The sequence below is a fragment of the Delphinus delphis genome, chromosome 2 (assembly GCF_949987515.2).
Source record: "Delphinus delphis chromosome 2, mDelDel1.2, whole genome shotgun sequence".
NCBI lineage: Eukaryota > Metazoa > Chordata > Mammalia > Artiodactyla > Delphinidae > Delphinus > Delphinus delphis.
The window spans coordinates 106,151,184-106,413,453 of record NC_082684.1 but is presented as its reverse complement, the minus strand read 5'-3'; the positions used below and the strand labels follow the sequence as shown (position 1 = coordinate 106,413,453).

Genomic DNA, 262,270 nt, shown 5'->3' with positions numbered 1-262,270 from the left:
ATTTCTGTCCTCTTCATAGTTTTGAGAAATATTCCTTTCTTGGTACTCTCAAAGGGACTTGCCTATTTTCCCTCCACATAGCATATGCCTCAAGATTCTTAGGCTTCCCAAAAATAAAATCTCAAGGAAGGCAACTTTATACATTCATGTGTGACTCCACAATCCCATGGTGAGGGTGTAGGTGGACATATAAAACACCAGTATATAATAAAGTTGCCATTACAACTTAGCAGAGAAGAGACAGACAGGTCGATAAATGGTATCAGGACAATTCAATACCAATAAAGATAAAATGTTTTTAATACTGTAAAAACACCAGAAGAAAACATAGAAAAAAGTCTCGTAATTTCAGTGTAGGATAGCTTTTCTAAACAAAACCTAAAGTCTCAGCCATAAAAGAAAAGACTGATAAATTTGGCTTTTTGAATTTTAGAATTTCTGCACTGACATGCCAATGACATGAAAAAAGTGGTGGGGGAAACATTGTTCTAGATTTATAAATTGCTTGTGAACATGTTAAAAGATGCTCAACCTCATTCATAATTAAAGATATGCAAATAAAAACACTGAGTGGGGTTCAGCATCTTTTAACATGGTTTTTTAAATCATTTTTTTTGGACTTTATTTTATTCTTTTAATATTTAACATGTTTTATTAGCAGTTTATATTTATATTTTCTATGAAAGCCGATTTTTGCTTTCATCCATACTTTCCCCCAGTTTGTTAAAGATCAGGACATTTGATAATACAAATTTGGCTATAACATAAAGAGACACTCACATACATTTCTGGGGAAAATATGTGTGTGAATTGGTGCAACTTTTTTGAAAGGACACTTGACAATGCTATTAAAACTACAAACATATAGATCTTAAAAGTTCTCATCACAAGAAAAAAAATTCTGTAACTATGTGTGGTGAAATGCTAATTAGACTTATTGTGGTGATCATTTTGTAATATATACAAATATTGAATCATTATGTTGTATACCTGAAACTAATATAATGTCAATTATACCTCAGTAAAATAAAATAAACCATACACACACATACCTTATTACTCAGCAGTTCAATTTCTAGGAATAGAACTATTTCTATGAATATATTCCTATATGTGTGAAATAATAGATATGTGAGCAAATAGCAAAATACTAGAAACACCCAAACAGTCCATCAATGGGGGACTGGCTCAATAAACTGAAATATCAATTCAAAGCAATACTACACAGCCATAAAAAAGAATGAAGCATATATATATACATAACATATATAGGTGTGTTTGCATGCGATATTGAACTCTCTTACTTGCTTAAGTAAAAGCAGCACAGTAGAGTACAGTGTGCTCAACAACCACTCATTCAGCAAATATTAATCGAGGACTTGCTCTATGCCGAGAACTGTCCCAGGTACTGGAGAAATAGAGGTAAACAGAACAGCTCAGATCCAAGCTGTCATGAAGCTTGCATCCTGGTAGAGAAGAGAAGCAATGAACAAATAAAACAACCCAGAAATGAGATCATTTCCAATAGTGCTAAATGCTATGAAGGAAACTCAGGAAAGAGATGTGACAGTGAGAGACTGGGTGCAGTGGGGCTGCTTTAGAACAGGTGGTCAGGGAAGACTTCTCTAGAGGTGCTATCTGAGTTGAGGCAACAGGGCACAAGAAAAAAGGCCCCAAGACAGGAAAGAGTTTAGGATGCCAAGGGCCACAAAGATGGCCACTGCCGTCAGAGAGTGGTGACTGGTGGGGAAAGCTGTACAGATGAGGTCTGAGCCGTAAGCAGGTCAGGGAGTTTGTATTTCACTCTATGGGTTTTAAAATGGAGAATTATATATGGGTTTTATGTGTATTAGAAATACAATAGAAATGGGAGACTTTAATTTACCTCTCTCAGTCCAGAATAAATGAAAAAGACAAAAATTATTTGTTAATATCCTAGTACAGTATCATGGGTTTTAGACTCATGGGTTTTAAAATGGAGAATTATATATGGACATAAATGCTTTTCTTCTTGCATGTGTGCTTGCTTATGTACATAATATTTTTGGAAGGAGAAACAAGAAAGTGATCATGGTGGCTGCCTCGGGGGGACTGGGGCTTCAGGGTGGGAAGGAGACTTATTTCATAGTGTATCTTTTTATGCTGTTTGATATTTTTACCATATACATGAATTGCTTTTTCAATTAAAAACTAGTTAATTTTTTAAACTATGGAAACATCTTAATATTCAATCTCAGTTGTAATCAAGGAAATGCAAATTAAAACATCACGGAAAAAATTTTTTTAGGAAGGATTTAAAGACCCATAAAGCTCATAGTTGATGAGGATATGAGAAATGGACTTGTGTATTGTTTGTATATTTTCTTGGTGGGAATGAGCCTTGGTAAACCTTTCCTGAGGATCATAGGAAATTTTTTATATCAAAGGTCTTAACTTTTTTCCTATATCTTTGCCTCAACCATTCCATGTCCATGAATTTCCCCAGAGGAAAGAATCAAAAACAGGTACAAAGGGAATTCCCCTGTGGTCCAGTGGTTAGGACTCAGTGTTTTCACTGCGGTGGCCCAGGTTCAATCCCTGGTCAGGGAACTAAAATCCCACAAGCCGTGGGGTGCAGCCAAAAACAAAAAACAAAACAAACAAACAAACAAAAAACAGGTACAAAGATTAAGCTACCACGATATTAAACCCAGTGTGTTAATAATAGGAAAATTATAGAAGCAATTTAAATTCTAACAGTAGTCATTTACTTAAATAAACTATGGTATATCCATACAATGGAATTTTATGACTATATTTTAAATACTCTTAAAGAATATTTAATGACATGCAAACATGTTATCAATTTGTCGTTAGGTGAAAAATAAAGTTACAAAAGAGAGTGTTCCATTTTCCAATTTTAGCACAATTATATGTATGTATATACACACGCACATATATATATAAAGACTGCAAAAATATTACAATAGTAAATTAAGAGTGATTTATAGTCTCTTCTTTTTGATTAAAGTGCATTTTAAAAATGATTTTTACTGTTTGGACCTCAAATGCATGTATTTAGATTATAATTCTTAGACAAGAACACACTGTCATTGTATAATCCATGCATGGTCACTTTCATTTTATTTACTTTGATTTGTTTATGTATGCATTTCTGTAATGAACTCCCAAGAATCCACCACCCAGCTAGAATATTGCCAATAACTATTTGGCTCCTTTCCCATCCCCATCCTTCCACAACTAAAAGTAAACACTATCCTGAATTTTGTGCTTCTCATTCCTCTGCTTTTTTTCATTCTTTAAATTGTGGTAAAATACACATAACATAAAATTTAACATCTTAACCATTTTTAAGTGTACAGTTCAGAGGCATTAAAAACATTCATGTTTTTGTGCTACCATCAACACCATCCATCTCCAGAATGTTTTTCATCTTGTAAAACTAAAACTCCATACCCATTAAACTGTAACTCCCATCTTCCCCTCCCCCCAGCCGCTGGTCAACCACCATTCTATTTTCTATCTCTATGAATTTGACCACTCTAAATACCTCATGTAAGGGGGATCAGACAGCATTTTGTCCTTTTGTCACTTAGCACAGTCTCCTCAGGTTTATACATGTCGTAGCCTGTGACTGGATATTCTTCCCTTTTAAGGCTAATATATATCCCATTACATATATATATATATATATATACACACATATATATATATATATACCACCTTTTGTGTATCCATTTGGTTGCTTCTATCACAATTTTGGCTATTGTGAAAAATGCTGCTATGAACATGGACATACACATATCTCTTTGAGGCTCTGCTTTGAATTCTTTTGGATATATATACCCAGAAGTGGAATTGCTAGGTCACATGGTAGTTCTGTTTTTAATTTTTTGAGCAACTGCCATACTGTTTTCCATAGCAGCTGCATCATTTTACATTCCCACCAACAGTTTTTAAGGGTTTCAACTTCCTCACATCCTCACCAATACTTATTATTTCCTTTTTTTTTTTTTGATAATAGCCATCCTACTGTGTGTGAGGTGGTATTGCTGTGGTTTTGATTTGCATTTCCCTCATGATTAGTGATGTTGAACACCTTTCATGTACTTGTTGGCCATTTGAATATCTCCTTTGGAGAAATGTCTTAAAGTCCTTTGCCCACTTTTTAATTAGGTTGGTTTTTGTTGTTGTTGTTGAGTTGTAGGAGTTCTTTCTATATTCTGCATATTAATCCCTTATTAAATATAATTGCAAAATTAAATATAATTGCAAAATTGCATTGCAAAAATTTTCTCTTAATCTATGGGTTGCCTTTTTCTGTGTTTTTTGGCCATGCCGTGTGGCTTGCGGGATCTTAGTTCCCTAACCAGGGACTGAACCCGTGCCCTGTTTGCCTTTTCACTCTGTTGATTATGTCCTTTGATGCACAGAAGTTTTCCATTTTGATGTACTTCAATTTATCTATTTTATCTTTTGTTGCCTGTGATTGCCTAAACAATGTATTGTTTCCCTTGTTTTAGAGTCTTATAAAAAGTATATGGTGGGCTTCCCTGGTGGTGCAGTGGTTGAGAGTCCGCCTGCCGATGCAGGGGACACGGGTTCGTGCCCCGGTCTGGGAAGATCCCACATGCCGCGAAGCGGCTAGGCCCGTGAGCCATGGCTGCTGAGCCTGTGCGTCCGGAGCCTGTGCTCCGCAACAGGAGAGGCCACAACAGTGACAGGCCCGTGTACCGCAAAAAAAAAAAAAAAAAAAAAAAAAAAGAATTTGACCGTGGCCCAGGTTCAATCCCTGGTTGGGGAACTAAGATCCTGCAAGCTACATGGCACGGCCAAAAAAAAAAAGAAAAGAATTTGAGTAAGACATTCTTTAGCTTCCACATGGCATTGACAAGGGTCACTGGGTGTTATTCAGGTGGCAACTGGGCTAGGCTGGAAGGTCTAGGAAGGCTTCATTCACATGCCTCGTGCCTTGGGGAGAACAGCTGAAAGGGTGGGCTCAGTTTGGCCTTTCTACCTCTCCAGCTACTCTCCAGGTTCCCTCCACATAGTCCTCCCAGCAGGATAGTCAGATTTTACATGGTGTCTAAGGGCTTCAACAGAGAGCGTTTTAAGAGAACAAGGCAGAAATTGCAACGCTTCTTCTGACCTAGCCTTGGAAATCCTACAGCTTCCCTGTTGCCACAATATACTGGCTACAAGGCTCAGTAAGAATGTCTGAATTCTGGAGGGATCAGGTAGTGTCTTAGGCTGGTCAAAATGCTAAAACAGAATACTATAGACTGGGTGGCTTACAAACAACAGAAATGTTATTTCTCATACTTCTGGAGGCTGGAAAGTCCAAGATCCAGTTGCCAGCAGATTCGGTGTCTGGTGAGAACCCACTTCCTGGTTCACAGACAAGTGTCTTCTCATGTGTGCTCATATGACAAAAGAAGAAGTGAGAGATCTCTCTGGACTCTCCTTTTATAGGGCAGTAGTCCCATTCTTGAGGCTCCACCCACATGACCCAATCACCTCCCAAAGGCTCCCACCTCCAAATACCATAACATTGGGAATTAGATTTCAACAAAGGAATTTGGAGGGAACACAAACATTCAATCTATAGCAGACTGGGAGAAAGATTAATGGGTTTTTTTTAAGTCTTTTATTTTTTAATTAATTAATTAATTAATTTTTATTTTTGGCTGCATTGGGTCTTCGTTGTTGCACATGGGCTTCCTCTAGTTGTGGCGAGCGGGGGCTACTCTTCCTTGCAGTGTGCCGGCTTCTTATTGTGGTGGCTTCTCTTGCTGTGGAGCACAGGGGTCTAGGTGCGCAGGCTTCACTAGTTGTGGTATGCGGGCTCAGTAGTTGTAGCTCACAGGCTCTAGAGCTCAGGCTCAGTAGTTGTGGTGCACAGGCTTAGTTGCTTCACAGCATATGGGATCTTCCTGAAACAGGGCTCGAACCCATGTCTCCTGCATTGGCAGGCGGATTCTTAACCACTGCGCCACCAGGGAAGTCCCAAAAAATTAATGTTTCATTTCTGTTTACAATGGTATAATTTATTGAATTGCTATAAGTTATAAATAGCTTATGAGAAAAGAGAAAAAGTGTCCCTTATATCGAGAAAATCAAATATTAGAGAACTAGCAAAGTTTTAAACAAAAATGCCATAAAAATTTTATAATCATCCTCATCAGTTTATTCTGTCCTATATAGTTAATTTTTGTTCTGCTTGATCTTGAGTTCACAGTTTCATGAATGCATCAGTTTCTTTACTAGAGTTCTGGAAACTCTTACCCAGTCCAGTGGTATAATCTTAAAGTTATCAGAAACCTGTGTTCCAGAGTATTTGTCAGAGTCTTTTCTATGAATCTCTTTGAGGATTAAGTACTTTTGGATTGTAGGTGATTGTAAAAGATTTCAGGAGAACATCAAAGTAGAATTTGATTTTGTAAAGTTTGTCAAAAATGCCAAAAGGTTTGAGCACTTGATCACAGATCACTATGAAAGAATATTTATTCATTTACCAATGTGACAATAAAAGATTTCAAAGGCAAATATAGGAAGTAACATACTTGAGAAAAAAAAAAGCCTTAGCTCTTTTAATATTGAGAAGTTTTGGTTTTCATAACTAATCAAAGACCTAATGAAGTCAACAAGAAGCACAGGAAATTATCTTGATAAGACATCGAATCTATATTTCCTAGGAAAATTATTCATCAGATTACAAAAACAAAAACAAAACCCTTTTACAATCTCTCATTAAGAACAGACCAATAATCCAAGAAACCTGTAACCTTGTAACAGAGAAAGAAAACAAAATTCTACTTTTGCATTGGTACACTATTGCTATTAAAGCTCATTTAGCCCTTACAATAAAACCATTCAATTTTAGCCAGCTTGACCCCATGAGATATTCTCTCTCTCTCTCTCAGCCACGAGTTAGGTATAAACACAGGAACATAAATTTCACTAATTTTTATGAGTTGATTCTCATTTTTTCTTAATCTGAATTATGTTTCCGGCAGGTAGAACAAGTTAAGTTTACCTGCTCATGAGGGCTAAAGCTTTTTACCAGTATTCCTGGAGAAGAACCTTATGATTTTTATTTGCCCTGATATGTAGTATTATGGAGAGTGTGGACTAAATTTAGGGCCAGCGGTGACTCTTTGGAAGCAGCAAGTAACAGTTTGTTTCCAAAAAGCCTCTTTTTCCCTCTTTTATTTCTTTTAGTCTCAGATGGCTCTGTTAGCTAAGAGTTATCTCCTAGGATGTTTATATTTCAAAGATAAGTAAGATTTATATCTCAAAGGGACAGAGAAAGGATGTAGGTTTCCTCTAAAAAGGAATTCAGGGGTGCTATTTGCCTATTATCAGAAATCTAGGGCAATCACTATTTAATTCCCCCCCTCCTTTTCTTCTTAATTATAGGACAATTATTTTTCCAATGTCCTGGCTTTTTACAGAATCTGAAAGTGTCCTGACGTAAATAAGAATGATTCTGCGGTTGATGAGATTTTGAGTCATTAAAAAAAAATTGTGCACTTTATTTTTTAGGGCAGTTTTAGATTCACAGCAAAATTAAGTGGGAAAGCACAGAGATTTCCAATATACCTCCTGTACCCACACAGGCATAGCCTCCTCCACTAACAGCATCTCCCACCTGAAGGGTGCATTTGTTACAATTGATGAACCTACACATCATTAACATCCAAAGTCCATGGTTTACATTAGAATTCACTTTGGTGGTGTACATTCTGTGGGTTGGGACAAATGTATAATGATATGTATCCGCCACTACATCAGAAGAGTTTCCCTGCCCTAAAAATCCTTTGTGCTGTACCTATTCATCCCTCACTCCAAATCCCTGGTAACCACTGATCTTCTTTCTGTCTCCATAGTTTTGCCTTTTCCAGAATGTCATATAGTTGGAATCATTCAGTATATAGCCTTTTCAGATTGGCTTCTTTCACGTAATAGTACGCATTTGTTGGGGAGTAAAAGGTATTCCTCAACCTTCTTAGGGTTCCTGGCTGGATCTGAAAATTAGACTGACAAAGATAGATTAACAGGAGAAAAGCATACACATTTCTTTAATAAAAGCTTTACACGACACATGAGCCTTAATAAGTAAATGAAGACCCATGTGTTTTTATGCAAGTTTTGAAGCAGAGTAATCACTTGTGGAGGAATATGCTAGATTAAGGAGTATAAGGTAATTGCAGTAAACTAGGGGAAGCTTAGCAAGGTCTGTTTCTTAGGATTCCTCTTGGCTTCCGTTTGTCTTCAGAGATAAGGATGCTCCTTTCCTCTGGGTATAGGGAAGGCACCTCTTTCATGAGGGTTTTGTGACATATTTCAGGGAAGAAGAGCAAGTGGGGGAGGAGGTCAAAGTGACATTCCTGGGGACTTCCCTGGTGGTGCAGTGGTTAAAGAATCCACCTGCCAATGCAGGGGACACGGGTTCAAGCCCTGGTCCAGGAAGATCCCACATGCCGCGGAGCAACTAAGCCCCTGCGCCACAACTACTGAGCCTGCGCTCTAGAGCCCACATGCACAACTACTGAAGCCCACGTGCCTAGAGCCTGTGCTCTGCAACAAGAGAAGATATTGCAATGAGAAGCCCGCGCACCGCAACGAAGAGTAGCCTCCGCCTGCCGCAACTAGAGAAAGCCCGCGAGCAACAGTGAAGACCCAAAGCAGCCAAAAATAATTAATTAATTAATCAATCAATCAATCAATTAATTAATTAATTATTTTTTAAAAAAGACAAAACAAAGTGACCTTCCTGTTTCCGTCATTTTCTCAAACTCCTTCATCTTAAAATAGTTAATATATGCCAAAGTGTCATATTTTGGGGTAGCATGCCCCTGAGTCCTATCACATTTATAGCCCTATCACATTTATCACATTTAAATTTCTTCCATGTCTTTTCATGGTGAAATAGCTCATTTACTTTAGTGCTAAATAACGTTCCATTGTCTAGATGTACCACAGTTTATCTATCCATTCACCTAGTGAAAGACATCTTGGTTGCTTCCAGGTTTGGACAATTATGAATAAAGCTGCTATAAACATCCTTGTGCATGTTTTTTCGTATGGACATAATTTTTCAACTCCTTTGGGTAAATACCAAGGAACATAATTACGAGAGCATACAATAAGAGTATGCTTATTTTTGTAAGAAACTGCCAAAATGTCTTCCAAAGTGGCTGTACAATTTTGTGTTCTACCAGCAATGAATGGGAGTTCCTGTTGCTCCACATCCTCACCAGCACTTGGTGTGGTCAGTGCCCTGTATTTTGGCCATTCTACTAGGTGTGCGGGAGTGTCTCATTGTTTCTGTTTGTATTTTTTTTGATGACATATGATGTGGAGAATATTTTCATGTGCTTATTTACCATCTGTATGTCTTCTCTGGTGAAGTGTCTGTAAGATTTTTGGCCTATTTTTAAATTGGGTTGTTTGTTTCCTTATTGCTGATTTTTAAGAGTTCTTCATATATTTTGGATAACAGTCCTTTATCAGATATGTATCCACCACTACATATATGTAGTGTACATATATGTATCCACCACTACATATTTGCAAAAATTTTCTCCCAGTTTGAGGTTAGTCTTCGCATTCTTGACATTGTCTTTCACAGAGTAGAAATTTTTAAGTTTAATGAAGTCCAGCTTATCAATTCTTTCTTTTATGGATCGTGTCTTTGGAGTTTTATCTAAAAAGCCATCACCATCCAAGATCATCTAGGTTTTCTCCTATGTTATCTTCTAGGAGTTTTATAGTTTTGCAGTTTACATTTAGGTCTGTGATCCATTTTGGGTTAATTTTTATGAAAGGCATAAAAGCTGTCTAGATTCATTTTTTTGCATGTGGATGTCCAGTTGTTCCAGTATCCTTTGTTGAAAAGACTATCTTTGCTCCATTGTACTGCCTTTGCTCCTTTGTCAAAAATCAGTTGACTATATTTATGTGGGTCTATTTGTGGGCTCGCTATTCTGTTTTACTTAGGTATTTGTGTCTTGTTTCACTGACACCACACTGTCTCGGGTACTGTAACTTATGGGGGCTCCCTTGTATGTGACAAGTTGCTTTCCTCCTGCTGCTTTCCAAATTCTCTCTTTGTTTTTGACTTCTGATAATTTAATGATAGTGTGTCTCAGTGTAGACCCCTTTGGATTCAATCTATTTGTGAACATTTAGACTTCACGAATCAAGATGTCCTTTTTCCTGCCTAGATTTGGGGATTTCTCAGCCATTATTTCTTTAAATAAGCTTTCTGCCCCTTTCTCTCTCTCTCTTCTCCCCTGGGGCTTCCATAATGCATATGTTATTTCACTTGATGGTATCCCATAAGTCCTGAATGTGTTCTTCACTCTTTTGCATTCTTTTCCCTTTTTGTTCCTCTGACTGAATAATTTCAAATGACCTTTTCTTTGTCAAGAAGTTCATAGATCTCCACAGGCTCCAGGCGCGCAGGCTCAGCGGCCACGGCTCACGGCTCACGGGCCCAGCCGCTCCGCGGCATGAGAGATCCTCCCAGACCGGGGCACAAACCCGCGTCCCCTGCATCGGCAGGTGGACTCCCAACCACTGCGCCACCAGGGAAGCCCTTTTAGCTTCCTTTTGTTTTGTCATGATTAACTGATTTTTTGTGATACTTGTAGACTTGCATTTGTGTCTGTGCATTTGAAGGAACAGATATCTCTTCAGTTCTCTACAGACTGGTTTTGGCAGGTAAAGACCTTCGCCTGCTGGGTCCCTGGATTGACAAGACTGCCTCCAGGATGGTGGTAAGGCCAGGCTGGAGCTGGGTCATGTAGCTGCTGCTGGGTCTGCAGTTGGGTCTGGTTAGCGGGCTGATTAACAGCGGCACAGGCAGGAGTGGTTCCTATCAGATCCCAAGGCTTATGGGAATGTTTCTGGGACCATGGTTGAGTTGGACCAAGGCCAGGTCACAGGGCCACTTCCAGGTCCATAGTCAGGTCCACAGAAGGCAGGCCTGTTACCAGTGGCATGAATGGGTTTAGCCTGGCCAGGCTTCTGCTAGATCCCTGGTTAGGTTCCTAGGCTGGCAGGACTGCCTCCGGACTATGGTAGAGTGGGGCCAGAGCTGTGTCATAAGGCTGCCTACAGTCAAGTCTGTGGTTGACACACCTGTACTAGAGGTGCCAATTGGCATGGTTCATCCTGGGTCCCTGGGTGATCAGGACTGCTTCTAGGACTATGGGTGAGCAAAGCTGAAGCCGGATCATAGGCTTGCTTCCAGATTTTCAGTCAAGTCTCCAGTCAGTGGGTCATACCAGAGGCATGACAGACACACATGCAGGAGGCTGACATGGTAAGAACTGTTACCTTTTGGGGGACTTCCCTGGTGGTCCAGTAGTAAAGAATCCGCCTTCCAACGCAGGGGATGTGGGTTCGATCTCTGTTTAGGGAACTAAGATCCCACATGCCACAGGGCAACTAAACCCGCATGCCACAACTAGAGAGAAGCCAAAACACTGCGACGAAGATGCTGTGTGCCGCAACGAAGACCTGACACAGCCATAAATAAATAAATAAATATTTTTTTTTAAAAAAAGCATTCTTACCTTTTGCCAGCTTTTTTCTGTTGTCCCAGGATCTCATCAGTGGTTTCCAGAGCAAGTAGGGTACCCCAGCCTTTTCTGTACCTTCATGGTCACCAAAACTTTAGGGGAGGAAAAAAATGTTCTTCCTCTACCATCTGAAGTTCATTGGCTGGGGCCCTGCAAATTAGTCTGACAGAAGACAGATTAACAAAAAAATAAACAGAAGTTTACTAAGATATGTATCACGCATACATGCAGAAATACTCAGTGATGAGTAACTCAAAGAAGTGGTTAGAATTTGGGCTTTTATATCATCTTGACAAAGGAACAATAAATTATAAAGCAGTGACAAAACAAAGTAAAAGGACTTTGAGCTCCTAGGGGTGGCAAACTGTGGGAAGGTCAATATATCGGGGAGTAAGATTTGGTAGGTAGGTTCCTCTGGTGACATCTCCAGAATGAGAAGAGTCTAGAGCTGTCTCTGTTGATTAAGAATCTTTCTGTCCTTCCTGGTGGGTAGGAGGATCACAGAATTTTTCTTGTGTTTTCTTCTTTTCAATTGCCTTTAACTCAAAATAATTCTTTGCGAGAGTGGCGTATTTTGGGGTGGTGTACTCTGCTACCCTTATTCGTAACTCAAAGAGTTTAAAAATCCCCAAGAATTAAGGAGATTAGGGCATTATTAGCAAATCTGACTTAATTGACATATATAGTACACTGCATCCAACGACCCTATTTGCATTCTTTTCAAATGCAAATTGATTGTTTACTAAAATTGGTCATACACTAGGCCATTAGGCAAGTCTCAACATATTTCAAAATACTGAAATCATATGTTCTCTTACTGCAGTGGAATTAAGCTAGAAATCAGTTACAAAAGATAGCTAGAAAATCCACAGATGTGTGAAAATTAAGCAATATACTTCTAAGTAACCCAAGAGTCAAAGAAGAAATCACAAACAAAAATTTAAAAATATTTTGAGCTAAAGGATAATAAAAATTTGACATATAAAAACTTTCGAGATGCAGCAAAAACTGTGATTAGAGTACATGTTATAACTTTAAGTGCATATGTTAGAAAAGAAGAATATCAATTATCTAAGTATCTATCCTTAAAAAGCTAGAAAAGAAGAGCAAATAAGACTGAAGAAAGGAGAAAAAAGGAAAAAGAGCAGAAATTAATAAAATAGAAAACAGGGGATTCCCTGGTGGCGCAGTGGTTGGGAGTCCGCCTGCCGATGCAGGGGACACGGGTTCATGCCCCGGTCCGGGAGGATCCCACATGCCGCAGAGCGGCTGGGCCCGTGTGCCATGGCGGCTGAGCCTGCGCGTCCGGAGCCTGTGCTCTGCAGCGGGAGAGGCCACAGCGGTGAGAGGCCCTCATACCGCAAAAAAAAAAAAAAAAAAATAGAAAACAAACTTTGTTTTCTTGGAAGAAACTAATAAAATGTGTAAGCTTTGTTTCAGAAAAACAGAGAGAGAACATCAATTACCCATCTCAGAAATTGGAAAGAGAGTATAATTATGGAATCTACAGAATTTACAAGGATAATGAGAAGAAACTATGAAAAACTATGCCAATAAATTTGAAAATGGACTAATTCTTAGAAGAATATAATTTACCAAAAACAGATATAAGAAGAAATAGAAAATCTGAATACTCCTGTAACTGGGAATTGAATCTTATGTTAAATGTTTCCAAATATTTATTCAATAAATAACTCTAATCTTATACAAACTCTTTCAGAGAATAGAAAAAGAAAGCATAACAAAAAAAAAAGAGAGAGAGAGAGAGAGAGCGAAAGAAAAAGAAAGGATACAGTTGATCCTTGAACAATGCAGGCATTCGGGTCATGGATCCTCCACACAGTTGAAAATCCACTTATAACTTATAGTCAGCCCTCTGCATCCATGGTTCCTCCATATCCATGGTTCTACATCTGCACATTCATCCAACCACAGATCATGTCGTTCTGTAGTATTTACTGTTTTTAGAAGTTCACATATAAGTGGACCTGTGCATTTCAAATCTGTATTGTTTGAAGGCCAACTGAACTTTTATAACTCATTTTATGAGGTCTACATAACCTTGATACAAAAAGGACTTTACCAGAAAGAATAATGACAGACAAATCTCTCTCATGATTATGGATGCAAAATTCTAAATCAAATCTAAAATAAAATATTAGCAAATCTAATCAGCAATGTGCAAAAAAGGATATTACATCACAACCAATTCAGGAATGCAAAGTTGGTTTAACACTTGAAAATCAGTCAGTGTAATTCATAGCAGAATAAAGAAGGGAGTCATTGGATTATCTGAAAAGAGGAATTTGATAAAATCACAAATTTATGATTTAAAACTCTTAGCAAACTAGGAATAGAAGGTAATTTCTTTAATCAGATAAAGCTCCAGCAACTCTTTAATAGTAATATATTGAAAGCTCTCTTCCTGAGACCAGGAACAATTACCTATAATTACCACTCCTATTCCACTCATACTAGAGATCCAAACTGAAATAAAGCGATAATGGTAAAGATTGAAAAGAAAAAATAAAATTTTCATTATTCACAGAAAATATGATTGTGTGTGTATGTAGAAAATCCAGAAAAATGCATAGAAATAAGTAAATTTAGGAATGTTGCTGGATATAAGGTGAATATACAAAATTAATTATTCTTTATGTACTAGAAGCAAAGAATTACAAATGTCAATTCTCTCCATATTGATCTATAGATTCAATGCAATGCCAATGAAACACTTAAGAGGTAATTGTTGTTTTGTTTTGCTTTACAAAATGTGACAAGCTGGTTCTAAATTTTGTATGGAAAATGGCAAAAGTACAAAGAATAGCCAAGGCAATCATGAAGGAGAACAAAGTTGAAGCGCTGATAATACCAAGTATTAAGACTTATAATGAAGCTAAATTAATACAGCAGGTGGCACTGGCACAAGAAAAAACAGACTAATTGAACAGAATAAAAAACCCACAAACAGATAAACAGATGAATGATCATTCGATTTATGATGAAGATGCAGAACAGAAGGAAAAAGGTGGTCTTCTCAAGAAATGTTGCAATCAACCACATACCTAAATGGAAAGTGAAAGGAAACTCAACTCCTACCTCATACAATACACAAAAATCTGTTTAAGTGGATTATAGATCTAAATGTGGAGAGCAAGACAAAAAGGCTTTTAGGGCTTCCATGGTGGTGCAGTGGTTAAGAATCTGCCTGCCAATGCAGGGAACACTGGTTCAAGCCCTGGTCCGGGAGGATCCCACATGCCGCAGAGCAACTAAACCCGCATGCCACAACTACTGAGACTGCGCTCTAGAACCTGTGAGCCATAACTACTGAGCCCATGCTCCACAACTACTGAAGCCCGCGCACCTAGAGCCCGTGATCCGCAACAAGAGAAGCCACCGCAATGAAAAGCCCGCGCACTGCAAGGAAGACTAGCCCCACTCGGCACAACTAAAGAAAGCCCACGTGCAGCAATGAAGACCTAATGCAGCCAAAAATAAATAAATAAATAAATTATTTTTAAAAAAGCTTTTAGCCAATACCTGCATGTATCTAAGAAGCTCTAGAAATGTAGCTAGTCTGATTTGAGCTGTGCTCTATGTATAAAATACACACTATATTTCAAAGACTTAATACCAGAAAAGAATGTGAAATATCTCATTAAAATTTTATACTGATTACATGTTGAAATAATATTTTGCTATATTGAGTTAAATAAAATATTATTCAAGTTAATTTCACCTGTTTATTTTTTTTAATGTGACTACCAGAAAATTTTAAATTACATATATGATTTGCAGTTGTGGCTCATGTTATGTTTCTACCATTCAGCAGCTATGCCCCAGAAGATAGCATAGGACATCTTTATAACCTTGAGATAAGCAAATATATATTTTTAAAATTTATTTATTTTTGGCTGCGTTGGCTCTTTGTTGCTGCACACGGACTTTCTCTAGTTGCGGGGAGCGGGGGCTACTCTTCATTGCGGTGCACAGGCTTCTCATTGCATTGGCTTCTCTTGTTCTGGAGCACAGGCTCTAGGGCGCGCAGGCTTCAGTAGTTGTGGCACACAGGCTCAGTAGTTGTGGCTCGCGGGCTTTAGAGCGCAGGCTCAGTAGTTGTGGCACACGGGCTTAGTTGTTCCATGGCATGTGGGATCCTCCCGGACCAGGGCTCAAACACGTGTCCCCCGCATTGGCAGGCGGATTCTTAACCACTGCACCACCAGGGAAGTCCCAGCAAGTATTTTTTAAAGGACACAAAGAAAGTACAGCAAAGGAAAAGATTAATAAATTGGACTTTATGAATATGAATAAATTCTGTTCATCAAAAAATGACATTAAGAGAGTAAGAAGCATCAAAATTAAAAACATTCATGCTTTTAAGGACACCATCAAGAAAGTGAAAAGGGGACTTCCCTGGTGGCACAGTGGATAAGACTCTGCACTCCCAATGCAGAGGGCCTGTGTTCGATCCCTGGCCAGGGAACTAGATCCCACATGCATGCCGCAACTAAAAGTTTGCATGCCACAACTAAGGAGCTGGCGAGCCGCAACTAAGGAGTCCTGGAGCTGCAACTAAGTAGCCCAAATGCTGCAACTAAGGAGCCCCGCGAACTGCAACAAAGGAGCCTGCCTGCCACAACTAAGACCTCACGCAACCAAATAAATAAATTAATTTTTTTTAAAAAGTGAAAAGACAAGCAACAGAATAGGAGAATATTTTTGCAAATCATATGTCTGAGGAGCGTCTGGTATCCAGAATATATAAAGAACTCTTAAAACTTAATAATAAAAGGCAAACAATCCAATATAAAAATAATCCAATATAAAAATGGGCAAAGGATCTGATAAGATATTTCTCCAAAGAAGATATACAAATGGCCAATAAACACATGAAAATATGCTCAACATCATTAGCCATCAGGAAAATGCAAATCAAAATCACAATGAGCTATCACCTGACACCCAGTAGGATAGCTATAATCGAAAAGATAGATAGTAATAGATATTGGTGAGAATCTGGAGAAGCTGAAACCCTCAAACATTGGTGATAGGTATGTAAGATGGTGCACTTTGGAAAATAGTCTGGCAGTTTCTCAAAAGATTAAACATAGAGTTACCATATGATTCAGCTATTCCACTCCTGGTGTGTGTGTGTGTATGAAATGAAATATATATCACACAAAAACCTGTACATGAATGTTTATAGCAGCATGATTTATAGTAGTCAACAAGTAGAATAACCCTAATGTCCATCATTTGATGAATGGATAAATAAAATGTGGTATATCCGTACAATAGATTGAAAAGAAACAAAATGCTAATAAATGTTACAACATGGGTGAACTTTGAAAACATGCTGCATGAAAGAAGCCAGTCACAAAGGACCACATATTATGTGATTCCATTTATATGAAATGTCCAGAATAGGCAAATTTATAAAGACTGAAATTAGATCAGTGTTGCCTAGGACTGAGGTAATGAGCATATTGGGGGATGACAACTAAGAGGTGTGGGGTTTCTTTAGGGAGTGATGAATAATGTTCTAAATGACTGTGGTGATGGTCATACAACTCTGTGGATATACTAAAAGCCATTGAACTCTATGCTCTAAATTGGTGAGTTGTACAGCATGTGAATTATATCTCAATAAAGCCATTAAAAACAAAGAGTATGAAGGCAAACCACAGAGTGAGAAGATATTTGCAATAACTATAACCAAAATATAACTCATATCCAGAAAATATAAAGAACTTCAAACATTGATAAGAAAAAAATAAAGAAAACCCAATAGAAAAAAAAAAAAGCGGGCTTCCCTGGTGGCGCAGTGGTTGAGAGTCCGCCTGCCAATACAGGGGACACAGGTTCGTGCCCCGGTCTGGGAAGATCCCACATGCTGCGGAGCGGCTGGGCCCGTGAGCCATGGCCGCTGAGCCTGCGTGTCCGGAGCCTGTGCTCCGCAATGGGAGAGGCCACAACAGTGAGTGGCCCGCATACAGCAAAAAAAAAAAAAAAAAAAGCAAAATACTTGAATAAACCTTAATTACAGAATGAGAGAATATCTAAATGGTCAATAAACGTATGAAAAGTGTTCAACAATATTCTGTAACAATCTAATTGGGAAAAGAATTTGAAAAAAAAAAGAAAAAAAAGTGTTCAACATCAACAGTCATGATGGAAATGTGTATTAAACCCACAATGAGATACCACTACCTACCCATCAGAGTTGCTAAAATTAAAGATTATTGATATCATCAAGAATTAACAAGGGAGTAACATCAGCAAGATAAGGGAATAGGTGGTTCCCAGCTGTCATCCCCCAACAGAAACAACAATTTAGCAGCAGTCCACATACAAAATTACATTTGTGGGAACTTTATGACCCAGGTAGGCGGTTGCAAAACTCCAGTGGAGCCTAAGACTGAGGAGTGCTGCTTTGAGAAGGCAGACCTGCACCCCAGTGGCAAGTCTTCCGAATGTGGTCTCGACTGCGGGTACAGAAGCAGCCCTTTCCCCCTGTAGGCTCAGCTCCAGCCCCACATGTCCACAGTCCTTCCATCAACCCCATTTGTCAAAGGAGCTAAGAGGAACCATGCGCAGTGGCACCCAGTATAACAGGCCTGCTGACCTTGGACTCTGTGACCTGAGATCCAACTGTGAACCCTGAAGCAGCCCCATGACCAAGCTCCAGCCTCACTTTTTGTGGTCCCAGGAGCAGCTCTGCATGCCCAGGGACCCACCAGGAGCCATTCCCATTCACACCTCTGGTAACAGGCCCACTGTCTATGAACCCAACTGCAGACCCAGAAGTAGTCCCATGACCTGGCTCCAGTCCCACTTCACCACAACCCCAGAGGCAGTCATCTCAGTCTGGGGACTCAGCAGGAGTAGGTCTTTACTGGCCAAAACCAGTCTGTAAAGACTGGAAGAGGTGTCTGCTTCTTCAAATGCACAGACACAAATGCAAGGTTACACAGATCATGAAGAGTTAGGTACTCATGACAAAACAAAGGAAACTAATAAAGCTCCAGTAACTGATCCTAAAGAAATGGAGATCCATGAACTGCTTGACAAAGAATTCAAAATAATCATCTTAAAGTAACTGAATGAGCTACAGGAGGACACAGATAGACAACTAAACAAAGTCAGGAAAACAATACATGAACCAAAAAAATTTATAAAGAAATAAAAACCACTAGAAAGAACCAAACAGAAATCCTGGAGCTGAAGAATACAATGAATGAACTGAAAAAAAAAAATCAACAGTGAGCAGATTCTTTCATGCAGAAGAAAGAATCAGTGAACCTAAAGACAGGTTATTTGAAATTATCCAGTCAGAAAAACAAAAAGAAAAAAGAATGAAAAAGAGTGAAGAAAGCATTTGAGATTTATGGATTCTATCAAGTGAAATAATATATGCATTATGGGAGTCCCAGGAGAAAAGAGAGAGACAGAGAGAAAGAGAGAGAGAGAGAGGCAGAAAGCTTATTTAAAAAAAAAAAAAAATGGCTGAGAACTTCCCAAATCTAAGAAGGGAAATGGACGTCTTGATTCATGAAGCACAAAATAAAGAAAGAACTCAATTCAGTGGCGACAGTTTAAAAAATGACCTGATTTAAAAATGGACAAAGTGGGACTTCCCTGGCAGTCCAGTGGTTAGGACTCTGAGCTTCCACTGCAGGGAGCACAGATGCGATCCCTGGTCAGGGAACTAAGATCCCGTAAGCCAAGCAGCCAAAAAAGCAAAACAAAACAAACCAACAAAACAACAGCAACAACAACAAAAACTCTATATTGTTTAGGGATAAAAGTTTATGTGGCAAAGTTCTAAAAAAAAAGCAAGGAAGTTAGAAGTTATCTTTGTGGGGCAGGAAGCAGTGATTAAAAGAGCACACAAGATGGGCTTCCAGGGTGCTGACATGTGTTTTTTAACTTGAGTAGTGGTTACGTGGGTGTTCACTTTGTGATAAATCATTGAGCTAAAAATATTCCTTTTGTATACTCTTCTGTATAAATGTTATATTTTACAATAAAAAAGTTTAAAAAAGAAGAGTACTTGCTGGCAAGGAAGCATTCCTGAAGTATCATAAAGTGAAAAAGGTTTATAAAACTACTTATATGACATGGTCTTAATTTTACTTTATGAATATATATGTATACATGTTTAAATAAATTAAATGATTTGGATTGATACACAGCAAGAAAAAATGGTAGTTATCCCTGGATGCAATCACAGGTGTTTTTTGTTTCTTTGTGTCTGTGTATTTTCTGATCTTTCTGTAATAAGCCTTTATTGCTTTTCTAATGAGAAATAAAGTCATTTTGTAGTATTGGCCTGGGAAGAGCAGATCAATAGAACAGAATAGAAAACTGAAAAAGAGATTCAATAGATATAAGAATTGGATGTGTGGTAAATGTGGAATTTCATATCAATAGGGGAAAGATGGGTAATTCAATACATTGCCTTGGTTCAACTGGCTAACAGCTTGGAAGATAAAGCTGAGCTCTACCTCATACCAGATGCTAAATAAAACCCTGTATGATTTAAATGCAAACAAGAAACTTTTAATCATACTAAGTAAAAGCATAAAGATTTGGAAGAAAATATAAGCAAACAGTTCGATAATCTTGGAGTGGAGAACACCTTTCTAAGCCTAGTATCAAAGTTAGCAAGCACAAAGGAACAGGTTGACAGATTTGACAATATAAAAACATAAAACTATAAGAAATATATTTTTAAACACCATAAGTTCACAATAATAACAGCTGTGAAATACCTAGGAATAAATTTAACAGGAAATGTGGAATGCCTAATAACTTTATTGGAAGACACGAAAGAATACCCGGGAAAACGGAGAGCTTGATGAGGGAGTGGGAATTTCGGTACTGCATCTTTGTTTATCTTTGAAAAGAGACAGAAAGAGAAAGAACCTAAATGTTCATAAATTAATCCTTCTGACTGTGTGATGTGCCGTGGTTTAAAAGAATGTGTTAGGTCTGCACTTACTTTCAGGTTCAGGGAAGGTTTCTCCGCCACTTCCTCTCACACATCCCAAGCCTGGAGGAGGAGAAGCTGCTGGGCTTTGATTTGGCCCTGCTCAGCAGCGGGGAGGTCACTGTATCCAATGGACATGCCCATGCTTGGTCTTCCCTGTGCTGCCTCTCCATGCACATGCTGGTGGTCTCATAGCTCTCAGGCTGCCTTGGGACTGGCCTGGCCACGCCTCACCTTCTGCCCTCACCTGGGATCTACTGATCTGCTTCAGCCCCCTTACCTTGGGGCTGTCCAGATGCCCAGACTCAGTGCTGCAGTCCAGCATCTGCCCCTGAGTCCTGTATGAGGCTGTGACAGACATGGCCAGGACTGCTAGTTCACATTGGTCTTGGCCTCGTGACTCAGAAGACAAATGAGGATGCATGCTCACATGGTTGTGGTGTGACTGCAACAGGCAAAGTCTAGTCATCTCTTTATAACCAGAGGACACTATAGCAATGTGGCGTTGTGCCGTAGGAAGAAGTGATCCCATGAACCCAGATGCTAGAGCTGGATGATGTAAAAAACCAGAAGCCACTATAAACTAGCTACTGAGGTAGAATAACATAATAGTTAAGAACACAGATTTTAGACTGCCTGCTTTCAAATCCAGGTTCTACATCTAGCTGGCTGTGTGACCTTTGACAAAGTTAATTAACCACTCTGTGCCTCAGTTTTCTCCTCTGTAAAATATTATTATCCAAAAATAGTATTAAAATACTAGCTCTTATAAGGAATAACCAAGTTAGTATATGTAAAGCATACTTAGAACTATGTTGGATGTTATTATCATTACAATGGAATCCAAGAGACTCAGAAAACCCCAGCTCAGGCAGAGCTCTACCCTCAACAGCTGACTGCACTAGCACCTCTCCTGAGAGGGAACAAGGAAACTGGAATTTACCTTCTCGTATCTCCAGCCCATTAAAACCTAGCCATGCTGGCTGAAAGTCACCTCCTATGTGCTAATTGCAGTAAAATGGAATTGCTACAAGATGGAAGCATCAGGGCACACATTTTGTGCTGGGTCTCAAACCCAGGCCTCTCCGGTATCAGGCGTTTGCTCAGCTAAAAATGAAGTGAATGGTGCTTTGATCCTCATTTGGCTGCTGGTCCCTGTACATGAGCTCCTTTGAGAACCTTTCATGTGATGGGTAAGTACAGCCTTCCAGGGTTTCCTGGCTATGGTCCCTTCAAAACCCCACCTCCACACTGCTCAGGGCTGATGTCAAAAGATGCCCATCATGTGCTGTTGAGTGAAAAAGCAAAAGGTACAAATATTGCTTAAAGCACACATGAAAATGCATGTTCGAAGTCTAGAAGGATGGATGCCCAACAGTTCATCGTAGTTGTCTCGGGCTGGTTTCCCAGGGACAGGGAGAGTGGGGGAGGAGGGGGCACTGCATTTTTGCTGTAGACCCCTTACTATTGTCTGATGTTTTCACAGCAAATATGTGCAACTTTTACTGTTTACAAAAATGAAGATTTTTTTTCAACAAACATCAAATCATGGGAAAATATTTACAACACATATGACAGACAAAGTGTTAAAGCAATATCTATGTGTTTATGAACAAAAAAAGTAGCTGAAAAGAATAGAACAACAACAGTGGTTATCCCTAGAGGAGAGCTTAATGGGATATTTAAATTTCTTTCTTTATACCCTTTCCTATATTTTCCAAATACTTAGCAATAAAAATGCCTTATGTTTTTCAAGTCAGAAAAATATGATTTTTTAAATTGAAGGGAAATATAACAATAAACACAGATAATTAAAGAGAAGATTTGAAAGGAAACCAGAAGGCTTAAAATGTTTGAAAGGATAGAAGGTAAAATCAGATCATTTAGAAAGGAGAAATAATGGGGAATAATACAAATCAAAACAATGAAGAATATACACTAAAGAATAAAAAATTTTTAAAAAGATATATACACTAAGACAAATGAACAAGCTAAGATACTAAAAATCAATATTGAAAAAATATTAAAAATCAGTAGCCAGAAAGGTTGAAAAGAAACCACTATAATGCAGATCAGGGGTGAGTCCTTATACAGGTCTTACAGGCAGGAGACCTGGGCTGAGGCCCAGGAGCATCCTTACAAGGGCAGGGCCTCCCTACTGGGAGATGACACGACCTTTGCCAACTTTGTGGCCACCCAACAGCAAGGTGAACTTCCTGGATCCTCCACCTTATCTCAGAGTCATGTGGGCATTTGTCTAACACTCCCAGGACTGTAAACTCCACGAGGGCCAGCGCTAGATGCCCATTTGCTTCAGCCCCTGATAGATCCAACACGCCCCTGTCACTTGCTCCAGACCACTCTCAGGCTTTCCTGGCTCCAGGACTCGGCATTCTCAGGTCAGGTGTGCAGTGCAGCCCACTGTGAAACCTGGGCAAGCCATCTCACCTATCTGAGCCTCAGCTCCCAGCCCACATTATAAAACATTGCAGCACAGGTTAATCACATGATGTTTGCAAAGTGCCTGGCACACAGTAGGTGATTAGCAAATGCTTAGGGAGTCAGTGACTGAGTGGCACCCTGTCCCCCAGTTGTAGCATAGAAAATCAGAATTCTAGCCCACCAGGCTCCACTAAGGTGCCACCCTGCCCTCCCACTAAGACAGACCCCTCTTAGCAGCAGCTCCCTTGGCCTGTACATCAAAGAGAGCCCCAAGCTGCCCTGTACCAACCACAGGCCAACAGAGGAAACTCATTCTACAAGACAGAATGGGGCCCCGTGGGCACAGAAGGGTGCCCTGAGGCTGGCAGCTAGCCCTCAGCAGGCCCCCACCCCACCCAGCCCCCAGACTAAGCCCCTCAGCCTGAGCAGCATCCCATGAGCCTCTGTGCAGCCCAGAGCTTTCAGCCAGCTTCACTGGGGGCCCTGAGCTGCTGGCTGGAGATGCACTTTTGGTCATCAGTTAATTTTAGGGTGACACTCCTCCTTAACTTCCATATAAGTCCTTACTTATAGCTGTGGTCAGCCCAAGACCAGCCGTTGCTGGGAGCAATGGAGGCTGTCTGGGGACATGGGCTGAGCTTCTCAAAAGGTAATGTGGGGACTTCCCTGGTGGCACAGTGGTTAAGAATCACCTGCCAGTGCAGGGGACACGAATTCAAGCCCTGGTCCAGGAAGATCCCACATGCCGTGGAGCAACTAAGCCTGTGCGCCACAACTACTGAGCCCACACACCTAGAGCCCGTGCTCCGCAACAAGAGAAGCCACCGCAATGAGAAGCCCATGCACCACAACGAAGAGTAGCCCCCGCTCACCTTAACTAGAGAAAGCCCGCACACAGCAACAAAGACCCAATGCAACCAAAAATAAATAATAAATAAAATTTTAAAAATAAATAAAACTAATTTTGTAGAAATAAAAATGATTATAAGAGAATATTATGAACAATTGTGCACCACGATTGGTTAACCTAGAGAAAAACAGATAAATTCCTAGACATATATACTTACTAAGACTGGGTCATGAAGAAATAGAAAATCTGAACAGACATACAACTAGGAGGAGATTGAATTAGGAATCAAAAACCTCCCAAAAAAGAAAAGCCCAGGACCAGATGGCTTCACTGGAGAATTCCATCAAATATTTAAAGAACTAACACCAATCCTCCTCAAACTCTTTCAGAAAGTTGAAGAGGAGGGAACACTCCCAAACTCATTCTATGAGGCCAGCATTACCTTCATATTAGAGCCAAACAAAGACACTACAAGAAAAGAAAACTGTAGACCAATATCCCTGATGAATACTGATGCAAAAATCCTCAACAAAATACTAGCAGACAGAATTCAATAGCACATTAAAAAGATTATGTACCATGACCAAGTAAAATTTATTCCTGGGACGCAAGGGTGATCCAACATTCAAAAATCAATAAATACACCACATTAACAGAATGAAGGACAAAAACCACGTGACCATCTCAATTGACGCAGAAGAAGCTTTCGACAAAATTTAACAAAATTTTATGATGAAAGCATTCAACAAACTGGAAACAGAAGGAAACTACCATAACATAACAAAGGCCATATATGACAAGCCTATAGCTAACATTATACTCAATGGTGAAAGACTGAAAACTTTTCCTCTAACATCAGGAACAAGACAAGAATGCCCACTCTCACCATTTCCATTCAACATAGTACTGGAAGTTCTATCCAGAGCAATTAGGTAAGAAAAAGAAATTAAATGGGTCCAAATTGGAAAGGAAGAAGTAAAATTATTTTTGTTCAGAGATGACATGATCTCATATGTAGAAAACCCTAAAGATTCCACACACACACAAAAGTGTTAGAATAAACAAATTCAGCAAAGTTGCAGGATACAAAATCAACACATGAAAATCAGTTGCATTTCTACCCACTAACAAAGAACAATCCAAAAAAGACTTGTACAATGAAAACTACAAAACATTTCTGAAAGAAATTAAAGAAGATGGAAATACATCCTGTGTTAATGGATTGGAAGACTTACTATTGTTAAGATGTCATTACTACCCAAAGTGACCTACAAATTCAATGCAATCTCTATCAAAATCCCAATGACTTTTTAGCATAAATTAAAAAAAATTCATCCTATATTTACATGGAACCTCAAAGGACCCTGAATTGCAAGAAAAAACAAACTTGAAAAAGAAGAATAAAGTTGGAAGCCCCATACTTCCCAATTTCAATGCATGTACAAAGATATAGTAATCAAAATAGTGTGGTACTATAGACACAGACCAATGGAATAGAGAACCCAGAAATAAAACCTCACATATATGATCATACGATTTTCAACAAGGGTGCCAAGACTACTCAATCGGGAAAGAACAATTCTCGAGCAAGTGGTGCTAGGAAAACTGGATATCCACATGCAGAAGAATAAAATCGGACCCTTACTTTACAGCATATACAAAAATTAATTCAAAATGGATTAAGACCTAAACATAAGACCCAAAACTATAAAACTCCTTGAAGAAAACATAGAAGAAATGCTTCATGGATTTTGCGATAAATTCTTGGATATGATGCCAAAAATTCTTGGATATACAGGCAGCAAAAGCAAAAACAGACAAATGAGATATCACTTCACAATCATGAAGAAAACAGAAACTCACCCATTAGAAAAAAAAAGAGAGAAAAAAATGAAAAACCCAGAAAATAACAAATATTGACGAGGATGTAGAGAAATTGTAACCTTTATGCACTACTGTTGATGGGAATGTAAAATGGTGCAAAAGCTGTGGAAAACAGTATGGCAGCTCCTCAAATTTTATATAAAAATACCATATGGGAAGGGATAAATTAACAGGTTGGGATTAACATATACACACTACTATATATAAAGTAAATAATCAACAAGGACCTACTGTATAGCACAGGGAACTCTATTCAATATTCTGTAATAAACTATATGGGAAAAGAATCTGAAAAAAAAATAGATATATGTATATGAATCACTTTGCTGTACACCTAAAGTTAATACAACATTGTAAATCAACTATACTACAATATAAAATTTTAAATTTATTAAAAATACCGTATGATTCAGCAATCCTTTTTTTTTTTTCCGGCCACACCACTGGCATGCAGGATCTTAGTTCCCTGACCAGGGATCGAACCTGTGCACCCTGCAGTGGAAGCACAGAGTCTTAACCACTGGACCACCAGAGAAGTCCCAGTAATCCTACTTCTGAGTAAATATCCAAAAGAATTGAAAGGAAGGAGTTGAACAGATATTTGCACACTCATGTTCACAGCAGCATTATTCACAATAGCCAAGAGATAGAAGCAACCCAAATGTCCATTGATGAATGGATGGATGAATAAACAAAATGTGGTATATACATAAAATGGAATATTCTTTAGTCTTAAAGAGAAAGGAGGGGGAAATGGGAGTTTTTGTTTAATGTGTACAGAGTTTCTGTTTTGCAAGATGAAAAGTTTTGGAGATCTGTTGCACAACAATGTCAATATACTTAACACGACTGAACTGTAAAAGTGGTTCAGTAAAGTTAAAAGTGGTTAAGACGGTAAATCTTATGTGTTTTTTACCACACACAAAAAATATATTAAAAACCATCCCCCCAAACAAAAAACAAAAAACCATCCCCCAGGACTTCCCTGGCGGTCCAGTGATTAAGACTCTGTGCTTCCACTGCAGGGTGCACAGGTTCGATCCCTGGGCAGGGAACTAAGATCCCACATGCCTCATGGCCCGGCCAAAAAATAAAAAACAAACCCCCAAAATGGGGGAAAAAGGAAAGAAAGAAAGAAAAAACCTTATCAGGTGATTCTGAAGTGCCCCAGATTTGTAAACCACTGGCCCAATGTGATCCTGGATGACTTCTGAGAGGAAGAGCAGCTTTGAGCTGGACTGTCAAAGGCAAAAATATTTTGGCTGGGTGAAGAGGAGGGCGGAAGTTACCAAGCAAGAAATAGTTCAGCAGCAGCATTGTTATCATTATCACAAACATTTTATCTAAGTGCCTATCATGTGCCAGGCATATGGTTCGCATGTGTTCTCTCACTTAGTCCTCACAACAGCAACTCTATAAAGTGGGCACAACTAGTGCCATTTTGCAAAGAGAAAGTGGATGGCAGTCTGGGGGAGCCATCAAGGGGACCAGTCTGCCTGAAGCAAACAGTGCATGTAGAGATGAGGCAGATTGGAGGCGAGGAGGCAGATAGTCAAAGGCCTTGACACAAGGCAGAGACATTCACATGATACCATGGAATGGGGAGCCACTACAGGTTCTTGAGTGGAAACAGGATATGATTCCAGTGGTGCTTTCAGCAGGTGAATCTTGAAGCAGCGTGCAGGGAAGTCCTGGCTGAGCCTCCGTGCTCTGCACGAGGGTGGAAGCCTGACCAGTACAAAATGGGTGACAAATAGATGTGTAAGTTGGAGGTCAAAGGAAATCAGCCCTGATGCCTGTTCTCCATCTCCCTCCTCCCCCAACACTCCTAGGCCTCCTCTCTGAATGACTCATATCCCCTGGGGCCGCAGGTCTCCTGGTACCTGCCCTGCTCTGGCTGAGCAGAACCAGATGGGGCAGGGCCTCATTCTCCTGCAGTTTGGTGGTTGGCATGGGGACACCTCCGGTCCCTGTGAGCGCCCTCTGCTGAAGGCTTCTGGGCGGGCAAGTGTCTGCAAGGCGCTGGGCACAGTTAGCTTTCATTTTTTATTAGAATGATAGGAAGTCTTTCAGAGCCTCGGTGGTATTAATTACAGCCTGTTGTATAACAACATGAGGTTTCATAGAGGACAGAGTTCTCTGTCCCAGAGGCATCTGGCCCCCAGAGCCACACCCCTCCCCCCCAAAGAATTGACTTCTCCAGGATTCTGGACTCCCTCCTCTTTCTGCTCCTCAGCATGAGCCTTCAGCCCTCCAGCCCACCTTCAAGAGGACAATCAGGCAGAACCCTGGGTCTCCTCGTGGGTATACTGGAAGCTCCTTAACAATGGAGAATGCTAGAACTCTGATCTAAAAGCTGGACACAGGGAATTCCCTGGCAGTCCAGTGGTTAGGACTCCATGCTTTCACTGCCGAGGGTGCGGGTTCAATCCCTGGTCAGGGAACTAAGATCCCTGCAAGCCATGTGGCTCAGCCAAAAAATAAATTTAATAAATAAATAAATAAATAAATAAATATATATATATATATATATATATATATATATATATATATAAAGGACACAGATGACCATGACAGGACAGTCAATTCCTGCTCCAATGAAGAAAGATAGTGAAGTCTACTGTACCAGAATTCTTCCAAGAGGGCCTCAGCCTCATACCAGAAACACCATAATGGATTCAGGCATTGGGCTAATGGGGTTTTCAAACCTCTTTTAGCAGCCAAGCCCTGGAACCCTGCCTGCTGGGCACTCCTGGCTCTGAGGCAGCTCTGCAGAGCCCAGGATTCCTGGGGCCACAGCTACAAGCCCTAATATCCCTTCCAACTATAAGAGTCCACACTCCACTATTTTAAGTCAATCAAATAGTATTAAATGCAGGAAGGCAAGTATATTTGAAAATCCCAGACTCACCGTGAAACAGGAGGGAAGGGGGCATGGCACAACCCTTAAAGCATGACATAGCCCTTGAGGATACGACAAAAACTGGTTAGAACCTATCAGCCCAAGATGGCGGAAGATTGGACTTTGAGTAGACCTTGAGCCTCATTATACGTTCATTGTAACGCATTAGCAAATGCTAAACGACATGCCCACAGGCGCCATGACAGTTCTGAGACTGACCGAAACCCACCGAATTCCTGGAAATCCCCGCCCCTTCTCCAAGATAGTTGGAAAAATCCTCCTACTCATTAGCCTACGAAATTATCCAGCCTATAGAAACTAACCACTCTAGGACTTCCCTGGTGGTGCAGTGGTTAAGAATCCGCCTGCCAATGCAGGGGACAGAGATTTGAGCCCTGGTCCGGGAGGATCCCACATGCCTTGCTTGCGGAGCAACTAAGCCCGTGCGCCACAACTACTGAGCCTGCACTCTAGAGCCCACGAGCCACAACTACTAAGCCTGGCGCCTAGAGCCCGTGCTCCGCAACAAGAGAAGCCACCGCAGTGAGAAGCCCGCACACCGTAACGAAGATTAGCCCCCACTCGCCACAACTAGAGAAAGCCCACGTGCCGCAACGAAGACCCGACGTAGCCAAAAATGAATAAATAAAATAAATAAATTTTTTTAAAAAACCTAACCACTCTATATTTTGGGGCCATTCTTTCTGAAACAGACCACATTCTACCTATGGAATGTGTATCTCTCTAAATAAACCTGCTTTACCACTTAGTTCTCGGAGCAGAGCCCCCTTGCCTGCCTACTCACAAGCATCCTATATTAACAAATCTACTTCTTGCCTATCACTTTGCCTCTTGCTGAATTCCTTCTGCACTGAGACCTAAAGAAACTGAGCTTCAGTAAGCCCTGAGACCAGGTGTGTGATTTTAATGAAATGACAGTGGTTGGAGACCCAGCCTCTGGGTTCAGGTCCCAATCTGTGTGTGCGGTTTCAACCCTGAGAGGGTTAAGTGTTCATTTCTGAATTAACCCAGGCTGGAGTCAGATGTTCCTGAGTTTCTGATTTATTTCCCTTCTTTTGGTAATAAAACAAAAATTTAAAAAGTACGGCGAGTGAAAACAAGCCAGGGACCATACTAAGTGCTTTAAACATGTTTCTCTTTTAATCTTCACACTAACACCCTCATCCCCATGAATAAAAGGAAGCTGGAAAGTTCACAGATGATCTGCCCAAGGTGTCCCAGTTGGAGGCCAGGATTCAGCTTCAGGTCTGTCTGACACCTAAACAGATTAGCCTGCCTCCTTTCCACCGGCTCAGCCCCTGCCCCATTGAATAGCCCCAGCCCAACCACCACCTCCATCAGGGAGTTCCGCCCACGCCCAGTTCTTTGTTGCTGCCCCTCCCGCATTCCCACCACATCCATCCTCCAGGCCATGAAATAGACACAGAAAAAGTGTGTTTAAAATGTGTAACATGGGAATTCCCTGGCGGTCCAGTGGTTAGGACTCTGCGCTTCCACTGCAGGGGGCACAGGTTCGATCTCTGGTTGGGGAACTGACATTCCGCCCGCCAATTGGCGCAGCCCCCAAAAATAAATAAAATGTGTAACGTACACTGGAAAATGGCAGGACACAAACCATAGAATACTAAGGCCACCTGGGGCAATAAGAAGATTCTGGAGAGTTTCTGAAGTGTTTCCACATTCCACATTTCATTTAATGCCCACATCCATCCTGTGAAAGAGACCAGTATTCATAATGCCATATAGATAGGACAACGGGCTCATATAGAGAGGACAAGAGGCTCAGAGAAGCTGTCTGAACTTCTCTCCAAGGTCACACAGTTAAGGAAAGCGCCTCACCCAGGACTAAAAGGGTCTGAGTACCTGGATGGAGAGGCACTGCCTAGAACCAAGCTCTTGGGAAACCTGGACCAGAGCTCCTGCCATCAGCTCCAGGAAGCAGGAGTCTGCGTAAAGATCTCAGGACATCTCTCCACGCTCTTCCTCCCCAGCACATGCCATTTTCTCTTCTTTTTTCTTCTCTTCCTCTTCTCTCACCATAAATTACATCCCTTGTCTAAGGAATACTCAATGCTGTGTAAATAAAGATAACAGCAGCCTCATTCCTCTGTTCACATAATTAAGAACTGTCACTTGCATAGCCTGCCTGTGGACACACCTGAGGTGTACCCACTGCTTATTGAGCTTTGAACAATGTGCCAAGCAGGTGCATGCATAGCTCATTGCATCCTCACCCCAAGTCTCTGAAGTAGGTTTCCATTTGCCCATTTTACAGATGAGGCAGTGGAGGCTCAGAAAGGTCACTCATGACTTGTTCAAGATCACACAACTGTAAGTAACAGAGCCAGACTTGAACCTAAGTCTTCCTGAAGCTAAAGTCCATGTTCTTCACCCTTTGGTTCCTATTGAGGGGTAACCAACCTGTAGCCAGCTTTGACCTTCTCTGTCTTTGGAACTCTTCCAGTTAACAGAATGCTTTAGTGTGCTTATAGGTTAGACCGGGCTTGGACATATCTAATGACAATAATAACTATTTTTTCCCATATAGTGCTTACTTTAGGCATTGCACTTTACCCCATTATGTCATTCAGTCCCCACAAATATTTTGTGAGGTGGATACTGCTATCCCTATTTTACAGATGAGATAACTGAGGCTCAGGGGGCTCAGTAACTTGCCACCAGCACACAGCTTGTGTGTAGTAAGATGAGGATTTGGACCCAGACCTGGCTGATGCCTGAGCCTTCGCCTTTAATCACCTCTCCCTACCTTGCCTACTAGGTTTACTGTTTTTCCAAACATGGCATGAATTCTCTCTGCCTCCGGAGATGGGCCTGGAGAGGTAAGTCTGGTCAATTTGGCCGTCAGGAGACTCAGAGCACCCTGAGTTCCCTGTCACCTTGTTTCTGCCTGAGGTTGGCTGCCTTTCCTTGCAGGAGAACCACTCTGGGTTTCAGGACAGATGCCAGATACCAGCTAGAGTGTCTGCTGGAGCCCTAGGAACATATGTGACTTGCCTATTTGGAGGTACAGAGGAGCCTGGAGCTCACACTGTTTAAAAACAGTTCCTTTTCTTTCAGCAAGACGTGTGTGCAGTGCTTATCCTCCAAAGACAGGGAGAAGAGTCGGGTATTCGAATCAACAGTGCAGGATCCGTGAGTCTGCCATGAGGCTTACTAATGCATAAGTGGATTGCTGTTAGAGGGAGGGCTCTTCTGATTACCAAGTGAGAGAAAACCCCACCCAAACTGATTTAAGCAAAGTGTATTTACTGACGCATAGAGCTGAACTCCCAGTGTAGGTGGAGCTTCAGGTGCAGCTTGATCAGAGGATAGAAGAATGACTGACTCCAAGTCCCGCTTCTCAGCTCTGCTCTCCTCCATGTTGGCTTTAGTTTCCTGTCAGCGCAATATGGCAGCCAGAGCGCCAAACGTTACAGCCTCTCAGGAAAAGGGAAAAAGTAATCCAGTAAGTCAGACGACTAACTTGAGTTTCACTGGCTCTCACTGGCCTGACTTGGCTCAACACTGACACACGGAAATGTGATGCGTTGATTGGCTGGGCCCTCAGGGGTGGGGCCAACACCCACCCAATAGCATGGACTTAGAGTGACTAGGGGGTAGTGCCCTAGAAGCCATATTGGGATGCGTTATTAAGAAGCAGGTTAGGTGAGCGTTCGATGTCAGAAAGATTAAGAGAAAGAAAGACAAAAGTCTACTTTGGGTGAACAAACGCACAAACAGATACACAATTATGTGGTTACAGAGATGTACCTAAGAGCTTCCACACAGGCTATGCTCCAAAAGTTCATTTGTAAATCAGTTTTGTAAATCAGCTTCGCACTCAGCACATTTTTACCCGTGTGGGGAGAGGGGAGGGGGAATTGTTAGTTGTAAAATTCCCAGGCTAAACTAAAAATTTTTATTTAATCCGTAATATTGAGGAAGTGCTTGGATGTTTGCAATGAAAAATAGAAAGCAAAACTTGCAACTGTGGATGATAAAATGATTTTGGATCTGCAACCTTTATTTGTTATGAGTGCTGATGCTTGAGAAAAAGGAAGTTTAATGAGAATAAGCTAGCAGATGGAGACTCCAGTGGGGATCTGAAAGGGGCTTCTGAGCATTTCCAAGAGCTCAGGAGGTTGACTATAGGGCTTTCTGTTAGGCTGAATTTCCCTTCACATATTATGGTTTTCTTTTTTCTTGATAGAGGTGTGTCAAGGAGAACATTCTTACATCTTCTTTTTACAGGCATGCGAGAAAGACGTGAGTCTGCAGCCCCACCATGATTCAGGTCATTTTGGACACACAAATGGAATCCAAGGGAGGGAGAGGAGAACAGGAGATGGTCCCACTGCACCTGGGCAAGAAGTGGCAAGGGGGGTGGGGGGAAGGGAGGGCCTGAGAGGCTGGACAGTGAAAAGAGAGGCTGGGCCTGCGGAGGACATACCTGAGTCTTCTGGAGGGAGTAAGGGAGAAAGCTGCCAGTCTCTTCTTATTTATCACAGACACGAGATACATTCAAAGCCGCCTTTCTCCAGCACTGGGCATTTCGCCTGTCAGACCATCTAGAAGCATAGGGACAGCAACCAAGCTAAGCCTAGGCCCCGTGCCCCACTGTTGGTCGGTGAAGTCAATTCTCTGACAGGCACGTGAGCTGCTTCTGTTTCCCTGAAGCTGGTGGATTGTAGAGATGCTTTCCTCTCCTTTTCCCTGTGCTTCTCCCGCCACTGGCAACCAGGCCACAGAAGTACTTTGCCTAAAACATAAATCTGGGGGCTTCCCTGGTGGCGCAGTGGTTGAGAGTCCGCCTGCCGATACAGGGGACACGGGTTCGTGTCCCGGTCCGGGAGGATCCCACATGCCGCGGGGTGGCTGGGCCCGTGAGCCATGGCCGCTGAGCCTGCGCGTCCGGAGCCTATGCTCCGCAACGGGAGAGACCACGACAGTGGGAGGCCCGCGTACCGCAAAAAAAAAAGAAAAGTATAAAACATAAATCTGACCCTATCACTTTGTGCCCCTCAGAACCTTTCAGCGTTGCCCAGTGACTACAGCAACATTTCTCCAAGTACATTCCTTAGAAGCTTCATTCTTTGGTCACATAAGTTTAGGAAATCCTCTATAGCATACCCATGTCAGAGAATCCAAACACAAAATGACAAATTAAAGGCTCCAAGCAGCAGTCTCTCAGTAAAGGACTTCTTTCATTTTTTTCACTCTGTCAATTCTTTTTTTTTTTTAATTGAAGTATAGTTTGTTGTTGTTGTTGTTGTTCTGTTTTGTCTTTCTGGCGGCACCTCGCATGGCCTGTGGGATCCTAGTTCCTGACCAGGGATTGAACCTGGGCCCACAGCAGTGAAAGTGCAGAGTCCCAAACACTGGACCGCTAGGGAAATCCCTATTGAAGTATAGTTGATGTACAGTATTATATGTTACAGGTGTACAGTAGAGTGATTCCCAATTTCTAAAGGTTATACTCAATTTATAGTTATTGTAAAATATTGGCTATATTCCGTGTGCTGTGCAATATATCCTTGTAGCTTATTTTATACATAATAGTTTGTACCTCTTAATCCCCCACCCCTACAATGCCCTCCCCCTTCCCTCTCTCCATTGGTAACCACTAGTTTGTTCTCTGTATCTGTGAGTCTGCTTCTTTTTTAATTATATTCACTAGTCTGTTGTATTTTTTAGATTCCACATGTAAGTGATATCATACAGTATTTGTCTTAACCTTATTTGACATTGAAGCCCTTCTTATGCAATGTCATTTAACAAACACATTTTGGCCTACAAGATAAAGCCCAGATACCTTAACACGGCATCCAAGACCCTTCCACTCTGGCCACGACCCCGCTTTAGAGCCTTTCGAACCTCACCACCCAGAGTTCTTCCACAGATGCACCCTAGTTCCCACCACACTGACCACACACAAATGCTTTGCACTTTCATTTCTCTGTATTTTGGTTCACATTATTCCCTTTTCCTTCCCTTTTCGTTTTTCCAAATAAAACAAATTTTCGCAGGAGCTCCATGCAGATTATTATTTTATTAATATGAACGACGCATGCTTTTTGAGCACTGACTATGTGCCAGGCTCCCTCCAATTAGCTTTCTCTACTCAGGTCCCTGGCTTCGGTGCTGGAGAAGAATGCTAAGATGCTAAGAATGACTTTGTTGCCTTCTATGCTTTGATACCCCTTTCCACTCGGCCCCCACAGCCCCTGGTACCAATGAGCCCCCGCTCCATTATCCTAGACATCTCCCTGGCTTGGGTCTCCAATCAAATTTCCCCTCACCACCTACTTCCCTCTTAGAAAAGAGCTTTGCATCATGTAGTTGACAAGGATGACTGAAACCCCTGAGGTACATTCATTCATTCATTCTACAAATATTGATAAAGCACTGCAGGTTTTAAGATAGACGTTGTCCCGCCTTCACCACAGGCCAGGGAAGACAGGTAGGAAACACAGTGTTATGATCAATTCAGTAACTGCTAATGTGCAAAGTGTTGCCAAGAAGTGGGGGGAGGGTCCTATGGGAGGGACATACCCAGGACTTAACCTGGTCTGGGTGTCCAGGGAGGGCTTCCTGGAAGAGACAAAGGCCCATAAGAGATGGGACAGCATGCAGAAGACAGATTGAGGTGCCTTTAGGGGCTGCAGTGAGTACAGCAGGTGAGGGTGGCTTTGGAAGAGGCTGGTGAGTAACAGGCTGGTGAGTAACAGTCTCCTTGAAGACTCAGCTCAGTGACTGGTGTCAAGAGGCCTGGGTTGAATCCTGACTGGGCCATTTCCCCTCTGTGGGGCTTGGTGGGGCGGGTGGGCGAGTTTCTTAACCTCTCTGTTTCCATTTCCCTAGCTGCAAGATGGGGTGTCTTCTCCAACACTTAGCTAAATTTAATAAGCGCTTACTACATGCCAGGCATTTTTCCAAGCACTTTACATGATATAACTAATTTAATCCTCACAATAACCCTAAGAGATAAGGTATTATCACCACTTAGCAGATAATGAAACTGAGTCACTAAATTAACTTGTTGAAGGTGACCGGGCAAGCTGGAAGTGATGGTATCTATCTAATAGGGTTTCCAGAGTTGAAAGAGATAAAGCAGGTAAAGCACTTAAGACAGTGGCTGGTACACAATACAGTTGATCTTCCTTATCTCCAGGTTCTACATCCCCGGATTCAACCAACCTTGGATTGAAAATATTTGAAAAAATATTCCAGAAATTTCCGAAAAGCAAAACTTGAATTTGTCAAACCAGCAACTATTTACATAACTTTTACATTGTATTGACAACTATTTGCATAGCATATACATTGTATTAGGTACTACAAGTAATCTAGAGATGATTTAAAGTACACAAGCGGATGTGCTTAGGTTATGTGCAAAGACTGTGCCATTTTATATAAGGGACTTGAGCATCCTGGAACCAACCCCCCACAGATAGGAAGGACTGTGGTTGCTCAATAACTTTTACTATTTATTTTGATTTATCCTAAGGCCAGTGGGAAGCCATTAAAAGCTTTAAGTCATTAAGAGGTTTTTTTTTTTTAAAAAGAATAGGTCTAAGGAGTCCAGATTAGATGCAGAGAGAGTAGCTAAAAGGCTGGTACAAGGGAGGGAAACACTGGCGGCTAGACCAGGCCTGTGGGAGTTGGGTGATGCATCCTGAAAAGTATTTCCATGGTGGAATCCATACACCTTGGTCATTGATGGCCACTGAGGGTGAAAGAGAGGGAGTGCCAGGTTTCTGGTTGGCCCTGGATGGACAGCGGTGCCATTGACGGGAGCCCAGTGTGGGGACAGGTTTGGCGTGGAGACTTGTCTGTTTTGGACAAGTGACGTGTAAAGAGAACATGCAAGTGGGGACTTCCCTGGTGGCACAGTGGTTAAGACTCCATGCTCCCAACACAGGGGGCCTGGGTTCAATCCCTGGACAGGGAACTAAGATCCCACATGCATGCCACAACTTAGAGTTTGCGTGCCGCAACAAAGGAGCCCGCCTGCTGCAACTAAGACCTGGTGCAACCAAATAAGTAAATAAAATATTAAAAAAATAAATAAATAAATAAGAACATGCAAGTGGAGATGGCCAGCAGCCACGAGATGCACAAGTTCAAATCCATGACCTACCTGTGCTGCGCTGTAAGAGGCCAGATCTTTAGAGAATGATGAACCAGCTGCCATTTGCTAACCCTTTACTCTGCCTGACCCGATGCTCATGCTTCACTCTCATTAAATCCTCTCCACAGCCCTTGGAGGGGAGCTCTGTTCTTGTCCTCCATTTAGAAAAGTAAAAAATGAGTTCAGGAAGGTTCGATTACTTTCCTGGTGTCAAGTAGGTAGTAGGTAGAGCTGAGTTTCAACCCAGGTTGTCCAGATCCAGAAAAAGAGACGTGAATCATCTGCAGGCACACAGCAGCTCCACTGTGCTAATCCACACAGTGTAGACTTGTGCAGCTCAAGTGTGAACAAATGCTGGGGAATCTAGACAGCAAAAGAGAAGGTCCCTATCCCCAAGGATGTCCACTGTACTCCAAGTGCTTCAGAATCCCTTTGTATTCATCATTCCTGCCCACTTCTTCCCATGGTTTCCTACCAGCTTAAGGAAGTCCTAAAGCCAACCTTCCCCCCATGCTCTGGTGCTCAGTCCCTAAGAAAGGACACTTGTGTGGGAGCACTAGACAAAATAGCCTCAATTTTGTCTGCAGACTGGGCCACCCCACCAGCTCTCTGCAGATCTCTTTCTTTCTCCCCATACTGCACTCTGTTGCAGAGAAGGCAGGGAGGCAAAGTAGGGGCAAGACAGGACCATCTACCCCATAGGAAGGGATGGGCAACCAACACCAGCAAAATCTCCAGTTGGGAGGATCCAGGCAGGGCCCCCCATCCTCCTCTCTGCTGCAGGTTCCCGCAAGTTGCCCATTTCCCAAGATTGAGCTGGTCCTGGGGCCCAGAAGAGAAGTTGGAATTCTGATCTTCAGTGACAGCTTTCACTCTGGATTTATTTAAATGACTGTGAGTGCGAACATTTTCTTCTAGTTTTGTTTCTGGTATTTTCTTTTCAGTGACCTGACTCATGATATCTTTTAACTATTTATCTATTGGGATTTTACAGTTTAAAAAATCATTTATACAAGTTCTTTATATAATTTTTAAAAAAGCTTTAAAAGTATTTAACACAGTCTTTTTTAGTTTTGTCATCACTTTTTCTTTAAAAATTACACAAGTGATACATGAGTATATTCTTGTATGAAATTAAAATTCATATAGTTCAAATAAAGCAAATGTCCCCTTAGCCCACTCCAAATGCTATCAGTTTGTGTATATTCCTCCTCACCACTTCCTAGGTATTTACACACCTAATATATTCACAAAAATATATAGCTTTCTTTTGTGTACACTTTTCTTCTTTATGTGAACATTATGTGAACTAACCGCAACTTGCCTTCTTCGCTTAATATCTCTTAGAGATAATTTTTGTTTTCTTACCATGGCAAAGTTTGACTTATTTATACAACCAAAAATATTCTCTTTTCCCTTGATTTCTTCCATTCGTTCTAAGCTTAGGAAGTCATTTCTTCTCCAGGTGTTTGAAAGTGTCTATTTTCTCTTCCTTACAATATTTTTACATTTGATCTTATGATTGTTATTAAGTCCAGATAGAATTTATTTGTTGTATTATGTGAGGTGAGGATATAATTTTTTTTTTCCTAAACTGCCAGCCAGTAGCCCAAAATAATTTTTAAAATAACCTTTTCTGGGCTTCCCTGGTGGTGCAGTGGTTAAGAATCCGCCTGCCAACGCAGGAGACACGGGTTCAAGTCCTGGTCTGGGAGGATCCCACATGCTGCGGAGCAACTTAGCCCGTGCGCCACAACTACTGAACCTGCGCTCTACAGCCTGCAAGCCACAACTACTGAGCCCACGTGCCACAACTACTGAAATCCGTGCGCCTACAGCCCGTGCTCTGCAACAAGAGAAGCCACTGCTATGAGAAGCCCGCACACCACAACGAAGAGTAGCACCCACTCAGCGCAACTACAGAAAGCCTGCATGCAGCAACAAAGACCCAACGCAGCCAAAAATAAAAATAAATAAATTTATTTAAAAAATAATAATAATAACCTTTTCTTTTCCTGATGATGGTACTTTATTACACATTAAATTAATATGTGTATCATCATCTCATTCTGAGTACCCTATTTTAAGCTACTAAAACAACTATATATTTTTGTCCTAATACCACAGAATTTTAAATGTCACAATTTTCTAATATGTTTTGTGGGTAGATGGTCTACTCCTTCTATCCTTACTCTTTTTTTTTCTTTTTTTTTTTGCGGTACGCGGGCCTCTCACTGTTGTGGCCTCTCCTGTTGTGGAGCACAGGCTCCAGACGCGCAGGCTCAGCGGCCATGGCTCATGGGCCCAGCCGCTCTGCGGCATGTGGGATCTTCCCGGACCGGGGCACGAACCTGTGTCCCCTGCATTGGCAGGTGGACTCCCGACCACTGCGCCACCAGAGAAGCCCTATCCTTACTCTTATTTTACAAAACTTTCTTTGAAATTCTACCTATTTATTCTGCTAAACGAATTTTATAATCTTTTTTGTAAAAGTTTGAAAAAAAATCACATTTGGATTTGCATTAAGCCTGTAAATTAATTTGACCTTTCCATCTTTACATCATTTAGCTTTTGCATCAGGCATAAAGTATATCTCCCCATAATCAAGTCTTTTCTTTTGGGACTTCCCTGACGGTCCAGTGGTTAAGACTGTGCTTCCAATGCAAGGGACTCGGGTTTGATCCCTGGTGGGGGAACTAAGATCTCATGTGCCGTGCGGCCAAAGGAAAAAAAAGAAAAAACACCAAAAAAAAAAAGTCTTTTACGCCTTAGGAAAAAAAAATGTAGTTTTCTTCATAGAGAAAATGCTATATTCTGGATTAGTTTATATAACCCATGCCTCAAAACTTTAGAAGACACACCCTCTTCCCCAGTAAAACCGCCTGAACTCACAACTTTGGGGAACAACATTCTTGATATCTGTCTTAAATTCTTCCTCAATTCATTAAACTAGTATTTATTTCAAGTGCCTGCTATGCCCGAGACCCAGTTCTGTGCAGTAGGGATACAGCAGCAAGCAAAACAGTTTTCTTTCTTTTTTTTTTTTTTTTGGCTGCTCCTCGCAGCTTACAGGATCTTAATTCCCCGACCAGGGGCTGAACCTGGGCCATGGCAGTGAAAGAGCCGAGTCCTAACCACTGGACGCCAGGGAATTCCCAAAACAGTTTTCTTACAATTATCTCAAAAATATAACGTTTAATTAAACACACACACACACACAATTATCTCAAAGTAAAAAGTTTAATTAAAAAAACAAAACAAAGTTCTCTCTTCTCAGGAAGCTCGTATTCTAGTGGGGAGAGAAAAAGGGAAACAAGTAAGCAATTAGGCATATGTCACATCAGATGGTGTGAAATGCTGCCGAGAAAAAGTGCAGCTTTGGAAAGCTGGTCAGGGGCAGGCACTCTGTCCACCGCTTCTAAGCAGAAGCTGAAGGAGGTGGTTTAGATTTTCTTCTCCTGATTCTGTCAGAGAAATTTCTCTATTTTTTTTTTCCAAAAAATTATCCCTGAAGTTTTCAAATTTGTCAACAATTTCACATCATACTCTTTTATATTTTTTAAGTCTATTTTTGACATTTCCACCATTTCACCCTAAGTTGTGTTTGTTTCTGCTTTTTTTCCTTAGTTACATTTGTCCATTGTGTTATTTAGATCTTCTTTTCACAAAAAGAACCAACTCAAGGACGTATGTAATAATTCAACAGTTGTTCTATTTTCTAATTTATTTTTTTCTGTTTCTTTGCCTGATCTCTTCCTTCCTCATCTTTATTTGGGGTTTTTGTTTTTGCACATTTCTAAATTATTTAATGAATATTTTGTTTGTTTAAATTTTTCTGGGTTTAATAATAAAATCATTTTAAAAACTAAACAAAATTTTGAGTGAAGCTTTGCACGCATACTGTTGGTTTTCCTAGGTGTGGTTCTTCTTTGTGTTTTTTTCTAAATTATCACACTCCTTATATATCTATATATCTATATATATAAAATTAACTGAATCACTGTGCTACACACCTGAAACTAACACGATATTGTAAATCAACTATACTTCAATTAAAAAACAGTTAGATGTGGGACTTCCCTGGTAGTCCAGTGGGTAAGACTCCACACTCCCAATGCAGGGGGCCAGGGTTCGATCCCTGGTTGGGGAGCTAGATCCCACATGCCACAACTAAGAGTTTGCCTACTGCAACTAAAAAAAAAGGATCCCACATGCTGCAGCTAAAGATCCTATGTGCGTCAGCTAGGACCCGGCGCAACCAAAATAAATAAATAAATAAAATTTTAAAAAGTTAGACACAGAGAAAACTGTGTTCACACAAAAAATAAAATAAAGGCAGCGAGGCTCACACACACACACACACAAAAACCCCACTTAATTCCTGACTTCCTCCTTTATCCAAAAGCTATTTTGGAAAATTTAAATACTCAATTTCTAACATTAACTTCTAGTTTTAGCGTATTATGAACAAAGGATGTGATCCATATGACATTTGTACTTCGAATTTATTGGGATTTTCTTTGTGGATGAAACTGTGATCCATTCTTAAAATTATTTTCTGCGTCCTGGAAAATAGGCTGAGTAATTTACAGCCTAAGCCAAAAGTCAGTATGTCTTCAGGAACTGGGGAAAAGAACAAAATGTGAACAGGAAGTAAGCTTCAAAGAGGAAGTGATTTTGATACAGAGGGGACAAAGAACTGGTTTTTTTCAGTACCGACTAAAGGCCAGGCACTATGCTAGGCACTTTGCATGTATTGTCTTATTTCAAGGTGAGGCAGGATTCTTCAGAGCAGGAAATGGCCCCCCAGGGAGGTTAAGTAACTTCCTAAAGTCTGTTGCCTGCTGACAGCCCTGCCTCCCTTGCTTTGCTGAGCATGTTCCCACTTTTCTTTCAAGACTCACTTTAAACATCACCTCTTCTAAGGTTTCCCAAAGAGAAGAGTTGGGCACCCCTCTTCTACTCCTGTAAAAGTCATCCCTCGTCATATCTGTCACTCTTGGTTACCTGGGAGACCCTTAAGGATGGACAGCACATTGTGGGTTCTCAATAAATATTTGTTGATGAAGTGAAGAATAAAGGTAAAAAGACCAAAAGAAAGGACAAAAAGAGAGTTCCTGTATGAAGAATGAACATGGCAACACCATCACCCTATGGTACTCCTCCCCCTCCCCTGCCAAGCAGGTGATGCCTCGGGGTTTACAAGTAATAATATTGACATTAATAGCTTGTTCTATATGCAGAGTGTTTGCTGTCTACGCAGCATTATCCTACCTGCATTATCTCATTTGGTAGCCAAGAACATAAGTCACCTTAAGCCCCATTTTCTAGGTAGTAAAGCATTTAGAAACGGAGTCTGGCCAAGAGCAAACAGCTTGCAAGTTGCCACAGCCAAGAGCTCCTCAGACTTCACTCAATGCCACATTCAAACTTGGACCCAGGTCCCTCCTGACGCTAAAGCAGACATGCAGACACACTCCTGCACGTGCACACACACACACACATCCCTTCCTGCCTTGGTGGAGAAGACTTTAAATTCCCCTCCTGTCTTGCTCATCATCATGGTTTCACAATGGAGTCTTTCTTCTTCAGACATGTTTAATTAATGCCTTAAAGGAAATTCATGAGAGTGATCCCTGATGTTACATTCTCATTCATTCATCTGTTCTTATGGACAATAAACACTGACTAAACATTTACTGAGCCCCTGTTACGGATGCAGAGCCAGGTACTCTGCTGACCCTGGACACTGAGAGCCAGGTGCAGGCTGAGAAGGACAACTTGGGGGGAACTTCAGGGCGGCTCTGCCCACCGCTTGCAGGCCTGCCTCCTCCTCCCCCACCCTCCCAGTTCCCAAACCACACCCTCTTTTTCTCCCTTCACAAAAAGCCCCATTCACTTTTTGCACAATACACTTTCACAATAGATAGTCTATTCAACCCAGAGCCCAAATCATCAGCAACCAAAATGCTGGTTCCTCTTTCCTCCTAGGTCTTCAAACATTTCCAGGGGAGGAGAAATAATTGCATTCTGTAGTGTAACTTCCTGTTTGCTTGGCTGTTTCTCCTGTGAACTGGAAGATCCTTGAAGGCCTGGCCTGGGTCTTTTCACCGTTGACTGTGGAGTGAATGAGAAACCCAGGTCTTGTTCTCTAAATATATAGGTTATTGTTTAAAATAATATAATCATTATAGAAATTTATCAAATACACTAAGACAAAGAAGAAAATAAAAATCACCTATAATTCCAACAAACACAAATAACTTTTAAACTTGTTTGTATTTCCTCTCAAGTATTTTATATGTATTTTTCAGGATAAATATATATGTATATACAAAACTGGACAAAAATATAATTGCACATGCAATTTTGTATCTCACTCACTATATCACAAACATTTTCCAGGTCATTAAATATTCTTCAAAAACATGGTTTTTAATAGCTATGCAGTATTATATCAAATGCGAATGCCATAACTTCTTTAAACATTTCCTTGCTGTTGAATACTTGGGTTATTGCTTTCTTCCTTCTGTTCTTTTCCTTTTTTTGGGGGGGTGGTGGTAATTTTTGCCAACATAAATGACACTTTGATAAACACCCTTAACTCACATCTTTTTTAAAAAATATATATTATTTATTTATTTTAGGCTGCATTGGATCTTAGTTGAGGCGCGTGGGCTCTCTAGTTGTGGCTTGTGGGTTTTCTCTTCTCTAGTTGTGGTGCACAGGCTCCAGGGCATGTTGGCTCTATAGTTTGTAGCACAAGGGCTCTAGCTGAGGTGCGCAAGCTCAGTAGTTGTGGCGTGCGGGTTAGGTTACTCCATAGCATGAGGGATCTTAGTTCCCAGACCAGGGATGGAACCTGAGTCCCCTGCATTGTAAGGCAGATTCTTTACCACTGGACCACCAGGGAAGTCCCTTAACTCAAATCTTTGTCCACACTGATGACTCTCCCTCCAATAGATTTCTAGAACTAAAGTTACTAATCAAAAGACATAAACTTTTTTTTTTTTTTTTTTTTAATTGGCTGCATTGGGTCTTCGTTGCTACGTGCGGGCTTTCTCTAGTTGCAGCGAGCGGGGCTACTCTTCGTTGTGGTGAGCAGGCTTCTCACTGTGGTGGCTTCCCTTGTTGCGGAGCACGGGCTCTAGGAGTGCGGGCTTCAGTAGTTGTGTCATGCAGGCTTTAGTAGTTGTGGCTCGCAGGCTCTAGAGCGCAGGCTCAGTAGCTGTGGCTCCCAGGCTTAGTTGCTCCGTGGCATGTGGGATCTTCCCGGACCAGGGCTCGAACCTGTCTCCTGCATTGGCAGGCGGATTCTTAACCACTGCACCACCAGGGAAGTCCCATCATTGTGGCTTTTATGTTTTTAATTTTTTTTTAACTGTTTAGTGAAGCTAGCAGTTTCCTGTTTGTGGTAGGTGTCCCATGTTTCTTTTAGCTTATTTTTATTCTTATATTTATGCAAATAAGGCCAGTTAACTTACTGGCCCAAACCATGATGGGAATAAAGCCATGCAACTATGCACCCTTGGTCATAAGGGGGATCAGAGGAGGTGTACCCTGTCATTATTCCTTGAAAAAGAATGCACAAATGTCAGATGTTCACCCCATCTATCCACACAGACTTTTGCTTTCTTTGGGTTTTCCCTGCAAACCCTGAGGCTTCCTAAATTGCTACTACACTTATGAGAATTTTGAGCTGCTGCCCAACACAACTTCTGTGTGACTCCGGTCATTGACTTAGTTCTCGGTGACTCTCCAGTTCTGGGTCCTCCTGCCACAAGCCCATCCTTTCAGGAGCCCTAGGTCCACCTCTGCTCTCTGCAGCCTCATTTAGTTCTGCCCTGGGGTCCTGCATCTTCCATTGGCTGGAATCCAGTGGGGAGGTTTGATACTCAAAATCAAATATTAGACATTGCTAAGTCACTGATGTATATTTTTAATGTTTGTTTGGTTCTGTCAATGAAAGAAACAGATTTTAATAATCATCTGCTACTCTCCCAGCAGTTACTCTGATAGACACGTCAATTGAAACACGGAAGAGCTGTGTTTCCTCCCTTTACTCGGCTTACTTGATTCCTCAGATTTTCAGAGATGGATACAAACATTCTGGAAGGCCTGTGACATGAATGCATCCTCCCTCAGGGAAATCATAAGCATGAATAAACCTTAGACTAACAAATCTTCCCTCCCGTTCCAGCTGTGGGGCTGGGGTGGGGGTGGGGAGCAACTGTGGGGCTCCTGAAATGCCCGGGGGACGCCTCCTTTATTGCTTCTGCGTCATCGGAACAGTTGATTTCTTTCTCTCTAGTGTGAATCTGGAGGCTTCCTTCCTGGGTTTGAGGAGGTCAGGGGATTTGGCTAAAGGTGGTGGCATCTGACTGTGAGCTTAGGCCCTTGCTAGTACCTCCTAACATTCATTCGCACAGGCTTCACAATTTCCCAAATACAGTTTCATGCATTACATGTCATTTATCACCTGCTTTCATTCCTCCCAACAACCCCAGGAGATGGACATTACTGAAGTTACTCAGGTGTCAGAGAAGGCAGTGGGTCACCTGCCTAGACTGGTTCTCACAGGGAGGTGATCTGGGAGAGAAAACAGGGAGGTATGAGGAGGGGATACACTAAAGAAAAGGAGAAAACAGAGATGCTGAAAGGAACTCCCAACGGAAACTCTGGCTGCAAATTCTGGCTCAGTCACTCAGTAGCTACGACCTTGGAAAACTTTTAAACTTTGCTGTGCCTCAGTCTCCTCAGCTGTAAAATGATGATCAGAATATGACATTGGGAATTCACTGGCAATCCAGTGGTTAAGACTCCGCCCTTCCACTGCAAGGGGCACAGGTTTGATCCCTGGTCGGGGAACTAAAATCCTGCATGCCATGCAGCACGGCCGGGGGGAAGAATATGATATTTACCTGGCACAAAGGTGACTGTACAGTATGTCTATCATAGTGGGTCCATAAAAGTGAAAAACGGGAAATATCCCACAAGTCCAGCAATTTGTTTAAACAGGTAAGATAAATGCATACCATGGAATAATATTATTTGTTAGGAATGATAATATGGATGTTTACAAACAGGGAAAGCTATTTGTGACATATTACGGGGTAAAAGTGGTTGCCATTCAGTAGGAATAGCATTACGTCGTTTTTGTAAATTTTGTTAATATATTTACATGTATAGTCATTCATTTAACAATATTCACTTTGCATAGTTTTATTACTATGTGCATTTTACATGTAGATATGTGGATATAAAACGTCCAAGGACACACACAAAAATATAATGTCGCTACTGGAGTTCTCTTTCAGTTTTGCTTAGCTGGTTATCAAATTCTCTCACAATGAACTTGTGTCATAAAGAAATAATAGAAGCGTAAAAGGTTTACAGTGCAGGAACTGGAACCCTGGTGTCTGTCTGGACCCAGGGGGCATTTTGTTGGTGCCAAGTTCATCTGCAGGTTGCTTGGAGAATGAGGAACCCAAGCAAAGGACTAAGAGGTTTTGAGAGATTTAATTCAGGCTCTGGAAGAGTCAAAAGTCTCTTTCTCCCCCTCTCTCCTCCCCAGTGTGAACTTCTGTGTCTACTTCTCTCCACTGAGCAAACACAGCCAGGCGCCTGCTCCAAGGGGCCCTCCAGGATTTTACGAGGCTGACTCTCTTCTGGTTCCTATTTGCTCTTCAGGCAAGCTACACCTCCACTGATCAGGCCAGGCCTTGGCAACCACAGTCTTCACATTCCGGTCCTGTTCCTGAGACGACACACTGGCCGTCTTGGTCAGACGTAGGTATTCCCCAATCCCAGCCACCTGTGGGCACACAGGGTATCCTCTGAAGGAATGCTTCCTCCACAGCCAGCTCATTGCATTTCGGGCATGGTGACTCACTCTAGTTTCAACCCAGAACATAAATCTCATTTCTGTGATAAGGGCACCTCCCTGTCACTCCTTGATCTATAATAACAATGAATAAAAGCTACCATGTATTGGAGCTTATGTGCCAGACACTGAGCTAGGCATGTCTTAAGCCTTTTAAGCCTTGCAGAAACCCTGTGAGTCAAGTGTTTTCACCCCATTTCACAGATGAGAAAACTTATATTCAGAGAGGTCAACTGGCCCAGGGATATGCAGCAAATAAGCCTGGGAGCTTAAACATAAGACGCTGTCTCTGCAGCCCACTGGTCTTCTTACCCCTATCTTATAAGGAAGGAAACTATAATCACCCAAGTTCATGAAGTTAGCAAGTGGGAGAGGCTAAAATCTGAAGAGCCCCCTGATATCCGGCCCCCTCCCTTACTTATTGCCTGACACACTCCCCACTCTCCCCTGACCCGCCTTGTGCCCTGACACCAAAGTGTCCCCACTCCCCCACTGTACTCCCCACTGCAGCAAATACTTGTGGAGGTTCCAAGAAACTGCAAGAATGTGCTCTCTTCCCTTGGGGACTTTGGACAGGCTGTGCCTTCCTATGAGTTTACCTGGCACAGGCCTACGCATCTAGATGTAACCTCCTCCAGGAAAAGCCATCCCTGACCACCCTAGTCCAAGCACCCTTTTTTTAGGTGCTTCCTTGTTTCATCCTTAACATGTAACATGTGGCACTGTGGTTGCCTGTCTTCTTGTTTCTTCCCCTGCCAGTCTGCAAAGCCTAAGTGAGGACCGCGTGTGCCATTGGTTGTTAGGTCCTTAGCACCCAAGCATAGGAGCTGGCAGAGTAGGTACTCGGTAAGCATTTGTTACGTGAATGCTGGACTGTCAGAGCTGTTTTGCTTTATTTGGAGGGTATACCTTAGGTGCACTAAACAGGATCTAAGATGACAGAAATGTAGCTCCCTGTATATCCCACTAAGAGGGCAAAGTCGGGGGGATGCTCTGCGGTCATCCAGGGCTCAGTGCACTGACATTAAAATCATGGTGTCCTCCTTGCTAAAGCAAGTACCAAGCTACTGTTTTCTCACTCCCAGTCAGAAACAAATCATGTTCTGAGTGACTGGAGTCATTGCTCACAACACCAGGAGCTGGTTTAGAGTGGGGTGAGGGTCAGTGACCTTGGGGATCCAGTTTGTAAAGGCCCAAGCCTGCGGGCTGGGGGGAGGGGTGAAGAGTGGCAGGTCCTGTCCCCGGGAGGCAGCAGTCACTGAGGGGGAGAGACAATGAGGCTCAGCATCTGCTCCTAGCTGGGAGAAGGGACCCTCCAGTGAAAAGCCAGGGAGAGCAGGGAAGTGTGGGAGGAATTGATGAGGAGAAGGGGTGGAGCCAAGGAGACGCAGCCGGGAGGAAGGAAGAGAAGGGGAAGGAAGAGAGGAGGGAGGGGAGAGGATCCAGGCTTTCCTTCCTCTCGATGACCTGGTCCTGAGCTGCAGTCTCCTCTGGCATTGTTTCCTGTGGAAACTCTCAGGGCCCATGAAGACTCACGTTTCTCCCCAGCCCCTGGCAGTAGCCCCAGTCCAAGTGCCGGGCATCCAGCAGGTGCTCAATACTTCCTTGGGCAAAAGAGAAATGTGGCCAACTTTGCTCTGGGAACTTTCCCCCTGTTTTCTCCCCCCATCTCTGGAGAAGCAGAAGGCAGAGCAGGTCTTGGGAACACGCCCAGGCGCCCCATGAATAACTGACCCTTCGGGGAGGCTCTACCGCGTCCTGTCCGAGGGCTCGGAGTGGAGAAGCGGCTGGAGGTTAGATGCCGAGGGTCGGATCGGAAGCCGGGGAAGGGCAAGGCTGTGCCAAGCCCCGAGGCCCTGTAGGAAGGCGCCAGGGGCTTGACCCCCGCGCTGCCAACGGCCACGCCTCGGCGCCCCCCAGCAGTGCGCCCTGGGCGAAGGCCTGGGCCGTGGGATTGGCGAGCCCACGAGGGGCCGATCCCAGCGGCTCCTTGGAGCCCCTTCCCCACCCGGGCCCTGGCGCTCGCAGTCCGCACCGCTCCCTCGAGTCTGGACGTCCAGGGCTCTGCAAACAGCTGTTTAAAGGCTTCTTACAGTTTAGTGCTCCGCGGGGATGTTTGTTCCACGCCCATCTGCCTACTTTAAAAATACATAAGTGAAGAACACACCCAGCCTTCCACCTCTGCCTGGGGAGGGGCGGGCTCCGCGGCCCTCGCCCGCACTTCGGAAGGAACCCGCGTCCCCCGCCCCCCAGCCCCGCCGACTCTTCTCTCGGGAGGACGCCCCAAGCTTCCCACGGTGGGGGGAAGCTCGCCCCCTTTGTGCCGGGCAGGACCGGGCCCCCCATTTCCATGCGAGGTTCTGATGCTCCCCCTCTCTCCCGCTTCAGTTAATCTTTGTTCCCCTTTTCTGCTGAGGAGAAAAAAAGAGAGAGAAAGAAAAGGAGGAAAAAAGGCGTGACTTGATTTTCAAACGAAACTCCCACAGCAAACAAAACCCTTTTAGAGAAATAAGAAAGGAGGAAGAAGGAAGAAAAGAGGGAAGAAAAAAAGAGAGAGAGAGAGAGAAAACCCTCCAGGCTTTCAATTTGAGTGGGAGAGTTGAACCGAAAGAAAGAGAAAGAAAGGAAGAAAAATCCTCTCTGCGGTAGAAAGAGAAAAGAAAACTTGGGCTGACAAGAGGGGGGTGTTGGGGGGTGGAAGGAAGTGAGAAAACAAAAGAGAGATAAAAGGGCTGCTTTTCTGTCTCTCTTCCTCCGCGAGCTGGGTTAGGAGGAGCTGTTTTGCATCCCTTCACGTCAGCCCTGCCTCATTCCCTTCTTCCAGGGAGGGAGAGAGCGAGCGAGAGAGAGAGAGAGAGAGAGAGGAGAGGGAGAGAGAGGGGGAGAGAGAGGGAGAGAGAGAGAGAGAGAGAGAGAGAGAGGGAGAGAGAGAGAGAGAGAGAGAGAGAAAGAGAGGAGCCGGAGGGAGGGCGGCAGGAGCAGGCGGCGGGCGCGCGTGGAGGCGGGCGGCGGGCGCGCAGCAGCAGCCCGGGCGGTGGGCAGCCAGGAGCCCCCGGCCCCGGCCCCGGCCCGCCACGGGCCCCAGCGTAGGAGCCGCGCCCGGACCCAGGGTGAGTGTCCCGCGCGGCCCCGGGCCCCCGACCCCGCAGCCCCGGGCGGCGCGCCGGCGGGGGCGCGGGGGGCGCGGGGGTGGGTCACTGCGGCCGCGGCCGACCCGCCCCCCGCCTCTCCCCGGGGACGGCCGCGCGCAGGCCCGCGCCGCAAACATGTCGTCTTTTCCTTTCACTTCCACATTCCCTCATGCCGGAGAGCTGGAGGGAGACATGGAGAGCCGGGGAAAGAGGGAGAGATGGCGTCTGGCGGCGGGGGGGGGGGGGGGGTGGGGGGGGGTGGAGGGGGAGGGGGAAGGGAAGGAGGGAGCGAGCGAGCGAAAGAGGGCGAGAGCGAGGAGAGCGCGCGAATGAGAGAGAGAGAAAGGGAGGGGAGAGAGAGAGAGAGAGAGAGAGAGAGAGAAGCAAAAATGAAAGGAAAGCGCGGCGGCGGCGGCGGGGCGGGAGGCCCGGAGGCGGCGGCGGCGGCTCGCGGGCCCGCACGTGGGTATCCCGGCGCCTAGTACTCTCCCCCCGCCGCCCGCCGGGGACTCAAAGTTTCACCCCCTCGCCGCGCCGCCCCGCCCCGCCGCTGCCCACAAACTTTATTCTCCCGGCGGGTGGGGTTGCTGCGCGTCCCCGCCGTCCGGGGTGGGGGAGGGCTGGGCGCGCCGCCGGGGTGTCGTGGGCGCCCCCGGGGCAGCAGGCCGCCGCACGCCCCGCTCTCCGGGGCGGGGACCTGTTGAAGGCGCTCGCCGGCCGGCTGGGTCTCCACGGCCTGTCCTTAGCCTCCTCAGTCTCAGTTCCCCTTCCTTGTCGCCCACTCTCTCCGTCTCCTCGCGGTCATTTTCCTAATTGGACAGAGCTGTGGGGTGTGATCGCCGGCGTCAGATTAGTGGCCCCGAGGCTGCCAGGTGGGCGCGGGGACTCGGGGACCAACGGGACAGCCCCCGCCAGCGTGCAGAGCCCACAGATCCGGCCCTCGTGCCACCGCCCCCCTAACCGCGGACTTGCTAACTAGTGCGTATCGGGTTTTTTTCCAACTTGCCTTTTAAGATGACTTTTATGGTGGCTGCAACTGCTTCCCTCCAGTCTGAGCAGTAGTTTGGGAAGATTTAAGAGGCCAGGGAGGTGCTTGCGTAGGTTTTAACTAACCCAAAACGATCATTAATGTATCTCTGAGCTCTGCGATGGTTCGGGCAAGGCGTAGCCGCAGCCCGGTGCGTCTTTACAGGGTCACTACGAGGTGCTGGTCCTTCCCGGTCTGAGCGGTCCAGTGAGGGACTGTCCTGGTGGCCCACCCTAGAACAGCGGACCGAGCGCCCTAACTGCTAAGGGCACCCAGAGCGCCTTTATTTCTGTGCAAAATGGAAACTCCCAGCAGGTGTAGACCTGGAGGGGACATAACCAGTTCCGGTGGGCGCCTGGGAAACTCACAAGATTCCCACATAGGTGTGCGGAGAGGGACTTTGAACCTTGGGGGTCACCCAGCCAACTTTGAAGCTGCTCTTTCAGTCCTGCCTTTGTACACGTGTAAGTAAAAACAGTCAAAGTTCATTTCTGCCAAGTAGAGGGCCTGGAGCCTGCATCCCTGTTTTGCCCTCACCAGGGGCCTTCAAAGGACCCGCCAGGCCAGGTGGGGGAGGGGAAATAAACCACCCCTAATTGTCTTTAGACTTTAGAAAATGTATTCTTAGTGTTTGTGATCAAAGCCATGGGCCTGTCTGGTTTTGATTTTTGAGACTTAGTATAGCTGTCCCTTTCTTGTTTGTTTTAAAGCAAATGTTATTTTCTAGAGCTCTCATGGTGGTTTTGTCAGCTGGCCCTCGAACCTCGCGTCGCTCTGTGCCAGGCACCTGCCAGTCTGGGAACAGGACCTCTAATTGGTCACCTGTAGTTCTAGCCGCACTAGTGCTCCACTAACCTGCAGGACCCGGCTTTCTTGCATGAGGGCAGTGGGGGTAGGTCTGCTTTCTTTAGGGTAGGGGGAGTTGGCCATTTGGGTCACATTTTTCTTTCCTCCAGGCTCACCTGGTTGCCTGTATGCCCATGGAGGCAGATGCAGTGAGTTGCAGTGGGAGCAGAGGTTCACTCTTCTTCTCAGAGCGGATTCCCGGGTGAGTCCTTGTCCTGTGGTGTGTGGCCAGCGGGCCATTTGTTCTACACTTGGGTCACTTCCGTTCTAAGGAGGCATTTTCTACCAGGGAGACTAATTTTAGGCTCCCTGTCTAAAGACAAGGAGATGGACATGGTCTGGAATGGTTTTTTGAGTTGGAGGAAGGGAGACTAATGGACCCACCGGAGATTTTGCATGCCTTCTGTTTTGGGTTTGCCTTGTGGCCCAGGGATATTTCTATCAGAGTTGTGCTTGGAAAGCTCAGGTTTGAAGTTAGATGGGAGTAAATAAGTAAAGGAGTAGTCGGGTGCATCTCAGGATGCTGTCCACAGGCTCCTCATCGGCTTGCTCACCCCCTGGATCTGAGGGCAGGGGCTCATTTTGTTGAATTAAGGAATCTGTGAATCTGCTGTGTCTCATGTTAATGGTGGTTGATCCCAGCCCTTAGACTGCAAAACTGGAAGAGGACCTTAGAGGTTGTCTGAAGAAAGTGAGGCATGAGAAAAGCTCCATGCCTGAAATCACACAGTAAGCGACAGAGCCAGCACTGAAACCTGGGCTTTCAGAGTCCATTTCCAGTGCTGTTAACACAAGGCTGCTGCCTGTATTCCTGCTGGGGAACCCGAATCAGGCTTCATCTGAAGAATGTGGCTGTGAGAACATGAAAACGTGGGCTTATCCTACCCTCATGAGATAAGTAAATGAAGGACCTTATTTTCTAGTTGTGTTACACATACTGTTCTGGAGGATTTGACGGCTGGTGTGACTACTTGGGGAAACCGGGTGTTTCTGGCTGTTATAATGCGTACTTCTTCAACGTCTACCAGTTTAACGGGGCAGCAGTTTAGTCATCGGGATGTGCCCAAGTCACACTGAGCATTTTTTGATCTGGAATGTTTTCTTCATGCTTTGTACTTGTGTGTGATTTATTTAGGCTTGGTCAGGGAAAAGAATGGGGACGTAAGGAAGGGCCAGAGACCCGAACTGATCTCTATTCGTGGGTTAGATCTCTTACTACTTTCAGTTCATGAGGATAGAGGTCTTTCTTTGTTCATTGCTAAGCCCTTGTGCCTAGAACAGGACCTGGCGCATAGTGGGCCCTCGATAAATACTTGTTGAATAAAGGTACTGGACATGAGGAAAAAGATTTCCCTCCCAGCGGGGACCCACAAATGACACACAGAGGCAGAGACAGGGAGGTGATTGATGGGAGCTGCAGAGTTTTGCAGTGAGTCATTGCTTCGAACAAGCTCCAGACAGGTAAGGCAGGAGGGGCTGGGAAGAGTAAATTTTGAATGAGGTGGAGCCACTGGGTGGAGACTTGTGTGAAACAATAGAGAGATCTTGAATTGGACCGGATATGGGGAGGATAATAATAATCGTAGATCTTGGGCCAGGCTTGTGTAAGTGATTTATGTGTATCATCTCCCTTAGTCCTCACAGGTGCTAGTTACTGCATTGTTATTCCCATCTGGCAGATTCGGAAACTGGAGCACAGAGAAATTAGTTACATACAAGGGCACAGAACTGCTGGTGTCTGAACCCAGGCAGACTGACTTCAAACTTGGCCACCCTAGAATGATGATGAGTTCAGATATCTCTGCCCACTCCAAGGAGCTGGGCATTCAGAGCTTTGGGGTTGCTAGAAAGGATGGCAGCAGAAAAATTGGAAAAGAAATTGGTCTGCAACAGAATGAGGCTGGTCAGGGAGCAGGCCCTCTGCTTCTTTTGCCAAGGCCCTCACAGTGTCTGAGGACTGTAAGGGAATATTTACTGGGGACCTAATTATTCCCCAGGCAGAGTGGCTAGTACCAGATTGGGACTGTTTTGCACTTGATAAAGACTTTTTTTTTAAATTTATCCCACTATTCAAATTTATTTTTATTTACCACATATATTTGTTCAGTACATCTTTGATAAAGATTTAGGAGACTTTTTGTTTTTTAAAGGTTGCTTTTCAAGTTACATTTTAGTCGGCATGTATTTGAAACTGGTGGGAATTTTAACGGCAGAAGTGTCACCCTTGGCCATGAGGCCTCTAGAAGGTGTTTCCCACCAGTACAAGCCTTCCCTTCCTCCTCCAAGGATGCTGGTCCAGGCTGCTCCAGCCCACAACAGCTGCCCTTTTATCGACAGTCTGCTGGTCCGGTCCTCGTGGAGCTTGCAGTCTCCCTGGGAGACAGACATTAAACTAATAATTAAACAAATACTCTTTAATTACAGTTGTTATAAATGCTTCAAAGGAAAAAGTACAGAGACCATGGGAGCTGATAATCAGGGAGGATGGGGGAAGGGAGGCTTTCCGGAAGAAAGGTCATTTAAACAGCCACGCAAAGGGTGGGTGAAGAGGCTTTAACCAGGTGGGATAGTCCATTAGCCTTGATGTAAACTCTTGCTACTCTGTATGTGGTCCATGCACCAGCAGCATCAGCATCACCTGAGAGCTTGTTAGAAATGCAAGATCTCGGGCCTACCCCAGACCTGCTGAATCTGCATCTTAACAAGATTCCGGTGCGTGGTAAAGTCTAAGAAATACTGATGGAATCAAAGTACCGAACTGGGAGGTTCACAGCTTTGCTGCGAATGAGTTGGGTGACTCAGGCAAGTCACCCAACTTGGAATGACTTGGAAGAGTAATAACGAGGGAATTAGATCATCCCACAAGTTCCTTCTGGCTTCTCAGATCTTTGGCTTTTGCTGGTGTGTGCTGTCTCCAAGCTTTACTGAGGGAAAGGATCTGGGCTTATACAGCATCCACCTCTACGGCGCCTCCCCCTGGTGGGGGCCAGCATATGCTACTAGTCCATGCTCTGGTCTGACTTCAGTAAGCACTAAAGAGGAGCTCACAGACCTGACCCTTCTGCCACCCCTAGTGCCTTACCCCAAGTACAGAGGCCTTTTGTCATCTCTCTTACTCATTTCTGTGCCATTTGAATATTTACCAGTATGTATTATCTTTATCATCTATATATTTGTAAATGGAGTAAAGAGACTATTAAAAGTGGGTTGATGTCTAGAGGGGTTTTGGTTCTGTCTTCTACAACCATCATCAGAAAGGAGTTTCTGATATTAAATACATATGCTCTATCATGTGTATATTTTGGGAGTACCGAGAGAACTGTTGGAAATGTGAGGATTTTCAGTGCAGTTGGAAGTTGAGAATAAGGGATCACATTGTGGCCCAACTGCCTTCCCTTTCTTCCTTCCCTGCCCCCCAGGGTATAATAAACAGAGAATCAAAATCAGGTAAGAATGATCACTACAGAAAGCAGGAATGTCCACCTTGCAGATTTACATGGGAGACTAGAACTTCTGTGATGACTCTTGGTTATGTGTTGTTTGTCTTCTGGATTGGGAAGGTTGTCCTGCATGGTTTTGGTAAAAAAAAATTGTACAAACTTTAATAGTTGCTTTATGCACCACGCCAGAATGTCCTCACAAGGACCACGCCTGAGCGGGCCTCTCAGTAAGAATTAGGGACCCTTTGGAGGCTGGCGGTGCTGGTTAGTTAACCCCACCCTGTGATGTCCAATCCTGGGGTCCCTAGGCCCACAGTCTCAACCTCCCATCCATTTGCTAGCCACAGAACCACTGTGGATTCGCCATTACCTGGAAGCAGGTCACCTCTGAAATTCTGAATCCTTCCAGGCCCCCCACTGCACAGCCCTACTTGAAGCAACCCCGCCCACCCCTGCCCCAAGCTGGGATACCTCTGCCTGCTCACCTGGGCCTCATGCCCACCATCAACCCTTATTCCCATGTCCTGCCCGGGCTGCCTGCCTACGACTGAGCACTGGACATCCTCCTGTGCCCCAGTTCCCTGCTACAGCTACCGACACACCTGTCTCCCTCTCCTTTGGCCCTGCCTCTCCCCTGCCCCCCTCCCATTTCACTTCTCTTCACCCTGGGACTTCACAAAGAAGAGGCCACAATTTCCATCCCTACTTCCTCTCTCCCCCTCTCCTCTCCAGCTCTGAAGCATCAGGTTCACCCCCACTCCACTCCCAGAGGTTCCCAGCCACCTCCTGATCACATCTGGTAGCCTCTACTTACCTGGCTTCTCTGTAGCTGTACTGTTGTGATACTCTTGCCTGTCGTGGGTTCTGGCTCATCACTCTGGGTCCTGCTCCTGCCTCTCTAATCCTGCTTTTTCTGCCACTCCTTCCTCTCCTGGCTATGCTTTGGTGCCTCAGCCACGGTTCTTTGCTACTTGCTTCCCGTCCATGTCTATGGCTTCACCCTGCAAATGTTTTTTTTTTTTTTCTCTACTCTTTTTTTTCTTTACTGCTTTGGAACTTACATACTCTATTTCTGTCCTTTTGATGCATGCAGACTGCATAAGGTTTAAAGTTAGTTGGTATCCATATCTTTTTTCAAGTAATGCAGTGCAATGAAAGGTTGATTAACTTTTGATTTTCCACATAGTTACCATTTTGTTTACCCATATTTCTCCCTGCATCTCAGGCTTTCCTTCTGGAATCAGAACATCATGTGGTGGAGGTGTTTTAATCATAAACTTTCAGTTCCTGTTTGGCTAAAATTTTATTTCATATTTATTGTTAAGAGATTGTTTTACTGGGTATAAAACATTAGCTTGACAGTTATTTCGTCTTAGTATTGAAAGATGGTATTCTACTATCTTCCGACTTTCCTTATTGATATTGAGAAGGTAGTAGCCCAGTTATTGATCTTAGGTAATTTCTTCTCTCTGGTTGTTGTTTTGTTGTTGTGGTGGTGGTGGTGGTGGTGTGTGTTCACACACGTGTGCACGTGTGTGTGTGTTTTGCAGTTTAATGCATTTAGGAGTGGATTTTATTTTATTTGTCTAAGGATTCGTTAGACTTCCTGAAACCAAAGATTAGTGACTTTGATCAGTTCTAGAAAATTTTCATGCTTTATCTCTTTGACTTTTATCTCTCTATCATTCTCTCTCTGGTTTCTCCTTGGGAACTCCAATTAGATATATGTTAGATCTTATTCTATCCTTTACATCTCCTTGACATCTTAACTTTTTTTTTTTTAATTTTTATTGGAGTATAGTTGCTTTATAATGTTAGTTTCTGCTGTACAGCAAAGTGAATCAGTTATACATATACATAAATCCACTCTTTTTTAGATTTCCTTCCCATTTAGGTCACCACAGAGCACTGAGTAGAGTCCCCTGTGCTATACAGTAGGTTCTCATTAGTTATCTGTTTTATATATGGTAGTGTATATATGTCAATCCCAATCTCCCAATTCATCCCACACCCCCCTCTCTTAACTTCTTTTTCATTTTCAATCTTTTGGTTTTTTATAGTGTTTTCTGGGTAATTTCTTATTTGTCTTCCAGCTCATTAATTCTCTCTTCACTTATCTCTAATTTTCTCTTCAGCCCTTCCACTGAGATTTTTTTTTTTTTTTTTTGTAGTACGCGGGCCTCTCACTGTTGTGGCCTCTCCTGTTGCGGAGCACAGGCTCCGGACGCACAGGCTCAGCGGCCATGGCTCACGGGCCAAGCCGCTCCGCGGCATGTGGGATCTTCCTGGACCGGGGCACGAACCCGCGTCCCCTGCATCGGCAGGCAGACTCTCAACCATTGCGCCACCAGGGAAGCCCTTTACCTGGGTTTTTAACTCCTCATTTCCTTAATCATATTAAACACCTTTTTTTTTTTTGTATCCAATAATTCTAGTATCTGAAGTATTTACAGGTGTAGTTCTGTTGTTTGATGATTCTGCTCCCTCTCACTCATGAGGGCTTATTTCTTTTTGTGATTTTCTATTGTGAGCTTATATTTGTTAGAATTCTATCTGTGAGAATTCTTTAATGTATGGGATGAGAGTACATTCTTTCAGGGAAAATATGTGTTGCCTTCTGCCAGACACCTTAAGACCCTACAGATGGGTCATTTATTTATAATTCTTAGCTTGCAGTTTTGAGGACCAGAGCCCAAACCCACTTGGCTGGCTAATGACCACAGATTCTCAGAGGAGCCTTTTCATTTAAAACTCTGCCCAGAGCTAACACTAAGCCAGAGTACTTCCTTCCTGACGATATACCACCAGACCCCCCCACTTTGTCCCATTGTTCCCTTATTGCCAAATGCCTTCTCTCCATATTTGGACAAAGTCCTAGTCATGTCAGGCCCAACTGAAAACTATGCCTCTTCTGAGCCTTCTCCATGCCATCCCTTGCAAAATTAACCAGTCCTTCTACATTCATTGGCCATTTTCACCTTATCTATTAGTCTGTGGATGTGTGTGTTCAGACCCCACACTGGACTCAGAACTTCTGTTTTTTTTTTAGAACTTCTTGAAAGGTCAGAGCTGTGTCATTTATTTCTGGAGCCCCAGTGCCTGTTCACTGTTGGGCAGAGTAGTTGCTTAATAGATATCTATTGACTGAGTGGAATTTATGGCAAAATCAATATTTCTGTTCTTCTTGAATAGTAATAAAAAAAATCACAAGCACTAAGCTACCCTGTGATCTTGGACAGGTCCAGTTTACCTCTTTGGATCTGAGTGACCTTAGCTATAAAATGAAGGGACGCTTCTGAGATCTCTACTTGCTCTAAGATACTGAGATTCAACATAATTTGTGTGACTGTCAGTCATGATAACATGGATCAACTTTTGACTCACAAATGGAATGAAGGGATGGGAGGGCCTTGGAGAGAAAGAGCGTGATTCTGAGATAAAGGGGCATGATTTGGAAGAGAAGAAAGAAAAGGGACTCAATGATAAATTAATATGAAAGGTGACATTTTAGAAAGGTGGCATTTTAAAATCTGTGACTTGAGACAACCTGATGGCTGTCTAAAAAAAGAACACTTTATAACAAAATAAATTTCAGATGGATTAAAGATGTTAAATGTAAAAAATGAACTCAGGGAAAATACTTTTTAACTTTGACTTAAAACCCAGAATCCATAGAAGAAAAGATTAATATATCTGACCCTACACAAGTAAAAAATTTCTGTGAGGCAAAATTATTATAAACAGTCAAAAGAGTCTTCCACTTCTCAAAACTGGGGAAACATTTTTGCAACATATATCAGAGATAGGGCTAATTTCCATAATATCTAAAAAGAGAAAATCAACAAGAAAAAGACTATCAACCCAATTTTTAAAATGGGCTAAGAACCAGTCACAGAAAAGGAAATACAAGTGGTTCTTAACCATATAAGGTGTTCAGCCCCACTAGTAATAAGAGAAGTGTTAACTCTGCTATGGAGAAGTGACAGTGGAAATAGATGCTCTTGTAACTGTTGAGAGAGTGTAAGTTGGTACAATCTGTATAAAGAGGGTTTTGACAATATTTATTTATTTAATAAATTTATTTATTTTATTTATTTTTGACTTCATTGGGTCTTTGCTGCTGTACACGGGCTTTCTCTAGTTGCGGTGAGCGGGGGGCTACTCTTCGTTGTGGTGTGCGGGCCTCTCATTGTGGTGGCTTCTCTTGTTGCGGAGCACGGGCTCTAGGCGTGCAGGCTCCATAGTTGTGGCTCACGGGCTCTAGAGCGCAGGCTCAGTAGTTGTGGCGTACGGGTTTAGTTGCTCAGCAGCATGTGGGATCTTCCCAGACCAGGGCTCAAACCCGTGTCCCCTGCATTGGCAGGCGGATTTTTAACCACTGTGCAACCAGGGAAGCCCGACAATATTTATTAAAAGTGCACAAGCAACTCCACTTCTGGGAATTCCTCTCACAGATATGAGCATACATGTGAAATGATGCATTTTTCAAGATAGTTCATTGCGTCATTGCTTATAAAAGCGAAAAAGGGGTGGGGGGAACAACCTTAATGTCCATCACTAGAGAACTGGTAAATAAATTATCCTATAACCATGCAATGCCACTCTGTGCAGCTGTACAGAAGAATGTAAAAGCTCCCTATGTATCGATGTGGTTGCTGAGCTATTTTCTTAAGTAAGAAAGTAAGAGACAGAATGCCTGGCTATGCAGCATTCTGCAAGGATACCTAGGAGACTGGTAATAGTGGTTTCCCACAGCAGATGCTGACTTTTCACTGTGTTCCTTTTTCTACATTTTGAATTTTGTACTTTGTGCATATACTACCTAATTTATTTATTTATTTTTGGCCATACTGCGTGTCTTGCAGGATCTTAGTTCCCTGACCAGCGACAGAACCCGTGCTCCCTGCAGTGGAAGCACGGAGTCCTAATCACTGGACTGCCAGGAAATTCCCTATATTACCTAATTAAAAAAAAATTTTTTTTAAAGGAGGTTAGGGTGGAAAGAAGGGAGGGTGGGAAGGAGGGAGGAAGGGAATAGGGATCACACTTTTGTTCTGCATTTTCATACAGGGTATTTTAGTTACTCTCCTCAGCAGCCCCTAGGGAGGTTACCATTTTTATTGACCAAGAAACTGAAGCCTGGAAGTCTGCAATGACTTGCCCAGGTTCATGGAGAGAGCCTTGGAACCTGGCACTGAATCCAGTTCTCACTCCAGAATCATTGGGCTCATGTCTGTAGATCAGAATTTTCTTGTTTCCTTCCTTTATTTTTAACCGACTTCTCATAGGTCAAGGACCAATGGCTGTGCACCATGGCCTGGACAACCCCCCCGACCCCCTGTGGGAGTGAGTGCAAAGTTCCATCCCGCCTCCTCCAGCTGGCTGGCAGGCTCACAAGTCCTACTGGGCAAAGCTCAGGCAGTAGGTGGTGGAGCCAGCCCAGAACCCAGCCCTCCGCATCAGACACAATGAGGAGGATTAGGGATGGGCTTTGCAGTCCTATCTTTGAAGTTCCCAGCTTTCATCAGAGTGTCTGAACCTTAACACTATTTCAAGGGAACTTTTATTACTGTCGTTATGAACTGGCCTCAGGTAGGTACCAGCTGCTGCCAGGTGCCAAGGGAGCACTTGCTGGTACCGTAAGCTGGTGCCTTCACTTTGTTTTACGGTGGGGACGTTTTCAGGGCTGAAAGTACTTAGTACATGGAAGATTCTGGAAGAACAACTTTTTCCTATTTTTCTATACACAGGTGCAATCCCTTTAATTAAAGGGAGGAAGAGGTGTTTTTTTGATTTTTGTTTTGGTTTTTGTCTCACAGAAACACCTGTGCTGTTTTCAAAGTAGGGTATTGACTGCTTCCTCTTTGCTGAAGAGAAATTCTCCACGGAGAACAAAGCTAAAGGTGTTGGCCATACATAATGCGAGGCTGTAATTTATAGGATACAGCTTCACCTGGGGGAAGAATTTGATGTCTTTAAGAGACACAGAATCATCCAGCACCAGCTGTCCTCATGTGTGGTGTCATATTTATTTTCCAAGTTGGAGTCATCATTTCTTAAGAGAGAGTCAAGGTCCACTGGGGCTGAGGAATGCTCATGGGGGTGGGAAGTCTTCAGGATCCGTGGGCCTGAGCTAGCATGTCCAGCACCCTGTCACTGTGCTACTTGGCATCTTTATGAGGGATGCATGCTAGTGACCCATGCTGTCCGTTTTTGTTTGTTAGGCCAGTGGAAGTGGAAGTGCTTTGAACATCACAGAGTGGCACCCACGGCAAGTTTGCACCTGGCTGTCTGCTGAATGCGTGCATGGATAGGAGGCACCCCATAAACGTTTCCCAAATGGATGAATTTTGATCTCTGAGACAGATTTTAAAGCTTTTGATCAGAAAGAGGACTGGAGAAATTTAGACATCTCCCATTGCTCCTCAGGTTTTCCTGATGCTTGAATAATTAAGTCCATGTCCTGTGGGATTTTTCCTTCCTTGGGCTCTAGGTCATCTTACGCAAAGGCCACCTTCTGTTAATGCTACACCTGGTACTCTTAACGCCCTCCCGAGCGTTCCACTCCGTTATCTTCTTGTGTTCTAGCTCATTATCTGGAAAAATTTCTGTGTAACATCAGCTAAGTTCTTTTGCTTCAGTTACAGAGCTTGTCAGAATTTCTCTTCCACACCTCTGTTTGGGGGCTTCTATACCTTGGTTGTAAAAATTCATTCCCTGTTGCCAGGTAGATGAACAAATCTCACTGAGCTTGAATTCACTGTCTAAAGAGATGGCCATTGTCCTTTCCTTGATCAGGGACAAAAGTAACATTTGTCTTTTCACACCTCCGGCCCCTCTGCCTGTTCTCATCCCCGCCCTCTACCCCAACCCCTCCCCCACCATGGCAGTTACTCTAAGGACAGAAATGTTGGGTCCTGACTCTTCTGGGGATTTGGCTCCCTGCTCCTGACTCACCCTTCCTGCACTCACTCAGGCCTTCTGGAGGATTTTAATTTCCCTTCACTGGAAACCACCTCTTAGTCCTTGAAAATATTCTTAGGTGGTTTTAAGTGTCTCTGTCCAGTTTTGTTTTGTTCAAATCCAGTTCAGATTTGAATGTCCAACGAATGCACAGTCTCTTGGATCTGTTCCTTTTGTTTTTTAGAAAATAGCTTTTATTGATTTTTTTTCTTGTTACAGAGAGATTTATGATTGTTGCAGAAAATTTAGGAAATAGAAACAAGCAAAAAGAAGAAAATTAAAACCACCTATAATTATTAATATTTCAGTATATGATATACCCTTCCACATATTTAAGCAGTCCCCTAAATTTAGGTTTTTTCCTCTTCTCTCTTATAGAGAATGCTGTGGTGAACATCCTTGGGTATTTTTTGATTATATCCTTGGGATATATTTCTAGCAGGGAATCCACTGGACCAAGGACACATTCTAAATGCTCTGGATATAGATGGTTAAATTGGCCTCCAGAAATGTCGTGTAGTATTTTTGATTCCTTTTAGGTGAATACTAAGTCTTATTCTTTTAAAAGCTGATTATGCGTTTTTAAGACACCGCTTTTCAACTGTTTCACTCATGTTGGTTAAGAGGCACCGGCCTGGGAAAGGCCTGAGAGACCCGGGGCACAGCTGACCTATGTAGGAGAACCTCCCATCCTTGTCCCTTTGTTTGCAGTGGGCCTCAAGCACTGAGGCTGGAGGCCTTTCTTGTCTCCTCTGCAGGCACCTGGGCAGGCCTGTGGCTCCCCAGGGAAACCCCAGGGGGCCCATCCTTAGGGTGCCTGGGGCAGTGCTGGCTTTGAGGATTCCAGACTCTCTCAGGGAGCTTAGGCCGGTCTTTCTTTGAAGAAGATGCTTATAAAATAAACATCCTGCCCTAACTCCATAGACTGAGGTTGGTTGGTGTTTGTCGGGGTGGCATGGAGATTTCCTGTGCAGGCTTCAGACCCTGTCCCGCGGGTCCTGCCCAGGGGAGTGTCTCTGCCCAGACCTTCAGCCCTTGCAGCCCGATTCCCATCTATCACTTTGTGGAGGTGGGGGGCTGGCGGGGGAGGGAGGTTTGACGGAATTACTGAGGAAGTAACATTTGCTTGGGCTAAATTGGGCCTTCCTTTCCAGCTCCTAGCTGCCTCTTCCTCCTTTTCTGCTCTCTTCCTCCTCCATACCAGCACATTATTTACGCTGGTTGATGAGGCCTCTGAGGACCTTCCCTACTTCTTAGTTCCTTCTTTCCTCTTGGCTCCTAGTGACACCTAGGCTGCTGCCTACCATCTGGACCTTTCACTTCCTGCTCTTTCCCTGCACCCGCTTTGCTCTGGTTCCCAGCCCCCCATCGATCCCCTGTCCAGGTGGTGCTGTCCCAGCCGAAGCTGGTTCCAGCCTGCCCTCCTTTCTCAGGCCTGGTGGGAAGGCCACAGGGGCTCAGGGAGTCCTAAACTCCCTCCCCACCATCCCCCAGAGACACAGTGTGCCAGCTGCTGCCCGTTGGATTACAGAAAAACAAAAACACAAAACCCAGCCCCTAGAGATGAGGGACATTTCGGTTTCTATGAACTTGATGACTAGTGTGCTGAAAATGGGAGGCATGGGTTGGGAGAGGGAGGCTGGAGGTTCCCCTGGGGTGGGCTTTGTTTAAAATTTAATATGCTCTTTCTTTCTCTCAACAGGCCAGCACGGCTTCTAGCTCCTTTGTCATTTTAGCCCTGTTATCTGTCTGGTGGATGAGATCTCTTATCTGCCAGGTCCTGCCTCTCTTCCCTGAATGGCCCATCCCCATTCCTCAGTCTCTACCCCCTTCCCCCATTTGAGACACAATGTTACAGACCTCATTCTGTAACCTTAGATTCCAATGAAAGTCGTCACCTTGCTTCTTAACTAATTGATTTGGAGAAAACCAGGGTCCACTTTTAATGATGTTGGACCCACCAAAGGCACAAGAAATGGGCAGCTTTGGTGTCCTGTGAGAGACGGCATGGCCCCCACCCTTAGCAGTGTGGGAGAGTTGGGTCCAAGAGTGAGGGTCTCGGCTCTGCGTGGCCTGAGATATAGTCGATTGTTTGCTCCCGTGTGTGCTGTAACTTCTGACCTGGCCCTTTCTTGGCCTTAGGAGGCTCTGCAGGACGAAAAGTACATTAATCACAGAAACACAGAGCTGCTCTTCTCCCCACAGGCAGGGATGGATCTAAAAGGTCGCCTGCCGTGGAAGTGGGCTCACAGGCAAGGGGAGGACCTTACTGCAAGTTGTGGGACTCAGGATCAGAGGAGCCATGGCCTTCCATCCTGGCTCACCATCTCCTAGCCCTGATGAGTCCCAGCCTTCCCAGCCAAGCCTTGATTTCGTGGCCTGCGAAATGGGTTCATGTGCCTACTTTTCATAGGTGTGCTCTGTGTTGTGTGATACGTGGTAATCATTGTTACCTGTGGACCACAGGCCTGTGAAGTTGGGGAGAACCCCACACCATCCTGAAAACTCTTTTCTGTTACAAACCTCCCTGTGTCATTTCTTTATTTCTTCATTCAATCAGCAAACATTTCCCAAGCACCTACTAAACTCTGATATAAAGGGGAATGGCATGGTCTTTGTTCCCAGCAGGCCCTCAGCCAGAAGGGATATGGGATATGCAGACAAGAGCACAGGAAATTCGCTCTCTGGACGTGGTGAAGGTGCAGAGGAGTGCAGGGAAGACTGGTGGAGGTGGTGTTTCGCTGAGTCTCAGCAGACAAGGGAAGCAGGGGCGTTCCATTGGGGGACTAGAATATACAAAGGCAGAAAGTGCAGGCGCATTCAAAGAGTCAGTGGTGGTTTGGTGTGGATGGGAGGGAGGGTATAGAGGTGGGATGGTAGAAGATGGAGCTGGAGGGCCCGATCTGGGAATGTGTCCAAAGACTTGAACTTCATCCAGAGGCCTGGGGGAGCCACCAGTGGGTTCTGAGCAAAGAAACAACATGACAGATCACTCTGGCATAAGCCAGGGCACTCGGGGCTTATGCTGTTATTCCATGTGGGGAAATCCCCTCGGAAAAATTGATCTGAGGGTTGAGAAATCCCTCAGAGGAATAAGTATAGCACTTTTGCTTGAATTCCTTCTCACTTCAACTAAAATTTCTGCTCTGCACCAGCTGTTTACAGATAATGTATAAAAGTACGTTTTCTGTGCTTGACCGTGTTTCTTAGAACTCACCAAGAAATAACCACAAGTAAAAATTTTCCACTGAGGTGTATTCTCAACACATAGTGACTGAATTGAAAATGTAGGAAGGTCTTCTGAAATGTTGCATAAGATCTTCAGGATGGGTTTCCTCAATCCCAGCAAGGGAAGGAGAAAGAGGACCAATGTTTGTTGACCACTTGCTCTGGGCCAGACACTGGGCTAGACTCTTCTAATTCAGTGACTCTGTAAGAAACAGCATTCCTGACCCGTTTTAACATTTTAAAAAAAAAATTATTTTTGGCTACATTGGGTCTTCATTGCTGCATGTGGGCTTTCTCTAATTGCAGCTAGCGGGCACTACTCTCTGTTGCGGTGCGCGTGCTTCTCATTTCGGTGGCTTCTCTTGTTGCGGAGCATGGTCTCTAGGCATGTGGGCTTCAGTAGTTGTGATGCACGGGCTTAGTTGCTCCATGGCACGTGAGATCTTCTTGGACCAGGGATCGAACCCATGTCCCCTGGTTTGGCAGGCAGATTCTTAACACTGCGCCACCAGGGAAGTCCCCCTGACCCATTTTGGAGGCAGAAAACTGAGGTTCATGAAGGCAGCCACTTTCCCAAGGCCTTGCACCTGTAAGGGATGGTAGCAGGATTTGAACCAGGTATGATTGAATCCAGAGTTCACACTCCATTCATTGAACCTCTCTGCCACCTAACTCTCAAGACACCCCAGAAAAGTAAAGCAGGAGATGCAGAGGTGGGTCAGATGAGCCACTGGAGAGCCTATTGATTTCTAGGCAAAAATTAGAGCTGAAACACTTGCCCACTCCCATTCTCCCCCAGCAAGTTCTGGGGGCTGATGCACTGGTAGCACCCCTCCCCTGAAGAGCATTCTTCCAAAGGGCAATGGCTACATTCTGATTTGGGCGATTCATTCCACTGTGTAGACACTGCATGGAGCAGAGGGCAGGAAGTTGGTACCTGTAAGTGGCATCAGGATGAAACATAGACATACTTGAAGGTCACTGCCCAGAACAGCCAGGGTGGTGGGCAGAGCTGCCTGGATATAGGAAGCCACAGGGGTGGGGGGCGAAAGTTTATTGAGAAAGAGACAAGACGTATTCCCAAGGGACAAGCCACTCCTGGGGCGCTCGGCACACGCCAGCATCTTTTTGCCTGTCGCTGCACTTCCTCTGGCCCTTGCCATCTTTGCTTGGCCATCTTAATACGTTCCCTGTGGGTCAGGATTCTCTTCTGTGAGTTTCTAAGAGTGTCCCCAGACTCCCCGGGGCTCAGTGGAAGCCAGCCGAGGCATCTGTCTTCTAGCAGAGGACTTGGGTGAGCGAGGATGGAGGACAGAGAAACAGAGCAGAAAGACCCCAGTGTGAGATGACTCCTAGTAAAGGTAATAAACGCAGGGCCAGGGCGCCTGTGTGGTATCTTTGCCAGTCGCACGCTTGTGAAATGCTTCTGAAACGATGGGTCTCCCAGCCTCTCCCTTAGCTTCCCTCCCTGTTTTCTCTTCCGTCCCAGAGCAGGCTTCTGGACGTCTCTGGAGTTTATTGCCCCACACACGGAGCGCGCAGCTCGTGGGAACGTGGCTGCCCCCCTCCAGAGCTGCTGGTGTTGGGCTGAGTGGCAGGATCTGGGGGTACAGCCACCTTGTCTATTTCCAGGGGCCAGAGCTCCTCTGGATTCACACGGGCTCTGCAGTTGACCTTGGGCTGAAAATGCCATTTTGGAAGCGGGCCTCAGAGATCGTGTTGAGGTAAAAAGGAAATAAAAGCCTGCACGCATCAGTTGCAGTAGTTGGATTTCACTCTTTCCCTCTGAGGGAAAACTCTTCCGTGACAGTAATGGGGGGATGGTCATTAGCATGAGGAGCATGGAGGGACGAAGGTGGTGCTCCTGGGGGCCCCTAGGGAGTGAATCCCCTCCCGCAGGGGGGACCTCCACAGCCTGAGTGACTGTGGGCTCCTCGCAGGGCCACCGTCTTCAGGTGTGGACACCGTTTGGGGTCCAAATCCAGTTATCCCTCAAGTTCTGCCTGGTGACTTCTTAACTCTCTGGCCAGGGGGAGCTTTGCAAAGACAAAACTCAGAGCAAGCATTTCTGTTACCAAGCGTTTAAAGAAATCTTATTATGAAAATAGTAAATCTTATGCCTATATAGGAAAGTTGAAAATACAGAAAATTGTAAAGAAAATAAAAATTGCCCATAATCTCACTCCTTAGGAATTACCAACCCTGTTTAGTACCTTTATATATTTCTTCACAGTCTTTTTCCATGCACATAGGTAAATATATTGTATTTTAAACTGGTTACAAACACCCTGAACTTTATATCCTTTTTCATTTGACATAACATTATGGCAAGCAAAAACTTTTCAAAAGCACTTGGGCTTTGCAAGCGAGCATATGCTCTGCAAATATTTCTGTCAGCCACCAGTAACCAACTGTAAGAACTCACGGTCTACCCAAAACAGAAGTTGTGCCAGTCAGAGAGTCCTGTGATCACCATGCAGTAAACCTTGCCAAAATATTATAAATTTAAACATACTAGAACTAAAGCCTAACCACTTGAAAAAATTTAAAACTCTCCTAGATTGCTGTTGGGTCAAGGAAGAAATAAAGAACATAGTGACAAATATTTAGAAAGCATTGAAAACCAGAGTGCCACATAACCAAACCTATGGGAGACATCTGGCACTATTCTCATTGCCTTAAATGTTTTTATTATTAAAAGGGGAGAGAGAAAAAGAGAATAAATAAACCAAGCATTCAGCCTGAGATCTTAGAGGGAAAAAAAAAATAAAAAACAGCCCCTAAGGAAAATGGGAAAGATAAAAAGTGAAGATAAAGGCAGAAATAAATGAATTAGAAAATAGAAATACAGTGAAATTAGCAAGTATATCCAAGAGCTGATTCTGTTTTTAAACAAACAGTAAAGTGGCCTAACCTTTGGCAGATCTATTTGAAAAATAAAAGAGAGAAAAGAAAAAAAAAAATAGGAATGAGAAAGGGGACACTGCAATAGGTAGAGAGGTTTTAAAAAATAAAAATATGTGCACACTAGGCTTAAATTTGAAAATCTCATTTAAACGAATGCTTTTCTGAAAATGTATATGTTGTTAATTGAGAAAAAATTTGCAATCATCATCAACTACTGCCCCCTCTACCTAAAGAAGACACCAGTGCCAAGTGTTTTTGCTAGGTAATTGTTTTAGATTTGATAATACTGATAATGTTAAGCTATTCCATGGCTTAGCAAAAGATGGAGAGCTCTCCAATTCATTCTTCAAAGCAAAATCAGCCTGATATTAAACATGGCAAAAAGACCATATTAAAGAATGAAAATGCTGTGTCGGAAATAGAATTCAATAATATGTTAAACAAGTCATCCACCATAACCCAGTGGGGCAAGTGGGGGGGAATTGTCAATATTAGGAAAGCTTAATATAGTAACTGCGTCATGCTAATGGGTTAAAGAAGTAAAATCAGATTGATTCCAATATATGCAGGGGGATAATTGATTAAAATCGAACATCCATTTCTAACTAATCAATACACCAAAAAAGGAATAGAAGGCTGCATTCTCAGCTTGATTAAGGATATCAATTTCAAACCAATAGCCAATGTTAATTAACTGAGAAACACTAGAAGCATTCCTGTTGAAACCAGTAACAAAATAAGGAGGCCTGCTATCACCATCACTGTTTAACATGGCTTTTAAAATGCTAGTCACCAGGATAATACTGAAACAGAAATATAAAGGAGTAAACATAACAGTATGTACAATTTACTCTATAACAACTTTTGGGCTGGAGGTTGATTTCCAAAGTTGAGAAATAAAAAAAGTCATCAAAAAATTTAACAGATTTGACTACCTTTAAAAAATTGTAACTGCTATGTAAATTCTACAAAACAATTGAGAGTTGCGGGGAAAAGAGCTTCTCATGAGACACTTGAAGGGTTAATATTTTAATTCTACCAAGAACCTATACATATTAGTTTTAAAAATCAAGATTTAAACTTGAAGACAAAGTGAACAAACTATATTAATAATTAGCAAATAAACACCCAACCCAAAGAAATGCCAGATGGTATGCTCCATGAGGTCAGGGACCAGGTCAACTCACTGCATGACAGATACTTTATTGAAGTAATATTTGTTGACTGTGTTGAATTAATATCTGTTGAACAAATAAATGGATGCAATGCAAATTTTTAAAGCATGATACCATTTTTTGCCTTTTAAATTAGCAAGAGGTTTTTCCCCAAGGTTTTATTATGAAAATTTTCAAATATATAGAACAGTTGAAAGGATAGTACAGTAAATACTCGTACACCCGACTAGATATAACAGAGGTGAACATTTGCCATATTTGCTTTATTTGTACATGTGTATGTTTTTGTCCTGAACCATTTTTTAAGTAAATTGCAGAGCACATATCACTTCTCCCCTGAATACTTCAGCTTGCAATGCTAAGTCTCCCAGAATTTAGCAATCTGTATGGAGGGTTTGGGGAGCTGGCACACCATGCTCTGAGGGTTTCTCTGCAGATTGCCCTAGTCCTTGAGAAGGCACTCAGGAGTCATAGTCATGACCTTGTGATATATGAGAGAAAAGAAGGCACACATCTATTGAGTATCAGGCCCCTTGCTCGGTGTTTTACTGATGGTCTCCTGTTAAATCCTCTCCACAACTGTATGATGGAGGTGTTATGCCCATTTGGGGGGAAATTGAAGTTCAAAGAGGTTAAGTAACTTGCCCAAGTTCACACAGTGGCATTATTCAACCAGACCCATCTGACACCTTCAAATTACATAGCATTTGCCTCTTCCCTCTATCTTTCTGCATGAATGCATGAAGGCATTTTGTGGGCAGTGTGGACAAATTGGAAGCAACCTGAATGTCCTTCACTGCAAGAATGGGCAGGCGAATGGTGATCTGTGCACTCTTCTGAATGTTCTGTGTTTATGAACATGGATTATTGATTATGAACATGAAACATGGAAACTTGCCAGTGTCATCCAGGGAAAATAAGCAGGACACCAGATTGTACACACCATGATCAAAACCATGTGAAAAGGGCTTCCCTGGTGGCTCAGTGGTTAAGAATCTGCCTGCCAATGCAGGGGACGCGCGTTCGAGCCCTGGTCCGGGAAGATCCCACATGCCGCAGAGTAACAAAGCCTGAGCGCCACAACTACTTGAAGCCAGCGCGCCTAGAGCCCATGCTCCACAACAAGAGAAGCCACTGCAATCAGAAGCCCGCGCACTGCAACAAAGAGTAGCCCCTGCTTTCCGCAACTAGAGAAAGCCCGCGTGCAGCAACAAAGACCCAGCGCAGCCAAAAATAAATTAAAAAACAAACAAACAGGGCTTCCCTGGTGGCACAGTGGTTGAGAGTCCGCCTGCCGATGCAGGGGACACGGGTTCGTGCCCTGGTCCGGGAAGATCCCACATGCCGCAGAGCGGCTGGGCCGGTGAGCCATGGCCGCTGGGCCTGCGCGTCTGGAGCCTGTGCTCCGCAGCAGGAGAGGCCACAACAGTGAGAGGCCCACGTACCGCAAAAAAAAAAAAAAAAAAAAACATGTGAAAACCATACGCTTGAAGAGGACGAGGAAGAAATACATAAGAAGCGGTTGAGTTAGGATGAGAAGGAGTATTAATTTTTTTCACTTCCATCTTTTTCAAACTCTTTGTAGTGGGTGGTTTTATTAACTTTACAATAGAAATTTTAATCAAAAACAATTTATACCCACTTTATAGTTTTGTAAGCTCATGGCAGGGGAAGGCTCTGCTCTCTTTATTGCTGTTCTTTTGTCCAGTGCCCAGCGCCATGCCCGGCATATTATGGACATAATAAATGTTCTGGACGAGTGCCCACTGCAAAACCTCTCAGAGGGACTCAGCCCTGGGACATGTTTGCAGAGAACTTCCGCCAGCCAGCTGGTCTCCCCAAGAACAAGCGCAAGCCAGGTGTGTGTCATGGGGTGGGATATTTGAAGGGTGGTTAGCTCTCCCGGCCCATAACAAAAGTCTCCACCAAGGCACAGAGACTATTCTGGCCACTCAGCATGTCCAGGGCATTTAGTGCTAATAAGAACCATCTGGAATAAACAAATTCCAGCTCACATGGAAACAGATTTTATGTCATCTCGGACTTTCAAAATTGATAATGGTTATCTGAACAGTTATTATTTATTAAGTGCTTACTAGAGACCAGGCTAAATGTGCTTACAAAGCCATTCCGTCATTTAATTTTCACAACAGCCATGAGAATAAGCAAGTATTATCTCCATTTTATGGATGAGGAAACTGAGACACAGAGGACAGAGGCATGAGTCCCAGGGCATGTCTTGGTTTCACCAAGAACTTGACTTTCTGCAAAATCACAAGCCTTCTGGGCTTTAATAACCTGGTCTATGAACAACAGCTGACACTAGTTGAGAGTGTACTATGTGCCAGGCCCAGCTAAGTGGAGAATATGAGACCACCTTCAACAAACAAACAAACAAATAAACTGAATTTATTCCGTGGGTCTCTCTATGCCAGGGCTTTACGTAGCACTTGCCTCAGTGGAATAAACCCAGTTGGTTTTCTTTGGGCTTGTTTTACTTTCCCAAGACCAAATCTTTTGGGCCACTGGTCACACCCCTTCACTCCTGGTTCTTACGCAGGAGGGCACCTTCAGTAGCCACACCGTTTGTTATTCCCTGCTGGGGAGCTGGTTAAAATGCAGTTCCCTGTGTCCAGCCCCAAGTCCCCAGGATCTGGGCGGGACCCAAGCATCTGCATGTCGTAATGCCTTCAGGTGGTTCCCAGCTGCCAGTCTTGTTACAGCCAACGTGGGCCAACTGAACTGTTGAAGCGGCCTTTATCTTTTGAGATTTAACCTATAAATGCTTCGGCTGGTATAAACCAAAGCCCGTTTTCATCTGTAGGAACCCATTGGAGCTATGACCATGGTTAAGGACTGCAAATTTTGTGCTCTGTTCTGAGCACTTGTGAATTTCTCATTGACAGAACATTTTCTTCACACCTCAGCTTCATGGAACTCAGCAGGTCACGTGTCGTTGAATGTAAATTCCAAGAACACTTAAGGAACTTAAATGTATTATTTTCCATTTTTAAGAGAGAGGAGAGGCAGGAGAGATGACTGTGGAAAATCAAACACCCCCAAACAGTGGAGATTAAGAACGCATGTTTGAAATATTAAGAAAGGACAAATTTGAGGCTCTCTTACCCATGGGTAGAATTTTCATCTAAGAGGAAAGATACACCTCTGCATTAAAAAAATTTGAATTTATAAACACTGTCATACATTCTTAGGCCAGTGCCACACAGAAGGATGGGCCGTGGACCGATGCTAGCCAGCCAAGAGAAATTGAGAATGAGGCTTAGAAACTTTTATAGTTTAATTTTGCCATGACGACATCCAGGTGGGTGATCAGCAGCTCCATCTTGATCAGGGTGTGGACCAGGGTGGGCATCACTGACTTCATGTGACAGGTCGAGGGACCAGGAGCTGCCTGTTAGTCCTTCCAGGGATTCAAATAAAACCGATCTTCCAAGGCTTCCCTGGTGGTGCAGTGGTTAAGAATCTGCCTGCCAATGCAGGGGACACGGGTTCGAGCCCTGGTCCGGGAGGATCCCACATGCCGCGGAGCAACTAAGCCCGCAAGCCACAACTACTGAGCCTTCGTGCCACAACTACTGAGCCTATGTGACGCATCTACTGAAGCCCCCTCACTCTAGAGCCCGCGCTCCACAACAAGAGAAGCCACCACAATGCGAAGCCTGTGCACCGCAACGAAGAGTAGCCCCCGCTCGCCGCAACTAGAGAAAGCCCGCGTGCAGCAACGAAGACCCAACGCAGCCCAAAATAATAAATAAAAAAAGAAGTAAATAAAATAAAACAGATCTTCCAATGCAGAGAGTTTGAGAAGCACTGGCTATGTTAAAAGATGTGCTCTTAAGTTGAAGAAGTGGAAAGCAGAAGAAGAGTCGGGGGAGAGGCAGAAGAAGAGTCGGGGGAGAGGCGGAAGACTTCTCACCCCCACCCTCCAAAGCCCAAGAGGCCAGTTCATGCAGAAGGGGGTCCACTGCCACACCAGCTGACTCCTCTATTTTGAGCCCTTCCTCTCGTGCCACAGGATTCCTGTAAACCCTGGTCGTGGAGCCTGGGGAGAGATTGGTTGGTCCAGGGTGGTGGAGCGAGGTGGCTTAAGGGGTGGCCGTTGGAGACCTGCCAAGCCTGGCCTTGGAAACTCGGGCACCACTAGCTGTGACTTTGGTCCTCTCCCTTTGCTCTGCGCCTCAGAGTTCAGAAAACGGGGAATGACAGTCCCTCCTGGAAAGGTTTTCGTGCAAGATAGAAATGAGATAACACACACGAGGGGCTCCGCACACCGTCTGCACTTGGGAAAGGGAGGGTGCTCTGTGTTGTTTTGTCTAGAGTATTTGAAAAAGTGGCTGCATTGTGGGTCTCCAGGAAGTTGCCAGCTGCCCTCCCTGTTTCTGAATTCCTGTGTGTGTGTTTTCTGTGCTCTTGGTGGTGGTAGTGGTGGTGGAGTTGTCAGGAAATAACCATCAGTTTCCTGCTGATTAATTCGGTTCCTGGCGGGCCCTCCCTCTCAGGCCTGGCCTCCTGCTTCCTCAGCTTGCTCTCCTGGCCCCTTCTGAGAGGCCTGCCTGCCCTTGGCCCGGACACCCTGCAGGCCTGCTGAGCCTGGCTTTGTCCTGGCCATGGGCAGGGTGCCGGTGTCCAGCTGCCTCTGGTTTTGCCTGCAGGTGTGTTTCCTTTGCACACCTGGCACCTGCGGGGACTTAAGCCCCTTCCAAGTTACCCTCCAGATTGGGCTTGAGAGGTTTTGATGATGTGAACTACAAGCCCTTGGAAATGATGCTGCTAGGGTCCTCTGCCCCTTCAGGAGAGGAGGCCTGATGGCAGGGGCCTCAGGAAGAACCCCAGGCTGGGGCAGCAGACCCCAAGGTTTCCCTGCTGGCGCGAGGGGAGCCTGCAGGGACTCTGCCTTTGGTCTTCAGAAAGGAGGTGCTGGCAGGGAGAGAGGCCAGTATAGTGTTGGGATTTGGGGGTCCCTGGCCTGCTTCTTGGCCCTTGAGTGAAGGACCAGCAGAGAAGGCGAGCACTAGTAGGGGAGGGACCTGGGCTTGGCCGTGGTGTTGAGCTGGGTCTGCCTCAGCACTTCACTTGGAGACCTGGTGACCCTACAGTGGTCTCTCGAATAATGTGGGAGCCACAGCACAAGGCGTAGTCGTGGTCCCAAACACCCTAGCTGGCATCCGCCACGGTGGAGGATCCGGAGGCGAGGAGGTCCTGATGCCTCCTCAGCCGCCAGCCACCTGGAAGGCAGGTCTCCCGGGACTGGGCTGGTGTTGTCAGGCTGGCTCTCAGCCTCAGCAGGGCCATGCTTTCTGCATGCAGCGCCGAGGTCAGGACCCCTTGGTGCCTGGTGTGTAGCAGACACTCACAATCTCTCTTTTTTTTTTGCGGTACACGGGCCTGTCGCTGCTGTGGCCTCTCTGCTGCGGAGCAACAGGCTCCAGATGCGCAGGCTCAGCGGCCATGGCCCATGGGCCCAGCCGCTCCACAGCATGTGGGATCCTCTCGGACCAGGGCACGAACCCACGTCCCCTGCATCGGCTGGCAGACCCTCAACCACTGTGCCACCAGGGAAGCCCCAATCTCTTTTTTTAAAAAATATTTATTTATTTATTTGGCTGCGCCAGGTCTTAGTTGTGGCACGCAGGATCTTCGTTGCGGCACGCGTGTGGGATGTAGTTCCCTGACCAGGGATCGAACCCGGGCCCCCTGCATTGGGAGCGTGGAGTCTTAACTGCTGGACCACCAGGGAAGTCCCCCTCTCAGCCTCTTGAACGCTTACACTTACAGCACACGCACAGGCACAGCTCCGTGCACATTTCACTGGAGTCAGGCTCTTCAGCTGAGGTGGGGAGCCCTGTGCTTACTATTACCTGGTGGCTGAGTCAACAACGCCAGGCGAGTATTTGGTTAGCAAACAGGGAGAGCAGCCAGAGCCGGCCCCCGACCTTTCTGCTTCTGCCTTTGTAGCAAAACGTCCTTTGGAAAGGTCAGCCAGGACTGGCTACATAATTTGCACAGGACCTGGTGCAAAATGGAAATGAGGGCCCCTTGTTTGAGAATTAGTACGAATTCCTAGACAGCCACAGCAGAGCATGATGCCTGGGGCCCCATGGGACGGCACCCCGAGGTCAGCGTTGCCCAGCCTTGTGAACTTCTGTGTGAGGCTTCTCTTGGGTAGAGGAGGGACTTTACATCCAAACCAGCTGCGAGTTCTGAGACACGCTGTCCCCACTCTGCCCCATGGGCAGCTCTTCTCAAGGGTTGGAGTGACTCCCACTTCAACTTCTCTTTTCTGTTCCTCCAGCCCCTGCTTCCCCCTTTCTCTGTAACCTGAGAAAGCTCTGAGACCCTCCCTCCCTCCATCCCATCCCTCCTTCTTCTTTCTCTCCTCCCCTCCATCCTTGCTGCCCTCCCCCCTCCCTCCATCTCTATTTCTGTCTTCCTCCTTCCATTGCTTTTATCTGGGGGAAAACCCTTCCCATGTTTGCTGTATAACATTTTCCACCCATTCATTTGGTGCCATTTGAGTTCAATGTCCCTTTGAAGGGCAAAGGGAGAGTGCTCCTTGGATTTCCAAAGCCTCTCTCTGGAGTGGTCCAAGCAAGCATCTTCCCCCACCGAGGGACGAGGGACGTCCCTTCAGTGGCCTCTGGTTCTGTCCAGATGGTTTCTGCCCACTGGGAGCCTGGGATGAATTCTCACTGTTAGCATTCGTCACTCACTGCCTCCACCCCACAGTCAGCTATCAGCACTACTGGTCACAGTGGAAAGAAAGCCTGCTCCGTTCTTCCTCGTGACATGCGTGAGCCCTGGGGACAGACCTGGCCATGGCTCCCAAGGCAGCAGCTTCCACGCTTCCATGCAGGCCTGGAGCTAGGGGGCAGGGTGCTACAAGGGGTTAAGTAGATAAGCCCAGTGGGACACTGTCCTGGCCTTCCCTCACCCTCTCCACACAGTAACCAGAAGGATTTTCAAAACAGCCATCGGATCATGATATATCCTCTCCTAAAAGCCCCTCTGGTTTCCCGATGCCTGTGAAAGGCACCAGATCCTATGTGTGGCCTTCACGGCCTTGCCCTCCGGAGAGGCAGGCAGCCTGGGGTTCTAAAGGGACACTTGAGCCACAAGTGTCTTGAAGAATGCAAGAAGTCTCAGAAGGTGGGGAGAAGGAGAGGGATGGCAGGCTTCCGAAGGCAGGCATCAGGAACAGCTGGGGGTGGGGAGGGGCAGCGGGACTGAATTAAAAGTCTGGCTCAGTTCTGAGGACCTGGTCCCCTGGGAGATGGACTCCACCCTGGTCACATTTAGATCATCAGAGGGGCTTTTAAAAATTACCAAAGTCTCTGGAGGTGGACCATCCTGGGTGTTTGCGTTTGCTCCCCCAGGGCCACAAGTCTAGGAATCGCTTATGAACACTTTGGGAAGGTGGCAGGAGGCAGTTGCCAGACTTGCCCAGCACAGGAATGTTCTAGGATTTTTCTCTGTTGATGGGAAGGCTGTCTTGTTCACCCAGCTCTAAGCCCTGACCAGGATGAACTAAGGGAGCACTAAGCAGATATGGGACCCCTAGAGAGTCAGCTGGAAGGGACCTTCTTCAGAAGGGGAAACTGAGGCCTGATCACCAGTGAGTACCACCCCTGGGCAGCAGAGCCAGGAGTTTTAGGCCACCACCTGGCTAGGTGAGGGCTAACTAGAACGTTACAGTCAGAATGATCTCCAACAGGTGTGCTGTGGTTCTAACGGATAGAGCATCTTTGGCATTCATAATCCCCACAGCCTGCATCCTTGTCTTCTGCCCGCAAAGAACTCGGGATCTGGGGAGTGATGGGCCCAGGCATAAAGTACTACAATCTGGATGTTGTGTTTCCAGACCTGTAGGGAGATAAGTTTGAGGGAGAAGGTCCCCCCTTCCTCCAGGGGAAGACTCGATGAGGAAGCAGAGAAGCAAGTGAGGACCTGACAGTGTCTACCCTCCTTGACCCACAGGCCTGGCTTGCCTGCCAACATGCTGAGCTGAGTGCTGGAGCCTCTAAGCCGTGCCCAGGTATTGATTTCCCCTTAGCCCTCAGGCACCTGGGCGGGGCAGCGCTGTGCACCCCAGTGTACAGTGCCAGTATATTTCCCCATTATATTTTCCTGCATGAACTGTGCAGATTGGGAAGCACTGCAGTGGCTCATCTCTTCATCATTAGCACATCACTTTCTGCATCGGGCAGGTTGGGTAACAAACCAAGATCGGCCCAACAAATGCAGAGAACAGTCACAATTCGCCTGCATGGTCTGTTTCCTCATCACTTTTTATTTTGAAAATGTCAAGCCTAACAGAAAAGCTAAGAACCTTCATCTAGGGTCACAATTGTTACCATTTTGCCATGTTTGTTTTATCTTTTATCTCACTCTCTTTCAAATGGTTTTGCTGAATCATATGAAAGTGAGTTATAGGTAGCATGATGGTTCACCCCTGAAAAGATCCTTCAGCAGGTATCTTTTAGGAGCGAAAGAAAAATTACCTAAAAAATTACCCTTATTCAATAATATTGCCTAAGGCTTCCCTGGTGGCGCAGTGGTTAAGAATCCACCTGCCAATTCAGGGGAAACGGGTTCAAGCTCTGGTCCGGAAAGATCCCACATGCCGCGGAGCAACTAAGCCCCTGCGCCACAACTACTGAGCCTGCGCTCTAGAGCCCGCAAGCCACAACTACTGAAGCCCACGTGCCCAGAGCCTGTGCTCCGCAACAAGAGAAGCCACCACGATGAGAAACCCGCGTAACACAAATAAGAGTAGCCCCCACCCACCGCAACTAGAGAAAAGCCCACATGCAGCTACGAAGACCCAATGCAGCCAAAAATAAATAAATAAAATAAATACATTTTAAAAATAATATCACCTAATAAACAGTCCTATGCAAATTTTCCCAGTTGTCCTCCAAAAATGTCTTTTTTATGTTCTTTTCCTGGTCCAAGAAGGCTCACGTGTTGCATTTGGTTAAGCTTTCTTAGCTTCTTTTAATCTAGAACAGTCCTGTATTGTGTGTGCGTGTGTGACATTGGCTTTGAAGAGTCCAGGCAGGCCTTGTAGAATGGATTCTGGCTTTGTCTGATTGAGTACATTCAAGTATAAGTCTGCATGGTTTTGAAACTCACCTGATAATTGCTTCGTTGTGTCTAAAAAAAGTCCTAAGGCAGAAGGTACAGTGGAGGGTAATTCCTTTGTCCCCTACCCCTGTGTGAGTCACGGGATGTCCTGTCCAGCCACCCAGAAAAAGAGGGGGCTTTAGTAACATGACATTATATTCATAAAATGCTTCAGTTGACTAGAAAGAGCATTTCACTTGATCCACAGCAAGCCTAGCTTGATTGGGCAAGGTGTTCTCTTCATTTAGTAGATGGGATTCTGAGGTTGAGTTTGTGCCCAGGTGCGTGGCTTTGGCAGAACTGGACCAGAGCCCAGCCCTGCTGACCCATCACTGCAGTGGCATCTGGGAGACTGGGCAGAGTTGATGCCTTTGTTGTGTTTGCCCCAGGACTGGGTAAGTTACAAGGTGGTGTCACCGAACCTCAGCCCTGGACCCAACACGCGCATCCCGGAGTGCTAGACTGTGACTGTTGAATATGCTCAATACCTGTCACCTGTCTTGACTCTGAGTCATGGATGTGAGTCTAGTTCCTGAACAGTGTTCTGAGGTGTTGCTAACCCCACCCCAAATGGTCCCAGGCTGCTGTTTGGTGAATTTTTTATCCTGCACCCTCGCTGTCAGTTCTTACAGCCTGCAGCAGTGGCATGCCTCCCACTGCCCTGCTCCTTCTAATATGCAACTTGCATCTGCTGTGGTCTGGGAAGCCAGATAAACAGGCTTGTGAGAACTGAGTCCAAAGGCTGTGCGTGAGGGTCTCTGTCCCATGGAGAGGGAAGAGTGACTGTGACACCAAAGGCCCCTCTTGGAGGCACTCGCTTCAGATTTACTTGTAGCCTTTCTGTGCTTTTGGGGATAATACCCTGCATTCTCTATTCTTGGGGGAATTTGAGGTTGCCAGAGAGGAGACCCCTGGACAAGTGGGGCGTTGGCTGTTACATGTTTCAAGTTTTTTTTTTTTTTTGCGGTACGCGGGCCTCTCACTGTTGTGGCCTTTCCCATTGAGGAGCACAGGCTCCGGACGTGCAGGCTCAGCGGCCGTGGCTCACGGGCCTAGCCGCTTTGCAGCATGTGGGATCTTCCCAGACCGGGGCACGAACCCGTGTCCCCTGCATCGGCAGGCGGACTCTCAACCACTGTGCCACCAGGGAAGCCCGACATGTTTCAAGTTTAAAAGGTTTGGAAAAGACTGTAACATACAGCAGGAGTGGCTGGTGGGAACAAGGAACACGTGTGTGAGTGCCAGAGCACAAGGGCCCTTTGGGTGCGGCGGCCATGACGCTGAGTGTAAGCTCGGGCTGGGGTGGGGTGAAGTGAAGGGTCCCTGGGCTCAGGCTGGAGCGCTCGACCACCACCCTCCCTGTATGTAGATCATGCTGCCTTCACCCAACTCGGCTGCATGAATACACCCCCTGAGGATCTGGGCCCCTGCAGGAGAGCGCTAGGTAGCTGCACCCTGGTCTCTGGATCTCCTGGTCCCCCAGGGAAGGGTTCCTCGTGCTATGGGTCTCGTTGTTAAAGCCACATGCCTGTATTCTGCAGGTTCTTTCCGCAAGAGTTTTTCCCTCCGTCCTGTTCCCCCTAATTGTGTTATCTTGGGCAGGAGCCCACTGAATTCTGTTCTCTCTCAAAGCAGTTTCTATTCTCATAAGCGTAGAAGCGCGGTGCCCTTTCTGTTTCTTGGCTGAGTCCTCCAAGGAGTTCAGAGTGATCCCAATTTGACTTAACAGTGACTCCTTTGCCAAGCCTCTTTTGCTTGTTTGCTTGCATTTAATTTTGTCTTTTATCAAAGTAATGCATATGCATCTTTTTTTTATGTCAAACAGTACTGAAGGGCTTACACGGATAAAGCAGCAGGCCCCCTGCCCACCTCACTCCCCCCACTCCAGCCCTCCAGACCGGTTCACTGTTCTCAATTCCTTTTAGTTTCTCCTTTCTGTTATTCACCTCTATACTCTGAAAAAAATGTTTATTCTACTGCTTCTCAATTTACCAATTTTGGATGTTACCTATTGCCTCCATATTACTGCCTTTCCTGCTAATATCGTTCTATCATGATTTGGGGGTAAATTCACAATATAAATATCATTCACTGCTGAGCCTAGCACTGAGCTATTACCTTTTTTTTTGGTTGCATTGGGTCTTCATTGCTGTGCGTGGGCTTTCTCTAGCTGTGGCGAAGGGGGGCTACTCTGTTGCAGCGTGCAGGCTTCTCATTGCGGTGGCTTCTCTTTGTTGCGGAGCACGGGCTCTAGACGTGCAGGCTTCAGTTGTTGTGGCACGTGGGCTCAGTAGTTGTGGTGCACAGGCTTAGTTGCTCTGCGGCATGTGGCATGTGGGATCTTCCCGGACCAGGGCTCGAACCCATTTCCCCTGCATTGGCAGGCGGACTCCTAACCACTGCACCACCAGGGAAGTCCCTGAGCTATTACTTTTTTAAAAAGAATTCATTATTGTCCTCACCTGCTTGGTTTTCTCTATCTCTGATTCTTCCCAGTACACCAAAAGATCGAGAAAACATCTGTCAGATATTTTGTCTATTAGTTCATTCATCGGTTCTTTTTTGTTTTCTGGACACTGGGGTATTTCACCAGTGAAATTCTTTCAAGCTTCTTCAAAACAAATGAAAATTTAGTTCATTTTGATATATTAAAAAGACTCCATGCAGCTTCCTCTGAAAAGGCTTCCCTGACACACCCACCCCCTCCGCTGCCCCGCCTGCCACCTCCTGTAGGCTGCTCCTCCTCTGGGCCCCCATAGCCCCCTGCTGTCACCGTCACACAGACCTTAGTGCACTAAATACAATCGCCTGTTTTCTTGCCTGTGGCCTCCCCCGCCCCCCCCCCACCCCACTGGGTCCTGTTCACTGCTGTCTTCCTAGGAATGCTGAGGAGCTGGTGGGCACAAAGCAGGTGCTCAGTAAATATTTGTGGAATTCGCATTTGTTGGATTGAAATGCAAGCGTGATGATATGCTCCTGGTGGTTCGGTGACCTTTCTGGCCCTGAGTTCCCTTGCATTTTCTGTGTGCCCCCTTCTCCTGGCTTCCTTTCTTGGGTTTGGAGGCCCTTCTGGGCCTGTTCCAACTTAACAACAGCCTTTCCCAGGTGAAGCTAGCAAAGGCAGGGTTTTCATTCCGGGATCTGTGCTGCACCCCACCCCCATCACCCACTAGGTTGGCCTCAAGCATCCCAGGGCCTCGGATTGGTCCTCGTCGCTTTATAATCGCAGCCCACGCCGCAGAGCTCAGCACAGACTGATTGCTCAATAGATGAGTGAGGTTGAGGCTCGCTCAATCAATCAATAAACCAATCAGTCTTCTTCCACTCAGCCTCTCTGCTCCCAGGCATTTCTCATTATCCAGCGTTTGGATGATCAGAAGGAAAAAGAAACCTCTGCATAAAGGTGACCCCATTTCAGGTTTCATCATGACTCACTGAGTATTGAAAAACAGGAAGAGCAAGAGAAGGGAAGACAAAGAGAGGGGCCAGGGACGCTCACCTGCGATCTCAGAGGGACATTTGGGAAGACATTTGGTCACTAGACTGAGGGTCGTAGGCGGGCAGGGACCATCCTGTGCACTGCTTACCCCAGAGCATAGCACAGGCCCCACACATGGTAGACACCCCGTCATAACCGATGTCTGCCTGCAGGAAAGAGGGAAGGACAGAGTCCAGATCCAGGCCTGTTTCGAAAGAGGGACTTGAGATAGTTCGGTGCACCTACATGTGTTTTAGTCCTTGGGTCTTGGCCAACTCAGCAGAGTGCTGATCTGTGATGTGCCCACAGTGCCCACAGAGGCCCCTCCCTTGTAAGGACACTGATCCAACAGTTGGCAGCCAGTGAAGCGGACGAACCCACCACCCTCTCACTCTCCTGGAACCACGGCCTGGCCTGAGCAGGCACTGGGCTTCCTTGAAGCAGTCCCAGGAGAGGACACCCCGTCCCAGGGCCGATTCAAAATGTCATTCCCTCCACTGGTATCCAGTGACACCTGAGCGGACACGGCCCAGGCTGGCCTCCAGCCAGAACAGCTGCCTCGCTTAGACCCTCCTCCTTTGCCCTCCTACCTGGGCTCTCAAACTCTCAGACTAGAGCAGGAGAACCAAGAGGGCCAAGCTGCCCACGGAGGCCAGGCTTCACCCACAGTGTTGCGGCCTGGGGCTCTCCAGGCCTTGGCTCACCCAGGACCCAGTGGGAGGAGCCACAGCGGGGTGGCCAGGACGGTGCAGGGGCGGCTGACCCTGAAATAAAGCTGATGGCCGCCGGCCTGTGCCCCCCGCTCCCCGAGAGGGAGCACTTCTCTTGTGGGTGTAGTGAGTTTCGGGGGAAGCCTTTAAAGCAGCCCTTTGATGCTTCTCCAGGGGAACTGCATTTATTTTCTGTACTTTTAGGAATTAACTTGCAGTTCCCAGCCTCTCCCTCCCTCCCTCTCTCCCCAGAAAGGAGAGAAGGAGAAAAGAAAAAAGGGTCTGCATTGTCCCGGTGATTGGCACCTTCTGTGAATGAGGGGTCACTGCGTCTGGCTGCTCCTTTTCAAGCGCTCCCTTCTCCCCTGCATGCTGTATTCACGCTGGAACATTCCTTCTTTCAAAGCTTCTGTCTTTCTCTCCCCCTTTGTATCTCTGCTTTCCTTCCCTTCACTTTTCTGCCTTTCATTCTCAGCGCTCACCAGCTCCCTCGGGGACCGCTCTCTTCTCCTTCTCTTTTTTTGTCCCTTTTCTTCTTTTTCTATTCAGTTGCTTTTTTTTTCTTTTTGCCTCTTTTTTTCTCTCTCTTTTTTTTTAATTCTTTTTTCCTTTTTCTTTTTGAATGGTGCTTCTGTTTCCAAGGGACGGGATGAGTAGGGAAGTCGGTTTATTTGAGGAAGGGAGAATGTGGATGTTTTCATTTTCCCCCGCGCTCTAAATGTGTAAAAAAGAACCACCATGCACGACCCCGGCTTACTCTGGGCTCCTCCTTTGAGAGGGAAGGCTGTTCGGGAAGGGTCTCCATCAGACCAGAGGAAGCTGTTCATCACAGGTCAGGCAGTTCCTGAATCGGTCACCAGGACAGTTGGCTACAGACCTGGTGGCACCGCCTGCAGGATGCAGACACAGCCCTGGGGACGGGCTCCCTTTCTGCGTGGCCCCAGGGCGGGCCTTGATGTGAAGGTGAGGACCAGAGGTGGATGAAGAGCCCCCAGACCTCCCTCCTCTGTGGGAGCCTGGCCTTCTGGCCGGGGGAGGGCTCAGGGAGACCGTGGGACCCCGGGGCAGGGCTGAGCACAGGGAGGAAGGCCAGGTTCACACGCGGCCTCATGGTTGTCTGGCGTGGCCCCGGCTGTGGAGACAGCGGGCCTGCCTTGGCTGGCCCTGGAGTCCTGGAGAGGAGGCTGGAAAACTGGGACAGCAGAAAGGAGGGAGCTGGCAGCAGTGGCTGGCCCCAAGGAGCCGAGTGATCCTTGGGGTTTAGACAGGTGCTGACTGATCGAAGGTCTGACGTCTAGGGAACGTTGCAGGGCCCAGGTAGAGGCGTGGGTCTGGTGGCATCAGCATGGAGGTGAGAGTTGAAACACAGGGGAGAGCTTTCTCCGAGGGAACCCCTGTAGGACGAGAAAGCAGAGGCCAAGGCCTGATGAAGGCGGCAAAGGAGAGGCAGAGAGAGAGGGCAGCGCGACCGGCCGGAGCCGAGGTGGGGAGGCAGCTGTTGCCTTGTCGGGGAGAAGACCCAAATCAGAGCCTCTGTTTGCAGGACTCACCTGTCACCTTCCAGAGGACAGTTTAGCTTCAGTAGAGGAGACAGAGAGCAGGGGTGGAGGAGCCGATGGAGGACGGGGACCTGACCCCCGTTCAGGAGGTGGAGAGAAGGCAAGAAATTGGGGAGTGTCAGGGGCTGCACCTAGACGTCGAAAGCCATGTGAGAGGAGCAGGGCTGCCTGAGAGGCCGGGGCAGGCCTGGAGGAGAGAGGAGTGAGGTCTGGGGGCCTATTTCTTCCCTGTGGAGGGACGGCCTCAGCCTGCAGGTCTGGAAGTCCCTTTGCACCCTTTCAGAACACAAGACAAAGGGCCAAGTCTGCAGCTCTGGTCCCCGGGACATAGGGACCTCAGTTTAGCTCACAATTGCCCAGGGACCCCAGGACGGGGCCAGGGCACCTGGAGAGACACAGGGATCTCTGGGAAGGAGCCCTGGGGTGTGTGGCCTGGGTGAGATGGAGCTTGGGCTCCAGGCCCGAGTGTCCTGGCACAAGCTGCCAGGCCTTGAGGTCTGGGTTGAAGGGAACCTCCCAAAGGTAAGCCCTGTATCTCCATCCCACCCAGCACAGCTGGCCCGTAGTAGGCGCTTCATAAATGTTTGTTTTATATTTTCTTTTTTTTTTGGCCGCACCACGCAGCATGTGGGATCTTAGTTCCCCAACCAGGGATCAAACTCGTGCCCCCTGCATTGGAAGCGCGGAGTCTTAACCACTGGACTGCCAGGGAAGTCCCTCAAAATGTTTGTTGAAGTGTCAATTGAATTTGTCCTTAGCAGCCAAGTGCTGTGTAATTGGAGAGCCCCCAAAAAGGAGGGCCCCATCCCCTACCCACTCAGGGCACGGGACCCCCCCCCCCAAGCAAAACTGGGGCAGGGTCCCAGCCACATCCATGGAGGAAGGTAGAAGGACAAGTCAGCACCAGGCAGAGGGTGGCATGAGCAGGGAGGGACAGCAGGACAGGTGGGGACAATGAGAAGGCTCATTGGAGGAAGAACGTCAGGGAGGTGGATCTGAACCCCCCGAAGGATGGTTTAATCAGGGGACACGGGTGGAGCACCTACTGTGTGCAAGTTCAGTGGATGACATACCCTTCGGGAGGAGGACAGCCTGGGGCTCCAAAGGGCTGGGAAGAGGCTGTGTCCTCCCTCTGAGTCTGGGTGACCGAGACAGGTGAGCTGTGTGGGTGGAGGTAGCAAATCCTGCCTCCACGGATGTAGGGATTTGTACTCCAGAGAAGGGATGGAGATACCCAGCGAGCAGACACCATCCCTCGCAGCATCTCCCTGGGTGCTACCACTGCCCCCCTGGCCCTGCCAGCCTCTTAAGACACCTTGCTGCCAAACCCAAGCTTGCCAGGGCGGGCCTGGCTGCTCATCAGGTTTTTCCAGTTTGGACAAGAACATCTCCTTACACCCCATTAAGGCAACCACAGCACCCTGGCCTAGAGATGAAAGGGGAGCCTGTGAAGGCAGCTCGCTCCTGGCAGGAGCAAGAGGGTCTATATTTGTGAACAGGCTTCGGAGACAGACATGTTTCCTGGGTCCCCCGATTCCAGGGTGGCAGAGGGCCTGATGGTCAATCCCCCCTTTAAGACCTGGCCGCAAGGAGCTGGCTCTTCTAGTAAGTCTCTTTGTGGCCCCAGGCAAGTTTCCGAATGCTAATGATAGTAGCAAACAGGCTGCCAGGTTCTGCTATATGCGCTTTGAATATTTTCATTTGTGAGGCAGGTGCTGTCAGCACCACTCCCCCCTTAGTCAGGAGAAATAGTCACAATGATGGGAGGTAGCAGAGGTGGGATTCAAACTCAAGCCTTCAGATTCCAGAGTCTGGACACTAAACCAGTACTTCTCAACCTGTTTTTAAACTATTATTATTATTTCTAATCCTTGCAGACTGATAACTTATCAACCTTGCCTAGATACCATAGCAACGTCAAATTGCTGTAAAAGTTTCTAAATGCTGCTGCTTATCTCTGTGGAAGCAGTCACAAGGAGCGCACCGTTCTAAAGGCGTTCTTAACCTTTCCGTGCCTCAGTTTCCTTATACGTAGAATGAGGGGGGTGGTACCAGTACCAACCACACAGACTGTGGTCGCTATTAGATAATGCGCTGAGAGTCGGCACAGGCTGGCACTGTAGCTCTCGGGACTGTCAGCCAGTCCACTAACATCAGGATTTTGCCACCTGTCGAATGGGAATAAGAGCACTGCCCACACAGGTGCTGCCCATATGGCTGGCTGCTCAGACCAGGTGAGGAGGACCCAGTGGCATCCTGCCTGGAAAGGACTTTGTAAGCCGTCGAGGGCTCTGCCCGTGGAGGTGGGTGTGCTCGTTCCCCTGCCCAGCCTGTGTTTCTGGGTCCCAGAAGAACTTGTTTCATTGTGCACTTTGACACTCAGATCTGGGGGTGTTCGGAGGAGGGAATCCACTGAGCCTCTCGGAGGAGGTCCTGAGTGTTCCTGACCCTTGCCTGCCTCCTGGCCGGTGCACATGTAAGCGTGCATGGTCTTCACATAAGAAGCTTCCTGGGCATTTTAGTTTCAAGGAATTGAGGCCAGCACAGGGGTCTTATTCTCGGAATCTCCCCTTCACCCTGTGACCTATCGGGGCTCTGTTTGCTAAGGGTGGGTCATCCCAGCTATTAGTGGTGAGACTGAGAAGGTGCCCAGTGATCCCAGAAAGACTACATTCTGGTGAGGAGAGTTGGGTTTTGTAATTCTCTTAGAAATTTAGTCTTTTGAGCTACCCCGTTGAGTTGCAAAATTTCACGAAAGAGAAAACATCTGGCATCTGTGATGAAGGCTTCTCCACGTGTCCCAGGAAAGGTCTTCCCACCTCTCCACGGCTCCACTCTGGGTCCTGGGGCCCAAGGGACCCTCACGGCCCCCTCAGGCAACCCAGGGGTTCTTGTGTGGGCCAAAAACTTGAGCTAGAACCTTCCTTCGAGACGGGGTTCAATTCCAGCATCTCTCCCCTTGCACCTGATTTGGTTACTTTTTCTCCCTCAAAATAGCTGCTTTTTCCAAATGTTCATGCACTTACCACTCCTTTGTGGGATTTATGACAGATATTTTTAGTGACAGTAAGAAAATATCAAATATTTCGGGGCCGTAGGTGATGCACATTGTGTGTTTACATACGTTGCAATGGTAAAAGCGAAAAATTACCATTTGTCAAATGGCAGCACCTGTGCCAGGTACTTTCGCTCACATCATCTTGGCCATCCTGTGGGAAAGGCAGCTGTCATTCCCATTTTACAGTTGAGGAATCTGAGGCTCTGAGAGATGAAGCAACTTGCTCAAGGACTTACAGCCAGGAAGTGGCCTAGCTCACTCCAGACCTTCCTGCTGCCCTCAGCCAAGGGGCCCCACCCTGCATTCCACGGCCTGCCCTGAGGACCCTCAACCCCACAGGCTGTCCCCACCACAGGGAGCGTGGTGAGGAAACCTTCCAAGTCCACCACAAACATCTCTAGCGATGGCCAGACAATTTGCTTGTTTTGTAATGGTCACCTCCATTTAAATCATTTTGGCCTTTGGGTCACACACCACATGCATTTGAACTTTAGCGTCTGGGGACACATGGCCCAGAGCTCAGCCTTCTGTGAGTTCCCTCTCTCTCTCTCTCGCTCTCTCTCTCTCTCTCTCTCTCTCTCTCTGTGTGTGTATATATATATATATATATATATATATATATATGTATGTATGTATACATGGATCCCTGATCAGGGATCGAACCCCGGCCCCCTGCATTGGGAGCGTGGAGTCGTAACCACTGGACCGCCAGGGAAATCCCAAGGTGAGGTCTTCTAATGGGCCTCAGAGTCATCCTTTATGATCCAGATCAAATAGGAAACCAGTTCCCACTCTGGGCTGAGCTGGCCACCCTGAGCACCTTCTCCTCTGATGTCTGCGGAACCACCCTCCTCGAGGGACCTGCCCTCAAGGCCCTCCCGGGCCCCACTGCCCTCCGGTTCTCCTCCCACCTCTCAGTCCAGCCTGTGGATGAGAGTCCCCTTCCCTGTTAACTCCTGGTAGTGTACAGACCCCAGCAGGGCCTGTCTGCGGTGGCCCCGTCCTCTTCCCCCTGCCTTCTCTCCGCAGTCTCCCCTAAACCTTTTATCTCATGTCTGCATCATGGGCTGCCCCATGCCCCCACATGCATCCTCCCGGCTGGACTGCAAAGTACTCAAGACCACGGGCATCCACCCATCATGTGGGTCCTGACCCACATCTCACTGTGTGAAAGTGTGGTTCATTAGGTGACTAAGGAAAGAATGGGCTGCACGGTGTTCCTGCTTGCCGCTGATGATAGCTTGCATGGACAGCTGTATGCGTCTGATGTCTGCGTGTGTACACTCAGCCTAAATGTTTCCCCAGCTGTCCCTCCCCTCAGGAGATACATGGAGGCATTACGTGAATGAGAGAGGCATTCTTTACTCCTCTCCTGGCATAAATCCGTACTCGACTTGGGTGTGTGGGTGACTGCAAAATAAATGTTGATTACAGCATCAGCTTCAGGAGGCAGACGCTGCCAGGGACGCTGCTGGGATGGAGGCTGGGGATGAATCACGCTGGCTGCTGTGAGAGAGGAGAGGCCAGGCCACACTCCTCAGCTGTTCTCGGCCCACTGCTCTTCTGCATTTTTACCTTCCCTTCATCTCTGGCTGCCTCAGATGGGGGAGGGGGCTTCCCAGCCAGGTTCTCCCATCTCTAGGCTTCCCCATCCCCTCCGCACAACCTTTGTGTACTGCATACCACAGAACGTGCTCATTGGGCTAATGGGCTCAGCTCTGGGAAGTGGGACCATCATCCCGTGTTACAGATGAGGAGACTGAGGCTCACCCAAACCAGTGTGTAAGGGGGTGGGGCTGGACCCCTGCTGCCCATGCTCTGAGTCTCTGTTGACTCCCAAAGTGCTGGTTTACATGCAAGAATGTCCTTGACCCCTTAAATTAAAAAAAAAGCGATTACTCTGTCCTTTTGTGGTACCCCATGCATTTTGTGCTTATTTCTTCTCTGATATCTTGCTGTCCTGTTTCGTGGTTCTTAGTCTTGTCTCTCTAACCAACATGTGAGGTCCCTGAGAGCAGGGAACTTTGTGTCCCGCCAGCAGCCAGCACCAGCCTGGCCCTGGGAGTGGGTGATGATGAATGGAATGATAACAATAGCAACAGCTCCCAGTAATTGAGTCCTTACTATGCACCAGCCTTGTTATCAAACTCGTCTCAGTCGGGCTGACTGTACTATACCAGTTTATATAAGGGACTTGAACATTTGCAGATTTTGGTATCCACCAGGGTCCTGGAACCTATTCCTCATGGATACCTGTATTTCCCTTATTTCCTTTACCTGAAAGAGCACTTAAGTTGACCCAAGAATGAAACCTGAACTCCACTTACTCCTCTCGTGTATCTGGTGACCTTGGATGCGTCACTCAACTCCTCTATGCCTTGGTTTCCTCCTCTGTAAGTGGGTTTGTTATCAAGATGGCATGCTTTCTGTACGTGATTTCATCAGGCACAAGCCTGGCCAGAAGGAAGGGCTCAGTACGTGATGGATCCTTTTCATATCACTGTCCCCATCTTACAGCAAGGAAACCAAGTCCCAGGGAGGTTGAGGAACTTGCCCAAGGCCACCCAGCTCATATGTGGCAGAGATGGGGAGGCCGGCCAGGCCTGCCAGACCGAGAGCCGGGCTCCTTTCCGCTCTGTTTGTTTGCAGCGTGAGGGGCTGTCCTTCCCCGTTCCCCCTCCCCCTCTGTTGCTTCCCACCTCTTCCTCCTCGGACCCTGCTCCCAGAGTTCCTGAGGTGCTAAGCCAGCCTTTTAGGGGAGAAGCAGAGCTGTCGTGTCATTGACACCTCCCTGGGCTTGGCAGGCCTGGGTTCCTGGGCTTTGCTGCGTCCTGGGGCCGGGCCTTGCCAGCCGCCCCTGACGGGGCTGGCCGGGGCTACTCCAGGGGGGGACTTTGGGTCCCAGGACTTAGCGGCCACTGATACTTCCCCCCTGGTCAACAACACATCACAGCTCCAGCAGACGCTCACACTGCCTGTGGGGCTCCTGAAGGTCCAGGGCCCCTTTCTTCTCCCTGTGGTTTTGGTTTCCCAGGGGACTTGATACCATTTTCCACAAACCCCTGTGTTCTCTCTGTCGCTTTGAGCCACTGGGGCCCCAGCCACGATCAGCTTGCTTTGTTTTCTGTGGTAAATCTGTTTCTCTTGTCACTTCTGATCACTCCAGATTAAACACAGAAATGTAGAAGGCAGGGGCTGGGGAGGCTGGGTGCAGGATTGGCGTGACCCTCCCCTCCGGGGAACACAGGAAGAAGGAAAGAAAAAGGGGAAGAGCATGATTTTAACCTGCTCAGATCCCACCTTTACCTCCTATTGGCTCTGTGACTTGGACAAGTAACAACTTTTCCAAGCCCCAGTTTGCTCATCTGTAAAATGAAAATTAAAATGCTCATCTCCCTGGGATGGCCTGGATCATGTGCCTGTTCGTTAGTATAAGCTCAGTTAACGATGGCTAAAAAGAAGTTAGAAAAAACTGACAACCCTTCCTCCTGCCTTAAACAGTGGAGACAGAGACATGGGTTGGACAGCCCACAAGTGGGTGCTTCCTTTTCTCAGAGGCCGTTTAGGATCACAGCAAAAGAGTGAATTTTGAAGAAAGGGTGTGAATCTCACTATCCTGTTTGGAGTGAGGGGAGCTGGGCACCTTGAGCATTGCTGTGTGCCCCAGCCTTGGGCCAGGCCCTGTGTCCCATGCATGCATTCACACAAGGCAGGGTGGAGCCTGGAGGAGGTATGGGGCATGGGGCAGTGTATGCGTGGACTTTCCCTGAACTGCAGTGAATTCCTGCAGAGGGATGCTGGGCCCCCACTTAGCCCTGGGTCTAGGTCCGGCCGTGTTCTCTCCTGAGGGGGCCTCTGGCACCTCCTGTAGCCTGGCCTCAGAGGAGCAGGGCCAAGCCCCTTAGGGTGCCTTCCCCCAATGAGCCCTCGCCCCCGGACACCTCCCATCTGTGTTTCCTTCCTCCCTGCGGTAAGTGAGGTCAGTAGAGGGCCTGCATGGTGGCAAGGCAGGGGGTCCATTCTGGGATCTGTCTGAGTCTAGCCCTTGGAGAGAACCCAAGAGAAAGAAGCCTCGGGCTGATGAAATGGGGTTTCTTTTTTTCTCCTTTCTTTCTTTCTTTTTTTTTTTTTTTAAGCAAAGAGATAAATAAATGTCGCCCTGAGATGACAAGAGAACATTGAAAGAGATAAAAGGCGAGTAAAAGGGACTAGAGACCAGAAGCAAAGGACAGGGAGGGATTTGGACTATACACTGCGATGAGGGGAGAGATGAAAGAGGAAAGAAAGAGATGGGAATGCAGGACCGAGTGGCAGAGCGGAGGATGGGGTTGCCACGGAAACGGAAGGAGGGAGAGGAAGACAGGATGGAGAGGGCTGAGAGCTCAGTGCGGGCGGGGCCCGAGACAAGGCTCGGGGAGGAGGAAGGGAAGCCACGAGGGGCTTCCAGGTCTGAATCAGGCCCCGGTGTGGAGAAACTGAGGTTGGCAAGGGAATAAGACCGGACCCAGAAAACTCATCCTCGCCCAAAGGTGGTAGGGTGGAGAGAGCTGGGCCTGGGCCCCCCGGGGCTGACCCAGCTGGGGTCTTCTTTACCCTGTCAGGGACTGCCACTCTTTAAGCCTCAGTTTCCACAACCGTAGAACGGAAATGGTACTCCCAACCCCAGAGGGCTGCCTAGAAGCCTAGAAATTGCACGTGGGCCTGACAAAGTTCAAGCCCAATAAATGCTCCCGTTGTTCCTTCATTTGTGGTTCTTATCTTTGTCTGTGAACTTGTGAGCCCAAGTTTTATTTGTTTTTCCCTGTTAACATTAAGCTGGTGATCTTTGGGTCCAGCAGAGTGTACTTGTTTGGAGGATAGATGTGTTTTTTGCTTCTGGAATTGGAGAAAAGACACAGAGCCTTCCAGAAACATGAGACCTGCTGTCCTTTCCCCTGGGAACAGGGACTAGTCCTGAAGTTCAGGGAAAGGAAGTACAGACTTGGGGATTTCCACCTGGGGCTCGGCAAGGGGCCTCTTTTTTCTTTGCACTTGAATATAGGTATTCTCAAAAGGGCAACAATTCATTCTGTACGTGCACTCTGCTAGGAATGCACTGTGAGCACACGGACGAGTTCTCTGTCCTCTTGTAGAATCTGTGATCTAATGGGGACACCAGACATTGAGCGAGTACTTATACAATCAAATCTGTCATTAAAAATTGTGATAAAGCCCAGGAAGGAAAAGTATTAACCTTATAACTGCTTAGAACTTGGGGGTCCAGACCTGGTTGGGGAGAGGGGCGTCAGGGAAGGTTCCTGAGCAAGTGATGCCTGATTGAAAGCTGAAGGATGAGGGACAAGGAACAGCATTCTAGGCACGGGGAACAGCATGTGAAAAGGCCTCATGCAGGAAAGTCTGTTATAGAAAATGAGGAAAGCCCACGTGGCTGGAGGGTGATGAGTAAGGGGACAAGCAAAGTGCTGTGAAGTTGCCACATAAGCAGGGGCCAATCAAGCAAGTTCTTACAGGTCTTTGGTAACGTGTCTGGACTTGATGCAGGCCAACAGCCTGGTAGGAGGGCCCAAGTATGTGGGGTGGCTGCCATGTTTGACGTGGATGGATGGATGGATGGATGGAAATGCACCGGGAATCGAGAGCTCTCAGTTTGGTCCCCATTGTGGGCTGGGAGCCTTGGGGGCCTCAGTTTCCACATCTGTAAAATGACAGCATTGCACAGGAGGGTCCCCAAAGTTCCTTCCAACCCTGCTGATGAAGATTCTAAGACCAACCTCGAGGGTACACAGCCAAAGTGGCCTGGGCAAAGAACCTTCAGTGAGGCCACTGTCCTGCTGTGGGAGAGCCCAGCTTTCCTCCTTTGTGACAAGTGAGGGGTCAGTCAGGAGGACCCAGGGCCCACGGCTTCTGGGTACTTGGTGACTTCAAATGAGAGGCATCACATCACTCCTTTACCCGCATCCACGGGAAGTGGACACGTGCTCCGTGTGCGGCTCTGCAGGAGGCTCAGCGTTTGCCCTCAGCAGTTAGTGTGGCAGACGCCCTGCTAGTTTGGGCTCATTTCTACAAGGGTCAGGGACCCACTCAGTCTTCCTCAGGACACAGGGGTCAGTGAGGGCTCCCCAGGCCGGCAGCAGGGGCTGGCCCCATCCAGGGACCAGGGCTCCCCAGGAGCCCACAGACTTGCTTCTCTGGACGCACTCGCTCCCTCCTCCTCTGCCCCCTGGTCCCGACTCCACCTCACGGCGTGCCTTCACGTAGTCTTTGGTTGAGAGTGTAAGGCTTGGTGCGTAGCCACGTTTCCAAGAGAGGAACCTGCTTGGCCTTCAAGGCCGGGTCATGTGAGAGTGCTTGTCCGCTCTTACCAATTAATTTCGAGAATCAGAATAAATTGGGGTTGTTTGGGGGAAATACGATGTCCAGGCTCCAGACCCAGAGATTCTGGTTTAACTGGCCTGGGGTGAGGCCCGGACACTGGTGCTCTCATCAAACAATGCCAGTCGGACCCTGTGGAGCCAGAGTCTCTGCCCTTGGAGGAGTTTGAATTGGGAGGTCTCATGAATACAGCGGGCCCAAGATTGTGCCTCTCGCCATGGGGACGCCCTCCCTCCTTTCCTAGGGTTTAGGGGTCCCTGTGACCTCCCTGGAGGAGGGGCCCTCACACAGTGGCCGCTCTGTGGCAGCCAGGAGTGCCTCAGCCCAGCTCACCTCAGCTTGTAGAGGCAGAGGTGTGGCTCCCAGGATGGGTCTCGGTGCCCCAGGCCTGGGAGAGCAGGAGGGGAAGCGCTTTCAGAACAGTCCTCGCTGTCATAGGGCTGGAGGGACCTCAGTGCTCCTGGGCCTTCCCTGTGCAGCCTGGAGGCCACCCCAGGGAGGAGGCGGGACTGTCCTGGAGGTGAGATGGGTCAGGGTGTGGGGAAGAACCCAGCATTTGTAGAACTCTTCTGCAAGGAGGCAAGGATTTCCCCTCAGTCTCATTCATTCATTCATTCATTCATTCACTCGTTCCGGGTCCTTGACGACTAGGCTTCCTCCCTTCCCCTTTCCCTGCCCTGGCATCTTTCTCTCCGGACACTCCCCTGCTGGGCCCTCTCTGCCCCACCCTGCAGTCACCATCCTCTGGGGTGGATGTCTGGTGGGGGAGATGGCCCATAAACAGATACAACTATGAATCAACATGATTTTATCAGCGTTCTCTAGAGAAACAGAACCAGCAGGGTATATACACACAGAGAGAGATTTATTTTAAGGAATTGGCTCACACGATTGTGGAGGCTGGCAAGTCCAAAATCTGCAGGGCAGGCTGGCAGGCTGGAGACCCAGGCAGGATTTCTGTGATAACAGTCTCGAAGCAGAATTCCTTCTTCTCTGGGAAACTTCCGTTTTTCTCTGAAAACTTCAACTGATTAGATAAGACCTGCCCACAATAAGGAGGGTAATCTGCTAAAGTCAACAGATTGTAGATGTGTTGCTGTGTGGCTCACAGCAACATCTATCAAGAGATTAGCGTTTGGCCAAACAACTGGGCACCCAGCCTAGCCACATGTAAAATTAACTTGATGTTCTCAGGCTGTGGAAGAGGCCCTCGCCCTGCCCCTGGCTAAGGAATATCTCCCGGGAGGCAGTGCCTGCACTGACTCCGAAAAGATGAAGGGATATTCACCCAGTGCAAGGGAAGGGCAAGTCCTGGCAGGGGAGTCAGGCTGTGCAAAGGCCCGAGGTAGGAAACAGCTCCATGTATGTCTGTGTTTGTGTGTGTGTGTGTGTGTGATGCAGAGGGACAGGAAGGCTTAAAGGAGGGTCAGGTAGAGCTTGGCTGGGGACAGCCTTGGGCAGTCAGCTAAGGCACAGGAACTTCATCCTATAGGCCATGTGGCTGAGGGTGGGCTTCCGGGCCAGAGACCTGCTTTACCAGCATTTCACTGTGCGACCTTGGGCCAGTCCCTTCCCCTCCCTGAGCCTCAGTTTCCTTTTCTGGAAAAGGAAGTAGCCATACATGGTGAACGTCAGGTCTTCCTGTGGTTTGTGGGTTGGTGGCCCAGCCACTCTGGCCTCTGGAGGCAGGGCTTAGCAAATCTGTCCACAGAGAAAAGGGGAAGCTGAGGCAGAGAGAGGCCCCTATAAGAAGGAGACTCATACACTTCCCCCTTGGTCACCCCACCCCCAACCCAGCTGCCTCGTCAGCGCTGGGCCTGGAGCTGCTGAGTCGAGTGAGGCCTTGTGGGCTGGACAGAAGTGAGACTGTGCAAGGAGCTCTGAGGTTTGCACAAACCTCCAGCTTTTGCTTTCGCTTCCTCTTCCTTTCATGGGATGTGAGCAGAGTTTACCCTTAAGTCTACCATCAGGGGGACATGAGAGGAAACAAAGAGGGTGGTTTTGCTATAAGTTGAAGTCCCGTGAGCGGTTTTTTTGTTTGTTTTTTGGGGTTTTTTTGTTTTGTTTCGTTTTGTGTATTTTTTTACAGCTGTGTGCGTACCTGGACCTCCTTTTCCCCTCCCCGGGCCCAGCTACCTGTTCTGCCCCACTCTGGGTTCAGTTTTTCAGGACCCAGGGGCTGCTCCGCTGGTCCCCACCCGACCCCAGCGCTGCACCTCCTACCTCCCAAAGATCCTGGCGCTTCAGGTTTTAGACTGAGCTCACTCAGAGCAGCTCCCTGAGGATGGGAGCTTATCGTGCTTCCTACTGTATCCCCAGGACCAAGAACGGCACCCAGCACCTGGCAGGTGTGTTGAGTCAGTGATTCAGTGGCAGGACTGGAGACCACAGCCTCAGAGTCGCCTGGTGATTCAAAGCCAAGGGGCGAACGTTTCCCCCTAGCAGAAGCCCAGGGCACTGCGAGGCCTGTGTCAGGGAGCAGGCCCTGGCACTTGCTAGGCCCTCAAAAATAGTCATCAGGGTGCTTGGTGATATCCCAAGTCTGGGCTCACAGAAGCCCCAGAGCATTCCTGTGACTTAAGTTTGAGATGTCCTGGTGGTGAGCATGAGGCAAAGCATAGCCAGGTGGTCACCAGGCCCTATTGGTTCTTCCTTCCAAATGGCTCCTGTCCCGCCAGCCCCAGGCCAGACCAGGCCTCAAGTGCTCTGCCCCACTCTCTGCGTTCCAGAGCTACTCTGAGCTCCCTGACCCTCCCCTGGTGCTTGAAGGGGGTCTCAGTGAGAGGAAATGATCTTTTAAAGCAGTGTGGATGAGAAAAGGTCTCGTCTTGGGGAGGGGACCCTGGAAGACAGGCAGGTAAGCCAATGGATTAACCTGCCCTCAAGGTTCCAAGAAGCCTCTTGTGTCCATCTCACAGATGAAGAAACCGAGACCCTGAAGGGTCAGGTGACTTGTCCAGGGTCACATAGCAAGTCACTCGTTAATTCATTTGACAAGCTTGTGTCAGTGTTTACAGGAACCATAGTACAGCAATAGATGAAGCAACAGTGAGAGGTCTAGAGGACCTGGGTGTCTGCCTGGGTTGGGGAGACCTCCTGCTGGGCCTCAGGGGATGAGACTTGGGTCACTCCCCAGGGCTGGCCTGGCGCTCAGGCCTGGGAGGGGGTGATGCTAAGCCCTGGGAAATAGGGCAGCCCTGGGCTTCTGGTGTCACTGACAAAGTCCCCTCCTCTCTTTCCACTCTACTCCTTCCCCTCCCCCTCCCCCTCCCCTGCTTTTGTTTCTTGGCCTCCACAGCCCTTCTCCCTCTCTCCCTCTCTCTCTCTCTCTCTCTCTCTCTCTTTCTGCTATGGCCTCCCTTCCCCCTACTCGCAGTGCAAGTCTTTAAACTACAATCAGGCAGTGATTCCATTTCCTCTATTTCCCTGCCTTTGCCATTTCCTTTCTCTCCACCCTGGAGACCGAGGGTGTCCTGGTAGGAGGCTGAGCTGCATCAGCTCTGATGGGCCCTCATCTCATAGTCCAGGCTGTGCAGAGCCCGGGGCGGTCTGAGCTCCCCTTTCTCTTGGACATCGTAGAGAGCTTTTGTTCTGAACCCGCTGCACAAGAGGGGGGAGAGAGCCCTTGCCCTGAGAAAGGAGGTGCCACGGGGGGCCCAGGAAGATGACAAAAGGGTCCTTGAGGTGTGGGGCCCGCCCTGGCACACAGGTGGGGCGCACCTGGCGGGCTCTCGTCCTGCCCTGGGCAGCCTGTGCCAGGACATAAAACGGGAGAGTTGTGGCCTCTGAGAAGGGGGGGGACCAAAAAGATGGCCCAGGAGGAGGGGGAATAATGGCACCAGGGTTGCAGAGCCACCAGTTTCCCACTCCCCGGCCCTGTGTGTGATAGGCGGACTGACACATATGCGCAGCGCAGGTGAATTAGATTCCCTCTGTCTTCGTTCTTCCTTCTGTCGTCTTTCTTCTGCCGCAACAAACAGAGCCCCTCCTACACACATGAGCACACACACACACAGCCTGCCTGGCTGCCCCAGTGAACACTGAGCCCCATAAGCCCCTTAAACATGTATTTACAGGGTGATATGTGTCTGGTCAGGCAAGTAAAAGAAAGCAGGGGCCTGACGGGCCAGATGGGCAGATGGGTTGATGGAGGCTCCCAGGAAAAGGAGATGGAGGTCTCCTTCTGAGTGGAGACCCAAGGAAGGGCTGTGGCTGCCCTCGAGGGGGACCCCAGTTCCCCAGTCCGGCCGGAGCCTTGGACCAGCCAGGCAGGGACAGGTCTGAGGCTTTACGCTGCGGTTTGCCCAGAGCCTGCCCGAGCTTTGCTGCTGGCTCCTGGGAGCCTGAGGGGGGCAGGGCAGCACCTGGGAGCTGAGGAGGCTGGGCTCAGAGCCATGACGTGACCTCCCAGGTTGCACAGAAGATGCAGTGGAGCCTGGATGGGGCCCGCGTGCTGACCCAGCTCTGCCCTCACTGCCAGGGCACTCTTGAGCTTGCTGTTGGTACTTATGCCCCAGATTGCTGGGCTGTGCAGTGTGGCGCTCACTACCTCCACCCCCACGCCGCCCCCATGGCATTGTTCGTAGGATGAAATGGCTTTCCTGGGACCTGGTGAGCACTCAGTCACCACCTTTGTGGTTAGTTGTTGGCACCTCTGCGTCCCCGCACGTGGGCTCGAACCCCTTGAGAGCGAGGACTGTGGGCAGGTCCCCGTTTACACCCAGGCACAGGCTCCAGTCCTCAGCCCCAAAGTGAAACCTGCCACCTGTCCCTGCAGGAGGGGGACGCGTGGTGGCCAAGGGCAGGTTCGGCTTGCACCTGGGATCCTGGTGTGAGCCTTGGGAGTGGCCCCTTTCAGTCTTAGAAGGTCCCTCCTAACAGGGATGGAATGTTACATGATCACCCTCCGTGTAGGGGACCACAGCAGACCTGTGCTCCAGCTCCCACAGGCTGACATTGGCTGACTCTTTCGCCGACTCATCTGCCAGTAAAGTGATGTTATGGGTTTCTTTGCTCCTGTTCCCTTCAGCTGCCAGAAGAGGGGTGGTGCCAGGGACTGGGGCCAGAAGAAGAGCACAGGTGAGGGAACTAACATTTCCACTGGCATCCTCATCTCATCTCCTCAGCACCCCAGGACTCAGGCACTATATCCCCCTCCGCAGAGATGAGGAAACTGAGGCTCAGGATGTGACAGGATATACCTGAGCTAGAAAAGGATATTGTCCAGATTTGAATTTAGAATCCAGGGCCAAGTCCTAGCACAGGCTCCGCTGTTGAGGGTCAGTCCCTCCCCTCCGCTGGCCCTGCCTTTGAGGAAGTCTAGACAAAAGTGCTGAACTGCTTGTTTTCTCAAACCCACAGCAGACACGAGGGCTGCTGCTGGGTGCTGCTGGGCTCTGTGTCAGATGGGCCGCTGCCATCCAAGGCAGTGATGCTCCCCCACAGGGGCTCCGGTGGGCACAGGGGTCATCTCTGGACACCACAGGGGTGTCCTCATCTCCCTTACATCTCCAAGCACAGGGCCTGACCCATAGCAGGGATTTAGCAAATATTTGCTGCACTAATCAGTGAATGAGTTCTTAGTCTCTAGAGGCTGTCACAGAATCACCCAAACCTTTGCTTGAATTTCGGGCCCCAGAATGGAGAAGTCTCTTAGTTCTGTGGTTTTCATCAGAAAAGGCTGCTTCCAGAGATCTGGGCAGATAAATAATAGTGACGCTTTACATCTGGTGAGGGCTTTATAATTAACTAACCCCCTTCATCTATGTTCTGACCTCTGGGCTCTCACAACCCTCCCATGGGTAGGTGTTTCCATCCCCATTTTTGGACAGGGAAACTGAGACGCAGAAGTGACTTTGAAGTGACTTTGCTTAGTCACTTGTACACGACAGAGCTGGGACTTGAGGCCAAGCTCAAGTTGGGTGCTCTTTCCAGCAGGGGGTGGGAGGTGGGCTCTAAATCAGGGCTAACCCCCCAGCCTGTTCCAGGTGGACCCAAAGGTTTCCTTCCATCTGACCCCTTCCATGAGAGCCCTGGTTTAAGCTTAATAGTTTAATCTTTAGTGTCTGTTTCAAGGAGGCTAAATTCCTCCCTGGGGTATTTTATTTTTAGCCGGCTTCAGGAAGGGGAAGCTTCTCTGGCCTGTGGGGGGAGGGAGGCACCAGGCCGGGAGCTGGTTTCCTGAGGAAGGGCCGCCGCCGGCCATGCACCTGACCCTGGCCCTGGGAGAAGAGCCAGCAAGGCAGGCAGGAGCCACCCCAGTCCTGTCTTCCTTTCCCCTTCCTTATGGGGTGCCTCTGATGTGCTGTGCTGGGCACTGAGCCGGAGGCGGGGTACAATCTGATGAGTATCCCAGGCCAGGGAGGAGGCCCTTCCACATCCGGGCTGGCAGGGAGGGCTGGGAAGCCCCAGGAACAGGGGGAATTTGAGGGAAGCCTGGGGCGCTGGTGGGAGGAGCCGGCAGCTCACCGGGGTTAGGGAAAGGGCACCTGGGTGGGAGAATCCCTGTGCAAAGGCCGGGCTACACGGAGGGCACCGGTGCACCGGGAGCCTCTATGAAGGCAGGAAGCTGATGCACCGTGGGTTGGACCCTGATAGGTGGACTCATTGGCTTTTTTAGAAACACCTGTTGGATCAGAGAGCATAGCTGTGAACCTGGGAGCCAGTTTTTTTGTTGTTTTTTTTTTCTGCGGTACGCGGGCCCCTCACTGTTGTGGCCTCTCCCGTTGCGGAGCACAGGCTCCAGACGCGCAGGCTCAGCGGCCATGGCTCACGGGCCCAGCCGCTCCGTGGCATGTGGGATCTTCCCGGACCGGGGCACGAACCCGTGTCCCCTGCATCGGCAGGCAGACTCTCAACCACTGCGCCACCAGGGAAGCCCGGGGAGCCAGTTTTAGCATTCATTTCAGCCAGTTTTCTCAAACTTGGTAGCCATCATGGAGCCCTTCTTTCAAATCAGATCTCACATGGAATTCCAGTGTACAAATCAGACACAAGCTATACGTGTTTTTTTTTTTAAACCCACTAATATCTTTTTTTTTTTTTGGCTGCGTTGGGTCTTCGTTGCTGTGCGCAGGCTTTCTCTATTTGCGGCGAGCGGGGGCTACTCTTTGTTGCGTTGCGCAGTCTTCTCAGTGTGGTGGCTTTTCTTGTTGCGGAGCATGGGCTCCAGGTGCGCGGGCTTCAGTAGTTGTGGCGCACAGGCTTAGTTGTTCCACGGCATGTGGGATCTTCCCGGACCAGGGCTCGAACCCGTATTCCCTGCATTGGCGGGCGGATTCTTAACCACTGCACCACCAGGGAAGTCCCCACAAGCTATATTTTACACGGTATAAATTTAGGTATTTAAATGTCTAACATTTAGCTAATCAAGAACAGTGACCTGTTGTGATGGGCACAGTCATTTAGCATCAGGGCTGACAGGAGGTAGCTGCTGTCTGAGATCGGCCTCGGCACCTAGTTGATTTTTGTGTGTTGCCTTGTTTTTGCCCAATATATTAAAAAAAAAAACCCAAAAGACCACATTCACATGGCCAAGCCGTTACAAATGGTGACAGTTGTTTAACACCTCACTGTACAGTCTCAAGGTCTGTGCAAAATTAATTATACCTTGGCAACAAAGCCAGTGGGCCTACTGAATGTGCAGGAATGAGGTATATATTACATTTGAGTAGATGGGTTTTTAAAATAGCAGAATCTTTATATTTTGCAATTTTGGATCCGATTTTTTTTTTTTTTTTGGAACTCCTGAAGGACATGCAGAACATAGTTTGAGAACCACTGAGGAAATCCAACCACCCTGTATCACAGATGGGAAGACTGAGGTCAGCAAGGGGGCAGGGCTTACCCAGGATCCCACTGGGAGATGGAGGACATGGCAATGATCAGATACACAGAGGGTTATCATTGCTCCCCATAATTACAAGTGTGCCCTGTTCCCAAGGCAGGAATAGAAAGGCGTCAGGGACAGACACGCCCAAAACTGGCTGAGCCCTTGCTGAGTGTGTCTGTCTGTTGTCTGTCTGTTGTCTGTCTGCACAACATTGAGTGGCAGTGCTAACGTTCCCTTCTCCTTCTGCAGCGATGCCCTCCTAGCCAGCCGCCACGGGATGGAGGGCTTCATGGACTCAGGGACACAGACGGATGCCGTGGTGGTGCTGTCCTTGGCTCAGGCCGCCGTGCTGGGCCTGGTCTCAGAAAATGAGCTCTTTGGAGCCACCATAAGCGCCGAAGCCTTCTACCCGGACCTGGGGCCGGAGCTGTCCGGGGCGGCCATGGGGGAGCCCCGGGCCCCGGGCCCAGATGTCTACCAGCTGGCCTGCAACGGGCGGGCCCTGGAGGAGCCGGCGGAGGAGGAGGTGCTGGAGGTGGAGGCAGCCTTCGAGAAGCACACCCGGCGGAAGACACGGCCGCCTGTGCGGCTGGTGCCCAAGGTCAAGTTTGAGAAGGTGGAGGAAGAAGAGGATCAGGAGGTCTACGAGGTGTCCGTGCCCGGCGATGACAAGGATGCGGGCCCAGCGGAGGCCCCCACCGAGGTGGCCAGTGGCGGCTGCGAGGCCCTGGTGCAGAGCAGCGCTGTCAAGATGATCGACCTCAGCGTCTTCAGCCGCAAGCCCCGGACACTGCGGCACCTGCCCCGAACCCCACGGCCAGAGCTGGACGTAGCCCCCTTCGACCCCCACTTCCCTGACCCAGCCCGGGACGGCTTCCCCGAGCCCAGCATGGCACTGCCCGGGCCGGAGGCGCTGCCCACAGAGTGTGGCTTCGACCCACCGCACCTGGCCCCCCTGAGCGACCCTGAGGCCCCCAGCATGGAGTCCCCGGAGCCCGTGAAGCCGGAACAGGGCTTCGTGTGGCAGGAGGCAGGCGAGTTTGAGGCCGACGCAGCCGGCTCGACGGTGGAACGCCACAAGAAGGCCCAGCTGGACCGGCTGGACATCAACGTGCAGATCGACGACTCGTACCTGGTGGAGGCAGGCGACCGTCAGAAGCGCTGGCAGTGCCGCATGTGCGAGAAGTCCTACACATCCAAGTACAACCTGGTGACGCACATCCTGGGCCACAACGGCATCAAGCCTCACTCGTGCCCGCACTGCAGCAAGCTGTTCAAGCAGCCCAGCCACTTGCAGACACACCTGCTGACGCACCAGGGCACCCGGCCGCACAAGTGCCAGGTGTGCCAGAAGGCCTTCACGCAGACCAGCCACCTCAAGCGCCACATGCTGCTGCACTCGGAGGTCAAGCCCTATAGCTGCCACTTCTGCGGCCGCGGCTTCGCCTACCCCAGCGAGCTCAAGGCCCACGAGGTGAAGCACGAGAGCGGCCGCTGCCACGTCTGCGTCGAGTGCGGCCTGGACTTCTCCACCCTGACCCAGCTCAAGCGCCACCTGGCCTCGCATCAGGGCCCCACCCTCTACCAGTGCCTCGAGTGTGACAAGTCCTTCCACTACCGCAGCCAGCTGCAGAACCACATGCTCAAGCACCAGAACGTGCGGCCCTTCGTGTGCACCGAGTGCGGCATGGAGTTCAGCCAGATCCACCACCTCAAGCAACACTCGCTCACCCACAAGGTAAGGACGCCACAGGCCTCCCCCAGCAAGGGCCCGGCCCCTGGGGTCTCCCCCCGCCGGGGGCTTGGCTCCAGGCCTGAGGCTCTGCCCTCTCCTCCTGCCGTGCTTTCATCCAGCGCTTCCCGAAGCACCGCCTGAGATCTTTTAGGTGGTGAACATCTCTCATTTTTATAGTTATATTTTTTTGATGAGTGTTAGAAAAAAATGTAATTGAAATTAGTTTTTTTAAATAGTAAAACTTGACTCATTTTAAAACTTTTTAATTGAAATGTTTGAGGAACCCCTGCAGGACCCAAGGAGCACAGTTGGAGAATCGCTGATTCTCTATCTTGTGGCTGGGAGGACCGAGGCCGGAGAGAGGGCAGGGTGCCACAGGGAGGTGGATGAGATAGATGGTCAGAAGCTCAGAGGGCTTCCTTTGCTCCCTGTAATTACACGAGTCTATCAAAAGCTGTGTGCCTTCCCTTTAGGAAAATGCTAAATATATTTCATTTTAAAAGGGAATAGATGTGGGCTTCCCTGGTGGCGCAGTGGTTGAGAGTCCGCCTGCCGATGCAGGGGACACGGGTTCGTGCCCCAGTCTGGTAAGATCCCACATGCCGCGGAGCGGCTGGGCCCGTGAGCCATGGCCGCTGAGCCTGCGCGTCCGGAGCCTGTGCTCCGCAACAGGAAAGGCCACAGCAGTGAGAAGCCCGCGTAACGAAAAAAAAAAAAAAAAGGGAATAGATGTAAGGAAAAATATTTGCTATGGAAAAGTACAATTGGTTCTAGAATATGACAAAATGAAGCAAAGTGGCTTGTGGGGACAGAAGGTGGAGCAACACTGTCCTTTTCCACTGTGTCCCTAGACATAAACTTGACCAGTTCTCCCCTACCTTCCTCTTCCTTCAGTCCACTGGCCACCCTGCCTTTCAGCCAACGTCACCTCCTTTAAGAGGCTCTTAGGTCCAGAAGGGGAATGAGGCCTCTCAGGTCCCACAGTCCCGCTCTGGCACTTGTCCTGACCCATGGTTTCCACCCCAAATCCAACCAACTTCACTCTTTGAAGCTGAACATGCCTAGAGCTGCCACTCTCCATAATTGCGGACTTAGAGACACTCCTGGTCAAACTCATGTCCTTATCTCTCACAGTGGACACTACAGTGAGTAGGGAAGAAACAGCCTGCCAGGCCGAGAATCCAGCCTTTCCCAGCCCTGGGAACTCTTTCTGCTGGAGCAGAGGTGATGCTTAGGTTTCATTGCAGGTGCTCCTCATTCAATTGGTGTAGCTACCTAGAGTGTAATGTTAAGAAGGATTCTGAAGCTGAATCTGGGCTCAGCTGTAAAACCAGATGATTGATTCTTTCCGCCTGCGGGGAGTTGGGGGTTGCAGGGGTTGAGGGTGGGGAGAGTGCAAAGTGATAAGTACACGTGCTATATATTTGCCATCTTTCTCCTCTACTAGGAGACTTAAAAATCCCCACAAGTCCACAAAGTGTTAAAAGAGAAATAATACTGTGAAGAAAAGGCAAAAGCAAAAATCAAAGGCTGATAAAATTGAAAACATTCCCATTATCAGCCTCAGTTTACACATGCGCACACCATCCCAAAGGGCAGGGCCCCTTCGTGGTCATACACATCATCTTCGCTCTGTCAAGCAAGCATACAAGACAGGAGACACAGCCTGTCTGCTGAGAGAAATAGACACGGGAACTGTTAAATTATAACATGAAACTTTGTACCAAACAAGCAGTTGGGACAGCAGCTGTGACCACAGAAATGTGTCTGTGCCACTGGAGTTCTACTAAATTGCTGGGGTTCTAGGAACTTTTGTCCTCACTTTTCTCCCCAGACAATACATTGTGCTTCCTGTGCACACAGCACCGTGTCCTGCTCTGGGGGTCACCTCCAGACCATGGAAAAGCGTGTTGACCATCCAAACCAGAGGGTTTTCCCTTGGAATCTTTGTCTCCTGGGGTTGTGTTCCAAAGTCCATCAGTGATAAGAATCACCTGTGGAACCTGTTGGGATTAAAAATTCGTGGGAATTTGAATCTCCAGGGAGGGGCCTGAGAGGCTTTATGTTCCACAAGAGCTACAGGTTGTTCTTATCACAAGAGAAGCTTAGAATACACTCTCAGGGGTCGTGGACGGGCTCCGAGGTTTGAGAACTCTTTAAATTCTACACAGACCTGAATGTTTTTTCATTTTTCCTGGGGTGCTCATACCTTTAATCATACTCTCAAAGGGGTCTGTGAACCAAAAAGACCACTGAGAGACAGCACTGAGGCGAAAAATATATACATGCATCTTGATCTCAGGAAGCCATCCAGGCCCCCAGGCTAAGGCTGTGACTTCTTGGCCAGAGGCCTCTGGTGCCTGATGTGATGCTGGCTTATAGCAGGTGCCTGGTAAATGGTTGATGAATTAATGAATGAATTAACGTGCAAACGAACACGCTTGCCTCGGTGCCCTGGTACAGACCTACAAATCCACCTGCCCTCTTGGGCAGGAGACAGCAGATGTATGGGTCAGAACAGTAAAACTCAGCCGATCTCTCCCTATCACTGGAATGCTTTCCATAGTAAATGGTTCTTCCCCAACATCCTCCTGGGCATTTCAAACAAGTGGCCACTGTTTGGAACATCCCCAGGAAGTCATTTCCCAGAAGCACTGACCCTGTGGTACACACACACACACACACGCACGTACTTCCAGAGCCTGTGTCCATTGTGTGGCCCTGACCATCGCCCCCACCCCGCACAGGGTGTGAAGGAGTTCAAGTGCGAGGTGTGTGGCCGGGAGTTCACCCTGCAGGCAAACATGAAGCGGCACATGCTGATCCATACCAGCGTTCGGCCCTACCAGTGCCACATCTGCTTCAAGACCTTCGTGCAGAAGCAGACCCTCAAGACCCACATGATTGTACACTCGCCCGTGAAGCCATTCAAATGCAAGGTACCAGGCCTTCGGGCCCCCAGGTGGGACTTCCCCACGAGTGGCCTCAGCATGACGGCAGCAGCCGGGACCCGGTATGGGCAAGGGAGCCCTGGTTGGGTGAAACTGCCTGGGCTCTGGGGGTTGGGGTGGGCGGTGAGGGTTCAGGTCCTACAAGCTACTGAGGTGGTTTTTTGAGAATTGGAGGAGGGGGTGAAGGTAACGGTACAGCCGCAGGGAAAGAGCCCCGACCCGAGACTCAGTGCACCCGGAGATCCGAGCCCTGGGTTTCTGACAGCTTCAGCTCAGGGATCGTGGGGCAGACACACAGGAACGGTGACCAGCAGGGAGTGGCTCAGTCCTCGGCCTCTGGGGTCCTATAGGAAAGGACGAAGTGAGTGCTTGTCCACAGCCGATGGGATTCCGGCCCAGCCGTGGAGGTAGGAGTGGCTGGGGGTCCGGAGAGCGTGGGTTCCCGGGCTGATGAGGCCGGGTGGGGTGTGTTCCAGGTGTGCGGGAAGTCCTTCAACCGCATGTACAACCTGCTGGGCCACATGCACCTGCACGCGGGCAGCAAGCCCTTCAAGTGCCCCTACTGCTCCAGCAAGTTTAACCTCAAGGGCAACCTGAGCCGGCACATGAAGGTCAAGCACGGCGTCATGGACATCGGCCTGGACAGCCAAGGTGGGTGGGCCACACGCAGTGGACAGAGCAGGAGCGGTACTGTCATGGCACACTCAGGAGCCTCCTGTCCAGTGAGGGGAGTGGGGAGGCTGGCCAGGCCTGAGACCTCATTGGGGTGGGCTCAGGTCTGGAGAGGGAGCACCCTGGAGGGTCACCATGGTGATAATGATGGGATATTTGTGTATTCTTCAGAGGACTTACGAGGGCTCACATAAACAATAATAAAAATAATCTGTTGAGTGCTGTGTGCCAGGCCTTTATTAACTCACGTAACCCTCACAGTGAGGTTGGTTCTGTTATTATCGCCATTTTACAGATGCAGGCACTGAAGGACAGAGAAGTTAGGTAACTCATGCAAGATCATTACTGAGAGATGACATTTTTTTTAAATGGATGGGAAAGAAAGTAACAAAAGGAAAATTGGCAACTGTAAAGATAAGGGAGAGCCAGGTGAGGTCACAACCCCAAGTACACCATGGGAGGTCCTATGGGCATGCAGAGGGGAGCCCTGAGCTTCCTAGTCGCCAAGGCAAAAAGGGATATACAATCAGTCGCATTCTTCATAGTGCCTGCCAAAAAGAATGTAGCCCACATACTCAGGAGAAGTGTCCTTACCTCTGCAGTTGGTGGAGGTTTCATTGGCTGTTGGTTATAACATCCCTACATGTTAGTGATAGCTGCTCCCCTCAACACTGGTCAGTACTGGAAGAACTGTAGTCGCTCTGGCCTCTCATGGGGAGGAGGCACTTTAGAGATCCTACAGGAAGGAGAAGCCAACCACACTTCAGGAAGGTTCCTTGTATAGTCTGGAGCTATTTGACTTTCTGGTGCTCCTTCTGAGACAAATTAGCTGGGAATGTGCCCCGACAATCACCGGGTGAGTCGACTTGCCATGTGAGGTTACTTTCTAGGAGTCAATCAGATGCTGGGGGATGCTGCAATAACCCTGATTTAGTTTTGGAGCAGTGAATGGCCGGGAGTGTTCTGGCAGAAACAGGTGTCATCAGTTTTCCATTCTGGGTGAGGATGAAACGCCGTTGGCTGCCTATAGTTGCTCTGTAGCCCCTTCTTACCCAAAATGTGGTTCTAGGGCCAGCAGTATTGGCATCACCTGGGATCTTGCTAGAATGGCAGGCTCCACCCCACCCCAGACTTGCTGAATCAGGCTCTGCATTTCCAAAAGATCCCCAGGTGATTTGTTTGCACCGGAAAGTTTGAGAAGTATTGAATAAAGTGATGGTTTTCAAACTTGAGCAAGGGAGCATGAGAATCACTCCAGGCTTGTTAAAACAAATTGCTGGGTCCCAGCTTCAGAGCTTCTGATTCTGTGGGTCTGGGGTAGGGTCGGATCATTTACATTTCCAACAAGTTCCCCAGGTCAAACCGAAGCTGCTGGTCAGGAACCTCACTTCGAGAACCTCTGACCTAGACTCCAGAGAACTGTTCTCAAACTTGGCTGCACATTGGAATCACTTTGAGAATTTTTAAAATGCTGATGCCTGAGTCTCAACCACAGAGATTCGAAGGTAACTGATCTGGCGTGTGGCCCAGGATCCGGACTTCTTTTTAAGCACCCTAGTTCATTCTATGCGCAGTAGAGTTTGAGAGCCAGTACTCTAGTGGACATGCCAGGTAGCTAACCCACCAGGAGGGACCAGAGCAGGACTGGTCCTTTTGGAGGTAGCTGTCCCTGCACACCTCGCTCCCAGGGGGTGGTTAAGGCCTAAGCTGTTTCCACCTGAGGTCAGCACCTGACCAGGGATGCCTAGGGTTGCTTTGTTCCTGATTGTACCAGATGACAGAAAGTAAAGCAGGGATTGGCACGGGAATGGCTGGGGCCCAGGTCCACCCACCACTCACGTATAACCTTGGTCTGAGAAGCTCAGGCTTGACACTTGTGCAGGAGGAAGGCAGCCTACAGTCTAGATGGAACCACCCAATAAACGATAGGACTGTAATTCAGGAGGTAGATCAACGTCTTTGTAAAAAATGGTACAGAGTATTCCCTGGGGCCAACTGGACAGGCCAAATAGAGTTAATAAAGGGAGGTTGGGAGGATAACAGAGACCCAGAGGTAGAAATTTTCCCAGGGTCTTTATTTAGCTTGTTTTTAATCAACTATATGGTATGAAGGTGTGGCACTAGGATTTGAGGAAGAAAGTGCCTAGGGGCTATAAGATTTGGTACAGCTGAGGGAACTCCCTGGAGGTCAAGTGGTTAGGACTCATGCTATCACTGCCCAGGGCCGGGGTTTGATCCCTGGTAAGGAACTAAGATCCCGCAAGCCGTGTGGTGCGTGCGGCCACAAAAAAATAAATAAAATTTAAACTAAAAGAGATTTGGTACAGCTGGCCTCATTTTATAAAGTCAGATGCTATGGGCACAAGTAAGAGACACCCCATTCAGACTGGTTTAAACAATAAAGCAATAAATTAAGAAATGACTTGCAGTCCAGGCTGTCTTCAAAGTTGGCTGATTCAGCCCCTCAACAATGACAGGGTGAGGCTCCCTCTCTCTGTCCACATTATTAGCTGTGCTTTTCCTCATAGTCGCAAAACAGCTGCCAGTGGCCTTTAGGGCAATATGCTTCCTTGTTCACCTCCATTGGAAGAGTAAGAGCCTGCTCTCCTTTGCTCTGTGAAACTAATAAGAACATTCTAAGAACTCACTAGCAGGCCTTTCCTCATGATTCACTGGCCAGAATTGGGTCCCATCCCTAATCCTGAGCCACTCATTGGCAATGAGTGGGATTACCCTTCAACCAGTGGTTCTCAGCTGGGGGTGAGTTTGCCCCCCGAGGGACATTTGGCCATGTCTAGAGACATTTGGTTGTCACAGCGGGGGCAATGCTACTGGCATCTCGCTGATAGAGGCCAGGGATGCTGGGAAGCCTCCTACAATGCACAGGACAGTCCCCCACAACAAACAATTATGGCCCAAGATGTTAATAATGCCAAGGTTGGAAAACCCTGCCTTAGACTCATCAGGGCTACCCCTGGGCTGGGGTCCATTTCTCCCCAAACACATCACATATCCCAGATGGACAGGGGCAGAATGCACACTGGGGCTCAGCCACAGTCCCTGCCAGCAAGACTCCCAGGTCCCCAGGTCACACCCTGGGCCTCCCTCCCTCCATAACTCATTGGAAGGCAGCCCCACCCAAGCTCCTTTGTGGAGTTTTCTATCTGGCTTTTGTTCCAACAGTAAGAGCTTTATAAAAGATTTCAATTTGATAAAATTACAAGAGGCCTCTTAGAGTTTTTATCTCATCGTCTTTGTTAACCTACCTTGAGTGCTTGGCCTTGGAGAGCTAGGCCTGAGGATACCACTGGGTAGAACTGGCGCCAGGTCAGAGGAGAAACAGCGCCCTCCAGCCAAGTGAGGTAGAGTTGCACAGTGGATCAAAACAACAGCACTTGCTGGGTGCCCTTTGGCAAGGTAATTAACCTCTCTGAACTTCCTTTTGATCTCCTAAACGGGGTTGCTGTGAGCATTCATGAGATGATATATGTGAAGTGCCTGGCATACAGTAGGTGCCAAACGAGTGGTATTGCAGACATGATATAGTACAGGAGGCTTTCATATGGCAAAGGAGACTAATGAGTAATGTTGCGAAGAATAAATAAGGGCTTAGTGACTCAGGAGGTGCAAGAGAGGGATGACCCCAAGAGTTCAAGTCCAAGCCTGTACCCACTCGGCACACATTTGAGAAGCCACGGGAGTCGGGGGCCTCCCAGAGCAGGAGGGCAGAGGAGGCAGCTGAGAGTCTTTTGGAAGCAGTGACTGGCAATGACTTCTTTAGTTCTGCTTCCCGTGTGGGAGTGACCACAGGCAGCATCCAGGCCTAACTGTGCCCTCTCTTGCAGACCCCATGATGGAGCTGACGGGCACCGACCCCTCCGAGCTTGACAGCCAGCAGGAGATCGAGGACTTCGAGGAGAACGCCTACGCCTACGCCGGTGTGGACAGCAGCGCCGAGGCCAGCGTCCTCACCGAACAGGCCATGAAAGAGATGGCCTACTACAACGTGCTATAGCACAGGCCAGGCCACCCAGGACGGGGCAAGGAGGGCGTGGGGCGTGGGGGGAGACCCATGTGCTGCAGGCTGCACCTCCTGCAGCTGAAAAACAAGCTACTGCCCCACAGTCCTGAGCCCTCCCTCCCACTCAGTCGTTTGCACCACTAGGGACTTGTAGACCAAATGGAGACTGTACTACTGGCCTCAGCTGTGAACCAGGCACAGGCCCCAGGCATCCTAGGGAAGGAAGGGTAACACGGGAGGCCCAGGTCTGGGTCTCCTTGGCCTGCTGCTGTGGGAGAAATGCAGATGGGGGCCGTCTGGGGACAGGTCACAAGGGCATAGGTTCTCTAGTCTCTCCAGGCCCAGCAGAGCTGGGGCGGCCCATGTGGGCAGGGCCATCCTGATGGCTCCTCGGGGCTCCTGTCACTGGAGGGAGATCTCTTGAGCCATGTCTTGTTTCTCCTCTGGACCCTCTCCTGCCTCTAGGGATGTTTGAGCTCCTGTGCTGGTCAGCCTTGCCCCCCACCCTTACCCCCCACCGGCCCCTGGGCTGCGAAAAGCCCAGGCCCAGAGCCCATTCCCCCACCCTGTCCATGGACAGCCAGGCAGGGCCCTCTGCCTTCTACCTCCTGGTGCCTCCCGCTCTCTCCTCCAGCCAGGTGTGCATGCGGCCTGGTCCTGGCCTTAGGAAAGCGGGGTGTAGCCCAACCCCCAGCTACCGTCCTCTCCAGCCGACCCCCAGAAGCCTCGCATCTTACAGCCCTGTTTGAAAGTGGGCGTCCCTAAAGTGGATTTCAGCAAACTGTTTTCCAGTTCTGTCTCGAAGTGGGGCACCACCCCAGGGTCCCCCGACAAAGCCAGGACATGCCTTGCGTCAGACACACACTAACAAAGACAGATGGAGGCCCCTTGAGTGGGGGGACCAGTGATGGGGTCGTTGGGGACCAAGAGGGGCTGTCCTTAAGGAGGCCAAGGAGGGCCTATGTAGGGGTGGGGGCCTGGAGTTTTCCTCTTATTTAAGGTCTAATAAGTATCCATTTTGAGGATGGGGACAGCCAAGAGTCAGCAGGGTCCCAGGAAGAGCAACATATTTAAAAAGGAAAATGAAGACCATAGAGGGAAAAAAAAAGGTTTTTTGAGCAAAGGGGGGTATTTTGAAGGTAATTTATTTTTCTCCTTTCCAACTCTGTGTCACCTATTATCTTTTCTGATGGAGATCATTTTCTTTTTGCCAGCGGAAGCTTTCTCGTGTGCTGTGCGTGCTTTGTGCCTCCCCAACCAAGAGCAGCGTGGCCTGCCCTGGCGGGACTCGGGCTCGGAAGGCACTGTCGGTCTGGCCCTGGGGCTTCAGCTGCTGGCAGGAAGCCTCCGGAGGCCAAGGCGAGAGGCAGGAGGAGGCAGAGCCCGGCAGGCCGTCCACCCTCTCCCAGCTCCTCCGGCTAGTGACTTGCTCTGCACCACCCAGAGCAGCGGCCCGGGCTGCCGCCCCTGCTCAGCCCACGGTTCGCTCCCTCGCCAGCCCGCTCTCATCTCCTCGGTCCCCGCGCCAGCTCCTGCCCCGGAACTGAAGACTGCAGGCCCAGGGCGGTGAAAGAGCACATTCAGGAATGCTGGGGCACCCAGACGCCCACCCACTCGCCCCCTGCGGCCTCCGTGGAGGGGAGCAGGCAAGGCCATTCCCAGAGGCACAGGAGGTGAAGCCACCAGCTTCAGCCCAGAAACCAGGAAGCGGGGAGCGGCTGAGGAGGGAGGTGCCCCCAAGGCCGTATCCTTAGTGAAGGACCAAGCCAGGCCTCAGGGTGGCTGAGATCAGGACGGAGGGGAGGACAAGGTAGCCTCGGGATCAGGCAGCCAGGTGCCCCTTCCTTCTCTGCTAGAGTTCATGCTAAGCAGCAAATAAGAGGGCTGGGGCTCACGGGAGCCTCGCCCCGACTGTGGCTCTCCAGACCCCGAGGCCCCCCAGCCTCCCAGGTGCCCGCCATGATGACCCTCAGGTGGCAGTGACCCCGTCACTGTAGAAGACATTTTCTCCTGCTGAGCAGAAGCATCATCCCCGCAAACTACCTCTTCCCACAACTTCTTTCTCCCCTGGTACCAAAAAGAACCCTGTACCTCCTCTTCTTCCTCTTCCCTGCCAGTGCAGTGGCCTTGGTCTTGGAAACCCATGAGAGACGGTCTGGCCCCCAGGGTGGGGCTCTCCTCTCTGCCCCCAGCCCCGCCATCAGCACCAGCCCTCTGCAAGGTTCAATACTTGAACGCCCCCCATGCCCTGTGCCTTGGACCTGGGCAAGGCTGAGAGAAGGAAGCAGCACAACTCACAATTGGAGCTGGGTGGGCGGTGGTCTTGGCAAGGCTCCGGTCCCCACCCCCACCCCACCCCAACCTTTTCAAAAGAGGCGTGCAGCCTCTCGGGTGACTTGGAAACTCCTGGACAAATCCCATTCTAACTTATTTTGACGTGTATACAAACCAACTGTTTAGAAATTCCACTTGTGCAAAGCCCTACTGTGTTTTTATGTTCCTGTTTAAAAGAGAAGTTTACTTAGCAATAATTATAAATAAATGAATATTCTTTAGTGAGGTGACTGCGAGTGCTTCTTTCCATGGTTCTTGGGGACCCAGTCCTCACCCCTCCCTCAGAAGGAGCTCCCTACAAGCCTTCCCTCTCTGGGGGCCCAGAGGAGCCCCAGCCCATCCTTTGCACTAGAATGGCCACCTGCAGAGCTCCAAGCCCGTGAGAAAGGGGCGCAGGTCAAGGCCCCAGAATTCCCACCACTCGAAGAGAAAAAGCCGCTTCCCCACCAACAGGCCACCAGGACAGAAGCCAGCTCCCGATGCCAGACTGGGCTTCAGAGGCTGTGCCTTCTGGGGAGCTGCCAGCCCTTCGTTACTGATGGGGAAGAGGCCGGAAACCTTGAGCTTCCCCCCCAGGAGTTGGGCCAGCCAGAGTCATCACGCCAGCTTTTCCTCCTAGAGCGCCGGGAGTCCAGTGATTACTGAGGAAGAGTGGTCTTAGCGCAGAAGGCGGCTGTCAGTGGAGGTGGGCAGCTGAAGCCCATCTCAAAGCTACCAAGGCTCCCAGCTATTGGGTTTCAGAATACATGAGAGCCCACCCAAATGTGGGAAATGGACTTTGGGTTGCCAAGTATTTATTTTCTCAAGTCAAGATGACACAACTCGGGAATTCCCTGGCTGTCCAATGGTTAGGACTCTGCGCTTTCACTGCAGATCCTGGTCAGGGAACTGAGACTCAGCAAGCCATGCGGCCAAAAAAAAGACACAACTCTTCCCTAGGACATTTTAACACCAAAAGTAGAACATAATCCCCGAATAAAGGATAGCCCTTTAAGTTGGATCTGTTTAGCTTTATAGCAACTTCATAAACTTACTTTTCCAAGTTTTGCCACAGAATGGTGAAGAAGAACCCAAGTCTGGGACTCACTAGCCTGGACCACATGGGGGCCCCACTCACAGGCCCAGGCCCGAGTCCCAGGCAGCCGTGGGGAAGAGAACTGAGGCGGCCACTGTGTGGGACCTGTTTCGAGGACTGAGAAACAGGCAAATAAAGAGGTCTGGGCACGTTTAGAAAGTTAAAACTATCAAAGAAAAAATATATATATATATAACCGTACTCTATCGGAAGTGACAATCTCAAAATGGAAAAGAGGATACAGAAGCCAGGTCGTGCTAGGAAATTCCAGGGAACCCACAGGCCTTCTGCCTGGTCCCCTCCCCCCGGTGGCCCCCTGACTGGACAGAGGCCTGCCGTGACCCAAGGCACCCCGGGCAGCCCCCGGAGGAATCCGCCAGCCCTTTGAGGGCTTCTGTCTCTAGGCCCCAGCTGCCTCCTTCCCCTCAGGGACGAACACAGCAGACTGTTTTGTGAAGAGCTTTTTAGTAGCTAAATACGGCACCATGTGTTCCGAGGGCAATATAAATTACAGTATGCAAAACATACCACTGGCTGAGGTAAAACACACCGTTCCTGCCTCATGTCACCATGAGGGGAAACACACAGATACTTTTAAAAACATCTTGCTTATAAAAAAGAGTGTCCCCGAGAAAGGCCTCCAAAGAGGGGGTGTGAAGCTCACCCTCCGCTGCGGGGGCGTGTCGGGGTTGGGGGGAAACTGTGGCCACCCGCTCGGCCCCAGCCCGGCCGCCACGGCAGCCAGCAGCGCTCCCACCCGCTACTGCTGGCCCAGAGCTTTGTCCAGGTTGCTCTTGATGGTGTCCAGGAAGTCCGAGGTGTTCAGGAAGTGCTCGTTCAGCTTCACACTGCCAAGAGAGCACCTGCACGTGAGGGCCGCTCCAGCCGGGCCCTCCCAGGGCAGAGCCTGAGCTCAGGCATCCGGACGGCAGCCCCCTCGTGCGGTCACGGGGAGGTCTACAGGCCAGAGGCACCTGGAGCCAACGGTCAAGAGGGCACAGCAAACTCGGCAGGAACCCAGTAAGGCCTGTCTTTGCTTTTCCAGGTGAGTGGGCAACTAGGTACAAGCTCTCTGGGGAGAAGCTGGGAGATGGGTGCAGCAGGGGATGGAAACATTCTGAGCAGCTAGCCTCAGGGATGGGGACCCACTCGCTGCGCCTGGTGTGCGTAGGCTGGCCCGAGCCATCCCCCAGGGCCATGGACCTGTCCTGCCCCCGGCAGCTAAGTTAACTCAGGAGGAGGCCTCTAAGAAGGACCCTGGGCTTCTTTCCACCTGACCCGGAGGTCCCAGAAGGCCAGCCCTGCCCTCTACCCCAGGCCACCCACTTGCTGAGGCCATGGATGCAGCCCGCCAGGTCCTTGGTCATGGCTCCACTCTCCACTGTCTCGACGCACACCTTCTCCAGGGTCTGGGCAAACCTGCAGGGGACAGGGCAGAGTGAGACCCCAGCTGTGTGGAGCCAGGGCCCATAACCTGCCCAGATCCGGCTCAGGTGCTCCTTCTGCACTCACCTGATCAGGTCCTGGTTTCCGTCCAACTTCCCCCGGTGCTCCAGGCCACGCGTCCAGGCAAAGATGCTGGCGATAGGGTTGGTGCTGGTAGGCCGGCCCTGGGGGAAGGGGTCACAGGGGGATGAAGAGCCAGCCAACCAGCCAACAAGAGGGCCACCTGGACACAGCTGCCCACCTCTAGACTGATAGGACCAGGCCCGTGCTCCCAGCCCTCAGGGCCAGTGGGCTCGGGCCCCGGGGGCAGATGGTCATGAGGCCACGGTCCTCGCACTCACCTTCTGGTGCTCCCGATAGTGGCGCGTGACCGTCCCATGAGCAGCCTCAGCCTCAATGGTCTTCCCATCCGGGCAGATCAGCACGGACGTCATCAGGCCAAGGGAGCCAAAGCCTGGAAAGTAGGAAGACATCCTCTCAGTGCCGGCACCTTTCCTCAGGCCACTGGGGTTGAGCCCACCTGCCCTCCAGCTGTTGTAGCTGCTTCCTTGCTGTGTCTCCACCCACCCCCACCTATAACTGGGAGAACAGAGACTGTTTCAGGCTTGTCTACTGTTGTCCTGGGTCTCCAGGGCCCAGTACAGGGCAGAGGGACACTCAGAGGTGGCTGTCATCAGCCTGTTAGCATAATTCTGCATCCCCTACCTCCAGGTGCCCCAGAGTCTATGGTCCCCCCAGGGCATAAGATCCCCCAAAATTCTGCCCACCCACCCTGGCTGGTGACCAGGAGGCTCACTCAAGCAGAAAGAATAAAGCCTGCAGCCAGCTGTTTCACAGTGATCACTTTATCTGCTCTTTCAGGCCACTTTAAAGCTTTGTGATTTATTTCCAAGATTTCCCAAATCCAGATGTCAACCTTTTCTGTGGCCAAGGTCTCCTAGTTTTCAAAAGCACCCCCACAGCACCAAAATAAGAATTCTGAATGCCCAAGAAAGAAAAAGTGGGCAACTTCTAGAGGAAAATTATTTGTGTAAGAATTTTTGCTGTTGGGGCAGAGGAAGGGGGAATCCCTTCTCCATTTGCACCTGGGACCTTCACACTCACCAATCTTCATACACTTAAGGGTACCTTTCACGCCTTTCTCTTGTCTGCTAGGGCTTTTCATGCTCCCATCCTAGATGGGAATTGTTCTAGTGAGAGGATCACACCAAACTTTTCAAAATAAAGTCAAAGGTTTTTATAAAGCACTGAGACCCTCTGCCTTTTCATCACAACCTGGCGTGGGCCTCACTTTTCTCCTTATCAGGAGCTAGACCTCGCCCCCTCTCACAGAGCCTGGTTTCTCTTCCACTCGCTATGGATACATGTTGCCTCCTCCCACTCTTTCCTGCTCTCATTCCCAATACAATTGGGCTATTTCTTTCTGTTCTTCCCTAACGGCTTCACGCAGGCTTTCTGCTGCAACCCAACTTGTGTTTCAGGATGCTCTGGGGCCTGGGGGTTTGCATCATCCCCAATATTCTCCTACATCCAAAAGGTTTACTGTGCAAAACAAATTCTCTGTAATGTAAAGAGCATCCGGTTGTGCTTACTCCCCTTTTTCTACTAGAGCCAAACCTAGTCCAAACCTGGAGCCACGCAGAGTCACTTGGCCCTTTCATGAACAGGAACAACCTCAGGGCTAACACATCTAGCCCTTTAGCACCTGAATTCCTACGTTCTCCTTCCTCTGGAACGGCAGCCCTAGTAATACCCCAGTCCAAAGCTAACGTAGGATCCTTCCTCACTCAGACACCAGGGAGCCCCTGGCCCCTGCTGTCCACAGGAGACCCTGAAATGAGCAGGCAAGCCCCAGTCCTGCTGCTCCGCTAGAGAAGTGTTCTCCCCGAAGGAGAAAATCCCCCCAGCTAGGGAAAATCAACAGTCCATCCCCGCAGGGAGCAGGTGCTGCCAGCGTACCCTGGGCCAGGATGTCTGATTGCACGTCTCCGTCGTAGTTCTTGCAGGCCCACACAAAGCCGCCCGAAGACTTGAGGACCTGAGCCACCATGTCGTCAATGAGGCGGTGCTCGTACCAGATCTTATTCTTGTCGAACTCGGTCTTGTAGTGCCTGGGAGCAAAAGGGCCTGTTGTGGGGAGAGAGCGGGAGGCTGACAGGTTGGGGATCCCTCCCTGAGCCTCAGAGCTGAGACAGATGCACTGGGACAGCCATCTCCCTGGGTGGGTAAGGGCGGCTGAGGGGACAGGGAAGAAGGGCCATGGCGTCCCTGAGAAGTATTAAAGGGAGGGGCCATTACTTCTCAAAGATCTCCTGGAAGATGTCCTTGAAGCGCCCATCATAGGCTTTCAGAATGGTGTTCTTGGTGCTCATGTAGAGTGGCCACTTCTTCTGGATGGCATACTGGAAGCAGCTGTGCGCAAAACCCGAGATGGACTGCAGGGAGAGAGAGGTCCCTGGTGTGGTCCCCCAGGGCGGGCCCAGGCCCTGGGAACGGCATCCCTTCCCTCCACAGGACCCTCGCAGGCAGCCGGGGTTAACCCAGCCTCCCTGGAGTGAGCATCTATTGTTTCTACTGGCCCAGCATCCCCCTCCCAATTTCTGGGACGAAGTAGCCCCACCAACTGCTTTGGAAAGCTACCACCCTCCCCACTTCTTAGACCATATGGCTGGGGTGGGGCTAATGCCCTCAGCCCACCTGCCCATCTCTAGACTTGATAGTGTGTCCTGGGCTTATCCAATCAGAGCCCTTCCTCCCCTGGGCCTCCATGATTGGCTCAGAGATGGCCATGTGACCCAGGCCTGTACTTTTGCTGGAATCATGAGCAAAAAGGCTCTTTTCCGGGACCTCCCTGGTGGTCCAGTGGTTAAGACTCCACACTTCCACTGCAGGGGGCATGGGTTCAATCCCTGGTCCGGGAACTAAGATCCTGAATGCCACAGTGCAGCAAAAAAAAAAAAAAAAAAAGGCGGGGCTCTTTTCTGATAGGGTAGCCAGGCTGGCAGCGATAAGCCTGGAGCTACTGGTGGCCATTTCTTCACAGCCTGAGAGTGAGCCCAACCACAGAGGAAAGGAAAGCCAAGAGGTGGGGGTAGGGAGGGGAAGAAGTGCTTACCCAGTTTGCTGTAAGCCAAGAGCTGACCACCAATGTGCCCCCAAGGACGCACCCGAGAGGGAGTGCAGGAATGGTGGGGAGCACAAGCACCTGGCTGGGCAGGAGTGGGACAGCCCTCCACACCGGGCCCACCGCAGGGCCCTCGGACACACCTAAGATGCATTTGCTCTCAGGCCTCAGACCTTCAGGCCACCGATGCAGGAATAGTCAGAACCACCAACCCGATGTGGCTGGAGATGGAGAGACAGGCGTGGGGGGAGGGAGCCGGGGAGCCGCTGCTCACCTCATCCGTGTTGTACATGCCCATGCCCACGCCACCAGCGGGGAAGCTGTACACCTCCCACTCCTTAGCTCCGCTGCCGTCCTTTGGGGTGAAGACGATCTTGAATGTGCCAGCCCGGTCAGCCACAAAGTCTGTGGCCTTGTACTGCAGAGGTGAGAGGGTGGCTCAGGCCAAGTGCTCCAGATGCGGGACCCAGGCCCCTGGAGCCCCACTCCCACCGTGGCCGACCTGGTCGCCGTGGGCGTGCCTGCCAATGGTGATGGGCTTGGTCCAGCCAGGGACGAGGCGTGGGATGTTTCTGCAGATGATGGGCTCCCGGAAGACAGTCCCCCCGAGGATGTTCCGGATGGTTCCATTGGGACTCTTCCACATCTTCTTCAGCTTGAACTCTATGAGGACAAAGATGAAGTGGCCCCACTGCAGCCCCCACCTTCCAACCAGAATTTGAACCCCAAGCAAGAACACAGATGGGGGTCCTAAAAATCATCTGCGGGGAAGCAGCAGCAGAGTCTAGAGTGTGCACGTGGGCTCCCGAATCAGATTTCCTGTCTTCAGGGTCCAGCTGTGGCACCACCTCTGACTGTCAGCCTTAGGCAAGTGGCTGAACTTAAGCCATAAAATGAAATTGCTGATAAAACACCTGGCCTTTTGGGTTGTCGTGAGGATTAAATGCATGCATGTGTAAAGTACCTAGAACAGTGGCTGGCACATGGTAAGGGCTCTGTCAGTTATTTTATATATATACATATATATACTTTTTTTTTTGGCTGCACCGGGTCTTAGTTGTGGCGCGCGAGATCTTCGTTGCCGCATGCAGGAGGATCTTTAGTTGCGGCATGCATGTGGGATCTAGTTCCCTGACCAGGGATTGAACCTGGGCCCCTGCATTGGGAGCATGGAGTCTTAGCCACTGGACCACCAGGGAAGTCCCCTCTGTCAGTTATTATTATTCCCACATCACACTTGGACATAGCTGTCTGATGAACCTGGCAGTGTGCGGCCTCACTCCAGATGCTCTGGTTCTAGCCCCAGCACTGCCACTCACCGCTGGGTTCAGCCTAAATTACTAAGACGGTGACCCTCTACTTCCTTGTCCATAAAGTGGGGATGTATGAATCCCAGGGTTCAGGAGAAATCAAAGAAAACCAGCTGAAAGAGCTTAGCACTAAAATGATTCCATACCCTGAGGTCGGGAACAACCTGCCTGACAGGAGGAGGCCTGCAGAGTTTGGAGATGTCTTGAAGGTTTCCTTAAGGCCTCTCATACTGCAGGAAGTGGGGAGACAGAACTCTGCAAGTTCTGAAACCACCCTTTCTTGAATTTCCCAAACCCGGATCCTTTACCCACACACTGGTGCCATTTCATGGAACCCTCGAGAGCAGCCCCCAGAACCGAGGACCAGCGGCCTGTCCAAGCCTGGTGGGGCACCTGAGACCGCTCCACGGCCACAGAGGCAAAGGGCAGACCTGCAGTGCCAAGACAGTGGCGGGACATGGGGGACGTTCCGAGCCTCTGAAGGACACAGGCCTGACACCCAGCACTACCCTGGACAGAGGGGGCCCCAGAGTCTCTCTGTAAACCTGCCTGCAAAGCAGTCCAGGAGGCCAGGGGGGCAGGCTGCCCAAAGAGCCTGTCCTCACTGTGACAGTGTCAGCATCAGCTCTGTGACCAGTGACACCCACACTGGCCAGAGCCACACGGCACAGCAGAAACACCACCAGCCTGGGAGCAGGGGACACAGACCCTGGCCCCAGCTTTGCCACCCCCAACTGTGGAACCTAGGCCAGCCCTCAACCTCCCCTCCCCAGCCTCCTCCACAGGAACCTTGGAGGCTCCGCTGTGTGCTGGGCATTTGCAGGGAGACCAGGGTCACTTCCCAGCCCGCACTGTCCCAGCCGCCCGCCCCCGCGCCCCTCGCACCTTCCACACGGGCCTCGTCAGGGGTGATGGTGGCACACTTGACAGCCACGCTGTACTTCTGGGTGGCCAGCGCGGAGTCGATGGTGACCTGATCATTGGTCTGGTCACGGTTTGGGAGCCCCAGGTCAAAATACTTGAGCTGGACGTCCACATGGGGCAGGATGAGCTAGAGACAGACGGCCGGGGCCTGGCATCAGCCCAGATGACTGTGACTCGGGGGCATGTGGGGACGGTGGCAGGGGACACCCCGTCAGGGCAGGGAAGAGGAAAGGCCAGCGGTGGGCTGGCCAAAGCTGGCAAGAGGCCGGGGCTCTGGAGAGAGGCCGGCAGACCAGGCTGCAGCCCCTCGGAGGGCTCATCCCCTAGCGTGGACCACACCCCCCCTGCGGTGGCCCATCAGTTCAGCCAAACCCCAACTCCAAGTGCATCTAGGGTTCTCTATACAGCGGGTTCCCTCTTCATCCCCACTCAGAAGTGGTGATTCTCAACCTTCTTCTTGGGGACAGGCACATGGACAAGGTGCTCTCCCAGGCAGACCCAGCCCACAGCGACTTTGGAGAAGCCAAGCAGCCACCCTGGGAACCGTCTGCCATGGTGGCTCAAACATATCACTGTCCTCCAACAGACCCCACGCCACAACTCGCGATGACATCCTTGAACCGCTAAGGAAAGGTTAATGATGTGGTCCCCCCGCACTCCGGCCCTGTTCTTCTCTCACTCCCTCAAGGGTGCACATAGGAATGTAGGAGATCAAGATGATATATTCAACTATACTCCAATAAAAAATAAATTAAAAAAAGGAAAAGAAGAAAGTCCCGAAGGATAGTCAATTCATGCTGAAACACGAGTTTGAAAAAAACAAAACAAATGAAAAAAACAAAAAAACGACATGATACAGGGTCAGGCTTGAATCTGCACACAGTTTTGAAAACATGCTGGCTTTGGCACGAGCACGTGACACGGATGGCTGAGGACAGTCCCCTGCCTGACGTCTTAAGAGCCATGAGTGGTCTGGACATGACAGAAGGGTGGACGGAAGGGGAAAATCAGGACTGCTCCTGCCCACCAGGGTGACGGGTGAACCCTGGGGACCCGAAGTGGGGACTGAACACTGAGCCCGGCCGGCCATGTGGAAGGCCGCCCACTTCGGGAGGGAACTACCTTCTCCTTGATGAACTGCCAGATAATACGGGTCATCTCATCGCCGTCCATCTCCACCACTGGCTTCGCCACCTTGATCCTCTTGTCGGCATCTAGGACCAGACACACATAGCACATCATACCCCTGGGGAGGCTGGTGGGGGAGCCCCTCTCCTCTCTGGCCAGACCCAACCTTCACCATGGAGGGAGGAGTGTCAGCCAGGGCCCAGCTGCCCAGCATTCACTCCCCCTCCTGCAGGAGCAGCTCCGGGACCACCCGGGGGGAGCTGGATCCCCCGCTGAGTCTGGCCAGCTGGGACTAGCCAGATGCCAGCCTGCCAGTCAGATCCTTTCTCCTGGAACCTGACAGCAGAGGAGACCAACACAGAGAATGAGAGCCAGCTGGGGTCACCTTGTCACGCAGCAAGCCGGGCAGAGGTTGCCTTCGGCTGCTGCCACCCAGTTCCCCAGGGTAGCCTGGAATCCCCTCTTGTCCAATCCCTGCAATTCCATGAGCTACCCCGTGTCCTTCCAAACACTTCCTCTGATTGTTGCTTGCAACCTGAGAGCCTGAGTAACATGAAGTGAGCAGGGAAACTATATAGATCACCTCCCATGGGCCTGAGGGTGTACCACACCCTTCACATTTAATCCTCTGAACCACTCCCAAGGGGAGTACAGTAAGTCCCCCACATACGAACCTTCAAGTTGTGAACTTTCAAAGATGCGAACATGCGTTCGCATGTCCAATCATGTAAGTTAGCTCATGTGTCTGGTGTACATTGTCACATGCTCGCATCCTCTACAAATGCGTGTGCTTTTGTGTACTTTACTGTACAGTACTGTATAGAGTGCAGTAGTACAGTATCCTTATTTCAAGCCCAGGATGTGAATGAGTGAAACTGCTGCTTGCCCTCTGTCTCCTATTGCTGCCGATCCTTCGGCTCTACCATCTCCCACCTCCTCTCCCTCCTCCAGTCAGTAACTTCTTGCCTGTTCGCTCGATGCCAGCCCCTGGATGCCAGCTGTTGTACTGTACTACCGTACTTTCCAAGGTACTGTACTGCACTGCAAGATTAAAAATGTTTTATTTTTTGTGTGTCTGTTTGTTTTTTATGTATTATTTGTGTGAAAAGTATTATAAACCTATTACATTACAGTACTATAGAGCCGATTTTGTTAGTTGGGTACCTAGGCTAACTTTGTTGGACTTATGAAAAATCGGACTTAGGAACGCGCTCTCTGAACGGAACTCATTCATATGTAAGGGACTTACTGTATCATTATCTCCACTTTAAATGTGAGGAAATTAAGGCTCAGAGAGGTTGCCAGCTCACTGCCAAAGCTCACACAGCTTGAAAACAGCAGATCCAGGAAGATCCACACCTTCCTTGATGGGCACCTGGGAATGGAATGCAGAAGCCCTGATCCACGCAGGCTCAGGTCCGTCAGTCCTGCCAGAGATGCATCAAAGGACTGGACGAGTGACTGATCCAGGCCCAGGGAGATGGTGGAGGAGGAAACAGGAGCTGGTGGAGGCTCTTCAAGGAAAGTCTGACTCATGAGAAAAACCAACAGTCTGGGAAGTGAATTCCAAACAAAACTCAAGAAAATCGTCCACGGGACTTCCCTGGAGGTCCAGTGGTTATGACTCCGTGCTTCCAATGCAGGGGGCACATGTTCGATCCCCGGTCGGGGAACTAAGATCCCACATGCCGTGGGGCACAGCCCCCAAAAAAAGAAAGAAAATGGCCCATCCAATTTATCAGTGCAGGCTGCTGTGGGTGAGGCTTATTGACCCTTAACCTGCAGCAGGGGCACCCAAGCACCAGCATGTGCCTCTGGCCACAGCCTTGGAAGAAACAGCAGCTGAAGAGCACGGCAACAAGATCTATGTGAAACCTACAACCCTGCCTCAGTCACCCCAGCAAGTGTCACCTTCTGCTGAACCCCAGATGAAAGCAGGGCCCTGTCCCCAAAGGGGCCCTGCTCAGCCCTTACTTAGGGCCCATTTAGTCTTATGTTACACACAATCCTTACAGATGTAGCTATGGGTCTTTCAACTCACCGAAGATTAGACACAGCAAATCAGAAGAGGGGACAGGATGAAAACCCCAAGTGACATCTGCTCGGCTGACAGCAAGGGACAGAAGCCTGTGAAAAGCAGGCCTAGAAAAATGAAGAAGCATGGCTACCTAGGCTCATGAAAACAAAAGGGACCAAAGCCCAAAAGACCCCAAACACATCACTGTCCTATGAAACACACCACTGCCATGACTCATGGTGACATCCCAACCCGCTAAGAAAAAGGTGAATTATGTGCAGCAGAATAACTCACTTTCCAGAGATGTGCAAACAGATTTTTTTTTCTTAATCTAATAGGGAAGAAAAATGAGACCCAGGAAGCATGGCTTGTGTCAGGGTCAGGATAGGCCTCACCTGTGTCCCAGGGCCCTGGCTCAAGTGCAGCCTCTGGACGCTTTTGTGGGCCATATGTAGAGAAGCAGAAAGCAAACACAGACTCAAAATATTTCATTCCCCAGAAAACATGGTGGACACGGCTGACACCGCTTCAGCTCTTCCCAAGATGCAGTGAGGACTTTGGACCCAAGCTACTAAATTCCTTCAGCATTTCTGGTCTAAAGCTTGAGTGGAAAGGGCTTTAGGACCTACAGAAAGTCTGTTGGGCTGTTGCGAGCTAGCTTAGATTTTAGGAGCATCTTCTATGAGTTAATGTGATGAGAGCCAATCAATTTTTTTTTTTTTTTAATGTACCGAGCCTACGGTAATCAAGTTCCCTAAGTAGAGACCCATATGGATGCAGCCTCCCTCAAAGCAACTTCCCAGAGGAGCCGAGGACTGGGGGCAGTGATGTGAGTCATAGCAGCAGAGGCTCATTTTGTTTGGCCCAGGTCGTAGGGGTTTTCTTTAATGTTGATTGGTGACCAAGGCTTAAAAATCAGGCAATTTTAATAACAACAAAAAAACAAATAACCTGATTAATAAACGGGCAAAGGACTTGAATAGATATTTCTCCAAAAATGGTCAATACGCCCATAAAAAGATGTTCAATGTCACTAATCATTAGGCAAATGCAAATCAAAACTGCAATGAGATACCACTTCACACCCATTAGGATAGCTACTATCAAAAAAACCCAAAAAACAAAAGACCAAAAAACATAAAGTAACAAATGTTGGTGAGGATGTAAAGAAACTGGAACCCTTGTGCATTGCTGGTGAGAATGTAGAATGGTGCAGCCACTATGGAAAACAGTATGATGGTTCCTCAAAAAAATTAAAAAATAGGGCTTCCCTGGTAGCGCAGTGGTTGAGGGTCTGCCTGCCGATGCAGGGGACATGGGTTCGTGCCCCGATCCAGGAAGATCCCACATGCCGCGGGGCGGCTGGGCCCGTGAGCCATGGCCGCTGAGCCTGCGCGTCCGGAGCCTGTGCTCCGCAACAGGAGAGGCCACAACAGTGAGAGGCCCGCGTATCACAAAAAAAAAAAAATATATATATATATATATATTTGTATACCCATGTTCATAACAATTATTCACAATAGCCAAGAGGTGGAAGCAACCCAAGTGTCCACCAACAGATGAATGGATAAACAAAATGTGATATGAACCTTCAAGAGGAGAATAGGACTCTGGGAACTAACCCAGGAAGTTTAAGAAAAACTTTCCTCCAAAAAGTTAAACTATGTTCATGATTCCAAGTTTTTTTTCCAAAACTGGGCTGCCCACCACTTCAACATGGATGTACTTGCTTTGAAACTAAAAAAGGAAGTGCTTCCATGTTTTAGTGATGGATCTGGACCTACCTCAATAGCTTTTGCCGCTTGTTCTTTTGCTTCAAACTCCACAAAGACAAATTCTCTTTGGATCACCAGTAGACTTATAATGTGGTATACTTATATAAACAACATCACCACCTTTCCCAAATACTTTGTTTGTTTGTTTGTTTTTTGGAGCAGAAGATCTTTTAATTAAAAAAGCTTCTCTGTTATTTTTAATTACATGCATTATTACTTTTGGTAATTACAATGCAGTTAAACAGCAACAGAGGCTTATTTAACCCATTCAGTCAAACTGTGGACCTCATAAGCTGTAACACCTAAAACAATTCTCTATCAGCATATGATAAAAACTTAGGGTGCTTGCTCCTATGGACACTTTATGTATTACCCAAATACTTTTTCAATCCAGCTGTGATTAACATTTTTGGGAAATAACTCATGATAAATTAGAAACAGTATTAAATATGTAAGGATTTAATAACTATATCACCTAAGCTTTTCACAATTCCTACACCTTACTCAGAAGGTCAATAGATTTTAACTTGAATATTTTTTTTAATGTGCTATATACAGACAATGGGATCTTATTCAGCCTTAAAAAGGAAGGAATGCTGACACACTCTACAACATGGAAGAACCGTGAGGGAATTCTGCTAAGTGAAACAAACCAGTCACAAAAAACCAAATACTGTCTGATTCCACTTATATGAGGTACCTAGAGTGGTCAAAATTATAGAAACAGAAAGAAGAATGGTGGTTTCCAGGGGCTGGGGGGAGAGGATGAAGGGTAGTTGTTTAATGGGTACAGAGTTTCAGTTCTGCAAGATGAAAAAGCTGCGGAGATCGTTGAACAACAATGTGAATGTATTTTACACTGCTGAACCGCACACATAAAAATGATTAAGATGGAAATTTTTGTTATGCATTTTTTACCACAATAAAAAATAAGAAATTAAAAAAGTCTTTAATGTTTAATTTAAACCAGTCGCCCCACCAAAAGAAAAAAAAACACCGAGAAGATTTTACATAAAAATCCAGTCCCTCTTGAAGAATGAGTCGCTTCGTCCCACTGAGCCCACGCTCACTCCTGGCAAGGGTGAAGGATGGGCTGGTATGAGGACAGCCTCTCCCTCCATTCCAGGCCTGCCACGTGCCCTCCAGAGTGCCCCAAGGCATTGGGTTTGAGACCATGTCTGTTGTTCAGCCACTATGGTGGAGACATCCACACCATCTGCCCCTCTCTGGGAGAAAAGAGGTGACAGGTTACCTGAAATTCAAAGAACAGTGGCTGGGCCTCCCTGAAGGCCTACTAGGGACAGCCGCCATGATCTCTTCAGATGACAGGCTGCACAAACACTGTCCTCTTGGCCAGGGTGTGGGATGGAATTACATCAGTCACAAGAGGCCCATTAGGCCAACTCCTAGCACCGAACACCAAGTAAGGATTTCAAAACCCATCCCCAGGGACTTCCCTGGTGATGCAGTGGATAAGACTCCACGCTCCCAATGCAGGGGGCCCAGGTTTGATCCCTGGTCAGGGAACTAGATCCCACATGCATGCTGTGACTAAGAGTTTGCATGCCACAACTAAGGAGCCTGCATGCCGCAACTAAGGAGCCCTGGAACCGCAACTAAGGAGCCCGCCTGCCACAATTAAGACCCGACACCACCAAATATATAAACATTAAAAAACAAAAACAACAAAACCATCCCGGTTTCAGTATCTACTTGCTGCTCAAGTAAGTAGACCTAGCCTCCAGGCTAGAGGTTCCTCCCAAGACAGCCACCCCTCCACCTCCCTGTCTACTTAACTGAACTGCTTTCATCACATTCCTACCCATGCTGCTGTCAGCAGAAGAGAGGCTGCTCAGCCAGCATGGTCCAGAAGAATGTAGGGGGAAGCCCCCAATTCCAGAGGGCTCAAGAAGGCAGGGCAGCAGTTCTGGAAGAGACTCTAGTATTTTCTTTGGTGTCATCCTTCACTCCTCCCTTTCTCTCACACCCACATCAAAACCACCAAAAAAACTCTACTGGCTCTTCCGTCAAAATTCATCCAGAATCCACCCACCCCAGTACCGCCACCACGGTCAAAGCCACCATGCTCTCTTGCCAGATTCTGACTAAGGCCTCCTACCAGGTCCCTGAAGCCAGAATGCTCCTGTTAAAATGTAAATCAGGTCACAACACTCCTCTCAAAACCCTGCAAGGCCGCCTCTTTCACTCAGAGAAGGCCAAAATCCTCAAAAACGGCCTACAAGCCCCCCATGACCTCCACTGTCTGACCTCATGTCCCATCACTCGCCTTCTGCACTCTGAGCCAGCCTTACTTTCTGCTTCTCCAACAAGCAAATGTGCCCTCCTGCATCGTGACCTTGGCACCTGCAGTCCTCTCTTCCCCTGAACACTAAATGGCCTGCTTCCCTCAGTACTGCATTCAGTGGGGTCTTTTCTGGCAGCCCTACCCAAACTTTCACCCACACCTTCCATGCTTATTTGTTCTCCTTAGTTCTTGTCTACTGTCCGTCCCTACATTAGAATTTAAGTTCCATAGGGCAGAAGTTTTTGTCTCTTATTCCCGACTCTGTCCCCAGAGTGTCCCTGGCACAGGGCTTGGCACATAGTAGAAGCACAATATTTGTTGAATCCATGAATGAATGTCAAGTTATGGTCAATTCAATCTGTGCTAAGGACTGCTCTGCCATAACCTCCTCTTTGGATGAAAAGTACTCCCTCCCCTCCCCCATCCTGCGATGCATTACCACACAGAGGCCAGTGAGTCCTCACCACAAAACTGCACCAGGAGTAGCTCACAGTTTATCATGTGTTAATATTTGCAATCCGCTGGCATTTTAAACATGGTTTACAGAAGTGTAAACTCCAGGGCAGGCCACAGAGGCTGGCTTCCAGTAATCAGACAGCAGTGTCCAGCACCCCATCCTGGAATCAGTGAAAGAGGCCTCAGCCTCACACAAAGGATCTGGAGGCAGGCCCCAAGCCTTTCTAGAAGCTTTTCCTCAAAACCTACTGGGCCTAAACACGACTACCCAAAAATAGCTCTGATGGGATAGCTGTGGTCTTATCTGATGTGGATGAAACAAGGCTCAGTGGAGAACACACAACCCTACTGGTGGGTCTGCAAAACTGAACAATCATTAAATAATTTCCTCTGGAATCTAAGAGTGCAGGCAAATCACCAAGATCTGAAAAGGTAAGGGACAGGGTGAGGAAATGAAGAAGTTCCCAGACTAGGAGTTGAGCCAAGGAAGGATAGATAATTCTCCCACTGAGCAGTGTCCCTCACTTCCCCAAACTAACTTAATCAGAACCACCACCAGCAGTCGCTGGAGGCCTATGAGTTGCAAAACTAGAAGGAGACACATGTGGGAATTACCTGGCAGCAAAAACACAAAAGTATTTTAGCCAAAGCATATTCTTTCCTTGTCATCAAGGGGAATGCCAAGTATTCTGTCTCCAGCAGTGTTGCCAAGTAACAAGCTAGCAGAGGTCACAATTGTACAGTCTCATGTCCAACCAAGTTCTCCTCGTTAATAACCAACCCCACTTGGGGGCTTCTGGAAGGACCTGAAACTGACTGCTCTTTTCATGTGTTATCAAAATTCAGGCCTCAAAGGGGCTTTTCTTGTTTGTGTGGGGTTTTTTGTTTCTTTTTTTACCATCAGTGCAGAAAAAAAAAAGGGGAGAATTGGAAAATGTATCTAACTTCCACCATCTTTTGCTGAACGTGGTGCCACATGCGAAACTTTTTTGGGACCTGGGGACACTTAGAACCTCGAGTTGCAGGGCCGACTCCTTAGAGATAAATCTCATGAGTAGAAAAACAGAAATGCCCCTTTCTCCTTGAAAGGGGAGGTGGGGTGCTGGGGCTCTTCTCAGCTCTGGTCAGCTGCTCCCACACTAGGTTAAAGATTACCTACTCTAGCAGTAAGACCAGCTTGCCTGGGCCCCATCCCCTCCTCCTCACTCCAGGGAGCTGCTGGCCAGGTCAGGATAGGGGTTTCCGTGGCAACAGGCATTCGACAGAGCTAAGGGACCTACATCGTTCCCTGTCTCTTGTAGCTGGCGATGGAGAGCCAGGGGGCCGACCAATGCCAGACCTGGCAGCCTGCCTTGGTAGTGGAAGTTCAGGCTAACTCTTGCTTATTATGCCCTGCTTATTAAGACTATTGTCTTCTCTCCTAAGCAGGAAACTAAGGGTATCACAGAAGCTGTGACGAACAATTCGGGAAAGTGACATTTTGGCGCGGCTGCCGGGTCTCCCCAGTCGGGTGAGCGCGGCAGGGCCAAGGAGCAGCTCAGGAGCGGGCTGGCGAGAAGAGACAGGTCAAGCCAAGGAGAGGCCCCAGGACGGAGCTTCAAGTGGGTCGACAAGGAGAATGGGGGCGTCCAAAGCGAAAATAAAAAGGAGACTCCTCCAACTCTCGCGTAAAAGGCTCCAAAAATAGCTGACGAGGGCCTGACAGCGAGGAGGGATCACTGCGCGCCCGGGTGAGAAGGCAGGGGAAGTGGATACCTCCTCCTTCCCCTCCTTTGTCTGAGCAGGGACCGCGCCGGGACCCTACCTCACTCGCGTGGAGCGGGCCAGGCGCTCCAGTACCCACTCGGTTGCTTTGTCTCCCTCCAGGGTCGCAGGACGGGCAGAATACGCTCCGAGCCCGGGATACCCCCCGCACCCCCTGCAGGAAAATCTGGGGGCGCAGGGCAGCAGGGCCGGCATCGCCCGGGCCACCAGTTGCCACCTTCCTTCAAGTCCTCCCCCCGCCCCCCGCGACTGGCACGGCCTAGAAGGTGGGGCAGGGGAGCACGTCCCCGTCCGCCGGCTCTTTGTGTGCCCTACCCCGCCGTCCCCGGCTCGCGAGCGTCCTGGGTCGCGCTCGCTGGTCCCCGCCCGGAAGGACGCCGCGTCGCGGTGCCAGGCGCGCACCCCGCCCGGACCCTCCTCGTGGCACTCACAGTGGCGCCGCGGCTGCTCTTGCAAGTTGGGGGCTGTTAAGGCTGCCGGCGCCCAGGCCGGCCCGGAACCGGAGGCTCTACAGAGCAAGCGTACAACCCGCAGGTAACCAGCCATCCCGAGCGGGTGAGGGGTCGTACTGGCTGGCGAGCGAGCGAACGAACCGGGGTAGGCGAAATCCTAGCGCCGGCCACTGCTCCCAGCTGCCTGGCGGCGGGCTACCTAGGCCTGCCAAGCGCGGGCTGAGCGGTCAGGGCCGGGGCGGGACTGCCGGGGCCCGCCACCCTATTGGGCCTCGCCGGGAGGAGGCGGGGCCGGCAGGGGCCGGACTCCTCCTTGGGCCCTGCACCAGCCCGGACCCCGCCCTCGCGCCCGGCGCGCGCGTCTCTGGGCACCGCGGAAAGCTCAGCGCTACTGAGGTAAGAGAGGGGTGAGACCCACCGGGACCCGGGAGCTGGGGGTGGGAACTGGAGGATTAGGGGAGCCGTTAGCGAGGAAAAACCCTCTCTCCAGGATGCCCTATTTAAACCAGAGTATCAGTTGCTGACACATCAGCTTAAGCCCCAAAAGGCAAATCTGAACAAACTCCTGCGTCCTTCGCGTTAGCTGGGCTGAAACTCCAAGGCGCATTTAACCAGTGCGCGTTCCGTGTTCTTGAACTAAGACCGTGGTCACCTCGGGTCTCCTCAAATTCGCTCTCAGATCCTCCTATCCCCTCCACGCGTTAGGTAGACTGACGCGAGTCAAGAGTTGAAATCCCGAGCTTCCCTGGTGGCGCAGTGGTTGAGAGTCCGCCTGCCGATGCAGGGGACACGGGTTCATGCCCCGGTCCGGGAAGATCCCACATGCCGCGGAGCGGCTAGGCCCGTGAGCCATGGCCGCTGAGCCTGCGCGTCTGGAGCCTGTGCTCCGCCACGGGAGAGGCCACGACAGTGAGAGGCCCGCGTACCGCAAAAAAAAAAAAAAAAAAAGAGTTGAAATCCCTCAGCTTCTCACCAGAAGGTCAAGCTGCTAGTCCTCGAAGTCATTAAGCATAGCCAGAGTCTGTTTCCTCCTTTCCGAGATGGGAACTATAACAGCAACAGGGCTGCCAGGAGACTTGGGTGAAATAACGTTATGTTAAAGACTTGGGACACACCCTGTGCTCAACGACAACCAACGATGCTTGTCAGACAGTACTCAGGCAAACGGTTCCATTTTTTGCCTGCTTTCATACAAAAGACAATACTGATTGGTTCTGCCATAAACAACCAAAGTCTCTCGCTCTCTCTTCACTCATCTTCTTGAAATGAGACACCAGTTGGGGCTGGGTTTTATTTAGAAAAATCTGACCCCAGCCCCCACTTTCCCAGCTACACCAACCCGGTCGAATGCTAGCCACCTCTTTCTGCCCTGTGTTCCCAGCTCTCCCCTTCATTGCCTCAGAGTCAACATTGCCAGATGGAGCTGGGCCAGGAAAGTGACCTTGAATTAGTGACTTCAAAGCTTCCTTCTCCCTGTCTCAGCCAGGCAAAGCTACTACTTTGGCCCAGAGATCTAGTAGACTGGACCTAAGGGGAGGCTGTTCTGGGGCCACCCCCAAAGTCTGAGACCTCATTCAAAGGCCTAACCTTGAGCCAGCATGTCCTAGAGTGACCCATTATCCCTTTCATTCTGTTCCAATTCTCTTACTCAAAACACAAGCAGAGGGACTTCCCTGGTGGCGCAGTGGTTAAGAATCCGCCTGCCAATGCGGGGGATGCGGGTTCGATCCCTGGTCTGGGAAGATCCCACATGCTATGGAGCAACTAAGCCCGTGTGTCACAACTACTAAGCCTGTGCTCTAGAGTCTTCAAGCCACACCTACTGAGCCCATACGCCACAACTACTGAAGCTCATGCACCTAGAGCCCATGCTCCACAACAAGAGAAGCCACCACAATGAGAAGCCCGCACACTGCAACGAAGAGTAGTCCCCGCTTGCTGCAACTAGAGAAAACCTGCACGTGGCAACGAAGACCCAACACAGCCAAAAAACAAAATAAGACAAAACATTAAAAAAAAAACAAAACACAGCAGAGACCATGGAAGCCTCTGGTATTTGGCTTTCATGCCATCCTAGTGTTATCAGGCACCAGGGCCTCAGTGTCTATACCTATAAACTGGGAGGATGACTGCTCCTCCAGGCTCCTTTTGGCCCAAACGATCAGATTCTGTTATGTATGACAACTACCTATACTGCCATTTCTGAAATGGTCATAAAGAAATTGTTCTCCCCCCACCAGGGGCTCATTTGTTTCTCTGTATGGTGGACCAAGGTGTCAGAGGCCTGGCAAGAGGCAATACTAGAGCCTCAGTGTGTTCCAGAGTCTGGCCTTCACCTGCAGAGGGATCAGAATGGGAGCACATGGGTCCTTTGACAGCACAGCAGCAGCCCAGGACAGTCAAGGCAAAATCTTCCGATTAAACTGCTCTCACAGCCCACGTCCCAGGGCTCCAGCTCCATGCCAGCCTTCCTCATGCAGTATCTATTTGGTGAGGCAGCTGATGTCAGCTCCATTGGCTCAGAGAGGTTAGGACACTTGCTCAAAGTCACACAGCTAGGAAGTAGCAGAGCTCTAGTTCATACTCGTATACCTGGCTAGTAGTCCATCATTCTTTTAAGGAGAAAAAATAGGACCCAGAGCCCCTATTTATTGTACTTCTTTGGAATTTTTTGTGGTGATAACTGCTGGCCCTGTAAGCCACCTCAGAGAAAGGTGATATTTAAAGGAAAGGTGCTTATATCCTCCTTTGGGTCAGCAGATTTGGAAACTCTCACCCTTACAGATTTTATTTATTTATTTATTTATAATTTTTGGCCACACACAGAATGTCGGATCTTTGTTCCCTGACCAGGGATTGAACCCACGCCCCCTGCATTGGAAGCACGGAGTCTTGACCACTGGCCTGCCAGGGAAGTCCCCTTACATATTTTAAATCAAACCTCAATTAGTTATTGAGTCTAGGTCATGTGCAAGTTCCCCGTGGAGGCACAGAAATGCATATCACTCAGTCTCTACCCTCTGGGAACCACAAATCACCACAAACCAGGCACAAGGGGAAAGTGTCCCAGGAGGAGTGTAGATGACACATTAGGCATCTGGCAAAGAGAAAATCACCTCTGATGGGGGAGACCCTGATGAGCTCAGGGCAGGAACATCCATCAAGTGTGTTCTCACGGATCTTTACGACGTGGAAGGAGGCTGACCATGCAGACACGAGTAGAGTGAGGGCCTTGCACTTCACCCAGGTGGACACACCAGGACATTAGTTTCGTGCTATGTTTGTAGGCAGGGAGTAACATCTGGTAACATCTGGCACAGCAGTGAGGGGATGTCAGACAGTGGAGAATCAGGCCTGGGGAAGGGAGGCCAGGGTTCTTGAACCGGAGAGACTTGACACAGGGTCCTGGCAGGACCCTCAAGAAGGTGCAAGAGTGCAGAGGCAGCGTAGAGATGGCGTATGCAGGAACTGCAGCTAGCTGGACGGGGGAGGAGTCACAGTGACTCAGACTTCCATCCCTGGGGCTGGGAGAATGGTGATGCCATTATTAGAAATCAGAAGATGGGAGGGAGGAAGGTTGAGGGGGAGGCGTTGATAGCAGAGCTATTTATGGTCATCTCTAAACTGATTTCCCTGCCAATAGTCAGTCTGTGCTCCCTCCCCCTCCTATCAGCCCTCCCCGCCACTTCCAGCGCTGTCACCCTAAGCACAGCCCTGAGCAGTCACTCCACAGCTCAGATAGTGAAGTAGCTCTCCACTGCCTGATACAATAAAATCTGAATAGCTTATAACATTTCATGGCCTTCACCTACCCCCCACAGTTACTATTCCCTCTCCACAAGAACCCTAAATTTAGCCATTCCCCTGAGTAGTCCTTGACTCTGAGCAGTTGCACTGTCCCTTCCTTCCATCAAGTGGGTTCTTTCCACTCCGCATTGCCAGACCCAGCTCATCCTTGAAGGCCAAGTACAAATTCACCCTCTCAAGCCTGCACTGGGTGGGGATAAAGGGGGGGTATAGCATTCATTTACACTTGAATCATCACGAAAGGTAAACAGACCCCCCCAATAAAAGAACACAAACTACTACTCTGATTTTTTTTTAATAAATTTATTTATTTTATTTATTTATTTTTGGCTGCGTTGGGTCTTCGTTGCTGTGCGCTGGCTTTCTCTAGTTGCGGCGAGCGGGGACTACTCTTCGTTGCGGTGCGCGGGCTTCTCATTGCGGTGACTTCTCTTGTTGTGGAGCATGGGCTCTAGGTGCGTGGGCTTCAGTAGTTGTGGCACGTGGGCTCAGTAGTTGTGGCTCGCAGGCTCTAGAGTGCAGCCTAGTAGTTGTGGTGCATGGATTTAGTTGCTCGGCGCCATGTGGGTTTTTCCTGGGCCAGGGCTCGAATCGTGTCCCCTGCATTGGCAGGCAGATTCTTAACCAGTGCACCACCAGGGAAACCCTACTACTCTGATTTTAACTTTGTAAAATAAATCTATGGACAGTAACAGGTGGGGTCCAGAAACAAATTTGGAAGATTTTAAAACACTATTTAGGGAATTCCCTGGTGGTCCAGTGGTTAGTACTACGCACTTCCACTGCAGGGGGCATGGGTTCAATCCCTGGTCAGGGAACCAAGATCCTACATGCATGGCCAAATAAATAAATAAAACTTTATTAAATTTTGTGAAATTTTCTCTTAGGTTGCATAAGTTAATTAATCCTCAAGATTCCTAATAAAACTAGACGTCCAAAGTTAGAGGAAGGGGAAATGATTGAAAGGGATTAAAAAGAACTAAAAGCAACATTACCATCTTGGTAACAGATTTCCAGAGTATAAAGCTTTCTCCCTGTTTGTGGAAGTCTTTTTTTTTTTTTTTTTTTTAAGTTTTTTGGCCGCATGGCATGAGGGATCTTAGTTCCCGGACCAGGGATGGAACCCGCACCCCCTACAGTGGAAGGGCGGAGTCTTAACCTCTGGACCACCAGGAAAGTCCCGTGGAAGTCTTTTGTCGTGATTGTCTCATGCCTGGGCAAGTCACTTAACTTCTCTGAGCCTCAGTTTCTTCAACTGCAAATGGAGATAATAAAAATCCCTACTCCTAGCAGTTACTAGGATTAAATAAATTCATGCAGATAAGTTGCTTTGAATGGTGCCTGGCACACATAGGAGAAGCCTGGCCATAGTGTTAATGTTATCTGTTCATTCACATCCACTCCACACCAGTTTACTGAGCTCCTACGACATGACAGGTGTGACCCACAGATGGACAAGAGGGCACATTCTATTCCTGAGAGGACCAGCGTCCAGTGAGGGTATCCGGAAGATGGAGATATGAACAGATCATTTCAAAATATCGTTGCTGTGGCTGGATGGAGTGTTGGTTAGTACAATCTCTTTGGAGGGCAATTTAGTATCATCCATCCTATTATAAAGTGCACGTAACTCTTCATCTGGAAATTCCACTCTGAGAGACTGACAGCATAGAAATACTTACCAAATTGTACAGACACATAAGTGCAAGGTGTTCACTGCAGCACTGTTTGTAATAGGGAAAAATTGGGAATGACCTAAATGTCCATTGTCATTAAGAATGAGGTAAATATTTGCTGATATAGAAAAATGCATTGGGGGACTTCCCTGGCAGTCCAGTGGTTAAGACTCTGCATGGTTAAGACTCAAATAAAAAAGAAAAAGAAAAATGCATTGTGATATATTAAGTGAAAATAGAAAGTTGCAGAGAAATATCTTAACATACATACATACCTATATATGAAAAATTAAAGGCACAGAAACCTAAGAGGGTATGGGAGTGGGGTATAGTGGGAGACTCAATTTCTACTTTATGCAATTCTGTGGGGGTTGAACATTATATAACAAAAGCATCTATTACTTTTGTAACCAGAAAAAGAACAATCAAGATATATATAGAAATAGATAGGTAGATAGATTTTTTTTTTTTTGAAACAAACGGTCACAGTCGTTTATGTGCTGTGCAGAGTGTCCCCTGTCCCAGCACCATTCACTCTGGCGGCTTCTTTTAAATTGAGGCATTTCCTCTCGCGTTCTTTCCGTCTTTGGGGAAAACGAAGGGTTAAAGGGGCTGGGGAGGGGAAGAGGAAGTGAGGTAAGGGAAAGAGGGGTGAGGGCCCCTCGGGTACCAGCTGCGGTGAGGCGCTGGCCACGCCCCGCAGCTCTGGCTCCCGCTGGAAGCAGCCTCCCCAGGTGCTCGAGAGGAGGCTGCTGGGCTGTTTTTACGGTCTCAGAAGGACGAAAGATCAGAACTTAATGAATATAAAGTTAAGTGGAGGTTAGGACAAGATGCTGCGACCTAGAGCAAACGACGGTTCTCAAAGTGTGGTCCGCGGACCCTGGGGGAGGAGGGGCACCACGAGATCTAAATAATTTTCGTAATACTAAGAAGTCACTTGCCTTTCTCACTGTGTTAACATTTGCCCAAATGGTGCAAAAGCAACGGTGGGGAAAACCGCTTATACCTTACCCTGAATCATGGCAGAGGCACCAGACTATACTAGTAGTGATTTTATTGCTCACCATCGTGCACTCTCTGTCTTTTTTTTTTAAGTCTATTAATACGATGTACTAAATAAAGCAGTAGAAATTAATAATTTGATTAAATCGTAACTCTTGGGTATATATCTTTCTAATATCTTATGTAATAAAAATGGAAGTACATACAAAGCACTTGTGCTGCAGACCCTGGAAAGATGGTTGTCTCCTGGAAAAGCACTGAGGAAGAGCGGGAGTGCTTTATTTGAGCTGTGGGTTGAAGCAGCTGCTTTCTTCACAGAACAACATTTCAGCTGAAAAGAACAACCGATGCAGAAGCCATTTGGACTCAAATATTTGGCAGATATTTTCTCAAAAATGAATGAAATGAGCCAGTCACTTCAAGGAAATAGCTTATAGTATATGTTACCAATGATTTTTTTATATTGGAGCTTTCAAGGGAAAACTAAAATTTTGGAAACCTTGTATATACCCTGAGTTTGAGAGCTTCTCAATTCTTTTTTTTTTTTTAATATTTATTTATGTATTTATTTGGCTGCGCTGGGTTGTGGCACCACGGGATTTTCATTGGCGTATGCGGCATCTTTAGTTGCAGCATGCGGACTCTTAGTTGCGGCATGCACGTGGGATCTAGTTCCCTGACCTGAGATCAAACCCTGGCCCCCTGCATTGGGAGCACGGAGTCTTAACCACTGGACCCAGGGAAGTCCCAGCTTCCCAATTCTTCATGATGTTTCTAATGAGATTAATGGTCTACCAAATGTGATTTTTTTTCATATTGTGTAATGAAATGTGTCAACTTTTGGAAGATCTGCATAACTCAGCCAGTATTTTCTAAATGACCAATGCATGATGTTAAAAAGTTATGCATGGGTAAGAGACCTATTCCAGAATGGATTTGAATATGAGGGGTTTGAATGTAACAGAGTAGGAAAGGCATATTGGTGTTGTTTCAGATTCCACATTGCAATTAACCTTTGAGAAAGTATCACTTGTACATTTTGTTATCGTAAGTGAATACCGTGGGTCAGGCCTCGCCCAGTCGGGAAATGGGGGTTGGGCAGTGGCCCAAGCTGGGATGCCCCCCTAAAAAATGGCCACTGGGGCCTCGACCCAGCTCAGCCCATGCAGGTCAGGGAGCCCCGGGTGATGCACTGCACCACCCCCATCCCAGGCCCAGACCATGGTGCAGGAGGTCTGGTACATGGAGGAGTCCCAAGATGACCTGAGGTGGCCCCCTGGCCTGGAGCCCAGCTGCCCAGTCCTCCTGGAGCAGCTGCACCAGCTTGGAGTCCTTTACTGGAAGCTGGCAAATATCAGAATGATCCAGAATTAGACTACTCTGGGATGGTCATAATAAACGTATGCAAAAATAAATTTCCAAATTATGAAGAAAAGGTTAAGATGTTTTGCTGGGAGCATTTGTACTAGGATGTAAAATTTGCTACATCTTGGATGGCAGTGGATACTTTGATGAAAGAGATAAAGAGGACTTCAGATTTTCATGGAGAAAGGAAACGTGATAACTCATCCTGCAGGAGTTTATCACTGCTTCACACTGGATGGAAAGAACTATGTGACAGCTGTGTGGATGTTTGTGGGAGAAACAGTGTGGACTGCAACCAGTCGGCTGACCATTTCCACGCTCAAGGACAGGACAGGACGTGAAATTTGGGGCATGAACAGCAAGGAGTGCTCCCTGGGGCCTAGCACACTCCTTGTAAAGATCCTAAACGTGATAACTGAGCAGAAAATCATTTACTCTTTGCTTTTATATTATAGGCTTGAAGCTTGAAGGCTTGAAGGTTATCTCCTTTGCAAGATTATTTGATCAGAATATTTTTTAATGGCAGACTTCCCTGGTGGCACAGTGGTTAAGAGTACGCCTGTCAATGCAGGGGACATGGGTTCGAGCCCTGCTCCGGGAAGATCCCACATGCCGCGGAGCAACGAAGCCCCTGCACCACAACTACTGAGCCTGCGCTCTAGAGCCCGTGAGCCACAACTACTGAGCCCACATGCCACAACTACTGAAGCTGTGCACCTAGAGCCCGTGCTCTGCAGCAAGAGAAGCCACCGCAGGGAGAAGCCCTCACACCGCAATGAAGAGTAGCCCCGCTCGCCGCTAGAGAAAGCCCACACGCAGCAATGAAGACCCAATGCAGCCACAAATAAAAATAAATAAAATAAAATTTTTAAAAAAGAAAGAAAAGCCTTATGATAAAATAAGCCATAGCTATTTAAACAAAGAATGTTTTTTAATAAAAGTCGCTATAAAACTGATTTTTACATGGAAACAACTGTGGAAATGTGGACAAATCACAGTCATTTGCTCTAACTCAGTCAAGATCAGTGGTTCAGACACCTGTTCAACTTTAACCGGAATGAGAGTCTTATCTGCTGGTGTGCCTTATCTGGACACGATTTTTAGACTTTAAACCAGGTATCAGTCAATGCCATGCCTGCCTTAGAAGAAAGTTATGGCAGAGAAGTATATTTTGGTCTTTGTCCCCAGTTTCTGGCATAGAGCTCCTAAAACCCTTGGAATTTCCTGAGCGATACGAGTGGCCTTCTGCTATTCACAGGTAATCCTTTGTGAGCATCTCAGTTCCACTGGGACAGAAGCGCCTGTGCTCAGGACCCTCTGGACCTCACTTTATGTACCTCCTTATCTGGCTGTTTATCTGTGGTCTTTAGGTATCCTTTATAATAAATTGGTAAATGTAAACCAACATTTCCTGAGTTTTGTGAGCCGTTCTAGCAAATTATGGGACCCGAGGAAGAGGTCATGTAAATCCCCAATTTTTAGCCGCTGAGTCAGAAGTACAATTGTCCCAGATTTGTGATAGGCATCAGTGTTGTGGGACTAAGCCCTTAATCTGTGGGATCTAACGCTACCTCCAGGTAGATAGTGTCAGAATTGAGTTAAACTCAATTCAGTCCTGCTGAATCGGTTGGTGTAGGGAAACAGACTAGAGGTGTAATCGTAGATAACATAACTAACTAGATACAGGATGCTTTTTTCTCCCGAAATTATACCTTGGACTAAGGAGTGCAAGGAGGGGAGAGCTCTCTATTAGGGGCACATTCTCAGTTGCTTATGCCACTTGCCGCTTTCCGTTCAAACTAAAGTAAATGCCTTGGGAATTCCCTGGTGGTCCGGTGCTTAGGACTCCATGCTCTTACTGCCGAGGGCCTGAGTTTGATCCCTGGTCGGGGAACTAAGATCCCACATGCTGCAGCGCAGCCAAATAATAATAATAATAATAATAAAACACCTTAATTTAAAAAAAAAAAAAAAGGCACTCTCGTCCCCTTCCTGTTGCAGTGAAATCTCAAGTTCCACAGACTCCTGCTGGCTCGTCTAACCCTGTACTTGTTTTTCTCATTTCGTATTCTTTTTTTTTTAATGAAATGATCTAATTTTTTTTTTTTTTTTTTTTTTTTTTTTGGCTGCGTTGGGTCTTCGTTGCTGCATGCGGACTTTCTCTAGTTGCGCGGCTAGAGGGGGCTACTCTTCGTTGCGGTGCGAGGACTTATTGCGGTGGCTTCTCTTGTTGTAGCGCGCGGGCTCTAGGCACATGGACTTCAGTAGTTGTGGCTCATGGGCTCTAGAGCGCAGGCTCAACAGTTGTGATGCGTGGGCTTAGTTGCTCTGTGGCATGTGAGATCTTCTCAGACCTGGGCTCGAACCCGTGTCCCCTGTGTCGGCAGGCGGATTCTCAACCATTGCGCCACCAGGGAAGTCCTCATCTCTTACTCTTTTAAAATTCATGCTTAAGTCCTGTGGGAGAGAATAGTTGTAAACAGCTTTAATTAAATTGTACTTATAAAAAACTATTTTCTTCTACTCCACTTTATGCTTTTGGTATTGTTGATCTTTAAAAATTAAATGGTCTTTGATAATGGGGGGGAAAAAGAGAATAGTCCTAACATCTGAAAAAGCTATTAAAATATTCCTCATTTTTCTTTTTCCAGCTACACATCAATCTGAGGCTGGATTTTCTTCATATACCTCAACCAAAACAATATACAGCAGCAGACTAAATGCTGAAGTGGATGTGAGAATCCAGCTACTTCTGGTAAGTCAGATATGAAGAGAGTTGCAAAAATGTAAACAAAGCAACTCTTCTCATTAACTCTTTTATTTTGGAAAATCTTATTTTTAAATTAATACATAAACATGTTTCAAATTTTCTGTCTTAACTTTTAATTCGGTAAATAGGGTTTTGTATAACCTATATAAACAAGAGCTCTTTTGAGTCCTCAACAACTTCTCAGAGTGTGAAGAGGTCCTAAAGCCAAAAAGTTGGAGAATTATCCTAGAGGAAAGCACTTGGAGCTCAACAAAAATGGGGGCCACATTATCCCACACAAGAAATCTAACATTTATACAATAATGCTATATAATGTATAGTCTGTATTAAATTGTCCCAAGATGTCCCAGTAATTCCTTTAAATTTGGGAAGGGGGGATTTCCCTGGTGGCGCAGTGGTTAAGAATCTGCCTGCTAATGCAGGGGACACGGGTTCGAGCACTGGTCCGGGAAGATCTCACATGCCGTGGGGCAACTAAGCCCGTGCAGCACAACTACTGAGCCTGCACTCTAGAGCCTGCAAGCCACAACTACTGAGCCCACGTGCCACAACTGCTGAAGCCTACGTGCCCTAGAGCCCATGCTTCACAACAAGAAGCCACTGCAATGAGAAGCCTGGGCTTTCTCTAGTTGTGGGGGGCTCGCTGCAACTAGAGGAAGCCCGTGCACAGCAACGAAGACTCAACGCAGCCAAAAATGAATAAAATTTTTAAAAAAAAACAGGAATTAAAAAAAAAATTAGGGGAAATTCTAGATTCTGGGATCTAGAATCAAGGCTCAGGCATAGCATGTGGTTGTCATGTCACATTAGCTTTTTTTTTTAATTAATTTATTTTTTATTTGACTGCATCGGGTCTTGGTTGCAGCATGCAGGATCTTCGTTGCGGCATGTGGAATCTTTCATTGCTGCACACGGGCTCAGTAGTTGCCACACGGGCTTAGTTGCCCTGTGCCATATGGGATCTTAGTTCCCCGACCAGGGATCAAACCTGTGTCCCCTGCATTGGAAGACAGATTCTTAACCACTGGACCACCAGGGAAGTCCCCCCTTTTTTAGTTTTCTACTGGATCAATGCAGACTTCTTTATTCTCCCTTACCCCCTTCACTGGTTTAGAAATTATACTTTCTATTTCTGCTCGTTTAGAAATTAAATTCTTAACTTGACTATACAGAGTTTAAAATTCATCATTGTCTTTATCTTTCTTAGAAATATGAGAAACTTAGATGACTTCTGTCCAATTTCTCCTCTCCTATCTTCCATGTTATTATTCCATCATACTTTAGTTCTACTGGGTCTTCTGAGCCCCCTCACTTTTTTTTAAATAGGTTTATCAACATGTTTTCCTGTTTCCTAGCTGAGCAACGTGTCTTACTTTCCACTCCTATGTGCTGAATTCAATTTCCTGTTAACTGAAGGGCATCATTGAATAGGTCTTTGAACAAAGATCTGTGAGTAATTAACTTTCTGTGTCTCAAATTGTTCAATTTTATCCTCATTTCGTAAGCTTTTTACTGAAGTATAATATATACATACGTGTATACAGAAAGTACATAAGTTATTAGTGTACAACTTATTTTTATATAAATTTATTTATTTATTTTTGGCTGTGTTGAGTCTTCGTTGCTGCGTGCGGGCTTTCTCTTAACTGTGGCAAACGGGGGCTGCGCTTCGTTGCAGTGCACAGGCTTCTCACTGCAGTGGCATCTCTTGTTGCGGAGCATGGGCTCTAGGCAGGCGGGCTTCAGTAGCTGTGGCTCGCGGGCTCTAGAGTGCAGGCTCAGTAGTTGTGGCACACGGGTTTAGTTGCCCTGTGGCATGTGGGATCTTCCTGGACCAGGGCTTGAACCCATGTCCCCTGCATTGGCGGGCGGATTCTTAACCACTGCGCCACCAGGGAAGTCCCTAGTGTACGACTTATGAATGTTGATGAAATCACTGCCCAGATCAGGAAATGTAACATCACCAGGACCCCCAAGACCCTCCTTAAACCACCTCCTAGGCACTATGTTTCCCAACTTCCCTTTGCTGTCTTAACTTCTACTAAAATAGACTGGTTTTGCCTATTTTTGTTTTCCTGTAAATGGAATGATATAGTATGTACTCTGTCATGTCTTACTTCTTCTCAACACTGCATTTCTAAAATTCACCCAGGGACTTCCCTGGTGGTGCAGTGACTAAGAATCCGCCTGCCAATGCAGGGGACATGGGTTCGAGCCCTGGTCCAGGAAGATCCCACATGCCGCAGAGCAGCTAAGCCCGTGCGCCACAAATACTGAGCCTACGCTCTAGAGCCCGCGAGCCACAACTACTGAGCCTGTGAGCCACAATTACTGAAGCCTGTGTACCTAGAGCCCGTGCTTCCCAGCAAAGAGAAGCCGCCTCAATGAGAAGCCCGTGCACCACAACGGAGAGTAGCCCCCGCTCACTGCAGCTAGAGAAAGGCCATGCGCAGCAATGAAGACCCAATGCAGCCAAAAATAGATAAAATAAATATATTTTTTAAAAATAAAATAAAGTTTTCAAAAATAAAAATTAAATTAATCCAGGGACTTCGCTGGTGGTCTAGTGGTTAAGAATCCTCCTTCCAATGCAGGGGACATGGGTTCAATCACTGGTCAGGGAACTAAGATCCCACATGCTGCAGGGCAACTAAGCCCTCGCACTCTAGAGCCCGCGCACCACAACTAGAGAGCCCGAGTGCCACAACTACTGAGCCCACGCACTCTGGAGCCCATGCACCACAACTAGAGAGAAGCCCGTGCACTGCAAAAAAGATCCCGCGTGCTGCAACTAAGACCCGATGCAGCCAAATAAATAAATTAGTTAACTAAAAATAAACATATATTTTTTTAAATAAAAAAATCATCTATGTTTTTGCATGTAGCTGTAATTTATTAATTCTTCTGCCATATAAAACTCTATGTTATGAATATTCCACAATTTATGTATCCATTCTACTATTGACAGACATTTGGGTTGTTTCCAGTTTGGGGTTATTATTAACGATGCTTCTATGAAGGTTCTGACACTTGTCTTTTGCTGCACATATGTATGAAATTCTGTTGGATGATACTTAGGAGTGAATTACTGGGTCATAGGCTACATACTTAAGCATTCGGCTTTAACAGACACTGGCAAACAATTTTCTGAGTGTCTGTATTCTTCCAGCAATGTATGAGAGCTTCAGTTTCTTTACATCTTTGCTAACAGTTGGCATTGTCATTCTTTTCAGTTTTAGTCATTCTTGTGGGTGTATAGTGGTTCTCATGGTGGTTTTTTGTTGTTGTTGTTGTTGTTGCTGTTTGTTTTGTTTTTGCGGTACGCGGGCCTCTCACCGCTGTGGCCTCTCCCGTTGCGGAGCACAGGCTCCGGACGTGCAGGCTCAGCGGCCATGGCTCACGGGCCCAGGCGCTCCGCGGCATGTGGGATCTTCCCGGACCAGGGCACGAACCCGTGTCCCCTGCATCGGCAGGCGGACTCTCAACCACTGCACCACCAGGGAAGCCCCTCATGGTGGTTTTAAATTGCCTTTCCCGTGGTCTCTCGGGCACAATTGGTCAGTTCATTAAACTGATAAATAGCATTTCCCTGGAGACTAAAGAAATTGAGCTCCTTTTCGTATACTTGTTGCCCATTTTAATATTCTCTTTTCTGAAGTGCCTGCTTCAAGTTTTTGCTTATTTTTTCCATTGGATTGTCTGCCAGTTTGTGATCTGTAGGAGTTCAATATACATTCTGATATGAGTCCCCTTTTTGGGTATATGTATTGCAAAAGTTTGGTTTTTTCCCATTCAGTGGCTTGCCTTCTCATTCATTTAAAATGTATTTGGAGGGTTTCCCTGGTGGCACAGTGTTTGAGAGTCCGCCTGCCGATGCAGGGGACACGGGTTTGTGCCCCGGTCCGGGAGGATCCCACATGCCGTGGAGCACCTGGGCCCGTGAGCCCTGGCCGCCGAGCCTGCGTGTCCGGAGCCTGTGCTCCGCAACGGGAGAGGCCACAGCAGCGAGAGGCCCGCGTACACACACACACACACACACACACACACACACACACATACAAAATGTATTTTGATGCACAGAAATTCTTAATTTTAATTTAGTCCAACTTATTGACCTTTTATGTTTATGTCTTATTTCCTGTTTGATAAATCTTTTCTTAACCCTATAGTATCTTCTGGAAGTTTTATTGTTTTATCTTTCACTTTTTTTAAAAGATTTATTTATTTATTTATTTGGTTGTGCTGGGTCTTAGTTGCGGCAGATGGGCTCCTTAGTTGTGGCATTTGAACTCATAGTTGTGGCATGCATGTGAGATCTAGTTCCCTGACCAGGGATTGAACCTGGGCCCCCTGCATTGGGAGCGCAGAGTTTTAACCACTATGTCACCAGGGAAGTCCCTGCCTTTCACTTTGATATCTATAATTTTCCTGAAATTGATTTAAAAAAATTTTTTTTTACTTTTGGCTGTGTTGAGTCTTCGTTGCTGCATGCGGGCTTTCTCTAGTTGTGGTGAGCGGGGTCTACTCTTTGTTGCGGCGTGCGGGCTTCTCATTGTGGTGGCTTCTCTTGTTGCAGAGCACAGGCTCTAGGGCTCATGGCTTCAGTAGTTGTGGAATGCAGGCTCAGTAGTTGTGGCACACAGGCTTAGTTGCTCCATGGCATGTGGATCTTCCCAGACCAGGGATCAAGCCCGTGTCCCCTGCATTGGCAGGTGGATTCCCAACCACTGCACCACCAGGGAAGTCCTGAAATTGATTTTTGATGCACCCTATTTCAGATATGTTAAAACGTGAAAAACAGTATGTATCCAAGAATTGATAAAATTCAGTTATTTTTTAACCTCCGTTTTTTTTTTTTTTTTTTTTTTGCTGTACGCGGGCCTCTCACTGTTGTGGCCTCCCCCATTGTGGAGCACAGGCTCCGGACGCGCAGGCTCAGCGGCCATGGCTCACGGGCCCAGCCGCTCCGCAGCATGTGGGATCTTCCCGGACCGGGGCACGAACCCGTGTCCCCTGCATCGGCAGGCGGACTCTCAACCACTGCGCCACCAGGGAAGCCCACCTCCATTTTAAATTTAATACGTAACAGGCATTTTTCTCTACCATTAAATGTTCTTCTACAAGACTTTTTTTTTTTTTTTTGCGGTATGCGGGCCTCTCACTGTTGTGGCCTCTCCCGTTGCGAAGCACAGGCTCCGGACGCGCAGGCTCAGTGGCCATGGCTCACGGGCCCAGCCGCTCCGCGGCATGTGGGATCTTCCCGGACTGGGACGCGAACCCGTGTCCCCTGCATTGGCAGGCGGACTCTCAACCACTGCGCCACCAGGGAAGCCCTACAAGACTTTTTTTTAATAGCTGCCTAATAGTTGTCTAAAAGGAGAGAGCAGGAACTTCCCTGGTGGTCCAGTGGGTAAGACTCCGAGCTCCCAATGCAGGGGGCTGGGGTTCGATCCCTGGTCGGGGAACTAGATCCCGCATGTATGCTGCAACTAAGAGTTCGCATGCTGCAACTAAGAGTTTGCATGCTGCAACTAAGAAGCCCGTGTGCTGCACCTAAGACCCAGCGCAGCCAAAATAAATGAAGAAAAAAAAATAAGGAAACAACAGGCCCCAAATGGATTTGAAACCGTGCAACTCAGACTGGGACTTAAACCCACCTCCTTTTAATTGAGATCACACACCTGGTCTCAGGACTTAATGAAGCTCAGTTTCTTGATGTCTTATGGCAGAAAGAATTCAGTGAGAGACAAAGTGATACGTAAGAAGTGGATTTATTTAGGGAGAAACACACTCCACAGACAGAGTGTGGGCCATCTCAGAAGGTGAGAGGCCCCAAAATATGGCGTGGGTAATTTCATAGGCTAATGAGTGGGAGGATTATTCCAACTATTTTGGGGGGCTGGGGGAAAGGGCGGGGATTTCCAGGAATTGGGCCACCTCCCACTTTTTGGCCTTTTATGGTTAGCGCTGACCTGTCATGGTGCTGGTGGATGTGTTATTTAGCTAATGTATTACAATGAGCATATAATGAGGCCCAAGGTCTACCGGAAGTTAGATCTTCTGCCGTCTTGGATCTAGTTAGTTCTAACCAGTTTTCGTCATGTCTTATGACTATGTCATTCTTTTAAAGGTGCCCTGTCCCCTTCCCTTCTGTTTCAGATTCACTTGTGCTAAACCCCACATCAGCAAATCAAGACTTAGTACCTAACCTATAACACAACATTGTAAATCAACTGTACTTTAAATAAATAAATAAATAAATATTGGCAGTTTCAGCCTCTCCCAGGAATGTGATCTTTAGTCAGCCAATGTGGAGTTACCTGGTCAGCACTAGTGAGGTAATCTGCCTGAAGGACCTGAAACAGGAGGAAAGGAGGCAGGGCACAAGGTTTGAAAGAATGACATAGCCTGAGGACATGACATAAACTGACTAGAACCAAATGGATCCAAGTTGGCGGATAAGTTGACTTTTTCCACTAGACCTTTTTTAAAATAATTAATTAATTTTTGGCTGTGTTGGGTCTTCGTTGATGCATGAGGGCTTTCTTTAGTTGGGGTGGGCAGGGGCTACTCCTTGTTGCCGTGCGCAGGCTTCTCACTGTGGTGGCTTCTCTTATTGCGGAGCACAGGTTCTAGGCGCACGGGCTTCAGTAGTTGTGGCACATGGGCTCAGTAGTTGTGGCTCACGGGCTCTAGAGCGCAGCCTCAGTAGCTGTGGTGCACAGGCTTAGTTGCTCTGCGGCATGTGGGATCTCCCCGTACCAGGGCTCAAACCCTTGTCCCCTGCTTTGGCAGGTGGACTCTTAACCACTGCGCCACCAGGGAAGTCCCTCCACTAGAACTTGAGCCTCAGTATTAGCAAGCTCACATCAGCAAGCTAAATGACACACCTACAGGCGCCATGACAGTTCCAAGACCGACCATAAGTATCAAAAAGTGGGCAGTGGCCCAATTCCTGGAAATCCTGGCCCTTTCCTAAAATAGCTGGAATCCTCCTCCCACTCATTAGCTTATGAAATAACCCACTCCAGTAAAAACTGACAACCCCATACCCTGGTGCCTTTCTCACCTTCTGAGATGGCTGGCCCAGACTCTGTCTGTGGAGTGTGTTTCTCTCTAAATAAATCCACTTCTTACCTATCACTTTGTCTGTCACTGAATTCTCTCTGTGATGAGACATCAAGAACCTGAGCTTCATTAAGTCCTGAAACCAGGTGTGTGATTTCAGTTGGAAGACTGTGGGTTTTGGCTGCGTTTGAGTCCCAGCCGTTTGGGTTCAAGTCTCAATCAGGGTTTTGGCAGGGTTCAAGTCCCGGCCACGTGGGTTCAAGTCCCAGACAGAGGTGCACGGTTTCAGCCCCAGTCTTCCCCAAAAGGAAGGTGACCTTGCCTGAAACAATCCACTCTTAGCTAGAATATCTTCCTTGCCCGGCCTCCTTTTGCCTGTAAAAGTCTTCCCTTTGTACAGCTCCTCGGAGCTCCTTTGTTTGCCAGATGGGAGGCTACCCAAGTCATGAATCGTTGAATAAAGACAAATCTTCAAATTTACTCAGTTGAATTTTGCTTTTTAACATACTCATCATATGCCTCTCCCTGGAGCAGGGGCTCTGGAATCAGACAGGCCTTGGTTAATATCTTGTCTTCATCTCTTACAAGCTGTGTAACTTTTAACAAGTTATTTAAAGACTCTGGGCTTTAGCTTTCATGGGAGGTGCCCAGGTTTTGAACTGAGTTGGTATCATAGTTGAATCTCAATTCCTAATTAATAATTGATTTAGAAGCACTACATCAACTGAAACAGTGGATCAATTAACTCTAGAACAGTCTTATTTATTCATTAAAGTCTCCTAAAGACCTGGGATAGGCCACATCCTGTGAGCCCACAGTTTTATTGGATGTGACTAAGAAAAATAAAATGACGTCAAAATGGATGCCCTTTGGTAGTTGAAAACTAAAGTCAGGGTTGGTGCCATGAAGAAGTGGCAATTGAACCACTTAATCACATTTCTTTATAAGATTATCAGATTATTCTTTATTTGTAGTGGTTATGAGAGGATTCCGCCTTGTTTTTCCTGGTTGCCTTGGGAGAGAGTTGCTTACTTTCTCTGTGGCTCACTTTATCATCTGTAATTGGTAGAGTAAAAGTTTAATACCAGCCTCATGGTGATGTTGTGAGGGTGAGCTGAGGGAGGATGAGACAAGTATTAAGTGATGAGTAATGGCCACCATTATTCACACCCTTGGTGGGGTATAGACCAGTGAGATTTGGGAGCTCACTCCAAAACTAGAGTGTGGAAACTCAAAAGGCTGGAGTGGCCCTCGGGCCCTGTTTATGTGGAGCCGATGGAGACTGCCGAAACTCATAAGAAGTGGCTAGGGACTTCCCTGGTGGCGCAGTGATTGAGAATCCGCCTGCCAATGCAGGGGACATGGATTCGATCCCTGGTTCCCGAGGATCCCACAGGCCGCGGAGCAGCTGAGCCCATGTGCCACAACTACTGAGCCCACGTGCCGCAACTACTGAAGCCCATGTGCTGCAACTACTGAAGCCCACGCGCTGCAACTACTGAAGCCCACAAGCTCTAGGGCCCGCGTGCCAGGACTACTGAGCCCGCGTGCCTAGAGCCGGTGCTCCGCAACAAGAGAAGCCACTGCAATCAGAAGCCCACGCACCGCAACGGAGAGTAGCCCCCCACTCTCCGCAACTAGAGAGAAGACCAGATGCAGCCAAAAAAAAAAAAAAGAAGTGGCTAAAGAGAAAATTTCAATGGGAGTTCCCTGGTGGCCCAATGGTTAGGATTCCAAGCTTTCACTGCTGTGTCCTGGGTTCAATCCCTGGTCTGGGAACTGGGATCCCACAAGCCACGTGGCCAAAAAGTAAAAAAAATTTCAGACATCAGTTTATGCAGGGAGGTGCTGGTAAATATTTTTTATTTGTTTTTAGCGGTACGCGGGCCTCTCACTGTTGTGGCCTCTCCCATTGTGGAGCACAGGCTCCGGACGCGCAGGCTCAGCAGCCATGGCTCACGGGCCTAGCCGCTCCGTGGCATGTGGGATCTTCCCAGACCGGGGCACAAACCCGTGTCCCCTGCATCGGCAGGCGGACTCTCAACCACTGCGCCACCAGGGAAGCCCAACTGGTAAGTGTTTTTAACAACCAGGGTGTGTGTGTGTGTGTGTGTGTGTGTGTTGATTTATAGCATTTCTGTGGTGTAGATACTTCCACCATGGCCAACGTCTAACTACCAACATAATGTCACTGAACACAGAGTTGCATAGTATTTCTACCAGATAGATACAATAACTGTAAATATCCTCAAGAGAAGAAATACTACAGTAAAAAGGAAGTGATGAGTTTTGAGTCTTTTAATATGTTTTATTTAATTGTAAGTTTACATAACTTAATTTTTAAAAGTGGCTATGTTTAATAACTGGCTGACAAAATTCCTGAAAGTTTAACGATTGGTTCTCATGAACCTGTATAAGCTGGCTGCAGCCACCACTGAATTAGCTCACGTGTCCTCATTTGGATCCTGTTATCTTGGACAAATAGCATTCGTGTTTAAGTTCAGGACCTGGCAACCGGACAAGTGCTAAGGGCAGGTTCAACGTACTTCTTAAGGACCGGTACTCGTTCCCCTGGTAACAGTGTCCCTTCCCCCAGGACACAGCCCAAAAGGTGACCTTTTACTTCCCTGGCTCTAAACTGTTTATCATTCTGACCCACCAGCACCTCCCCCAACTTCAGGGCAGACTGTCTCAGGAATGCCTGGGACATGCACGTAGGGCATCATGGCCGGCCACCTGCTGAACCCACGTCAGGTGCTTACAAGGTCAGCCAGATGGCCAGAAGGAGAGCAGAAGGCCTGAGAAGGAGCTGCCGGCTCCTGGGCTCTCAGCCCTATGGCATCTGCGCTGTTGGGCTAGGAATGCCCTTGGCAAATATACCCCATTGGTCCACTGCCCTCCTATGTTTCAAAACCTGGATCCAAACTACCATTTCTCAGTTTAACCTCACTTCTCCCCATTGCTTCTCTACCCCTGCAAATAACAGAGCAATAATGTTGACAAGTACGGGCACTGGGTGCTTGTTCTAGAATTATCCCCCTTAAGCGTCATAACAATCCTATGAAGTAGGTACTATTCTTATCCCAGTTCTGTGAATGAGAAATCCAAGACTTGGGGTGGTGTGCTCATTTGCCCACAGTCATAGGGGAAGGACCTGGTGTTTTTCCTTTCTCCCTCAACTGTCTTCCTTCACGTGGTAGCCTCAGTTCATACATGCTTATTTTGCATTCTTCAACATGTTGCTTCCTCCTAAATGTTCTCAGCCTAGGGACGGTGGTGGAAGCCATGGGTCTGAAAAGATTGCTCAAGGAGAGAGTGCGCTGTGAGGATGGAGAAGAGGAGGGGAGGAGGGAGCGGTGATGAGACCCTGATGGGCATCTACACCCGAGGGCCCCTGAGGAAGAGGAGACCCAGAAGGGCTGTCACAGAAAATGTGAGATAGCCAGGGGATGGACCGCAGTGCGGAAGTTACAGAGTGGATGAGGAAAGGAGCACCGAGAGGTGTCCCCTGGATTTTGCCGTCCAGAGACATCCGTGACCTTGGCAGGGGCCGTTCCTCCATTGCTCTGCTGGATGGTGAGGAGGCTGCAGCAGGGAAAGCAGGAACTCAGCAGGTGGGTTGAGGAAAGGCTGGGAGCTAGTAAAGTGGGTCAGCCGGTGTAGACCTCTCTTTCAAGATGAAGGAAGCAGCCTGCGCGCTGCGTCGACCTGGTGCCTCGGCTTCCGCGCCGGGATACCGGGCTCGGGTTCCCTGGGGGGATGGTGTCGCGGTGCCAGGTGACGGCCTGGAAGACGAGCTGGTTTCTACAGGCACCCGTGATCTTTGCCCTTACTTCTCAGATTGTTCGTTTCTAAGAAGACAAGTTTTCAATTTAAAAAGGAGGAGGGAGCCGTGATGGTTGCTGCCTGGTGGCCTCTTTTTCCTCTGACGAGTGGGAGGCAGAGAGCGAGGGGGTGAATAGTCGGGAGCACTAAGGAGGGTGGTGGAGTTTATGACAACCAGTTTGGGAGAATTGGAGAAGGAGGTTGGCAAGAGGTGAGCTGAAGTAGGAAGTAACACATGTGCAGGGGGACAGTCCCCACAGGAGTCCTTGCCCAGCACCACAGACAGGCTTCTTTGTGAATGCTGGTGTGTCTAGCCCTTAAGCTCATTAAGTTCATTCCCCATCAACTTGCTTACTGCTTTGGCCACCAGGAGGGGACAGTCTCTCCCGATACTAAGGACAGTTCACTGTGACTCCCAGTAAGAACGTCATGAGGGTGTTTCTGGATTTCTTTCCAGAAAGTTTACAAGGAGAAGCCAGTTGTCTGTAACCTGGAAAAGGGCTCTCACCAGACATGGAATCAGCCAGCGCCTTGTTCTTGGACTCCCAGCCTCCAGAACTGTAAGAAGTAAACGTTATCTGTTTCAGCCGCCAGTCTGGGGTAATTTGTTACAGCAGCCTGAGCTGACTGGGACAACATGCATAGTAACCCCATGCGCAGAATGAAGAAGTGAGTCGTTTTGCCCAGAACAGAGCAGGACTTCCAGCTCCAGATCAGTGAATTTTCCACCGTGTCACGGGAGGTACTGCAAGGTGCCGTGTTCTCCCAAAGTCTCCCCTCACTTAATTAAATAGAAAATATGTCCTTGGAACTGGCCTCCCTGGACTCAGCATAGATATAGGAATTCATCAGAAGCATTAGCCCTTTTCCTTTGAACCAGATTTACCTCTTCAGTCATTTAAACCTGAGTTTCATTAGGAGATAATTAGGTTTCCTCTCTGATCAATTGGTGGTGGTTACACAGAAGGCCCACCTGGAAAAGTTCTGTGATCAATTAGCCAGGTCTGCCGGGGGCAAGTCAGAGGGAGAGTTAAGACCTGTGCACTAAATATATGCCCAAGATGGTAAGAAGTGGAATCAGTGATAGACATTAGGATTACCTTTGCAAAAATCTCAGAAAGGAAAGAGATGAAAGATTCTACGGAAGTCTAAGTTTTTCAGTCTCCTGGGTGAATGGTTGAGGGTGGTATGCTTGCCGATTGAGAAAGTTTATGTCTATTTGGGGGAGTCAAGGCAAGGGTGTCCAGAAGGGAGAAGCACAAACAACAGCTCTTGGAGTTTGGACACCCCCATCCCCTCCCCCATACCACTCCCACTCTGCCCCCCACCCCAACCTTGAATTCAGGGTACAGTGAGCAGGGCAGTTACCAAGATTCCTGGGCAAAGTTTCCTCTTGGCACCCAGACCTGAAGAGATCAGAGAGGCCAAGGGTGTGTTGAAATAGCCTGACAGGATGAATGCTGAGTTTGTCTTCCTGGCAGCGGCAGGCACAGGATGTACCAAATACAGCCTGGTCCTTTGCTCTAGATACAGATGAATCTAGATTTTGTGGGGCCTGAAGCTTACACAGTTGGGTTGGCTGGGCAGGGGATTCTTTTTAAGAAAATAATACAAAATTAGGTAGACCCCTTGGAAGGGGCCTATGTGAGTGAGGGATCCTGAAGCTTAAGCTTCAGAAAGGGGTATGTGTGGAGAAGAAAATAAAATAGTATGAGGAGATAAAGCATAAGGAAGGGGAGGCTACTCTGGACTGAAGTAGTCAGGAGAGGTTGACTTCTGAGCCTCAAACCAAATGACAAGGATCTGTGCAAAGAGCATTCTGATCAGAAGGAACAGCAAGTGCAAAGGCCCTGAGGCTGAAACGGTCTTGGAATGCTGGGACCAGGAGAAGATCAGTGTGTCTGGCGTATGGTGAACTAGGGGAGAGGGATGGGTGGTGAGTTCAGAGGAACAGGCAGGGACTGGTTCACATTGGGCCTTGAAGGCCTGGTAAGGACACCATTATTCCAGGATTGGTGGGAGGCTATTGAAAGCTTTTTTTTTTTTCTTCAATATTTATTTATTTGGCTGTGCCGGGTCTTAGTTGTGGCATGCAGGATCTTCATCGCAGCATGCGGAATCTAGTTCCCTGACCAGGGATTGAACCCGGGCCCCCTGCATTGGGAGCACGGAGTCTTAACCACTGGACCACCAGGGAAGTCCCTATTGAAAGCTTTTAAGTGAGGCTAAATATAAAAAGAGCATTCTGGTGGTGTGTGGATAATGGCTTGCAGAAAATTCTAAAGAGGGTAGCCAGTGGAAGGTGGAGGTGTGTCAGCAGGACCTGGTCCTTCCAGGTCTGACAGTCGGGGGGACAGCCACTGGGACAGAGGGGTGGTTCCTCCGGTTTCCTCTGAGGCTCCCTCTGACGAGCCTCTCCCAATTACTGTCACTCACATTGACCCCACAGAGCAGTTTGGGAACAAAAGGGCTGCTCTGTATCTGCACTGCTGGACTTCACGGTCTGGACAGCTTCTGAAGTCCTGGGTCGAACCCATGGGATAGAGACAACCTCAAGGTACCCTTAGCAACCTCCAGGGACCTCAGCAGTGAGCACCCTTGTTTCCAGAACATCTGACAGCCACGTTTGGGGTGGAAGGGAAGGACGCCCCCTGAGCACCCCGCTGCGGTCTGGCTGGGACAGCGGTGGCCATATGCCCTCTCCTCCGCCTCCAGAAGGCTGATCTCCGTGGGAATCTCTGAGGTGCTCCAACCGTAGAAACATGCCACACAGGGGAAGAGGAAGAAGGAATTGTATTGCTGCAGGTGGCTAATGAATAGGTCTGCCCTGGGGCCAGGAGGGAAGGAAATGTGGGGTGGGAAGAGAATCTTCAAGCCAGGGAAGGAGGGGGGCCGTGGGGGCCTGCGGAGCTGAGCATCAGTGAGTATGGCGTGTGCTTGGGAAGCCTTGGCCTCTCGCAGGTTCCTCCCCTCCCCCACTGAATCTGCAGAGACTAAGGGCCTCCCTGGACAAGGCCAGGACAACATCTTTGCATGCCCTGGAATCTAAGACAAGAAACCAGTGACTTCCCTGGTGGTCCAGTGGTTAAGACTCCGCACTTCCACTGCAGGGGGGCACAGGTTCGATCCCTGGTCAGGGAACTAGGATCACGGATGCCCAGCGGCACAGCCAAAAATAAATAAATAAAATAAAATATTTTTAAAAAATGTTATCTTAAAAAAAAAAGACAAGAAGACAATCAATATGGTAGCCTAACTGTTTGGGACTTGGGAATGGGAAGACCCAGGAGGTGAAGAGCTGGTCTCCTGGTGGAGTCTGCTGCTGGAGTGGATTTGGGTTTGATCACCGAGTTTGAGATATCCAAACAAAGGGCTTGGGGCCAGGTCAGAGTGATTCTTAGGGGACCAAGAGGAAAGTGTTTGCCCACAGTTCAAGTAATGAGAGGAGATACAGAGACAGAGAGAGGGAGAGAGGAAGTTAAACTGTAAAAGAGGAGGTAGAAAAACACCTTGATAAACTTGAGAAAATGGTTAATTGGTCATGGGATCCCAGCAGACCTCTCTGAAATGGAACAATAGTTCGGGTGTTGCTGGGGATTCCCAGAAAAAAACCAACCAACCAACCATCAAACAAAGAAACAGTGGAAATAAAGATGCAGACGTGAAGAATGGACTTGAGGACATGGGGCGGGGGAAGGGTAGGTAAGTTGGGATGAAATGAGAGAGTGGCATGGACTTATATACACTACCAATGTAAAATAGATAGCTAGTGGGAAGCAACCGCATAGCACAGGGAGATCAGAACGGTGCTTGGTGACCACCTAGAGGGGTGGGGTAGGGAGGGTGGGAGGGAGAGGCAAGAGGGAGGAGATATGGGGATATATGTATACGTATAGCTGATTCACTTTGTTATACAGCAGAAACTAACACACCATCGTAAAGCAGTTATACTCCAATAAAGATGTTAAGGGCTTCCCTGGTGGCGCAGTGGTTGAGAGTCCGCCTGCCGATGCAGGGGACACGGGTTTGTGCCCCGGTTCGGGAGGATCCCACATGCCGCGGAGCGGCTGGGCCCGTGAGCCATGGCTGCTGAGCCTGCGCGTCCAGAGCCTGTGCTCCACAACAGGAGAGGCACAACAGTGAGAGGCCCGCGTACCGCAAAAAAAAAAAACAAAAAACCTACAACTCAACAACAGAAAAACAAACATCTGATTAAAAAATGGGCAAAGGTGGGACTTCCCTGGTGGCACAGTGGTTAAGAATCCACCTCCCAATGTAGGGGACATGGGTTTGATCCCTGGTCCGGGAAGATCCCACATGCCGTGGAGCAACTAAGCCCATATGCCATAACTACTGTGCCTGTGCTCTAGAGCCCGCAAGCCACAACTACTGAACCCACATGCCAAAACTACTGAAGCCTATGCACCACAGCTACTGAAGCCCTCGCACCTAGAGCCCGTGCTCCACAACAGGAGAAGCCACCACAATGAGAAGCCCAAGCACCGCAATGAAGAGTATCCCCGTGCTCACCACAACTAAAGAAAGCCCACGAGCAGCAACAAAGACCCAACGTAGCCAAAAATAAATTAATTAATTATTTTTTTTTAAAAAGGTTTCAACCACAAAAGAAAGGGGTGGGGGCGCAAACGACTTGAATAGACATTTTTCCAAAGGTAGTATGTAAAAGGCCAGTAAGCACATTAAAAAGTTGATCAACATCTCTAATCACTCGGAAAATACAAATTAATACCACTTAACACACATTAGGATGGCTACTATTAAAAAAAGAAGAAAAAAAAATGTGGGTTTGGATGTAGAGAAATTGGAACTCTTTTTTTTCTTCTTTTGGGTGCACCGCATGGCTTGCAGGATCTTAGCTCCTGACCAGGGATGAACCTGGGCCACAGCAGTGAAAGTGCCAAGCCCTAACCACTGGACTGCCAGGGAATTCCCAGAACTCTTTTTTGTTTATTGAGGTATTAGTTGATGTACAGTATTATATAAGTTTCAGGTGTACAACAGTGATTCACAATTTTTAAAGGTTATATTCCATTTATAGTTATTTCAGAATATTGGCCATAGTCTTGTAGCTTATTTATTTTATACATAGTAGTTTGTGCCTCTTAATTCTCTACCCCTATCTTGCCCCCCACTTCCCATTGGTAAGCACTAGATTATTCTCTATATCTGTGAGTCTGTTTCTTTTTGTTATATTCACTAGTTTGTTTAATTTTTTAGATTACACATATAAATGATATCATATAGTATTTGTCTTTCTCTGACTTATTTCACTTAGCGTAATATCCTATAGGTCCACCCATGTTGTTGCAAATGGCAAATTCTCATTCTTTATGGCTGAGTAATATTCCATCGTATATATATACTACATCTTCTTTATCCATTCATCTGTTGATGGACACCTGGGTTGCTTCCATATCTTGGCAATTGTAAATAGTGCTGCCATGAACATTGGGGTGCATGTACTTTTTCAAATTAGTGTTTTCATTTTTTAGGATATATACCTAGGAATGGAATTGCTGGGTCATATGGTAGTTCTGTTTTTAGTTTTTCGAGAAACCTTCATACTGTTTTCCACAGTGACTATACCAATTTACATTCCCACCAACAGCATATGAGGATTCTCTTTTCTCCACATCCTGATATGGAGATGCCATTCTAACAGGTGTGAGGTGATATCTCATTGTGGTTTTAATTTGCATTTCTCTAATGATTAACGATGCTGAACATCTTTTCATGTGCGTGTTGATCATCTGTATGTCTTCTTTGGAAAAATGTCTATTCAGGTCTTCCACCCGTTTTTCAATCAGGTTGTTTTTTTTTTATGTTGAGTTGTATGAGTTGTTTATATATTTTTGATATTAATCCTTATCAGTCATATCATTTGCAAATATTTTCTCCCATTCTATAGGTTGTCTTTTCAGAAATTGGAACTTTTATGCACTGTTGGTGAGAATGTAAAATGGTACAGGCACTGTTGAAAATAGCATGGCAGTTCCTCAAAAAATAAAAATAGAATTACCATATGACCCAGCAATTCTGCTTCTAGATGGATACCTAAAAGAATTGAAAGCAGTGTTTGAAAGAGATATTTATATACCCATGTTCATGGCAGCATTAATCACAACAGCCAAAAGATGGAAGCAACCCAAGTGTCTACTAATGGGTGAATGGATAAACAAAATGTGGTTATACATACAAGGGAATGTTTTTCAGCCTTTTTTTTTTTTTTTTTTTGGTATGCGGGCCTCTCAGTGTTGTGGCCTCCCCCGTTGCAGAGCACAGGCTCCGGACGCGCAGGCTCAGCGGTCATGACTCACGGGCCCAGCCGCTCCGCGGCATGTGGGATCTTCCCGGACCGGGGCAAGAACCCGTGTCCCCTGCATCGGCAGGCGGACTCTCCACCACTGCACCACCAGGGAAGCCCTATTCAGCCTTAAAAAGAAAGAAAATTCTGACACATGCTACAACATGGATTAACCTTGAGGACATTATGCTAAGTGAAATAAGCCAAACATAATACAGTATGTTTCCACTTATATGGGGTACCTAGCGTAGTCAAATTCATAGACAGGAAATAGAATGGCAGTTGCGGGGGCTGGGGGAATGGAAAGTTATTGTTTAATGGGTACAGAGTTTTGGTTTGGGAAGATGAAAAGAATTCTGGAGATGGATGGTGGTGATGGTTACAAAACAAGGAGGATGTACACCTAGAAATGGTTAAGATGGTAAATTTTATGTTATGTGTATTTTACCACAATTTTTTTAAAAAGTCCCTTCCCACTGCCATTCTGTCCCTGCCACTGGGAATTTCTCACTAGACACATAACTCCTAGGCTGAGGCTCTTGCTATTGTGTTCTGGCCCCTTTTCATTTTCCTGACCTTCTCCCCTGTCTTCTCTCTTTTGGGGGTCCCTTTCCCCAAGTTCTTGTTAACGACCCCTGTAAAGCTGTTTAGCTCCTCATGCGTTTAACCATGCCCTGGCACCTCCCCTTCCTCAACCAAAGTGGCTGATCCAGATATTTTCCAAAACAAAAACTGTTCTCACCCCGCTAAATGCATTGAAAACGTGACCTCCTGAGAAACTGAGTTGTCCAAGTCCACAGCTGAGACTCCATCTTCTCTCCACCAGCTGCCAGGACGTGGGTAGACCTGGGGACCCCAGGAGTGAATTTGTCAGAGTAAAAGCTGCTCTGGGCAGCCTCTTGGCAGCCTGCTAACAGCCCCTGCTGGCAACATTCCATCTGTCTGAGCATCACAGATCAAGCCTCAGAAGTTCAGGACCTGAGGAGAAAGCAGAGAATGATGATGGCAAGGAGGGATCCCCAAACCCAGGCCAGGTGATCTCAGTGCAGGATGCAGAGGTGCTTGGGGACCATAGTTGCAGGGGTGACAGGAGGTGATGGAGGACTAGACCTCGAGAAAGTCTACACCTGCGTGTGTGTGTATGTCTGTGTCTGTGTGTGTGTGTGCGCCCATGTGTGTAGACATCCCTGGAGAGGTCTTGGGGGTGGCGAAGATTAAAGGAAAGACCGGGAGCTCTCCCAGTGGGTGAATATGACAAAATCCTGCAGGGAAACAGACAATGCATTTCCAGGCATAGATCTCCAAAGCAGAAGCAGGAGAGGGCCCCTGAGAAGTCTTCAGAACAAAAACCGCCACTTGATAAGTGCTTACCAAGTGCCAGGCGCTAAACACTGATAGTAGCTTCAGTTACTCCTGCTACATGCCAGGCAGGCCCTGTTCTAAGCCAGCTGTCTAATAAGCATACAGTGCCAGCACATATATAATTTAAAATATTCTAGTAGTTGCATTTTATTTTATTTACTGTTTAAGAAATACAAACAGGGGACTTCCCTGGTGGCACTGGATAAGACTGCACACTCTCAATGCAAGGGGGCCTGGGTTCAATCCCTGGTCAGGGAACTAGATCCCACATGCATGCTGCAACTAAGAGTTCACATGCCACAACTAAGTAGCCAGCGAGCCGCAACTAAGGAGCCTGCCTGCCGCAACTAAGACCTGATGCAACCAAAAATAAATAAATAAATAAATAAGAAATACAAACAGAAATTAGTAATATGTATACCTAATGTACACATGGGTGATACCCAAGGGGAAAATTAGTAACTGCTCTGTATTTTAAAAAGTTTTTTTAAGTGAAATTAACTGTAAAATATATTCTATTTATCTAAAAGATGCAAAATATTAACTATCAGTGAGATGTTTCACACTCTCTTTTCTTATTAAGTCTTCAAAATCCGACGTGAATTTACACTTAACGGCACATTGCAGTTTGAAGGAGCCACATTTCAAGTGCTCAACGGGTGCAGCTGGCTGATGCAGCTGTCTAGTAGAGTAAACTACTCTACTAGACAGAGTAGTTTAGATATATTAATTCTCAATATATGTACTTTAGATACATTAATGCACTGAGTCCCCATCATCATGCTTTTGTAATCCTCATTTTACAGAGGGCAGAAGCACTTTGCCCAAGGCCACCCAGGAGGAAGGTGGCTGAGCCAGGACCTGAACCACCAAGCTCAGCAAGTGTGGGCTGGGGATCTGGTCTCCTAACCGCTGTGCTGTGCTGTCACCATTACGTGTCTCATCTCCCTTAGGACTTAAAGAAAAAGGCTGCCTGCTCTTATTCTCTCTGCTTTACAGAGTGGGAACTGAGGATAAGAGAGCCTAAATGGTCTTGCCCTGTAGGTGGTGCCAGTGGGATCTGAACCTACGTGGAGCGAAAACTTGGGAGACATCACCTCACACTGCAGTGCATTCCAGGGAAGGAAAGGGTGTGACTACCTGCATCCCACACTGAAGTTTAAATCCGCTTTGAAAAGTTCAAAGGAGGGACTTTCCTGGAAGTCCAGTGGTTAAGACTCTGCGCTTCTACTGCAGGGGGCATAGGTTTGATCCCTAGTCAAGGAAATACGATCCCACATGCTGTGCAGCACAGCCAAAAAAAAAAAAAAAGTAATTCCTGAACCTGTGCGTTTCTCATGACCAGTGATAACCTTCAGTGTGAAAATTTGAAAAGCCAAGAGCTTGTATTATTGCCATATCAAAGTGCCAGAGACTGGGTGGCTTAAACAACAGAAATTTATTTTCTTATGGTTCTGGAGGCTAGAAGTCCAAGATCAAGGTGTTGGCAGGGTTGGCTCCTCCTGAGGCTTCTGGGTTTGCAGATGGCCATTTTCTCCCTGGGCTTCCCTCTATGAGCATCTGTGTCCTAATCTCCTCTTCTTATAAGGACACCAGTCATATTGGATTAGGGCTCACCCTAATGACCTCATTTTCACTTAATTACCTCTTTAAAAGCCCTGTCTCCAAATACAGACACATTCTGAGGTACGGGGGGTTAGGACTTCAACATACAGATTTGAGGGACACTATTCAGCCCATAACACATGTGTTATATTTCTGTGATTACCAAAGCAACATATGTTCACCATATAACATTTCCAGAGATTAAGACACTAAGGTAATAATCTCTGCAAAGATCATTCTTTTTCGTAGTTTTTTGTAAAGTATATAAAGTGAAAGCCTACCCCTTTGTCTCCACTTCTACCCCCTCCTCCCCAAAGAGCACGACTGTAATAATGAGGGGCACATCTCACACCTTTTCTGGGCTTCTACAAGCTGCTGCCAGGAATGGCCTTATCTGAGCATCCCTACCTGGTCATGCCATGTTCTACACGGTCACCTGTTCCTGGAGAAAACATCCCTTGTGCTGGAGGGTGCTGTGGGTTAAATCTTTGTTCGCATTCACAATGATTCTATAATGGTATTGTAGGAGGTATACAAACTGTTCATCATTAGAGCTTAGATTTAAAAGGAAATTGTATAAAGAAGGCATATGAGGATAAGGGAGACCTGTCGGAATAGCTTCCGTAAGGCACTGAAATGTTTTGTTTTTAAGGGTGTGACTGGGATTTTTTTTTTTTAATTTTTATTGGAGTATAGTTGATGTACAATGTTGTGTTAGTTTCTGGCACTGAAATGTTGACTGTGCTTGACCTTAGGTATAGGGGGCAGTATATTATTTTTCCTTACTCCTTCTTCCTACTTAGCTGGATTTTCTGCATCTTCCTAAATGAGTTTATATTACTTTTTATAATGGAGGAAATAAACAACTGTAATAGAATACTGCCAGGGAGAACAATGAAAAGGAGCTTTTAGTTCTCTTCAGAGCAAGGAGATGAAAGAAAGAGCAGGCCTGCTGCTAGATGCTGGGGGCGGAATGCTGGAAGGTGGGAACTCATCAGGCAATGGGGCCTTTGCCTTTCAGACCTGGAGGAGAAGTGTGTGTGTGAGTGAGTACCGTCGTGGAGGAACTAGCTCTTAGCTAGTCCAAGGTGGGTTAGAGAGTTTGTAAATGAGCTCCTGGCTCCTTGAAATAATGTTCTTTGGCCTGGACTCATTATATCCCCATCACTGGGCAATGGGACTCTGAGTCACTGCCTGTGGTTTTTGAGATATTACAACAGAAAATGAGCTGGAAGGTTGGAGAGGGTCAAAAGGCCATTCCCGATGTTAAAAGGAAAGAACGTGGAGACTTCAAACATTGAGTCAGAGGGCTGAGCAGGAATAAAGAGGTGATTTGGCAAGCCCCAGAAAAGGAAGCAATGATTCCTGAGAGCCAGAATGGGTTCACCAGCCTCAGCTCCACAGCACCCTTGGCTTGAAATGCTAGATGCACATATCCTTGGGTTCAGCAGGTCTCCAAATAGACTTCTTGTTGTAGTCCTGTAGTGGAGAGGGAGAAGTACAGGGTAGATACCAGTATAAATCAGTCGGACGGTAGCAGATTGAATTATCAGAGGCCCCAAATCAGTGGACTGATTGATGTCAAGGTCTGTGTTGAAAAGCTCTGGGGACTTCCATGGGGGTCCAGTGGTTAAGACTCCAAGCTTCCACTGCAGGGGGTGCATGCTGCGAGGTGCGGCCAAAAAAAAAGCCTCTGTCCTGTTCAACATTTTTAATCAATTGCTAGGGATTGGGGTACAGCAGAAACCAAAAAAGACACACCCCTGCCCTCATGGAGTTTATAAACCGGTATAATCTATTCGTTTATTAAGGAAAATTTGTTTTTGTTTTAAGGAAATACAACCACTTCTTTGACCTCATTGAGAGACGTATATGTAGCTCATGTAGCTATGCATTCGTAGTTTACAGGACTTTGCTGCCCAACAGGTGAGACAGGTCACAAATCTCTGCACTCAGGTAGAGCCTGCAATGCCCTAGACCAGTGTGACTGGGCAGCGTGTCCATGCAGGTGAGACACAAGTCACTCCCCCAGGTGCAGCCCTGAGCTGAGGCTACTCTTTCACTCACTGCAGGAGACCCCACTGCCTGTCCACTCAGCAGCCATTTCTCACCCCTTCCTTTCTAAAAATGCCACCATCCTCCTGCCTCTGGTTTTCACCTCTCTTCCCTGTATCCATATGCCTCAGTGAACGTTGCCCCCACCCCAGGAATGACCCCATTGGCCTAAGGAGAATCCTATGCCCCTTGAGGTGATTGGTTCAGGAAAGGACATGTGACCCAATCTGACCAATGTCCTGAGGGGAGGTCCAGGGAAAGGGGGAGGGTGACTTCTGGGAAGTTTTCTCCCTCTTAAGAGAAAGCCACAGTGTACCAGTTAGGAATGTGTTCATCAGCAAGTAAGAGAACACACCCCCCACCACCCACACCCTGACAAATAATAATTTAAGAGTGAAGATATTTAATAAGCTGTGTACAAACTCTGGAGGTAGGTGGTTCCTGGTGTTGGTTTAGTGGCTCCAATAATATTAGGATCAACATCTCTGTGACTGTCTTTGTCTTTCATTTACGGTGTCAAGAAGGCTGCCACTCCAGCCATTCTGTTCATGTTAAGGCAGGAAGAAAGGGGCTATGCCAGTGACACCTGTGCTTTTTCTGACCAAATCTTTCCCAGAAATTTCCTCGTACTCTCCCACTTTCGTCTCATTGGGCAGGACTATGTCCCATGGCTGCTCCTCACTGCAAAGCAAACTGGGAAAGTCAGTTTTTAGCCCTTCTTGTCCAAAGAAGAAACAGGATGGGAATTCCCTGGTGGTGCAGTGGTTAGGACTCGGTGCTTCCACTGCAGGGGGCCGGGGTTCGATCCCTGGTCAGGGAACTAAGATCCCACAAGCTGCACCGCGAGACCAAAAAAACAAACAAAAATAAAGAAGAAACAGGAAAGGGAGAAGGGGGTTGGAAAGTGGAACTGGGTTAGCTACAAACAGAAAGTGACAAACCTAATTTCTGAACATCTCAATGTCTAGAACTGCTGCTGCCATCTTGGTTCCAGCCTGAGCAGGAAGCAAGCACTCAAAAGGCCAGAGCAGAGAGATGGAAAAAACCCTGCATCCAAGGTCAACAACCCAAATGGAAAGTGAGAAAAGTAGGTGAAGACAAAGTTCACAGAAAAGGAAAAACAAGTAAGTAGCCCTTAAGCACAGGAAAAAATGCTCAACTTAACTCACAGTAAGAGCAATTAAAATTGAAATAAGACTGTTATACCACTTTTCACCTATCAGATTGGCAAAAATCCAAATGTTTGACAATACATTCTGTTGGTAGGGCTGTGAGGAAGCAGGGACTCTCATGCATGAAGGGCAAAATGGCACAATCTCCTGTGTCAGGGAAGGAGTGAACAAAGGAACACATGAACTGGGGTCTTTATGTCCTCACTGAGATGCTGTATCAGCTTACCTGGAAACCACCCTCTCGTGGGACTTCCTATTAAATGACACAATAAATGTCCTCACTGATTAAACCAGCTTGAGTACGGTTTCTGTTACCTAGAGCCAAAACTATCCCAAATGATGCCCTGCCCCCCCACCCTGAGCCCAGGAGCAAAGTTGTTCTGTCCAGAAGCCAGATCACAGAGTCTAATTGGGTCATTCAGGGACTGGCCAAATCCAAACAGGTACAGGTCCAAATGCTGAGGGCATCAATGACAGCAAAATCCCCCCCCCCCAGAGAAAGGGCCACAAGCTGTTCCAAAAGCGGTGGGTGGGCAACTGCCTAGGGTAATATACAATCCTTACGGTCTTGAGAGGGGGCTGCAGCCTGAGTGCTTAAAAGGCCTGGTGGAGGGGCTTCCCTGGTGGCGCAGTGGTTGAGAGTCCGCCTGCCTATGCAGGGGACGCGGGTGCGTGCCCCGGTCCAGGGGGATCCCACATGCCGCGGAGCGGCTGGGCCCGTGAGCCATGGCCGCTGAGCCTGCGCGTCCGGAGCCTGTGCTCCCCAACGGAAGAGGCCACAACAGTGAGAGGCTCACGTACCACAAAAAAAAAAAAAAAGGCCTGGTGGAATCCAATGTAGAGATGATCCTAAAAAGTTGGAACTTGGGGTGATAAGATGACTGCCTTGGGCTTTCTTAATCTGATGTCTTCAGCTGTTTGGTTCATCTGATTGTCTTTATTTGAATTTCTTATTCACTGAGCAACTTTCTAGTTCCTGAGGATTTCCAAACTGTGTGGCAATTCTATACCCAACTAAAATGAATCAATTAGCATTTGCTTTGTCTTTTGAAAAATTACTAGTGAAGAATGGACAGACCCAGTGGAATCTCTCAATCCTCTCGCACCCAATATTCCTCACTAATGACCTTCCTGGTCTGAGATGTGGTTAAAACAGTTGACTCCTGCCCTCAAGCTACACCACTTCATGTATTGCATTTCATAACCCCTGACCTCTATACTGAACCCAATGACTGGAACAAACTTCCAGGCTATTCACAGTCAGAGTGCATGGCTACCACCTGTAGTGTACTACAGCCCCATCCATGTATAGGCCTGCATCAGTCCTGCCCAAGTATTCACTGCCATGAGAATACCTGGCTTCTGGGATTGGGAGACTTCATGACTCTGGGGATCCAAAGAACTTGGTTGGCTCCCTTCTAGGACGGAGGCAGGACAAAGGCATAATCAGTAGAACCTCACCGAGGTTGTACTGGCAAGGGGTATTCTGATGCCCCTAGGAATAGCCTTGGGTTGGCTAGAGGCAGTAAGAGGTGTACATGTGGGCCAGGTATCCCTGGTAGTGGTTCATGTTTGACCATATGGCAGCCCAATGATAGGAGCAGGAGGGTGGGAAGGAGTATGGGGTCTTTGGCAAGGATGGAACAGTGAGAGGAGGTGCCAGGTAGGCCACCATGCCTTGGAGGCATAATGGTTGTATCTCCAAAGTTGTGTAGATGCTGGCCTCCTTCTTGACAAATATTCAGTCCCAGAAGGCCTCAGTCTTCGGGCCTGGCATTCTTCCAGACTCCTCTCAGACCATATTTCCAGCAAGTGTCCTGCCATCAGCCTTCCACCCACTCTGATTACTGCTCTCAGCATATTTATGTTTAGTTTATACCCTGCTGTTAATTTGTGATTGTTTGCAAGTTGTGTCATGTGTGTATATCCTGTCTAAGGTGGATACAGCCCCTGAGATCAGGATCTGTCTTGTAGTTTTTTTTTCAATCTCCATTCTCCTCCTCCACAAACACTACCACCAGCAATAACAATGAGCACCTAATACAGGGCATTACGTATTGTAGACAAAAATGCTTGTAAATAAGGTAATATCACCAATGCTCAGAGGTTAGCCCCCATTGCAGACAAACACTATGCAGGTGAAAAGCTGAGTTTTCAAAGCTGAGAAATGTGTAGAGAGGAGCTCTTTACTCTCACAGATTATTTTATGAATGAGGTATCCACTTGCCCTGACAGGGCTGTGAGAATCACAAAAGAAGTGGAAGGCATGTTCCATAACCTCACGGAACATATTAACCTGGGAAGACTCTTCACAGAACTGGAAAATACCTAAAACAACAATTTTCAGACATCCCATCCTCCTGCTTTAGCAGATAAACGTAAAAGAAATTAGAGTCAGAAAAATTTGCTTTGGCGTTGGAAAATCTGAAATAGCTTTTTCTAGAAGTCTTACTATGAGTTTCCTTGAGATGTCAACCTAACTTATGTGATTTGTGTTCTCAGCTTTTCAGAAATGTATTTCCTTTTTTAAAACTTCCCTAAAGTAAAGTAAAAGTGTAAATATGTCGTAGTCCGGGAAGACCAAGGTGCTGACTGTCTCCTGGCCACGAGGGGGCATGGTCTCCCTAGTTCTGAGCTCAGGAGCCGACTATGGTGACCCCAGCTGTGCCCAGACTCAGCCTAGCTGGGACTTCAAGCCCCTCCCTGTAGCCCAGTTCAGGGGCTCAATGGACACCAGACCTCTTCTCCTTTTTGGGCAGCTCCTGCAGCGGGTACATCTGGGGTGCGGAAGGCGACGAGCAGTCAGGCTGGGAGGAGATCATGTTTAAATTACAGACTGGGCAGGAGTGATGTGCTGGCAGCTTCACCCAGGAGCCAGAAGGGCGGTGGTGTCTGGGGCATGACCTTGGGTAGTTGGGTTGCTGGTTAGGGTGTTGAGCAGAGCCTGGCTGGCGAGGCTGAGAGAGCATGCGTGTGGCAACCACAACAGAGGTGGGGGCCCCACGGGGCCTGTGAGATCCACTGTCCTGCCTGACCAGCTCCTACGAGCCCTGCCAGAATTGGGACTGTGTGGTGTGGCCCAGGCCAAGTCCACACTTTTCAGCAAGGTCCTCTGCGGTCTGGCTTCAATCTGCCTTCCTCAACATTGCCTTCTCTAAAAGTAGCTCTTCTCCTGCCAAGCTGAATGACCTGCTCTTCCCCCAAATGACTTGCACTTTACTTCACTCACGTATTCATTCACTTATGCATACCATGCAATAAACACGTATTGAGGAACTTCCCTGGTGGTCCAGTAGTTAAGACTCCGCGCTCCCAATGCAGGGGACCCAGGTTCCATCCCTGGTCAGGGAACTAGATCCCGCATGCCGCAACTCAAAAAAAAAAGAGATCCCACGTGCCGCAACTAAGACCTGGTGCAGCCAAATAAATAAATAAATATTAAAAACAAAAACAGGGACTTCCCTGGTGGTCCATTGGTAAAGAATCTGCCTTCCAATGCAGGGGACGCGGGTTCGATCCCTGGTCGGGGAACTAAGATCCCACATGCCATGGGGCAACTAAGCCTGCACAACACAACTACAGAGCCCACGCACTCTGGAGCCCATGCACCACAACTAGAGAGAGAAAGCCTGCACGCCACAACTAGAGAGAAGCCCGAAAAGATCCTGCATGCCTCAGTGAAGACCCCGTGTGCCACAGCTAAGACCCGACGCAGCCAAAAGCATAAAGAAAATAAATAAAATAATTTTTTTAAAAAAAAGATAGGATCTTTACATGTATTACCTCATTTATTCCTATTTAAAAAAAAAAAAAACAGGACTTCCCTGGTGGCTCAGTGGTTAAGAATCTGCCTGCCAATGTAGGGGACATGGATTCGAGTCCTGGTCTGGGAAGGTCCCGCTGAGCAACTAAGCCCGTGAGCCACAACTACTGAGCCTGCATGCCACAACTACTGAAGCCCGCACGCCTAGAGCCTGTGTTCCACAACAAGAGAAGCTACCGCATTGAGAAGTCCATGCACTGGAGTGAAGAGTAGCCCCCGTTCGCACCTAGAGAAACCCCACGCGCAGCAACAAAGACCCAACGCAGCCAAAACTAAATAAATTTATTAAAACAAACAAACAAAAAACAAAACGTACTGAGTGCCCGCTGTAGCCAGGCACCATGGAGATACAAGACAATGCGCCTTCACGGACAAGAGTCTTATGCCTCCATATCTTTATTCATGCTTTTCTCCCCCTCACTCTCTGCCTGGCCAGATTTTACCATCCCTCAGTGACTTCCTACAACCTCCCCAGCTCCAGGAAGTCCCTTCTGATTACTCCAAAGTGAGGGAAAGTACTTAGTCTGTCCCATTCACTGTTATATCCTGAATGCCTAATACTGTCCCTGGCTAGGGGCTCAGTGAATGTTTGTTGATTTGAATGAATCAGGTAATCTTGTTTGTCTCTGCCGTCACAGCCCAGGTTGCCTAAAACTTTCACTTGGCAAGTCATCAAGTCCTGCCTGTGACATCTCTCCTACTGAACTGCTGTGTTTATTACCACACAATGCTTGGTGGCTGGGTTAGGCAGGGCTCTTAACTCCCAATGTATGGGAAGGAGCTTATTGGCTCATTGAAACACACCACCAGCAGATGGGCAGGAAGGGTTGAGCCTGCCTTAGGGACGACAGGAATCTGAGATTATCATGTCAGGACACCCTGCTACTCATCATGGCTTCTCTCTTTGAGGTCTTCATCCCCTGTTTTTTGCAAACAGGCTTTCTGCATCCAGAAAATCGCTGTCGTTAGTCCGGATTTATATCCTTCGAGCTCACCAGTCCAAGAGGAACAGGATTTTCCTCTCCAGCTCCAATTTTGAAATCCTGGTAAAAGCTCTGATAGCCTTGTTTTTCTGGATCACATACCCTTCTCCTGGACCAATCACTGTGACCAGGGGCAGTGATGTAGACTGATTGGCAGCCCTTACATGAATGGCTGAGTTGGACCAGAGAAAGAGCAGTTTATCCCCCAAAAGATGATTGAGAGAAACAGGCATGGCCCTTGGGAAGAGCTGGGACCACCACCCTGATGTGTATCTACAACCGTGGTGGTACCTATGTTTTCATGTATATTCCCTGTTATTGGGGGTAAGAAGCATTTACTGATAACAAGAACTTGAAAAATATTGGCTGATTTATAGGAAAAGGAGTTTAGTGTTTTGTCTTGTTTTTGGCTGAAATCCCTGGTGGATCTTCCCTGGTACTTTGCATGAGCCTACAATTGTCCGTCTTGCTGCCGCTGCTGTGGGTGGTGTCGTCTGTCCCAGGGTGTGGAACTAGAGAGAATCCTGGTAGCCATGTTATGACTTGAGCTGTCACTTCTGTTTTTCCTTCTGAGAAAACCTTCTAAGCCCAGCAGTGTGCGTAATACTGGCTTTTTGTCTCAAATGGGGAATGGCTCTAAGACTGGTTTTTCTATTTGTGTTTCTTTGTTTATTTTGATAGAAAGCAAAGATGGCAATTTTGTAAAATGGCACCTTCCTTGAATGGTCTCAGGAATGGGACCTTTTCAAAAGATGAAGCATGCCTCTCAGGAGAGCATCAGGATTTCAACAGCCCTATTGCGTAATGTCATTGTACCTATTTCTTTGATGAGGAAACTGAGGCTCGGTGGTGGTAACATGCCAAGGTCACAGAGATATGGGAAGCGGGGAGGAGGACAGAAAGACTTGTCTGGATGGAGAGCCACGCGCCAGAGGCTTTGCATATCTCAAATCATTTAATTGGCACTGCAGTCCTCTGAGATCAGAATAAGATGACAGGCTTGTAAATTTTTAAATGCCTTGCCGAAGGCCATAGAGGCAAATAGGGCTGGGATTCATTGATTCCAAAGCCCATACTGTTTTCACTTCCTTATACTGTGTGACCTCACACAGGTCACTTTATCTCCACGTGCCCCCATTTCATAATCTGTAGTATGTAGATGATAATAGTACATGCCTCCTCGGTTTGTTGTGAGGGTTAAATGAAATGTCTCTTGCACATAGTAAGTGAACCTATTGTTGTTATTATATCATGAGACCTCCCTCCGGGTCACAAGTCAGGCCGCTCCCTGTTGCAGAAGAACCAGATCCCGTGGGAGCCCCTTCCTGGCCCTGGTGCTCCTGAGGCCCAGCTGCAGGTGCCTCAGAAAGCCTACAACGGGAATAAAGGGAACAAAGCCTCCAGGTGCTGGTTGATGCTTTCTCTGGCTGCAGGCCCATTTCCTGCTCAATCAGGTTGCTCTTGGCTGGCTGAGCGCCTGGAGTTGACCACCGCCCCCCTCCACTGCCAGCTGAGGGCTGAGCACTGGGCCTAGTGATGCAGGACGAGGCCCAACTGGGATATGCCCTTCCTTTCTGGAGCCCAGCCTTGGGATCTCACCAGCTGAAGCTGGAAGCCTTGGGGCACTGGGCCCATCTTCCAGCTCTGCGGCCTCAGTGAACCCCCTCCCATCCTCCGTTGGTGGGGTGGCGCTGGGGGGAGAGGATGGGTCTCAGGGACCAGGATCAGAGACCTGGGCTTGAATGCCAGCCCCAGGAAGGAAGCAGTGGGGCCCCCTAGGCAAGTGGCCTTTCTCTCTGCCTCTCAGTTTTCCTAGTATGTAGGTTTAGGAGGTTTGCTGGTTCCTGGATAAGGCCCTTGAAAGCCCTAAAAATTTCTTGGGGCCCCCAACATGGCATGTAAGAGATGGAACTTCCAACCCAATGGAGGCTGATCTTAGTTCAACACAAACTAGATCATGTCTCACTAGCCTCTCCTGAAACCCACTGCAAGCCCTGGCCCGCTGCCCCGCCTGCCCTCTCCCCCTGCAGCTCCAAACACCAGCTTCTCGAAATTCCTTGAACAGGAATTTATTCCTGCCTCGGGGCTTTTGCACTGGCTGTCCTTTTGCACTGGAACACTTCGTGCTCCAGGTCTTCTCGTGGCTGTCCTGGTCACTCACGTCCTAGTTCTCAGGTGCCACCTCCTCTGGGAAGCCTTCTTTGGTCACCCCCTCATCTAGCCCCATCCCTCCTTAACAGCCTCATCCTGTTTCATTTCACTCAGAGCACTCACCTCTCTCTGAAGCTACCTTGTTTTTATTTGTCTCCCTTTCTATTGTCTGTCTCTCCGTGGGATTCTAAGCTCCATGAGGAAAGGGCCTTGCCTGCCTTTCCTTCTGCTGCCTCCCCAGCTCCAGAGCGATCACTGGTGCTCAGGGGCTCTCTCTAGATGGCCCCTTCTGTAAGACCCACTTAAATTTTTTTTTTTTTTTTTAATTTTTGGCCATGCTGTGCGGCATGCGGGATCTTAGTTCCCCAACCAGGGATCGAACCCTATGCCCCTGCGGTGGAAGCACAGAGTCTTAACCACTGGACCGCCAGGGAGGTCCCTGTAAGACCCACTTTTGAACGAGGGTCTTGGTGGCCATTCCCTTCACGCCTCTCCGCTCTGGGCAGTGGACCAGAGCTATAGTGAGGCAGCTTTGCAGTCACTTTAGATTTCCAAAACACTTTCACACACGGTGCCTTATTTAAACCTCATGTCACACCTACATGTAAGACAGGTAGGGCAAGATCAGATACCCCGTTTTATAGATGAGAAAATCGAGGCTCGCAGAGGCTTAAGGAACTTGCCTAAGGTCATATGCGTCATAGGTGTTGATCCAGGACTAGACACTTAGGAAGCTCTTTCCAGGACTCCAAGCCAGACATGAGAATGCCTTAAGAGAGAAAAACCTACATTCCAAACCCATTTTTCCATTAGTCATGTTACAGATGCGCAGATATTCAGAATTATTGTGTGAGGGGGTAGTACTCTGATCTCCGAGGTTCTTTTCTGCTCGGTTTTTCTTTTTTTTTTTTTTTTCTTTAAAAAAATTTTTTATTGAAGTATAGTTGATTCTAAGTTTTTCTAGAACTCTATGATATATGTGTTACCCCCTTAAGTCATATCCAGGGAAACTCTAAAATTTGCCCTCTTTCTTGGCTGAGAAACCCCAGTTTCTTCCCTGCTCTTCAGTAGTGCCTCTAAATAGTACCTAGTACCTAGTGCTTAGTGCATAAGTACATAGTACTTTGTACTCTGCATAGTCGTATGTCACACCCAGTTTCACATATATTCAACTGCAGATGAGGCTCAGAGAGACAAAGGGACTTGCCCACCAGGAAAGTGGCAAAGGCAGGTCTAGAACTCAGCTGTAGAACCAGCTGGCCTGACTCCCAGCAGGGTGTCCTGCCCACCATGCTTATCTGCATGTGAATTCACTTCCAGCTGCACGGAAGATGGAGTTCTTCAAATCCTAAGGCCATCTTTAGATGCCTTTATTAGCTCATTAAGAGTTTATTAAAGTCTTGCCATGGCCTTCTGCTAGATCTTGCAGCAAGAGAGGGAGGAGATGAGAGGCTTCCAGCTGCACCCGTACGATGGAATACACAGCAGCTCCTCCAAAGGAGGGCTATACTGATTGGTAACTTGATTTGTATGTGCCTATGTGGCTGTGCAGGCAAACATAGAGTCAGTTTGGAAAGATGTACTTCAAAATGTCAATAGTGCGACTTCCCTGGTGGTCCAGTGGTTAAGAATCTGCCTTCCAATGCAAGGGACGTGGGTTCAATCCCTGGTCGGGGGACGAAGATCCCACATTCCATATGGGACAACTAAGCCCATGCGCCACAAATAGAGAGAAGCCTGTGCGTCGCAACGAAAGATCCCGAGTGCCGCAACTAAGACCCGATGCAGTCAAAAATAAATAAATAAATAAAAATAAACATTAAAAAAAGAAAAGAAAAGAAAAGAAACCAAAATGTCAATAGTGGCCTCTCTGGGGATGGCCTGCTGGGTGATTTCCACTCTCGTTTTATGCTTTTTGGTATTGTCTGAGCAAGTGTTTCCTTTATAATCAGAAATAATAATAATAAAGCTGTTTTTATCTTAAAAAGGAATTGAGAAAAGCCATTGAAGAGAAAGGAATGGGAAGAGCTCTTGATAGGCACGTGACCAATGTTTTCGGTCAAATCACTCTGGGAATGGAATGCGGGAAAACCTGTGTCAGCCACTATCGGACCCTCTACTTGGGGGCCATTCAAAATACGAATGTAATAAGGAGTAATTAGACATCTTCCTATGAATGAGGCCAGCACTTATAATCCTCTTGGCACTCTCTTTGAACAACTCTCATCTTTCTCAGACTCCAAACGATTAATGTCACAGCCCTTCCCAAAGATTGTGTAGTGGCGCTCGGAAGAAAGCTGAGAAGTGAGAGGACTTGTTTATGGATAATTGTCTGAGTGAGTCAGAACTCAGTCAGAGAGCTCCAGGCCGTTAACTTATCTGCCTGAACCTATGAGTCAGGATCAGTCCAGCCCAAGTTGCATGTGTACGTGCCTCCCTGCCCTGCTCTCCCAGGCCAGCTCCCAGCCTTCACACATGCACACGCACAGGCTGTCACCAGCCTCCGCATCCGTACGTCCTGAGAAGGGTGCAGCACACTTGGCTTATTCATCTCTCTCTAGGAGGTGCCCACAGCCCTCTTGAGTGCTGAGCTCAGGCTGTAAACTAACGGCAAGATATGAACCATAAAGGGAAAGTAAATAGTAGTCCTCCCTTTCCCAGAAATGTTGCAACAGCCTAGCCGTAGCTTAGAGCATGTATTTTGTGAATAACCAAAAACAACCTATATGTCTGTCAATAATGGTCAGTTGTAAAACATTATGGTATATTCAGAGAATAGAATACTATGCAGCTGTTAAAAAGAATGAAGTAGGGACTTCCCTGGTGGTCCAGTGGTTAAGACTGTGTGCTTCCACTGCAAGGGGCCCTGGTTCGATCCCTGGTTAGGGAACTAAGATCCTGCGTGTTGCTGCACGGCCAAAAAAAAAACAGGAATGAAGTAGACCTAGGTAAAGTGACATAGGAAATGGTTAGTTTTAAGAATAAGAGGGAAGTTGCATAGCAGGGTGTATATTATGTTCCCAATTGTGTGAATGTGTATTATGACTTTTTAAAAAAATATTTATTTATTTATTTGGCTGCGCCAGTCTTAGTTGCGGCGTGTGAGATCTTTTTTTTTTCTTAACATCTTTATTGGAGTATTGCTTTACAATGTTGTGTTAGTTTCTGCTGTATAACAAAGTGAATCAGCTATATACATACATATATCCGCATATCCCCTCCCTCTTGCATCTCCCTCCCACCCTTCCTATCCCACCCCTCTAGGTGGTCACAAAGCACTGAGCTGATCTCCTTGTGCTATGCGGCTGCTTCCCGCTAGCTATCTGTTTTACATTTAGTAGTGTATATATGCCCATGCCACTCTCTCACTTCGTCCCAGCTTACCTTTCCCCCTCCCTGTGTCCTCAAGTCCATTCTCTACATCTGCATCTTTATTCCTGTCCTAGCCCTAAGTTCTTCAGAACCTTTTTTTTTTTCTTAGATTCCATATATATGTGTTAGCATACGGTATTTGTTTTTCTCTTTCTGGCTTACTTCACTCTGTGTGACAGACTCTAGGTCCATCCACCTCACTACAAATAACTCAGTTTCATTTCTTTTTATGGCTGAGTAATATTCCATTGTATATATGTGCCACATCTTCTTTATCCATTCATCTGTCGATGGACACTTAAGTTGCTTCCATGTCCTGGCTATTGTAAATAGTGCTCATGCGAGATCTTTAGTTGTGGCATGTAGGATCTTTTAGTTGCAGCATGTAGGATCTTTCAGTTGCAGCATGCAAACTCTTAGTTGTGGCATGTGGGATCTAGTTCCCTGACCAAGGATGGAACCCAGGCCCCCTTCATTGGGAGCATGGAGTCTTAGTCACTGGACCACCAGGGAAGTCCCATGACCCTTATTTTTTAAATTATAAATAGATATCTTCTCAAAGGATAAAAACTACAGAAAAATTTAGACTAAGACATGAAACTCCCCATCGCCACTTGTAGAAGTCAGGATAGGCTAGGTTATGATGTGGTAACAAACACCTCTAAACATCACTGGCTTAAAACAACCAAGATTTCTTCCTTGCCCATGCTTAAATTCCCAACGTGGCTTGCATAGCTTCAGCACTTTGTAGTCAGCACCTTAGTCATCATTAAACTCTTATGATGCTACCATCCCAACATGAGGCTTCAGGGCTCACCACTGCAAGGGAAGAATGCATGAGAACTGCACACTGGTTCTTGAATGCCTCCCCCAGAAGGGACACGTGTCACTTTTCCTCACATTTCACTGGCCAGAGCAAGTCACGTGGCTACACCTAACTTCCAGACAGTATGGAAGTATTGTTCTCCTATGTATCCAGAAAAAGAAGGGAGCTGGAAATATTGGTGAGCCCTGGTAATGTCTACCACCCACCCCAAACCAGCTGCATCCTTCCAAGCCTTCGTGTTTAATTGATATACATAGTAGTTCTACAGTAATTTAAAAATAAAACACAGGTTTGTTAGTCAGACAGACCTAGCTTTGAATCCCAAGGAGGTTATTCACCTGCTGAGTTCCCTTAGACAAGATGCTTGATCTACCCAAGACTCAGTTTTCTCGCCTGTACCTGCTTCCTGGGCCAATGCAGATATGAAATGTAGTAGTATAAATGAAACCTTTAACAAACAGTAGCTTACAAAAGTAGTGATGTCTAACTAGGAAATAAAGAGTACTTGAGGGTGGTTGTTTAGAGGACTGGAGGTGGGGTGTACAAAGAAATATGGGAAAAGAAAGTCCCTTTCCATCTATCAGAATTTTTTTGTGGGGGGGGGGGGCCATGCCCTGTGGCATGCAGGATCTTTGTTCCCCGACCAGGGATCAAACCCATGCCCCCTGCACTGGGAGCACAGAAGTCTTAACCACTGGATAACCAGGGAAGTCCCTATCAGAGTTTTCTAGGGCAATATCTGGACCAGTTTTTCGTGTACCCCATGGCCCCAGCTGTGATGTGGGCTGGGAGAGAGGAGCATCTTATTGGCCCCAGCAGTAGCTGCCTGGTGAGATGCAGCAGTGGATCAGGTGCAAAACAGCTGCCCTGCGTCAACCAGCCCTGTTCAGTCGATCTGGGCTCTACTTTTTCCCACCCTTGTCTTCCCAAAGCTGAGTGTGCTGTTGAAGAGATTAGCTTTCTAGTTAAAGAAGGACCAGCCTTCATATATAAATATGTTGTTTGAAGAAATAACAATTATCACAGCTTTTCTAGAGGACAGTCTGGCAGCATGTATCAGAAGCCTTAAAAATACACAGACACTTTGATCCAACAGTCCACAGTGAGGAATTTATCCTAAGAAAATAACAGAACAAGTGAATAAAGATGGATTTTTATTGCTCATAATGAAAAATTGAAAACCTAAATGTCTAGACATAGGAGATTAAACAAACTATAGAATGCTTCATTTATCCAACTATATCTAGACGTGAAAGGATGTCAATTGTCCACTGAAAAGTTATATGGAAAAGAGCAATATGTATATAAAAGTGTAGATAGATAGATGATAGATAGATAGGTAGATCTCCTATGATCTCATTGTTGAAAAAGTATATAGGGAATTCCCTGGTGGTCCAGTGGTTAGGGACTCTGCACTTACACTGCCAAGGGCCCAGGTTCAATCCCTGGTTGGGGAAGATCCCACAGGCCGCACTGCACGGCCAAGAAAAACAAACAAACATATACAAATATATACCTTATATATGCTTTGACATTGCAAAAGGATAAATGCCAGAATATTAGCAGTTATTTCCTCCAGGGGGTGGGAATATGAATTTTTTTTGGTTTGTGCAAAGAACATGATTAAGTAATAAAAGACAAAGTTATTTAACTGTGTCTTTTTTTTACCACTGCACCACCAGGGAAGTCCCTATTTAACTGTGTTTTCAGCAACTTTTCACTATCAATCAGTGCTTAAGGTAGTCTGCTCACCTCTGGAGGGGACTGGGCCCTTGGCTGGGAGTCAGAAAACCTTGGTTTGTGCTGTGTGTGATCTTGGGCAAGCTACCTGGGGTGGGAGGTATTCGTACAAACTTTTTACAAATAGATACAGACACATAGAAAGGACCCACACTGTGCCCGAGATCTCACAGCTCAGGGCACCTGAACTGGATTCTGAACCGAGGTTTCCCGATACTGGGTTAGGATATTCTTACACTACCTTACAGCCACCCCTCTCTGAGCCTCATCTCTAAGGTGACAGGGTCAGAATACAGTCCCTTCCAGCTGAAAAGATTCAATGTTCACAGGAAGTTGCCCCTCCCCCCCATTCCTCGTGCATCACAGGCCCAAGCAGTTGGTATGCGTGCCCTATTTGTCAGATGCCAGCCTTCCCCAGGGGAAGGGACTCCAGGCTGGGGGCTGGAGAGTTCTGGCCTGCCCAGGGCCATCTAGAGGGGGCGGGGGTGGGTGTACTCTTTGGCCAGGCATCTGGCTGGCTGCCTACAGAGCCAGGCGAGAATTGCCCATGAGGGCTGGCTGGGGGCCGAGAACTTGTTGTCTTTCCCTTTAAACAGACACAGGCTGTGTGTTGAGATTCTGGAAACATCTGACCTTTTGCAGAGCATCTCAAGAGTCGTCATGGAGGGCTGGAGAGAGGTCCTTCGCTTTCTGTAAATGCTTTAACCCTTTCCACGCAACACTTAACAATAATAACAAAAAAGATCAGTTGCTGGCCAGGAACTAGAAAGATTTGTTGGGCCTGTTTCCTTTGGGTTGTCTGGGGGAGTTAAGTCATGCCTGGGGGCAGAGAAGAGACTTTTAACCCAGACATCTCCTGCATCACTTTCTCAGCTCCTGGTCTTGGGGGCCAGAGCCTAGAGTGAGGTGAGGAGCTAAAAGGAGAACAAAGAGGGCCTGGGACTTTAGGGCGGAAAGAGGAACTGCTCCTTTGACTGACTGAGCAAGGTATTCCTTCATACTTCCTACAAAGGTTTACATTTGTTTACAAATAGGGCACCTGCTGTGTACCAGGCACTGCGTGAGGCAACACAATGGCAGCACAACTGGCAAGCAAACCCAGATGGAAATGTCCCACGCCTTCGCGGAAGGCTTATTTTCTGGTGGAGTAGGCTGTGATAAAATAATCATAAGCACAATGTCAGATAGCAATAGGGTTAAGTGCTGGGAAGGAGACAAGCCGAGCTGAGAGTGTCTGATGGTGGGGATAGAATTTAGGAAGGTCAGAGGAGGCTTTCCCAAGGAGACCTTGAGCAGGGGTCTAAAGCTTCTCTGCTTGGGACTTCCCTGGCTGTCCAGTGGTTAAGACTCCACACTTGCAGTGCAGGGGACCTGGGTTTGATCCCTGGTCGGGGAACTAAGATCCCACATGCCACGCGGTGCAGCAAAAAAATAAATAAATTCCCACTAAAAAAATAAGTAAAAAATAAAATGAAGTTTTCCTGCTTGAAGATTGAGCACAATATCGGCATGCAGCACACACAAGTTTGTTAAAATGCAGAATCTTAGTCCCCTGCCCAGGCCTGCAGAATCTAAATCTGCATTTTAACCAGATCGCCCAGGTGATCCGAGTGCATATGAAAGTTTGAGAAGTGGTGCTAAGGGTTGAACTAGGAGTCACCAGTCTCTGTACAGCTTAAAACTGGAGGAGAACCTTCCAGGTAAGAGCCCTGGGGTGGGAGGGAGTAGACAGCGGGATGGGAGTCAAAGGCTATTTGTGTGCATGTGTACAGTGGACCCTTGAACAATAACAAGGGTTTGAAATGCGCGGTTCCGCTTCTATGCAATGTTTTTCAATACATATGTATTACACGGTCTGCAGTTGGTTGAATCTGCGGACACAGAACCATGGATACAGAGGGCCAACTGTAAGGGAGGGTTTTGGATGGCTCGGGTGGGTACCCCCAACCCCCATGTTGTTCAAGGGTAATATTTTTTTTAAGTGGGAGAGACTTGGGCATGTTTAAAAGCTTTTAGGAGTAAACCAGTGGAGAGGGAGGGAGTGGGGAGGAAGTACAGTGAGGGGATAGACAGAGGAGGAGCAGTTCCTACAGTGTAGGTTTCTCAGCTTCGAATGCAAGCTGGCATCACCTGGGGAGCTTAGAAAATGCTGACGTCTGGGCCCTCCCCTAGAGGCTCTGATTCAAATGATCTGCAGGTGCAGCCAGCTTCCCCAAGTGACTCCAATGTGCAGCCACGGGTGGGGAGGGAGGGCGGGGAACCTCTACTGTGCTGGAAAAAAGTCTAGGAAGTGGAGGGCGATGAGCGGGGTCTGTTGGTGCCCAGGAGGGTCCCACATTCTGGAAGGTCCTCACATTTAGACACATGATGTTATTACCAAATGTATTTGTACCTATAGCCATTGTATTTGTGTGGGTATGTTAAAAAGCACTAATTTGTTGTGTTGAAACATTTAAAATAACTGCATTGGTTGTAACCAGGTTTTGGCATGTTCTCTACCTAGCACAAGACTACCACCCTTTTCCTGAAAGTTGCCTGGGTCTCTCTCAATGCAATTAGGAAAAAGATAAGGGAGACCCCATCCGATGACTTCTATTCTGTATGTGAAGTAAAGGGAGGGTGTTGGAAGCTTGGGGAGAAGGTTGAAGAGGGTTGTTACAGAGAATGGTACAGAGAGGTGACCACAGAAATGAGTAGGACAGCCAGGTGGTGGTGAGGGTCCATCTGGTGACCTGGACTTTGCAGTGGAACCTTCTGCCCTGAGTGGCGCTCCCCAGCCACTGCTCAGGAAGAAGCACTGAGAAGGTGGATCACAGAGCTCATCCATGGCTTTTGCCAGACAGTGAAAATATAGCAGCAACAGAGTTTAGGGAACTGAGACAATAACGCTGTTGGAATGGTGAATCGTGGAATCTAAGTTGGGTAAGGAGGGAATGAAGGAAGGGGAAGGAGAAATGGGATGGATCAGGAGAAGGTAGAGATGCTGGTGAGGTCCAAGAAGGGTCAGAGGGAGTCTGTTAAACCAGAAAGCTGGAAGGAAAAGAGACTGTGCCAGAGAGAGAGATGCCTGAACTGAGGACCTTGGAAATGGAGCCAATTACTGGCAGTAAATGGGAGTGGTGGCTGAGGTGAGTGGGGGAGGGCACTGGAGATCTGAGAAACCAGATTTAGGACGTGTCTTCCACGTGGATGCTGAAGTCATTAAGGACAATGACAGGACTTTAGGTGAAGAGAAGGATGGGAAGCCATGTGCCAAAGTCTCCAGTGACTACAGGGGAGTGGCCAGGAGGTGGGTGGACAACCTCAGGGCATTTACCAGAGGATGGAAGAGTGTGGTTCAGGAGAGGCATGGGGATATGATCATGAAATGTGTGGATGGAGCCTCACGTCCCAGGAGACCTGGGAGAGGTAGGGGAGGGGTGCAGGGTGGAGGACAGCCAAGAAGTGCAGGGTATTATGGGAGATGCTAGTGAGGTAGAGAAAAAACTCAACGAGGTAAAGGTTTTAAGAATATGGCAGTTGTGCTCAAAGTTAGCTTTCTCCACCTGCAGCAGTGGCATCATCTCATCACTTGGGAACTTATTAGATATGTAAATTTTGGGGTCCCACCTGAATCAGCTGGGTGGGGCCCAGAAATCTGTGCTTTAAAAAAAAATTTTATTGAAGTATAGTTGATTTACAATGTTGTGTTAATTTCTTCTGTACAGCAAAGTGACTCCGTTATACACATATATACATTCTTTTTTAATATTCTTTTCCATTATGGTTTATCATAGGATACTGAATATAGTTCCCTGTGCTATACAGTAGGACCTTGTTGTTTATCCATCATATACATAATAGTTTGCATCTGCTAATCCCAAACTCCCAATCCTTCCCTCCCCCACCCCCCTTCCCCCTTAGCAACCACAAGTCTGTTTTCTATGTCTGTGAGTCTGCTTCTGTTTCATAGATATGTTCATTTGTGTCGTATTTTAGATTCCATATATAAGTGACATCATATGGTATTTGTCTTTCTCTTTCTGACTTCATTTAGTATGATAATCTCTAGGTCCATCCATGTTGCTTCAAATAGCATTATTTCATTCTTTTTTATGGTTGAGCAATATTCATATATATATATATATTATATATATATATCCACATCTTTTTTATCCATCTGTCAATGGACATTTAGGTTATTTCCATGTCTTGACTCTTGTAAATAGTGCTGCTATGAACATAAGGGTGCATGTGTCTCTTCAAATATAGCTTTGTCTGAGTATATGCCCAAGAGTGGGAAGCAATCTGTGCTTTTAACAAGCTTTTTGGTGATTTTTATACATGCTTAAGTTTGAGACCCACAGGAATATGGTTTTGGGAAAAGTAATTCACTTTATGGAAAAAAAACACCTGAATCTCATGAAATCTATCATCACATGAAAAAGTGGACTCCATATGGATTAAAGACCTAAATGTGTCCAAAAAACTATGAAGTTAATAATGTAGGGCTTCCCTAGTGGCGCAGTGGATGAGAATCTGCCTGCCAATGCAGGGGACATGGGTTCGATCCCTGGTCTGGGAGGATCCCACATGCCGCGGAGGAACTAAGCCCGTGAGCCACAACTACTGAGCCCACATGCCTAAAGCCTGTGCTCTGCAACAAGAGAAGCCACCACAAGGAGAAGCCCGCGAACTGAAATGAGGAGTAGCCCCTGCTTACTGCAACTAGAGAAACCCCGCGTACAGCAACGAATACCCAACACAGCCAAAAATAAATAAATAAATATTTTTTAAATTAAAAAAAATAATGTAAAATGTTAAAGAATATCTTTGTGACCTTGGGGCAGGAATTAACTTTTTTTTTTTAAATAAATTTATTTATTTATTTTTGGCTATGTTGGGTCTTTGTTGCTGCTTGCGGGCTTTCTCTAGTTGTGGTGAGCCAGGGTTACTCTTCGTTGTGGTGTGCGGGCTTCTCATTGCAGTGGCTTCTCTTGTTGCAGAGCACAAGCTCTAGGCATGTGGGCTTCAGTAGTTGTGGTGCACAGGCTTAGTTGCTCTGCGGCATGTGGGATCTTCCCGGACCAGGGCTCGAACCCGCGTCCCCTGCATTGGCAGGCGGATTCTTAACCACTGCGCCACCAGGGAAGCCCCACAATACATCTTGCAAGAAGGCATATGAACAAAAGCATATATTAAACACCTTAAAATGGTAGCCCGTGCGGGGAGGGGTGGAAGGAAGTGGAAAGATAAAAGGAAATGAACAGCCACATGAATCAGGGACCCTGTGCAGACCATGGTGATAACATGCTGTGAACTGAGAAGGTGATTAACTCAAGCCTCTCTGCACCTGAGGTCCCACAGCCAGGAAAGGAGGTGGGTGGAGGGGGATCAATAATGTTAAAGATAAGGCCTTTTTTCAGTACATTAAAGATGTTTCTCTTTTTTTCAATAAAAGGCTGGAAAAAGTTTGGAGGAGGAGGACAGGCAGGAAAAGGAGGTGGGCAGAAAGGGCAGAAAAAAGAGGAGAGAGAAGAAAGAAAAGATGATGGAGAGAGAGAAGGGGGGCGGGTCGTGGACGTGGACGGCATTCTTTCCTGGGGTCTCTGGGCTGGACTGGAGACGGAAAGGGTCAGGGTTGCCTAAAGCCCTCTGGAGCTCTGAGGCCCCACGGGGAGGCCTATATTTCAGAAGCTCCTCTGAACAACCCGGGCTCAGCAGGACACGACGCGCTCCGTGTGCAGGAAACTGAGCAGTGCTGATTTTTGCATATCTTCCTGTCTCCCCCACCAATCCAGTAGTGTGTGGAAGGCAGAGTTAATAAAGTGATTGGACTATTTTTAAAGCCATTTGCACAAATAAAGTGTACCACCTTAGGTGTAAACACAGCGACCACTAATTGGAGACTGTGAGTAGGAAGGAAGAATACAAAGAACAAAAGGTAATGAAGAAGTATGTAAAGGCTTATTGATAAGGATGCTCATCTGGACATTATTTATGATAATGAAAAATTAGTAAAATAAGTTAAATGTCCAATAGTAGAGACTTGGTTAAAAATGTATGCCACATTCATACAATAGAATACACTAAAAATGAAGGTATGAGAGAATTTTTGATGTTAAGGAAAAATGTCTGTGATATATTGCTGTCCTAGGGAAAAGTCACAAAGAGTATGCACTGAATACTCTTTTTTTCTAAAAAATGTAAATGTTTAACTGCGTAGAAAGGAGACAGGAGTATCTTCACCAAAATATTAACAGCAGTAGACTTAAGATCATGCACTTTACAGGCATGTAAATTGTATCTCAAAACAAAGTTTTAGAAAATATTAACGCTAGTGGTCTCTGGGTAGGGTGATATTTTTCATTGTGTTTATGAAAAAACTTTATGGTAGTAAATATGTGTTCACTTTTGTAGACAGACAACAGAATAGCCACTTCTTTCTATGTGTGGGAGAGCATTCTGTGGGGAGTCTGGCAGTCCCTTACCCCACTCTGTCTAGAGGAGAGGCAGCAGAGAAATGGCGGGCACTTAAGCCTAGCCTGGCCTGGGAAAAGGCTGGCACTTGGCCTCTGTTTTCACCAGCCCCTTGACCAGCCAGCTCTGGCCAGCTCAGCCACTTACACGGCCAGAGCTGGTTGTTTCAGGAACTGCCCTAAGAGCTGCTGTTGCTTTCCTGGAAGATAGGAGAGCCAGGAGGCAAGGGCTGGAGAGGGATGAGCCAAGGTCACTTGATAAACGCTAAACACTATTTACAACCATATCTCTCACCCCTCCCGCACATCTCCTCGTCTCGTTTCACTCCCACAGCGCGGCCCGTGGCAGGTTAAGGGATGCGGTGGGCAGCATTCCCTGCGGGCAGAGACATGGGTGGTTTCGTGGCGGGTGGCTCTGCGGTTCGGCTCTCCCTTGCCTCTTACTGTAAACAATGCTACCATTATTGAGAGTTGACCATGTGCCAGGTGTGTGCCTACATAATTGCAATTTCTCACAACCCTCTGAGGTCCCTACTGTTCTGAGGCCTACTTTCCAGATGAAGAACTCGAGGCTCAGAGAGGTTAAGAAACTCACCCTAGGTAACACAGCCAGGTGGGTGGTAGTAGATTGGTGTCAGTAAATTGGCTTTACTATGCATGCGCAGGTAAGGGGAACCAAGTTTGGTTAGGCAACAGATCTAGTGTAACAACCCGGCCCTCCGGATTCCAGCTAGCGAGATTGCCCCCTGCGGGGCCTAAGTCAGGCCAGGCAGAGGCTCCCAAGGTCAGGGAGGGGGCGGCCCCATAGGCTCCACGGCCTAAGGGAGCCGCCGAGCCGTCGCGGGGACAAGTTCCGACTGGGACTAGTAGCGAGCCTAGTGTCGCCATCAACGCCCGGGGGCAGAGGCGGGGGACTGCTGGACAGCGGGCGAGGCCCGGAGGGCGCCTCTGGACAATTCCATCAACACGGGCGGGGCGGGGCTTGGCGGCAGCCCTCCATTTCCGGGGACGCAGCGCCGGACCGAGGGTATTCGCGGGGACATCCCGGGTCCCCAGGGAGTTGGGCCGGCCTGGAAGCAGGGACGAGTCTGGGGACACCCCGAGAAGAAGGGCTGCGCCGCCGCGCAGAGGTGACCCTGTCGTGGGCGGTGGTTGCGCGCGGGCCGTGACACTCAGGTAGGCGCAGGGAACAGGAAGGTCGGGAGCCGCGGCCCCGGGAGGAGGCGGAGGGAGCGGAGGCAACCCCGAGGCAGCCGCCGCCCCTGCCCCTCACTTCCCGCCTGGCCCCTCTCCCAAGAGGGCGCCACCTGCACGCTCTGTTGGGCACCGGCGCCCGCCACTGAGGGAGCCTGTTGTCATGGCAGCGCAGAAGGCCGGGCCCACGTTCCCATGGCCACCCGGGGCCTCTGAGCCAAACCTGCAGCTGAGAGGCAGTAATCCTGGCCCTGGAGGGAGATCATTTGGAATTTGGGAAAGGCCTTGGCCCCTCCTCGGAATGGTCTGGGTTTGACCTCTGAGTTAGGCTCTTTGTCATAGCTTCTACTCTCTGAGCGACAAAGTGGACATAGGGGTTAGGAGGGAAAGGAAGTTGGGGTCCTGGAAATGAGGCTGCTCTAGTGGCCTCCCTGGAGCCATTCTGGTCTGGCAAAAAGACTCAGGGGCCCTGGGTCACCTGGGTAAGGTCGTCAACCTCTGCTCACATCTCCTCACCTGTAATGTGAGTATGCCATTTGGTTTATGAGTCACAGGTTTCTTGTAAGGGTCGAATGCCGTAAGGACAGGGAAGCACACAATCAAAAAAAAATTTTTTTCCCCTGTAGATGGTTTAGCACTGGAAGAGATATAGAAATCCAGCCGGACCCACCCCTTATTACCATAGGAGAAAATGGATCCAGAGAAGTTAAATTACTTCCCAAGATGACAGTGAGTTGGGAAGGTCAGGATTTGAACCTAGTCTCCTGACTTCCAGGCTGTGACTGTTTCCTCCGGTGGTTATTATTACTGAAGCTCAGGGAAATCTGTGGTATTTCTCCTTGCAACCCGGGGCTCAAACTTTTGGTGACAGGTGATCTAAAGATATGGACACTGGCAGCAGGTGAACCAAAGATGGGAAATGGAGGCTGGCACCTTGAGGAGAGCCGAAAGAGCCTCTCTCCCTGGTGCATAGGTCCTATGCCTTGGGGCTCTTGCTTTTATCTGACAGGATTGCCCTAAATTAATCCCCAGGAGCCAAGCATTCAACAGCTTTCCTAAATACCATCTCTTCTGAAGCTAACAAATCTGTTGAGACTGTGTGAGCAAGAAATCCTTTGGCAGCCCTAAAGCAGGGAAGTGGGACTTCCCACATCAGTGAGGTGCCTTTCCTTTGAAAAGGTTAAGAGCAATGTGGACAAAGAGATCCAGAAAGGAACACTTGAATGAATCATTTGGAAATGATTTGAGACAGTCAACTAGAACAGAAAACCCATTTATTCATTTAGTAAATATTTACTGGGTGCCTGCTATTCCCAAACGTTTACTGGGGCTGGAGATTAAAAACCTGAGTTAGGCAGGTCTGGTCCCTGCACTCAAGGAGCTTATGGAAGAGATGGGAAGAGAGGGATGTGATGTGTAAATGAGTATTTCACTACAGCATCATGAGTGACTTGATGGAAATCTGAGCAGAGTACCGAGGGAGCTCAGAGGAGCAACTCTGGAAATCAGTTGAAAACAGCACGATTCTAGCCTGTGAAGCCTGGGAGCACTTCTGGTGCTCTGCCAGGTTGGCCTTTTGTTGGAGACAAAGGAATAAGTGAGTGAAAGTGTCTAAAGAAATGTGGACAAGGGTGGGTATTCTCTGGAAAGAAGAGTTTGAGGAATCTTGATGAACTGGAAGCTCTGTGAAGGCAGAACCGTGTCAGTTTCCTTCAGCTTCAGTGATGCTTAGAAGGCAGCAAGTGCACAAGAACTATTTGTTGAGTGAGTGAAAGAAGGAAGGGAAGGAGGGGAGAGGGAGAGAGGGAGGAAAGAACAGCAGCTTATATTATCAAGAGGAGGATGGCTATAACTGGAGACAAAGCCCTGGTTGAAATTCTAACTATATGTAGAGCATCTACATGGTGTTCTGGATTCAGATCTAGTTTCTGGTCCTAGTCCTAACCTACCACTTATGTGACCGTAGCAAGTCCCTGGACCTCTCTATGCCCCACTTCTCATCTGTAAAGTGGGAGTATCATAATTCCTGTTTCATCCTGTTGTGAGAATTAAATAAATGACTGGTTGTAAAAAACTCAGCACAGTGGCTTACTTATAGTAAGTGCTCAATCAATGTTAGCCTTATAAGTGTCAGCTTTGCTCTGGGTGGAATAGTTTGCCAAATAATTCATGTCAAGGTTATATAACTACTCCTAAGTGAGGTATAATTTCTTTTTACCTGATAAAGGCTAATTCTGAAAATTCGCTTTGTCTTCAGACTAACACACCTCAAAGAAATTATTCTTTACTATTTTTTTTTCGCGGGGAGGAGGGCAACAATCTTTTTGAAATCAGTTGAAAGCTCAGATCCCTCTCATCAGAAGTGGCGTATCATTCTTGGGGTTCACAACTCACTGAAGCCGACCCTGGTGGTTAAGGGGCTCCCTGCTCAGTTCCACTGCTCACAGGCTGTAAGGAAAGAGCTAAGGCTCTTAGATAAAGAGTTTGAGAGGAGCAAGGCAGGTCTGCTCCCTTTCAGGGGGCTTATGGGGTCCCTGTGGACTGGGTGGGTCAGGCCCCAGGTCCAGGCCCCTTAGAGCCCCCTCCTTTGCTAGAGCCAAGCTGGGCCCACTCAGAGCCTCGTGGCATCCTCCAGCCTGACACTCAGCACGTAAATGGTGCTGTCAGGCGTCCCAGGAATCTCGGGCCTAGGTAGCTGGTATGTAAGATCCCTGTCCAAGCATGGATCTTTGGTGCCTCCCTCACATTGGCTTTCTGTGAGCGTTGTCTCCTGGTGCCATTGCTTTAGGGTGGCAAGTGGACACATCACCAAGGTAATGCATTCCTCCCTCCATCCTATCAAAGCAGTCTTCGGAGCCACAGGAAATCAATGGAACCCACCTGTTCAGTCCCCCACCTGATGGGCTCACCTGTCTAGGTCCACTCTCCACAGGCAGTGCTGGAACCAAGAGCAAGGCTCTCTGTCTGGGAGAAAGAGTTGTAGCCACCAGGTAACCTAAGGTGACTGGGAAACTGCAGAAGTCAGAGAGCCCCTCTTCTTTGGGAGGGGAGAGCCTTGGTCCTCTGGAAAGGAAGCTTAGTTCCCTGGGGTGGAGGAAGGGCCTTGGCTGGGTTTTCTTTCCCTTCATGTAGCAATGGCCAGGGGTCTAGGGCTCAGAGTAGGATTTACGGAAGAAGAACTTGGGGGCAAACGGAGAGGTAGATTCCTGGTTTCTTGAGATGTTGGGAATGGAGGGGCCTCAGGTCTGATAAGCCAAACTAGAAACCAGACTGTGTCCTAGACCCTTATGCTTCTCGCTCCCCATCCTTACCTGGCCTAGAACATCTACCTCCCACCTGTGAGTGGCTGCAGTGGTTTCAGGGGAAAGAGAGTCTCTGAGCATTAATTGTGCCCCTGCGGGATGACAGTTGCCAAGCATCAGCCAGGCCAGTTACCCAGGGTCTCCAGGCCCCTTTGGGGAGCAGGCCTGCGGGCACAGGCACACAGGCCCTCCTGAACTTGTCTTGGGGGCAGGGACATGACAGTGGCAACTTTGTGTTCTACCGTGTCGAGGCAGGGGCAGGCTGAACCCTGCTGGTTGCACCACAGCCCTGTGGGGTAGGGGGAATCCCCTCCCAGGGAGTGGCCAGCTCAGGCCCCGACAGGCCCCAGCAGGGGTGGCGCTGGGGAGAGCGGCAGGCTCTTCACCACAGCGGGCACACCCGGGGCCTGGGCTGGGCAGGCCGGTTCCTTCTCCCTGTAAGAGTTGCACCCTCAGCTCTAGGTTTGTAGGAGGCGGCTGAACCTGAGCGGAGAGCCCGGAAGGGGGTCCTCTGGGTTGGGCATCTAAGATGGTCACGGCCACTTTTAAGTAATGAGGTGAACCGATAATATAATGTGCGTTCACCACAGGCCAGTGCTGCCAGTCACCTTATGTGCACTGTCTCATCAGCTCTCCTAACAGCCCAGGCAGTACTGTTAGCGTTCCCATCTTACAGATGAAGAAACTGAGGCTCGGAGAGATCGTGTGGCTTGCTCACAGTCCCCAGAATGATGGATGGTGCTGAGATTATCCTTATGGAAGAACTGGTGTGTTCCTCCCCTGGATTTTTTTTTTTTTTTTAGTTTTTGGCCACACCCCACGGCATGTGGGATCTTAGTTCCCCCCCGACCAGGGATCGAACCTGCACCTCCTGCATTGGAAGGCAGAGTCTTAACCACTGGACTGCCGGAGAGGTCCCCATCCCTGGATTCTAATCACTTGGAAGAGCAAGCAACATAAGGGACCAGTGGAGGGGCGTGCGGTTTGGGGAACAGAGATGAGGCCATTTACATTTATTGCCAGACTCCGGTTAAAAGCCACCTGTGAGATTTGAAGGCAGTGTTCGTGCTGGCCCTGTGAATGCCCTCTGCTGCAGAGGGCACTGCCCCAGGGAAGCTCCCAGCACCCCCCACCCTGGGATCTGGAACTCATTGGCTGACTTAAAAGCACACACAGGGTGGGCCAGCTGGTGTCACTTCCTCATCAAAATGTATTGATGCTGCAGCCAAGCCCCGGAGGAGGAGACAGCAGCAGTGTGCCCAGCCAGTGCAGGTGGGGAGCTGCAGCTGCAGGTTGGCATGAGAGGAGGGCTCCGGGCTACGAGGGGACGGTGGCAGGGGGCCAAGGCCCTGGGAGCTGGGCCTTAGCCAGTGCGTGTCTTCAAGGCCTTACTGGGCAGCCTGCCAGCCAGAACCCGGGGATGGGAGGAGCTTGAGTGCTACTCCAGGAGGGGGCGGGTGGGACCCTGGGTTCAAGCTCCGCTGGGCTTGGCAGGAGGCCCCTCCTCCACGGCCAGCAAACAAAGCAAAGCCATGGCCTCCAGAGTAGAATTGTGGGGGCTGGAGAGCCAGGCTCCCCTGGGTCGGAATGAGAGCGGGCAGGCCCGGCTGGGGGCAGCCTGGCAGGAGCCATGCGTACCCAAGGACAGGGCTGGCCTGCACCTGGGCAGAGGCTGTACCTATAGATGATTAATGAGTGTTGATGGCTTGAGAGGCTGACTGTGGTCTGGACTGACCATTCCACTGCCAGCACTTGCCCTGAGCCTCCGCTGCCTGTTTCCTTTGCGCTGAGCAGTTTAGTAGGACAGTGGACTCGTGTGTTCATTTGCTTTATATTTTGAGCCGTGCTTCCCTTTATTTTCTTTCTCTTGTAGCCTTTCATATTTCTCTTCACTTTCTCCCCCTTGTATAGCTAGTCTCATTTTCTTCTTTCACCTGATTCTACAGGTGAGGTGTTGTTTGTTTTTTTTTTTTTACCTTTCAGTCTCTAGAGTCCCCCCCCCCCCCCCCCGCCACCGGCATGATAACAGGTATAAGGTATACGTTTACACATAGGGAAATGGACAGATCTTAAGTGTACAGCTCGAGAAATTTTAATATTTGTATGCACTTGGGAAACCAACATCCAGATCAAGATATGGAGGGGCTTCCCTGGTGGCACAGTGGTTGAGCGTCTGCCTGCCGATGCAGGGGACACAGGTTCGTGCCCCGGTCCGGGAAGATCCCACATTCCACGGAGCGGCTGGGCCTGTGAGCCATGGCCGCTGAGCCTGCGCCGTCCGGAGCCTGTGCTCCGCAACGGGAGAGGCCACAACAGTGAGAGGCCCGCGTACCGCTAAAAAAAAAAAAAAAAAAAGATATGGAATATTCTTGTCATCCCTAAAGTTTCCTTGTCTGCCTGAGAGGCATGTGGCCCTGTTTTGTTTGGCTTCTTTGCATGTACTCGTATGTGCGTTTTACCTCTCATTCTTGCATTTTTATCTTTCTTATGTGTGTGTTTGTGTGTACATGAGAGACAGAACGTCAGAGAGAGAGAGAGAGAGAGAGAGAGAAGGAAGGAGGGTGAGGATGGATGGGCAAAGGCTGTGTAAGTGTAGACAGAGAAAGGGCCAGACTTGATGCCTGCATCTTGCTGACTGGGGGCAAAGAGGAAGTGTTGCTTTTCTCTTCGTCTCTTTTTTTGAATTTTATTTTATTTATTTTTTATACAGCAGGTTCTTATTAGTTATCTGTTTTATACATATTAGTGTATATATGTCAATCCCAATCTCCCAATTCATCCCACCACCACCACCCCCGGCACTTTCCTCCCTTGGTGTCCATACGTTTGTTCTCTACATCTGTGTCTCTATTTCTGCCCTGCAAACCGGTTCATCTGTACCATTTTTCTTGGTTCCACATATATGCATTAATATATGATATTTGTTTTTCTCTTTCTGACTTACTTCACTCTGTATGACAGTCTTTAGATACATCCACGTCTCTACAAATGACCCAATTTCGTTCCTTCTTATGGCTGAGTAATATTCCATTGTATATATGTACCACATCTTCTTTATCCATTCGTCTGTCGATGGGCATTTAGGTTGCTTCCATGACCTGGCTATTTTAAATAGTACTACAATGAACATTGGGGTGCATGTGTCTTTTTGAATTATGGTTTTCTCTGGGTATATGCCCAGTAGTGGGATTGCTGGGTCATATGGTAATTCTATTTTTAGTTTTTTAAGGAACCTCCATACTGTTCTCCATAGTGGCTGCATCAATTTACATTCCCACCAACAGTGCAAGAGGGTTCCCTTTTCTCCACACCCTCTCCAGCATTTGTTGTTTGTAGATTTTCTGATGATGCCCATTCTAACTGGTGTGAGGTGATACCTCATTGTAGTTTTGATTTGCATTTCTCTAATAATTAGCGATGTTGAGCAGCTTTTCATGTGCTTCTTGGCCATCTGTATGTCTTCTTTGGAGAAATGTCTATTTAGGTCTTCTGCCTATTTTTTGATTGGGTTGTTTGGTTTTTTTGATATTGAGCTGCATGAGCTGTTTATATATTTTGGAAATTAATCCTTCGTCCGTTGATTTGTTTGCAAATATTTTCTCCCATTCTGAGGGCTGTCTTTTCATCTTATTTGTAGTTTCCTTTGCTTTGCAAAAGATTTTAAGTTTCATTAGGTCCCATTTGTTTATTTTTGTTTTTATTTCCATTACTCTAGGAGGTGAATCAAAAAAGATCTTGCTGTGATTTATGTCAAAGAGTGCTCTTCCTATGTTTTCCTCTAAGAGTTTTATAGTGTCTGGTCTTAGATTTAGGTCTCTAGTCCATTTTGAGTTTATTTTTGTGTATTGTGTTAGGGAGTGTTCTAATTTCATTCTTTTACATGTAGCTGTCAGTTTTCCCAGCACCACTTACTGAAGAGACTGTCTTTTCTCCATTGTATATTCTTGCCTCCTTTGTCATAGATTAGTTGACCATAGGTGCGTGGGTTTATCTCTGGGCTTTCTATCCTGTTCCATTGATCTATGTTTCTGTTTTTGTGCCAGTACCATATTGTCTTAATTACTGTAGTTTTGTAGTATAGTCTGAAGTCAGAGAGTCTGATTCCTCCAGCTCCGTTTTTTTCCCTCAAGACTGCTTTGGCTATTTGGGGTCTTTTGTGTCTCCATACAAATTTTAAGATTTTTTGTTCTAGCTCCATAAAAAATGCCACTGGTAATTTGATATGGATTGCATTGAATCTGTAGATTGCTTTGGGTAGTATAGTCATTTTCACAATATTGATTCTTCCAATCCAAGAACATGATATATCTCTCCATCTGTTTGTGTTATCTTTGATTTCTTTCATCAGTGTCTTATAGTTTTCTGAGTACAAGTCTTTTACCTCCTTAGGTAGGTTTATTCCTAGGTATTTTATTCTTTTTGTTGCAATGGTGAATGGGATTGTTTCCTTAATTTCCCTTTCTGATCTTTCATTGTTAGTGTATAGGAATGCAAGAGATTTCTGTGCATTAATTTTGTATCCTGCAACTTTACCAAATTCATTGATTAGCTCTAGTAGTTTTCTGGTGGCATCTTTAGGATTCTCTATGTATAGTATCATGTCATCTGCAAACAGTGACAGTTTTACTTCTTCTTTTCCAATTTGTATTCCTTTTATTTCTTTTTCTTCTCTGATTGCCATGGCTAGGACTTCCAAAACTATGTTGAATAATAGTGGTGAGAGTGAACATCCTTGTCTTGTTCCTGATCTTAGAGGTTTCAGTTTTTCACCATTGAGAATGATGTTGGCTGTAGGTTTGTCATATATGGCCTTTATTATGTTGAGGTAGGTTCCCTCTATGCCTAATTTCTGGAGAGTTTTTATCATAAATGGGTGTTGAGTTTTGTCACAAGCTTTTTCTGCATCTTTTTATACTCTTTCCAAGCCACCCCCTGAGCTCTTTATAAACACCGGCATTCTGGCTGAGAAAGACTTGCCTACAACCCAGAGTGGCACAGGGGAGCAGGAGACACAGTGTTGGCTTGGGAACCACTCTTTAGCCCACGGGAAGTCAGCTCAAATGAGGTTTTTCTCTGTCGTCCTCCTGTTTTTTCCGCTCTGGGGAGAACAAATTAGCACACTGACGGAAGACAGTGGAGCCCACAAGGCCTGAGGCCACCATGCTGGGGGCATGGGATAGAGGGCTCATCTCCAGGCCAACAGTTGGGTCCCTCATTTTGTCTGCCCTGTGGAGATCCTGCTTGAGTGCCATGCTAGGCAGTGGGGTTTCCAAAGACAAGACCCATTACTGTCCTCAAGGGGCCTGCCACTGAGTTGGCATAAGACACACTTGAAGCGTCTGAGCAGCCATGAGCAGGATATAATTAACCACCAGGCGAGTCTCCATCAGCCCCTGCCTCATCTCCTCAGAGAGGAGCATAGCAGTCAGACAACCCATGTGTTGCCAAGACACTAGGGCAAGCCAGGCTTGCTGTGGCTTGAGAAGCTACCTGACATGGAGATTCAGGCACTCAACAAATTCTAATTGACCACATGCCACTATCAGGCCCTGTTCTAGGTAAGAGCTGTAAGCAGAAGACAGAAGGAAATGCTATGGGTAGTACCATGATTTCAATAAGATTTCTTGCAATTTTTTTCATATTATTGTTATTTTTTTTTTTTTGGCCGTGCTATGCGGCTTGTGGGATTTTAGTTCCCCAGCCAGGGATTGAACCCGGGCCCTCAGCAGTGAGAGCATGGAGTCCTAACCACTGGACCACCAGGGGATTCCCTCGTATTATTATTATGGATAATATGAAGAAATGTGGGCCGAATGGTACAGTAAGGAGGATACATAGCTAATTGTTCAACCTACAAAGGGTATTGATCAGTTTCAGCCCGGATGGAGGTTTCCAGTGTGCTCTGTTTTTGGCCCTGTCTCACTCAGTTCCCCCCCGCGCCGCAAATTTACAAAACACTGATATAAAAACACCCATAACTTTCTATATTAACCAACTGTTAAAACTTTGCCATAGTAGCACTCACACTCTTTTTTTTTTTAATTTTTATTTATTTATTTTGGCTGCGTTGGATCTTCGTTGCTGGGCGCGGGCTTTCTCTAGTTGCAGCGAGCGGGGTCTACTCTTCGTTGTGGTGCGCGGGCTTCTCATTGCAGTGGCTTCTCTTGTTATGGAGCACGGACTCTAGGCAGGCGGGCTTCAGTAGTTGCAGCACGCGGGCTCAGTAGTTGTGGCTTGTGGGCTCTAGAGCGCAGGCTCAGTAGTTGTGGCACACAGGCTTAGTTGCTCCGTGGCATGTGGGATCTTCCCGGACCAGGGCTTGAACCCGTGTCCCCTGCATTGGCAGTTGGATTCTTAACCACTGCACCACCAGGGAAGTCCCCACACTCTTTCTTTCTAATACACACAAAGAACATGCTTGTTTTGGCTGAATCATTTGAAAGTAACTTGTAGACATCGTGATATTGCACGTCTACAGACCTCAGCAGGCATCTCCAAAGAACAATGACATTCTCCTAAGAACACAATACCATTATTATAACCTAAGAAAATGAACAATAATGCCGTAATATCATCAAATACACAGTGTGTGTTAAAATTTTCCCAATTGCTCTATGGCTTTTTTTTTTCTTCAGAATTCAAACAAGGTTCACATATTGCATTTGATTATCATGTCTTTTTAGTTTCCTAACCTAAAACAGTTCCCCTGTCCTTTTTGTCTTTTCATCAGTTTGATCTTTTTGAAGAGTCCAGGTTATTTGTCTTGTAGAATGCTGGATGTATCTGATTGTGTCCTCATTATTAGATCTGGCTTAGACACTTTTGCTACAATGGTTGATGAGTTGTATATTTCTTATTGCTTCCTATCAGGAGGTAAATGATATCAGGTAGTCCCACTACCAGTGATATTACTTTTGGCCACTTGATTAAGATGGTGTCCACTGGGGGAAAAAAAAAGAAAAAGATGGTGGCCACCAGAGTTCTCCCTTAGAGAAACATTTTCCCACTGGTAATTAGTAAAAGTCATCTGTGGGACAGATTTTGAGACCTTGTTAATATAGTTTCCTAAAAATCTGCCACCCAAACGTTTAGCATCCACTGATTATCCCTGTTTGAATCTCGATTTTCTAAGTCTACCATTTCTTCTACATTTATCCGGCAGCACTTTTCTACAGAGAAAAGCATCCTTTCTAGCCCTTCTCTTTCTCTGTCTGTGCTTCGCCGAGTTTTACTGTGGACTAATGGATTGTTTTATTTTGATGCATTAGAATCCATTACTTCCTTATGCTTTCTGTTGCTCAAATTGTCCCAAGTTTGGTCATCCAGCTGGCCCTATATCCTTTGGACATGACCCCATTAGTCTTTAGTCACTTCCTTGTTTCCCGGCCCAACACAACATCCCAGACTCACCTTGTACTTTCCCTTTCATTTCTACAGGGAGTCCTGGAACCTTTTATTGGAGAGTAATATTTAGAAACCAAGAAGTGGGTGCTAGGTCTGCTCACCTAATATTTTTATCAATGATTTTAATACAAGGTCAAGAATGCTTATCAGATTTATAGATGACTCAAAACTGGGAGAGGAAGCCTAATGTATAATAGAATCAATATTCAAAATGACCTCACTAGGATGAAATCTGGGCCAGAACCAATAGATTTAAAGGAGATCAATACAAAGTCTTGTGCTTAGGTTGAAAAAGTTAATTGCATAATTTCCGGTTTGGGGGAATCCTAGACCAAAGTCGATATCAAAAAGCAGCTCTGGGGCTTCCCTGGTGGCGCAGTGGTTGGGAGTCTGCCTGCCGATGCAGGGGACGCGGGTTCGTGCCCCAGTCCGGGAAGATCCCGCATGCCGCGGAGCGGCTGGGCCTGTGAGCCATGGCCGCTGGGCCTGCGCGTCCGGAGCCTGTGCTGCGCGGCGGGAGAGGCCACAACAGTGAGAGGCCCGCATACCGCAAAAAAAAAAAAAAAAAAAAGTAGCTCTGGTTGTTTGTTGACATGTACCAGCAGTATTCCATGACTCTCAGGCTGCATTCATTCATTCATTTGTTCAGCCAATACTTACTGAGGGCCTACCATATGCCAGGCACTGTTCTAGAGGCTAGGGATGTGTTAGTTCCCTTCTCAGTCAACATTCTTGGGGGTGAGAAGGTGGGTAGGCAGTTCAGACAATAAAGAAAAACCACAACAAATAAATCATATAGTGTTTTAGATGATGAGCGCTTTGAAGAAACATCTCAGGGCAAGGGGAATATTGGGGGAAGTTCTGATTCTTCAAGGTTATCTTTGAGGAAAGATTTGACAGAAACAAGGGACTCAATCAGTTTCTGGGAAGAGTGCTCCAGGCAGAGAGAGTAGCCAGGGCAAAGGTCCTAATACAAGAGTGTTCACAAGTGTGCCTGGGGTAGAGTGAATGGGGGAAGAGCAGTGGATGATGCAATGGTGGTAGGGGTGAGGTAGCCTAGGGCCTTGCAGACCACTGTAAGGAACCACTGGAGGGTTTTGAGCAGAGGAGTGCCATGACTTCACTTTGGTTTTGAAAAACTCCCTCTGGCTGCAGAGTTGAGAAAAGATTGTAAGGGGCGCAAGGGTGGAAGAAAGGAGACCAGTTAGGCCGCCCTTGCAGCACCCAGGAGAGGGCAGTAACTGGGCCCCCAGGAGGTGGTAAGTGATCAGACTGTAGATTTGCTAGTGGACTGGATGTGAGGAGCAAGTGAGAAGAAAGGAATTAAGGTTTTTAACCTGAGCAATTTAAAGATGGACTTGCCATTAAATGAGATGGGAAAGGCTCACACAGATGGAGCATGTTTTGGGGAGGGAGAAGGGAGAGATCAGGAGCTTGGTTTGAGACCATGTTGAATTTAAGATACCTGTCAGAAAAGAGAGCCTGGTAGAAATGTTGAGGCCAGTTGGAGTTTAGGACAGAGGTCCTAGCTACAGACAGAAACATGGACATCACTGGCTAAAGATGGATTGACACCATTAATAGCGGCAAAGTGTCCCAGGCCTGGGCAATGCTGGAACTACAAGTAGCTGGTGCTGCGCACGTCCCATGCGGAATTCTGTGTCCAGGGCTGGGAACCCCTGTAAAAGGGGTACTGCTGGCCTGGACCATAGCCATAGAAGGGTATTGGGATGGTGGAGGTACAGAAATCATGGAAGCTTGCTGTGCACGAGGAGACCTGGGACCACGTGAGCACTGTGCCCACCCCCTGAGGGCCACCCTGTGGGAGGCCCTGGGAATGGGGTGAGAGCAAAAGGTGCCAGCTCTGAGAAGGCTAATTTTGGCTGGGGGTGAAGAGCCATTGCGGCTAATTCCTGGAGGAACTGTCCCCACTGCCATGGAAATGACTGGCAGAGGTTTTCAAAGTCCTTTTGACTTGAACTACAGGAAGAATTACACTTTACTGTGATCCTGTGCACACTTAGGAAAAGTTGAAACAAGTTTCCTAAAGCTTACTTATCGATAATTTCTATGGTCATTGCACTTTGGTATCTTCCATTCTATTTCTTTTTTAATGCTGATAGGGATCCACTAAATTGATTTCAGGATCCACTAAGGGATCCAGTCTGCAGTTTGAAACCCCTGGTCTCAGCACAACTGAACTCCACCCCTGGGTATTCACACTGCAGGAGGATTGAGGGTGGGTGCCTCTGGAATTCCAGCCTTAGGGAGTACTTTCCCCTGCCAGGCTACGTGCAGGTTGTGGAGAAGGTCCACCTCCTTGGCAGTACATTAAGTCCTATTATCCCACTTAAGCTAATCTTGCCCGGATCCCCCCATCCGAGGTTTGGCTTCGTGCGGACAGAATTCCAAACGTGGATGACCCCGCAGGGTACCTAGATTAAGTGTTAAGCCTCTAAGTGAACACTCAAGACCTAAGGTGGAATGACCCCTGCAGAAATTAGGTGCAGAAGCAACTAGCCCCGGAGTCTACCAGCTCGGCGGAGTTCATTTGGTTACGGACAGTGGGTGCCAGGAGCATTGCGGGGGGACGGGGGGGGGCGGCAGGGATAAAGGGAGAAGACACGGGAGCGCAGTGTAGAGACCCAAACGTTTTCCCAAACGAACGCGCTGAGGGTCCTAGAGGAGCCGGAAGGGGCCGGGGCGGCTGTGGGAGGGTCTGAGAGGTGGGGGCGGGGAACTAGGGGTCTGCTTTCCTCCGTGCCCCCGCGCTCCCGCGGACTCGGCTGGTACTGATCCCCGGGCTTGGCCCCCTCCGGACGCGCACCAAGCTAGGTGCACCCAGCTGGCGCCCCTTGAGCCTCCAGCGCCCAGGAAGGAGGAAGGGGAAAGGGGTGGGTCGGGCACGAGCTGAGCAGGGAGAGGCTGGACTAACCGCCCAACTTCCTCCTTCAGCCCCTCCCTCCCGCACTCGCGGGCGAGCTTCGACCGAACGGAGCTAGTGGAAGACCGCGGTGCAGCTGGGGGCGGAGGGGCCAGGGTTCGCAGCAGCCCACGTGACCCCATTTCCCACCCGGTTCCAGCCCCCAGGTCCGGAGGCGGGGGCCCGGCGACCGACTCCCGGCCGGACTTCGCGGTGGGGCCGCCGCCCGCGAGTCCTATAGAGCCACCTGAGCCGGAGTCCTCGCTGTCCGAGTCCCGCGCGCCGCGATGGGCCGGGGGAGCCGGCCGCCGCCGCCTTTGCTGCTGCTGATGCTACTGCTACTGCTACCGCCGTCTCCGATTCGGGCGCTCGCCCCTCGGATCAGCCTGCCTCTGGGTGAGTGCTGGGGCGACCCCGCGGGGGACGCGGGCTGGGGTCTGGGGGAGGGGAGGCGGCCGGAGAGGTGCCTCGCACGGAGGTTGTGGTGACAAAGGAGGGAGGGAGGGAGGGGGTCTGTCGGAGGCTTGGGGTCCATTAGGACCCCTCCTCCTTTCAGAACGCTCCTGGGAAGGAGGGAGAGGAGAGGGGAGCTGTGGGGCCGCGGGCCCCTTTCTTCCATTCTTTTTAATGGACAGGGAGGGGATCTCTCGCCCGCTCTGTCGCCCCGGCTCGCCCCTTGGTAGGGCGCCCTTTCGGCGGTGGCGCCCCCCCTCGTTCCCCACCCCCGGTGCTGGCTGCCCGCTGGTCCGCCTGCCCATCTGCTTGTCTTTGATGCTGACCAGAGCCAGCCGCGGTGCCCCCACCCCCGCCCCCGAGGGCGGCGCGGAGTGGAGGGGGCCTTGGTTGCCGTCCCATAAACACTGGGGTCTGGTATTACAGCAAGTCGCAGCAGGACTCGGGAACCGCGGCGGGGCGGGTGCCCCATTCTCCCTCCGCCTCTTCATCCTGGTGGGCCAGCGCAGCCCGCCCCCACCGCGCAGGCTTGGTGGGATCCCCCCAGGGCCTGGGAGCGACCATACTAGGGATGGGGGCAGCTCTGGGCTCCGAGACTTCCAGGCCCTGGGAAGGACTGCTTCTCAGAGTCACCCTGGAGTACCATCCTCATTGGCCACGTCCCTCGCCTGGTGCTCACGTCTGCTTCTCTGGCCCCCTCCCTTCCAGCCCTCCACTCTCCCCTCTCCTTACCAACCCCCCCACCCCCGCCACTTTCATCTCGTTGCTTTTCCAAGTCTTTGAAATCAGAGGGACCTGGATTCCAGTCCCATTTCTGCTACTGGGCAAGTGAGCCCCTTTTCCCTGTGCCCTAGTTTCCTCATCTGTAAAATGGGCACTGTCATAGGTATTTTGCAAGGCTATCTTAGAGATTTCATGAAACCAGGTGTATTACTAGGCAACATATATAGATGCCCAATAATGTTTCTCCAAGCCCTTTAACTTGTTGGTTGTCACACTGAATGAATTAGAATAAAGGATGTATAAATTAGTGTTTACAGACTAAAATTGTACCAGCCTTCCTTTTCTTTACAGCATCCCACTTCTAAAAGCATTTCATTTACAAAAGGAAGGAGTAGCAGAATCAGTACTTAAATTAAGTCAGGGCCACTAGGGAAAACCCTACCTGAAATATTGCAGGATAATACTGAGAAGATGGCCTGGGTTCAAATCCTGCCTCAGCCACTAGGTAACCCTGTGACCTTGAGCAAGCTACTTAACCTCTCTGGGCCTTGATTTCCTCATCTGTAAAATAGGGATAATGATGGCACCCACCTCAAAGTTGTGAAGGTTAAATCATTTTCTGTTTGAAAAGTGCTTAGGGCAGGGCTTGATACGTAGAACCCGCTTAATAAGTGTTAACTATCATCATTGCTATGTGTTAAGCACAGGCTTCATTTTGGCATATCCTGCCCAGAGCTGGGGTTTGTTAGTTTGACTACAGCCCCTTGGGTGCTCCAGCTGGGTAAGTGAAGATAACAGGTGTATCCGGACCCAGGCCTGCTGCCTCGCTACTCTTTCTGTTGTGGCCACCACTCCCTTTGCCCTTAGACCCTCTCAGCTCTGCAAGAAGGCGAGGTGAGGGGGGAACAAAGGCTCTGATGGACTCTACTTCTGGCCCTGGGAAAGTTGGACTGGTTCACGGGGCCATGTCAACTGTAGCAGGTATTGTGTCCAACTCTGAAGCTGGCTGGGGACCACTCATAGTGTGAATGAAAGACAGAAGGGGGAGCTGTGCGGAGGAACTGAGAGGACCTGCTTCCTGAGAGCAGCTAGAACACTTGGTCATGACCACCCACTGCCCTGAAACCTGGCCCACTTCCACGTATTCAGCACCATGGCCTGGCCGTAGTACAGGCTACTGTCACACACTAGCACCCCTTGCACAGGTCAGGTGGTGCTATGGTCTGGATGTCTGTGTACCCCCAAAATTCATATGTTAAAATCCTAACCCCCCAAAAGACTAAGACACTCAGGCTCACCTGTGAGAACCCACAGATGCACACATTTAGTTTATGGCACAGAGGTGCCCAGTTGAGGGGTGGAGGGCCTGAAATGCAGTTTATACTCTGCTTTCCAAGCTGTGGAGCCTAGAGAAAAAGACCTTCCGCTCTCTTCTTGAGGCTGGGACTACCCAGAGGGGACTTCTTTTTCTAGTTCCACCAAAGCCCTGGCATCGTTTAGCAGCACCCCAGCCCCTGAACTCGTGAGCATGTATCCACACTTTGCTGAGCTGCACTGCGCTGCACCCAGAGTGCTCGCCTCCCTGGCCTCCCTCCAGGACCTTGATCCCTGCTGCCCCCATCCCATCTACATGCAGGTCCTCCCAGCCGGCTGGGAGCCCCAGAGGGGGATCCCCGGTGATTGAGCAGGCACACCCTCTGAGCATGGCCTGAGGCGGTTTCCTGCCTCATCCCTGGGGGCTCATCAGATGTTCCTGGCAGTGTGCCCATACCGGGCAAGCCCATGGTGACCATGGGATGCTGGGCTTGAAGCCCCAGGCCTCTCCCTCACAGAACAGGGAGAGAGGCATGGAACGGAGAACACACCCCGCTTCCTGCCACCTGCCCTCCTGTACTGAATTCCCACCCAGGCTCTCCAGGGGCCCGGATGCCTAGGGAGAATGGCCTGTGTCTGTGGTTTAAAACAAAATCCTTGGAAGTAGAGCATCCAGTTTGCATCTGAGGTCCTTCGTGTGGAACCCTCATTACTGTTGATCAGCAGCAGATTCCTGGGGCCATGAGGAGGGGGTGCCCCACTTGTGGTCTCACCCAGTGGACAGGAGTGGGAGGAGGACTGGGGGCTCCAGGGTCAGCTAGGCAAGCAGTGGCCTTAAGAGGAGGTTTCTTGTCTCTGTGAAAGGGACGCTTCAAAGAAACATGAGGAATTTTGGTTCTGTTGCATCGGAGACTGTGCAGTGAGGACAGAGGCCTTGCAGTGGTCAGGAGCAGGAGAGACGCGGAGTGGAAGCAGTGGGCCTGGGCATGCCGTGCCTTCCAGCCTGGCCGTGCGGGCGGAAACCAGACAGCCTGCTGCTGTGCTCATGATAGTCATGTCGGATCCCCTTATTTGGGCAATTAAAAGGAGTTACTAATTACCCCCTGCCCCAGAAGTGCCTGGCTGGAAGACTCTGTACACAGTGTTTCCAAACTAGACTGAATATAAATCCCTGGGCCTGCAAACCGCAGTCAACAAAACCCCATTGAGCAGAGAGAAGAGCGCATTGGCCTGAATCAGCTGCTTGTCCTCTGACCTGGAGCGGGCACCCAGGGTCATGGCTGCCCTGAGAAGCCCCATGCAAGCCACTTTCGAAGTCTTTTGCTGGCTGGTTACCGGCCTCCCTCCTTGATGTGGCCTCAGCTTGACATGAGCATTTGTCTTCAGCTCTGTCCCGTGGGCTGGCATCTTCATGGCCCTTCAGCACAGAGCTGTAACCGTGGTGCTAACAGACGGCTCACTGCACAACCTGGGGCAAGTGCCCACCTCCTCCAAGCCCATTTTCACATTGGGAGTAATAGCAGGATCCATCTCTCAGGGTCCTGAGAGAATTACGTGAAATAATGTGTGTAAAGTGTTTGGCCCGGTGCTACGTCCCCAGTAAAAGGTAGTGGCTACTCTTCTTTGTGGTGGAAATTCCCTGCCCGCCTTGCTGGGTGAGGTTATTTGCATCATTTGGGTAGATACTGGTGAGTGCTGGCTGTATACAGGCCCTCTGCTAGGTGCTAAGACCTTCTGGCCAGGGAATGAAGTGGTGCAGACCCCACCCCCTAACCTGGGGTAGGAGACCAAGCAAGTCGCCCGAGGGCTGACTGGAGGCCATCGTCAGGGGTCCTGCTTAATTTAGTCCACTTTTCAGGTGCTCCTGGTTCAGCTCTTTCAAAGTCCTCCTCTGCCCCGAGAACCTCCTCTGCCTGGGGCTGGACCGCACCTCTGCCTCCTCCGTGTCCCTGGTTGCCTCCACTCTGCCCTCTTCATAACCCACATGTAGCTGGGTGTTGAAATGCCTGTGTGCCAGCCCAGCAAAGCTCTGAGCTTGCACAACTTTTGGGGCATAGCTGGATACACCTGCACGTTCCTCTCCTAGACAGGGGAGACAGGATGGCACGGGGCCTGGAGAAAAAGCTGGACTCAGGTCATGTCCGTCACGCCTTCCTTTGTCCCCTTTCTTAGGGCCTGTGGCCCCACTCCCCCATCCCTGGGTGCTCAGGATCGGAGGCCTCTGATGTGGTCCTCCGTGTGGGTCGAGGGGGAAGAGGAGTGAGAGTACGTGAGACTCTCATGGTCTAGGCTGGCCTGACCTCAGGAGCTCCTGCTGCTGCTTTTTCCTAGCCAGCACCCCCGCCCCTCCCCCTGCCTCTCCTCTTCCTCGCATTCTGACCTCCCTGTCCTGGCAGTGCTCCCCCGAGTCCAGGATGGAAAGTAGAGCCCTGTGCGGTCCCCCTGGTCACTCTTCAGCCACCCACCACTCCTGTGTGACCGTCTCCACTATGGGGCAGGAACCAGCCCTTAGGTGGCACAGCTGGCGTCCTTATGTTTGTGTTCCACCATCCAGCACCTAGAAGAAGGTAGAAGGTAAGGTAGCAGGTATAGGGCTACTGTGGGCACCAGGCTTTTAGTATATTATTTCCACTTACATGGTAGATGGAATTATCCCCATTTTACAATTAAGGTAGCTGAGGTTCAGAGAAGAGAAGTATCTTGTCCACGTCACACAGTTCTGCCTTGCAAGCCTGCGACCTGACCTCTTCTCCGTGGGACTTGTTTGGTCTGCACTCATGGGTCCATCTGAGAAGCCCATCCTGACAGCTTAGTGGAGTTCAGAGAGGTGGGGGGCCTGTGGTGAGGGGGTTTCAGTGGGGATAATAGACAGTAGACAGAAACCTCTCATTTTATCTTCAATTCTTTTTTAAATTTTATTTATTTATTTATTTTTGGCTGTGTTGGGTCTTCATTGCTGTGCGCAGGCTTTCTCTAGTTGTAGTGAGCGGGCACTACTCTTTCGCTGTGGTGCGCGGGTTTCTCATTGCGGTGGCTTCTCTTGTTGCAGAGCATGGGCTCTAGGGGTGCGGGCTTCAGTAGTTGTGGCACGTGGGCTTAGCAGTTGTGGCTCATGGGCTTAGTTGCTCTGCGGCATGTGGGATCTTCCCGGACCAGGGCTCAAACCCGTGTCCCCTGCATTGGCAGGTGGATTCCCAACCACTGCACCACCAGGGAAGCCCCGTATCTTTAATTCTAAAGAGGGGCCAAGTGAACTGACTTGCTGCCTCCCTCTTAGCCTCCCCTTGCCCATCCTCTGAGAGAGGTGTTAACTGGAAGAGGGAAGAAAACCACCCGGGAAGGAGCACCCAATGTGTGCTGGGTGCTGGCCTGGGGTATGGAGGTGCTATTGTTTCATCTCGTACAGATGAGGGACCCGAGGCTCTGAGAAGAGAACTCATATTGTCAGGGCCGTGCAGCTAGAAGTTTCGGGGCAAAGCCTTAGACCACAAGCTCTCTGCCTCAAGAATCACATTCTTCCCATGAGAACATCTGGCTCCTGCTTCACCTGTGAAATGTACAAAAGCAGTGAAATGACCCAGCTCAGCCTTTGAATAATTGATAGGTTATGTATTTCCATCTGGTAAAGAAATCTATTGAGGTCACTCCTTGGATGGGACAAGGGATCCAGCTAAGGCCCTGATGGCACAGCCATGGTCGGAAATAGGGCAGACCCGGCAGACTTGGCCAGGAGCGCGGTGCACCAGAGACTGGGGCAGACAGACGTTTGCAAACGGGGGAGCAACAGGCCAGAGCCAGCATGGAGATATATTTTGTTTGGCATCCAAGTGTTTTAGAAAAATTTTAATTAGTCACCAATATTTAAAACTCAGGAAATTTTCTATAAAAATCCAGGTTTCCAGTTCTTCTGAAGACCTGATGAGGCTTAGCCCTCATTGCATTGAGTAGCAATGGTCTGCGAGGAAGCAGCAGCTACCCCTTCAGAGGGGCTCCTGCCTGTAGGAGGCTCCACCCCCACCTGCCCTTGTCCCCTTCCCTGTACAAGTGGGCTTCCGAGGTGGTCAGGAGCTGGGGGTTTACTCAGAGCAAGGATGAGGAGTGGGGGTGGGGTGGGCGGCATGGGTAGGACCAATCCTAATTGTTGGTGGCCCCCTAACCCTGGAAGCTTGGCATTTCCACATGCTGTGTTTATCTGGTCTTCCCAGCAACCCTGCGAGGGCTCCCTCCCAGAAATGGCAGGTATCTTGTCTAACTGGTCAGTGATAATACTCAGGACTCACACACAGACCTTGTGACTCTCCTTTCCGGTCCCTGTGGCCTCTCCCATCTCCCTGCAGCTCTTTCAGCTGTCACACTTCCATCTAGACCCTGGGATTCCAGGACTGAGCTCTGGGGAGGGGACAGGGCAAGGGCCATGCTTCTCAGACACACTCTCGCGATCGTGAGGCTTCAGGACCTCTGGACTGCCCCCTTTGAATCTGGTGTCAGTCCCTGGACCAGAGCACCCTGAATTGGGACTTGGGACACTCTTAGTCATTCACTCAATCAACAAATGTTTATTGAACAACTCCTTGGAACTCCCCTGGCCAGATGATACAAATATGGGCTGCAAATAATAAGACAGTTTTGATCCTCAAGGATCAAAGCTTGGTGAGGGAGACAGGGCATCTGAGGCCCATCATTGTCAAATAATGTGGCCAGTGCACTGCGAGAGGTGTGAGCAGGAAACGATGGGTGCACAGGGAAGGGGCTCTCGCCCAGCTGGGGATTCAGGAAGGCCTCCTGGAGGAGGTGATACCGAGCTGAGTCTCAAAGGATGAGTAGGAGTTAGTCAAAAGGAAGAGCATTCTGGGCAGGGAGACTGCCTGGGCAAAGACTGGCGAGGAGAAATAGGACCTTGAGTCAAAGTTCACTCCTTTAAAATGGGAGGGGGATGTGGCAAGGGCTGGCGAGTCAGGGGCTGGGACATAGGGACACGGGACCGTGACAGTCCCCAGAGAGCCCTCTGACCTCTGTAGCACCTGGGCTGGGGGCAGGGGCCAGATGGGAGGCTGCTGCAGTGGCTCGGGTGAGAGAGGGCAGTGGCCCGGTTCAGGTCCAAGGTAGCGGGGATGGTGAGGGGAATAGATTTGGACAGTATTGAGGAGGGAGTCTTGGCAGGTTTTGAGCATGGATTAGATGTCCACGGTGAGGGAGAGGGAGATAGAAAGTGCGACTCACAGGTTTCCAGCTCGCTGAGCTGTGCCACCCAAAGATGCAAGATCCCAAGCCGAGGAGTGGTCTGGAAGGGGGCAGTGGAAGCGGTGCCCGTGGAGGGCCTCCTGCATAGTGGGGTCTGGCATACTGGAGGACGACCTGCATACTGGAGGATGAAGAGATTTGGGAGTTGCCAGCATCCAGGACATTGAAGCGATGGGCATGGATGTGTGGCCCGAGGGCCAAGGGCCGACCCCAGTGAACAAGAACATTCAAGAGCGAGGCCTGGAGAGGCTGAAGGTGATTAATAATACAGACTCTGGAGCCGGTGACCCAGGTTCAAATCCCAGCTCCACTGGTCTTCCTAACTGGGTAACTGAGGGCAAGTCATTTCATGTGTGCCTCGGTTCTCTCGCCCGAAAAAAGCAGATGGTAATTCCTACCTGACAACCTGGCCAGAAGTACGTGCACCAGCCCAGTTAAAGTGCTGAGTAAGTGCTACAGCGCATCAGCTCCTGGAGGGATGGAGGCCTGGGGGGAGTGTGAAGGAGACGTCAGGCGACCCTTGAGACCAGTGTGGCAGACCCCCAGAGGAGAGGGGACCCCCGCCAGGCCGTGCCCCTCGGCGTCTGGGGTTTGGCAGCGAGGCAATGCCTGGGCCCTGGCGAGTATGGGCCTGGTTCAGGCCTGATCCCCAGGCAGGGAGTGAGTGGGAGGTAAGGGACGGAGATGGCGCTGGGTGGCTCTTCTCCTCAGGAGTTTGGCTGAAAAGGGAGGAGGGAGGCACACACATTTCTAGGATAGATATCGAGGGAAAATAAAATTCTTTGAGAGGCAGAGGTTGATGACACAGGATTCAGTTTCTGAGGAGATGGAGGATGGGAAGTTGAGGTTGTTTATGCCTGATGGCCCCAGTTTCCTTAGAAAAGGGGGGCCTCTGAGAGGAGGAAGATGGGGGTAGAGGCTTCAGGAGAGAGGGGATGGCCAGCCCCGGGGCAGAGGGCCGGAGGAGCTGACCTTAGTCCTTGGTGGGCGGGTGGGGGTCAGGCTTCCAAGGTGATGGCGGCTCATGACAGGTCCTGGGTTAAGACTCTGTTGTCCAGATGGACACAAGGGGAGTGTCTGTGAGGAGTGGGGGCCACCGGGTGATTCTGGCAGGAGCACTTGGCCAGCTCACCTGGGGCGGTAGCAGCAGCCAGCTGGGAAGCGGGCTTTCCCGAGCATGCATGCCCCAGGAACACAGGACGTTTCTAGGCTGGGTTCCCTTGATTTCTTGCCTCTTTCTTGGTTACCTCAGTCCATGGGGAGCACTTGTGGCACACAGTCCCCTTCCCCTATCAAGAGTGACCCTTGCCTGGCTGGGGTCTCTACCCTGGCATTGGCCTGTTGACAGCAGTTTGGCGTGCCGCTTCCAGCCCGTCTGGCCGCCCTGCCCTGACACTGGGCGGTGGGGAAGGAGGACGCGCAAACAGGTCGGCGGCATCCAGGTGGATGGCTGCCTTGCCCTAGTTTGCTGCTGAGTCAGCGCTTCTGTCCTGGAGGTGGTGCTTCTGCTGGCGCAAGTGGGTCCAAGGGTCCTGTGTGACTCCCTGGGGAAGAGGTGCTCCAACAGAGCCTTGGGAGGCTCTCAGGGATTTGTCCAGGGCCCAGACCCCTCTCTGGGGACCTTGTGATTCAAGCCGAGGGGCAGCTAGCTGCCCACCATGCCCCACCCCCGTTCCCACTGGGGGCACCTTCCAGGCCCTGACTCCGCAGGTAAGCTGGTGTCTTCTGGCCTAGTCCTGCTGGGGCCTGTGGGCGGCGGGCTGTTAAGGCCAGGTCAGCGTCAGCTGGGGTGCCCCCGGAGCCACAGTGGAGGGAAAGGTGGGGCGGGGCTCTGAGTCACGGCCCTGCTGCAGCGCCTGGTTGGCAGGGTGGGGACCGCCCGGGGCGGGGATGGTGCTGAGCCCTGTTTGCATCTCACCCCAGAGAGCTCCACTTCCGGCTGAGTCACAGGCCAGGGGAGAATCTCTAGATGAGGCTGGGGGCTGAGTTGTTCCCGCATCACTTCCTGCTGAGAGCCCAGGCCCTGAGGGTGTGGGAGTGGGGCTCTGCAGGTAGCTCTGACCCTCTCCAAGGGTGAGGGCGGGCGAGGCCCAGGGTGGAGAGGGCTCAAGGCCTTGAGGTGGGACAGCCCCAGGCCTGCCGCCATCCTGCCTTCTTGGAGCCCTGGAGAAGCCACTGGCTCAGGCCTGCCCAGGCTAGATGGGACGGCTTCATCCCACCTGGGAGAACTGGCCACGGCTTCAGGCAGCCCAGCTTTCTCTGCACTGGACTAGCCTGCTGGGTGGAGGGTGTGGAGGATGTCTGAGCAGCACAGGTAGCCCAGGAGACCGCACAAGACACTCTCTTTCCACACAGAGAGCAGGGTGGACACTAAGACTGACCCCGAGGTGGGCCAGCACTCACGGAGCTGAGTGCACAAACACCTCCTTTTAGTCACCTCTGCAGATAGTACCCCAGAGCGAACACACAAGCATGGACAAGCCCTGTGGTAGGGTGTACACGCACACAAACACACACACGGGCAAGCTGAGGCAGGAACCCCACTCAGAACACCGCCGAGCAGGGACCACCTCTCACAAAGCATGGGCCCGTGACACCGGCCCGTGTCTGAGCTGTTGCTCTCTGCTTGGCCGTGAGCCCCTCATGTGACCAGACGCAGGCCTAGGTTAGAATGGCCCAGGACGAGTTTGTTAGCCATGAGGAACAGGGAGGCCCAGCTCTTCAAAGCAACCCTGTTTCTCTGGCAGCTCTCGCTGGGCTGGATTTTCCTGCAGGGCTTTTTGGTTTTGTTTTTGATCCACTCAAGTGTTGATCGTGTGCCAGATACTGTGCCAACACTGGGATAACGTGTGCGAAGTTGTTTTGAGTAAAGCTCCCAGTAAATGTGGGTTATTATTATGTATGTTATTATTTACATATATAATCTCATTTCTTTTTGTAACAATCCTATGAGGCGAGGTGGTATTATCCTCATTTTACAGATAAGGAAATTGAGGCTCCAAGATGTTAAGTGGCTTGTCCTGGTAGCAAACGGACAGTAAGTGACAGAGGCAGGATTTGAACCCAGGTCTCTGTGCTTCTAATCTCTGTCGCACTGAGACTCCCAGGTGGTAAGCCATCCCCACTGATCGGCCCTGGTGAAGTCCACAGGGCAAGAGGGATTGTGGAGGGCCAGGCCTTCCGGACACCATGGCTTTGAGTCTGAGAGACTCAGGGCAGAGGGGTGAAGAGGCAGCATCCCCAGGATGGGAGTGCGTGGTGTGAGGGGCCCCTCGCCCGTTCCTCCCAGGCGTTTTCTGTCCCTTGGCTGTTTCATTGACTGGACTCCCAGCGTGACAGGAGGAGGTGTGGGGGCCTCTTGAGCAGCTGGCTTCTTCGGAGAGCTGGGCTGGACCAGGGCTGGGCAGCTGGCGCCCTGGCTGGCCCTCCAACCTGGCTGTGCTCTGTCTGCATGACCCTTGGCAAGTCTCCCCACCCCCCCAGGCCTGAGTGAGTCTGAGCTGCCACCTGGACTGAAGCTTATCTCTGACCTTTGGCATTTCTGTATCTGGACAGATTCCAAGAGCAGCCTCCTGCCCAGACTTACGGGACCCGCCTGGGTAGAAATGCCCCTCCTCTGTAGGCAGATAAGCATGGGCATATGTGAGCCAGCCTTGCTGTCAGGAGCCTGGAGGGCTGCAAAAGATGAGGAGGGACTGCGGTAGCCATTTGCCCTGGTCTAACTGACTCCTTGTGAGCCTGCTGGGGGTTTTATTTTCATTATCCCCATGATGCATATGAGAAAACTACAGTTCGGTGAGATGACGTCCACACTGCTCTACAAAGGACCTACCTACACGGTGCTTCTCAAAGTGTGCTCCTTGGGCCTCCAACTTCAGAATCCCCAGGGAGCTCATAAAATTGCATGTTCTCAGGCTCCCTCCCAAGCCAGCAGCGTCAGAGTCTCCAGGGGCATGTCGTGGATCTAGAGTTTAGATCTTCCAGGTGCTTTTGCTGCATCTTGCAGTTTGCAGACCAGGAGTCCAGGGAGGAGACCTCCTGAGCCGGCCTTTGTTTACGTTGCTTAATGACTCTGAGCTTCAGTTTCTTCATTTGTAACCTGGAGATAGCAGCAGTTCCTACCTCACAGGATCATCATGGGCACCCAGGGAGTTAATATCTGCAACATGTTTACCCAACACCTTCCTGTGGTGGCCAACGGGAGGGGTCTCTTTTAGGGGGGGAGGTTCTTCCCGGACCAGAATGCAAAATGGTCAGGTTGCTCGTTCCAGAAGGCTGACCAGCTCATCAGCACAAAGTACAAGCAACGTAACTGGGCCCCAATTACGTGTTGGGAAACTTTCTGGTTGGGAAAAGTAGGGGGTTAGTGCTGGAAACTTTCCTTGGGCCTCCCAGTATATAGAGCGCTGATAGGAAGTGGTGAGGAGTTGGGAATTTGAGGCTAAAGACCTGGAGTCTAGTGTGATTCTGGACTTAAGTGTTCAAAGAGAGGCCTTAACTTCTCCAGACCACAGCTTCCCTATGTGGTTTCAGTAACAGAGTTCAGGTTCCGGACATTAGGCTGGACTTTGCCCTGTGAACTCCCAGTGCAGTCCCTGTTTCGGCTCTGGTTCTAGAGTGACAAGCCACCTAGCTTCAGGTTCCCTGTAGGTTCCTGCACTGGTACCTTGTGATACTACCCTCCCTCATCAGGAAGGGAACAGCCTTGGAAACTCCGTCATTCCTGTTTGCTGGTAGGATATCCCAGTATATGTGCTAGGAAGTCCTACCGAAGGGCTTCCTTCACCATTAGCAACCAGGTAAAAAGCTTGGCTTCTCCAGAAAGGCTGGTATGTGTTCTTCCTCTTGAATAATGAGGACAAGGTAACCTGATTTCCGTTTTCTCTTTGACCACTGGGAGGCTCAGCACTAAATGTGGAGCCCATCTCTAGTAGCTGTGTGAGGACCTTATGACCTGCTTATGTGAAATCTGTCCTTCGTTTCTGGATTAGGTGTTTTCTTCAGATGTGTTTTTTCCTCCACTCCTGATTTTAGTGTTTATATTTTACTACCTTCTTTTCTTTGCGTTTCCTTGCCCTTTGTGGAACCAGGCTGGGGGTATGTAAAAACACTCACCATGTAAACACACAGAAAGCTGTCTTCTCAGCTGCTTTGTTGGCATGTTGCATTTTTTGCTTCCTCAGCTTCGTGAAGCTGTTTGCGTGGTTGCAATCCACTGGTCAGGAGATGCCTGGGGTTGGGTAGGGTGGCTGCTTTTTGCTTGTTTTTCTTTTCTTATCAGCTGCTTTGAATTTTTAAAATAATTTCTCTCCAAATCCATTAGTCACTGAAAGCACAGATAGTATCGTGGTGGATAGATGTGTGTGTTTATTTTTGTCTTCTTCTTCCTTTTCTTCTAATTTATTTCTTTAGCATTGCACAAGTATAACCTGTAGAATCCAAAAATGATAACAAGTGCAAAGCGAAAAAAAATTACCTATAATTCCACCAGGGATACCACTTTCCAGCATTTTGTGATTCACCCTTCTGGATTTTTCTCTATGTTTATATTTTTCCCACAAACAAATAGACTCTAACTATGCATACTCTTTTATAACCTTCATTTTCATTTAATGAAAGATACTTGAAATTTATATCAAAGATAGAGGCACATAATTTTTTTTTTTAAGCACAGAAGGACTTATTGTGAAAAGCAGTAACTGCCTCAGTCTTCCCCAGCCCCAGGCCTGGGTAAAAGGGGCAATTTTAATCATTTAGACTTCTTGTTATACAGTGGTTTCCTCCACTTAAGTAAAATGCTTATCCCACGATTTCTTGGCTTATCTGATTTACTGACTTGCTGCTGAGAAAAATAAAGCTTTCCATCAGTTCCATCACCCTTCCCCACTTCCTCCAAACATTTTCTGCCACTGTATTTGGTTACCTTTGCAATTTAAAATAAGATACTTAAGGACTTCCCTGGTGGTCCAGTGGTTGAGACTCCCATCTTCCACTGCAGGGGGCGCAGGTTCGATCCCTGGTCAGGGAACTAAGATCCCACATGCGGCGGGCAGGGGGGTGGTGGTGGAAAAATAAAATAAAATAATATACTTAAGCCTCAGTGTCTTGTTCCACTAACCACGGACAGTCTCTTGTGGCCCTCATTGCTCTCAGAGGAAGATATGGAGACTCGACTTTTTCCTTGACTCCCCTGGCCCCCAGCATCACAATGCCTGTCTGTTGTACATTCAATGTAACATTTACATTCTGTTTAATAACCATAAATCTTCCATGAGTGACTGCGAGGCAGTATAGTTGAAGACCAGCGCCCCATGTTTGCATTCCTCTGTAAATCAGCCCACAGGAGTGGGCTGTACTTACAAGTCCTTCTCTTTGGGTCTAACGCCACTCAAAGGAGAATGTTAAATATACTTTCCTTTCTTATATTCCGTCAGGTGCTCAAAATCCATCACTTCATATTTTAGTTCGCTTCATATTTTGACCATGCTTTTTTACATAACTCTGTTTGCTTGTTGGTCTGGAGTTTCTAATACAGTAGCATTTTACCAGCTGCGTAGTATTCCAGCAAAGGAAGTATTTGGGTTTATTTTCACCCAGTCCCCTGTGGTTGGACACTTAGGTTGTTTCAATTTTTCATTAACGTGAATGGTGCTATAATTGATGTTCTTTTACGTTCATCATTGTGCCTTTGTCTCGTACATAATGTTTGAGGGTTCGGGAATGCTGCTCCCCTTAAATCCGATCGCCTTGTCGCCAGCCCCATGCCACCCACTGCTTTGCTGATCTACCTTCAATCAGATCGGTGCATTCTAGAGGTTGGTATGGGAGGGGGAGCCCCCAGGTAATGTCCATCGATCGTCCTCTCTCCAGGCTCTGAAAAGCGGTCACTGCTCAGATTTGAAGTGGATCACATCTCCAACTATACAGCCCTCCTGCTGAGCAGGGATGGCAGGACTCTATACGTGGGTGCTCGAGAGGCCCTCTTTGCACTCAACAGCAGCGTCAGCTTCCTGCCAGGCGGGGGGTACCAGGAGGTGAGATGATGCCCGGGGATGGCTAGCCTGGGTGGAGGATGCCAGTGGGGAAGATGGAACTTCTGGGTCCGAGGATGATGCCAACGGGAAAGGGGGAAGGAAAAGAGGGGCATATCCTTCGTTCCCGCTTGCACACTTACCTTCCCCTTTGTAATTCCCCAGCTGCTGTGGAGCGCAGACGCAGAGAGGAAACAGCAGTGCAGCTTCAAGGGCAAGGACCCACAGGTGAGCTAGCACCTGGAGGTGACCTGGGCTGAAGGAGGGACGGAGGATGGTAGATCTGGGCCCGGGATGGAGGCAGGAGGTGGGAGCAGATGCAGCGAGCTGTGGTAGAAAGGGCATAGGCTTCTGAGATGGCCAGACCTGGGTTTGAGTCTCAGCTTACACTTACTGTGTCTGTGACATTGGACAAGTAAGTAGATTTGCCTCTCTGAGCCTTGGTAAAATGGGGATAATGAGGCCTGTCTCACTGGACTTACCGTGAGGATTCAGTGAGCTAATAGGTATAAGGCACCTGGCACATAATAAGTGCCAAATAAACATCAGCTTCCAGCATGAGCAGTGATTGGGTGGGGGTGGGAGTCTGTCCTTCTGAGGGTGGTGCCTAATGTAGCAGGTCTGACATAATCCTGGCTTGGTTTTGGCCAGACCACTGGGTAGGAGCCAGGCCAGCCTGGGGTTCTCTGGGAGGACTCCCCACCATTCCCAGAGGCCTTCCTGGTCCTGAGTGCAGCAGATGGCAGTTAAGGTGAAGGCAGAAGAGCACCGGACTTGGGGTCAACACACAGGTTCAAGTCCAGACCACCCCGATTTCTTTTATTCAGCAGAAATGTATTAAGCACTTGCTCCGTGCCCAGGTGCTTTTAGACACTGGTTATTATATCATTGTGAAAAAGAAGGTCAGGTTTAAGAGGTGGTCAGGTTACACTTCATTTAAAAAGTGATATTTGAGCCGAGATTACTTGGCTCAAATGAGGTGAGGGAGTTGACATGGGGGAGGAACAGGACTGTAGATTTCACTCTGAGTGAGGTATGTGGGGAACCACTGGCTGGCTGAGCAGGGCAGTGACATGGTCTGGCGTGCGTTTGCAAAAGGTCACTCTGGCCGCGGCGGTGGCGAGCGGCCTCGTTGGGGCGAGGACAGAGGGAGGGAGACCAGTGAGGGGCAAGAGGCGATGGTGCCCGGACCAGGGTTGGACCAATAAAGGGAGTGAGGAGTGGTCGGATCCCGGAAGTATTTTGAAGATGGGGCCACCAGGATTTCCTGATGGAAGAACCGGGGTGGCGGGTATCAGAGAGTCGAAGCTGGCCATGAGGCTCGGGGCCTGAGGAGCTGAGAAGGCGGAGTAGCCGTCAGTGCAAGGGGGCAGGTCCCGGAGGAGAGAGTTTTGTGGGGAACAATCAGAAGCTCAGTAGACACACTGTTAGAGCTGTTAGACACGCTCGCGGAGGCGATCCGCAAGTCTGGGGCCCAGGATTCAGGGCTGCGTGTTTCCTCCTGCTCTGGGCGTAGCTGCCTCACCAGGTGGGGCCGAGACAGCTCAAAAGGGAGGGATTCTGTGCCTTCACCCCAAACTGAAGAGAAGTTTCCCAATCACGGAACTACGTGAGGCCCAAGGTCCCCTCCTGTGCACACGCTCCGTGGTCCTCCATCTGCTTTGCCCCACGAGGCTCCTGGAGTCTCATTTACTCCAGGATTTGAGTACTGGGGAGCAGAGGCCTCACCCCCAGGCCTGGCCTTGCGTCCCGTGGGGAGGGCTCGGCGGTGCCCCCTGGTGGCTTGCTTGGGCCTGACATCCTCCTCCCTCCTCCAGCGGGACTGTCAAAACTACATCAAGATCCTCCTGCCACTCAACAGCAGCCACCTGTTCACCTGTGGCACCGCGGCCTTCAGCCCCGTGTGCACCTACGTTGTGAGTGCCCCTCCTCACCCTGGGCTCGCCTGCGGCTGGCCTGGGAACTGCCTGTCTTTGTGCCCCAGGGAGCTGGTCTCTAGCACTGACCCCTGCTAAAGGGCAGGCCCCAGGGGGAGGCTTCTTGACAGCAGTGGGCCCCGAGAGCCCTGAGGCCCAGCCCCAGCCCTGATGGCCAGGTTGCCCTGCAGGGGGCGGTGGGGGGTGGGATTCCCCAGGCACAAAAGTGCTGGCTGACCCACAGTCACGCCCTCTTGCTTCCTCCAGCTCTTTCCCCTGCTCTCACTCAGTTCCCGCCAGGCCACCTTGTCCATCCTCCTCAACACACGCATACTCTTTACGCACACCTTCGTAAAGGGTGGCATTTTGAGGCTTTGGAGCAACCAGCTTTGGAGTCAGACATACCTGAGTTTAAATCGTCGCTGCCCTTTCCTGGCTCACGTTGCGTTTCTAAGCCTCCTCTCCTCTCTGTTACGTGGGGCAACAGTGCCCACCACGTCAGGTCCTGGTGAGACGGTGCTGGGACTGTGCCCGGGGTGCCCGTCAGACCCCTCCCTTCTCTCCAGCACACCTCCCTGTTCTCCCGCCGAGCCCGCTCACTCCCTGGCGTGCCCCTGAGCTCTCCCATCTGCTCCCCTGCAGAACATGGAGAACTTTACCCTGGCACAGGACGTGGTGGGGAACATCCTCCTGGAAGATGGCAAGGGCCGTTGTCCCTTTGACCCCAATTTCAAGTCCACGGCCCTGGTCGTGGGTGAGTGTTGGGGGTCAGGGGCTCATTGAGGCTCCATGTGAGGGCAGGCAGGGGAGCAGGGTGGGCCCCAGGTCTGAGCTGGTGGGTCCATGCCACACCGATTCCCAGCGGGTGCGGCGACCCTGGGCTGCCCTCGGGTTGGCTTTTCTTAGTTCCTACTCCCTCCTCTGTCCTCCTCAAACAAGAAGGGCAGCACTCGTGTCACTCCGGGCCTTGAGCGGGAAGGGGCTGTGCTGAGGGCTCATTCCCATGGGCATGTCCTCTTGGCAGATGGCGAGCTGTACACTGGAACAGTCAGCAGCTTCCAGGGGAATGACCCAGCCATCTCACGGAGCCAAAGCCTCCGCCCCACCAAGACTGAGAGCTCCCTCAACTGGCTACAAGGTGAAGTCCTCTCGCCCCACCCAGTGGGCTGTCACGGGGCCTCAGGGAGGGGGCCCTGTCCACCCAGCAGGGCCTGAGAACAGAGTCTCGCCTGTCTGGGATCCCTGGGCTGACTCTGTGCTCCCCACTGGCCCCCACAGACCCAGCGTTTGTGGCCTCAGCCTACATTCCCGAGAGCCTGGGCAGCCTGCAAGGGGACGATGACAAGATCTACTTCTTCTTCAGCGAGACTGGTCAGGAGTTTGAGTTCTTTGAGAACACCATCGTGTCCCGCATTGCCCGTGTCTGCAAGGTGAGCAGGCCAGGCCATCCCAGAGACCCCGAAGGCTCCTCGGGTATAGAACCAGAAGGCCCCGCACCTGTGGCCTTCTCCTGTCCTCCAGGAGGAACGGCTTGGCTACTGGCTTTTCTTTCTCTCCTTTTCAGTTAAAATGTCTCTGTTTTTCCTTATTTATTTTAAAAAACATGAAAACGTAGAAAAGTACACACGAAAATCACTTACAAGATAAGAGGCACTGTGGTATCGTGATTAAGAGCATAGACTCTAGAGCCAGGCTGCCTGGGTTCAAACCCTGCAGGCCGTGTGATCTTGGGCAGTTTCCTTACTGAGAAATCAGTTCGTTTCCTTCTCTGTTCAGTGGAAATCATAACAAAACTCCCTCAGGGTTGTTAACGATCTGTGTAGGGCTTTTAGAGATGTGGTGAGCAACCACTTGTTGTCGACTATTGGTGTTATAATCCCACCATCCTACCACAAGAAGTTAGAGTGTTCCTTGCTATTTTTTTTTTTGGCACGTGTGTAAATACATACATATTTATATTATTTAACACCATGTACAAACAAGAGTTATACTGTAATGTGATTCTTCAGCTCCCCTTTTTGCTCAGTGGTGAATCGTGACATCTTTCCACGTTTGTAGATAGACTCCCCTTCGTCCTTTTCCCTGGTGTCCCACAGTAAGGAAAGCGCTGTCATTTACTTAGCTAGCCTCCCGGTGAGGGGACCTGACGGCTGCCACCTCAAGTCTTCTTGATGTGAAATGGACTCAGGCCTGGCTTTGGGTCTGGCTCTTCCTGGCGTCTGTCTCAGCCACCGTTGGGGAGGGGGCAGCGAGGAGCACCAAGTGTCCCACCCCTGCTCGTGCCTAAGCCCTGGCCCTCTCTCCCTCCCCCAGGGTGATGAGGGGGGCGAGCGGGTCCTGCAGCAGCGCTGGACGTCCTTCCTGAAGGCCCAGCTGCTGTGCTTGCGGCCTGACGATGGCTTCCCGTTCAACGTACTGCAAGACGTCTTCACGCTGAGCCCCAGCCCCCAGGAATGGGGTGACACCCTCTTCTACGGGGTCTTCACATCCCAGTGGTAGGACCCCCAGGACCTAGCTGGGAACGGGGTTGGGGGGATGAGTTGGGGCCGGGATTGGGCCCCGCTGGCCTCATCGTGAGCCCCAGGGCTGCTGGGCTAATCTGGCCACTTCCTTGGTAGGCACAGGGGGACCACAGAAGGCTCTGCCATCTGTGTCTTCACCATGAAGGACGTGCAGAGGGCCTTCAATGGCCTCTACAAGGAGGTGAACCGCGAGACGCAGCAGTGGTACACCGTAACCCACCTGGTGCCTTCGCCCCGGCCCGGCGCGGTGAGTGCTGCCCCTGTGCTGGGAGGATGGGTCCCCAACTGTGCTGGGATCACTTGGTTTCTCTGAGTTTGTTTTCTCACCTTGAAAGTGGGGACGAAGCCCAGGCCTGCTTGTCTTTCTGAGTTAGATGTGACCATGAATGTCGGGGTGGCTTCAAACCTGCTTTAGGCCAGGCAGGGGTGTCCCCCATCAGGACACTGACTGCACGTGCCTCTCCCCAACTCTGCCATGAGCTCCTTATTTATTTATTGAGTGACAGGCCATGGGGAAATAGTCCTTTCTTCTTTCCTTCCAGCCTCATGGGCTCCCCACAAAGCAGACCTTGAGACAAGGATGTGAGTGCCAGCAGTTTTTAGGGGAGGTAATCCCAGGAAGAAGCAGGAGGGGACAGGATTGTGGGAGGAGGGGGCGGAGCTAAGAAAGTGTGTGTCACTGAGCTGCTACTGCTGTGGGCACCTGGAGCTCGTTCCCTGGGGCCCTGGGAGGCTGCGTGGAGCACATCTCAGCATTGTCCCACTGGGGTGTTTGTCACCAACTCCTGTGCAGTTGAGGGTCACTCCAGGGTATTAATTCCTGGGGCTTTTACAGAGAATGACCTGGGGCAGAGAGAATCAGGAAGTGCCCCTGGCAATATGGGAAACTAATTGCAGGCACCCTCATGCCCCTATACTAGGAAGCCTTGGTCAGCCAGGGCGTCCTGAGAGAGCACTGCCAAAAGGATGCTACAGGAGCAGGAAGTGTGGTCATGCTTCTTGAGGCTTGCGGAAGGGGGTGGGGGAAGGGTGGGCAGGAAGGAGAGATGGTTGGTGGGCAGAGAGGGGGAGACCCTGGCAGCTGGGGCCCTTGGGCGCCCCACACCCTGGGCTTTGCCCTTAGGCCTGTAGATCAGTGCGCAGGCTTCGCAGAACTGGAGTGCTGTGCTGTGGCTTCCAAGGGCGGGGCAGGTACCCCTGCTGTTCACTGGGGAGATAGGGCCGGCAGTCCCAGTGGGATTTGCAGGACCCACATCCTGCTTGCTGCCCTGAGTGCCACTCACCTCAAGCCACCGCCTTCTCCTTCAGTGCATCACCAACAGCACCCGGGAAAGGAAGATCAGCTCGTCCCTGCAGCTCCCCGACCGTGTGCTGAACTTCCTCAAGGACCACTTCCTGATGGATGGGCAGGTCCGCAGCCGCCTGTTACTCCTGCAGCCCCAGGCCCGCTACCAGCGTGTGGCTGTCCACCGCGTCCCTGGCCTGCAGCGCACCTACGACGTCCTCTTCCTAGGCACTAGTGAGTGCCCACAGCAGTGCAGGCTCAGAGTCAACAGGGCTAGCTTTTGGGACATGGGCCTCAGGCTCTGCGCAGGGCCTGAGTGCTGTCCATGTTGCAGGTGACGGCTGGCTGCACAAGGCGGTGAGCGTGGGCCCCGGGGTGCATATCATCGAGGAGCTCCAGATCTTCTCATCAGGACAGCCCGTGCAGAACCTGCTCCTGGATGCCGACAGGGTGAGCAGAGGAGGAGTCCGGGCAGCGTGCTTGGGGTGCCCGACGCCTGCCCCAGCCAGATGGAGAGATCCAGGCTTCTGGAATAAGCTCTCAGAATGTGGGGGCCCGGGAGCATGAGAGGAGGCCCCGTCGGTGGCTTTTGTGTGCACTCCAGCCGGGGGCAGCTCTGGGTGCTGGCCCTGGCTGCCTGTGCCCGCTTCTCATCCCCCGTGCCTGTGCAGGGACTGCTGTATGCTGCCTCACACTCGGGTGTGGTCCAGGTGCCCGTGGCCAACTGCAGCCTGTACCAGAGCTGCGGGGACTGCCTCCTGGCCCGGGACCCCTACTGCGCTTGGAGCGGCTCCAGCTGCAAGCACGTCAGCCTTTACCGGCCTGCGATGGCCTCCAGGTGAGAGCTCCTGAAGGCCCCACCCACTTGTCCAACCCTATGCACTAGGCCTCCGAGTGCCTTCCCTAGGCCCTCTGTGGAATCACCACACAGCCTCATTTGTGTCCACTGTCTGGGAATAATTATTAATCAGCTCCCCTTCTGACTCTCATCAAGTGTTGTTCAAACGATAAATTATGTTTGCCTTACCCATCTGTAAAGCAGAGACAAGATTTGGTAAAGTATGAAATATTAGAGCTATGAAAAGCTTTGCAGGAGAATGTCGATTGGCATGTGAATGTAGTTAAGGAACAAAAAAATAAGGGCTACATAACAGTCCCATTAAGGGAATTCCCTGGCGGTCCAGTAGTTAGGACTCTGCGCTTCCACTGCAGTGGTCACAGGTTCGATCCCTGATTGGGGAACTCAGGTCCTGCAAGTGGTGCGGCCAAAAACCAACCAACCCATTAAAAACTGTTTTCAAAATCACTTATTTAGATTTAAAATTTTCATATAGAAAAAAATAGAGATAAATAAAATTAAAACTACCCTAATCCTACCCCCTAGAGAGACTTACAGTGAGATTTTAATATATATCCCCCCAGATTTTTCTACATATGTGTAAAATAAACAAAAATACACATATTTTAAGTAAATATGGGATCTGTCCTATTTGTAGTGTACATACTTCACTCAAGGGGATACCTGGTTCCAGTTTTATATTTCAAAACACCATGTATGCGTATACATATGTACACCTGAAGGCACACTCAAAAAATGCTGCCTGCCATTCTCGCTGGATGGTTGATTGTGACTTTTATAATGTTTTTAGCCTTTGTGCTTTTTTTCCAGTTTTCTAAAAACAAATCAATGCATGTGCATTGCTTTAAAAGAGACAGGTATATACATACAGATAGAGCTGTCCTTCCAGACTTTTTCTAAGAGCTCAACTCAACTGCTTTTGTAATTCAGGGAAGTATTACAGTACCTTTTTTTTTTTTTAAATATTTATTTACTTGGCTGCACCGGGTCTCAGTTGCAGTACACAGGATCTTTCGTTGCGGCACAGGGGCTTTTCTCTAGTTGTGGCACACAGGCTCTAGAGCACGTGGGCTTAGTTGCCGCGCGGCTGTGGAATCTTAGTTCCCCGACAGGGATCGAACTCACATCCCCTGTGCTGGAAAGTGGATTCTTTACCACTGGCCCACCAGGGAAGTCCCTACAGTAACTTTTAACTGAAGTAAATACTGTGTAGACAGAGGAGATGCCGGCACAAACCCTGCGGGGTGGGGAATCCACCCAGGGAAGCCGCCTGCCTTTCACCCCCGCTTTGGGCCTGGTGGTCCCTGAGCCCTTCCCCAGGCCCACATCTGCAGGGCTGCGTGAGGGCATGTGCTGCACGGAGGGTGGGCAGATGCGATCTTGTGGGGGTTCCTGGCCCATCCCAGACTCTTCTTTGGTCCTCAGGCCGTGGATCCAGGACATCGAGGGGGCCAATGCCAGGGAACTCTGCAACACTTCCTCGTCCAAGGCCCGGAGTTTTGTACCAAGAGGTAAGGTGCCCCATCAGGGTGGAGGAGATGTGGGGGGTCTAGAAGGTTAGAAGGCTTCTGCAGCCACTGCAGAAGGCTGCCTAGAAGGCTCCTGCAGCCACTGCTGTGTGTTAATGCCTTTCCTCACTTCCTCACCCCTTTGGCCCTGCAAGCAGGACCCTGGAAAGTGAGACTCCCAGTCCCCGAAGTCCCCAGAGTTGTTGTTACAGCAGGAGGACCATAGCGCAGAGGGAGGTGGGTGAGCCTGGGGCTACCGTGGACATCAGCCCCCCTTTACCCGGGACTGTGCCTCCTTTGCCTGCAGGTGAGAAGCATTGTGAGCCAGTCCAGTTCCAGCCCCACACAGTGAACACCTTGGCCTGCCCCCTCCTCTCCAACTTGGCAACCCGGCTCTGGCTGCACAACGGGGTCCCCATTAATGCCTCGGCCTCCTGCCGCGTGCTGTCCACCGGGGACCTGCTGCTGGTGGGCAGGCAGCAGGAGCTGGGCGAGTTCCAGTGCTGGTCACTGGAGGAGGGCTTCCGGCAGCTGGAGGCCAGCTACTGCCCAAAGGTGGTGGAGGACGCAGTGGCAGACCGAGCAGACCAGAGTGGCAGCGTGCCCGTCATCATCAGCACGTCTCGGGTGAGCGCGCCGGCCGGGGGCAGGGCCAGCTGGGGTGCAGAGAAGTCCTACTGGACCGAGTTCCTAGTGATGTGCGCGCTGTTCGTGTTCGCCATGGTGCTCTTCATTTTATTCTTCCTCTACCGGCACCGGGGTGGCATGAAAGTCTTCCTGAAGCAGGGGGAGTGTGCCAGCGTACACCCCAAGATGCACCCAGTGGTACTGCCACCTGAGACCCGGCCGCTCAATGGCGTGGGCCCCCCTAATACCCCACTCGACCACCGAGGCTACCAGGCTCTGTCGGACAGCTCCCCAGGGCCCCGGGTCTTCACAGAGTCAGAGAAGAGGCCGCTCAGTATCCAGGACAGCTTCGTGGAGGTGTCCCCGGTGTGTCCCCGGCCCCGGGTCCGCCTGGGCTCTGAAATCCGGGACTCTGTGGTGTGAGAGCAAACTTCTAGAGGCAGCCTCCCTCTAGGGGCCAGGAGTGCTCAGAGAGGGTCGGCTGGACCCCTGCTCCTCGTGGAACACAGCCGCGGTGCCCAGCCCTCGGGAGCGATGGAGCCAGCTTGCCTGGTGTCAAGCAACAAGGCCCCTCCACCCCAGATGGCCACAGCCCCACAGGGCCTGGCTGAAGATCGGGGCCTGCCCGGGTGGGCAGAACAGTGCTCCTTATGAAACTGAGCCCTTTGTTTCAAAACAGTTGAAAATGTGAAACAAGAGAAAACAGTGAGAGAACACAGAATGCCATGCACACGGCCGGCCCAGTCTCCAGACTGGGAGGGCTCATCCAAAGTGGTTGTTGGAGACAGAGTTGGACATCCCACACCAAGTGGCCTCTTCCACCTTCCGCCTTATCCTACTGCCACAGGCTGCCCCTTCTCACGGCAGAGCCAGGGGCCAGCTCGGGCTCCAGTGGGTCCAGCCTCGCCAGCTGGCCAAGTTGTTGCAGCCATCATCCTGTCACCTCAGGGACCGGAGGGCCACACTGGCACCAGAGCCCTCACGACGCCCTGGGCTCAGACCCACCTCCTGGACCTTTCCGGCCTGTATCAGGCTGCGGCCACATGAGAGAGACAGAGGGCAGCGTGAGCCCAGGAGAGAGTATATGACAATGTACACCTTCCCTCGGAATTCCAGGAAGACTGTTGCCTGCCTTCCTCCATCCCAGCCTGCAAACCTGTGTCCCTTTTCCCCACACCTGCCCTGGCCTCCTCTTCAAAACCAGTCCCCAGTTCACCCCTACACCTTGCAGCCTCCACTCTAAGGGATGTTGATACTGCCCAGCACAGGGGCCCTGAGTTTATGTGGGTTTTGTATTCTTTTTAATAAAATGCACTTTACTTTTTTTTTTTAATAAAATCTAAAGAATTGAAATTGAATCATGCCCCTTCCAAAAAGCAAAGGACTGTTGCTTTTTGAGGCTGGTATAGTTCTTTGAGTTCTGGGAGGTTCTAGGCCTCCTCTTTCAGGTGCTAGTGGGCCAGACCCAGCCCAGCCTGGCCAACCACACCTCCCAACAGAGCCAGGTTCTTAAAGTGGGGAGTTCAACCAACACACTGATGGGCGGGGGAGGGGATTTGTTCACTTTACTTCAGTCCCTTTACTTTGCATCCCCAGTTCAGTTCAGGGATGGGGCACAGGGGACAAGGTCTTGAGTTTTCTTGTTTTAACTTGAAAAGAATTTTTATCTTTAAAATGATCATACAGTAAAACTAACTTTTTTCTTTTAGTACACAGTTCTGCAAGTTTTAACACATGTATAAAATCATGTAACCACCACCACAAATCAGGACACAGAAGAGTTCCACCCCTCATGTTACCCTTCATACTCACACCCTCACGAGGGGTGGGAAGCGCGGGGTACAGCCTGACTTCCTGCTGTCCGCTTTAGATCCTTAGTCCCAGCGTGACCAAAGGCTCCTAGAAGTCCACTCCTTCCTCATGCCAGCGTTTCTAGTGTCACACAAAGGCCCAAAACTTCTAAACCTTTATTATTGACTAGCAGAAACACAAACAGCGATGACAGTGACAGTGAGAAGGGGAGAAGCCTTGACATGGAGGACCCTCCCCTGTCCCAAGCAAGACTCCGCAGTGCCACCTCCAGGCTGGGCCAGCTTGGCCGGCCCTGGCAACACAGGGGTAACCTTGGCCGTGGCTCAGCAGTGGAAAGTTTCTTCGACAGGGTGCTGGGACACATGCTGTGGCTCCTGTCACAGGACAATCTTAAAGGAGCTGAACAAAAGAAGAATGCATTGGGTTTTCTGCTGGCAGAGGAAGGTAGGGACTAAACCCAAACTTCCCTACCTCTCCCCTAAGACCCTTTGGAATGGGCTGTGTCCCTTATCTGTGAGTCCCCTCTAGAAGAAGAGCTACTCTACTACATTCAGAGGAAGCAGGAGGCTTTCTCTAACCCCAGGTACCGCCTCCCATAATAACGTCGCAGACTCAGTGCAACAAATGAGCACCACAGTCATACCTGGCAAAGTCTGGTGAGCGGGAGATGACATGCTGGAATTCAGAAAGATTGATGGTCCCATCCCTATCAATGTCAGACTCTTCTAGGATCTGGGAAAGGGAAAGCTTCAGGCCAAAGCCCAACCCTTCCCTCCTGCTCCCCGGCCCGGCCCAGCCGAGCCCGGCCCCGTTGCTCACATTGTCGATGAGCTGCTTCATCTCTGAGGCACTGAGCCGTGTGTCCTCCCCCTCTCCCGTGAGGCAGTTCACGAGCTGGCTCAGGTCTTCTCTGTTCAAGGTTCCGTCATCATCAAAATCTAGAAAGCAGACGCAGGAAGCCAGAAAGGACGTGGTCAGGATGAGCTCCAAGCTCCTGACCCCCAGCTCCCAAGCAGTACCCCCACGAAGACCATGTTGGAAGGGGTGGTGTTCCACCCGGCCCCTGGTTCTTACCGAAGATGCGGAAGGCATAGTGGGACTTGATGTCTGGGGTGGCTGTGTCACTGAATACACTGAGGAGGTCCAAGAAGTCCTCAAAGCTCAGGCTGTCTCTGGTTGGGGAAGTGGAGAAGACCCTGCAGATTCGCTCCTTGAAGGGGTTGGCCTAGGCAAGAAAGCCCTCTATGAATGCCACAGGATGCAGCCCAAGTCACACACTCAAACCCCACTGGGAAACTGGAGGGAACAGTTCAGGCTCTCGAGGGGAGAACGATCAGTGCTTTGGGGCCAGCACGGAGCTCAGGAGGACCAATGACCCAGCTGGGGATGGCTTCCCAGGAGTCAGAGCTTAACCCAAAGGCAGGCCTGGGAGCACAGAAGGAAGAGGAAGGCATCCTAAGCAAAGAGGACAAGATGGGCTGGTTATTTTAAAACACAAAACATTTCACTGAGCACTTACCGTGTTACAGGCACTAGGCCAGGCACTTTGCATAGCAATTTTCACAGCAGCCCTATGGAGAGCAATCAGCCTCTGGAACAGGGTTTCTCAAGCTTTAATAAGGTAATTCAACTCCTCTTAAAGGATAAAACTTGTTTGAACCTCCAAGAATATGTCTGAGAATCCCAGGTTGCACAACACCCTTCTATATAATTCTCTTGGATGATTTTGGTAAAGCCCTAGCCCCCAGGAAATCAGGGCTAAAAAGGGAAAAAACTAGAATGGGGACCAGTGACCACATGATCTCAAAAGGAGTAGCAGAGGGAGGCTGGGGGGCTGGCACCTTGAGCTCTGGAAGGCTGAGGATCTGCTCCAAGGACACTCGTGCCTGCAGTGACTCCTCCACACTCCGGTGCTCCTGGGGAAGAAGCTCACAAAACCGCCTGTGGGCTCTGGCAGAAGGAGGGGAACCTGTTGTTGTCCCTTCCTGAGTGTATTACATCCCCACTCCTTGCCTTGCTACCCATTATAAACCAGGTGAGGAGCTAAGCCACACACACAGTATGTCTGAGTCTCAGGCATAAGCCAAGAGGAGATGTATCACAAGACAATATAGGCTGGGAGTCCATTCTTGCAATGGGTATTGACTGTGGGCCCACTGTGTGCCAGGCACTGGGCCCTGGTTCTAGACCTCCTGAGGGACAGAGAGGTCTGGGAAGGAGCCAGAAGTTGGCCCTGAAGAACAAATGAAAAGAGCTGAACTGAAATCTCATTCTCATTTCATTTCAGGAATCTCCTGCTGCTCCTCAAAGCAGCTACCCTGAACTATCTCCTCCTTAGGCACCATCTCATTCCCACTGGGATTACTTTTGCCCAGAGAAGCTCAGTAATCTTCTCACTCAAGTGCCCTGGCCACATAAAGCTTGCCCACGGCTAGGAAGGGGGTTCCAGTCCCAGTTCAAATTCTCCTACTCAGTCTTAGGCAAATTATCAAACTGTTTCATTGTCCCCATACCTCCGTCGTGAGGGTTAAATTAGGTAATGTAGACAACCTCGTAGCACAGCCTGGCACATGGCAAGTGCTCAATAAGCGTTAACGGTTACTGTATTATTCAGGTAAAGGAGGAGCCAGGCTCCCCAAGTAGGTAAAGCAGCCCAGAACTACAGCAGCCCCTGCCGGACTGGAGCAGGAACTTCGGTTATGCAGAAGCCAGTAGAGCGAGGTCAAAGAGCGCCCAACTTTGGCTGGAAGCTGCGAGGTGACTCCACGGTGCACAGCTGCGGCCGCCGGCGCCAGCGGGGAGGTCGTGCCGGGAAGAGGGCACAGCCTAGCGCCCAGGGCCCTGCACTCCAGTTCCGGGGCTCAGCTCCTGACCTCGGGCAGGCCCCTGCCGCTCCCTCTGGCGGGGCCTCAGTTTGCCCACCTGTAAGACAGAGCCTCCCCCCGCCCCCCACCCCCGAAATCGTCCCTAGAAGATCCCGGAGGTGAGGTTCGAGACAGCACTTACAGGAGGATCTCCTGTTTGGTCAGGAACGTCAAGTCCTGGAAGGCAAAACAAGACAGGGGGTCAGCGGGCGGCCCGAGGCCAGAGGCCGCGGCCGCTGCCCTGCCGCCGCTCGGGGACGCCCCCAACCGCCCGAGCGCAGGGCCGCGCGCAAACTCCCTGGGAACTGGCGTCTCACGCACCTGGTACTCGACCAGCAGCTCCTTGGACAGGCGACTGCCCGAGCCCCCCATTGCCGCGCCGCCCGTACCGCTCCGCCAACTCCTCTCGGGACGCCGGTAACTTTCTCACTTCCGCCCTCGGGCCGCGTCACCGCCCAGTCCCCGCGGCAACCGCTCCTGCGGCTACCGCCCCCAGGCCCGCCCCCTCCTTTAAAGTTCCCAGGCGCTCCCCGCCCGGTTCAGCCAGCTGGATCCCGGCTCTAGGCAGTTCCCGGCGAGCTGGAGGCGGGGCCCGCGGCGGGGCCGGACGTTCCAGGGCGGAGCCCAGGCCGCACGACCCCGCCTCCTGGATGGGCGGGACGGGCCGCGCCGCGTACCTGCGTGCAGCTTGCGCAGGCGTTAAGGGTGCCACGACCTCGCTATGGCCCCGGCAGGATTTCGGGGGAAGGCGAGCGTGTTTGCCTCACCTGCATTGCGTGGCGGGGGGGACGGGGCGGCTTTGTGTGGAGACCGGTAAGGGGCACTAGGGAAGTGTTTGGAGCAAAGGGTAACCGAGAAACCTTGTGACTCGCTGAGTGGCCCGAGGCGGTCGGCTGCCCCTCTGCCCAACGAGGGCTCTTCCACCCAGACGTTACCACCGAGCACCTGCCGTACGTGTTGCAACCCTCATACCACCTCTCCAGAAATAACCATAACCTTTCTGCCTACTGAGGCCGTTTACTGAGGGCCCACTGAAGCGCTCTGCATAGCTTCAGTTCTTACAACAGTTCTTTAAGGTAAGTTACCGTTTTACAAATTTGGAAATGCAGAGGCTCAGGGGAGTTCAGTGACTTGTCTAGACTCGGTCATTTACAAAGCCGTCTCTCCAGTCTAAGGCTCTTTTCAAGAATCCGCCCTGCTGTACTCATTCCAGCCTACGTGCTGTCCTCTGACCCCACCCTGCGTCCAGACTGCATGCTGGGGGAGGCAGGGATCGAAGCTGACCTGTTTGCTCTTGTCCCCTCTCAACTCCTAGGACAATGCTTGACACATGGTAGGCTCTCAATATTTATTGGATGTATGCATGAATGAATTAACCTACACTGTTCCAAAAGGTGAGGATCACAAGCTACTGCGTGGAGGAGGTGGAGGTGCGGTTAATTTTTTTTTCCACATCTTTATTGGAGTATAATTGCTTTACATTGTTGTGTTAGTTGCTGCTGTATAACAAAGTGAATCAGCTATACGTATACATATATCCCCATATCCCCTCCCTCTTGCGTCTCCCTCCCACCCTCCCTATCCCACTCCTCTAGGTGGTCACAAAACACCGAGCTGATCTCCCTGTGCGATGCGGCTGCTTCCCACTAGCTATCTGTTTTACATTTGGTAGTGCATATATGTCCATGCCACTCTCTCACTTCGTCCCATCTTACCCTTCCCCCTCCCCGTGTCCTCAAGTCCATTCTTTACGTTTATGTCTTTATTCCTGTCCTGCCCCTAGGTTCTTCAGAACCATTTTTTTTTGAGATTCTATATATATGTATCAGCATATGGTATTTGTTTTTCTCTTTCTGACTTACTTCACTCTGATAAAAGACTCTAAGTCCACCCACCTCACTACAAATAACTCAATTTCGTTTCTTTTTATGGGTAATATTCCATTGTGTATATGTGCCCAACTTTTTTTTTAATTTATTGATTTTTTTTATTTTTGGCTGCATTGGCTCCTTTGTTGCTGTGCACGGGCTTTCTCTAGTGGTGGCGAGCGGGGGCTACTCTTCGTTGTGGTGCGTGGCCTTCTCGCTGTGGTAACTTCTCTTGTTGCGGAGCACGGGCTCTAGGTGCACAGGCTTCAGTAGTTGTGCCACGTGGGCTCAGTAGCTGTGGCTCGTGGGCTCTAGAGCGCAGGCTCAGTAGTTGTGACGCACAGGCTTAGTTGCTCTGTGGCATGTGGGATCTTCCCAGACCAGGGCATGAACCCATGTCCCCTGCATTGGCAGGTGGACTCCTAACCACTGTGCCACCAGGGAAGCCCATGCCACATCTTCTTTATCCATTCATCCATCAATGGACACTTAGGTTGCTTTCCATGTCGTGGCTATTGTAAATAGTGCTGCAGTGAACATTGTGGTACATGACTCCTTTTGAATTATGGTTGTCTCGGTATTTGCCCAGTAGTGGGATTGCTGGGTCATATGGTAGTTCTATTTAGTTTTTTAAGGAACCTCCATACTGTTCTCCATAGTGGCTGTATCAATTTACATTCCCACCAGCAGTGCAAGAGGGTTCCCTTTTCTCCACACCCTCTCCAGCATTTATTGTTTGTTTGTTTGTTTGTTTTCTTAATTCAAACCTATATTTGCAGTTTCTAAAATGCTGATCCATAGACCACTCTCTCATTACACATGTGCACCAACGGAAAAGCAAAGAGAACCCTGGTCATCCCACGAGAGGAACAGCTCCTCATCCAACAGTCTTCAGAAGGCTACACGTGCAGTCCCTGCGCCCATCCAGGTGGCGATGCAATAAATACACAGCTCGCCCTGCTCGCCTCGGTCCAGCCAGGCCCGCCACTACCTGTTGTAGGCCCACTCCTTTTTGGACTTCTCCAGGGCCTTGTCCATGGTCTTCTCGTTCTCCCCTCAACATTTGGGGCAGTACCACTTGCCCTTGGGTTTATGGTTCAGCCCCACGCAGGAGAAGTGGAACCACTCGATGGGGCACTCGTCATTGTCACAGCCGATCATCTCTCCATAGGAGACCTGATTGCACAGACAGTACGTGGGCTCGTTCAGGTCAATGGGAAGGTCCGCAGGGGATGCTTCCCTCTCAGCTTTGGCCTTGGAGCGTTTCTTCTTCTTGGAGGCCTTCACCTTCTTCTCTGTAGATTTTTGATGATGGCCATTCTGACCCTTGTGAGGTGATACCTCATTGTAGTTTGATTTGCATTTCTCTAATGATTAGTGATATTGAGCATCCTTTCATGTGTTTGTTGGCAATCTGTATATCTTCTTTGGAGAAATGTCTGTTTAGGTCTTCTGCCCATTTTTGCATTGGGTTGTTTGTTTTTTTGATACTGAGCTGCATGAGCTGCTTGTATATTTTGGAGATTAATCCTTTGTCAGTTGCTTCACTTGCAAATATTTTCTCCCATTCTGAGGGCTGTCTTTTTGTCTTGTTTATGGTTTCCCTTGCTGTGCATAAGCTTTTAAGTTTCGTTAGGTTTCATATGTTTATTTTTGTTTTTACTTCCATTTCTCTAGGGGATGGGTCAAAAAGGATCTTGCTATGATTTATGTCATAGAGTGTTCTGCCTGTATTTTCCCCTAAGAGTTTTATAGTGTCTGGCCTTATATTTAGGTCTTTAATCTACTTGAGGCTATTTTTGTGTATGGTGTTAGGAAGTGTTCTAATTTCATTCTTTTACATGTAGTTGTCCAGTTTTCCCAGGACCACTTATTGAAGAGACTGTCTTTTCTCCATTGTATATTCTTGCCTCCTTTATCAAAGATAAGGTGACCATATGTGCATGAGTTTATCTCTGGGCTTTCTATCCTGTTCCATTCTGTCCTTTCTATCCTGTTCCTGTTCTATCCTGTTCCATTGATGTATATTTTTGTTTTTGTGCCAGTACCATACTGTCTTGATTACTGTAGCTTTGTAGTATAATCTGAAGTCAGGGACCCTGATTCCTCCAGCTCCATTTTTCTTTCTCAAGATTGCTTTGGCTTTTCAGGGTCTTTTGTGTTTCCATACAAATTGTGAAATTTTTTGTTCTAGTTCTGTGAAAAATGCCATTGGTAGTTTGATAGGGATTGCATTGAATCTGTAGATTGCTTTGGGTAGTATAGCCATTTTCACAGTGTTGATTCGTCCAATCCAAGAACATGGTATATCTCTCCATCTGTTTGTATCATCTTTAATTTCTTTCATCAGTGTCTTATAGTTTTTTGTCTCCTTAGGTAGGTTTATTCCTAGGTATTTTATTCTTTTTGTTGCAGTGGTAAATGGGAGTGTTTACTTAATTTCTCTTTCTGATCTTTTGTTGTTAATGTATAGGAATGCAAGAGATTTCTGTGCATTAATTTTGTATCCTGCCACTTTACCAAATTCATTGATTAGCTCTAGTAGTTTTCTGGTAGCATCTTAAGGATTCTCTATGTAAAGTATCATGTCATCTGCAAACAGTGACAGTTTTACTTTTTCTTTTCCAATTTGGATTCCTTTTATTTCTTTTTCTTCTCTGATTGCTGTGGCTAAAACTTCCAAAACTATGTTGAATACTAGTAGTGAAAGTGGGCAACCTTGTCTTGTTCCTGATCTTAGTGAAAATGGTTTCAGTTTTTCACCATTGAGAACAATGTTGGCTGTGCGTTTGTCATATATGGCCTTTATTATGTTGAGGTAAGTTCCCTCTGTGCCTACTTTCTGGAGAGTTTTTATCATAAATGGGTATTGAATTTTGTCATTAGCTTTTTCTGCATCTGTTGAGATTATCATATGGTTTTTATCCTTCAGTTTATTAATATGGTGTATCACATTGATTGATTTGCATATACTGAAGAATCCTTGCATTCCTGGGATAAACCCCACTTGATCATGGTGTATGATCCTTTTAATGTACTGCTGGATTCTGTTTGCTAGTATTTTGTTGAGGATTTTTGCATCTGTGTTCACCAGTGATATTGACCTGTAGTTTTCTTTTTTTGTGACATCTTTGTCTGGTTTTGGTATCAGGGTGATGGTGGCCTCGTAGAATGAGTTTGGGAGTGTTCCTCCCTTTGCTATACTTTGGAAGAGTTTTAGAAGGATAAGTGTTAGCTCTTCTCTATATGTTTGATAGAATTCACCTGTGAATCCATCTGGTCCTGCACTTTTGTTTGTTGGAAAATTTTTAATCACAGTCTCAATTTCAGTGCTTGTGATTGGTCTGTTTATATTTTCTATTTCTTCCTGGTTCACTCTTGGAAGGTTGTGCTTTTCTAAGAATTTGTCCAGTTCTTCCAGGTTGTCCATTTTATTGGCATATAGTTGCTTGTAGTGATCTCTCATGATCCTTTGTATTTCTGCAGTGTCAGTTGTTACTTCTCCTTTTTCATTTCTAATTCTGTTGATTTGAGTCTTCTCCCTTTTTTTCTTGATGAGTCTGGCTAATGGTTTATCAGTTTTGTTTATCTTCTCAAAGAACCAGCTTTTACTTTCATTGATCTTTGCTGTCATTTCCTTTATTTCTTTTTCCTTTATTTCTGATCTGATCTTTATGATTTCTTTCCTTTTGCTAACTTTGGGGGTTTTTTTGTTCTTCTTTCTCTAATTGCTTTAAGTGTAAGGTTAGGTTGTTTATTTGAGATTTTTCTTGTTTCTTGAGGTAGGATTGTATTGCTGTAAACTTCCCTCTTAAAACTGCTTTTGCTGCATCCCATAGGTTTTGGGTTGTCACGTTTCCATTGTCATTTGTTTCTAGGTATTTTTTGATTTCCTCTGATTTCTTCAGTGATTTCTTGGTTATTTAGTATTGTTTAACCTCCATGTGTTTGTATTTTTTACAGTTTTTTCCTGTAATTGATATCTAGTCTCATAGCATTGTGGTCAGAAAAGATGCTTGATAGATACGATTTCAGTTTTCTTAAATGTACCAAGACTTGATTTGTGACCCAAGATATGATCTATCCTAGAGAATGTTCCATGAGCACTTGAGAAGAAAGTGTATTCTGTTGTTTTTGGATGGAATGTCCTATAAATATCAATTAAGTCCATCTTGTTTAATGTATCATTTAAAACTTGTGTTTCCTTATTTATTTTCATTTTGACTGATGTGTCCATTGGTGAAAGTGGGGTGTTAAAGTCCCCTACTATTTTTGTGTTACTGTCAATTTCCCCTTTTATGACTGTTAGATTTGCCTTATGTATTGAGGTGCTCCTATGTTGGGTGCGTAAATATTTACAATTGTTATATCTTCTTCTTGGATTGATCCCTTGATCATTATGTAGTGTCCTTCTTTGTCTCTTGTAATAGTCTTTATTTTAAAGTCTGTTTTGTCTAATATGAGAATTGCTACTCCAGCTTTCTTTTGATTTCCATTTGCATGGAATATCTTTTTCCATTCCCTCACTTTCAGTCTGTATGTGTCCCTGGGTCTGAAGTGGGTCTCTTGTAGACAGCATATGTACGGGTCTTATTTTTGTATCCATTCAGCCAGTCTGTGTCTTTTGGTTGGAGCATTTAATCCATTTACATTTAAGGTAATTATCGATATGTATGTTCCTATTACCATTTTCTCAATTGTTTTGGGTTTGTTATTGTAGGTCTTTTCCTTCTCTTGTGTTTCCTGCCTAGAGAAGTTCCTTTAGCATTTGTTTTAAAGCTGGTTTGGTGGTGCTGAATTCTCTTAGCTTTTGCTCGTCTGTAAAGGTTTTTTTTTGGGTTCGCAGGCCTGTCACTGTTGTGGCCTCTCCCGTTGCGGAGCACAGGCTCCGAACGCGCAGGCTCAGCGGCCATGGCTCACGGGTCCAGCCGCTCCGCGGCATGTGGGATCTTCCCAGACCGGGGCACGAACCCACGTCCCCTGCATCAGCAGGTGGACTCTCAACCACTGCGCCACCAGGGAAGCCCAGTGTAAAGGTTTTAATTTCTCTGTCGAATCTGAATGAGATCCTTGCTGGGTAGAGTAATCTTGGTTGTAGGTTTTTCCCTTTCATCACTTTAAATATGTCCTGCCACTCCCTTCTGGTTTGCAGAGTTTCTGCTAAAAGATCAGCTGTTAACTTTATGGAGATTCCCTTCTGTTATTTGTTGCTTTTCCCTTGCTGCTTTTAATATTTTTTCTTTGTATTTAATTTTTGATAGTTTGATTTATATGTGTCTTGGCATGTTTCTCCTTGGATTTATCCTGTATGGGACTCTCTGCGCTTCCTGGACTTGATTGACTCTTTCCTTTCCCATATTAGGGACGTTTTCAACTATAATCTCTTCAAATATTTTCTCAGACCCTTTCTTTTTCTCTTCTTCTTCTGGGACCCCTGTAATTCTAATATTGGTGCGTTTAATGTTGTCCCAGAGGCCTCTGAGACTGTCCTCAATTCTTTTCATTCTTTTTTCTTTATTCTGCTCTGTGGTAGTTATTTCCACTATTTTATCTTCCAGGTCACTTATCCATTCTTCTGCCTCAGTTATTCTGCTATTGATTCCTTGTAGAGAATTTTTTATTTCATTTTTTGTGGTGTTCATCATTGTTTGTGTGCTCTTTAGTTCTTCTAGGTCCTTGTTAAATGTTTCTTGTATTTTCTCCATTCTATTTCCAAGATTTTGGATCATCTTTACTATCATGACTCTGAATTCTTTTTCAGGTAAATTGCCTGTTTCCTCTTCATTTGTTTGGTCTGGTGGGTTCTTACCTTGCTCCTTCATCTGCTGCGTATTTCTCTGTCTTTTCATTTTGCTTAACTTACTGTGTTTAGGGTCTCCTTTTCGCAGGTTGCATGTTCGTAGTTCCTGTTGTTTTTGGTGTCTGCCCCCAGTGGGTAAGGTTGGTTCAGTGGGTTGTGTAGGCTTCCTTGTGGGGGGGGACTGGTGGATGAGGTTGGATCTTGTCCTTCTGGTGAGCAGGACCACGTCCAGTGTTGTGTTTTGGGGTGTCTGTGAACTTAGTATGATTTTAGGCAGCCTCTCTGCTAATGGGTGGGGTTGTGTTCCTGTCTAGTTGTTTGGCATGGGGTGTCCAGCACTGGAACTTGCTAGTCGTTCAGTGGATCTGGGTGTTAGTGTTGAGATGAAGTTCTCTGGGAGAGCTCTCGCCGATTGATATTACATGGGGCCAGGAGGTCTCTGGTGGTCTAGCGTCCCAAACTCGGCTCTCCCACCTCAGAGGCTCCGGCCTGGTAGCCGGCCGGAGCACCAAGACCCTTTCTACCACATGGCCAGGTACGTGGGGAGTTTTTTGCCTTTTGGGAAGTCTGAGGTCTTCTGCCAGCATTCAGTAGGTGTTCTGTAGGAGTTGTTCCACACGTAGATGTACTTTTGATGTATTTGTGGGGATGAAGGTGATCTCCATGTCTTACTCCTCCACCATCTTGAAGGTACTCTCTGATCCATGTCTGAAACTTCCAGTTCTGAAGCTTTGACAGCATTTCCTTCCCTCCATTCACAGCCACGTTTCTCTGCTAGCCTGTTGTTGGCAGGAGCCAGCTCCTCACAAGCTAGTGGACTGAGCAGGTCACTTCCTCACTGCTTGTTGGCTGGAAGTCTCAATCAGTTCTTTGCCATTTGAGTCTTTCCATAAGGTACCTTACACATGGCAGGTGGCTTCCATGTATATATGTCTCTGCAGATTCTCTCCCTGGTAGGCTGGTCTCGCACCAGCGTTCGCTGCCAGTCATGGAACTTCCAGAAGCTGAGGAGGCATGCTCCGAGGTTAATTATCTTTTATTGTTGTTTGTTTTCAGCTTTAATGAGGTATAATTTTTTTAATACAAATTTGTTTATTTATTTATTTTTGGTTGCCTTGGGTCTTCATTGCAGTGCACGGGCTTCTCATTGTGGTGGCTTCTCTCGTTGCGGAGCTCGGGCTCTAGGCGTGTGGGCCTCAGTAATTGTGGCTTATGGGCTCTAGAGTGCAGGCTCAGTAGTTGTGGCGCACAGGCTTCGTTGCTCCATGGCATGTGGGATGTTCCCGGACCAGGGCTCGAACCCGTGTCCCCTGCATTGGCAGGTGGATTCTTAACCACTGTGCCACCAGGGAAGTCCATAAATTATTAAATAGTTATTCTGAGTCATCCAGCAGTCCCTGGTAAGTCTGGTTAGCGTATTGTCCTTCCTGTGCCCTATCAACCCTTGACACAGTGATAAAACTGAGTGGCTGATTTAAAAATAACTCGTAGTGCTATTTTTAAACAAAACAATTATTTTGTTTCTTGGTTGGATCTTTCAAAGGTTTGTTCATTGATCATTTTTTTATTAAAATACCCTCCCTTGGATTTGTGAATTCTAACTTTTTTTTGTTTTCCAAGACATTTCATTCCCTGCTTGTAATATTATTTCCCTCTTCCTCTTTTCCTTGAGACATTACATAGGATGGCCACACAGGGTTTGTCTGACGTGGTGATATTTGTTGTTTGATGTTTGAGACCTAAATGAGCCAGGCATGTGAAGAATACCTGGGAGGAGGGTATTTTAGGCTGAGAGAACATAAATCACCAAGGCCCTGAGCAGGAGCAAGTTTAAGAAGAGTGAGCAGCAGAGTAGGCCAAGGGAAGAGTGGTCTGGGAGGAGGTAAGAGGGGGAGGCACCGCTAAGCCTTGAGAGCCCGGAGGCCATGGTGAGGAAATGGACTTTGTTCTAGGGGCTCAAGGTCACATCCCTAGTGAATGGAAGAGCCAGAATTCAAACACCTTGTCAGCCTCCAAAACCACATCTCTCACTTTCCTGCCAGGATGATACTGACTACACAGGCTTGTTGTGAGGGTCACCTGAGTGCACTTGGAAAGCCCCCAACCCATGCCTCGCACAACATAGACATGCGAACAGTGTGCCCTTTCTCCTGGTTTTCCTATGTAGGTTCAGTCCTGTTGTGTGGTCACTATGATTTGTCACTTTCAAGTATTCCTCTTTATTCCTAGGTATTGTTTTTGCCTCCTAGTTCACTTGAATATAAATACAACCATACCCACTTTCTTTTTTTTTTTTTTCTTTTTGCGGTACGCGGGCCTCTCACTGCTGTGGCCTCTCCTGCTGCGGAGCACAGGCTCCGGACGCACAGGCTCAGCGGCCATGGCTCACGGGCCCAGCCGCTCCGCGGCATGTGGGATCTTCCCGGACCGGGGCACGAACCCGCGTCCCCTGCGTCGGCAGGCGGACCCTCAACCACTGTACCATCAGGGAAGCCCCATACCCACCTTCTATTGATTCTATTGACTGATATGTCTTTACTCATATTTTTAGCCTTTTGGTATCATCTTGGCCCTAGGTCCTTGGTCCTAGCCCCTGGCTTTTAATGTTACTCCAAATTTGTATCTAGCCCAGACCTTACCCTTAACCTCCAGGTTTGACTGTCCTACTGCCTACACCACTTTTCTTAGATGCCCAGGCTGCATCTCAGAGTCAATAATCAAAACTGAACTCTTGGTTTCTCCCTTCCTCTAGTCAACCTATTCTCACCGCACCTCCCCAGCATCTCCATCTCTGTAAATGCCACTGCAGTGCCTAGTTCCTGATGCCGAGTCACTCCCAGCTCTTCCTTTTCTGTCAGTCCCCATAGTCAGCCTGTCAGCAGGCCCTGTTGGTTCAGCCTTCAAAACATGACCCATATCCCCAGCTCCTTTGTCTCTGTTGCCATCTGTGTTGTCCAGTCGCCCTCACTGCTCACCTGGCCACCAGAGTGGCCTCCAAAGTGATCTCTGCTTCCCCTTTGCTCCCCTACAATCTATTTTCCACACAACAGTTAGAAAAAAGTTTATAAAATACCAGACGATCCTTATACTTAGAACCTGCCAGTGATTTCTTACTCCGTTTAGAATAAAATCCAAGTTCCTGACCATGAGGCATAAGGCCCTGCAGCTAATCTGGCCCCTGCCTTCCTCTCCAGCCTCATGGGGGGGCCCCGTCCCTTGGTCGGCCATACCTCAGTAACACTACCTCCTTTCTGTTCCTTGAACAGGCCACCCACCTGCCCTGCGAGACTTATGGCCTTGGACTTACAATTTCCTTTGCTTAGAGTACACACAGTTTCCTTTGCTTAGAGTACACTTTCCTCAGCTCTTCATTGTAGGCCTTTTCTCATCCTTCCTGTCTTAGTTCAGCTGTCATTTCAGAGGGCCCTGCCCCGCCCTCTTGTAGAAGTGGGATGCCCTGATCCCACCCCTTAGTCACCCTCTGTTGTATCACTTGTTTATTTCCCACAAAATGCTATCACCACGGGTAGTTAATATTTTCCTTTTGCTTATCATCTGACTCCACCCCGGGATGTAAGCTCCATAAGGATATGTGTGGACTTTGTTCTCTTTATTTGCTACCATTTCCCCATTGCCTCATACACAGCAGTTACTTCATAACTACTTGGGTTTTGTGGCTCAGCTGAACGTGGAGCAGGGTGCACAGAAGAGGTGGCCCCAGAGTATCAACAGTGGGGATGACGTAGGCATTGATTCTGAATGAATTAATGAATGAATGAGTGAATGAGAGAGTAAGTGAATACTTAGGTTTAGCTCATCAAATGGTTGGATTTCTTAAATCTATTTTGAGACCCACTTAAATTTTTTCAAGTTGTGGTAAAATATACATAACATGGGGCTTCCCTGGTGGCGCAGTGGTTGAGAGTCCGCCTGCCGATGCAGGGGACACAGGTTCGTGCCCCGGTCCGGGAGGATCCCACATGCTGCGGGGCAGCTGAGCCCATGAGCCATGGCCGCTGAGCCTGTGCGTCTGGAGCCTGTGCTCCGCAATGGGAGAGGCCACAACAGTGAGAGGCCTGCGTACCACACACACACACAAAAAATACATAACATGAAATTTACCATCTTGATATTTTAAAAGTTGTAATTAAAAAACATGTAGCAGGGGCTTCCCTGGTGGCACAGTGGTTGAGAGTCCGCCTGCCAATGCAGGGGACACGGGTTCATGCCCTGGTCCGCAGGGGACACAGGTTCGTGCCCTGGTCCGGGAGGATCCCACATGCCACGGAGCGGCTGGGCCCATGAGCCATGGCCGCTGAGCCTGCGCGTCCAGAGCCTGTGCTCCGCAACGGGAGAGGCCACAACAGTGAGAGGCCCGCGTACCGCAGAAAAAAAAAAAAAAAACACATATCAGGGCTTCCCTGGTGGCGCAGTGGTTTAGAATCTGACTGCCAATGCAGGGGACACGGGTTCGAGCCCTGGTGTGGGAAGGTCCCACATGCCGCAGAGCAAGTAGGCCCATGAGCCACAACTACTGAGCCTGCGCGTCTGGAGCCTGTGCTCTGCAACAAGAGAGGCCACGACAGTGAGGCCCGTGCACCGCAATGAAGAGTGGCCCCCACTGGCCACAACTAGAGAAAGCCCTCGCACAGAAAACGAAGACCCAACACAGCCAAAAATAAATTAATTAATTAATTTAAAAAAATTCCTCCGTAAAAATACCACTAAGCTTTAAAAAAATAAAAATAAAATAAATAAAAAACACGTAGCATAGGGACTTCCCTGGTGGCGCAGTGGTTAAGAATCCGCCTGCCAATGCAGGGGACACGGGTTTGAGCCCTGGTCTGGGAAGATCCCACATGCCGCGGAGCAACTAAGCCCATGCGCCACAACTACTGAGCCTGTGATCTAGAGCCCGTGAGCCACAACTACTGAAGCCCGTGTGCCACAACTACTGAAGCCCGCTCGCCTAGAGTCCATGCTCGTCAACAAGAGAAGCCATTTCAGTGAGAAGCCCGTGTACCACAATGAAGAGTAGCCCCCGCCCACCGCAACTAGAGAAAGCCCGTGCTCACCAACAAAGACCCAACGCAGCCAAATATAAATAAATAAATTTATTTATTTATTTAAAAAAAATATGGCAGTCTTCAAAAGTTAAAAAAAAAAACACATAGCATAAAATTTAACACCTTAACCATTTCTGAGTGTATAGTTCAGTAGTGTTAAATATATTCACATTGTTTGGTAGCCAATCTCCAGACCTCTTTCGTTCTTGCAAAACTGAAACTCTATGCCCATTAAACAACAAACAATTCCTCATTTTCTCCTCCCGCCAGCCCTTGGGAACCACGATTCTACTTTCTGTCTCTATGAATTTGAGCACTTTAGGTCTCTTATATAAGTGGACTCACAATATTTGTCCTTTGGTGACTGGCTTATTTCACTTAGCATAATGTCCTGAAGGTCCATCTGTGTTGTAACATATGTCAGCATTTCGTGCTTTTTAAGGCTGAATAACATTCCATTGTCTGTATATACTGCATCTTGTTTATCCATTTATCTATCGATGGATACTTAAGTTGCTTCCACCTTTTGGCTATTGTGAATAATGCTGCTATGAAAGTGGGTGTACAGATATCTCTTTTTGAGACCCTGCTTTTGGTTCTTTTGGATATATACCCAGAAGTGGGATTGCTGGATCATATAGTAATTCTATTTTTAATATTTTGAGGAGCTGCTGTACTGTTTTCCATAGCAGCTGCATCACTTTACATTCCCACCAGCAGTGCACAAGGGTTCCAATTCTCCATATCCTTGCCAACACATGTTATTTTCTGTTTTTGATAGTAGCCATCCTAAAGGATGTTAAGTGGTATCTTACTGTAACTTTGATTTGCATTTCCCTAATTAGTGATGTTGAGCAGCTTTTCATGTGCTTGTTGGACATTTGTGTATCTTTGGAGAAATGTCTTGGGCTCACTTTCAATAGAATAATTAAAGATTTTATGTTTTATTGTCAATATTATGCTTAGCTCGAGTTTAAAAAAATTTTTTTATTGTGGTAAAAAACGCATAAGATTTACCACCTTAACCATTTCTAAGTGTGCAATTCAGTAGTGTTAAGTATATTCCCATCGTTGTGCTGCCAGTCTCTAGAACTTTTTCATCTTACAAAACTGAAACTCTATACTCATTAAACTCAGCTTGACTTTTAATATGTTGTTTTGTATGTTCTTTGTTTTTTCTGTTTTACTAATATGAAGTTTCTGGACCAGCAGAGCTGAGGGTACCCAAACTTGTACTGAGGCAACTCTACTGAGGTAAGCTTCATTCTGAAGTCCCATCTGGGCCAACAGCAGGTCATCTCCCTGACACTTCTGGGTCCACAGGGCTCCAGGGCCCCAGTGGGAGATGAAGACAGGCACCTATATTTCTACCTTAAAGGATTGGCCTAGGGCACTTATGATGGGCCATCCTCACCCAAATGGTTCTATGTATGGCCATTTGGAATCACTACACAACAGTGGAAAAGCTGTTCCCACGAAGGAGTGGTCAGCTTTGAAACCTTGGCCATTCTCATGCACTGGAACACTGGTGCAGTTTTCTGGAGGGCAGTTTGACACACTGTCAAAAGCCTGAGCCATGAGCCTACTCTGACCAGTGGTCTACTAAGATTTTATTTTAAAGGAAAATAAAAACATCTGCAAAGATAGATACACAGGATGTTCATCACAACATTGTATATAATAGTATGAAATTGGCAGCAACCTAAATGTACAGCAGTTAAAGATTTGTTAAAAAATTAAGATCCGGGACTTCCCTGTGGTCCAGTGGTTAAGACTCCGCACTCCCAATGCAGGGGGCACAGGTTTGATCCCTGGTTGGGGAACTAAGATCCTAGATGCCACATGGCACAGGCAAAAAAAAAAAGTCAAGGTCCACCTACATATGAAAATGAGGCTAAATGTAAATTGTGATTTTTCCCTGGGCACTGGAATAAGGGTTGTAATTTATCTTTATTTTTTTAATCCATTAAGAAAGTTTACTCAATATATATAATTTTTAGAAAGAGAATTTGTTTTATATTTTTAATTCAGTAAAAATGTATGCTAATCTGCAGGTGATAATTATGAGTGATTTCTGTGTTTTCAGAATATTTTACCAGAGGCATATATTACTTTTATAATCAGAGCAAAAAGTAAAGGTTATTTGAAAATAAATATAGGAGAATTCCCTGGTGGCCTAGTGGTTAGAATTTGGGGCTTTCACTGCCATGGCCCAGGTTCAGCCCCTGGTCAGGGAACTGATATCCCGCCAGCTGCGTGGCACGGCCAAATAAATAAATAAATAATAAAAATAAAATCTTTGGAAATGGGATAGCATCATGTATTTTTCACCTTATGATGGTTTCAGGTCAGCCCCATGGCTATTCCACATGGTTCAAATGAAACTTCCTATTTGCTACCTCCAAACAGTGAGGACTGGGGAGGGCACAGCATTCCTGACTTTGTCTATGGGCAGAAGGAACTCGTGCCAGAAGGGATTCAGTGGCCAAGGAGCGGACCCAGCCTTCTGGACACACTGCCACTGTCTCGCTTTGACTCTGCCCTCTGCTTGGCCTGGAGGCAGCGGATGGAGCTGGGGCTGTTCCGCTACTGTCTGGGGGAGCTGCAGACCCAAACCCTTCCTGGTGCCGTGGGTTTTGTTGCTCAGCTGAATGTGGAGCGAGGTGTGCAAAGAAGGAGCCCCCAGAACATCAGGAGCGTGAGGCAGGCGTTTGACCCTGAACAGTTTAACTTCAACCAGATCCGGCCAGGAGAAGTCCTCTTCCGCTTGCACCGGGAGGCCGATCTCCCCAGTGCTCTCCAGCAAGACGACATCCTCGTGGTGATCAATGTCAGCCCCTTGGAGTGGGGCCACGTGCTGCTGGTGCCCGAGCCCACCCGAGGGCTCCCCCAGCGCCTGCTGCCAGGGGCACTGCAGGCCGGGGTTGAAGCTGTGCTGCTGAGCTCACACCCAGGCTTCCGAGTCGGCTTCAACAGCCTGGGTGGCCTGGCCTCAGTGAACCACCTCCACCTGCATGGCTATTACTTGGCCCACAGACTGCCCGTGGAGGGGGCCCCAAGCAAACCCCTGGATCCTGGGGGCCGTCTGCATCTGCTCCAGGACCTCCCAGCTCCTGGCTTCCTCTTTTACACAAGCGGGCCAGGGCCCGACTTGGAAGCCTTGATAAGCAGGGTATGTCGGGCCACTGACTATCTGGCTGACCACGAGATTGCACATAACTTGTTTGTGACCCGGGGGGCTCCACCTGGAAAGACATCATCTTCCTCAGCCCTCACGGGGGTCCGAGTAATTCTTTGGGCCCGGAAGTCCAGCTTTGGGATAAAGGAAGGCGAGGCCTTCAATGTTGCCCTCTGTGAGCTGGCCGGGCACCTCCCTGTCAAAACGTCCCAGGACTTCAGCAGCCTGACAGAGGCGGCGGCTCTGGCCGTCATCCGAGACTGTCTGCTGCCCCCAGCCCAGGCGGGAGAGGTGCAGGCAGCACTGGTGGCCTTGATAGCCAAGGAGGAGCAGTAATCCTTCCAGAAGTATTTATTTTGTAACCGATCTAAGTCTCTTTCCGGAAAGCTGTTCATCATGATCATGTGGGCAATTTCATGAATGCCTTCTCACCTGTCTCAGCCTAAGGGGAGGGATAAAGAACTGGTAAGTGGTCTCTTTAAGGAGGAGGATACCTTGGAATAAATCGAATGAATGAGCCCTCATGGATGTATCTGCTGCTTTTCACCTTTCTTCTTAGATAAGCCCCAGGGATGTCAAGCCTATTGTTAAGAAGGGAGTGTGTGCAAGAGTTAACACACTCCTGACTCGTATATGCCAACTTTTCTCTTCCTTTCTTATCAAATCTTAGCAAAGTGATAGTTTATCACTTCCTCTGTTCTTGCCTCTCTGCCTGTTGTTCTCCCTTTGCCCACCACTGAGTTGTATTTCTTCATCCTGCCCCTACATATGTCCCCTCCATCCATATGCCCTATTTATAGCACATTCTTCGCCTACCTGGCCACCTTGAATTTTCCTTCAGCCCCAAAGCTGAGTTGAGTGTTCTTCACATACATCATTTCATGTGAAAACAAGGTATCCTCACAACTCGAAAGTTGCAGGTCCTCTTAATACCCCCATTTAACAGACGAAGATATGGAGGCTGACAGAGGTTTAGTAATTTGTCCAAGGTCAGATGGCTCAAAAGTAGTGGAGTCAGGACTGCAACGCAGGCAATCAGACACCTGAAGCTGAGCTGGGGCTGTGCACATGTGACTGCCATGTTAATAACGTCTCATTGAGATGAAGCAGAATATGCATCACAACCCATTTCATAAGAAAATCAGTTTGACATCTAAATTCCTATAAACAGTTTTTGGTCACCCTCATGTTTTGGGCACATTGCAGTAATTTCAGCTTAATGCCTCTTTGTGCAAGCCTTTGCAAATATGGGCTCCAATAACATCACTTTATTTTGCTCGCTCACTCTCTGAAGGGAGTGCAGATGACCATTAGAGTAAAGTGGACTTTGTGTGTCGAAGGTGATGAGTCCAAATATCAGGATTTCCCCAGTTTTTCCTTAGGATTAATGTTCAGAGGAAAGCCTTCTCTGGCCCCAAATAAGTTTTTCCACAAAAAGTAAAAGTCAAATAGGTTTTCTTTGTGTGGTACTTCTTAGCCATGAATACTTTGTGAATCGTCCAGAAGGGGATTTATGGAAGCTTTTTCTGAGCTTGAATATGGAACACTTAGGAGACCCTTTGTATCCAGAGCCCTGGGCTTTGAGCACAGTAGGTAAGTAAGAAGTGACAATCCAGCTCAGGGCCTCTCCACCGCTTTGCTTGCTTTTTGTTTGTTTTATTTTTTGATGGAAGGTCTTTTGTACTAAGGGGTTTTGGACTTGATCTAATGGGAAATCTTGAAGAGTTTTAAATTGGGGAGTAACAAATATGCATTTTAGGGCGAATACTTAAGCTGCAGTGGATGGATGGATGGATGAAGGAAGGAAAAATAGAATAAGGGAATCCAATTAAGAGGCTGCTTAATGGTAGTAATTCAGGCAAGAAATGATGGTTCAGGTACTAGAACAGTGCCTGGAACGTTAAATATCTGTTAAATATGTGCCTGGAACGTTAAATATTTCCATTGGTGCAGAAGCCCCATGGCCAGGGGCTTCTGCACCAATGGAAATATTCTCCTCTTGGGTCTCTGGAGCTTCTGTTATCTGAAGGAAGTGTCTGCTGGCCACATCCTATCTCAATATATGCTGCTTGCCTGGAAGCAAGCTCAGCTGGTCCCTCCAGGACAGGTGAGCCTATCTTAGGGGGAAGACTGGGAGCTTCAGAGCCAACAGTAGAGCCAGCTGAATGATCTAGCCTTCTAAGCAGCTTAGCCTAGCGCTCCACATCCATTAAGAGTCAGTGTGGGGTGAGAAGTGGAGTCAGAAAGAGTGAGAAAATTGTGCGTCCTGAAAGGCAAGGGACTCCAAAGCCATTTCAAGGAGGGGGTAATAGAGTATCATACACTGAAGGGAGGTAAAGAAATCTATGAATCGGAAAATGTACATGTCTTTTTAAAGGAGCGAAATTTTTTAAGTGTCCTTTAGATTTAAGCACATGGGATAATCTTAAAGTGACAAATTGGGCGGAGTTTGGTGGAGGTGGCAATCAGAGGTAAAGCGGATGGACATCAGGAAAAGATGGCGAGAGTAAAGGAGCAGTCTGATGAGTACCTCCAGGGCACGTGTGATAATCACGGCCGTCCCTCCCAAGTGCTGGGACTGCTCGAGACATGGTTACTAATGGTTACTAATTACTTGGATAATTGGGGCTTCTCGTCCCGAACACTGCGTTGGCCAAATTCCGGGAGCTTGGCCCGCGGATTTAGGAAAGGGTCAGGAAAGGGGATGGGGCTCGTGCGAACTGGCGTGAAAGCGGAAGGACTAGAAGTCCTATCACGCATCGGGTCAGTTGCCGCAAGAGTCCGCCCTCCAGTGCCAGGCGCTCGATTGCGCTTCCTACGGCAGCCCAGGGGCAAACGTCTCAGGCACCCGCCCAATATGGCCTCTGCTGGCGCCAAAGTGGGTGTGGTTCTCGGAAAGGCCCCGCCCCCAGAACGCTTCTCCAATGGGGGCCGCCTTCGTGTCCATGGCGACGGCGGCGGCGGCGGCGGCAGCCTGCTTGCATAAGGTGGCGCAGCCGGGATCTCCAAGATAGGTGTGAACCCCGGGTGCAGGGGGCAGCGGGCCCCCCTCGCGATCGCCGGGGATAGCCATTCCCGTGGAACAAGGAGGCGGTCCCGGACGCCCAGCAACGCCCGGGAAGGAGCGAGAGCCGGCCGAAGGGCGGTCGTGAGCGACCAGCTGAGTCCAGCACCAGGCCGATAGGGGCGGACCCGGCAGCCCCTCCGCTCTCGGAACCTGCGGTGGGCATTGTCCGCCGGGGGCTTCCCCTCCGCTGTCAGAGCCCAGGGGGTCTTGGCCATTGGGTGCCTGGCCCCAGTGTGTCTGTATGGAGAAACTGAATCATGGGACAGGGAAAAGGCTGGCCTAGGCGACCTTTGGTCTTCAGCTCTATTTTTCAAAGTGAAGGCCCCCCCAGCACCTCCAGCCATCCCCCATTACATTCAAGAACAAAAAAGCTATGGTCATGGTCCCTGCCAGCTCAGTTCAGCTCCTGCATGCACCCCAGAGTATTGTATGGAGTGATCTTGGATAATTGGGGCTTGTCAGCGAATCTAACATCTCATAGGCATTCCACGGACCCCATTACCTATTTGGAAACATCCCATGCTGTAGTGGGACTGCTCTGTTCTGAAGGAGCAGCAACATTCCCTTATAACACCATGAAGGTCCTTGGGTGGATTCCTGCCGTCCTTCCTGGGCCTGGAGGGAAGTCATATACATTTCACTCCCACCCCTCTCTCCTCAGAATCTAAGAGGATGGAGCCAAGTACCTGTAAGACCAGCGAATCAGAGGAAAACTATGGTGAAGAAGAGGAATCGGAGGAGTGTGTTAAAGGAGAAGCTACCATCCCTTCTAACCCTTCTCAGCAGGCACTCTCGAAGGCTGACTAATGCATTTAGGAATGGAGTTCCTTTATCCATTGTAGCCAAGAAAATACCAAAGAAAATCATAACCCCAGCTGACCCAGATGAATTAGAAGTTGGGAGGAGAAAGAGAAGGTGGAAACACAGGTAACCGTTCCCTGGACCCCCTCACTTGCCCAGCTCCAGAGAGTAACCCTCTGCCCTTCAGCAGTCGGGATGGGATCCAAAGTCTTCCCTTTAGCCTAGGAAAGAGAACAGGAAATACAGGAGGTCATTAGCCTTTTTGTACAACAAAAACAAAATTCAGAATCACTTCGGCTGGCTTAGTTTAGAATTTCAGCACGTTTATATCATCCTGGTCTTTCCTTTAAGTGGCTTCTAAAGAAAATGAATTGCACTGTTAATCTGTTGGGTGTCTCTTCTTCTGGGTGCCTGGCAGCCCAGGGCCCTTCTCTCCTTCTGCCTGATTTCTGCTATTCTTCCATTCCAGACCCCTGGCCATCAATCTGACCAACTGCAAGTATGAGAGTGGTAAGCACCCAGCTCGTCACTCACACCACTGGGCATGAGAGGACATTTAGGGCTGCGGCTTTCACTCTGGAGGTGGTCCCCTCAATCTGCTCCCAGCCCCTGGATCTTGTTAGGCTGGCCTATAACCTGTACTGAGCCTCCTGGCTCAGCTACCAGTAGCTGACACATCACTGTTCCAGTTAGTCTCAGCAGTAGAGTAGGAATCTCCAGTTAGCTAACAAGAGAAAAAATGACAAAAATCACCATCCCTCCCCCCCCACCCTGCCCCAGATTTTACCAGAGATGAGATGAGACCAGGTTAAAACTGTTTTTTCAAGGTAACTTTTGAGGTGGCTTCAGCAATTAAGAAAAAAGAAAAATCACCAGCTAGGTTAGTCATTTCTTCCTCCCCTCATCCCCACTGGCATCTACGGGTGCCCCAAAGTGTGAGGCGCCAGTGTGACCCCTTCCGAGGGTCAGCTCTGCAGGCCAGAAACCATCCTAATTGAGAGGACTGACAGGAACAGAGATCCAGTCTATAGTTTTCTGTCAAATTTTGGAAGGACCCTGACAGCCTCATGAACTTGGAATTGTCGCAATGGTAACTAAACTGAGGTAAGCAGAGCTGAGGTAGGAACTACCTCCTTCTTCATTCCCACTCTCTGGTCAGGTCTGTTCCTTACCCAACCCAGCTGCAGTCCCAAGGTTTGCTGCCAGTGCCCAGGCTGGCTCCACTGACCTCCCTCTCTCCACAGTGCGTCGGGCAGCCCAAATGTGTGGCCTGAAGGAGGTGGGGGAGGACAAAGAGTGGACTGTGTACTGGACAGACTGCTCTGTCTCACTGGAACGCATCATGGGCATGAAGAGGTTTCAGGTACAACCTCCAGACCCAAGATCCTAAAGGAACTATGCCCCAGAATGACTACTCCTACCCTTGCACCCAGGCACCCGAGGCTGCCACTCTTGGTGGCTATACCCCTATGCAGAGCAGGAAAGGCCATGGCCAGGGGCTTCTGCACCAATGGAAATATTCTCCTCTTGGGTCTCTGGAGCTTCTGTTATCTGAAGGAAGTGTCTGCTGGCCACATCCTATCTCAATATATGCTGCTTGCCTGGAAGCAAGCTCAGCTGGTCCCTCCAGGACAGGTGAGCCTATCTTAGGGGGAAGACTGGGAGCTTCAGAGTTAACAGTAGAGCCAGCTGAACGATCCAGCCTTCTAAGCAGCTTAGCCTAGCGCTCCACATCCATTAAGAGTCAGTGTGGGGTCCTGCATGGCAGCAAGAAAGTCAGGAAAGATAGACCAGGGTCCACAAGAAGATATTACTTCTTTTTCTTTTCTAAATTAATTTATTAATTTATTTTTGGCTGCACTGGGTCTCTGTTTCTTCGCCCCTTGGAGGGAGGGGGGCTGGGGGGACTACTTTACATTGCGGTTGCGTGGGCTTCTCATTGCGGTGGCTTCTCTTGCAGCAGAGCATGGGCTCTAGAGCGCAGGCTCAGTAGTTGTGGCGCACGGGCTTAGTTGCTCCTCCACATGTGGGATCTTCCCCGACCAGGGCTTGAACCCATGTCCCCTGCACTGGCAGGCGGATTCTTAACCACTGCGCCACCAGGGAAGCCCCAGATATTACTTCTTCATGGTATTTTTGTTATCCTCTAATTGGGTCTTTGTGGCGGTTAGCAAACAAATAAAAGTGTCTGTAGGCTTATTTTGAGAGAAGGCAAGCAGGGAGCTGAGACTATCACCTATCCCATGAATTATGGGAGAAGAGGGAGAGCAGGAGTGAGAGCGAGAGCAAGAGACTGCTAGAAGCGCTCAAAAAGCCCCTAAGAAGGGGCATGCAGAGAGCAGTTGTGAGATGAGGGTAACGATAACAGCATTTATTGAGGTTGGACACTGTTAAGTGCTTTTACATTCTCACCTCATTAAATCCTCAAAAAGATACCCTTATGTGTTTTTTTGTTTTGTTTTGTTTTCTTGGCTTCGGCCACAGCTTGTGGGATCTTAGTTGCCCGACCAGGGATCGAACCCGTGCCCCCTGCAGTGAAAGCACCAAGTCCTAACCACTGGACCGCCAGGCAATTCCCAAAAGATACCCTTATGTTACGGACACTGAGGCTCAGAAACTCAGTTCACACAGCTCATGAGGGGAAAAAGCAGAGAGCACTGAACCTTCCAGCCCTGAGGGCCAGAGCGGCGGGGCGGGGGCTTCCAGCAGGCCACCCTGGCAATGCCTTGCCCTCTGAGAGTGCCACTGCCGTGCATTCCCTGGGGCTGCTCCTTAGTTTCCTTTCTCTTTGGGGAAATGTTTTCTCATTTGCTTTGTGTTATTCCGCACCAGTTATTCCTATAGGGCTAGTCCCCGGTAGTCTGAGGGATGTTACAAGGTGGCTAGAAGGCCCAAAGTCCTGGCTAGCCCTTCTCACCAACCCTCATTTGCTAACCTTGCTGTGTATGTGTGTTTTGGGGAGAGACCAAGCAGCAGTTTCCCACCTGCCTTAGGGAGCCTTCCTTTTCTCCCTTGGGGACTAGGTGCAGTGTTTACCTCCACTGTGACTTCTCCCTTGACCTCCCCAGTCCTTTTCCACTGCTATCTGGAATGTTCAGGCCCCAGGAACTGCCCCTTACTCTGGGCGATAGTATAACCAACTGGCTCTGTTTCAGAAAGTCAACCACTTCCCTGGCATGACAGAAATCTGCCACAAAGATCTGCTGGCTCAGAACCTCAGCCGCATGCAGAAACTCTATCCTACTGAGTGTAACATCTTCCCGTGCATCTGGTGCCTCCCTGCAGAGTGAGTGAGCCTGGCTCCCCAGGTTGATATTCTGGGGGAGGAAAGGGTTCGCCATCTCAGTTCCCACCAGACTCTGGCTCTGGGACCTAAAATGTCTCAGGGGGATGGAAGTAAAAGGGAAGTTTTAGCTGAAAAGAGAAGGTTAGGGCTTCCCTGGTGGCGCAGTGGTTGAGAGTCCGCCTGCCGATGCAGGGGACACGGGTTCGTGCCCCGGTCCACGAAAATCCCACATGCCGCAGAGCAGCTGGGCCCGTGAGCCATGGCCGCTGAGCCTGCGCGTCCGTCCGGAGCCTGTGCGTCCAGAGCCTGTGCGTCCAGAGCCTGTGCTCCGCAACGGGAGAGGCCACAACAGTGAGAGGCCCGTGTACCGCAAAAAAAAAAAAACCAGTAACTACCTTATATGGTTACTGTGAAAAAAAAATTTTTTTTTGGTTACTGTGAAAATTAAATGAGTTATTATGTATTTGAAGTGCTTACAACAGTTTATGGTACATAGTAAGTACTTCAAAAGTACAGTCGGCCCTCCCTCCATATCTGCAGATGTGGAACCCGTGGATGTGGAGGGCTGACACCATTTTATACAATGGACTTGAGCATCCGTGGAGTTTGGTATCCATGGGGGGTGGGGGTCCTGGATCCAATCTCCTGCAGATACTGAGTGAACACTGTATTATTACTTTTCCCTGGTGGGTTTGCATGCTCTCAGCCCTTCCTCATTGATGGCTTCAAGTTTGATGTGCGAATGTATGTCCTGATCACATCCTGTGAGCCTCTTCGGATCTCCATGTATGAGGAGGGCCTGGCCAGCTTTACCACCATAGCCTACGTGGAGCCCAGCCACAGCAACCTGATAAGAGGTCAGCTGGGGAACTTACCTGGCAGTCCAGTGTTTAAGACTTTGCCTTCCAATGCAGGGGGTATGGATTCGATCCCTGGTCGGGGAGCTAAGATCCCACATGCCTCCTGGACAGAAAACCAAAATATAAAACAGAAGCAATATTGTAACAAATTCAATAGAGACTTTAAAAGATGGTCCACATAAAAAAAAAAATCCTTAAAAAAAAAAAAAAAAAAAGGCCAGCCAGCAGCACTAGGGTGCAGGGCAGCACCCTCTTCTCTTCCACTGCCACGAGTGCTGAGGTTCTGTGGAGAAACCAGGTAGAGGGGCTTGTCACACAGCTAGCTCGTCACACATGAACAAGGAGTGAAGCCTGGAGCGCCTTGGCACTTGGCTGGAAGGACAGCATTTAGGGGGTGCTGACTGCAGAAAAGCCATGCCTGCAGGAAGGGCACACCCCTTCCCCAGGAGCTTACAGGACAGTCCTTTGTGAAGAGGGACAGGAGATGAGCCATCCAGGGGTGGGGTAGGTAATCAGAAGGCAACGAATGGCTGGAGAGAAGGACTGCATGGAAGTAGCCTGACCACAGGGCCACTGTCTTCCCAGGATGACATCTGCATGCACCTGACCAACTATGCCGTCAACAGACACAATGAGAATTTTGTCCGGGATGATGCTGTGGGCAGTAAGAGGTATGCCCTACTCTGTTTTCTCCTCTTTTTCTGCCCTTTAGCCCCACAGTCTCAGCAGAGCTGAGTTGGCCCTTGGGAGGTTGAGCTGGCTCAACCCTTATAGACCCCTGTCTTGTGCCTGACCACGAAGTGCAGCCCCAAACCCCACCCTATAATTAAACCCTGCTCCAAGCTGGCGGCAACCCCTCAAAGCACAAGGAACCTAGGCATGGAATTAGGATTAGTGTTAGGGAGCTTCCTGTCTGTAGCCCAGCCCCACTGATCTTCCTCTGAGCACTGGGCCTCACAGGAAGCTGTCAACACTCAACGCCTGGCTGTGAGAGCACAGCTACAACCCCCGAGAGCTGTGGGGAGATATTGAGGACATCATCATCAAAGCCATCATCTCAGCACATTCTGTTCTTTGCCACAGCTACCGAACCTGTTTTCCCCAGTATCTGAGTGGAGGTACATGTGCCTGTTTTGAGATCCTTGGTTTTGACATCTTGCTGGACCACAAGCAGAAGCCCTAGCTGCTGGAGGTGAGGATTATCTCCTGGGCTTTGCAAAACCATGGTCCACCCCTGAACAGGACACCTGGGATAGGAGTGTACTCAAGTGGTGGAACACAGAATGGGGGATGCAGAGGCACTGGGGTGGATAGGATCTAGCAGAAGGTGTAAGACATTTGCACTTTTGACCTGCTAAATCCAATCTTGGTGGTCTCTGGCCTCCACCGTAGGAACTCGGGTTTTGGATCCCAAAAGTTCCTCATGTAAGCCTTGCCTTTAAGGACACTATCGCTATAGAGTCAGGCTGTCTGATTTGCTCTCACCAGCCTATGCACTGGAGGGATCTCTGTGGCAGAGTCCTGTGGTCTTGGGAGTCAGAACATCCAGCTTCCTTGGCTGAGGCCACGAAGGGGGGGGCACTGGAGGGGGATGTCTCTCCTAGAACCTCCAGCTGGGCCTGCAAGAATCATGACCTGCTCAGGTGGTCTAGGAAGGGGATGGGTAATGACTCCTCCCGGCAGGTAAACCACTCTCCAAGCTTCACCACCGACTCACACCTTGATCGAGAAGTGAAGGATGCACTTCTCTGTGATACCATGACCCTTGTCAACCTCCAGGGCTGTGACAAAAGAAAGGTGACAGAAGAGGATAAGTGGCGAGTCAAGGAGCGGCTTTTCCAGTGCCACCAACAGCCAAGAGAAGCCAGGGGCCTCAGGTGTTTGACGTGTGTTTAGTTGTGTAGCTTACCTTATTACTTTCCTGAAAGTAAAAGTCCTTCTCTAGATGGAGAAGGCAGTCTGGGGTTGATTAGCTATTAAAAACATTTTTTTTGCATCGATAATACACCACATATCATAGATAAGTGATGCATTATCTATGCAAATTCCAAAGACACAGTGAATAGTCTCCTACCCTCCTCCTCCAGCTACTCAGTTTTCCTCCCTGGAGCCAATCAATGTTCCTTGGGTCATGTGTATACTTTCACAAACATTTAATGCACATATATACATGTATTTATATAAATTGTTTTCTCCCTTTACCCAGACAATAGCATAACTTTCACACTGTCTGTATCCTACTTACCAATGCATTTTACAGCTATTTATGCATTTTATAGCTATTTCCTATTAGCATGTAAGGAACTTTATGGGGTTTGTTCTTTTTTTTTTTTTATTTTCAACAAAGCTCCTCTAGAAACCATTACCTAAGAAGGCTTATAATTATGAAACAGAAAACAGTTTAGTCATTCAATAATAGGTTATTGTTTAAATCAGTATTGTTTACCCACTGTTGTTTTAATTGTAAGATGGGTTACAAACATGGTAATGTGTTGCTGATACTCAATTATAATTTGTTAAGAATAAAAATGAACTTGAGTAGAGTGAGGATTATTCCTGTAATAGTATCACTCTTCACCACTTGCATTGTGATATGCAGGCCAGTGTGTATCTGATTTGCCATGATATCCTGAGGACCTGGCACACAGTAGGCACTCAAATGTCTGTGTGAATGAAGGTGAAGTATAACTGTAAATACCCTAGGTATTCCCACGAGACTGGACTGTGCACATGTCTTTCAATGAGGAAAAAAGGTTGAAAACTACTGGACTTAAAAAACAACAGTACAATCATAGAATCAGAATACTAGGCAACCATTTAAAAATGTTATATGATCCCATTTTCATCTAAAACAAAGAAGGAAGGAAGGAATAAAGAAAGAACAAGGTAATAAGTGGCAAAGCCAGGGTTCAAACTCAGTAAGTCCTGCCCTAGAGTCCATGCTCATAGCCAATATGCTTATTTCACAGTAAGATTAGAGGTTTTTATCTTCTTTTTGCTCTTCTAAATTTTCTGTAATTAACAGATACTACTCTATAATCAGAAACCTAAAAGACTATGATAACTTGGAGTGCTAGTTTACAAGTGGACACGATTGCACTTAAGATGAAAACCAGAAGCCTGCTCCGTAATTACAACGGGTGAGGGCGGGTGGCAAAGCAGTTCAAGCCCAGAAGTCACGCCCTCAGACGGAAGCGGAAAAAACGCACCAGCCCCTCAGCTTCCCGCCCAATTCCGGTCCCGCCCCCCGGCTTCAGGAGCTACCCTGTGGCGGGGGTGGGGGAGGGCTTTTTCTCGTCGACATGGCGGTTTCCCTGAACTGCTTGCTGGGAGGGGGTGTCCGTGCCGCGGTCGCTCGCTGTGGGTTTGCTACCCGGGGCGTAGCGATCCCGGGATCTGTCGGCCGTGAGCCGGACCCCGATTCCGACTGGGAGCCGGAGGAGCGGGAGCTGCAGGAGGTGGAGAGGTACCGGCTCCTTCCCGGGCCCTCAGCCTGAAGCAGGGCCTCGGGCCTGGGCGCCCCAGGCCGCGCCCCCTTGGCGCCGGGCGTCCTGCGGCGGTCCTTATTTCTCACCCGTTGTCAGGGGCACAGGGGCAGCTGTTAGCTCCTTTGGGACCACGAGTCCCTTCACCAAGGACGTATTTCATCACCCGTTTAAAGAATTCGGCAACAGCTTATGGGCTGTTGTTCTTGGTGTTAGATTTCTGGGGCGGTGTTCAGAGCAGGTCTAGGCTGACAGACATGGCCAGGTTGTCCTTGCAAAGAGAAGCGGGCTGGGCGCTCTGACTTAGCCCAGGGCTCTCAAACCACCCATCTGGCTTCCACGCATGGCTCTGCCATTGGTTCTCTCTCCCAGTGCCCTGAAACGACAGAGAAAAGCTATCCGGTTCCAGAAAATTCGGAAGCAAATGGAGGCGCCAGGTTCCCCGCCCAGGACCCTGACGTGGGAAGCCATGGAGCAGATCCGGTAAGACTGTTGGCAGTTAGGATCTGCTGTGATGAGAAGTGAAGGATACTGGGGCTTAGAACTTAGAACGTTGTTTTTGTATTTTTTGCTTTTTATCTTTCAAGATTTCTAACAGAAAAGTCAAGTAATAAGATAAACGTCGATGAGCTCGCCATCTAGATGTAATAGTTTTTAACGTTATGACACGGTTCGTTTTTTGCCGAAATTTTAAAATAGTAAGTTACAGGCGTCGCAGCATTTAACCCGTATATAGTAAGTAGATCATGACGTTCTTGATCTAGGACCAGGGATGGAGCTTCCATGGTTACGTTGCTCTGAAGAGAGGAACCGTATCTTAGAAAAGAGATCCTTTTTTAAATTTTAAGTTTTTTGTTTTGAATAGATAATACATATGGCTCAAAATGAGAACAGTATAACAGGGCATACGCATTGAGAGGTGTTAATCCCCCCTAGTCTCCTATGGATACTATTTTTAATAGGTTTTTGGGTCATTTTCTAGGTTTCTTTATGCAAATAAAAGCAAGCACGTATGAATACAGAATTTTTTTTCACTTCTATAATCACAAACAGTAGAATACTATAAATGCTGTTCTGTACTTGTTTGCTTAATATATTCTGAAGCTCTTTTCACTTCCCAAGAGAGAGCTCCTCATTCTTTTCTGTAGATGCTTAGTAAACTGTAGTTTATTTTACCAGTCTTTTATGCTGGGCACTTGAATTGTTTCCACTCACTTGCTGTAACAAATAGTGCTCCAGTGCATAACTTTGTATACTCTAACTATCTGCCAGAAGTATTTACACTTACATAAATGTGTGTGTTACATACCTTCCTAGAAGTAGGGTTGCTACTGAACCGAAGGGCAAATGGACTTGCATTTTGATAAATATTGCTAAATAGTCCTTTGTAGGTCATGTTCCTTTTTCCATTCCCATCAGAATAACTCTGGAATTGAGACTTAGAATAAAGGGCGTTTTGTAGAGCTGATCAAGATTTTATGAGCCTGTAGCAGCTTTCTCCTGTCAGCTTCCTCTCCTATGTTGAACACCAGCCTTTTCAACCCTTCCATCTTCCCACCTGTCACCTCCCCTTTTGTGATCAATAAATATCCTTTTATTTCAGAGAAAAAACAGGCTATTAGGTAAGAACTGTTTAAAACTTCTTGGTCTCCTCCTTACCTTCCACTCTCAATCTTGTACTCTGTTCACACCTCTGGGGAAGTGGTAGTCCTTCACTTGTAGGACCAGTCCTCTGGGTGCTCTAGGTCAAATCCCTACCTAATTTCTCAGGGACCTACATCTGTCAACTTAAGGTTGTCCATGTTGTGTGCCGATCTCAGTCTGTCAAAAACCAGTGTTGTGGCTGAGCCAGCCCTTGTGGTTCTTAAGACTGCAAGATGCCCTTCAGCAATAACCATCAGAAAACTGCCGGGTGGGGGCAGGGGATGAGGGGTGGGGGGGAGGGTTATTATTTACAGGACCTAGAAATTACATGGCACACCTGAGGCCACACAGCAAGGTCATGGGTAGAGAGAGGTGCAAGGGTCTGGGGTTCTTCTTTTATTGGGGTTGAGGGTGGGGGCTTAGGGTTTTGAGGGCTCACTCTTTATTGGTGAATTTAACAGGAATTTAAAATTTTTTTTAAAATTTCATTTTAAATTATTTATTTATTTTGGCTGTGCCAGGTCTTTGTTGCGGCATGCGGGATCTTTAGTTGCAGCATGCGGGGTCTTTTTTTTTTAAGTTGCAGCACACGGGATCTTTAGTTGCCGCATGCAAACTCGTAGTTGCAGCATGTGGGATCTAGTTCCTGACCAGGGATCAAACCCAGGCCCCCTGCATTGGGAGCATGGAGTCTTAGCCACTGGACCACCAGGGAAGTTCCTTAACAGGAATTTAAAGCGCAAGAAGAAAAAAAGCAAGTGGCCCAAGTGGTTAGTTATTGAAGCCAACCATAATCTCTAAAACAAACGCGCCTCAATGGAGGGGTGGGGGGAAGCCTGGCTTTTTATCTAGTTGTGTGGCTGGCAGTGTGTTTATTGGAGATAGCCATCTTCGAAGTGCATACCTTGGCAAGCAAAGCTTAAGTCAGTCACTTGGGTTACAAAGAAAAGGAAACCCAACTGTCAAGGCTGTACTACACTCCCTCCTCCTTTAGTTCCCTGCTGGCTCCCTGGCTCCCTACCCTCATTTTTGTTTGTTTCATCACAACAATGAAACTATTATCCACAAATCTACCAGTGACTTCCTCAGTGCTAGGCATAACTGACACTCAAGGCTTTAGTGTGACTAACATTTCTGCAGCATTTGACCTTGTCTGCATTCTTGAAATTCTCCCTTGACCCAGGCTACCACTCACTTCTATTTCTAGGACTGGTTTCTGTTTCCTCTGTGGGCTCCCCGTCTTCCTCCTGTATCTTAATTATTGTAGTTTTTAGAGTTGTGTCCTTGGTCATTTATCTCACTCTGAATATTTCCCTGCCTAATGCCAGCCACTTGCATGGCTTCAGCCACTCCTGCTATTGGCTTATGACTTCCAGATCTATCATGTCCAGTCCATGTTTTTCTTCTGAACCCTATATAGTCAGCTGTGCACTAGATATCGCTGTTTGGCTGTCACACAGGTTCCTTAAACTCAACATGTACAAAATAGAATTCATCATTATTCCCTGACAATTTCATTCTGCTTCTATTTTTGCTATAACCCCGAATGGTCCCATCAATCACCCACTCTAAAGATACTGAATCTTGGGACTTCCCTGGTGGTGCAGTGGTTGGGAGTCCACCTGCCAGTGCAGGGGACGCAGGTTCGAGCCCTGGTCCAGGAGGATCCCACATGCCGCAGAGCAACAAAGCCTGTGTGCCACAAATGTCGAGCCTGCGCTCTAGAGCCTGTGAGCCACAACTGCTGAGCCCGCATGCCACAACTACTGAAGCTCCACGTTCCTGGAGCCTGTGCTCTGCAACAAGAGGGGCCACCACAATGAGAGGCCCGCCCACTGCGATAAGGAGTGGCCTCGCTCGCCGCAACTAAAGAAAGCCAGTGCAGCAACAAAGACCCAGCACAGCCAAAAATAAATAAATTAATTAATTAACTAAAAAAAAAGATGCTGAATCTCAGCCTATTTCTTCGCCCAGTATTTAGTTCCTTACCAAGTGTAACCACTTGGCCTTCCTAAAATATTCCTCAAGTCTCTTTCCTCCTCTGCTCTCATTGCCACTGTCTCGGTTCAGACTGCCTGGATTACTGTGACAGCCTCTTGCCTGATCTTTCCATCTCTAGTCTTGCACTGAGAAACTATTGTTACTGAACCAGATTCATTTGTCTGATGCACAGCAAGCCATTGCTGAGACCCTGAGGTTTGCAGCAGAGAAAGGGTTTATTCATAGGCAAGCAAGGAGATGGGAGAACAAGTGTCAAATCTGCCTCCTTGAAGAAAGAGTTTTAGGATATTTATGGGGTAAAGAAACAGGGTGGTCTGAGGCTTCGGGAAAGGTGATTAAATGTTAGAAAAAGGTGAAGTAATTGGTGCTCTGAGTTACCTGGTTCTTCATGGGATGCATGTTCAGAAAATGGTGGGCAGCATTAGCATGATCTGAGGATGGAGTTTTTGGCCCTTGACGTTGAAAGGTCACCCATTGGACATTTGTACAGTCCCAGCTGAATGGTCAGTGGTCTCAACTAGTTTGAACTGGGCAAAACTAGCCCCATGTTCCTGAACAACAACTTAAGCAACTGTTACCAGAGTGACCCATGGTCAGAGGTGTTATCTATAGGGGGCAGTTAAAGGAGTCTTGTGATACATTGTCTAGGCTATGTGAAGCTTGGAGGCTATGCAGTTTGCATGAACAATTAAAGCAAGCTTGGTCAGTAAAGGCAGGTTACAGGTTATTATTCATTAAGCAGGTTATAGTTCAGGGAATCTAATTGACGACTGCCCTCTTTCACTATCACTGGGTTGAGCTTCAAAATGAAAATTTGCTCATGGCATTCTGCTCCTTAAACGCCGTCCTTGGTTCACTGTTGCGTTGGAATGGGCTCCGGAATCCCTGAGCGTGACATGACCCTGCTCCTGCCGCCCCGTCACACAGACTGAGCTGTTCCCAGCAAAGGTGATGTGCTTCTTCGTGTTCCACCTGCTGCTCATTCTACCATCAGTACCTTTGACCTTTTCTTCCTCTCTTGCCCTCTGCCAGCTTATGACAACTTCTCATCTTTTCAGACCAGCTCTAGCATGGACTTCCTGAAGCCATTCCTGGGCCACCCCGCAAATGTGGTGATAGCCTGTCCCTGCCTCTCCCTCCTCGGTGCTCTCACAGCATCCTCTGCTGGGATATCTCTCATAGTGTTTTTGTATGTTACTGTATCTGTCTCCACCACCAGACTGTATGTTCTTTGAAGGGAAAGACAGTCATCATGCATCCCCAGGATCTAACTGGGGCCTGCCGTGCAGTGAGAGAGGAATTCAGTTGATATGAAATGAAATGACTAAGAGTAGTTGGGTGTCACTGTTAGCACACAGAAATGGACCGCAGCCATTTAGTAGCAGAAGATAAACACTGCGTTTGCAGTTTTTCCAAGCCCTCTTCTTGTCATGTATTTATCACTAGTATTATCAGTTAACTGTTCTGATAGGAGACTTCTTCACAGATTGAAAACCTGCTTCTTTTTTTCATAGGTATTTACACAGGGAATTTGCAGAGTCCTGGTCAGTTCCCAGATTGGCTGAAGGCTTTGATGTCAGCACTGATGTGATCCGAAGGGTTTTAAAAAGCAAGTTTGTGCCCACATTGGAGCAGAAACTGAAGCAGGATCAAAAAGTCCTTAAGAAAATTGGGCTTGCCCGCTCACTCCAGCAGCTCCCAGGCTCTGGGGATACCTCAGCACCGCTTTCTGCAAGCCATTCTGTATCAGGCTCTTTGCCGATGCCAGGGGATGAAACCTCATCCAAAGGCCATGGTCACAGCACAGCTTTGAAAGTGACAGAATTGAACACTCACAGAACAAATACACCAAGGAGACAGAAGGAAAGGAATAAAGGAATCCAGGGCCTGGAGGAGGAGAAGAGCTTTGTGCCTGTTGCTGCAGCCCCAGGTCATCCGAGAGAGCTGCAGAAGTTCACCAGTGACTGTGGAGGCACCAGAGGAACTGACAGTGATGGATTGCCAAGTGACAAGAAGCTGGCAGAGTTGAAGGCAGGGGAGCCAGGTGACCAGAACTTTAGCAACAAAGTCGTGCAGAGGGGACGAGAGTTCTTTGACAGCAATGGGAACTTCCTGTACAGAATTTGAGCTGGAGCCTGGCTTGTGGAAATGCCACATGAAACACAGCTGGGCAAGTATATTTGGTTCTGCCTGGATTTCTGTGTGTGGATTAACCACCTTGGAATGGAGGGTAGTGATGAGCCTGGAATGTGGGATGAAAGAGCTTCTTGGATTTGAACCTGACAAAGGGCAGAGAACCTCACAGGGTAGTTCTGTGTGGGAGCGAGGTGAGTGACTGGGTAGATTCCAGCCTCCTGGAGCACTGCTCCTCCTGTGACCTACGTGGATCTTCAGGACTCAGCCTTCTTGCTTGGGCTCTCTGTATGTTGAAACCAGCCTGTATTGCATGTGTTGTTACAAGTTTCTGTGATACTTCCAGTATGTTTGGGAGGAAATTAAAAGTTTGTCTTCTCACCTCATTTACTTCTTGATTAATGAATACTAACAGTTCTGGAACTGCTTAGTCAGTTATCTTCATTATGTGCAAAATAAAGTAAAATGTAGCAGTCTGTGTTGATTGATGCTGTCTGGGATTGGGAGGGTTTACCTGTGAAGGGAAGGGAAGAGGCAAAGGGTCCCTTGTCTAAATATTGGGAGAGAGATGGGGCCAGAGGAATCCCTAATAAAGGGCTCTGTGCCTGTCAGCCCTGCTCAGTGATGGACTTTGACAGCCAAAAACTGGACATTAGGCCTTCCCTAAACACCCAGTCTAAAGCAGCTCCTCTTTTAGTTGCTAGGGCTCTAAAACAAAACGGGGCTGTGGGGATTTGACCAAACAAAAAATGCAAAGCAGGCAAAGGCTTTACAGGCTCTCAACGTAACCTCCAGCCACTTCCAAAAGCTTAAGTAGTATCTTATTTTACAGCTTTAATCAGATTTTTACAAGGGTGTTGTGATTTAGGCAAGAATAGATAATAGATCCCTTTTACAAATATGGTCTTGGGACTTCCCTGGTGGCGCAGTGGTTAAGACTCTGTGCTCCCAATGCAGGGGGCCAGGGGTTCCATCCCTGGTCAGGGAACTAGATCCCACATGCATGCCGCAACTAAGGAGCCGGTGAGCCACAACTATGACCCGGTGCAAACCAAATAAATAAATGAAAGTAAATAAATACATGAAAAAAAACCCAAATATGGTCTCAAAGGTTTTTGGATATGCCCAAGGTCACATAGCTGCAAGTGAGTGACAGCAGTGGGACTTGAACCCAGGTCTGATTCCTAATTCAAGGTTTCTAAAATTCCAGGAATCTATCACTGCCTGGCATAATTTCTGTTAATTCACTGATTCTTTTAGAATACTTTATTAATATCAGAAAGTGATTATCAAAAGACAAATGGAGACATATTCAAGCAACATAGAGTCCAATGACAGTTCTCAACAATGTCTCATTTTAACAATTTACCAGCAAAAATTGGCTACTCAGAATTTAAATACATGCAGGATGTTTTTCTAATGAAAACATTGATATTCCAACCGTCACTGACAGCCTGGTCATGTGTCTTGTTGCTATTGCAAATGTCATTCATGGCAATTATATCACTGATTACTGTTAACTTGAGCATCTGTTCAGTAGAAATGGGCAAGGCCCTATCACATGCCAGTCAAAGTTAGGGAATCCAGCTTCTGGTAATAGAGCAGTGGACAGATAAGGCCCTTGTTCTCACTGCTTTGTCACTATCATGTAACTTATA

The 262,270-nt window shown here is 48.3% G+C and overlaps 7 protein-coding genes, 1 long non-coding RNA gene, 1 other non-coding gene and 1 pseudogene across 16 annotated transcripts; 8 read left to right on the top strand and 2 right to left on the bottom strand.

The window, feature by feature from the left end:
• Positions 1 to 49,656: 49,656 nt before the first annotated feature.
• Positions 49,657 to 113,923, top strand: ZNF710 (zinc finger protein 710). Its single transcript, XM_060005425.1, has 6 exons — positions 49,657 to 49,812; positions 51,817 to 51,908; positions 101,821 to 103,309; positions 106,054 to 106,245; positions 106,734 to 106,908; positions 110,775 to 113,923. Exons 2-6 carry the CDS (start codon positions 51,835 to 51,837, stop codon positions 110,942 to 110,944), a joined length of 2,100 nt encoding a protein of 699 aa, XP_059861408.1. The 5' UTR covers positions 49,657 to 49,812; positions 51,817 to 51,834; the 3' UTR covers positions 110,945 to 113,923.
• A 126-nt stretch (positions 113,924 to 114,049) lies between these two features.
• Positions 114,050 to 131,280, bottom strand: IDH2 (isocitrate dehydrogenase (NADP(+)) 2). Its single transcript, XM_060005426.1, has 11 exons — positions 131,040 to 131,280; positions 122,286 to 122,377; positions 121,125 to 121,290; positions 119,432 to 119,592; positions 119,204 to 119,347; positions 118,104 to 118,240; positions 117,765 to 117,916; positions 116,147 to 116,259; positions 115,872 to 115,969; positions 115,686 to 115,778; positions 114,050 to 115,207 (listed from the first exon to the last, which is right to left on the bottom strand). Exons 1-11 carry the CDS (start codon positions 131,152 to 131,154, stop codon positions 115,120 to 115,122), a joined length of 1,359 nt encoding a protein of 452 aa, XP_059861409.1. The 5' UTR covers positions 131,155 to 131,280; the 3' UTR covers positions 114,050 to 115,119.
• Positions 131,281 to 131,373: 93 nt separating this feature from the next.
• On the top strand, positions 131,374 to 199,523 carry LOC132420724 (uncharacterized). Of its 4 annotated transcripts, XR_009518420.1 has the most exons (4): positions 131,374 to 131,456; positions 141,562 to 141,665; positions 164,889 to 165,044; positions 199,429 to 199,523. It is a non-coding gene; the product is annotated as an uncharacterized lncRNA (long non-coding RNA). The 4 variants fall into 4 exon arrangements; XR_009518419.1 differs by lacking the exon at positions 199,429 to 199,523 and having other exon boundaries at positions 164,889 to 165,315; XR_009518422.1 differs by lacking the exons at positions 131,374 to 131,456; positions 199,429 to 199,523 and adding an exon at positions 136,286 to 136,435 and having other exon boundaries at positions 164,889 to 165,315.
• LOC132421183 (acireductone dioxygenase-like) lies at positions 138,767 to 139,251 on the top strand (annotated as a pseudogene).
• TRNAV-UAC (transfer RNA valine (anticodon UAC)) lies at positions 177,631 to 177,704 on the top strand. The gene has a single exon. It is a non-coding gene; the product is annotated as a tRNA-Val (tRNA).
• A 9-nt stretch (positions 199,524 to 199,532) lies between the features above and the next one.
• On the top strand, positions 199,533 to 223,468 carry SEMA4B (semaphorin 4B). Its single transcript, XM_060005422.2, has 14 exons — positions 199,533 to 199,664; positions 213,870 to 214,033; positions 214,196 to 214,258; positions 215,848 to 215,946; positions 216,589 to 216,700; positions 216,971 to 217,084; positions 217,225 to 217,376; positions 218,260 to 218,441; positions 218,565 to 218,715; positions 219,777 to 219,987; positions 220,088 to 220,203; positions 220,425 to 220,591; positions 222,038 to 222,123; positions 222,428 to 223,468. Exons 1-14 carry the CDS (start codon positions 199,556 to 199,558, stop codon positions 223,168 to 223,170), a joined length of 2,469 nt encoding a protein of 822 aa, XP_059861405.1. The 5' UTR covers positions 199,533 to 199,555; the 3' UTR covers positions 223,171 to 223,468.
• A 1,144-nt stretch (positions 223,469 to 224,612) lies between these two features.
• Positions 224,613 to 227,885, bottom strand: CIB1 (calcium and integrin binding 1). Its single transcript, XM_060005423.1, has 7 exons — positions 227,745 to 227,885; positions 227,566 to 227,600; positions 226,401 to 226,509; positions 225,634 to 225,784; positions 225,379 to 225,497; positions 225,203 to 225,291; positions 224,613 to 224,958 (listed from the first exon to the last, which is right to left on the bottom strand). The coding sequence occupies exons 1-7, from the start codon at positions 227,793 to 227,795 to the stop codon at positions 224,937 to 224,939; spliced, it is 576 nt and encodes a 191-aa protein (XP_059861406.1). The 5' UTR covers positions 227,796 to 227,885; the 3' UTR covers positions 224,613 to 224,936.
• Positions 227,886 to 228,127: 242 nt separating this feature from the next.
• Positions 228,128 to 243,933, top strand: GDPGP1 (GDP-D-glucose phosphorylase 1). Of its 5 annotated transcripts, none has more exons than XM_060005417.1 (4): positions 228,128 to 228,499; positions 228,739 to 228,817; positions 241,355 to 241,411; positions 242,505 to 243,933. In XM_060005417.1, exon 4 carries the CDS (start codon positions 242,514 to 242,516, stop codon positions 243,669 to 243,671), a length of 1,158 nt encoding a protein of 385 aa, XP_059861400.1. In that variant the 5' UTR covers positions 228,128 to 228,499; positions 228,739 to 228,817; positions 241,355 to 241,411; positions 242,505 to 242,513; the 3' UTR covers positions 243,672 to 243,933. The 5 variants fall into 5 exon arrangements, with proteins under 5 accessions (XP_059861400.1, XP_059861399.1, XP_059861403.1 ...); XM_060005416.1 differs by having other exon boundaries at positions 228,739 to 228,853; XM_060005420.1 differs by having other exon boundaries at positions 228,739 to 228,853; positions 242,616 to 243,932.
• An 828-nt stretch (positions 243,934 to 244,761) lies between these two features.
• Positions 244,762 to 254,348, top strand: TTLL13 (tubulin tyrosine ligase like 13). Its single transcript, XM_060002589.1, is given in 11 exon segments — positions 244,762 to 244,928; positions 247,064 to 247,205; positions 247,207 to 247,329; positions 247,673 to 247,713; positions 248,448 to 248,566; positions 250,359 to 250,489; positions 251,030 to 251,046; positions 251,149 to 251,346; positions 251,918 to 252,020; positions 252,433 to 252,541; positions 253,033 to 254,348. Coding segments are annotated over 11 exon segments (1,251 nt in total). The 5' UTR covers positions 244,762 to 244,873; the 3' UTR covers positions 253,246 to 254,348.
• A 176-nt stretch (positions 254,349 to 254,524) lies between these two features.
• Positions 254,525 to 261,088, top strand: NGRN (neugrin, neurite outgrowth associated). The gene is made up of 3 exons (XM_060005421.1): positions 254,525 to 254,815; positions 255,207 to 255,317; positions 259,994 to 261,088. Exons 1-3 carry the CDS (start codon positions 254,652 to 254,654, stop codon positions 260,604 to 260,606), a joined length of 888 nt encoding a protein of 295 aa, XP_059861404.1. The 5' UTR covers positions 254,525 to 254,651; the 3' UTR covers positions 260,607 to 261,088.
• Positions 261,089 to 262,270: the final 1,182 nt, after the last annotated feature.

Excerpts from the sequence above, each read along its gene's own strand:
- ZNF710 (XM_060005425.1), top strand. The coding sequence starts at position 51,835 with ATGCCCATGGAGGCAGATGCAGTGAGTTGCAGTGGGAGCAGAGGTTCA. Across the intron at positions 103,310-106,053 it reads AACACTCGCTCACCCACAAG|GGTGTGAAGGAGTTCAAGTG; the intron begins GTAAGGACGCCA and ends CACCCCGCACAG. Across the intron at positions 106,246-106,733 it reads TGAAGCCATTCAAATGCAAG|GTGTGCGGGAAGTCCTTCAA; the intron begins GTACCAGGCCTT and ends GGTGTGTTCCAG.
- SEMA4B (XM_060005422.2), top strand. The coding sequence starts at position 199,556 with ATGGGCCGGGGGAGCCGGCCGCCGCCGCCTTTGCTGCTGCTGATGCTA. Across the intron at positions 218,716-219,776 it reads CTTCGCCCCGGCCCGGCGCG|TGCATCACCAACAGCACCCG; the intron begins GTGAGTGCTGCC and ends CTTCTCCTTCAG. Across the intron at positions 219,988-220,087 it reads CGTCCTCTTCCTAGGCACTA|GTGACGGCTGGCTGCACAAG; the intron begins GTGAGTGCCCAC and ends TCCATGTTGCAG.
- NGRN (XM_060005421.1), top strand. The coding sequence starts at position 254,652 with ATGGCGGTTTCCCTGAACTGCTTGCTGGGAGGGGGTGTCCGTGCCGCG. Across the intron at positions 254,816-255,206 it reads GAGCTGCAGGAGGTGGAGAG|TGCCCTGAAACGACAGAGAA; the intron begins GTACCGGCTCCT and ends TCTCTCTCCCAG. Across the intron at positions 255,318-259,993 it reads GAAGCCATGGAGCAGATCCG|GTATTTACACAGGGAATTTG; the intron begins GTAAGACTGTTG and ends TTTTTTTCATAG.
- CIB1 (XM_060005423.1), bottom strand. The coding sequence starts at position 227,795 with ATGGGGGGCTCGGGCAGTCGCCTGTCCAAGGAGCTGCTGGTCGAGTAC. Across the intron at positions 225,498-225,633 it reads CTATGCCTTCCGCATCTTCG|ATTTTGATGATGACGGAACC; the intron begins GTAAGAACCAGG and ends TCTGCTTTCTAG. Across the intron at positions 224,959-225,202 it reads CGCTCACCAGACTTTGCCAG|CTCCTTTAAGATTGTCCTGT; the intron begins GTATGACTGTGG and ends TCTTTTGTTCAG.
- GDPGP1 (XM_060005419.1), top strand. The coding sequence starts at position 242,514 with ATGGCTATTCCACATGGTTCAAATGAAACTTCCTATTTGCTACCTCCA.
- IDH2 (XM_060005426.1), bottom strand. The coding sequence starts at position 131,154 with ATGGCTGGTTACCTGCGGGTTGTACGCTTGCTCTGTAGAGCCTCCGGT. Across the intron at positions 116,260-117,764 it reads ATCAGACATCCTGGCCCAGG|GCTTTGGCTCCCTTGGCCTG; the intron begins GTACGCTGGCAG and ends CCTACTTTCCAG. Across the intron at positions 115,779-115,871 it reads GGAAACCAGGACCTGATCAG|GTTTGCCCAGACCCTGGAGA; the intron begins GTGAGTGCAGAA and ends TGTCCCCTGCAG.